The sequence below is a fragment of the Hirundo rustica genome, chromosome 3 (genome assembly GCF_015227805.2).
Source record: "Hirundo rustica isolate bHirRus1 chromosome 3, bHirRus1.pri.v3, whole genome shotgun sequence".
In the NCBI taxonomy this organism is placed as follows: domain Eukaryota; kingdom Metazoa; phylum Chordata; class Aves; order Passeriformes; family Hirundinidae; genus Hirundo; species Hirundo rustica.
The window spans coordinates 13485509-13767801 of NC_053452.1; the positions used below are offsets into that span (position 1 = coordinate 13485509).

The 282293-nt window shown below is 43.6% G+C and overlaps 11 protein-coding genes, 2 long non-coding RNA genes and 1 other non-coding gene across 27 annotated transcripts; 11 read left to right on the forward strand and 3 right to left on the reverse strand.

Annotated features, from left to right (window-relative positions):
- Positions 1–13150: 13150 nt before the first annotated feature.
- On the reverse strand, positions 13151–28580 carry SNX5 (sorting nexin 5). The gene is made up of 13 exons (XM_040058461.1): positions 28246–28580; positions 21027–21131; positions 20430–20540; positions 19865–19986; positions 19431–19554; positions 18715–18810; positions 17736–17841; positions 17581–17656; positions 16702–16741; positions 16495–16581; positions 15259–15418; positions 14439–14524; positions 13151–13715 (listed from the first exon to the last, which is right to left on the reverse strand). The coding sequence occupies exons 1-13, from the start codon at positions 28276–28278 to the stop codon at positions 13668–13670; spliced, it is 1194 nt and encodes a 397-aa protein (XP_039914395.1). The 5' UTR covers positions 28279–28580; the 3' UTR covers positions 13151–13667.
- A 21-nt stretch (positions 28581–28601) lies between these two features.
- On the forward strand, positions 28602–36263 carry MGME1 (mitochondrial genome maintenance exonuclease 1). 3 transcript variants are annotated; one of them, XM_040058465.2, is made up of 6 exons: positions 28602–28720; positions 29676–29835; positions 31929–32530; positions 33190–33412; positions 33834–33966; positions 35112–36263. In XM_040058465.2, exons 3-6 carry the CDS (start codon positions 32008–32010, stop codon positions 35244–35246), a joined length of 1014 nt encoding a protein of 337 aa, XP_039914399.1. In that variant the 5' UTR covers positions 28602–28720; positions 29676–29835; positions 31929–32007; the 3' UTR covers positions 35247–36263. The 3 variants fall into 3 exon arrangements, with proteins under 3 accessions (XP_039914399.1, XP_039914397.1, XP_039914398.1); XM_040058463.2 differs by lacking the exon at positions 29676–29835 and having other exon boundaries at positions 28646–28720; positions 35112–36226; XM_040058464.2 differs by lacking the exons at positions 28602–28720; positions 29676–29835 and adding an exon at positions 30988–31087 and having other exon boundaries at positions 35112–36226.
- A 2475-nt stretch (positions 36264–38738) lies between these two features.
- On the reverse strand, positions 38739–44996 carry OVOL2 (ovo like zinc finger 2). Its single transcript, XM_040058466.2, has 4 exons — positions 44882–44996; positions 43994–44184; positions 41614–41803; positions 38739–39060 (listed from the first exon to the last, which is right to left on the reverse strand). Exons 1-4 carry the CDS (start codon positions 44979–44981, stop codon positions 38750–38752), a joined length of 792 nt encoding a protein of 263 aa, XP_039914400.1. The 5' UTR covers positions 44982–44996; the 3' UTR covers positions 38739–38749.
- Positions 44997–56411: 11415 nt separating this feature from the next.
- Positions 56412–60105, forward strand: LOC120750760 (protein PET117 homolog, mitochondrial). The gene is made up of 2 exons (XM_040059738.2): positions 56412–56557; positions 59956–60105. The coding sequence occupies exons 1-2, from the start codon at positions 56462–56464 to the stop codon at positions 60103–60105; spliced, it is 246 nt and encodes an 81-aa protein (XP_039915672.1). The 5' UTR covers positions 56412–56461.
- Positions 60106–60131: 26 nt separating this feature from the next.
- Positions 60132–78902, forward strand: KAT14 (lysine acetyltransferase 14). Of its 2 annotated transcripts, none has more exons than XM_040059733.2 (10): positions 60132–60618; positions 62303–62421; positions 65632–65753; positions 67331–67512; positions 68044–68463; positions 69363–69934; positions 70446–70582; positions 71089–71264; positions 74272–74462; positions 76900–78902. In XM_040059733.2, exons 1-10 carry the CDS (start codon positions 60363–60365, stop codon positions 77071–77073), a joined length of 2349 nt encoding a protein of 782 aa, XP_039915667.1. In that variant the 5' UTR covers positions 60132–60362; the 3' UTR covers positions 77074–78902. The 2 variants fall into 2 exon arrangements, with proteins under 2 accessions (XP_039915667.1, XP_039915668.1); XM_040059734.2 differs by having other exon boundaries at positions 60363–60618; positions 68047–68463.
- LOC120751334 (U1 spliceosomal RNA) lies at positions 73941–74113 on the forward strand. Its single transcript, XR_005700397.1, has one exon. It is a non-coding gene; the product is annotated as a U1 spliceosomal RNA (small nuclear RNA).
- A 778-nt stretch (positions 78903–79680) lies between the features above and the next one.
- Positions 79681–81701, forward strand: BIRC5 (baculoviral IAP repeat containing 5). The gene is made up of 4 exons (XM_040059737.2): positions 79681–79846; positions 79936–80045; positions 80216–80333; positions 80555–81701. The coding sequence occupies exons 1-4, from the start codon at positions 79733–79735 to the stop codon at positions 80633–80635; spliced, it is 423 nt and encodes a 140-aa protein (XP_039915671.1). The 5' UTR covers positions 79681–79732; the 3' UTR covers positions 80636–81701.
- Positions 81622–105001, reverse strand: DZANK1 (double zinc ribbon and ankyrin repeat domains 1). 8 transcript variants are annotated; one of them, XM_040059729.2, is made up of 22 exons: positions 104886–104963; positions 104468–104614; positions 103732–103857; positions 102939–103092; positions 101782–101899; positions 101309–101402; positions 100439–100551; positions 99270–99355; positions 98478–98595; positions 97477–97590; positions 96437–96529; positions 94479–94601; positions 93600–93761; positions 92773–93001; positions 87828–87931; positions 86608–86676; positions 85604–85700; positions 84276–84364; positions 83139–83219; positions 82492–82619; positions 82078–82152; positions 81636–81844 (listed from the first exon to the last, which is right to left on the reverse strand). In XM_040059729.2, exons 3-22 carry the CDS (start codon positions 103838–103840, stop codon positions 81724–81726), a joined length of 2277 nt encoding a protein of 758 aa, XP_039915663.1. In that variant the 5' UTR covers positions 103841–103857; positions 104468–104614; positions 104886–104963; the 3' UTR covers positions 81636–81723. The 8 variants fall into 8 exon arrangements, with proteins under 8 accessions (XP_039915662.1, XP_039915664.1, XP_039915666.1 ...); XM_040059725.1 differs by lacking the exon at positions 104886–104963 and adding an exon at positions 104714–104808; XM_040059728.1 differs by lacking the exon at positions 104468–104614 and having other exon boundaries at positions 81622–81844; positions 104886–104978.
- Positions 105002–105003: 2 nt separating this feature from the next.
- POLR3F (RNA polymerase III subunit F) lies at positions 105004–112207 on the forward strand. The gene is made up of 9 exons (XM_040059735.1): positions 105004–105097; positions 105556–105673; positions 107288–107355; positions 107479–107546; positions 107824–107936; positions 108459–108602; positions 109959–110066; positions 110776–110967; positions 111548–112207. Exons 1-9 carry the CDS (start codon positions 105042–105044, stop codon positions 111623–111625), a joined length of 945 nt encoding a protein of 314 aa, XP_039915669.1. The 5' UTR covers positions 105004–105041; the 3' UTR covers positions 111626–112207.
- Positions 112208–115248: 3041 nt separating this feature from the next.
- SEC23B (SEC23 homolog B, COPII coat complex component) lies at positions 115249–129857 on the forward strand. Of its 3 annotated transcripts, none has more exons than XM_040059123.1 (20): positions 115249–115354; positions 117156–117391; positions 118379–118436; positions 119009–119095; positions 119253–119489; positions 119859–119944; positions 120402–120546; positions 121080–121238; positions 121938–122053; positions 123001–123124; positions 123645–123725; positions 124040–124129; positions 124403–124509; positions 124645–124798; positions 126148–126225; positions 126522–126683; positions 126920–127006; positions 128002–128157; positions 128976–129041; positions 129597–129857. In XM_040059123.1, exons 2-20 carry the CDS (start codon positions 117171–117173, stop codon positions 129684–129686), a joined length of 2304 nt encoding a protein of 767 aa, XP_039915057.1. In that variant the 5' UTR covers positions 115249–115354; positions 117156–117170; the 3' UTR covers positions 129687–129857. The 3 variants fall into 3 exon arrangements, with proteins under 3 accessions (XP_039915057.1, XP_039915056.1, XP_039915059.1); XM_040059122.2 differs by lacking the exon at positions 115249–115354 and adding an exon at positions 115417–115557; XM_040059125.2 differs by lacking the exon at positions 115249–115354 and adding an exon at positions 115827–116120.
- A 289-nt stretch (positions 129858–130146) lies between these two features.
- On the forward strand, positions 130147–131666 carry SMIM26 (small integral membrane protein 26). Its single transcript, XM_040059362.2, has 2 exons — positions 130147–130291; positions 131177–131666. Exons 1-2 carry the CDS (start codon positions 130174–130176, stop codon positions 131359–131361), a joined length of 303 nt encoding a protein of 100 aa, XP_039915296.1. The 5' UTR covers positions 130147–130173; the 3' UTR covers positions 131362–131666.
- A 992-nt stretch (positions 131667–132658) lies between these two features.
- On the forward strand, positions 132659–145991 carry DTD1 (D-aminoacyl-tRNA deacylase 1). 2 transcript variants are annotated; one of them, XM_040059033.2, is made up of 6 exons: positions 132659–132769; positions 134285–134375; positions 136319–136554; positions 140553–140650; positions 143113–143286; positions 145384–145991. In XM_040059033.2, the coding sequence occupies exons 1-5, from the start codon at positions 132727–132729 to the stop codon at positions 143263–143265; spliced, it is 621 nt and encodes a 206-aa protein (XP_039914967.1). In that variant the 5' UTR covers positions 132659–132726; the 3' UTR covers positions 143266–143286; positions 145384–145991. The 2 variants fall into 2 exon arrangements, with proteins under 2 accessions (XP_039914967.1, XP_039914968.1); XM_040059034.2 differs by having other exon boundaries at positions 143113–143275.
- Positions 145992–147858: 1867 nt separating this feature from the next.
- LOC120750382 (uncharacterized) lies at positions 147859–157834 on the forward strand. The gene is made up of 4 exons (XR_005699967.2): positions 147859–148504; positions 148841–148882; positions 151137–151267; positions 157702–157834. It is a non-coding gene; the product is annotated as an uncharacterized LOC120750382 (long non-coding RNA).
- Positions 157835–209279: 51445 nt separating this feature from the next.
- Positions 209280–211306, forward strand: LOC120750810 (uncharacterized). Its single transcript, XR_005700158.2, has 3 exons — positions 209280–209393; positions 209942–209998; positions 211081–211306. It is a non-coding gene; the product is annotated as an uncharacterized LOC120750810 (long non-coding RNA).
- The last annotated feature ends 70987 nt before the right edge of the window (positions 211307–282293 follow it).

Genomic DNA, 282293 nt, shown 5'->3' on the forward strand with positions numbered 1-282293 from the left:
GGCTGTCATACATGTGCCACTCTCCCCTGAGCCGTCTGCTTTGTGCCACCACTTCCAGCCAGACCCCAGCTGTCACTAGGAGAGCACTGCTGGGCTCCACTGGGCTACAAAATAAGCCACATGGGTGGCCAGGCTGGAGAAGGGCTGGCCTTGCCTCATTTAGCAGGACATGCAGACCTGACCTTTTGCCCACAGGCCAGGCTGTCCCTGCCCACACTCAGACAAAGCAAGCCAGCTCCTCACCTGGGTCATCCCCAGGTGAACCCACAAGGAAGGTGGCAAATGGGGAGAACTAAAATAAACAAACAAACAAAAAAACCCCAAAACAAACAAACAAAAAGTCTTCCTCCCAGTGCCCTGAGACAGGCAAAAAATATGGGCAGAACATGGCTGGCCTTGCTAAGATGGGGCCATCAGCTGTTCTCCACTGAGCAAAAACAGGTGTCAAGCCATTACTGAAAGAGTAGCAACCCTTCTTTCAACCCAGAAAAGCCATTAATATAACTTCCACTACACTCAAAAGAATGAGCATTTCCTGAGGAACTGGGAATACACTGTGTGAAAACATGCAAGTGAAGGAGGCAGAGACTTATTAGTAAAAACACCAGCTGCCCCTTTGCCTCCTCATAGGCCAACCTCTTTTGCTGCTGCCTTCCCCTTCATAAGGTCAAAATAGAGTTTTTGAATCTGTGACAGTGTTATACCCCTCTAACCAGGGCAAACATCTGCCCAACAAGACAATCAAAAAATGGAAAAATGTCAGACTCCATCTGGTGCATCATTCACACTCATTTTGGCATATTCTGGGTGTAATTAAGGGTTTGGGGGTTTTTGCCCTGGGATATGCTGTCACCACCTTCAAAAGAGGACATGCAAATAGAGACAGCTGCATATTTCTAGAAACCCTCCTCTGAAACCAGGTTTGTGGCTTTTCAGGCAAAATATTCCTGTACCCAAAACCCTAAAGCAGTTCTTAGGAAAGTCCACCTAACATCTCTGCCCGTGGCCACAATCTATCAAGCGGAGCGACACATAAACCATCAGTTTCACCAGGTTATTTTTAGCCTGGATCATTTCCCTGTACTGTTTTACTCCTGGCCTCACAAACTGGTGTTGTGGATAAAAAGTGAGGCAAGAAGAAGGAGTTAAGATTTTGTTGCTGCAAAGAGAAACATTTGGCAAATCTTTCCCAAAAAGCTTATTTTGCTTGAGCAGGGAGAGGGTAGGTATTTCTGAACAGCAGCAGGAAAAAGGCTGGAAATGAAATCTTGACCTCAGCAGAGGTGAGCAATGCGTTAATACCAAGGGATGCTTCCATTTGCTTCATCATGGGAGCAGCCATCCTGCTTGGGATGCCTGATGCTCCAGGCTGCTGCAAGGGTGGCACTAGCAGTCCACACCAATCCACAGACCAAAGGTTGCAATAGAGATGTGCCCTAAAGGTTCATGTTACACCTTCTACAGTGATGACAGCAGTTTAGAGATGAAGAAATTAGGGTAACGATTTCCATTGTGCCTGGCTGGTCTCCTCAACCCTCTCCCTTCTTTCATCTCTGCGTGGGATCAAGACACCATAACAGTTTGGAAACTATCAGAAACTTTTTTGGTATGATGGAACAAGGTATGTCTGGGTTTTGTGAGGATGATGAAGGATCCATCAGGAGGGAAGAGGGTTTAAAACTGAAGCAGATCTCCGGTCCAATCCACCATACAGCCACTGATGGGGCAAGGCTGGGCAGAAAATCACATGGGTGACAACTTTCATGCTGTGGATACAAAGTAATGCTGATTTATCCACACACATGGAAGGGAGGGTGGTATCCACGCGGGAGCTGCCAAGCAAGGCCCCCACAAAGTCAAGGCAGGTGGGCCTCAAATCAGAGACCCACCATCTTCCTTTGCTCCACATGGCAGCAGAAAGCCGCCCGTAGCACTAGGAATGTTGCTGATCCCAGAGGGTCCATGCCTCTGCAGGAATGCTAGCAAGGGCTGCCTGCCCACCTTATCCTGCCCCTGGGCAGCTGGGCTACCACAGACCCATGGTGAGGCTTAGAAAAATAAACTGTAAATCTGTAACCACTGGGACTGGCTGACTCAGGAAAGCACCAGGACATGAGAGATTAGATATGCCATTAGCAAGAGCCCTGTTCTTTGCAGCTGCCTATAAACTTCCGTACTTCAAGCCTAAAGCACCTCCTGTTTTGCAGGCAGGTGATAAACTCAGTGCTCCGTAAATCCCCAAAGGAACATTGCTGAGACCTTGCCCCTTGGCATCATAACAGAACTCCCTCTGCTTTGTTATCCCACAGTCCCACCAAGAATCCTTCCTGCACAGCTCCTGTGAATGGGCTCCACAAAAATTAATTCTTCAAATACCTGTTGCCTTCTCCCTCTGCAAATACTAGGCTGTTGATTGACCAGGGAAGGATACAAATATTTACATACAAGGTGAGGGAGGGAGCTCTGCCACACATTGTGCTTGTGGCTGCAGCTGGGCAGCAAGAGCTGCTGCACAGACAGACTGGCAAAGCCCATTCAGCACCAAATTCAGCACCAAATATACTTTTCTTAGACTGATTTCAGAGCATTTGGTTTAAAGCTAGGATGCTGATTTGCATATAGCTGAAGTGGGAAAACAATCCCATTAAACATGTCAAACAATGACAGGCCCTAGTGATACAAGAGGTTCTCCAGCACAGGAACCTCACCACAACATCCATATCAGGCATTGGGGCTACAAGGAGCCTGCTACCCAACAGGAAAGGCTGGCACCATTGCAAGAAAGATGAGCAGCCACAGGAATCCCACCACCACCACCTCCCAACAAATGCCCCAAAAGATCCTCCTTTAGTTCAGTCTTTTTCTTGTCCAGGTAGTCCTGGAGTTTGAATATTTCCCTGTTTTCACACAGATCAGCTAGGACAAATCAGCCTCCCACTGGATCAAAGTGAGTAGGAGGCAGATTCTGGATTGGCTGGGAGTTGGAACCATGACTATTTGGATGAACCCTGGTGTGGCTTCAGTCCATGCTAAGGAGCTTCATTCTGCAGGTATCCAAGATTTGGGAGACAGCATGGGTCAGACAGCACTTCCAGCAGCAGCAGGGACATGGCTGGATGTAATTTAATAACACACAGACTTGGCCAGACCTGACCAGAAAACACTCTTACATACCTTTTTACAGCAGTTCCTGCACGTTCCTTTCCCTGTTTGAAGACCTACCTACAAGCACCCTAGGGAGGGTGGAATCTCTCTCATTGCAGTTTTTGCAGGGACATTTATGGATTCCTCTTTGATCTGACGTTTGCAGCCATCTCGGGCAAATTTCCTGGGGCTTTACCTTTTCCCGAGGCTGGAAAGTAAGTTGCACTTGCCAGCGAAGTACAGCCTACCTTTGATGTTTAAGAGGGAGAATTTCACTCAGCCCTGCCTCAGTGGAAGAGTGCATTCCTCCCAAATTTACAGCAGGATCCTGTAATATGGAAATACGTACATTGAGAAAGCCCCTACCTACCTGCTGTGATGTCCTTGTCACAGCTCACCACCCTCCGCTTTCTGCTGTTCATTCCCCAGCCTAGTGGTACACTACAAGAAGCACCTCACTGAAATATGCCAAGTCATTTTTCCAATCCCTGTCCTTACTGGCTCCAAGTAATCAGCCATGATATTGTTCTCATGTATCAGATTTCTGGGCTCCATCATTCACAGCAAAAACACGCACATGGCAGGAACACATCTTGCATAGCCCAGCCAGGAGACCTAATGGAGTGGCCAGGCAGGGATACAAGGAATGGTAAAGCCCATAGGAGGTTCGGGGCAGAGCAAAGGTCTTCTTTACCCTCTTTTTCCACCAGATAAGCAGCTTGTCCGCCATCTGGGAACTGAGTGGCCGGCACATGGACACTCCTCATAAGCAAACATGACAGTCACAGATGTGAAGAGACACCTCTCTGTGCTTGGATGAGAAATTATTCCTGCAGCCACGAAATCCTTGATTTATGCCAGCATTGTGGGTGACACTGTCTCTCCCCTCCATTTCCCCCTCTTCAATCTGTACTTGTTCACTGCAGCATTACAACTTTTCCCTTTAAGCATTCCTACTCTTCCAGGGCAAGGGGATAGACCCATTTTCTCAGGTCCAGCTCCGCAGAGCAAAGAGATCCAAAGGTCCAGAGGGCTCAGGAAGCACCTGCTCCTGGGATGATCACTTAGAGCTGGGATTGGGACTCCTGTACATAAGGTGTTACACAAACACTACCAAAGGTCCTGTCTCAAGCAGCTTTGCAGCTAAGAGCGCTGAGAAACAGCTTTCTGTAAAGCCAGTGTACTCATGAGGTATCCATGCTCTGCAGTGCATCCAGACTGACATTATAGGGACAGAAAATGCCTCTTCCATAGAGCTCAGCAGGATTTGACCTGTTCCCAAACCCACTGTGCAGCCCAGGGCATTGATTGACTTGCTGACCAATTCCCCATGGAATTGAGCAAAGCAGCTCCAACTCCATAACATCTTCTTCATCTTCTTGGGAGAGCAAGGGGAAACCATCTCTGAGCACGGAAAAGTCATAAGACTGTGCTGCTGGAAAGTACTGGAGCTGGGGAGTACTGCCACATCTCTGGCCAAATTAGTGAGGAATCAGCACCCTACCATGCTGGCCCTTCCTTTGCAATTCCCTGGGGAACAGACACCTCCCCACCTCTCCCCTCTCCCTGCTTTGTCAGCCCTTTGCAGAGCTGCAGGACAGCCACTTAAACAAGGATTGTGTAATTTCAGCCCAGAGCTCAGTCACTCACCTAGAAAACAAGTCTCCTTCCAGGGCTGCCTTATCTTGTGGCTTTGGTAGGCACAGGATATGCACACACTGGCATAAAGGGGCAGGCAGAGGACAGGAGATGCACTCAGAGCTCCCATTTCCTTCTCTCCATTGTGCTTTTAAGAGAAATGGTCCCTTTTTATAGTCCCTCCAGCAGTGTCCCCAGAAATGCTTTACCTGTTTAGCCCACAGAAGACCCCAGATCCATAGTTCCAGGAAAAAGGAATGGATCTGGGGCTGTCTGCTGAGCCTGCTCCCCAAGCCACACTTGCAGACCCCTTCTTATCTGCACCACCCACTCTGGGATTGAGTAAGTGGATACCAAGCAGGAATATTCAACAGCACAATGCCAACCTGCAATTCCTACATCATTCCTGCTGTGGCTGAGGTCAGGGGAAGAAAGAGGGCAGGAAGTTGTCACCACCTCCATCTTTCCCCAAAGCAATCCATCTCTCACCAGCCATCAGTATCCTCCCGGTGTCCTTGCTCCTTCTTTAGCTGCTCTGTAACAAAACAGAGCCAGGTGGTTTATTTGCAAAGACTTCTCCATTAAGACACAGGGATGACATTCTGCCAAGCAAACTCCCTATTTGCATTGTACCTCCCCCTGCTTGTGTGCACCAAGGAGAAGCTCTGGCAGTTTAAGCCTTGTGTCCTCACATACCACATGGCTTTTATGGTTAACCAGTTTCTGTAGATCAGATTATCCTGCCTGAGGAAAGCTTTTCAGCCAAGTGTCTGTTTCTCCCTCCAGAGCACATCCTCCAGCTTGCCATTTCACTCAAGCACACAAATACTTTGTGCACAGTCCCAAGGAAAGAGAGAAAATCTTTCATTTCCCCCTCTTCTACTCGAGTGAAGGCTGAGCTATGCACAGCAACCAGGTGTCACATTACATTTTGCACTTGGTGTTTTGCAGCCCAAAGGATTTTCTAAGTCATCCTCTCCAGAGCCCCTTGAAATGTCTGACATAAAGAGATGGTGTGTGTATCCAAAATACAAAAGATGGACAGACACAAAACCACCCAGCATTGGTGCCATTAGCATTGCCTCCTGCCTTTCTCCTGCAGAACATCAAGCTCTTGATGTCCTTTTTGCCAATCCATGCCACAAAGGAAGAAGATTCTGTCATGAGGTCTAATGCAAGAGATTTGCTTACCCCCGGGTAAGTTCTTTAGCCTTGTTTTTTTAACAAAATGATGTCCTGGTCCTCTAAAAAATTAAAAGAACAGGCTCTATGCAACACACAGTTTCCAGAATGGTTGTCATTGACAACCAAATTGAAGATGAGCAAGACCATCTCTGTCTTCATTTATTGCCTTTTATTCCTCCTTTTGCACACACCTAAGGTACAGGGAGGGGGTTTCTTTTTCACATGGTCTTTTTGACATCAGTGAGTGGCTTCCATGTCACCTTGGATATTTTACAGGCCAAAGGACTAGAAACACTCTGAGAATCAGGTAGTCCTAAAGAAACCCAGCCAGGCCCTACACCAATAGGCCAGATTGTGTCAGTCCAGCCCCAGAATGCTCTGCCCAGGGGTAAGGAGACATTCTGCAGCAGAGGGATGTGAAGCTTAAAAAGCTCAGCCTCACATCAGGAAAGAGGAACCCCATCCCAGCAAGGTGAAGACACCTAAACAACACAGGAATCCCAGCCGTTGATGGGAAAATAAAGCAGCACAGAGGGTGGGACTTGATTTGTGCTAATGTATCTAGGGAGGGTTGGTGGTGGAAAGGAGGAGGTGGCACTTTGTGGTCAGTCATAAAAGGGAGACATGAATCAGGTGGCCTCATGTTGATTCCAGACAAACAACACAACCTGCCTTATTCAGGGCTGGGCAAACACAGCCAGGGTGCCCTGCTGGTGTAAATCAGTCTTGTGTTGACTCAAGTCAATACAGACATGCCAGGTGACGTCAAAAAACTATCTCCCAACACGAGAAGCAGAGCAAGAGGGTCGTTTCTGCACTGCATCAAAGCTGGGCTGTGGTAAGGCTGGGAACAGCTGCAAGGGAAATCCTGGAGCAGCTTCAGGAAGAATACAGGAGTTCTGGGATTTTGACATCTTTCCCATCACAGAGTGCCAAAGGCACCTTAAATTCACTCACAACGTGGTTGAATTCCAATAGGGATCTGCAGAGATCGTGTTGCTGATTTAACACATCACACTGAAAGCAATGACTGGTGTACAATGAGAAGCTGATGAGCTCCCTTTCGTCTCCAGCCAGAATATCTCCCAGAACACCATATTCTACTTGCAGGAGCTAACAAGCACAATGCCAAGGCTCCTCTGGAGATTTGAAACAAGCCCAGTTTCATGAGCCTCAGCTCAAAAACTTGACTCAGAAAACACTGCCAAGCAAAAGCTAAAGCTCACCAAGTCAGACATGGCCTTCTCTTTTTCTGTTCCAAACACAACTTGGGATTGCAATGGTGTGGACAGCAGTGGGACAGAATCAGACCTGAACTAAACAACTGACTCTGGATGAACTAAACAAACCTGTCTCTGGATGAAGGGAAATTCCTGATCCAGTGGTGATCAGTATCTACAGGTGATCAATAATCACTGTTGTGTATCAGTGGTAATCTGTTTAGCTGGCCTCTGAAGCAGTCCATAGGCAAGAATAACAACCCTGGTGATAGGTGAGGTATTCATGCATTGGCAGCATCCAGGCAGCTTGACCTTTATACAGCTTGATGATATTAATTAACAGTGATGGCTTGACAAAGCTAGTTAACCCACCACAGCTTTGTCTGGTCTCAGCTCCTGAGGAAATGGGATCCTCCTGCAGAGCCTGCAAGTGGAAAGTTGGCACCAACATGTCCTGAAAGATCTGCCCCAAGTCTCACCTCTTACCCACCTCATAAGGACAGGCCAGGTCTAAACATCTGGGTATTTGCAGGAACAGATGGCCAGCTTCTCGATCTGTACACATGGCCCAAACTGGTGTTCCCAACTCCAGCAGCAGTATTCAACGGGATATGTTAGAGATTCCAGGTAGAGAACACAGACCCAGCACAGCACAGAGGCCTGCAGTTCCAAGAGGTGCAAGGCAAGAAAAGGCAGAGAGGGAAGGTAGAGGGAAACTGGAATGAGAGGAGCTTCAGAGTTAAAGGGAGAGGCATACACTGAAAGTTTGCTAAGTATCTTTCTTACAAGTGAAAATCCCTCCTGCTTCTCACATTAATCAGAGCACTTAAAACTAGTCCCAACCAGCTGCTCCCACTTTCTTTGTCCAGCTCTTCTTAAAGGCACAAGCAGCCCACTAAGGAACAGAGCACATATGTGCAAAGATTTGCATACAAAAACAGAGACCTTTGGGAAAGGCACCATAGAAGCAAGCACCCCTCTCCCAGCACAGAGGCAGCTGTGCTTTACAGTAGGACAGTTTCCAATGTTTTCTTTCTCTGTGCAGACGAGGGATTTCCTGTCCTCCATGGCAACCGCTTTGCATTTACTGAAGGAGGCTGTGCCAATAATCTCCAGAGCAGAATGAAAAATTTTAAAGTGGCACTGCCTGTTAGCTCCTGGCTTTAACTTGCTGATGTTTTCCATACCCATGGTTCCAGTCCATTCTTCTACCCTCCTTAAAAGTGTTGCCAGTGGGGGCAAATCTCCAGTGCTGCACTGCTCACACAGAGGGAATTTCTCAAGACTGATGACACAAGTCTTTCTGAAGAAGTCACCAACCACCAGCACTTCCCAGCAAGAGTTGTCTGTGCACCTTCCAAAGGACAAGGTTTTTGCTTTTTCCAACAAGGCACAGCTCCCAGTTTGAAGACAGTCCCTGTCATGAAGACAGACCTGGAATTTGATGGCCAGGTCTTTCTGTTAAAGGTTTAGAAGTAATCTTGCCACTCTTTCCTGGAAAGGAAGCACTGACTGGACCAGTGCTGGTCCAACAGTTCCAAAACACAGCTGAGCCAAACTAAGCCTTCCCAGAAAGGTGTCCTTCTCCATTCCCTCTGAGCTGCCCTTGCATAGGTCTGTGTGCTTCTCAGCTCCAAGGACACAGATTTGGGGGACACTTGGCAAAAAGCCTTTGTTTTGTTTTGGCCTATCTCATGCCATTTTATCGAGTTATATCAGCTTGGCCTGAGGCCACATGTACATCAGAACCAGCCCAAGGCATGCAATGAGAACAAAATAGGAGGGGAAGTGAGGCCATCCCCTTTCAGTGACAGTGAGCTCATGATGAAAATACATCCATTACTGTCTCAAGTTTTACTGTACTAGAACATCTCTCATTAACCTCTTACACTTAAAGAGGTTTTGTTTAGCAAGGCCTTCAAGGAAAAGTAGTTCAAGAAAGAACTGGAAGCTCCTGACGAAATTTTGCTAAACCTGAGGTACATTTTTAGGCTGAGCCACAGGTGCAATCTAAACCTGTGCTGTTTCAGAGTCAGGCTTTCTTCTTGCTGCTTTTTTCTTTTAAAATCCCTTGGCAAGGGAGCAGAACAAACTTGATCCTAACTATACCAGACATAATATAGCAGGACATTGTTTCCAAAGCAGGCAGCAGACTAGCATTAAAGGAACCTTAAAGTTCTTTTTTACTCCTTTTTTATTTCAATGAGTCAGACTCTCAGGGGCCTTTTCCTCACATGGAACAGGAAACTTTTTGAGTAACAGCCAAGCAACATTAAACACAAGGAACAAAAAGGGAATGAAAATCCCTTGACTGATAGGGAAGACTTCTACAGTCTTACCTAAAAGAAGTTAAGGTGCTCCAAGCAAGAAGTGCATGCAATCCACTGCTCTCTAGCTTTGAGTGCTGATAAGAAGCCGAAGCACCAACACAGGAGCTCTCACAGCACATTTCTACTTGCCCAGGACCCCAGCAGCCTCTCTTGCAGACCTTACAATGCTACTGCCAAGTAAAACACCCACAGAAGAGAGCACTGTAAGTCACTTAAACTGACTGAAATGTTTCACTGCACTGGAGTAGAGGCAGAACAGTGACACTGGCAGTTGCCACATCTGCAAAGAAGAGCAGCAGACCACAGCCAAACTCAAAACCACCAGTTTTGACTGCTTCCAAGAGCAGCTGATCAAGACAGCAGGAGCCCTTGAGTGGAATTTCAGATTCAATTTAATTCCCTGGATCTGACAAAATCTCCCCATAGAACCACAGGCAAGTCCCCTTTTATGCACACCACCTGAATTCCCTGATCTGTAAAAAAGGCACTATTCCTGCTGTCTGTTTAAGTTACAAAGCACTCTTAGCAGGGATTATTTTTAGCAAGCATGGAAACCCAGCTGAAAAGCACTCTGATCTCAGCTGGGCCTTCTCATTGTCTTTGTAATATTAAAAATAAACAAAAAGCAAAGCTAAGCCCACACCAGAGCTCAGCCACCAGGCAGTATTTTGATAGCAGATGAAACACAATTTTTGGTAAACAGTGAGCTGCAGATCCAAAGCTGCAGCCAGCCAACAGTCTGAGGGATGACAGGGATCACCAGTGCTTGCACTCATTCACTGGTGAGCAGTGATCTGCCAATGGACCAGCTTCAAAACCCTTTCAGATATTCCACTCTCACCAAGCAATGACACAGGTGTTTAGGAGGACAAACTGAAATCACTCTTAACGGTGCTCTCAACCATAGCAGCAAGTGCTGAGAGATCAGGGAAGAACTGAAAACTATCTAAAAACAGGAACTCTGCAGAGCTCTCTGCTTCACAGCAAAAACAAGAAGCACCTCCCAATCTGTTGAAAGAGATGGTAAGTCAGAAACTTAATACCTGCTGAGAAAACCTCCCCAAGTCCATGTTTTGAGAAATTCACATTTGCTATCAGAATTGTAGCACAAGGGCAGGGCCTCAGATCAGAGCTCCCCTACAGAGCATGCAATCCAGAAGAAAAAGGATGGAATGGAGAGAAGCAGAATAAATTGGGATAAAGAGCTAAAGAGTACATGCCCATGGCTCTTCCAGGCTTTATGTACCCAAAGGGACACAAAATGTTCCATTTTGTTTACCAGCCCCAGCATCAGTGATGTGTCTTTCTAGAATCATGACTACTTGGGCAAGGCAAACCAGTTCCATCCTGAAGTACATTTGATCCTTAACCCTTCCCTTTCTATGGCTATAAACACATTTTATTGCAGCACTTGGAATCACAGCCTTGTACAAGAGGACACATTTTTGAACCTTTCTTATGGGACCAGCTTGGTTCCCATCTACAGTTTTTCTACAGCTGGATGTTTAACACCCTTTGTAAACTTGAACAAACAGTAGATTTTCCTCTGCCCTTATTCAAACAGGGGTAGAAGAACTGACATCTGCAGCATGTGGCTTTTCACAGCAGTTACCATCACAATGATAAGGCCTGTACCTGTTCTCAAAAGCCAATTTTTAACTCATAAACTAGAAGAACAAGCTTGTAAAGTTAAAGTTAACCTGCTTTACAGATGGGATCAATAAATATACATTAGTCAATCCTTGTTGATTGTTGACTTTGCTCTCATCCACCTGAACCAGCCTTTCAAATTAAGTCTTAGCAATATTTCTAAAAAACTTACTTTCATATTGATGATGACCTGCTCTATTACAGTGATTTATCCAAGCTGACCTTCATTCTCCTAAGGCTTTATTCAAGGCCCTGCTATAAGAAAAGTCAGGTCCAGTGATATTACATGCCTTAAAGGAACATTTCTGTCCTTCCTTATGAGCAGGCTGCCTATATAACACAGCTAATTTCTCTTATGTATCAACATCTGTCCAGCTACCAGGTAAGAAACTGGGGGATGCAGCAGCCTTTTCAGGACTTCCTATCAACTCAGCCTGAGGGGAAACTTGGAAGCAGGTAGCCAGTGGCTGTTGCAGCCTGCCACCCACTGGCCTCCGGCGGTGTGAGCTGTGCTGGGGCATATTTTCCAAGTCACCACGCTGAAGCTGAATTGCAATGCACTCTGCTGGCAGCAGCTGACACGCAGCAGCTTCCTCCAGAGCAACAGTGACATTGGCAGAGACTGGTTTACAGCTTTCTTGCAGTTACTGTAAATTAACTGTAACTACAGTAACTGCAATATCAATATAAAGCCATAATTACAGCCATTTGAAGTGTTTAACCGACTTTTAGTCTGTTCCAATTAATATCTTGACTTGGATTAGGGTATGTCAAGAATTTAGAGTGCCAACCACACAAGAACAAACATCTTGTGGAAAAGGTTCAAAAAGGTATTTGAAACAGAAAAAGGGTCTCTCACTTTGCTTCAAATACTGCTACTGGTAGTGCATGAAACCCACCATAGTCTGGGCCATTTCTAGAGCTGAGACAAAGTATTGCTTGCCATGGCTAAAACAACTGTGTTCTTTCTCTGGAGAAAATAATAAGAGCCTTTGAGCAAAGTTGAACTAGTTTAGGATAAACAGTATGCTTTTTTAGGAAAAAAACCAAAGCTTTGATAACATGAACCATCCAGTTGGGGACCACTAACAGCCCCAGGACAAGTGCTAGGAGTTTATCGGATATCTGTCATAGGAAGGACCACTGTCACCCACCGGCTATATAGAGGCCACATATGCACAAACAACGTGCTTATGGCCAACAACCCCAGGCTGAAACTACTCCTGCCAAACAAAGGAAAAAGGAGTTCACACATTCTTCAGCTACTCTGCTGCAGGATGATGTGGCTGGCATAAGATGCTCAGTTTTCATGAAGTATCAAGAAGAAAAAGTAGTAGCTCACAGGAAAGTAAACCCTTAGAAACTGCCATTGAGCTGCCCATTCTCAGAGTTTCCCTGGTTGAAGTTGCTTCAGGCAGTCTGCCCAGAGCACAGTCACAGAGCCCACTTTGAGCACGATTAGAAGTTCAGTCACATGAAATTAAGCAAGGCTGAGACACTCCTTTCACCCAAAAACTTTAGGACAGTCTGACTTACTGACCTACAGCCATATATGCCAACTGATTGTAAACTGTCCAGTTATGGCCCTGGGATTTATGGGCTGAGCCACCTCAGCTATGGCAGCGTGAGCCCAGCTGTTTCAAGAGATTTATACCTTACAGAAGACTGTCCAGGCCTATGCTTCCAGAAGCCCTGAAGATTCAAACAGCCTCCTGCTGCTAGTAGGAGGTGTAAAATTACTTTACAATGCCGTACCTGCACCATAGTGGAAGTAAAAGTTGCAGACAGCCACTCAAACAGCAATGTGACTTGAAGCCCACAAATTTCATTTCAACACCCGTTCCAAGAACAAACCTCTTGAGTCAAATATTTCTCTCTAGTATTCTGAAGAGCTCCAGGTGATGAGTAATTAATGATAATTCTGTGTCTGAAGCCTCTTTGTCACTTTACATCCCACACAAATTCTTGCTATACAACAGCCTGTTGTGTCAGACATCTTTATTTGCTGTGTTGTCCAAGTGTACAAATAGTGAATGCAGTTAGAGAAATTCAAAATATATTGTAGTAGAAATCTGTCTGGAAAGTGGAATGCTAAGATATTCACTTTATAAAATTATTACCCTTAAGTCACTCTCACTTGGCAAGTTTTAAATATATCAGGGCCATGAAGAGACAGATTATGATCCTGCAAAAAAGGAGTTCTCAGTAAACTTTTTCTGCTAGATGAAGTCTGTGAACAGCAAATTAATTTCTTACATTTACATTTGACTCATTTTGAGTTATCAGCCAACAGGATGTTAGTTACATCCAAACAATTCATACACAATTCAGTTCACAATTTATACCGATAAAGTCAGTGTATCACTATCAACATGTTTAAGTATTAGTGAAAATCTCAGTGACAATATTTATTTTAAGCCAATGAAGTCAAGCCAGTAAGTCAGCTCTGGCTATATTGAGTGCAATTGATGCTTTTGTCACATTTTCAGAGTAAGACTCCTCAGCTCTTGAACAAGTCAATACAACTCTGCAGGAGAGCCACATTGTTCTGCAAAGGAAGAGAATTAGTTTCAGATGAGGATGACTGATAATTCGAATCCTGCCTTTCACAATAAAGTAGCTTCCCAATTAGTGGGTCCATCACAGGATTTTGTAGCCTGTGCCAATGCTAAAGATCTACTGCAAAAGACAAGCATTCAAGCAGTAAAGGACCAAAACCAGATCACACATTCTGTAATCTGCCTCTTTCTGAAGACCTGCAACCATGACTCCATTTGTGGTAAGGAGAGGGGCAAGAGCCAACAGGAAGCTTTTTGGGCTAAACTGAGCAGTGTTGTTAAGGCCTTTGTGTCACATTCCAGTTCAGCATAGAAATAGCTGCCTGTGGTAAAGTCCAGTACCCTCAAGGAGTGAGACATTAGACTTTTCTTCTTCAAAGGAAGCTGAGGATGCACAGTTATTGCTTTGCTCTCTACACTAAGTTAACAGACCCTTCAAGCCTGCCTAGCAAAGCTTGGCAGAGGATGCTATAGAGCCAGGTCCCCTCCAAGCCAAGTGACAAGGATTGACAGCCCAATCACAAGCTGCAGGATGCACTCCTGTCCCAGCACTTAGGAGCACTGGATGCAGCAGCTGCCTCTAGACACAGTAGTGGTTAAATCCCACAGATGAGGCTGCCTGGATGGGAAGTCAGATGACTCAGCAAATCCTCCCAGTTACACAATACTCACTTCTCTCAACCTATGCCTGTTAAATTCCAAAGAGAACACACCTTTGCATGTTTTATTTCCAGTTCTGCCATTTCAATTAAGTTTTTGCGGAATGCTGCTATTCTCTTCTGTTTGAAGCTCATCAGTTCTGTAGAGAAGGAAAAAAACAAAGAGATATATGAAGTGTGACAAGTTTCAGTAATGCCCCTTATGTTTCAGGAGTTCTGTTGTGCAGCTCAGATTACAGTATTTGATTTAAAAAAAGGTTCAACAGTTACTCATGCTGTTTTTAGACACAGATGCAGTCATCACATGGCACACAGACAACTTAAGACAAAAAAGCTTTGTAGGAAGACAGCTGGAATAAACCAGAAATAAGCCACACAAGCTCTGTGAGAACCCAGAATATTTAAAAGCCAGATACGCTAAAGGTGCAGCATGTATACCATGAAATCGTATTTCATCTGCTTTATATTGTCCAAATATATAAAAAAATATATATAGGCATATACTCTTCTACTATGAACCAGTGTTTGAAACGCTGTATAATGCACTCAGCTGTACTGGGACAGAGCAAAAGCCTGTTTGCACAGTTCCAACTGAGGTAATTACCTTCCAGTAGTTACATTCACATGGAGGCTGAGTTCAGTCCAGAAAGCAAATACTAGGGGCTTATAAATAAGGTTGGTGTAGTACTGACACTGCTCTGCTACAGAGAATTGTTTTTAAAAATGTTTAGCTGCATTAGTTTTATAGCACCTATCTCTACCGTCCTTGGGATGTCCAGACTACTTGTTCAGGAGCCTTCAGTAGCTGAAGGTCAGATGGAGACCTCGACTGCATTAAGCTCTCCTTTAAGCATAAGTACAAAGTCTGTTTTACCTTGTTTAGCGGATTCTGAAATCTTTTCAAACTTCTGACAGCAATCCTGTTGCTGTGCCTCAGCCAGCCTGACGTCCTTGCTCTTTAGTCTGGCTTTGTCTAGAGCTTTGTTTGAGTTCTCATAGTCAACAAGAGCTCTGGTTCGTCTGTACAGAAGATCCTGAATAGACAGAAATAGCACACCAGAGCCATAGCAGGACTACTTCCCAAACTGAGGTTACAATCACCTTAGCAGCAGGAAGTTTCACTTCTTTCAGCACCAGATTCTGCTTTTTCCAACAAGCTATTACAGCGTGCTCTTGGTAGCCTTTTACAGTACACCACTACATTTTCAGGACAGCCAGGTATGCCTTAGTGAAGGAAGTCAAAGGGCTACTATAGGCGTAATTTCTTCCCTTAAAACAGTTTATCCTGCTGTAAGATGGATCTCTCCACAAAGAACAAAAAGAACTTTCTGAATTCCCTGAGTCTACTTCCAGCAGACATTTAATTTGTTGGAGATCGACAGTTTGACTGAAGCACTGCACTAACCTAGACATAGTAGAAATAGTACAGGTCTCTGAGCCAACCCCTTCCTAGTGCAGCAGTATAGTTGTGATGTCTAAATAACAGTACACCCCACTGAGGGAGGCTGTAGGGGATTTTCTGGAGTACCTGACATTACAAGTAAGATACTAGATGAAGAGGCCCAGTAGGTTGTACATAGATAACCTTTTCGCAGCATAGTCATCCCCAGTCAAACCAAGTTTTGATTAGAAAAGAGTTGACAGCAAGGCTTTTGCAGTCACATGAATCTACCAAAGCCCTCTTGGAAGTCCAGACTCCAATAGTGTTCACAAGTTACCATGTATTTGTGCTAGGGTACTCTAAAAATTCTGAAGTCAATCCCAACTACCAATTAGTCATTATTGATTTTATTGGCAAGTCCATGAGTACTGAGGCAGGGGACAGGAAATAAACTGCTGCAGACTTAAATTCAGTTTGCTCTAACTTACAGAAATTTAAAGAGTTCTTCTGCTTTACATGCCAAAGAAAAATTGGTCCAAGGTCCTCTGTAAGTGGCTGGGCTCCAGCTAGCTAATATATAGCATCTATATTCTGCTGTGGTTTAAGAGTGTCAGATTTCTTAGGCAAAACAAGGGTCCACTTTACTGTCCTCTTAAAGCACAAAGAATACCATGAGTGAGTCATGCTGCCCATAACAAAACTAAGCTTCATAAAGAAAACTGTTCTCACCTTAGCAGCTTCTATATTGAGTATGTAGTATCTCAACAGTTCAGAGAGCTTTAAGTCTTCATCAGATGAAACTCTACTCTCTACCTTCTGCATAAGGGAAAAAAAAAAAAAAAAAAATTAGTTATTTGGTGTATAACAGAGAACAGCAACATCCAGAGTCAGATATTCTTCTCCCCCCACACCTGCCCCCAGCAAAACTTCTCTTACCCTAAGTTTCTCAAAGAGTTCTGCAACTTTCAACAAGTACCTAGTGAGGGGAAAAAAAAAAAAAAAAAAAAAAAGCATAAGTAAGTCAGAGATACTTCATAGTCTGGTAAATGCCAGGATCAATTGGTAGGAAGCCAGAAAGCTGAAGGCTGGAGTTTACTGCTGTATACAGATCCAAACAAGGCCTCAAAAAAAACCCTAATTTAGGCAAAGACATGGACAAAAGGTTCAGTGTGCTGGATTCCACCCTACCAGAGTAGTACAGCTGAGCAGCTCAACACCATTTAATATAACAATGCTGATTCTCCAAAGGTCTTGTGGAGAATTTCCCTGCTGCTATCCAAGAGGGATGAGCTGATTTGTTTATTCAGCTATACACTCTGTTACAACAAGGTCTTGGTAAATTGATAGCAAACTCTAAAGGTGGAAGAAGTAACCTCAAAAAAGGTAACTAGACTCCCCTGGCTCAAGAATCTCCTACTATTCTGGAAGTGCAAAGGTCCAGAAGACAGTACAGATCTAGTGTAAGCTGACCTAGTGCAGTTATATTTAACAGCACATTAAAAGACACACAAATAAACCCTTTCTTCAAGGGTCTCCAGCAGTTTGTGACCAGAAGAGAATCAAGGAGATTTCTGTTTAGAAGGAGCTTGATGATGAAGTAACCTCTAGGCCACAAATGGCAAGTGATCAACTAGTTCAGAATTAGGTGCAATTAAGATTGCCACAGCAGGAGTGCCAGAAGAAGGGAAGTTTTAATGCCAGTTGCTTGCAATTCAAGAAACTCAAACCACTTATGATTAAATCCTCTGAATTTTACAGAAGCAATTAGGTATTCCCAGATTCAGGATATGGTTATGAACAGTTAGAATTGCTTACTTTTTGATAACTGTAGGCTCTTCTAATGCCAGGCTGTTCAAACAAGCTGAAGTATAAATATAGTCATCTGCCACATCTGCAAAAACAAGACAAGATTTTCAGGCTGAAATCAGCAAAACTGAATGATCTCTCATAAGGGCTTTGAAAAGATTCACTTTTATGAGATCTTGTCATCTTATCTGCTTTTGCATATGCATCCTTGATTCTGTTGTAGTAGTTCACAAGAAAAGTCTTCTCTTGCTCAAAAAAATCTTCTACTTCCTGAAAAAGAATATGACCTGTTAAGTCTGTAACTGCAGAATACAAGGCTTTCCCTATTTTAGGAAGGGACCAAGAAACAACCATAGCCTGGGCCTAAGCTTGAGGCCCATCAATCCCTATGGAAAAACTGTTCAAGACAAGATGTGAGCCAAGGATTTGACATCCCAAGCACACTTGGCAAACTTCTTCCTCACTACGCAGTGAAGATGAAGTTGTTACTCAAATACTGATGCAAGTTGTCTGAAGCACCCAGTAAGTTGGTAGGAACAGCCCACAGGACTCCCAACTGCTCGAATTTTATTTCCTAGGCCTGCTGCAACACGGTAGCTAAGGACTAAGCAGTTTGCAAGCTTGTTTCTCATCCACACCAAACATGATACATAGTGTAATGTTTCATGACACTGCGCATAGGACAACAAGCTTATTGAGAAGTGCTGCCATGGCAACACAACACAAAAAGCTGGAGCAAGACCACTTACAGGAGTCTTTGGTATTTGATCTTGCATAGTATAAGCAGAAGCCCATAAATCATGTCTGTTCAGAGCTTCAAAGCAGACAAAAGCCACAAGCACATCTCCTGAAGGTATAATTCCTTCCTCTCCACCAATATCAGGTTCTAAGGCAGGTCTTCTGCATCCAGAAACTTAAATTATAAACTGAAATTGAACAGCCTAAAGCTACAATGTCTTATTTCTATAGAAATCAGAAGTAATACAGGCTACTCTCCTCAACTGGGAGAGCAGTAACAAGGCAGGCTAATGTCAGTAGCCGAGCCTCATGCACAGCAAGCCTGAAGCAGACAGGAGTAACTTCCCTGGAGCAGGAAGCAAGAAACAATCAAGATTAGGGTAAGAGACAAAGCAACAACCTTACCTTGACTCCAGAGAAGAGGACCTCATCAGCACTCTTTACTACACTTTTTAAAAAGCCACCAAACATCTCTTTAGTATTTTTCCTCCGAACACTCAGCTGTAAGAGAGAGGCCAAAGCAGTTTTAAAGTTGTACCAGGGCGGGGGGAAAAGGTGACTGTTTTGACACTCGCAATGTACTAACACCCTTTACCCCTGATGCCTATGTCAGAGCAGGTTGATTTCCAAGCCCTCCATAAAACACATATAAAAATTTAACATGTAACACATGGCTTGGCTACAAGTAGTTTAACTATTCTGCGCCATGGATTTTTCCAATCCCCATAAACAGCTTGGTTTCTCCTTGCATATCTTGAATCAGCATCTACCACTCATAATGAGGTGTGACAAAACAGATGCAGAAGTGACTTTAATACACCTCCATTCCAGGACTCTGCAACACTGCACAGGTACACCTGAGTCATATATGTTCCCAAGAAAAAGACATGCAAAGATGGCTTCCTAACCAACTTGACAAGGATTTAGAAACACAGATCTATAACAGCAAAAGGGCTAAAGGTCAGGCTTTCATCCTTCAGTCATCTCACAGAAATACTTGCAATATCTACTTGCTGACGCTACACATAGATCCACAAAACATTCTGACTGTGCCCAGCCAAAACAACAGTACTCCTAACAGTTTGCCTCGCTTGGAAAGGGAAACAAAGAAAAAGTCTCACGTCCTGGTCATACTCCAGGAAAACATGGAAATTGCGATCTTTGCTAAGCAGAGGATGAGAAGCAATCCGCTGCAGGAAGATTTCATGCGATGAGACAGTCTTCTTGAAGACAGCAAGGTATTCACTGCAAGGAAATAACAGACTGAGATCCTCTTCGTACTACCTTCTTCAATATACAAAGAACAGCTTTAAGTTTATCCTGTGAAAATATTCAACAGCAGACTTCTGAAATAACCAGCTCATGACAGTGAATCTACTTTCAATCTCTTTAGCTAGGAAGCTTTCCAGCTTGAAAGCTGGGCAGCTCCCCAGCTTCAGGATTTTCAAGACACCCTTCAAAATAGTGACATTCAAAATCAGTTATCACCAAATGAGTTGCTCTCCTAGGAGGAGTCTCTAAATGCAGCTTTTGACGGTAGACACATTTTACTTACGCTTCCAGCTCTTGCTTCATTTTGGCAAACTCTTCTTTTGTCATGGACACTTCTCCTTCCCCCAGCTTCTGCATCTTCTCTCTGGGACCATCAAAGTCAGGCTTTGAAGGTGCTGGAGGTATCTAGGCAGAGAATTGGTCAGTCATTATTTACTAGTCAGTTAGTTAATTATTTATTAGTTATTTGCTAATAACTCATTTTTTCTAATTAGTTATTAGCAAATAATGTTTTCCAAGATTACTTCTAGTCCTCTCTAGAGGGAGGCTCTTTTGCCTGGTCATAGGAAAGTGTGGTAAAGAGTGCATGATCCAGGAATCCTATATTAATACCACCACAGAGTCAAGGGCTCTCACAGAATCCTTTGCTGCTCCAAGATATATGGAAAATTAACACAAATACCATCCCACTCAAGTTGTTTAGGAATTAAAGCAACAGGAAGCATAGGGAACACTCAAGTCACAAAACACCAGTAACACTGGTAAAACATACTCCACGCCCTTATTAGTAGGCACTTTAGATTGCTACAGTTTTTCACTTAGAATCACATGCTTTAAGAAGTACTTACAATGAGTCCCGCATACTCTTCAGTTTCAGTGAGTGTATCATGTAACCACACAAAGTCTTCATGCTGCCTTGTAACTGAAAACTCTGGGCTTTGAAAAGCTGGCAGTGTAGTCTGAAAGAATATATAGAAGTCCTACTGTTTTGTAAATCAGTGCTTTTAGAAACTGTCCATTTCCAAATGAAGCTATTCTGCTTACTACGAGACTTGCCTGCTCCCTTTTAGCTGAGCTGGCACTTATTCAATAGCACCACTAAGGAGACTGTTAGGAAAAAAAAAAAAGTACTGTTTTAGAACAGCATTAATGCAGTTTGTTTTGTGACATTTCTCAGTAGCTAACTTCTTACCCCCTGGCCTTCTGGTGTCTAGCTAGGATTCCTTAGCAAAGCAAACCTAACCATCAGTTATTTGTCTCTGTTTAGAGAGTTCAAATCCTAGGAAATCTGAAGTTTCTGCATATATATACACATTCTCAGGTCACCTTTAAGTAGAAAATCTCCATCTAATCAGAATTTCTTCATTGCCAAGCCCACCTTTGCAGGTGTGTGTACTGCAAATACCTCAGTTACTTGCACAGCCTCTTTCTGCCCATGACCTTACCTTAGTGTGCACAGTGAACTTCACTCTGTCCTTTTCACTTAGTGCATCGGGGATATCAATTTGGAGAGAAGGATCAGCATTCAGGTCTACAGATACAGACCTCAGCTGTAAGAGAATTCACAGAATAATCCTTGATCAAGCATTAAGTAGATTTAGTGAAGCTGCCTGATCATCAGCCATCATGAGAACAAGAACCACACTGCACTACACACCTGCCTTCAGGTACACACATATGACCAGAATTCCTTTCTCAGTGCTTCAAAGAGCCTTAAACTGAGCCAGCATCTTCCTATGGGGGCTTATTTCTTCATTTATTCCAACAGCCTAGACCCAAAACATCACTGCAAGCATACTCAAACTTTTAAAGAGCACTGTAATAGCTTTCTCACTAGATGATATCCTCCAGCTTACACATAAAGACTGTCTTCTAAGAGGCCCTCCCTTGCTGCAGCCTAAAATATTATTGCTATTTTCTGCATAAGGGAGAAACCACCAGAGATCAAGGTCACAACACAGGAAGTTTGTTGAAGAGTAACTGTCAAAGCCAGGAGGAATGCTAAAGTTATCATTTGGAGATAATTCTGAAGGCCTTCTCAGAAAAGCAGGCTAGAAAACTGCACCAGGATTTCTATCTCACCACTCTGCAGCACAAGCCACACCAGCCAGGAGCCTGCTCCTACCACTGCTATGTACACTAAGTTTCAGCACCTAACCCCACAGGCAAATGGTGCCAGGATCTGAGCAATTCTACCATATCACAATGGCTAAATGCTGCCTCAAGCCTCTGTAAAACTGCCTAAGAACTGTTGATAGGCTGCCTGTTATAAGGTGAAGCTTTGCTTCCAAAAGGCTCTCTACCCTCTACCCCTACCTACCTGGAAGCTGCCTACCCCTAGGCTGGCCATCTGCAGCCAGATCTGGTATGTGACAAGTCTCTCTGGCTGCCTGCAGAGGACACAGCTACCAGGACAGGGAGCATTTGCCCCTGCCACTGCTCTCCCCTATGATCACACTGCCATGTATAAGTGAGGGATACCCCAGCCACTACACCCTCCAAAACAACCGCCAAAAACACTTCTACCTTCTGCATCCTTGTTGTTAGCTAGAATTAAAAGGAGATCGGTAACAGATAAAACTTTTTTAAGTCTTATAATTATGGAATGACCTTGCATGCAGCACATTAACCTTCCCAGAAGATGGAAAGGACAGAAGACCTTTAGCCCATCCACCCTGGGCATTGCCTTGGCAGCAAGCACACTTAGAAAGCACAGTTCCTAGCAGTCCCAGGCACTGTTCACATCCCACAGGACATGGTGGAACTCCAAACTCTACAGGGACTCCAACAGTAATCACTTCCCTCCAGTCACCACTTAGGACAGACTGTTATGTTTCCACACAGGGAGGCAATTTTGGTCCTTGCTAGGAAGGCACTGGCCAAACAGAGGTGCACAGTTCAGAGGTCACTGACACGGTTTTGGGTAGAAGCTGCCCCACTCAGGCACTGCAGGAACGACAGGTAGAAGGCCACCAGTCAGGCAAGTTTCACTGCAAGCACAGTCTGTTGCCAAATGAAAGGTAAGCTGGTTGGTGTTTCCCACTTCCCAGCCAGATAACACCACAAATCAAAGCAGCAATATGCAGACCCCAGTGTTTTACATCCTGCTTACTTCTATTTGCTGTCCAAACAGGATCAGCAATGCTAACAATATGAACTGCTGAGTATGGAAAGTATGATAAGCCAAAGGAAACCATTTCCTCTCAGCTAAACTAAGGAAAGGATTACACAAATCAGATAGTCCTGAATTTGTGAACTTTCTTACTAAGTCTTGTGAAGGAAGTAACCCATGTTTAGATGCTGCCAAGGCCCCTCCATGCCTAGTAGCTGCCGAGACAGGAGACAAACATGGACATCAGGTGATCCTGCTTGGTCAGATTAAAGCAGTTAACATGTGCCTTTAACGCATGCAAGTATGTGTCTCTTGGCACCCTACACAAAATGCAGATAGGACCTAAAAACAACCTGGAGCTATATGAAACCAAGGACTGTAAGACCCCTTGGTCTGCTCTAGTCCTGTGAAGGTCACTGTGAGCTCCTAACTCCAGGCCAGAGATTTTTAGGATTACAGAATCATGTCTCAGTCGACAAAGGGAACATTCATGCTGTCTGACTTCAGGAGGAGGGAGTGCTTTGTTTCCTGAGAAAAAGTGCTAAGAGTAGCTATTTGTGCCCTGAATGGGGGGAAGTAGGAAGCCTCACTCCTGTCAGCATAGCTCTGTAATGCACTGACTCAGTGAGTACCCATGGCAGATGTCTCACACTAATCCCTGAGCCACACAAGCACTTGCTCTGCAGCACCAATAGCTCTGCACACAGGACTGTCAATGCCACCATCTCTCCTACACCCATCCTACAAGCAGGAATGGGGACTAACCTCCTCATGGTCACATGAAGGCTATGCAGAGCAAAGGAATTAAATATTCATTACCAGGCCCCAGGCTCATTCTTTCACCACAGCAGTCATCCAACCCATTTCCCAGGTCACCACTCCATCTTAACTCTCTGGCAGCTCCTTCATATCCAGAGGCATTTCTCTGCTAGGACATCACTGCTTCTTCCCTGGACTCCAAGCAGTGGGGCAAGAGAACTGAAGGGTCCCCATCCAGTTATCAGAAACCAAGTCTGTCACTCCATACCTTCAAGGGACATAATCCAAGCTTAGCAGCTGGGAAGGGATTATTCCTCACTTGTAGCAGATACCCAAATAGATACAGAGGGGACACAAAATGGAAACAGCTGCGTTGGGCTGCAAACTGAAACACTCACCCAAAGCCAGCACAGTACTCTCACTTTCAACTCTCATTTCTCTTTCCCAGAAGCAGCTTCTGGTCTGCAATGACTCCAGAAACTGTTACAGCTTCTCTGACACTTCCCGCTTCTAGACTCAGGACTCAGAGACTTATTTCAGTATTCCTGGGGTTTCTTGATGATTCAAGCAAAACTACTCCCTGTTCAGTACAGATACTGTCCAACTGGTAAATCAGAACAAAGCAAAGCCCTACACAATAACATAGATATCATACTGGTTAACGTTTCTAGGTTTCAGGACCAGAAAACTAAAAATGGATATTATGGTGCTAATTAGGACACCATAATAAACACCTGATCTAGAAGCCCCAGAAACAGCAGATATCATTATTATGCCAAATTCAGATAGAATTTTAGAACACTTGCTTTTTTTCTATTTGTTAGAGATGCTAGGGGGAAAAAAAAAAAAAGTTGGACCACTTAAATACAAGTGATGACCATCAGCTACCTAGACTTCTGCCTGACAGCCATTACATTTCTGATCAAGCCTCACCCAAATGTAAACACATCTTGATGCTTGAAGACACCCAATGGGAAGAAACACCCCCAGCCACTGAAGCCTCTTAGTTCTGGTGAGAGGCCTGAGCTGCTGCTTTTACAGTTACACCCTTTGCAGTTTTAGCATCAGCTCCATATGACTCAGTGTCACTTCTGCATTCTAACAAAAGAATCTGCCAGTGCAAGCAACTGCATAGAACTTCTGACTGTTAGTGAAATATGTATTTGTTCTCAAAGACAGATTAATCCAGGGGTTTTCCACAATGCCAGGCTCTTGGAAGAAGCAAGGAGCCCTTCCACAAGGGCTCACATGTCAAAGTTTTCTGCTTATTGTCAGCTAACTTTTAGAAACCTTCTTCCCTCACTGATCACCTCCCTGCTGTCATTCAAGCAACAGCCCACAAACAAGACTTCAGTAGTAATTACATCTGTCACTCCCTAAAATCCATTACTTTTTACAGAGCAGGCTTTCTAATTAAAACTGTTTAGGTGCTCTCCAGAGAGCAGTAAAATACCACAATGTTTTCTGGCAGTTTATACAGAGCCCTCAGTTCCAGAGAGCCTTGTCTTGATTCCCAGTAGTTAATCACCAGAGGATCTGACCAGTAGATATCAGCAGCATTAGCTGCTGGAACTACATTTTAGTCATATTCAGCACAAGCAGCTTAAGCTTCATTTTAATCAGGATACTAAAAGTGCATCTGAAAGTGCACTGCAGGCATGCAGCACTACAAAGCACAGGTGAAGCTTGGATTTTGCAGCCTTTGTGGCAGGCTTGCTGTCACCACTCTGACACTGAGCTGAACAGTCCTGAAGTGGTCTGGTTACACACAACCAGGAAAACTGAACAACTGTTTATGCTATGGAAAATGCTTTCCCAGGTTTGTGACTTCAAACTGGAGAATTCCAGTGATGAGTAATTAAACCTGATTCCAGGTTTAATTAATTTGCTTAAAACACTGATGAGAGAGAAGCTCACTGAAGAGAAAATAACAGCTCAATGTAGTCACACTGAAATGGCATTCCTCAGCAAATGCAGTGCTTGACAAGGAAGCAGAAGGCCCAGAGCACCTGTTGCCTCTGGCTGTGCAATAAACTGAACCTCTCCTGCCAGAGGGATCTCTGCATCACTCTCTGCAGAAACGCAGAGGACACACACCTCCTGAGAGAGGGAAGGACTCTAAACATTCAAGGATGCCACATGCCAAGCAAAAGCCTTGCTGGTTCATCCTGTTCCACCAGCAGAAGGCTGGACACCTCCATCCAAGTGATAGCTTCCTCAGTTGGACGGGTCAAGCACAACTTTGGCTATGCAGGGCAAGCCCCCCACGTGCCTGCAGAGCACAGCCTGGGGCTGAGCACTCCTGGCCCAGCTCAAATGGAAATTGTGCAACAGCAGCAAACCCCAAGCCACAGTGGGCATCCCCAAGTACGCTTTGCTGACCTCCTACAGTGCGGCCAGGGCTAGTGGCAGGGAGTCTCAGGAATACAGCAGCCTTACCGTGCTGGCTTCACCTTCCGCTAGCCCAAACTGCTGGGCCAGCTTGGTGGAGGCTGCGTGTCCTTGAGATTGCATTATCCCTATCCAGAAGCTGTCACCTTGCTAGCAGCTCACCTCCCCACTTGATTTCAAGCTCAACAGCATGCAGAAGCAGTTTTTTTGGTATGCACACGCAAGATCCAGTATGGCCTCATTCCGTCCAGAACTTGCAGCACAATTTGTCCAGCAGAATCACCATTTGTAAGTGATAACATTAAGTCCCAGGCCATGAGACAACATTTTGTCTTCCACTGATTGCTTTGAGAAAGAGGGGCTCTCAGTATTTTGATCTAGAACATTTTAACTGCAGACTGAAGCCTTAAAATACCATGAAGACACTGACATTAAGAAATACCAAGGTATTTACTCAAGCTTAGCTTGGAAGTCTCACAACTCACTTCAAATTCTGAAGTGCCTTTTCTTCCCCCATGACAGATTATATCTTATTTTTCACTGCACTTCCAATCACCCTTATCCTACCCTCCCTTCCTACATATCCTGATCATCTCCTGCTTTGCCACCTCAGGGTCAGTTTTTCGTTTATACTTAACAGTGGCTCCTATTTAAGTTAATACCTAATAAAGTTTCCTTTACAGGCATGAATTTTATCTACCGGTCACACACCAGTTCCAAGTTGCTGTTTCTTTGCCTAAACAGAAGCAGACAAGATAGGAGCATTTCTATCCTCCTCTGTGTGCTGCTGGAATCCCAAGACAGCTCTACAACCTAAAACAAGCTAATCTTTGTCTATTGAACATCAGAGTTTAAAGCTACTCCAGCCCCCACCACTAGAACATTTTCCCCTCCCCCGAAATTCCTGTCTGAGTTACAAAGACACATAAACACTCAAAAGTTACCAATTGCTGCAAAGAGAGTTGATATTTGACCTCCCCCTCCAGTATTCTCCAAGGGCAGACACTTCACATGCAGCAGAAAAGAGTTAAAGCACTGGCCAGCTCACAGCTCAAAGCAAGCTGCTAGAAAATGCTTCTTCTACAAACTCTTGCCTGTCTTACTGACTCAGGATCATTTCAAAACAAGATTCAAGTGGAAAAGAAGCAGAGAAAAGGAAATTATCCAGAAGTAAATAAAGGCTGGGGTATTTCTAACCTTCAAGTTAGTTATATACATGCTCCAAAAAGCTGGAGAAGACATAGACTGAAGAGACCTTCAGCACACCTATAAGCTTAAAGTAAAGTCATCTTCCTGCCAGTGAAGCTTAGTCACAATGCAAAACCACATGCAGATGTGACAATATGAAAGGCAAACAAGCAACTTGCTGACTCTTAGAGGGTTGCCTTACTTTCTTTTCAAGGTGTGTTGAGGGTAGTTATTAAAACAGGGAGTTTAGGTAGGGTAACCCAAGCAGCTCGTCCAGTAGAAGAGATAATTCTAATCACTGTTTACACTACATAAACGTCAATTCACGAAGTTCCTCTTTTAGCATTTCACTTGCATTTCCTCTGAGAAGTTTAACATCAGGAAACACCCCGTGCTGCTTTAAAGGGGAGACATGAAGCTCCTTGGCACCTACAGCTTTAACCCTTCTCCAGAGAAAGGAAAACCAAGCCACCTGCTGATGTGACAACCAAGGGAAAGGGGCACTGCAGGTGAAGTGACAACTGATAGCCTAATTAACGCAGAGCACACAGCCAGAAAGGCCGGTCACAGTCACAGCAGGCAGCTGACCCACTGGCGAAGAGCAAGTTTAACCCCTGCGGCACAGTCACCTACAGCACTTCGCCCGCAGTGCCCGGGAACAGGTCCTGGAGAGCAGGTCCTGAATCACCTGCCAGGCCCATCTTCCGCAGCTCCTAGGTCTCAGTTGTCACCCTGCTCCCGCCTCGGCACAGAGTGCAGCCGGCACTGGCTCACGGCAGCTGCACAGCCCTTCCCTCCTCCTCCTCCCGACTCCGGCTTTAATTCTCCCCAACCCCTTATCTTTCCCTGCGCACATCTCCCTTCAGGGGCTGCTCCTCACACTCACCCGGGCACTCTGAGCCCTGCCCTCAGGGGACCTCGGTGTGCCAAAAGCACGAGGACTATAAGGCGACTCATATTAAAAAAAACCAACCAACCAACCACCACCACCACAAAACAAACAAACAAACAACAACAACAACAACAACAAAAAAAACACAAAGAAAAACCTACACCCAAAACACCAAACCGTAAACGGAGCAAGAAACAAAAACCTGTCACTGTCCCCGTGCTGCCGGGGGCAGAGGGAGCAGGGAACTCCCTCTCACACCGCACGGCCAGCTCGGCTGCACCCCCATCGCCCGCCCCAGCCGGACCCGGGCCGCCGCCCTCACCTTGTCCTGCACGTCCTCACGGAGTAGAGCCATACCTCTGGCTGCAGACAACCACCCCGTATCTTTCTCTTTCTCCTCCTCCCCGCCACTTCCTCCTCATATAACCCGGGCGGAGCCGCCGCCGCCACACCCCCTGAGGGGCGCTCGCCATCTTTGGTAAGGGCAGATCGCTGCTTTCCTTCATCCAAGATGGCACCACAGCGCTTTATTTTTCGGCTTGCATGTAAAGACTTGGGTTGTTGTCCTTACAGCTTTTAAAAAAATACCAAAAGAGCGCGAAATGGAGCAGGCACGTCCTTCTCGCCAGCTTTCGGGGCCCTCAAGCAAAGGGCAAAGGGCTGGAGACTGGCTGTGCTGGGAAACTACAAGTTCCATGAAGCAGTGAGCGGCGCATGCGCAATGAGTGCGGCAGAGGCGGCCAGGGGAGCGCGCTTGCGCGCTGGCGGCCGTGGCGGTGGCGGGAAGCGCGGCTAAGGTAAAGTGGAGCTGTGGGTCATGAGGGTCGCGGAGCCGGGCGGGCCTGAGGGCGAGGGAAAGCCAAGGGAAGGTGAAAGAGGGTTGGTGCCGGTGCCCGTGCCCCCGGATCCGTCAGCGAGCGGGCCCCATGGCCGGGCTGCCGTGGCTGGGCATGCCCGCGTCCGGCGGGGCTTCTTGTTCAGGGCGGTTTTTCCTCCTCTGCACAAGAGTGGGATGTACGGCACTGGAATTTTCAGGCACCTGGTGCCCATGCAGAATGTTTACTTGCCTGGGGGCACTTGGTGGTCACTGGTGTTGGCCCAAGTCTTTCACAGATCGCAAAAAACGCTGACTTCGTGTTACAGCCCTATTCCCCATTAATTCCATTCCCAGTGCTGATCTGGAAACGAAGCTTGAACTGGCAACTGGAACCTGTCGAATCTACCCTTTCGTTCAGGGTAGCTCTGTGGGCTTGTGCTTTAAACGGGATTGCTAATTTGTCTCTCTTTGTGCTCTAAACATCCCAAAAGAGAGAGATGTATTTTTGACCTGGATAGGTTCAATAATGTATGTTGTAAATTGCAGGGAACTCACAGTTATACCTTCATCAGTGGATTTGTTCTCCTCAAATTAGGGACAAGGGGCAACAAGTCTGTAGGTGTGTTTAGGAGTGCTCTTTTTTGCTATCTCTGAAATAAGCCAGTGCTTCTTTTTTTTAGCTGGATAGGTGGTTTTGGAGAAAAAGCCACACTGGTTAGTATCCAAAACCACGGCTGGAGGTAGGTTTTTATAGATGTGAAATCTTCTTTAAGTAATCCTTTCTATTTCCCTCAGTTAAGCCTATCATTCCTATACTGGAAAAAAACTTCCTCAATTGTGTTAGCTCAGTTATTGGAGCTGCAAAGTCAACTTGCTTGGGAAAGTTAAGTCCTCTTGGGGTTTTTTTACCTCCAAGTTATTTTAATTTTTTTCAGTTCTCCAGAGTGGCTCATCATGCAACACTTGAAGCAATTCTGCCAGTCTTCAACAACAAACAGTTTCAGAGAGAAGGGAGACACTTCCCCAGAGGGAAATCTCAATTAAATTCTGTTGTCTGTGTACAAGAGTAGATCCTGACCACTCCATTTCTTTCTTGTAAGTTGCCTGCACAGAAATGCCACTGTGTTTTATTGAAAAACACAAGATTCTTTATTCAGCTGGGCACAAGGATTCCTTATTTCTTAGCAATCCTAGAACCTCTTTTGTAAAACAGGACAGCAGCTGGCAAACTCTTCCTCTCCTGGTGATTCAGTTCATACACTGCACAAACATTTCCTCAGGCACTAGAAATTTCACAGGTATATTCCCCAGGAGGATATATGCTGTTAAATCAAAATTCATACTAGTCACTGAAGCACTGCGTTGCACTAAATTTATTTGAAACACTGATCTGGTATAAATTTATTCCTTGGAAAGTGTTGAGGGAGCAGATTACTACAACTGAATTTATGCTGAATGAGGCATCCTCTTGCTTCCTGCTGTGGCATAAAGCCAGAATAAACTTTTTCTTTTGTGTTCTGGAAGGTGTGCTGAGAATGTTATTGCTTGTATGCTGTTCTTGCTTCTAAACTGTGTGTCTTTGAGCACAACTATGTTTGAAACTTGGTTTGGAAAAATATGTTTATATTTTATTCTGAACTTTAAAAATATTTCTTTGAATCTGAAAATTCAGATTTGAATGCATCTGGTTTCTCTTTGCCTTTTCTAGCTTCAAGTCTCACAATTGTATATACTGCTGTTGTCTTTTCTCCTAGGGATACAAAAGAAAAACATGGGTTTATACCCCATAAGGTACCTCGTCCCCACAATCCCAGCATTTGCTTTGTTCTGATTAGTGCATGTCCACAATGACCATTAATGAGTCTGTTAATAATCATCAAACAGCAGCCTGAGAATCCACGAGCTTGGATACTATTACACAGGAATAAGAATATATTTTTCCTCTTTTATTTTAAATCCCAGCTCTGGCACCTTTATTTAGAGATAAGGCCCAAGAGAGAAGGGACTAGTTTTTCTGCACTGATAAAGGACAGTATTTATGGATCACTAGTCCAAGGTCTCAGCCTGTTGCTGCGAGGTGCCTTGTTCTAATCAGCTGCCCCATTATTTGAAACTGTTTTGTGTGACAGATGCTCACCCCCACGCTGTAGGATCTGTCCACACAAAGTAACTCCCCATGGTTTTATCTCCTGTGGCACCCAGGGCTCGGGCAGTGTGGGAAGCACTGCATGAGGAGTGTGGGGAAGGAAGAGAGCAGCTGGGAAGGATTGTCAGGACCAAATGCTACTGTTGGCTGGCAGCGAGCTGGGGTTCTATCTTTGCAGTGGATGGAGGGAGCTTTGGGATGGTAAATAGGTTACTCCAGTAGAAGACTAGGGCCTCAGTTCTGTTTGGGAAATGCCACCACGGAAGTGTTACATTTTATCCATGTGCAAAAAACTTCCTAGGGCTTCCAGTGTGGCTCTGGAAGGTGTGCTGAGAATGGTTATTGCTTATATGCTATTCTTGCTTTTAAATTTCGTGTCTTTAAACACAACTATGTGTGAAACTTGTTTTGGAAAAATATGTTTATATTTGAACTTTAAAAATATTCCTTTAAATCTGAAAATATTTGCAGTACATCTGGTTTCTCTTTGCCTTTTCTAGCTTCAAGTCTCACAATTGTATATACTGTTGCTGTCTGTTTTCTTCTAGGGATACAAAAGAAAAATACGGGTTTATACCCCATAAGGTACCTTGTCCTCACAGTCCCCTTAAGTTGGTCATTCACTATAAATGTAAAAGTTTTAATACCTCAGCAATAGATTTGCTTCAGCGTCCTCTGTTTAGCTTTTATTTCCCCCTCCCCTTTTAGTGGGGCTGTTCCTGGCAGATCTGGTTTTTGTGCCTACTTCCATGGCAGTTCTGATACCGTTGCTGGAGTGATGTCCTGTGATGCAACTTTTGCTACTTGCAACAAATCTTCAAGTGCTTTGGATTTCAGATTTGGCAGGCTGGCAGCTGTTCTTTTCAGGAGCATTTTCTCTTTTCCTTGCTCATTTGTTCTTTCTCTTATTTATCTGAAGAATAAAGGTGGTACAAGGTGTATGAAGACACTTTGGCCATAGGAATTCTTTGTTTGGCAAAGGGCAAGAATAGGATGGTGGCAGTTTTATGACTCTGTAAATCATAAATTTCTTTTTCCACAGGATAAAAATACGGTAACCCACAGACTGTTGCTGACAGAAGGAAGAAAACTCTAATTGCTCACAAACACTTCTTGTTGGGATGCAATTCCTACAGATCCTGTCCAGGAAACTGGGGAGCCTGGAAATGCTTTTTCAAATACCGTTTTGCCAGAAGCAATTCCCATACACATGTCTGTCTACCTCTGCATGTGTTTATAGCAAGAAGAAAAAAGAAAACAGTTACGAACAAGTTGACCAAGAAAAATACAAGACCTTGGTCCACTCTGTTACATCTTACAAAACCAGCACCCAAACACCAGAGACAATAGTTGAGGAAGACAATTTGTTACACGGGCCACCAGCTAAACACAGACCTCCAATTAAAGCCGGGTCAAAAACTCCCAGGAGCTGGGTTCCTTTAATAAACCCCAGCAAGAGAATTCTTCCTGTCAGCAGTGATTCAAACGTCCCCATGAAAATCAGGTTACAAAGAAAGAAGATGCCCAGTGTTACCCGTATCCTTCAACAAACCCTCTCTTCGCAGCAAGTCTTTTATCTGGAAAGATGGAAGCAGAAAATGATAGAGGAGCTTGGAAAAGAGGGATTTGAAGAGTATACGAAAAGTAAGTAGCCGCAGTGTTATTGCAGAGTGGAAGCAGTAGTCTGGATTGCTGGCAGGTATGTTAGGCCAAGTGGTTTGGAAATCTATGAAGTTGTTTCCATTTTATGACAGCATGTTGTGACTGTACCTGTTACCAACGAGCTTAAGCTCAGGTGTTTGTTCTGGGACCACTAAAATGGATTTAGAAATTTGTGGAAAATGAGAGTTAGACTGTAGACATGTTTTGCTCAATCCTGTCTGACTTTCCTTTAGTTCTCTATTTGCCAGTATCTATTTAGAAATTGGTATTTTCCAGATGATGTTATTGTGGTTCTTTGCAGCTACAAAGCTACTTTGTAACAAGATAGAAATAGGCATTTTAAATGCATACAGTCCTGGGTGTTTAAAAACCAATGTGTCCTACTGTTTATGGTGAGGTTTTTCAGTAACTGGTTTAACAAGTGTATGTATGAGTAATCAGTGAGACTGGAAAAGTAAAGTAAGCATTAATATAAAGGACACCAATTTCACTACTGACAATTTATTTTCTGTTTCTTTCCGTTCTCCCCTCAACTTTCAGTACAAAAACCAGGACTGGTTTAAGAGCTACACTGTGCAATATGTAGGATACAAATCTAAAGTAGTGTCTAAAATGTGAGGGGGTTTTCCCATTTTTCTTAGATCTTTTTCTCCAAGGAGAACTCTTCCATTCAGCTTTGGAATCGATATTCCTGTCTGAAAAGATGGCAGCTAGATACCAGGGTGAAGATGATGTCGTGGCTGGCTATTTATCCAGTGTGGAACATGTCTTGGAAGACATCAGTGAGGTGAAGGCTCTGGAAAGTGGAGTTCACCACGAGACCCTGCAGTACCTGGGCCTGGTTGACTGCGTGGCCAAGTATCGGTGAGGTGCCCTTCCCTAACACTCCTGTAATGTGATGCTGTGGAGGCCAGGGTGTGATTGAGTGGTTGGGGGATTGGACAGATCTCCAGGACTGGGAGATTGGAGGAAATTCCCTGGATGATCTTCATGGCAGAAGTGCTGTTTTTCCTGGTGGGGAGTTCTTTACTGGAGAAGGGACAGGTTTAAGCAATTGTCAGCATTTCCCAGGAACTGTGGCAGGTTTTAGTAAGCTTTGGTTTTTGGGATCTAAACTGCCAGTGTCAAGGAGATTTGTTTAGACATAATAATGAGCAACATGAGATCCGGGTGAAACAGGCTGAGAGTGAGAAGTCTGTATATGCTGTCTCAGCCCTTGTTTCTTACTTGTGACTAAACTCAAGTTTAAAAGCATTGTCTTGTCTTGTCTTGTTCTCCTGTGCAGGGGCCAACTGTGTGTGATCGACTGGAAAACTTCAGAGAAGCCAAAGCCATTTCTGCAGAATACTTATGACAACCCATTACAGGTTGCAGCATATATTGGAGCCATAAATCATGATGCCAATTATGACTTCCAGGTCAGTAGGCCTGCTGCATGCCAAGACAAGCAGCAATGCCTGTGTTATCTTCTTTTCTTCCTGCCTTTAGTACCTGCTGGCCATCATGGAAGTGTTGGTAGGATTTGTAACAAAGGAGCCCAGTCTGAGATCAGGTTAAGATGTCATACTGTGAAATAATTCCACTACTTCTGCTAATCCTGCTGCCTTCGGCTGCCAGTAGTGAATTTTCAGCAGTTTTAAGGAAGTGTTCAGTGGGACCAAGGGATGCTCAGATGAACTTCCAGGGATTTGGCATCTGGGCAGTTCCTTGTGCCCTGTCCTGTGTGGTTTTTGCTTGTGTCAAGACTAGGAAGGGGCAGGAGAGGAAATAAAGCAAAAGAACCTGCAAACAAGAAAGTGGTATGGGAGGGCCTTGCCTGCATCCTATCTTGCTGCGTCCCACGAGCAAATGAGGGACTAAGTGTGTCTGGAAGCTGTACTTTGTTTCCTCAGGGAAAAACAGTGTGTTGTGAATCACTTTGTCAGAAGACTGTGGAATAGTGCTTTTAAAGATTCCAAAAGCAATTCTGACCTGCCTGAATATAGATTTTGAAGGGGGAAAATTTGAAGCAGAAGAGAGCAGGTTATTTCATATGCTGTGCAAAGGACTTTCTAGGATACTGCAGAGGTCAGTGAACACAAGCACTCCACAGACATGATCCTTACAGAGACATGGGCTGGAATTCTGCTAGTAGCTTCCTGCTCCCCACTGCCAGTGGCTGGGATTTGGGATTTGTCAGGAATGAAGGATGTCAGAACATACCCAAGTAACCATTTCTATCCAGACTGAAGTTGGAGGGTGGCATCAGTCTGGTTGTTTGGCCCCAGGCAAAATCTCCTCAGTCTCTGGCAATTTTCCAGGCATCTGTTAGGGTTTAAATATCACTCATCCTCAGAGGTTGTGTCCCCTGGTTTTCACTGGAGTTACTCAGAGCTTTTGGCTTGGGGCTTTTAGGGCATTTGAATGTTTAGTCTCCAAGTGTTTTATGGTAAGCTATTGGCCCTTTTTACTCCCCATTTGTTATGTGATATGTGTACCTTAGCAAGATGTTTTGCAGTGAGGTTTAGATCTTAGGGCTGCACACAAATGTTGGATTTGTGACAGCCCCTGGTTTGTGCTGCAGGTTCGCTGTGGGCTCATTGTGGTTGCCTACAAGAATGGCTCTCCAGCACATCCACATTTCATGGATCCTGATCTGTGCTCTCAGTACTGGAATAAGTGGCTCTTGCGTCTGGAGGAGTACATGGACAAAAACTGACCAGACTAAGCACAAGCAAGTGGTCTGAGCACAGAGGCAAAGGAAGAACCTTTTGTTTAAAAGTACCACTTCCATGTTCTTTTTTGAGTAATTTTGGCTAATTTCTTACTAGCAGGGCTCCCCTCTCTCCCCTCCCAAAAAGGCAAGTAAATTTCAAATGGAGAATATCGATTTATTTTGTAACTGACCTCAGTGGTCCAGGCAGAACAAAGTCAACTTATTTAGCCTCTCTTTTTTATCCCACACAGTTTATACAGCCTAAGGTTGATCAAAAAGTTTTTATTGTCAAATAAAACAGCTTGATCAAATCATCTTTCTTTAATGATTTTTGAGGGAAAAAATGTTGCAGAACTGAGTCTTTGAAAATTAAGTTGGTGAACTAAAGCAAAACATCTGCAATGTATTAGCTGAGAGAAATGCAAATGATAAATAAATGGATATAGTAGACTGGGTTTCAGTCAATTCTTGCTCATGTCATCATCAGGCTTCTTATTAATTGTGGTTTTCCTTACAGCTACAAGTGAAGAACCTGTGCTGAGAGTCATAATCAAAGTCCTCATTAGTTCTTATTTAGAATAGTATGACAAGGTGGCCATTTAGCAGAAGTAGCTCAGCAATAGAGGAGCAGAATTGGAACCAACACTCACAGAAATTTCCAGCAAGTGTTCTGAGAGCTGGAAATGTTGGCTGCTGCTGCTAGTGGCTCCACCTGCAGGTTTTTTAACACCACAGAAAAGCCGTGTGAAATAGGCTGTGTGCATTGGCTTGGGAGCTCTGTGCTGCCCCTGCCTTGAGCTCTCCTGAATCTTCTGCGGGTCTGAGCCAACAAGGAGCCCACCCCATGGAACAATCCTCAGTGTCACATGAGTGTCTGTATCAAAGCAGGCCTCTGGCTGTGAAGCTGGGCCTTCTGAGGGGTGAAGAGTTGCTGGTTGGGTTTTGGGAGCTGTTTTTTATGGGTCACTCTTTGGTTTTGTTTTTGTTTTTTTCCAAACAAGTTTGTGAATAAATGTTTTGAAACAGAATTTTTACTTTTGAAGCGTATAAAATCAAGTCTGTGAAGCAGAGAATAACCCTTGATCATGTCAGACAGTATTGCTCTGGAAAGCTTTTTTCCTCATTCTCTTTGTCTCTTCTTCTATGAATTGTTTGAGTTTTCACAATAACACTGCAGTTTACAAATAAAATTATGACCAACCCTTAAGCTTCAAGAAAATCAGCCAGAACCCCATGCCTGAGGAAGGCTGCCAGCAAAGCCAGTTCGTAAACCTAAGTCCCAGCTGAGTCTGTACCTCAGAGAGCCAGGAGGAGGCAGACAGCACCGGTGAGAGTCACTTGTGTCTAGGACTCCTGAAAGCCTGGCTGCTGCCTTGGGCATCCCTGGCTGAGCTGTGGAGCATCTCTGGAGCAGCACAAGCTGGTTTGTCCTGTAACAGGACTGGCAGGTGGCTGGCACCAGTGTCACACAAACCCAAACACACTTCGTGACCAGTTTCAATTAAGTTGCCAGACTGTTAAAGTGATGTGCCTAGGGCACTGCTTAAAGGTACTGTCTGTCCTTTGCAGAAAAATCTTCTGGGCAGCCAGGGCATTTACTTCAGCTCTGACATCTAGCTTCCCTAAGCTTTCCCTTTCTCTTGTGAATCCTTTCTGTGCCCACCTCGCTGTGCCTGTGGTTCTGTCAGCAGGGATGTGCTGTGGCAGTGATACTGGAGGGAGAGCAAAGGCAACATGTGGTGCAAGAGGGATAAAAAACCAACCCATGCACACAAGTACACGTCTCTGGCTGGAGAGGAAGGGTTTCAGCCACAGCTCTGCTGTGCCGGGGAAGGGCTGAGGTTTCACAAATGCCATGCAGTCAGGTGAACATTAATCCCATTGCAGAGTGACCAACCTTCCCTTTACGCTTCTCAGTTATAAGACCTGGGGGCTGGTGCACAAGCTTTAGCTCTTTCTGTAAAGTCAGGATCTTATAAGTTACCTCAGATGCCTTTTTTCCTCCCGCAACTTCCCATTTATTAAAGTATTCTACCAACTTTCCTGCTACATAGGATAAATTTGTTCTTAGCACAGTAGCATCACTTCATTATCCTCGTTTTCAAGGTCTCAAGCTCCAACAGTTGTGCTGAATAAAGTATTAATACCCTTAGGAATGCTCTAAGACCCCTAGAATCTTTTCCCTACAAAAACCCAAGCAGATTCCTGTACAAAACTGAAGCACATTGAAAAGAGTTTTTAACATTTCTTGCAAAGTCGCTCAAAATACCTCATTTTAGCAGCAATGGCTGTGGAAGTCCTGGCTAAACCTGACTATATTTTAGGGAGGAGCCTTTAACACTGATAGTGGTCACAGAAGAGCAGCCAGATTGATGTCTGCAGTTTTGCACTGATCTCCTGAAGCAGACATAGGCTCAGTCCCCCTTTCCACTGCATTATTGTATTAATGAACAGGCACTTGAATATAAAAGAGGGAAAACAAAACAAAACAAAACAAAACAAAAAAAACCCACCAAAAAAAAAAAAAACCACACATCAAAAAAAAAAAAAACCAAAAAAAAAAAAAAAAAAAAAAAAAACCCCAAAAAAAACCACCAAAAACCCCCCCCCAAAAAATATGCACAAAACTGCATTTCATCATGACAGAAAATACTTATTTTCAAGTCATTACAGTGCTTTCTTTTGGTTTCTGGGTTGCTATTGGTGTATGTTACGAGGATGTGGTAATAATCCTCAAAGTGAGCATGGCAAGTCCAGGAACATCAGAGCTAAGATTTCACTTTTTTATCAAGTGAAAGCAAGTGAAAATGATAAAAGTTCATGGTTTCAAGTACATAAAACGCAACCGAAGGTCTGCCCTAGAATAATGTCATTTGCTACTAGAGAAACTTTGGGAAGAAAACGTTCTGCATCCTTTGGGAAGAGTTTCAGCTCACCTTGGATCATACTTCCATGAATTGTTAGCAGGCTGTTCAGGGGGCAGAATTAAGGGTATTTGCACATTTTGACTCATTTGCTGATACAATGCATTCCTGCTCTTAAGGCACTTTAATTAATGTTGCATAGAACCATGTAGCAGTAGCACTCTTCCCCAATACTTTCCACCCAAACCTCTCATCAGTAATTCACATGGGAGGTAACAGTTATTAACTTTACAAAATACATTGTGTAAAGGTGAACTCATTTTTCAGGGGTGTTCAGACCCGTGGTAGAGCTGAAATAGAAAACAGGTTGCCCAAATATCAGTTCAGTAAATACTCCATCCAAGAGGTGACAGCCTTTGCAAGCATTCCGTTTTTATTGGTCAGATTAAAAAAAAAGTCTGATGTTTCCATCACAAATAGGAATATTTTTGTCAAGCTGAGGTTTTACCAACATCAAGACTGTCCTGTTAACAAAAGCATCCCTTTAATTTCAGGTGTTTTTCTCAAAATGGTTCTTAAAAAAATAATATATGTAGTCCTACATGTAAACTTCATTCCTGCTGAGCACCATGAGCTCCCCTGTCACTCATCCTTGCCATCCTCTTTGGAGTTCCTCTGCAGGATGGGGCTCAGTTTGGTTTGCAGAACAGCTGCAAGTTTTTTGGAGGTTTTCTTCAGGAAGGCGCTGCCGGGGTGGAAACCGCTGATGTGCAGGTAGAGGTCCTCCTGGGTAGGGCCTGTGTAGCCACAGTCCTCGCACACATACAACTTGTCCCTCCTCTGCTTGTAGGCGTACTGCTGCTGCACACCATGGATCTTCTTTAGGTGCGACTCCAGTGAGCAGCGCTGCGTGAAGGCCTTGTTGCAAACCTCGCACTTGTAAGGACGAATGCCTGCAGTGGCAAAAGACAGGGGTTACCTGTTATGTCACCTGTACTCTGACTCTTCCTACAGCCAGCCAAGAGCAAGGCTCTGGAACATTAGCTGCTGAGAACGTATCCAGCAGCCCCAAGGAGCTGCCCCTCTAAACAAAACAGCCTACTTTCAGGCTAAGGTTTTCAGGACTGGGTTGATATATTTAGGCATGGAAAACCTAGGTATGTTTTGAAAAGGCGCAGGCTGACACTCAGGATAACAGATGCCCATCAGTGGTTTGGTCCTAAGGCAGCCATTATCAACTCCTGCAAAACTTATTTTAGATCCCTGACTATTTGAAATCCTGTGCTTAGGTAAAACTATCAGTTTCAGCTTTTATAATGAATGAAAACTTTTGTCTTGATAAGATTTTAATTTTTCTCTTTTGGTTTAATGAGGCTTCAGTGAACATCAGTGAATGTCCAGTGAACCCAAGTGCTTTCATACAATACAGATTTGATTACTGAGATTACAAATTTCTAGAAGACAAGTGCAGGAAGATGAAAGAAATAACTCCGTGTGTTTCCAGAGGAGGGAGAAGAAACTGACTCATGATTTGAAAGCCCAGACAACCAACATCACAAAAATCAATTTTACCACCAATCAAGACTGATTTAACAACAACCCCTCCGGTGCTTAAAGGGCTGAGGATTTAGCAACACTTGAAAGAACCTAACCCAGCACAAATTCTACTTACTAGACTAGATCAGTAAGTTTCCAACCAAAGACTACCCTTAAAACTTATATAAGGAGTCACCTAACCCCCTCTTTTCTCCATGGAAGGTGGAATGCCAGGATCTGAAAGATCAGACCTATGGTGAGCCAGGCAGAAAAGGGTAAACCAGATTGGTCTGTTCAGACAGTTGTAACTTTGTGATTGCATTAAGTTACCAGTCAGGTGTTGATCTTTCTACCAGAAATGCAAGCTAATTAGAAGTTCCAATAAGCAGCATCTCAACTGCATTTTTGTTTAGTTAAAAGAGGTTATCCCAGTGCACCACATTAAACTATCAAGACAAAAGTTTCCTAATGCCTGCTGCTGTGAAATTGCTTCATTTCCATTAAACTGCAGTTGGAGAGAAAGCCCAAACCTCCATTAGAATTCACACACAAAAAGGAGTTTCATGCTCATCTGAAGGAAATTTAAACCTCCACCATCCTTGGTGCCTGCTCCAGCACTCCACAGGCAGGAACACAAGCACAGAAAGGGTAGTGCCAGGATGGCTCAGCCTATCAGGGCTTTGGGAATTTCTTCATCACTTACGAATCATTTTAAGTGATTCTGACCAGAGACCCTCTTGGATTTATTTTCTGTCTCTCTGATGAGGGGACAGCTTGAAAAATCACTTCTTCTGGAAGTACTACCTCCACACTCCAGCCATACCCCAGTGGCAGCTCTCCTCACATGAAAGCTTTGCAAACAAACCCAAACAGCCCAAAACATTGGCTCCAGGTAATGCCTCCCCATCCAAACAGGTGTCATTTTTTGGGGGGCTCTACTACTAAGAAACAGCTCCTGCCTACCAACATCCTTGTGGCACTTCTAGCAGTTCACCTGGTTAATGGGGCTCTGCAGAGCAAGCCCAAGTAATCTCCAGCTCCCAGTGGGTGACAACACATCTGGAAAGATGAGATGTGCCTGTGAGTTTTGGTGGATGAATCTTCTGGGTGCCCCACAGTGCAAAGCCAAAACCTGCAGAGCACAGCCAGCTTGGCCCACCAGGAAGCATTGCCCTTGATGAGGATGGGTTGCTGTTTATTTAAGCCATTGTTTCCACCAAGGAGAAAAAAGCCAATCAAACTGGCAGCCTTTTCCCTGCTGCTGGCTGGGGTAAGAACTTCTGGGAAAAGTGAGCTGGATTTGAGGCTACAGAAACACAACCACTGCTATTTGGGATGGACTCAGGAACTGATACAACTGCAGAGTGGCCACAGTAGACAGCACATCCTCCAGCCTGGAGGAGGCACAGCATGAGCCACATTCTGGTTCCTCCAGACATTTCCAAAATCAAGCCAGAATTCCCTTCCTGCACAGCAATCAGCTGGGAAGGCTCTCAACAGCAAAATCCCCAGGAAACTGCTGCTTGTTGCCTCTAGAGGGCAAAGCGTTTTCATCGAGCTCCTGCCTGCACTCATTGCTGGGCACGGATAACTGTGCAGTGACTCGCTATCCCGGAGTGGTTATCCCAGGCAGGTTATGGGGGGGTGGGGAGAGGTGGTTATCCCAGCCTCGCTGCCTCAGGCATGGCAGCACGGGGCTGTGTCTACATGAGGTGTGGATGGCAGGTCCTGCACCCTCACTGCTTCACACGGATTGCAGTCGTTCTCAGATTTCATAATCCCCAGGACTTTTCTCTGTCCTCTCTAATGTCTTCCCCTTTCCTCCACTGTGTCCCCACTATTTTTTGCAAATGTTGTTAACCATGTGTGTTATGATCCTGCCTGGTTACCCCCACCCTCTCCTTGTCCTTGTTCCATCCCACCCCTTCTCCCCAGAGCCTCCCACAGGTCCCCAGGGAATGCATTCTCACCAGTATGTGTCCGGACATGCCTTTTCAGATCAAAGGTGTCGTTGAAGCCTTTTCCACAGAAGGTGCACAAGTGTCTTTTCACCTGGCTGTGGCACTTGATGTGACGGTTGAGCATCCTCTGTAGGCGAAAGCCTTTGCCACACAGTTCGCAGCTATACAGGGCAGCATCATTGCAGGTGCCAGTGGTGAACTGAGGAGTGGGAGAGGACTGCATGAGCATTGGGATGAATAATAGAGGACCAACAGAAGCAAAACAAGCAGGACTTATTTTGGCATTTAAAAGGGGGGGGGGGGGGGGGTGGGATATATTAAAAATGAAAAGTGAAAGTATTCAGGATTTTCCTGCTGGGTGAAACCTTCACTCTTTCCTTGCAATCAAGTTAGGGACTCAATATGCACAGTTTGGGACTGAGGCATCTCTGGCAAGCTTGGATTCAGGGATTAAAACAAATTCTGTGTAGTAGTTCCCTTCCAGGGGTAGCAACCCTTATCCAGCTACATCCAAGAAACAAGGGCTTAGGCTATGAGCACCTTTCTGTGGGACCACACGTGTGTTTGCTCCTGCACTCAGCTGATATCCTGGATGGGGAAGAGAAGTCGTCTCTGTGCAAGAAGAGTTGTTATATGTGCTGCCTTCACTAGTCATGCGTCCAACTGCTCCAGGTCCCTCAAAAAACAGCCAGCAGTGATAAAAAAAAAAGGTGGTTTTGGAGAGATAAACTCAAGGCACGTTGTGCTGACTCAGCAGAGACTGAAACAATGGCCCTAATCTTCCCCCCCCTTCCCCCCCCCCCTTGTGTCCCTGTCATTAACAGCAAAGTGACATTAAGGGGTAATCTCATTCCCGCTCCTAGCACCAAAAGACTTCTGCCAACACTGTGACATGACTAAAGAAGACACTGATGATTCAGCTCCTGGGAAGATCATTCCTTAGAGGGAAGACTTTATGTCTGGAAAATGTAAATACTGTGCTGTTGGTTTAATTATTCCTAGTGGAGCACACGGACATTCCCCCTGTTAGACACCCGGGATAAGGGAAAGCCAGCAGAACAGACAGGACCACGTACACACATCCATCGGCTGAAAAAACCCAGCTCTGCTGAAATGTGGTTTTGCTGTGACAATCACAAATAGCCGAGGTTAAATTATACAAAGTATGTTCAAGTCAAACAGCAGCAGGGTGGGCTTTTCACAAAGACGGGAATATGTCTGGGGTTTCTTTTTCTTGAAGTCAGTTATTTTCCCCGGTCCTCCTCCTCTGCTTACTACTGCAGCAACGCTACTCGAAATTGTAAAGAAAGATTAAAGAAAACGGCAGCTGTGAAACCACGAGGTGTGAAACTGGAGGGGGAGCCATCTGGGAAGAATCTGTTGGGCAACAGGGCTATGACTCCACCTCAAGTAGCTGCATATAACCGGGGTGAAACCTAATCATGAGACTTAAGAACACGGTGACTGAAAAGCTGTCAGTCCGGCACAGACAATGGTAATTTTTACAGCTCCATCCAGCAAAGCAACAGCCAGGGTTTAACGAGGTGTTAACTACCAGTGGTAAACACATCTCCTTCTGCCTAGCGCTGGGGTGGCCTGGCTACGCTCTGCTGAGGTGGATGTTCAGAGAGAGATGTGGCACTGTTTGGGAGCTCAGTGTTGAGTTCTCAGGTACCACGAGCACCTGAGACACCGTGAGCAATTTGCCTTCTCAGCCCTGGGAGGGAGATCACTGTTCTGCTCTGCTGATTCTGCCTGGGGAACACCCAGACAGCCAGAGCTCCTGTCCATGCAGGAGAGAAGCTTTTCAGCAAAGTCAGTGGACAGATGATTGCTTCATTTCACCCAAGCCTGCAGGTCTACCTCAAGATGGCAATGGTCTTTCACAGCTATGGAAGAGAACCCTGAGCTGCTTTCTTGATAGGTCAAGGTGGGAGGGGGGCAGCGTGAAGAGTCACCCCAGCCCTTCTTGATGAAGGCTTGAATACAACCTAGAAGGCAGCTTTTAAGGAGGCCCCACACTAAGGAACAAGATCCACCCACGCACCATGGGGCATGACTCCTAGCTGCCAGGGCTGGTCCTTCCTGGCTGGGTTCAGAGCTTCTGTGGGACCTGAGCCAAGCAGGTCAGGGGCAGCACATCCCAGGCAAGGATAAGAGAAGGCAAAGGGCACTGGAAGATTATGGCACATTGCTTATGAGGCTTTGCTGCTCCCATCCTACAGCCAACTGCTCTCCCAGGCCTCCATTTTGGCGTGCAGGACAGGTGCTGCGAGAGAGTAGCAAGAGACTGTTGTCACCGGGTGTCCCCGGGCAGCAGTCAGGCCTTGACCTTGAACTGGGGTCACCCCACTGCCAGAGAAGAGACAGTCGGGGTGTGGGCAGTTACCTTGATTTTTGACCTGACTATGGGATGCTTGACAGCCAGGTCCAGCAGCATCCCCCCACCCGTGCCCAGCTCGGCAGGGGCAGGCTGAGGCGTCAGTGGGTCGCTGGGCTCGGCGTCCCGGGTCCTGCTGCTGCTGCTGCTCTCCAAGCTGCAGGTGTCTTCATAGCCCAGCAGCACACAGCCGATCCCGCCTGCAACGGGGTGGGGATGCGATAAAGAAGGGGGACCCCGGAGCCGCGGGCAGGGCAGGGGAGGGAGGCGGCGGGCCCCGGTGTTTAACCTGCGGGCGGGCCGCTGGCGGCGGGGGAGGATCCTCGGCTCACGCTGCAATAGGAAACTCAAACACGAACGGTCCCAAAGTTCAAACAAGCCAGTCCGCCGCCTTCCCCGTTATACCCCGGGCAAGGGGCAGGAGGAGCGGGAGGAGGAGAGGGGGAGGCCAGGAGTATATCATCCACCCCCCACCGCCCAGGGTCCTGCCTTCTCCTTCCCCAGCCACTTTTCTCATGCAAACGAGGTTTCCCACCTTCCTGGACACACACACACACACACACCCACACACACCACACACGCGCACACACACACACGTGTTACCCCCAGCTCCCCGCCCCGCCATCCCCGGGTGCTCCCCGGGGTGGCAGATGCTGCCAGGCATGGGGGCGGCGGCACGGCCCGGCGCTGCCCGGGGACTTTTCCCCCGAGCGTTGTCCACGTATCCTCCACCGCGTTTCGCCCAGCTCTCTCGAAGCCGCTGCCCGCCCCCTCGGGGCTGCCCTGGCCCGGCAAAGCTTCCTCCCCAAGTTGCCCTCTTCGCGGACCGCGGGATCCCCACTCCTTCCGTTCTTCCCGGCGGCACCCGGCGCGGGGCGGCGGCCGCCGGTGCCGTACCTGGGATGTAGGTGTCGGCTCTCTCCTCGTCGGGCAGCCCATCCCAGCTGCGCACCGCGGGCTGCGGGCTCCGGCGCTTCACTAGGAAGGCTCTGGGCATGGCGAGGGCAGGGAGCACGGCTGGGCACGGAGCGGAGCGGCCGCTTCAGCCCCGCCGCCCGCCCGCAGCCCGACGGGGCGCGGGCGCTGCGCTGCTGTCCGGGGGAGCGGGACCGCACGCACCGGGCAGAGCCGCTGAGGCGCGGGGAGGGGAAGGGGAGGGGAGGAGAGGGGAGAGGGTGGGGGGGGAGGAAAGTTTCATAAGGTGGAATAGAAAAATGCACCAGGAAACTTGGGAAGGAGCATGCGTGCTGCAAACATAACGGTGTCAACAAGTCTGCTTACCTGTCGGACCGGTTGGAGCAGCTGAGCTTTGTTCCAGCCCTTCCTAAGGCATGAATGTTTGCGAAAGAATTCTACGTCTGAAAATTAAAAAAAAAAAAAAAAAAAAAAAAAACAAAAAAAAAAAAAAACCAACCAAAAAACAACCAACCAACCAACCACAACAACAAAAACCAAACAAAAAAACCCCACAAAAAACAACAAAACCCACAAAAAACAAAACAAAACAAAACAAACCAAAAACCCCCCCCCCCCCCCCCCAAAAAAAAAACAACCCAACAACAACAACAACAAAAAAACACCAAAGGAGGAGGGAGCCCCACCGCTGCCGCCTGCCCGCGCCCCGCCGGCGGAGCCCCCGCCGGACCAGACCCGCTGCCCCTCCGCCGCCGCGCCGGGATGCTCTGCCGCGAATGGGGGCCGGGGTTGCTCCCCATTAGCGAGTGCGGGTCTCGCCGCCTACGGGGGGCTGAGCGGAGACCCCCCGGAACAGCCCGTCGAGAAGACTTGTCGAGGCGCCGGGAAAGAGGCAGAGCTGTCCTTGGAGCAGCAGCAGGAAGAGAAAGTTGTTATTTTTTCTTAATGATTAGCCTTTCTTCTGTTCCAAAAAAAGAAAAAAAAAAAATTAATTCTTTTTCAGTCACTGATTTAAAATTAAAAGCGTATCACAGCCTTTTCTCTCCCCGCCTCTTTCTTTTTTCTTTTCTTTTCTTTTCTTTTCTTTTCTTTTCTTTTCTTTTCTTTTCTTTTCTTTTCTTTTCTTTTCTTTTCTTTTCTTTTCTTTTCTTTTCTTTTCTTTTCTTTTCTTTTCTTTTCTTTTCTTTTCTTTTTTCTCTTGTTGTCTTCCCCCTGTTCCCAAAGTGGAAATGAAACAAAAAGGTTAGAGTATCGGGAAGGAAGCAAAAGAAACAGAAGAAAACCCACAAGAGGTCTGCGAGCAGAGCCTGTGCCTAGCATGGCCTTAGGTGTTTCACAACATTCAGGGATTCCCTCTCCCGCCTCCTGTTCAATTGTTTTTTTATTAAAAGCAGTGGAAACGCACTTGGTGCCTCCCTCCCCAAGCACATCCCTGCAGCAAAGACGGCGTCGGGCTGGAGCAGTTGCGGGAATGAGCACCAGGAGCTGTTTCCCCACATGAAGGAAGAGGCCTTTCAAATGGTGTCACTCCTCTCCGAAGGTACCATTTTCCTCCCACAGGGCAGAGCACAGACCAAGGGGGAATTGATGGGAGTTTCACTGTCGGTTTCACTGAGGCCAAGATTTAACTTCAGGGGCTGGACCTGGAGCCTCTGAATGGAACACGCCTTCAAATATCGAGACGAAATGAAAGAGCTCGGCTCAATGCATGTCCTCGTTAGTCTTCTGGGCATGAGCTCTTGTGGGGATCTGAGTTTGGGGCTGTGGGACAGCCTGGAGCCCCAGGAGTAAAGCTCCAGCCTCACATCAGTTGATGCACTGTCAGAGAGGTCCTCCAGTGATCTGTATTTCCAGCAGGGTATCTCAGCACCTACTTGCTCCCCCTGCTCCTGTGGGGAGCTTACATTTTCTGCAGGTACCAGGTGGGAAGCCACCTCAGCATGGCTTCGGGCAATACCTCAGCAAGACCGCACATAAAACCTTCCCTTTCTCTCTTTCTCTTTCAGGCTATGTAATTTCTCTGTTATGTCTCAGATTTTGCTCCAGGACAAAATACAGTTACATGGGGCTTGATTTATTTATTTTATTTTATTTTATTTTATTTTATTTTATTTTATTTTATTTTATTTTATTTTGCAAGTGCTTTCAACTTGAGGTTTCTTTTATTTTAAGGACTCCTTGTCTTTTAAGCCCAAAGAGGTAGCGAATGACATTAATATAATACTATCATCAGCTCTGGAGCCTTGACACGAGTGGCCAGGGCTGAGGTGTGCCCAGCACCATTGGAGACACAGAGTAGAAGAGAAAGTCCTGCAGCCTCTGGCAAGGCAAGAGGAGCTGAGTGGAAGGGCACCAGCTCCAAGAAGGAGAGCATTCCAGTGGTAGTGAGCTGCCTACTTGCTGAGCTACCAGGTGGAAATGCAGACTGTTGACTGTTGGTGTTGCTTGGCCCATATGAAAATCATACTGTCTTTCCAACAAATACCATTCCTTAGTGTTTTCTAACCTGGAGAAAGCTGAGGAGCATGCTCACAGCATGATCCCACCAACACCATTGCAGGGAGGCACATGCAGCACCATGAAGTGGGATATTTGCAGACCCTTGTCTTCAGCAAGGCAGCCCACAGACCTGTTACTGGATGGCCATGTCCTTCTCCATACTCCCATAGAAGCAATGTTGCACATACCGCTTCAGCACTGTAATTAAACTTGATAAATAATGATGCTAATGAGGTAATGGCACAAACATCTCTGTAGGATCTTGCTTAGTTATTAGCATTACTTGGGTGTGGGAGAAAACTAGCATGTTAAATTAATATTTTGGGTGTAAACCAAATTAAATGTATGAAATGCCCTGTAGGGTCAAAGCACAGTGGGACCCACCCTTATGGGTTTGACTACTAAAATGTGTTTCATTTCACCCAGATCATTTAGGAGTGAGGAGGGAGAGATGGGATCAAAGAAAGAATCAGCCCTGTGTCGATATCTCAACCACATCCCACCTCTTCCCAAATTAACCCTGTGTGGGGTTGGATTGGTGTCCATGTGAGAGGGGCAGGGGGACTCATGCCCCTCATTCTGGAGGACCTCATGTCACTGCCAGAATCACCCTGTTGATGCAGCACCCAAGAGGCAGTGAGTACAGTGTGCTTGGGGGCAAGGACCTGGGTGTAGGCAGCAAGGGAAGGAGCTGGGCTTGAGAGGAGTAGAGAGAGAGAGATACTCAGGAAAGGAGGCATAAGGAAGGCACTGCTCAGGGGTCAGTGACTCAATTTGATCTGTGAACAGGGAATATTTCAGTTGTGATCCCAGGGAGCCATGTCCATTCTTGCCTGGGCTATTTTTCACCACGATCAGCATGATGAGGCTGCAAAGGGGCATGGCCTGGGCAGGGATGAGGATTTGATTGCATAGCCTATCAGTGCTGAGCATTGCTGAAAGGCACAGTCAGTGCCAGGGCAATGCCTCTAGCAAGGAATGCAGCAAAGGAACCTTCCTGCTCAGCTCCCAGTGGTATCTTAACCCCAGCCACAGCTCTTCTGGCGTGGGAATGGAGGGAGTCCAGCAGGTCCACTTGCAGGGGCTGAAGGTGCTCTGCCCACAAGGCTGAGAGCAGTCACCTAGGACCCCTTTTCTGGCCATTTCTCATGATTCTGAGCCCAACCAGGCCAGACAGAGATGAGAACTTGGCTGGTACAGTGGCTTGGCCATGCAATTTTTGGTTTCTGCCTCCCAGCAGAGCTCAGGTGAGGAGATTTATACAATTTTACTGACCATGCATGAGAGGCCACAGCTTCATAAACTTGGGAAGTCGAACCTTCATCTTCAGGGTCTGTAGTGTTCTTGACACACCAGGGCTGGAACACCTGGGTTGCTGCAAGTCACCCAAAAACCCAGCTGACACCCCCTTGGCTAGTGAGCCCCCACACCACTCTCAAGAGGCATTTTGGGAGGGATGTGGAGGACTTTGGGTGTCAAAACATTGCTTAGTCCTCTGTAAGACACATCCTGGTGTGACATCTCTTGCTTGAAATGCTCCATGAATCCCCACCTGTAATGGGATGGTGAGCACAAAGCCCAGTGCAGCACCCAGGAGTGGGCACCACCAGGCCACCAGGAGCCCTAGGTCACATCCCAGATATGTCACAGAAAAAGGTTCACAGAAGGAAGATGCTCTCATTGCAGCCAAGGCAAGATAAGAGCAAGGGAGAGTATCTCCCTTGCAGACTTTTCTAACCTCCTGCCTCCTTGGATTAACCAATGGAGGTCAAGCATGCCATAGGGTCTTTCAGGCAGGATTGTGTGGACCTCTGAGGACCCTGTCTTGAAAGCCCACAGAAAAGCACCATGTCCCCCTGGTCTGGAAGAAACCTTCTCCTTGGACATATGCTGCTTCCACAGCTCTGGCTTTCCTTCCACCTGATTGTCTCTGTGCTGCAGTTCAGCATCTGTCTGTGAAGAGCCGAGGTGCTCCCAGAGATGCTCTGGTCCTGCCCATGCTCCATCATATGCCCATGGCAGCGGGGGTGACTCAGCTGCGTTTCAGCAGTCACCTGCATGCACACACTGTGCCTTGCCTGGGGGGCTGTTCATGTCTCTGAGGGCAGGTTTCCACCCAAAGCATGGAGTTTGGGTGAACACTGGCCTGCGGTGCCATGGAGGTCAGGGGGATGTGAGCACTGCTGGGGTGGCACAGGCTGGCAGAGCAAAGCTACTGCCCTGATCACCCTCTGTGCTGCCAGCTCTGAGGCCAAGCCTGGCCACTGGAAAGTCCTGCTTCCAAGCCAGGTTTTGGCAGCACTCCCTCTTAGATGAGGAAACACTTCACTGCAGTGGCAGGAGCCAGAGTGGCTCCATGCCAACATTATCTTGGAAGGAGGGAACAGTGGCTCTGCAGGCTGCCCCAGTTTGGAGGGCGATCTTTCCTTGACTGAGCAGGGAGGGATGGAGAAGATGCCAGCTGGGGGGAAATGGCTCCCCAGGCTGTGGAAGAACCTGCCCTGCCTGTGCTTCCCTGCCGTGTTTCAAAGCACCCCACCAGGATGACTCATGGGCTCCTGTCTCCCTGCCTCCCACGGCCCCTGCCACTCCCGGCGTCTCCCTGTCTCTCTCGACCTGTAGTTCCACTTCCTTTCCACTGTCCCCAGTCGGCTCAGCACTGTCTCTCTGGCCACCCATTCACTGTGGCTCTGCTTCCTTGGGGCACACAGCATCACTATAAGTTCCCACCTAGCCTACAGGTCCCACTCCCTGTGGAAATGACCCCCCTGTGAGGACTGTGGTGGGTGTTAGACCCCAGCAGCATCCCCTAAGCATCCTCCCCAGTGCTATCCATGGCCCCGTGCTTGGGGAAAGAGGCTGCTGGAGGATCTTTTGTGCCTCATATTCCCTACACGTAGTCCAGCACCACTCTGGGAGGACTGACCCTCCTGGAGAGATGTCCACTCTCACAGAGTGGTCAGCAGAGCCTTGAGCACTCAGACTGACATGGAAAGGTGATGAGCATCTGTGTCTGGAGATCTCTGAAGCCCCTTGCCAGCTTTGCCTTCACTATCTAACTTGTTTTTTTCTGTTGCTTGGTTTCCTGCATTCCTACTGCCCAGTGTTTCCTCCCTGGGAATTTCAGTGTGTTCCTACCAAGCTTGATACAGCAACAAAGGTTCCAAAGGTAATGAAACCCCAGGAGCATCCTGCAAGTCAGTAGCTAAATACTGGACAGAAAGCTACTTCCTCTGAACATTTCTGCTGTGCCTCAAAAACTTCCATGCAAGTCAGAGCCCCTTCAGCCTCTTCCAGTAACCAGTCATTACTGGTGGTGGCCCTCAATGCCCTGTGTTTCTCTGGTGTCTTCACAAGAGACACCTCTATGCACCAAACCCCACAGCTGTGTGAACAGTGAAGAGATGGGGCAGCAGCGTCTCACCCTTCCTGCTCAGTTATTTGGATTTGGGATTCTCTCCGGCAAGTAACAGAAAGCTTCAACCAGGTGGGTTTGTCCACACAAGCAGCTTCCCAATTCAGTCTCTGGAGAGGGCTGCTGGAATGCAGTGGAAAGGATATCACAGGTGGTCTGCTGACACCCCACTCCCTGGCTTTATCCTTGTGAGAGGCATTTCCCCTCCTTGCATTATGCTCCACTCATTATCACCACATCTCACTGTTCCCATTTTTCTGCCCAGCTAGAGACTGCTTCCCATGCAGATGGGAGGTATTGCCCTGGAAAATACACATTTTCCCTGACACTGGGATGCCCAGCACATAGGGATGCACTGCCACCAGGATGCACTGTTGTTGGGATGCACTGCACACCAGGATGTGCTCATGGAGGCTGAGAGCTCAAGAGAGGAATGCAAAGCCCATTAGCTGACTGGGATGACAAGCGTTTGTCAGGATTTGGGGAGACAGGGGAAAAGCTTTCTGTGAAAAGCTGGTTGAAAAAAGCTGGATGAGCCACAACTGGGACTGACTGAGTCTCTTCCCAGGTTCCTAAAAATAATGAGTGTGCCTTTGAAACCCGTGCTTCCCACAGCTGGCACAGCATAATAAGCTGTTACTTCCCCTCTCCCACAAGCCCTGCCATCTCTGCCAGCCCCCTCCAAGCTCAAACCACGGCAGTAGAAAATCCACAAGGACAAATGGCACCTCTGGTCCCCCCCAAGGTTTCCTCATTCCTGCTGGATGACAGCTGCCATAAATCCCATTGTATGCATATGGAGTTCAAGCATTTCTTTACCATTTAAAAAATCTCCAGGAGGGGCTAGGTGCTGTCCCTGCCATTCCTCTCCTTTTTCAGGATTATTAGAGTGAGAACAAAGTGATAAGGGCAGAGGGGGTTAGCTGGAAGAAGGAGTAACACTCTCCAGCTGGGTGCTCTGGGACAGTCCCATTACTGCCACCCCTGGCCAACCACCCAGGTAGTGCAGCTCCCTGGGGTTTTGGCAGCAGGAGAAAGAGAAAATGGCTCTGCAGCACGCCTCTCAGCTCCTCCCTGACAAGGAAGACCACCAGGACAGCCTTAGCCACTGGCAGTGGTGATGCCAGCCCAAGCACAAAATAGCCCCAGGCAGGGCCAGGGCATGGGACAGGATGTCCCAACCCTTGCTCAGACACTACCGTGTTAGAGATGCACCTTTCCTGCTCCTCGACCTGGTGCCGCACGTGCAGGGGGAGAGCTCCTTGGCAATGGGGATACAGCACTGCTACTGGAGAGTCCCTGCCTGTCCCGCCTGTGCTACAGCAGAGCACGTGCTCCAACAGGCCCAGAATGAGTGAAACACTAGGATACACACCCGCTACCCATGGAATTGCCTAGGGAACTTAGTGGTGCTGCTTCCAGCTGGGCTCCTTTCCTTACAGCTCTGGTTTGATCACTGAGGGGGTTCAGTGCTGGCTGCAGCACACATGGGTGCCTCTGGCCCCTCCACAGGTGCCCAGATGAGCCCTCCTTTCCCTGCTGCCTTCATGGCTGCAGCCCACGAATCTCTCCTCCTCATGGGAGAGCCCTGGGAGGATGTGAACTAGGGGGTGCAGCTCACCCCGCTTTTTGGGCCAGGACCCCCCACACCTTCCAGTCTTGCAGCAGCCCTGCAAGCTGCAGGGTGACTGCAGACTTACCCTGGCAACATTTTCGGATTCCACACATAATGGTTTTGATCTCCCAGTGCCTTTTACAATGATTTCCAGGAAAGAAAAAAATCCAACCTTAAACGAGTAAGCACCTCAGTTCTCAGCAGCGCTGCCGCTGTTCCCGCCTCCCGCGGGCAAGGGTCTGTACAATTGCCACCAATATAATTATTATGTGCTGGGATTACATCCTCTCCCTGCTGCAGAGCAGGAAGACTTTGGCCTCTGCCTGCATTTCATCCCCCTCTCAGGGGAAGCTCTTACAGGAGGGAGCCAGTCTGCTCTCCCCAGGCCGGGTAGCCTCTCCAGCACCCCAAAACAAGGGGCAGGGACCAACCATGCCACGGGGAGAGGGGGAAGATATATGATGGGGAGGTGGCATCCAGACCCTCCTCCTCAATCCCTCATGCTGGTGATGCCAGGGAAGGAGTGTGGGGCATCTGGGGTCCCGAGGGGGCCCTTTTCACCCTCTGGCCAGGGCAGTAAGAGGCGTTGGCACCTGGTGGCAGCCCCACACCTTAGTTGATTTAGCTGGAGATGACCTGCCGACATCCTCGGGGCTGGCTGGCTAGTGTAATCAATCACACAAGCCCGCCTATAAAACCAGGAAGGCCCCACTAGTAGCTGCCCAGAGCTCCTGCCCTCACTGCTGGAAAGAGGAAGTGCACGAGGAATTTAAAATGCAAGGTAACTGTTTCATGGCTGCCCTGCAAATGGAAGGAAAGTGTCAGTGCTCCTTGCTCAAAAGCATTCTGTCATCTTCACCCCTAGTTTATGTTTACTCCATCATTCAAATCTCAGGACAATCAACTTCCCTCCAGCTCCCTGGGAAGCACTATCAGAGGGGCTTGTCTGAATGGGAGGAGCAACAAAATTAATCCAAATTGCTGGTGAGGTTCATGGTGAGTACAGATGGAATGAGTACCAAGGGTTTTCACTTCATTCACGCCCATCAAAATATAAAACCCATCCAAGCCAGGCACACTTCCATCTCCTGGGAAAGGAGGCTGGCCTGGTCAAAATAAAGCATTTTTTAATACATACATTTCATGAATTAAAACGATTTTTGGAGTTTCTGTGCACAGAGAAGCCCTCAGTCATGCCTCTGGATTACAGAGGAGGGAACAAAAAGTTACATTACAATTTTTTCCTCTGCATAATGCACTTTTGAATACCAACAACATGACCCTGCCAGCAAATCCTACAGAAACATTTCCTGCAGGGCCAGGGTGGCTGGCCAGGGCACCTGGACCATCAATGCCTACACTACCACAGCCAGGTCCGTCCTGTTGTGGAGGGACAGGAATAATTCTGTTTCTCGAAGGGGAAAAGGTATCATGGTGAGATAAAAGTGCCTACAACATAGCAATTAGTTATCTTTGCTGCTATAATTAGCATTGCCATAAGGAGAAAATCAATGCTAACAGCAGCAGGCACAGCCTGCTCCCCTCCTCAGTTCTGTATCTACCCTAAGACCTTGGCAAAGTCTTGCAGGCACCCACACCCATTCTCATCAGCCACATTTCACAGGGCATAGGGAAGCTTGGGTTAGGCTGAATTCAGGTTTGTTTTTTTGTCTTCTTTGCTCCTGAGGCAGCCGAGCCCCTGTATCCCAGTGGAGAGCTCTGGGTTTGTGCAAAGTTTCCCCGTGTGAGCACACACACACACGCATATGCACTGGGAGGGAGCGAGAGCTGCCTCTGCAAAGAGGGAAGGACAGCCAGCAGCTCACCAGAACCCTGGGGGAAAACCGAGAAAACATAACTTTAGGATGATTTTTTAAAAATAATTATTATTTTTTGTTAGTTTGCATTTTGAAAAGAGAGGTTGGTCCCTCACATTACACAGGAAAAATGGAGCAGGAGACGGCTGTGGTTCAGGACATGAACCTGGAAATGGGCTATGTTTGAACTTTTCCCTCTCCCCTTTGTATCTTGCAGGGGTTTCCTGAGGCTTCAGTCCTTTTTCTTTCTCCACTAAGAAACACCAGAACTGAGCAGCATGTTTTCTGGATTCTCTAGTAGCTAACACAGGGTGGAGCTGACACTGCCACCCCTTCTCTTCACATGATGCTACCCAGAGTAACCACCCATGGCACAAAGCCTAGCCAGAACTCTTCCTCATCCATCAGAATGGTTGGAACAGGGAAATAAGCATGAGTCTTACTGAGACAGGGCCTGCAATACAGCCTTATCAAAGAGGGTGCCAAATGCATGTGAAAGAGCGTGGAGGGTGGATGAGGCACAGGGGTTGCACAAGCTAATTTTTTTTTTTTTTTCAAATCCAGGATAAAAATGCTCCCTAGGGACAGACTGCATATGTTATCCAAGATCATTATCCAGATCTGAGCTGTTTGCCCAGGGGAAAATGGCCTTGAACTTTCCAGTCTCCTTCAGGTGCGACCCAATGCTTTACCACCTGGCGCTTTGCCCCGCCACCACAAGCAGCTGTGCTGCTATTCCCAGGCCAGCAAAGGAGGAACCAGGCACAGGAAAGAGGGCACTAAAGCTGTGGGTATAGTACTGGTTCCACAGCAGAGAAACCCTCCTGATCCTTCTCTCCCTCAGTTTAAGCCTCTCCGTTTGGCAGTCTCATGGACACAGCCACCAGGCCTGTACTCATTGGGCTGAAATCTTCTCTCGTGTCCTTCTGCCCAGCACCAGCTGGAAAGGTTTTACCCAGCAGCATCCCCTCTGGGCACTCCTGCTCTCCCACATCCATTACACCACTTCCCTGCACCTGCAGCTCGGCTCGAGAAAGGAAAATGGGCTTTTTCCACATCGTGGCTGCTGCAAGGTTTTAAACCAGGCCAGCTGCTAATCTGGGCTTGGAAAAGGTCCCCTCTCACCCCAGAGCATGGAAAGGGGGCAAAGAAGAAGAGCAGCATCATGGCAGTGGAGCTGAGCCCTTCAGCGAAGCCCATCACTTGGGAGAAACGGAGGAGCGCAGGAACACCTGAACCACCAGGGCAGAAACTGAGACTGTGAAAGCGTAGCTGGAATGATTCCTGCCTGGGGATTTTAGCCCCCTCAAGTGATGAATGACAGAGTTGAGTAGAGGCATTCGGGGCGGGGGAGGGGGGCTGCACCCTTCCCCAGTGCCAAGGTCGCTGTGCTGGCTCCCATCCACCAAGCTCCTGGCTCCACCCCGTTTTTGGCACTCCAGCGGCCTTGGACACGTTACAAGCACTTATGCACAAACCCTAATAACTGTAAACAAACCAACGTGAGCACGGCCATTAGACACAATTGAAATATTATCATTCCTACTAATTTCACCTTTCATTTCAATCATGCTCATTCAGCAGAGAGATGAAAAAGATTATAATGAGGAGGTATCAGCCTGACGTGTCTGGTTTCTCTCTTCCACTGCAGACAGGGCTGGGGATGGAATGATTCTGTCTTCAGAGCATGAAAAACTGGCAAACACGAGGCCTTAAAGCCACACACTGAGCAATGAGAAGAAACCAAACAATTGAAGAGCAGCTTTCTCCAGCTGCTTTTCCCACGCAGTTAGGGATTTCTGGGGGAGGAGAGCGCAGAACCGGTGGTCTTCACTCGACAAAACCAGAAATGTTTCTTGCACGCAGAAGAAATCTGTGGTCGCCGGCAGGAAGCTCCAGCGAACAGCCCCGGGAGACACCGGAACAGCTGAGCACCCAATCCCCAGTGGCGCTGATGTAACAAAGCCCCGTTTCTATCAGCCCATGTCAGTTTCTGGCCAGGAGGCTGAGAATGCCCAGCCCCAGAGCGGCAACTCTGGGGAGCCGCCTCCCGTCCCCGCCTCCCGGCGCTGCGCCACGCCCCGCCCCGCATCGGCGCTTGGCTGCTCCGGCCTGGCTCGCTGCGCTCGGCGCTCGGCCGGGGGCGGGGCGCGCCGCCTCACGCTCTCCCGCACCCCCGCCCGGCTGGCACTTCCCCCGCCACGGCCCCGCTGGCTATGTCGCAGGGCTCCTGCCTGGCGCTGGCCGCCTCCGCGCTGCTTTCCGCCGCTATCGTGGCAGCCGTGCACATCCAGCAGCGCCGGGAGCTGGAGGTGAGTGCGCGCCGCGGGCCATGGGGGGGGGTGGTGAGCAGGTCCCTGCCCTCACTGCCGTCCTGCCCACCGGCCGGGCAGGCCCCGCCCCCGGCCCTCAGGCCCCGCCCCGTCACTTGGTGGCCTGCTCTGCCCTGCCCCCACCTGCGGGCTCAGCGCAGAGTCACGCCCACCGCCAAGCCTCCGCCCGCCCCGTGCGCGCTGCGGACCCGCACCCGAGTGCACGTGTCCCTGCTGCCTGCATGCATGCATCCATCCATCCATTCATCCCCCCCCACAGCTCCTTGTCCTGTGCCCAATCCTGTTCCCCAGCTCTGGGGGCTGGAGGAGCTGTGTGTGCCCAGCCCGGCTCCCAGAGGCCAGAGCGGCCCCTGCCCAGCGCTGCCCCACTGGTGCTGCCTCGGGTGCAATGCCCCCGATGGTCCTCTCTCCACAAATTATCCTTTCCCCGCGTTTTGCTGCCTTGGCATCTGTGCTTTCCATGCTCTTTTAGCTGCACCAGCTCCCTAGGGCTGTCCTGTCCGTTTCCCTTCAGGGGCAAATAGCAGCGAGGAGCTCTAGGTGAGGCTCGGTGGAGCTGCTACCCTCCCGCTCCAGCAGCCAACACGCAGGGAGGATGTGATCCTGCAGCCTTTAGGCCAAGGCCAACTCCCTGGCAGCGTTTCCAAGACTCTCCCTGTCTGGCTGTGCTGTCCTACTGGTGTGCCCTGTTTTTCCTCAGCCCCACAAATGCACCCTTGCTGAAGGACAGACAGCCCTGTGCTATGCCATGCCCCTGCCCCTGCTCCCTTCTTGTTCTGCTGGGGCAGGCACAGTACAAGCTGTCAGGAACACCATGTCGTAATTGAACAGGGCAGTTCATTTTGTAAATGTGCTACATTTACAAAAATAAGGGGATTTCTGGCAGGCAGCCTGTGTGCCAGAGAGCCCTTAGCCAAAAGGTGTCAGGTTTGACCATGGTGAGTCCTAACACAGAGCAGTCCTTCCTGGGACTAAAAGCTGTGTGGTTGTGTAAAGGTGTGCTGTGTGGGGTGGGCAGTGAGTGTGCTGATTTGCACCCTACTGATGAGCCAAAGGTTATATGAGGGCACACATCTGATCCTTCTCCACTTATATACAAAAAAATCTAGAAAACATACACAGAAAAAACCTGTGTTAAATGACACTGAAGCAATCAGAAGTTACAGAACACCAGAGTTCAAATTCCCAATCCATGGCTCAGCTGGCTGTTGCTTGGGCTTTATGATACGTACTACGTTCTATAATTAGGGGATTATATTTTCTCCCCCTCAAGACATTGACAATGCTTGAGGGTGGTGGAATTTAGAGGATGAGACTGGTCTGGGTAAGGAAAGAGGCAGGTTTGTGTGAGCAGGTTTGTATGCTCTGAATGGTACAGGCAAGGAGAGGAAAGTTGGGATCCTGGAGTGGCAACTAGCAATGGCTTTGCACTTGCCAGAGCTGATGGATGTGCTGGGTAGATCACATCGTATATTTGTAGCTGGCTGCTCTCTAATTCAGGGTTCCTGCCTTGAGTCACTAAGGATCTGGAAGGAATATCTGCTAAATGCTCCTGAATTAAACTGCAGCTGCAATTAGTGGCAGTTGTACTGCAGAATAAACATCACCCTTGGGTGTTTCCGTGGGACTCCTGAACTTTATGGATACTTTTGACTGAAATCCTTGGTTAATGTCTATTCAGAAGGGCCAAGGCTCAAAGCTTATGTTTTATAAATAAAATCTGAGATTTTATTTTTATAATTCTTCATGGCCAAGTCAAGCAGTAGTGGTTTGATGTTCAACGGATCCAATTATTTAGATAACATAACGGAAATCAATAATGTGGGTATTTTACAGTCCTGGTGTAGAAATTATTTCAGGTTTATCTTTATGCAGAGTAATAAACTTTTGACTTTTATAAATTGATGTGCCAGGCCCTGAGAGATTTGAGCTTGCACATGCTTTTCATGCCTGCAGAAGACAAGCAGGGCTAACTTCTAATAATAGAGGAAGATGAGAAGATTAACTTTTTCATAGATCTTTGTCACTTGTGACACTCAGATTATAAAGGTGTCTTTTGCAACATATGCATTTTCAAAGTAAGTACATTCTCCATCTGGAAGATTGCAGTGTTTTGTGAAAGAAAAAGAATTACATTCTTGGTGCAATTAATCTGTTACCTTGTATCTCCCCACATCTTTATTGTTATTAACTAATAGTAATGTAATAATAAGTTTATGAACTTTGTGTTCAGTTTCAAATTACTGATTTATAGCCTGAGTTCAGTTGATGGAAGCTGGTGGGAAGGAACTGGTTTTATTAGATTAATTTCTGGAGAGTAATTAATTAATTAATTTTGGTTATTGGCTGACATATGTGTCTGTGCACTTTCTTAAAAAGATAAAAATATTTCTTAAACAAAACCTTTCTGTTTTGATCTTGACAGGAGAAATGATTGCATTTGAAGTGTGCAGTCATTAGCATGCTAGGTGAGGAATAAAACCCTGTGATAACTTGTCAAATAATAGTCACAAACATCCTCTCAAGTGACTTCAGGGTCAGCTTTCAAATAAATTATTTGCAGGTGCATTTTGGCATCATTCAAGTGCGTCACAAATTAGTGACCTTTCACCTAATTATCAAAGTATCAATGTGAATAAAAATGTCTAGGTAAGTGAGAGATAAGCAAAGGAAGGAAGGAGTATGGAGGAAGCGAAGAGCAGCTGGGATTTTCTTACAGCTTTTTACACCCATTGAGGAGTTGCACCCCAGGTTGAAAGCTGCTGGTGTTGTGTTGCACATTATTTATTTATTTATATATATATATATATACACGTATGTTATATATTTACATGATTTATAACAATCATTTTAGATAAAGGGGATATTTTTTAAGCAAGTGCCTTGCATTTTCAGGAGTTTGGCATAAGCAGGCTGTGGGTATTTTTTAAGATTAAGACATGAGTAGAAGGAAACAAATGAAGACACATGCTGGTTTTTCTTAAAATAGTTTCCAGTTTGTCACAAAATTGTCTCCAAGCAGAGAAGTTTTGAGGAGCTTATTCTGATTTGTTATAGATTTAGGTCAGAGATAACAGGATTTTTTAGCTTACATCCATCCTGCATGGCAGGGGAATTACAGGCTCCTGGTATTTATTTGCTCAATAACTTTGTCACTTAGTAAACCCAACCATCTGAAGTGAGAGCAAATAAAGCACTTTTTGGTGTAGTGATAATGGATATTGGCTCCTGAAGATTCCAACTACGTTGAATGCTGTGGCAAAGACCCTCTAAAGGCAGAAGAGGGAACAGCCTTGTAGGAGGGGTGGAGCCTGGATGGGGTTGATTCTGATCAGCATTCCGCGGGCTGTTACAAACCCTGTCCCTTGTGTTTTCAGAGGCTGCGAACTGGCGTTGTCAGAGATCTTGAGCGTCAGAATCAGAAAAAGGAGAACATTCGCCTGTTAGAAGAGCAGATTGCGCTGACAAAGCAGCTCATGGAAGAGAGAGACAAGGCGCTAATGGAAAAACAATCCCAGCAGTCCTAGGCACAGGCCTGTCTCCTTAGCAGTTTGATTAAAGACGTTTTCATCTCACTTCTTGCAGGTGTTTTAACAAACAGAGGTAATCTGTGAAAGACTGGTTATTTTGTATAAATTATAATCCAGCCTGTAAAGCTTTAGGGCAGACAAAAACCCATTCCCTCTGTGACTGGTACTTGAACTGTGGGGACTTGGCTTTGACATATCCCTGTGGATGGACTGAAGGTGGGGAGGAAAAGGGCATCGTGCAGGCTCCCTCTAGTATGGCAAACAACATTCACATGAGTGGGCTGCTCAGCCGCCATGATGATGAAGCCACCAGGACTTCTACTTCTGAGGGCCTGGAGGAGGGCGAGGTGGAAGGGGAGACTCTCCTGATCGTGGAGTCTGAGGACCAGGCTTCTGTGGATTTATCGCATGACCAGAGCGGCGACTCCCTGAACAGTGATGAGGGTGAAGCGTCCTGGATGGAGGAGATGTCCTATTACTGTGAGAAGTGCCAGAAGTGGATACCAGCAAGTAAGGCTGCTCACTGTGTTGTGCCTGGCCGTAGTGGGTGTTTGTGCTGTCCTGTTTCACAGCTTGTTAGGCTGTGCCCCATCCTGTGGGTGATGCCTGCTGGCAGGGACTGTGTTAAACTCTTCAGTCCAGGAGCTGTGTGATCCAGAGCTGGTGCTCTCTCTAAGGAAGTCAAACTGTCTTCGATTTATAGAGAGTGATAAAGTTCAGAACCGTGCCCATCCTCACAATTCTTGCAGCTGTATAGGGGCTTGGGCCAAGTGACCCTGCTCACTCAGATAATGGCTCTTGCTGTATAACTCTGGGGATGAAAAGGACTTAGTGTATTACTTTTTTTCCCCCTCCCTGTTGATTTGTCCCATGCGTGGAGCATATGGCTAAATCTCAACCTTAATGTTTTCCCAATAATGTGAATTTAAGTTGGCTTAGAAACATGCCCAGCCTTCAGCAGCCAGCTCTGGGGGGTGTTAGGGAGCAAACTGCAGAATTTGATGCCTCTCCTCTGGCACTTGACATAAGATATATACTGTTAACAGTGTAATAGACAACTTTACTTTCTGGATTATCTGATCTATTATTACATCCAAAAGTCAGATATCCCCAAACACTGGTTGGCTTTGGTTTTGGTGAGGGGATTTTTTGTTTGGTTTGATTTGCGGAGTTTGTGTGTTTTTGTTTGTTTGTGGTTAGAAATAATGAACTATTAGGTGGCACCTGCCTTGCAGATATGTCAGCGCTGCCCTTTTTGCCTTATTAGAATTTGCCAAAATTTATAGTGGAAAAATCTCTTAAGGCATGTTAGTGAATGTTTAGGTGTTAATGTAATGAAACCAGCACTAGACTATTAAATTACTATGCAGTAAAGAGAAATGTAACTTGAAATATATTAATTAAAAAAATGAAGCAGAGTTAAAGGTAGCATGAGTTATCTCATGCTGGAGCACTCGATTTAACACTCAGCTTGTTTTATTTTACAAATACGTTCCTCTCTGCAGTTGCTGTGGAACAAATCCATGGAGCAGAAAAGGCCAGTTGCAAAACAACAGTAGCCACATACAAATGCGCATAGTAAACGAGCTGTCAAAGGGAGATATTCTGCTTTTTCATAATTATTCATTTCTAGGGAGTTCACTTGTCACTTGTGAAAATGGCAAACATGCTTAGGCAAATAACCACTTTTTTACACTGAATTGCCATTTAAAAATTCTCTTTTCCACCCAGGTGTGGGGGGGTTTCCCTCCATCAGACACAGTTGGAGCTTGAATTCTGCAATTCAGTATGGAAGCAGGGTATCCTGCTGCATATGTTAAAAATGCTTGAACTGGTGTCATTATACAGTAAAAGAGATTACACCCTTGTAGAGAAATATCTTTTGAGTGTGACTTTCCTGAAACACTCTAGTCTTAAGTTTCTCTGTCCTCTGATGTAATTTTTCAATTGTTCATGTTTTTCTGAATTAACTCCTGGTGTGTTTAGAAGTCCTGATTCATATGATCTTTTTTCCTCTGCTGTAGAAACATGTAATTAGAGCCTGTAACTTTGGGTGCATGGGGTTTACAGGTGATTCTGTCATTTTTGTTTAGACAGACCTGATCTTGGAAAAATCCAAATTTCCTTTGCAGCACTTTTTCCTATAAAAGGACAAAAAGACTGATTTTTTTTTTTTTTAACCTTTTAATTTTAGGTCAACTGAGAGAACAGCTCAGCTACCTCAAAGGAGATAACTTTTTCAGATTTACTTGCTCTGATTGCTCAGAAGACGGGAAGGAGCAATTTGAACGTCTGAGATTAACATGGCAACAAGTAAGTGAAATATTTGTGCCAGCAGAACAACCATGGGACTTTCTGGAATTGTTGCTTGCTGTGTATATGCTACCCGGAAAAGGAAGATCGGGTATTGGTAACAAAGGAGCATTTGCATGAACTTCAGAAATTAATTAGCTGAGGATTGCTTGCGCATGAGAACTTCAGCATTTGGCAGGGAAATTGAAAGATGATTATACAAACCACTTTTTTGATTTGTTTTTCTTTCCCCTTATGTTGCTTGTGAATTCATGGCTCCAAACAGGTTTGGGAAAGCAAAAGAAATGCAGTTTGGCTTCTAGGCATGAACAGTTTTTTTGTATCTAAGAAAATGTTAAAGTGGTGAGGTGGCAACATAGAAACAGAAAGCTTGCCAGCTCTCTGGGTACAAAGCTCCAACCTGGCTGCTTATGTACAAGCATCAGTCCTTGCTAGAATTCACTGTTCCAACCATTTGCACACCTGAGCAATCGAAATAACATCTGTTTGCATCCTGTGGGTCCGTGATGGTGTATTGTCTCATAGAATATCATAAAATCACAGGATCAGCTAGGATGGAAAGACCTTTGAGATATCCAGTGAACCCATGACCTAACACCACATGATCAACCGGACTGTGGCACTGAGTGCCCCATCCAGGCCTTCTTTAAATGCTTTCAGGGATGGTGACTCCACCAACTGCCTGAGCAGCCCATTTCCATGCCTAGTCCCTCTTTCTGTGAAGAAATTTTGCTAATGTCCAGCCTATACCTACCCTGGTGAAGCATAAGATATGTCCTCTTCTCCTATCACTTGTTGCCTGGGGGAAGAGGCTGAACCCCCACCTGGCTGAACTCCCTGACTCCCTGTCAGGGAGTTGTAGAGAGTGATAAGGTTTCCTCTGAGCCTCTTCCTCTCCAGCCTAAACACCCCCAGTTCCCTCAGCTGTTCCTCATAGGATCTGCACTCCAGATCCTTCACCAGCCTCGTTGCCCTTCTCTGGATGTGCCCCAGCACCTCAGCATCCTTCCTAAATTGAAGGGCCTGGAACTGGACACAAGGCTTGAGGTGTGGCTTCACCAGTGCCACATACAGGGTAAGAATCACTGGTCCTGCTGGCCACTGTTCCTTATCTAAGCCAGGATGGCATTGGCCTTCTTGGCCACCTGGGCACACTGCTGGCTTGTGTTCAGTCTGCTGTCAGTACCCGAGGTCCATTTCTGCCTGGCCTCTCTCCAGCTACTCTGTCCCCAGCCTGTAGTGCTGTAGAGGGTTGTTGTGGCCAAAGTGCAGGACTCAGCACCTGGTCTTGTTAAACCTCCTATTGTTAGATTTGGCCCGTGGATCCAGCCTGTCCAGGCCCCAAGAGATGGTGTCAAAGGCTTTGCTGAAGTCCAGGTAGACAAAATCCACAGCCTTTCCTGGATCCCCCAGGCAGATCACCTGGTCATAAAAGGAGATCAGGTTGGTCAGGCAGGATCTGCCTGTCCTAAACCTATGCTGTTGGTGCCAAGTGATGGCACTCAAGATGATCTAGTCCATAACCTTGCCAGGCACCAAGGTCGGGTTGACAAGCCTGGAGCTCCCTGGATCCTCATTCCAGCCCTTCTTATGGACGGGTGTCACACTGGCTGACCTTCAGCCAAGAGGTACCTCCCTGGTGAGCCAGGACTGATGGTAAATGATGGAGAGCAGCTTGGTGAGCTCTTCCACCAGATCCTTGCACACCCTAGGATGGATCGCATCTGGGCCCATAGACTTGTGAGCATCTAAGAGGCTCAGCAAGTCACCAGCTGCTTCCTCCTGAGTAACAGGAGGGCTGTTCTGCTCCCTGCCCCATCTACCAGCTCAGGAGGCCACTTGTCCTGAGGACAAGCTGTCAAATTGTTGAAAATATCAGCCTTCTTGGCTCTTCCTTGATTTTTACCCACAGGCACTCAGCCTTATCACCATGCAAGAAAATTTGAAACACCAGTTGTAACTCCTGCACTGCTTTCTTGTGGTGGTCGGTGCAGGGAAAAAGGTTGGTGTAGATAGGTGTCTCTGCTGGCAAACTGGCAGAGTTTCACCAAGTTACACACTGGGAAAGCAAGAGCTGCTGGCATTGCCCAGGTCTCTTCAAAGTACCATGGGGAAGGGGCAGACAAAATGGAAATGCGTGAGGAGGAAAGCTGTGACCGCCTCCCTGGGCTTCCAGCAGCCAGAGCTGCTGCTGCTTCTGGGTAAGTGGAATTGAGAGAAGTGGTCAAACTAACTTACCTGAAGCAGGAAGAATAGGGGCAGTGATTTCTGAATTTTTTTCAGAGTATGGGGCATCAATAGATCCGTATCTTTAGCCAGTTGAAAAGAGAATTATTTTTGACATCCTGAGCCATTGTCCCACATGACTTTAAAACCCACAAAATCCTAGTTATCAAACTAGGGGTTGTGAGGTTGAAACAGGGTGAAGGGGACACGAAAGCTGTCCATATGTCATCATTTTGACATCTTAGACAATGCATCCCAGAAAGCCTAGGTCTACTGTGAGACCCATCTCCCTAAGAAAAGTAGATTTCAGACTTCTCTGAGGGTGAAATGCAAGTTGTTATTGGAAATAGTGCCAAACAGGCTTTGTGATTGTTGAAAGATGATCTCAGCCTAGCTGACTTTAGTTTTGTTCTAACAAATCAATTAAAATTAATTAGGTAAATGTAATTAAGAGTGGTTACCTAGAATTTACTTGAAGGAAGTGAGATATTTTTCAAACCTGCCCTTTAGTTTGGGTATGTAACGGGTCAGAGTGAATTTGGTTGTGAAGTGTGTGTGAAAGACCATTGTCACAATGTTTCTGATGTACTGGATAGCAGGATTACTTGTGACTTTTTTTAAAAAAAATTATTTGAAAGACTATTTCCCTGCCTCCACATTACATTCAGACCCCAGCTGTACTGTAATTCATTTATACAACAGCTGCTCAATTCTTGTGTCTCAGCACAAACCTGCATAACCAGGCAGCTTGTTATTCCCCTGGGATGGAGAAATCTCTGGAAGAATATGGATCTAACAGTAGAAAGACAAGAACGGGCAGCACGAAACCAGGAAGAAGATGGATTGCAGAAATCACCTGTGAGATGTTGCAAAAAATAAGATATTTATGAGGGAACAAAGATTTGTGTGTGTTTGGCAGCTGTGGGAGTCTGTTCAGCAGAAAAACAGAAGGGATTCACTTGTGTCCAACACTTTCTGTTCTAGGTTGTCATGTTAGCAATGTACAACTTGTCTCTGGAAGGAACGGGCCGTCAGGGGTACTTCAGATGGAAGGAAGACATTTGTGCTTTTATTGAGAAACACTGGACTTTCCTATTAGGGAACAGGTAAAGATATGATATTTCCCTGAGGGTCTGGTTGGTGAGCCAAAGGAATTAAAACTTGTTATACAGATGGACAAGAATCCTGGTTAATTTGGTGACATCTCTGTTGAGCCTTACAAGTGTTGAAAAGGGATGATTTAATATTAAGAATCTGAATGCAGGCATGAGGGATACACTTGAGAAAGAATCAGCATTTCTCATTGGGGAAAAACAACCTAAGGAAAGTCACATAAAAGCAATAGAAATGCATGTATTTTGGATTATTTCTTATCTTCCTTTAGGCAGCATGTGAACCTGCAAAGAATTGAGTTTTTCTAAACAGTCACACTGGATGGGCTGATCCTGGTATTGCCAAACTTTAGTAACAAAAATGTGGTCCAGCAAAGTGTTATGCTCTTGCAAGGACCAAGTTCTTCAAGAAGACCTGAGCCTCATCTTTGAGATTGTTTTGGATCTTGATGAAATGGCTCTTACATAATAGCTGTTAAACAACTGAAATGTTTTTCACACTGTCAGAGTAGGAACCCCTCTCATAGAGGGCAGCCTTTTTTTTCCAGGTGAACAGCACATTTTTTCTGAGCGTGCTAAAGCTGTCAAACCCAAGCCTCACTGTTAATGCATGTGCTTTTGGAGGCAGGAAAGGAACTCAGCAGTCCTTGGAAGTTGTAAATTTGATTAACTTTACAGCTTCTTTTCTTTCCCAGGGATTTCTCTGTTGTAAGATCTGGCCTTTCTTCCTAACCAGATTTGGTCCTTGGCTTTGCTTTCAGTGCTTGTCTGTGCCTGCTTGCTCAGAAATGTTAGCATTTGTCCTCTGGAAGCCGCAGGGACCCTGACAGGAGGGCAGCTGGTGGCCCATTATCCCTTATTCAGGGAGCTGATGCCTCCCAGGGTTTGCTGCTGCCTTTTGAGACTTGCTCTGGAAACTGGGCACTCCTTGCTCTGATTAAAATTCAGAGAGTGATTCTTGGCCTCAGACACAGCATTCCCACTTGCCTGGACAAGCCACTGATGGAACAGAGACAGCTGAATTGTGTGTGTAGCAGTACAAGCCATGCAATGATCTTCTTCCTTGGCATATTGAAGCATAGCTTATCCAGATCTACTAACACTCCAGACTTTGAGCTGTGGCAGCTGGGTTTGATCCCTGCCTTTGAGGTTCAGTACACCAGGGTGTGTAAGTGTGGCACTTGGGCAGCAGTGAACATCAAGTCAGCCAAGTCTTGGCAAGTACAGAAGTTTCTGCATATGGGGGTGTGCAAAGGCAAGAAGAAATCCTGAGATTCCGGGCAACTGAGGTTAGACTCTGCACCATGAACTTCTCACTTCTTCCCTAAGTGACATCTTAGCCCTGTGACCAGTTCCTAAGGGAACAAAAAATGTTCAGATGCCCAGTAAGAGTGCACTGCCCAGCAGAGGGAAAGGCTTAAATGTAGCTCCCTACCTCCGAGGGGCCAAAAAAGTGCTTCAGGAGTAGTTCAGTGGGTGTGTGTCAGTGCCACTGGCAGAAACACTGACCAGGATGGAAGCACAGCTGGTGAGTGGGGACCTAACACTTCTTTTCCTCTCTCCCACCACAGGAAAAAGACCTCAACATGGTGGAGCACAGTTGCTGGCTGTCTCTCTGTGGGGAGCCCCTTGTTTTTCCGCTCAGGGGCACAGGAATTTGGAGAACCGGGATGGTGGAAGCTGGTTCATAACAAACCCCCAACATTGAAACCTGAAGGAGAGAAGCTGTCTGCCTCTGCTCTGAAGGCAAAAGGTAGCTTTGTCCCCAGTAGTGTGTAGATTCCTTGCTGCGCCAGAGCTGGGAGACATGAGAAAAGCTGAGTTAAAACCATTTTGTGTGCGTGGACAGCTCCTTAGTTTTGTTCGGCTGTAATGGTTGACTGAAGAGACCTATGGTGCATATACTGTAGTGTGAGAAGCCTGTAATATTTTATTACCTTTTTTCATTGTGCTGATTTATAGGGTTTTGAGGCTTGTGCAGAGTGGTTTTGGTGGTTTTTTGTTTTTTGGTTTTTTTTTAGCTGAAATCCACAATTTTCCCACTTTTCTTTACCCTGGGGAATGTCTTTTATCTTTTGTCACTGTATGCAAATTCTCCTCTGTGTGGAGGAACAAAATTTGGGCCTTAATGAGGCTTTAGTCATACACTGGCTTAATGCTACAGGTCCCAGAGTGAATTTCCTGTACAGATTGAAAACCCCATCTTTTAAGCTTTGTAGCCAATGTGGTTTTCACTGCGTAGTGTGAATCCAGTGACTGCAGAATAAGCAAACTTCTTCTTCAGCAGCTTCCAAGCCCCCACTGGATCCCATCATTACTGTGGAAGGTCTTCGGAAGCGGGTGAGCCGCAATCCAGTCGAGTCAGCCATGGAGTTGAAGGAGAAGAGGTCCCGCACTCAGGAAGCCAAGGACATTCGGAGAGCCCAGAAGGAGGCGGCCGGGTTCCTGGATCGCAGCACTTCCTCCACTCCTGTGAAGTTCAGCAGCCGCTGCCGCCGGCCTGACATTGTCCTGGAGAAAGGAGAGGTCATCGACTTCTCCTCCCTGAGCTCATCCGACCGCACACCTCTGACCAGCCCCTCTCCGTCTCCGTCCCTGGACTTCTCTGCTCCTGGCACTCCTGCCTCGCACTCAGCCACTCCCAGCCTGCTCTCGGAAGCAGATCTCATCCCGGATGTCATGCCACCACAGGCATTGTTCCATGGTAAGAGCCACCATGGGTTTTGCTTAGTGATAAACCATGTGCTGTTTTCTAGGAATATTTTTTAAAAAAGAAGCTCCCAAAGAGCTGCAGGATCCTTTCAGGATAAGATGGAAAGAAACTGGCAATATTCTGTTGACTTAGTTGAGTTTGAGATTTGACTGGTTTTCCATAGTTTTATCACCAGCTTCTAAGGTCAGAAGGAAACCCCATTATGATTTTCTGAGAGATCCTGAATAAGCAGTGGGTAGACTTCACACAGCAACTGCTGGACCACTCAGCATAAGCATTTTACTGCAACACAGATTACACTGCCAAGTAGCAAGTCTAGTTTTGTCTCAAATGTTTTTCATGAGAGAAATTTTATTCCCATGGTAATGTCTCAGTATTTTATAAGTTTGTGCTGATTAAGGGATGCTAAATTTCAGTGAGATTGCAAAGCAGTGATGCAGGCTGAATTCTCTTACTTCCATAAGGAGCCAGTCTTCTGGGTGACTGGAAGAATAGTGAGGTTCTGTAGAGGACAGAACCTCTCCAGGGTATGCTAGCGAAGATACAGCTTACCAGTTTGACTTTTTGATCACTGGTCTTTGGAAATTTTCAGTAGCTTAATGTTCCTGAAAGGACATGTGCTTGCAGCTCAGGAAGAGCACAGTTTCCACATGCCAAACCACAAGACATTTTAGGAGCAAGAATGATTCTGTGTCCTGAAATTGGACTCTTTTCAGCATCTCCCATCCAAAATCAGGAGATCTGGGAGTACATAGAAAATGAAGTGTGTTGGGTAAACCCACGTTATTGTTCTTTAGCAGAAAAATGCTGTGATAACAATTTCTGAAATGGGACTTTGATGTTTAAATTATTTTTTCTTTCCCTCTGGATTATTTTGATCTGTTCCACAGATGATGAGGAGATGGAAGGAGATGGAGTCATAGACCCAGGAATAGAGTATGTTCCCCCTCCCAGTGGGACAGCTGGTGCTGGCACCATGATAGCAAGCAGAAAAAAAGTGAAGACAGCTGAACAAATCAAGCAAGAGGTGGAGAGTGAAGAAGAGAAAACAGAACGGATGGAAGGTGACAGTGAAGATCCTGAAGAGTCAAACACACCCTTGCAGGTGAGAGGACGAGACAAAGGGAAGTCACAGCTGGAGAAGGATGCTAAACCCAGAGTTCCCAAGCGCACCTCAGTTAGCATCTATGAGGAGAAGCTGCTGCTGAAGAGACTGGAAGCCTGTCCCAATGCCTTGAGCATGACCCCAGAGGCCCAGAGGTTGAGGCGCAAGCTGCTGGTCAGGCAGGCCAAGAGGGAAAGAGGACTCCCACTCTTTGACTTGGACCAGGTCGTGAATGCTGCACTGCTCCTGGTTGATGGGATTTATGGGGCCAAAGAAGGTGGTGGCTCCAGGTCCCCAGTAGGGCAAGCAACATACAGAACTACTAGCCAGGACTTCAGGATCTTGGACAGGTACCAGGTGGGTGTTCCTAATTTAAGCTAGCTTTTGGCACTGGTCATTTTAAAGTTTTTTCTGCAGCCAGCAGTGTCACATGGCAGTTATCTGAATCCTGAAGTGAAAAGGATTATGTGAACAAGACTCTTTTTGGCTTGGGGCTGTGTCCCCAGCAATGCTCTCCTAAGTCCCTTTCTTCTTGGGACATGCTGTCTGTCCGTGTCACCACCACAAATGTTGATGTATTTGTACTCCAGCCCTGCCCAAATGCTGGTGGTGGAGGCCTGGAAGTACCCAAACAGAAGGGTGCTCTTTCATGTGTGTAGGAGGGAGATAAGTTGCAGCACTTCTAGGTTTGGGCACCAAATTTGGGATTGCCCAGCAGACTCCAGAGGTGGGACCACCATGGTCCAATCCACCCAGTCACACTGAAAGACCTTTACTCTCCCTCCATATGATCCCCTTATAATCAGTTAAATCACTGACTGACCTTCCTGAAATTGTATTGCTTTTTTTTTTTTTTTTGTGCATCCAGACAATGCTGCCCACCACAAAAGGATATCGCCAGCAGACAACCAAGTTTCTGTACCGCCTGGTAGGCTCAGAAGACCTGCTGACAGACCACAGTATTGTCAGCCCTTACACCTCCCGTGTCCTTAAACCTTACATCAGGTACAGAGGATCTGAGCTTGCTCTTGGCTTGTGCACCGCCAGCCCACGGAGAGGACACCTTTCTTGGGCAGTGCTCCTCACTCCTCCTCAAAGTACAACCCAGTGCACCATGGTAACCCTGAAGGGATAGTGTTTGATTTAGCTGAGTAGTGAAAGGGATTGCTTTGGGAAGGGGAATCTCCAAGCTGGGGCAAGGGCAGAGAGGGCATTGCTGTAGCCATTTCATGCAAGTTGTACCTGCTCTTGGGTCAGAGCTGGGATTTCCTTGCTCATACTGTAAGGAAAGACTGGCTGGACATGCTGTGGGTCGAGAAAATGTCCTGGCCTCTGGCATAAGTGTGTTTTTGCTGAGCTAGGGGCTGTTTCCCCATGTGAATGGAAGGGTGTTCTTTTTTTGCTACACTTGAGCATGTCAGAAGATATTTCATGGGCAGCACCCATTTAGCTGCAGTAGCAGTTCTTGTTGCTCACTTGCTTTTTGTGTTTCCTTTTCATGTTCCTGGCAGACGTGATTATGAGACAAAGCCCCCAAAACTCAGGCTGCTGGCAGAAATCCGGGCGAATCCACACAGGAATGATCTCAACTGGAAGGCTGAGCCAGAAGCACCCATTGATTACTGCTACGTTCGCCCTAATCACATCCCCACTATAAACTCCATGTGCCATGAATTCTTCTGGCCTGGTAAGATTCCTCCAGTACTTGGCTTTCCAAGAAAGAAATGGTATTGTTCAGAAAAAAATGGTTTTGGGCCAAATTTTTCTTCAGTTGGTTGAGTCTGGCCGCTTCTTAAAAACCCATTATCTGATGTCACAGGAATGCATTTGAGGTGGAGAAGTGGATTTGGTGTCTTTGTCTCTTGAGATTGGTAGAACTGGCAATTAGTGCCTAATTAGCACAGCACTTACAAAATTGCCAATAGGGTAGTTTAGTAATTAACTAAACGTAAGCATCTAGTAAAATGTTTTGCAGAATCAGGGGTTGAAATAAACAGTTTTATACCAGAGATTACTGTTCATTACCTTTGAGAGAAGGTTTCTTCCTAGCAACCATAAGCTGGATATGTCAGAGTTGAAAGTTGGGAAGTCGTATGAGAAAGTTGAGGTCACTTGGTCTGTTCAGCCTGGAGAGGAGGAGACTGAGGGGAGACTTCATCATGGTCTGCAGCTTCCTCAGGAGGGGAAACAGAGGGGCAGGTACCCATCTCTTTTCTGTGATGACAGGACCCAATAGAACGGCTCTGAAGCTGTGTCATGGAAGGTTTAGGTTGGATATAAGAAAACATTTGCACCCAGAGGGTGTTTGGGCACTGCAACAGGCTCCCCAGAGCAGTGTCACAGCACCAAGCCTGCCCAAGAGGAGTTTGGACTACACTGTTAGGCACGTGGTGTGATTCTTGCAGTTGTCCGGTGCAGGGTCAGGAGTAGGACTCAATGATCCTTGAGAGTCTCTTCCAACTCAGGTTATTCTGTCATTCACTGACTTGCTTTTACAACTGTAGGCTCCACTGTGATGTTCTTTATTTCTTCAAGCCTCAGTACTTAAAAGGTATGGGAAAGATTAGGTTCATTTCTGGAACTGTAGGTTCTTTGGGGACAATGGCTGCCCTTTCTGGGGGTGGTTACGAGGCTGCAGTCTTTAGTTCTTCTGAAATAATAATAGGGATGTTCATCTGCTGCATGCCTCAGCTTCTGATCAGCAAACAACACAGCAGACTAATTTGGAAAAGCCCAGTACAAAAAGTACACACCTTTATTCCAGGTAATTGTTTGCTTTGTGTTTTGATTTGAAGATAGTGATTCAGCAGGGCTGTAGTTCAGCAGTGCTCATGTGCTGCAGAGTCAGGATGGGAACTCTTTTTGCTACTCATTATATGCAAATTGTACAGTGTGGGGAGAAATAACCTGGCACGCCTTTCCTTTCACAAGCTGTTTCAGAGCTTGTGAGACTCTGGATTGCAAATCCCAGCAGAGGCTGAACCGCTTTGTCGTAGTCTCTCCTCTCCTGATACTGCATTTGAAATTCTGGCTGAGTTGGGTTGCTGCTCCATTAAGTTCTTCAGGACTCACGCTGTTTTATTTAACCTAAGGAGCATGGGTATGTTCCACCCAACTGTAAACTGTTCATCATAAAATCAGAAAGCTGATAATCCCAGCACTCTCCTGGGATGGGAGGAAGGGGCTGGGATATGATTGTTACACGTTGGCTCTCTTTTAGCAGGAGAGGGAAGTGAAGAAGTGATACTTGGGAGGTAAAGCCCAGATGCAAAGCATTTAGCTGGTACAGCTTGGGGGTGGGAGGAAGGGATATGCAACTGGGTGAGCATCATTAGACCAGCACTTAGTTCTTCTATCCCTCCAAAGCCTTCCTTTCAGAGCTGTTCTTGCCTCTCCCAAGGCAAACAAGCTGGAGGAAGAAAGATTCCCCGGTGTTGTTTCTCACAGTGCCTTGGTGCTCTAATGGGAAACTTCTCCCTAGCAAGGAGTATCTCCAGTGGTGAACCATCCTGAGCTAAGCATCTTCTGCAGGAAAAACTGCACCATTGCAGAGAGCACCAGCACCTGAGGCAATGCGTGTTCCTGTCCAGACATGCTGCAAGGCACTCCACAGGCAACACAGCCTTGGCTTAATTAACTCAGCTCTTTTGCCAATCGAACCCTCCCATGTTTTGCTCCACCCAGCTTACTCTCCGGCAAGAAAATAACTCACCCACTTCTTGGTGCCCCATGGCTTATGAAGTCGTGCATCTCATCAAGAGTGATTACGGGAAAACATACTCTATTTTGTTGCCCCATGTTCCAAATACATTGCAACTGCCAACTTGAGGCTGAAGCAAACTATTCTGGCACATCTCCTCTGTGTCTTGCATCTCATTAGGGGTCTGTCCACACAAATTGCTAAGCAGTTACTCTTCAGTGCTTTGAGCTGCACTGCTTGCTGTTGACAGGCTGTATGGATGCTCTAGGACTGCAGCAGCAGGGTGATTAGGCAAGGTAACAAACTCCCAGCCTCTTTCTGACTCACAGAAGCCTGAGAGAGCCTTCATTCCCCAGATAAGAGAATTTGCATGCTAAAAGCAAGTGTTTTGATAGTGTTGAAAGCTGTGGTCAGGCCCAGAGTGTAGCTCCAAAACCAGCTGCACAAGAGACAGCAGTAAGAGCTCCAGGCAAGGTGGAGGAAAAAGACAGGAACCATAGCAGGCAGTGCCACCAAAGTTGAAGCCCACTTTCATGTGTGCCACTTCTGAAGAGCATTTCATCCTTGAGTCATTTGAAAGGAAATCAGCTTAGTTAGTTTTTCCACACAAGCTTCCCTGCTAAGCAGATCTTGTTTTGTCTGTTGTATCATTTTTTCCCTTTCATACTTACCTGGCAGGGGAGACACCAGGATCAGGCAGCTGGTTTTCCCAAGGCTGGTTTTCCCAAGTTCATCCCCTGCACTCTGGGTGTCCTGACCCCTGGGATTTCCCAAAATCCAGGAAATTTGGCTGCATAATTTGTAGTAACAGAGGACTGCTCTAGTAGAGGCCTTGGACTATTCTATGATGCTGTGATCTCTTGCTATCACAAATTTGAAATAAAGCTAAAAAGAAGGGATCGTGTTTCTGAAAAGCCTTAAATCCCTGGAATTCAATGCCACTTTTCTTTTGGTTTGCAGTGCTTCCAACTGCTGTTTCTCTGTTTGTTCCTAGGAATCGATTTGTCAGAGTGCCTGCAGTATCCAGACTTCAGTGTTGTTGTTCTTTACAAGAAAGTTATCATTGCCTTTGGCTTTATGGTGCCAGATGTGAAGTACAATGAAGCTTACATCTCTTTCCTGTTGGTGCACCCTGAGTGGAGAAGAGCTGGGATTGCAACCTTCATGATTTATCATCTTATCCAGGTAATGAAATGAAATCATCCCATGAACCTGACAAAGAACTAGCTCTGCCTCCTTCCTTGTGCACACGTGGAGATATTAGAGAGTAAGAACTGTTTCTGTGAATGTTTATAGGAGGAAGTAGCTCCTGCTTTGGAAGTTAATGTGCTTAGAGAAACAACCATCCTGGTCACGTCCTTAGAATTAGAGGGATGCTGCACACTTCAACTGTCTTGGGATTAACTCTGTATTCTTCAGCAGTCAGTAGTTTGTGTAAAAGGGATACTGTAATAGGGGGTTTAAAGGAGAAAATGAAGTAAGAGTGGGCAGGGTCAGTTAGAATTATTGCAGTGTTCTTGACTACACCTGGAGGTTTATTTCATGCATTAAATCACTGATTTCAATCACTCACTTTTATATTCTGGTTCAAATGTTAATGATAAAGTGTTTGCAACCTCATTGTTTGTTTAAACTGGCTTGTACTGGGCTTTGTTCCACAGGAATACTTGGGAAAATTTATCTCAGCTAACTTAAATGGGTGGTATTAAAGAAGTTAAACTGCATTAAATCTCTGAATGAATACTGTTATTCAAGTGGCCTTAATTCCACTGACTTTCTTGAACTAAATTGCAGGAAAGGCAGCTTAATTTTAAGTAAGGATGCAGGTACCTGTCCTTGACAGAGCCCAACTCCACAGTTTTACCACTCCCTGAACTCTCTTGGCAGAGCTGCTGATGGGAAACATTTCTTAATTTCTTGTAGTCAAGATGAGCTGCACTAACAAACTCACCATTGAAACTGTTTTATCCTCTTTCTTATTTGGCTGAAGCAACGTAAAGAGTGCTGGCAGAGCCTTGGGGAAAGTGATCCGTGCTTTGGAAAAGCACTTTCTGCTCCTGGGCCGCCTGAGTGTAGCTGCTACCTGCACAGCTCTCTGCAGTGCTGATACAGGCCTCTAATCAATATTCCTTAAACTCACCCCTTGCATTTCCCAGGCAGCTCTGTGTGTAGTGTTGAAGGAAATTGCCCTCAGTTCAGTCTGCTGATAGATGTCAACGCTCAGTAGGAACAGGCGCTAAGGTTTGCAGGGATTCAGCAGGTGGACTCTCAGAGACTTCTCTCTCCAGTAGAGCTGGGATGCTGGAGTTGGCAGGTCAGCCATAGAAAACCCTCACACCTTTTAGTAGGATGTATCACATCAATTAACCTAATCCTGCTTGCATGGAATTCCCTGTTGAGAAAAGTCAAGCAGATTAGAGAGATTTGAGTCTGATTAGGCATATTAATTAGACTCAAATGAGAGATCAGCACTGTATGTTAGGCTCACATTAGGTTTATTTTGCTGTTGCTGACTTTCTAACAGTGGTAGAAGGGATTTAATCCTGTAGAATAAATGGTGGTTGTGACCTTCTGTTCCTCAGTCTTTGCAGCCTGCTTGGGCTTGGGGTCTTCTCTTTGTAGCTCGACACTTTGATGCTCTGTTTGGATTAAGAGTAGGTTGCTGACTTTGGGTCAGTGTGCTGAGTTTGGGGCTGAATTCTTGGGAACAGCATAACTTAACAGGAGAATGTTTTGATGCAAATGGTGGTGGCTGCTTTTGCTGTCAAAATTTATCCTCTCATGCATATGTCCCAGAGGACTAAACTGCATTTTCTTAATGATTTCATTCAAATTTTATTTTCCCCAAAACAGCTTCCAATTATTTTTTTCCTTCCCTCCCTAAATTCCTGAGAGTTTTCCCCTTGAGTGTTCTATCTTGGAGATTTCCTAGAGGGTAATACTGTTCCCACTTCAGAATTACAATGCACTCAATATACATGGAATGCTATTAAAACACTTGATGAAAGCAGAAAATAAGCTATTTCAGCATCTTCATCAGTGTTGCTGGTTAGAATAATTTAGAATCTTCAAGGTAACTTCAGCCATGCTGTTTGCTGTCTGAACTGAATTTCCTGTCTTCTCAGGAGGCAAGTGCTGTGCCCTGAAGGATGGGAGAGGAGCTGGGTGGGATAGGCAGGAATTCCAGTGTGACAGCACAGAGGTGCTCAGGCAGTCCCAGAGAGCTCCCTGCTGACAGGGAGGAGTGCAAAACTCTGGCATGTTTTGTCTTTTCTTCAGGCCATTGTATTTGAGATCAGGGCTGTACACCAAGATTGTTTTTAATTAACAATTACTTTAGTAATTGACAATGGAAAGATGACAAATTATAATTCCAAACCTGCTTTCATTGTCAGAGAATCCACATTTCCCAGAAACAGAGTCTTGGAGAGCAGCAGCAGTGCTCCCTTTGCTATTGCTATGTGTGGTAACTCCTGTGCCAGGGCCTGTGACTTTTCTCACATTTCCTCAGTACCCTGGATCCCTGAGCTGATGAATCTCCTCACCTCCGCATTCCCCCAGAGGCTGTCTCATTCTCTTGCAGTGATATCACCTTTTTTCTCCTCTTCCCCTCCCTTGGCAGACCTGCATGGGCAAGGATGTCACCCTTCACGTCTCTGCAAGCAACCCTGCTATGCTGCTCTACCAGAAGTTTGGATTTAAGACCGAGGAGTACATTTTGGATTTTTATGACAAGTATTACCCCTTGGACAGCAAGGAGTGCAAGCATGCTTTCTTCCTCAGGCTGCGGCGCTGAGCTGCTGGAGGGGTCTGGGGACCTAGGAAAAGCCCAATCCATCCAAAAGACCTCCCCCAGCTTTTGGTGGAGGATGTTGGCTGCCATAGGAGAGTTGGAACACACTGGCATGTTTATCCCTAGGATTTTGGATGTCAACAGTGAGATGTTGTATGTGGAAAATGCAATCCAAGAGGATTGCTTCAAGAGGAGAGGCCTGGAAGTACCAACTAGGATACACTGAAACCATTGGAAAATTGAAATCCCTTATGGGGAATTTTCCTGCCACTGTTACTTGGGAGAGCCTCATTCGCAAACAACAACACCAAAAAACCTAACCACCCCCCCAAAACAAAACAAAAAAAACCCAAAAAAACCAAAAACCAAAACAACAACAACAAAAAAACACAAAAAACAAAACAACCCCCAAAAACAAAACAAAAAAACCCCACAAAACAACCAAAAAAACAAAACCCAAACAACAAAAAAAACACACACAAAAACCCAATTCCCCCCCCCCCCCCCCCAAACTGTTTCTGACTTCAGAGGGGGCCCATGGATTTCAAGTTTTCAAACCTGTCAAAAAGATGTTGCAGGGGTTTTGTCTGTGTTTTTGTTTATGAGCAAAAATGAACACCTAACCTTAAATCATTCAGTGTTTCTGTGGTCTGATTGCTTTGTTAGGAACCATCTTGAGTCTGTGAAGGGAAATAAGGTATTGGTGCCTGTAGCTGGATGTTAACTTTAGGAAAGTTCTACACATGCCAGAACTGTAGTCGTGGAACCATGTTTCAGGAATACTGAAGAGCATGTGCATACCTGTTATCCCAAGTACAAAGCTCAGAGGAGCCACTTCCATTTCGCTCCTTCCCTGCTGCCTTCCCTTCCCCTCCTTGCCCTGTGCTCAGTGTGAAGTGCAGTTGTAGTGCACTGTGTTTTGTGTTCAGGAACGGTGTTAGGTAGGTTTGTGTCTTGGCAAGGTAGGGCACCACAGCTGCCAAATTCAACTCTGGAATCTTTCCACCTCTCTGCCTGTTGTTGGTTTGTGGATCAGCCCTTTGGTCCCACCCCTACCCACAGAGCAGCCTCAAAGGGCTCCAGCACCCACCTCCTCCAGCTACAAGCGCTCTGACTCAAAGAAACCCGCAGCAAAAATCAGTGGGGATGTTTGAAATGCAGGCTCTGCTTTGTAGAAGCAGTCTGCTCGCAGCTTGGAGGGAGGAGAGGGCAGAGGTGGCCCAAGTCCAGTTCTTAGAATCACCTAGACTCTAAGTATCAGTAAAGAGAAGAGCGAAGACTAAATAGAAATACCCAAGAATTAAAAAATACAACCCTGTTGCTCTGGCAGTGGCTCTTTTCCTTTTCCACAGTGTAGCAGCTTCTCTCCCTCCCTTTTAGTGCAGATGAAGAGAAAGCTGCACTGACCAAAGGCCAGGCTGTGCATTGTAACTACGGCTCACATCCGCTGGGATGGTCCTTTCAGATCAAGCCTACAGTGAACTACGCACCAAATGTGACTTTTTTTTTGTCCTTAATCTACTGTGTCTACTTGTTGGCTATCTGACTATAGCAGTAGTTGCCATAGTGGAGTCTTAATTTTGGCAGCAGAAGAGAAAGGGACACAAAATATGTTTTTGTGTAGCCAATGTCCATCATCACCAGCACAAAACCAGTGGTAGTGGGAGGGGAAAGCAACTCAGCCAAGGGTTGTGTGCCTGAACATCTGTGCATATTTCTATCTGTTTCATGACTTGGTGAAAAATTTCAATGTTCTTAATATTATGAGTTAGCTAGATTTTGAAAGAAATGTATGTCTTTATGAATGGAATTAAAGCCCTGCCCTTGGAAAAGCCTGTCTATAGTCATAATGTTGGTTAAGGCATCTCTCCATTGTCTTACTTCATTGGAATCTAGCAAACTCCAGTATGGCTCTAAGAGGATGTGTGTGGGTAGCTGACCAAGGCAAGAAAATCCTCATTTCCCTATAGACACCCCAACAGAAGGCACGATGCAAGCCTTAGAGGCTCCTTCTTTCCAGACAGAATTAGGAGATATAAAGTAATCTGAAGAAGATGACCAGTTCTCCATTGTGTTCTCAAAACTGATCATGAAGATTTCGAGGACTGTCTTGCTCTGTGGTTTTGTCCCTCGGGGGCTGCCAAGTGGTGTTGTAAGAGCCCTGTGACACCTGCTGTGCTGCAGACAGCTTGTTTTACGTCGGTCCTTTATTAAACACCAGATCCTCAAAGGTGATGAAGTGATCCTCAGGGCGGGAGCGATGGCTTTGCAAAGGGGTAACGTTCCTCTAAGGCAGACAAGCGGTGCTCTCAGCCCTCTGCTTCCCTCTTGTGCCTCGGCAGCCCGGGTGCTGGGTCACCCGAGCCGTGCTTGAGGAGCCAGCTCCGCCCTGCTCCGCGGCACGCTTCCTGCACGTTTCCCTGAGCTGTGCAGCGACCGTAGCACTGAGAGAAAGGAGCCAAACACAGCTTCACAAAGTAAAACTTTCTTGGATAATAAAGGCGGAACCTCACCCTTCCCTCACAGGACAGCAAAACCAAAATGTTTCCCTGAGCTTGGATTCGTTGCGACCGAGAAAAAGGCGCGGTCACGGGCGCCGTGAGGGCGGTGGCCCCACCCTGCTCCCGCCGTGCCTCACGCGCGCCGCCATTTGAACGGGGCCATGGAGGGGCTGGCGGCGCTGCCCGAGGTGTGGCGGCTCTACTTCGCTTCCGTCCGCGCCGCCACCTTCCGCAACTGGCCCTTCACCGAGGGCTGCGCCTGCACGCCCGAGCGGGTGAGCGCGGGGCCGGGGCGGCGGGGCCGGGGTGGTGGGAGCGGGAGCCGGGCCGGGCGGGCGCTTGACGGCCTCCCCTGTGCTCGCAGATGGCGGCGGCGGGCTTCGTGCACTGCCCCAGCGAGAACAGCCCCGACGTGGCGCAGTGCTTCTTCTGCCTCAAGGAGCTGGAGGGCTGGGAGCCCGAGGACGATCCCCTGTGAGTACTGGGGGATCCCTCTACCTCCGTCGCGATCGGCGCCGTTCCGGCCCAGGGGAACCAACCGCTGGTGGCAGCCGAGGGGCTCGGAGGAGAGAGAGGCTGCGTGTGGCTCGTTGGCCGCTGCTGCCTTCTCTTTTACTTTTTCTTTCTTGTCGCCTTTTTTTCAGGGAGGAACACAAAAAGCACTCTGCGGACTGTGGTTTTCTTTCTCTTCAGAAGGAACCTGCTAACTTGACGGTGCAGGAGTTCCTGAAGCTGGACAAAATGCGAATGAGGAAGGCGCTTGTACGTACACTGGCTTCTAGTCTTTGGATTGTTCAGCTGGCCTCATTCCTTACCACAAGGCTTTGTGCAGAGTGCTTTGTTGCATCCAGGCTCAGGCTGGATTGGCTGGTGTACCCTTTCCTGGTTCTCAGCCATGCTTTATGTGGGATGTATTCCACATTTCCCTTGAAGCTGAATGATAGCTTAGTGGTAGACAGTAACATTATTTTTACTCTTTGCAGAAAAAAGAGATTTCTCAGAAGATGACCAAAGTTGAAGATAAAGCCAAGATCCAGCGTTGTAGTATAAAGAATCTGGTCTAGACTGCTGCAGTTTCATAGTTGCCAGTGACATCCGTCTTGTCCACATGTTGTGGCACTGCCCCTGTGACTTAATGGGTGTGTTTTCCTGAGGCTGCTTCCAGACTGGCTGTCCCTGAGAAGGAGAGAGAATTCTGCTTCACTCCTTTGAGTCTGTCTGGGAAGTACCTGGTGTTTGATGCATTGCATACATAATCCTTTTCTGCAGGGATTCTCCTAATTTTCCTGCTGTTTTTTTAAAGGATTATTACTTACGGATTTACTTGTTTTCTTCTAACTTTTTTTTTTTTTTTTTAATCCAGCTGTTTAGCAATATTGCTGTCTCATAGAGATACTGGTAGCTCTGGTGCTTAAACTTGTATTTCTGATAGGAGTTGACATGCATTTCCATTTTTGTACTGAATATACTGATGCTTTTAGATACTTTGGGGCATAGAAAGGGGAAGGAGTTTCAAAAATACTTCAAGGATTTAGGATTGTGGCTAATAGCATTGAGTTATACCACACTTTAGTGTGCCTGGAATTCTTGTAAACTTCTGTTTGTAGTTGGCTGCTGCCTCGTGTTGATGCATTTATAAATAAAAGTTGAAGGCAGAACAACAGAATAGTTTTACTTGATTTTCTAGAGGACAAGAATCTGACCTTTCCTGCAATGGGCTGCACTGAATGCAGTTTAAACATCAAAAAGGAAAATAAGGTCTTCAGTTACAGATTGCAGTGCTGTTGTTCAAGTGTCAAACTCTAGTAAGCAGTGTTAAGCATTTTAGACAATTCATAGGTATTGAAATTCATTTGTGTCTGGGAAGGTTTGATTTGTCCCTTTGTTTGGAAGAAAAAAATTTGCAGAATCATGTGCAGTCAGAGAGGAATTGTGCTCTGAACTACCAGAAAGGAATGCGGCAATCCTGGAGAAAATATCTGACTGTTGCAGGGCCCGAGGTGATCACACAGAGTTGTGGATTCTACAGACAGGACTGGACACACGTGATCAGGTGCTCCCAAAGTCAAAGAACCTTCAGCTTTATTTGGGGAAAAAGTTTGTTGTAATAACACACTGATGAGAACAATGTTCCTGTGTCTCATAAGTTTGTTCAATGTTCTCTATCCAGACTTACTTGGAACAGTGAAATAACCTTATTATCTCCAGCTGCAACAGCCAAATCCAGTGCTGAGTGCCCTGCTGCGTTCTTCTTTTGCACGTTGGCATTGCAGCTGTAAATACAGAACACATTGGTTTAAACTGCTTAATGCATTGCAAGTAACTGCACTTAATGATGAAGTGGCTTGTAGGTGAATGTTGATGGAGAGTAACTTTGGAATTTCTGGATGCTACTTCCCACTGGGACATAGGGCAGGCTCTGGCCCTCCAGTGGTGCCAAGCAGGTCTGTGCTGGCAGGCTGGGGGGGAGCCTGCAGCTGAGCTGGAGCTCAGCCACAGCACCTACCATAACAGGGCTCGGATGCACTCCTCTCCCTCCAGTCCCAGCAGAACTGCCTCGTGGAGAGCTGTGTTGTTGTGCCTGTACAGGAGGAATGAAGAAATGCACTTATTACCTAAGGAAATTTAACAAATAAAACTTAGGAAAATTAATAAGAGGATACAGAACACACTAGAAGTGTGGTAGGCTTTGGTAGGTACCATATTGAAGTGAACGGGGAAAAGAATTGAATAGAACAGTACTTTTATAACAGAAGTTATGAGAAATCTTCAAAGCTGGCAACTGGAAGAGAGAGTGTGCATACTGATTGAAAGGAGCACATTTGTGGAGGAGAGGTGAGGTTTAGCTCTCACTAAAACTCAAGCATGTGTAATTTTTTTCAGTGAAACTTGGACAGAGCCGAGGCAGAGGATCACTTACGGTCCTGACTGCTGGTCAATGTCAGCCCCTTTCTGCACGAGAGGGGAGATGGCTCCTGTGTGCTTGTTCAGGACAGCAACTGTGAGGGCAGGGCGCTCCTCCTCACTCAGGGAATTGGGGTCAGCTCCCTAGAACAGAGCAGAGGCAAAGGGGGCTGGTAAAACCATACAGACTCTTCAGCTTCCACCTTGTTTTTGTATTATGCCAATTCAAGTTGGCAAATGGGCTTCATGCTCCAGACAGAGGTTCAAAGTGCGTTATTTTCCTTTCTTCTGAAAATGTTGGTCATCTAGCTCAAAGTTAAGAGTCCGTGTGTGTAATAGTAGCCAAGTAAGATCCCAGAGCAGAAACACAGAGATGCTTGCTTCTGCTATACAGAGGACTTGATCCTAAATTATAAAACTAATACTTTGTTTGGCTTTGACAAACCCAGAGAAGACTGTCTTAATCACTGACTGAATAGAAATTTGAGAACATCTATAAATGTAAAGCAGGCCCTATCTTCTCTAAAATGCTCTTTCAATCTGAAGACTGGTATTGTAAGGCTGTTGCCTAGTAATCATCAAGTTGAAGTTGCATTCCAGGCTAAATTCATGCAGTAAACAGCCAAAGAGTTGAAAAAGGAAACTTCAGCAAGCATAACTTACATCACTGAGCAATTGTTCTATGAAGGAGATTCTTCCTTTCCCAGTTCTACTCAGTTCATCCAGCAGCTGTCTGGACTCTGGCTGTGGAGACACAAAACAGCCAGGAACATTACACACAGGGAAAATACAGGTAGGTTGGCCAGATTCCGCCTTGGAATGAAAGTGCAAAATGCACACAATATCATGAATTTTATGTATCCGAGCCTTGTTACTAATCGCTGACTTCTTTAGGAATGTCTTTCTGAACCTGAGCAAGTGTTGGGTAACCCTGGCTAATATCTCACTACTGAGGTCTTCATTCAGCAAATGTGTCTGCTGATGAGTCACTTTACGTCACGCAGCTCTCCAGGGCTATAAAAAGATCTGCGCAGCACAGTAAAATTAAACATGGGTATATGTTCAGGAGTAAAGTTTGAAGCTTTCAGAACTTGTGGAAGTATTTTGATTTAAAAATGTGTATGTTTTGCCTCAGTGAAATTACTTTACTACTAAATCTTAACAAACAAACAACAAAACCTAAAACATTTTCCTTTTATTTCTTCCCAGCTTTCAACCTTTTCTAATTTTGAAAGCTCAGTCACTTGACCAAACATTTTTATCTCTGGACTCATATCACAGAGCTCTGTACCTTCTCCCACATTTGACCTGGCTGACTGATCCAAGCTTAGATTAATGTATATTTCCCTTTTGAAATTGTCCATGTCACTACTGACAATCCCTTTAGTAGACAGTTCTTTCAGGAAATTTGATCTCCAGTGGAAGTAAATCCTTGTTTCTTGAGTTAAACTAGGCCTCTATGGAGTCAAATGTTGTAAAGTCAAGGGAAAATGACAATACCTCCATATGCTTCTGAAAAAAATTGGTTAAGAGAATCACTGCAACATTCCTTAGGCCTGATGCAGTATCAAAATTGTATGGGTTCAAAATGAGAGAAAATCTAAACTCTTAGTAGAAAAACAAATTAATTATTTTCAGTTCTGAACTAAATGTCAGTTACTGATGTTCAGGTTTTATATTAAATTAGACTTTTATCCCTTGCCCCCAGTCAGAGTGTGAACCTTTCTAATTGAATGCCCAGATACTCTGCTTCATGCTGCTCTATAAATCTTTTTTCCTGTATTTGCAGAAGATACTTACAGAGAGCTTATATTCCTGTTCCATGAATGTTGTTGACTTGGTTCTCTTTATTTTGCCTCTTGAGTAGAAAAGATTATGATCATCTCTGCCTACCAGAGAGGAAAACAAGTGTTAATTCAAAGCAAAGTCTAGTCTCCAACTAGAACTTGGAGGAGAGATCTGGAAATAATTTATCCATAATCAAAGCAGTATTTATCAGTTTCCCACATGAGAGAGTAATGAAATATTTGTTGCAGTTCATACTGGTTTTAAGCAGTGGTTTGCACAGGTCCTAGTGCAGTGACTGCCTCTTGCCAAGCCTCAGACTGGAAAGCACAAAGTGGATGAAACTTACATGTGAATTAAGTATGTCAAATGATGCTATAGGAATTTCTGAATTGTAGTGCTCACTTTACAACTGGTTGATTTAATGAAAATCTAAGTTCAATATGAGATGCCCAAAATGCTGAGCTGTTAATGACATCAGTGGAAGATGGCAGTTAAATAACATCTCTGCATGAATGTATTTCATAATTTCTTATCTCTGCCAAATATGGCAGAGCTGGCAGTCCTTGGCAAAGCTCAGAAGTAGAGATAATATTGATGTTTTTCGTTCCTATTGTAAAAGAGTATGTGAAATATCTAAAGTTACAGTGCTATAATAAAAACACTGCTGTGACCTGTGGCTGCAGTTCACTGGTCTCCTCAGCTCTCCAGGGATGAAGTATTCCCAGGAGTTTTTGAGTGAGTCTGTGCTTAAATCATGTTGGAATTCTGGAAATTTAGATTTTGAGTTTTTAGTATATAGTAATACATGTGAGTCAAGATGGAGGGCTTTGGGTGTTGTCTGAGTCCTTCTTCTTCACCTTCTTCCTTCTTCATGGGTTTGGGTGGTTTTCTATAAATGGGTGAAAAAGGTCGGCATTGTGGGCCTTGGGTGGTCATTATTGGGTCAGAAATATAAATAGTATAGGTGTCACCTCGTTATTGGGGGTTATCGCTTAAATAACCTTGGAAAGAGAAGCACTCCATTTCACCTTGTTTCTCTAACTTGCTAGTTAGAGCTCACAGCTCGTGAGTCTGTAAATAGAGAAGAAATAATAAACATCCAAGTCTGAACTCAAAACCTAGTTTCCCGTGTATTATTCATCCTGATCTTTGCAAGGAAAAAAAAGAAGTGAGAACTGCTACAAAATCTCAACTTAGACACATTTTGAGACTTAAAAGATCAACCTAAATAGTCACAGAATGTTTGTCTGCCTTGGCGTCTAAGCTTCCAAGCACTACTTCTGTATTCCTGACTGCTGTATTTATGGTCTACTGTAAAGACGGGGGGAAAAAAATCTCACCAAAATTAGTCTGACTGCCATCCTGTTCATTTGTGACTTCTGTTCCAGCACTCAGGTAATCGTTGCTGAACTTCACTGCTCTGTTAGGATGAATAACCTGTAGAATCATCAAATGCAGGCAGTTATTAAGATTATTATGTAATGCTGCTACAACCTTAGTGGCACAACACTGTTGCATTTGGGAAAATACATAGGCTTTGAATATCAGTGTCAAATTACCACAAGTCATTATCATATGTAATGGAACTCTGTTTTGAAGCAAAATTATGTAGCAATTTTTTCTGAACCTTGTGTTAGGTATTTCTTTTGATTTAGAAAAAAAGTGATACCACCTCACTTAATAAAATGAAGAGTCTCATCCACATGCAAGTGTTTCTACCACTTGAGAAATTTCACTTCTGAAACAATGTGATACTGCTTTTCAGTCCTCACATGGCAAGGTAAGCTTTCCAAGATTCCACACAAGAGACAGTCTTAATTTTGGATTTTTGAAATGGTAGATTTTTGTCTTTGAAAAGCTGGAAATGTGTACGTTGTGGTTTTTGGAACATGGTAATTCTTAAGATAGAGATTCCAGATGTTGAATAGAGTTAACAGGAACTCTGACAAAAGTTATCTCCAAACCATTGAAATTACTAAGCTTAGTTTTTAAGAACATGCTTTGCAGGCTGAAGAAAAGCAGGGTTTGAGATCAAAAGCTAAGGGGTGCTAGAATCATCAAACAGCATCAGCTGAAAGAGGAAAGTTAATACTAATAGCAAACTAACAAAATGTGAGATGATAGCACCATAACCATGAAGTCTGGCTTAATCAGATAAGGATACCTGTTCATCTAGCTCCAACAGAGACAGAAAAAGATTGTTTTCTCTGAAGTGATAAGTTAACACCTTCTGAACAAAAGCATTTCTTGTTTAGACTTGAATTTAAAATATATCAGCATTACACTGCTCTAGTGACAGCTTTAGACCAGCTGCCTCTCAACAGGCCCCATCCCATGAACTGACCTTGTTAATAGCAAAATTCAATGTAATAGTGACTTCATAGTCATCTTCAGAGATGGTGGCATAATTAATCTAGAGGGAAACAGCAGCCATTAGTATGTCTTAGCAAAAAAACGCACAGAAGTACTTTTAGGAATAAGTCTTGTTGATGGTGTTTCTTGTGCAGCCAATGCACAAAATCACACATGTGGCTTTTGCCTGTTTGTGATATTGTACCAACACTTCCCATATCAATGAGAAAGGGGCAGGTGTTTTTGGAGTTTCTGGAAATTTCACAACAACTGAAATGCTAAGTGAATCCAAGACTGTAATGAGGCTGCATTTCATGAATGTTCAGTCATTCTCCACTGAGATTCTGTAGCTGCATAAAAGGCTGTGCTGTTCTTGGGACTCCCAGATCCAGGAGAACTGGTGGTTGCTTTAGTGACACCAGACTGGAGAAGAACAGTCTGTATTAAAACTTGGGTACCTTTGTGTATCAATTCCTTGAGACAGTACTGCTGGCAACAAGCCTATGGAAGTGTATAAAAATGAGTGCACAGAAGATTATAAAGAAGTGGAATGAAGATTATATTGCAGCTGGTTGACAATTTTCAGGTAAGGTTGATTATATTTCTAATCCACACGAAAAACTGGAAAAGTGGCATTAAACTCAGACAGTTGGCATCTGCTTTGAACCATTTCTGTTACTTTTGGGGGCACTGCTTTTAAGACAACAAACTGACAAAAGGCCAAGAAGCAGCAGGAATAGCCTTCCCTATGCAATTTTTTATTCTTCAGGCCTATCCTTTTGAATCCTCTAGCAGAGGAAACAAATTGCAATGAATTGTACCTCAACTTATATAGTTGCACTGCAGCTTCTGAAGATCCTGGTGGACAATAGGTTTCAGTGGATATAGAAATCAGGTGCCAAGTATCTACTGGAGTATGTACTTCTTAGGAAGGAGTCCTTAGAAGGTTTCCACCTTACTATATAAAAGTAGCTGAGTCATTTCAGCCCTTAAGTGAGAGAATAGGAATTGCCATTGGAAAAAAAGCAGAAAAAAGTATTCAGGAAAAGAGTGACCAAAAAATGGAACAACCAAATGAGATAAATGACACATACAAACAGGTCAACATCTAAAGAAAAGGGAGACATTTATTCTTCCAGTGTTTATGTAGCAGCCCCATTAATCCTTTCATGACCCGCCATAGGAAGATATTACTCACAAGTTCCTTCCTACCTTTCCCATTTGAGGTTCTCCAATCAGTGTTCTGAATTCAAGGCTGTTCTGGGCATAGCTTCTAACATGAGCACAAACATGATCCAGCTGTTTTCTCCAGTAACCTGTTCACAGGGAGTTAAGCAGGAGAAAAATCCTTAAAATGTGATTAACATTCCTTCTAGTCAAGTGATGGAAGATTTAAAAATAGCATCATTTCACAGAGATAAAAAAAAAATCTGTAGAAAATTCATCTAATCAAGAAAATGAGAAGGAAAGTTATATCTTAAAACGCCAGGTGAAACACTGTTTTATCCGTAGTTATAATTCATTCTTAGGGCCCTCTTTTCACAACAAAGCCATGTCTTGGAATGATCCTTAGGAGTCCAAACTGGTCCTGTGTGAAAGGAAAATTTCACACTATTCCAGATCATAAGAAAAGAAAAAAATAAAATATTACAATTAAGCAATTATGTGTTATTGAACTTATTTTTAGTTGATTTGGGATAACTGACAGGGAACAATAAGCCAAATCTGAAAACTGCAAACACAGAAACTAAGGACACATAACATTTTGGTCTGTGTAAATTTTCCTCCAAATAAATTCCTTCTAATTATATATGTGAGAGCATATTAAAACCTTAAGAATTCCTGCTCTTTTGCCTGTCAGGATCTCTGGGACAGCATCAGCATTCCTTTATGCTGATAGAGGGCACAAAACATGAGGGGCAGAATGTGCCTGGATTAAAAACTCATCTTAAGCCACTTAGAGCTTTTGCACCTCCTGTCCAGGCAATTCCAGGTTACATTTTGTTTTAATCTGAGAAAAAACCAAAAGGACTTGTTCTCATTTTTAACTGATTATTTTAAGGATCTGGCTAATTTTCTTTTTTAGCATCCCCCTGGTAAGTACAGGGCATGATTCATTTTGTTGTAAATAAACTGTGTAGGCTTGGTAACGTCATTTAACTTACACAGTGCAGCTGCTCTGACCTTATCCTTTCCTTCATGGTAAGTGAAGCTTAAAACAGTGAAAAGAGACCAAACCAGAAGAAAAGCTCTGGCTTTTACAAGACAAAGCAGGGGCACAAGGAGTCTTGTGCTTGGAAGATTCAAGGTTGAACTGGTATCACAAACCAACAAAACTTACTTGTTAAGCAGCTTGAAATGAATACAAAAAGAAGGATCCACAGAAGAACATAAATTGTCCCCTGCTGTGGTCTCATATGCAAAAACTAATACAAGTTGAAAGTAGTATTTAAAACATCTAAAATAAACTACTTAGTGAGTGATCTCTCTGTGGAAGTCAGTATTATTTGCAATAAAGTGGTTCATAACTAGCCCAGATCCCCAGATTTTATCTGAAAAAATCCAGATGGCCAGGAACATACACTTGCATGGTTGGTGTTTTATTAGGTCTCAAAGGATTTTTGGCAGCATTGATGGAATACTTGAATCCATGTTGCCAATAGCAGATTACACCTATATCACACTGATTTTACTTTTGCTACAGTAGAAAAGGGAAATCTTCTTTGTAAAGTTTACCTGGTAAATGTCTTAGCTCCTGTTCAAAACAGACTACAAGTGCAGCAAAAAAAGAGAAATACAGTACACACCATAGGATTAGTGTTTTCGTACTGCTCTTTTTTTCCCCTTTCTTAGCTGTTTAGTATTTTTTTTAATCTCCACATATGAAAAGAAGGTTAGTTAATAGTTGATATGGTCAAGAAATAATAACTTCCACCATTTTATTTAATCACTTGTATTCAAAAACTTTTACATCAAATATCTGATCCTATTTTGATTGAAGAAAGAATGGTCATATTTGGCATATATAGACAAGATTTGCCTGAGTGACAGTACATAATCTTGTTGATACAGATAGTTTCAAGCCATGTATAGAACTCAGCATGAACTGACTGTAAGAGATACTTATTGATTTATGGAATGAAATAAGATCCTCAGTCCTTGGCTGGATCTAATGGAGAATGTCTTATACAGTGCAATTTCAACAAAGTTACCTCTGCTAAGTAGATAAAAATGAAAATAATTGAAAAGCAGCTCAGAATTTATTCCTGACCTTTACCAGTGACAGCAGTTCTCACTCACAAGTCAAGAGCTGTACTTCTGACAAACAAATATTCAGTGTTACTTTGCTTCTTTCTTGACACTATTAGGGGCCAATCCTTTCTTATCTCTACCTAAATTAAGATCCCTGACATGCTGAGTCAAGTCTTGCATTTCCTATAGTGATGCCTGAGATAAATGTCACATTTCAGAGGAAGGGAGGAAGAAAACAGATTTCCCCAGTTATTATTTTAAAAATCAGAGTCCATCTGAATGCATACAAAGTCAAAATAGGAATTTCTAACATTCACTAGCAACTTCTACTACCCAACAGAAAATTAATTCTAGTAACAGCCTGAGGGGTTGACTATCTCATTGCTGAAGAGTCTCGGTTTTTTGTCCCGAGATTCAGGTGGTTTTAGAGTCTTTTTGCCTCCTGCAAAGCCCTGAGCTGGACGCAAGAAAGAGACGGAGTCTTCAGGTTCTGATTTTTCAAGGTTGCGCGCTTTGTTTATTGTTTCTTATCTTACAATTTTCTCAGTGCCCAACTAAGATCTGTGCAGCTGCTCAGGCATCTGACAACTCCCCCTGCACTGGGCTGTCGCTGTCTCTTATACTAATTGTTACGTACTCTTTATTTATCATTATTTGCCAATACCTATCACTTATACTAAACAGGTCATCTCTACTTTGACCCAATCTCCTTAAACTACTTTGTGCCACTGTCACTACAGAAAATGGAGTGAAGGAAGAAGAAAGAAGTAAGGGACAACACCCAAAATTCTCCATCTTGCTCCCACCTACTTCCATAGTAAAAACCCAAACCCACTGTTTTTCACCCTGTGATAAGCTAAACTACTGTCTTTCACACTCTTGTGGCCTGTAATTCATCTTGCAGTGTAGGAAGCCTCTCCCTGGACTGGAATCAAAGCCAGTGTCTTCCTGGGCTCTGTGCCAGGGTCCCTACCCCCCTGTCCAGGTCCAAGACCCCTCTGCCCAGGTCTCTGACCTTCGAGGGCAAACAAAGGAATGCCTTGGACTCCGACAGAAGAGAGCTAAATGGGAAAGTGGATCTAAAAGAGTAACTGCTCCTCCAAACCAGGGTTTGGCGCTGTAACAATTTTAAATTAACTCATTCTATGGATTGCCCAACTGGACTGCCCTGTGAGATTAAAGACAATTTTGCCCACTTGTAGGTGTAGAAGAAAGGATTACAGGTGGCCTTGCCCCTGATAAATCACAGTTGTACTAATTACCAGAGAAGAGGAACAGCCTAGCCCTTACTGAGTTTATCATGACTAATAAAGGTAAGTATGATAAAAGGGGTGGGTTGGTTGGTCAGAGGGAGGACTTTGAAGAAGGAGATACTGAAGGAGGACCTGGAGAAAGAACACCTCAAGGAGGGAGATACTGAAGGAATGATCAGAAGGATTGAAGGACTGGGCAAAACAGAGAGAGAATCACCGCTGTGAGGTCAGTCTTGGTCTGCGGTTAGAGCCTGTTGTTGAAACCTGCAGCCATAGTCTAGCTAGGTAAAAGCCTGCATTCAGATTCTGCAAACTAATATATACAGTCTTTGTTTAGCAGGCAATTACCAGCAGTCAGAGGCTGCAAGGGCAACCTACAGTAGGAGCTTGCTGCAGCCAGAGTCACTGAATAGTTGCAGTCAGGATGGCTGAGCTGTAAAGAGGAATAAACCAGGACCCTTTTCATGCTGTGATAAACACGAAGTCTGTGTATTGGCTCTTTTCTACCTTTTAATGAGAGGGGTGCTGCAACACCCACTGAGCCATTTATTAGATCCCTAATTAATACTGATGGTTGGTCTTTCAAGGGTTTGGGATCCAGAAAGCTGAAGATTTCTCAAGATAGTAAAACTAAAACTTCTAAAAATGGCAAGCATTTAATGACAGCAAACAGTCAAAGTCATTCCACAAAGAACAAAAGTGACCACAGAATTCACTGTGAAAGAAAGTTGTCTGCAGTACTGGTACTGCTTCTGCTGTAGTCTGTGGGAGGAAAGACTTCAATGAGTGATCTTTCCATAATCCTACAAAGAATCCTTTCCTCTAGTTTAGTTTTATTTTGCTTCTGAAGCTTCTGTAATTTATTCCACAACAGCACCCCAAACAAGTTCCTCATGTAGACAAAGCTTCATCATATTTTCAAGAGCTCTGACCTGCCCCTGTGTCTCAGAGTTTTGTTTATCAATATCCCTGCAGCTGCCATCACAGCTCTACCTGAAGTTCACATTGCAATGGCTGGGGAGGATCCTGGGAACTGGGAGCTGTTCAGTGATTTCCAATTCAAAGACAGACACCTTCTTCCAGTCCCGTGGGATCTGAAGAAATCAAACTGCTGCCAAATTAGTAAGGCTGTGCAGGGCTCAGTAACCCCAATTTTGATATTGCTGATAGCTTTCTTTTAGCTATTGGTGGAGATCAGTGATTGAATTCTAAGGCAGTGCATTTACAAGTGACTGGTGGAAACACAGACTTGTAAAGATGTAAATCAGTGTCCTACTGATGCCATATTCCATAAGCTATAATATTTTCAAGAAAAAGGCAAGGTCATTTGTGACCTGGATACGCAAAGCAATCACACGGAGACGAGAGATTTTCACAGGGCAGAGAGTTCCTCCAAGCAAGCTCAAGGCTGAGCCAACTGAGCCAGTTTCAATTGTTTTCAATAGAAATATGCAAACAAAGGACAGAGAATGAAAAACAAAGGATTTGTTTATGTTACATATGTGGGAAAAGGTAGAAACTGCTCCTAATATTGTACCGTAGCTAAAAAGTCTGACTCCATTTTATGAACAATCAAAAGTCTTTAAAAAACTCAGAAAAACCAGGGTGACATCCATAAATAGTTTAGAAATCATAAAATCAGAACTTCTAACCTTTTCCAGGACTAATGGCTGTCAGGAGAGGCTTACGATCACTCATGTTTTTCCCCTTTTCTTTTTGTGAAATCAGCTCAAACTCCTTCTTTTCCAACAGTTTGCTGGATGGATAAAACAATCCAATGGTTTGGGTTCCTTTATCTTCTTTTTCTGTTAGTGCTGACCTTGATTTGGGAAAGGAAACAGGACAACTTTGCCAGGCAACTTGAGCTTTTAATTGTTTTGCCTGTGGGTGGTGGAGAAGAAGGAAAAATGTAAGTAATACAGATATAATTCAATGGCTTACAAGCATAAGAGTACACCAAGTTGTAAGGGAACGAAAAGCTAGCAGGAAGAATAATTAACAATTTTTAATTGTTACAGTCTCTAACAACAATGCAACTTATCACAAATATTCAAGCAAAATCCAAGTTCTTCATGACTGCCAGGGTACGTGGATGCTTTTGTAGGGCAAGAACTGGCCTTGCTAAGTATTAGGCTCTTTATTGAAACAGTTTTAAAAAACTACTCCATTTGTGTGAAAGAATATCTCGTATCAGCAGACCACAAAAAAATTCACAACCAATAAAATAAAAGTACTTAAAGAGCTAAGACTTTTGAAAGGCTGATTGTTTCACACTTCGCCATTTAGAAAGAGGCTGGATCACGGCTATGGGCTGAGGCTGCTATTCAGCAGAAAGCAAAACTAACATTTGGGTCTTCCTTGTGCTCCCAGCTCATAGCATTGTCCCGAGGAAATGAATGGACCTGTGCTGATCCATACCCCCAGTGGAGCAGCCTCTCAGATGAGTTCAAGCCTGGCTTTGTAACACTGTGTGTGGTACCTGAGAGGATCCCAGTGAGTCCCCAGGATCCATGGGACTACCAGGAGAGCTCTGTCTGGATGGGGGCTCTATGTAGACACCACAGGACATGCAGAACCGAGCATAGGGCTGGTTGCTGGTACCACACTTGGAACAAGTAAAATAGGATGGAGGAGGTCCAGGCTGTAAAGTTCAACACAACATTTGTCACTAGAGAAGCATAAGATGAATTACTCAGGAATGATAAGAGCAGAAGAATGAAACAGGAAGTAAAGTACCACCATGAGTGCCCTAGTACAGTACAGGACTAATGGTTATTTATGCATATGGGGGAGTGTTGTTTCAAACTTTATATGCGTTCAGCTCACAAAGAATAAATTCTTCTTGAGTGTGATCTTGGGTAGAAGCACTGTACAAGGGGAAATTGTTTACATTGGTTGTAACTCTACTGAGCAGCAGTTAAGGACTTGTCCTTACCAAAGCTGAGGACTTCAGTCAAAAAAATTACATGCATCATCTCATATCTGGTAATTGCCTGGTGATTATAGCCCAGAGTTGTGATGGGAAAACTTGCATTGGGTCAGATTATACTTTAACCTTTGGTGGTTAAGTTACTTTGCCTGAGCACAGAGCCATTGCACTTCAGCTGATGCAATGATCTGGTGCTTGTTGACCCATGATAATTTGTTTGTAACTCTAAACCCTTGGCTCACTGACTGATGGGGGCGTAAGGATGTCTTCTAAGCCATTCATTTCTCCATACACAATCCTCTCTGCTGTAAGCAAGTATCTTGATAATAACAGTGTTTACTGACTGACAGGAGTTTTGCACAGAGAAGTGTGACATTGCTGCAGAGTAGCAGCAGCAGGTTTGTTCTCATAGACAGCAGAAGCACGTGCCTTGGCTCCACACCAGGCACAGAAGCGGGCATTGCTCTGGTTCATGCCGTTGCATTTTGAGCACTGAGCCATCTTCCTTTGCTGGCCCAGGAGAGGTGGGCAGGAGTCTCCTCCAAACATGGGCTGATAAAACAAAACAAGCATTAGGGAGGAAAAGCCTAATAAGGGGAAAGAGGAAAGCAAGCTGCTCTCACAACATAAAGTAATACTCAGCCTAAAAGAATTATTGCAGCTTAAAATGAGCAACAGAGTGACTTGCATCTAACTTATAATCTTGTTTTTCATTACAAAACCATGGTAAAATGTAGCATTAATTAATTTGAAAATATTTTTAGCAGAACTAGCACCAAAAAATAAAAACCTTATTAATCATGTGCTTTTAAGCTGAGTATTTATGAATAGGGCCCTATGTATCAGTACGGATGAAATTAAGATTGAGGCTTCTCTGCTGAAAAACTTGTATTTTCAAATCCAACACACACTTTTTTTTGTACCTTTCTTTTTAGTAGTATGGCAGGGAGAATGTGTTCAGGCAAGGAGTTTCCTCACAGTTTGGAATTTGCTGCATAAATATTTTTTTGCACTCTTTTGCCTTGTGAAAATTATATATTACCCAACTTTTCTACAATTAACTCATATGAGTAAGCAAAAGAAGACAGGTTTTTCATCTGAAACTTCTAGAGCTTAAGAACAGATCCCAATTAGGACAAACAGGACTTAAAAATGTTTTGTTATGTTTTGCCTTAAGGCTTATGCAGTTTATTTTCTCTACAAGTCAGGAATATGAATAAGGGACAGAACCCAAGGAAAATTATTTTGATTACACCATAACAACAAGTAAGCAAACACAATATAATCCTGTTTTGTGGCCTGCACTGTAATTTGAATGTTGTAATTTGGGGGTTCAGTTGGAAAATAAAATTTACAAAAGCAGTCTAATATGTTCAAAATATAAATTATTCAATAGCCATTAATAACAATATCAGCACTATTTATTTAAAATACTATTGTTATCACTTATGAATCACTATCATTAGTAAATTTTCTGATTACTATTAATAATTCTTAGTAAGCATTTAACTTTCTCAGCTAATACAGGTCTCACATTCAAGTCACATGCCTAGCTACATATACTACATACTATCTACACACATATCTGTATTCAGTGAAGCGGCCAAACATACATTTAACTTAGGCAAGTACAGAATCCTACTGAAATTCACTTTGAAATGACACTTATGTGGTTATACAAGAGACTTTTGCCTCTAGCTACAGACAGTTTTAGAACTCAGGATGTTAATCATTATAATCAAAAGATTTTAACTTGCAAACCATTATTGTTCTATCATTTTTGTATTTACCACAACCCGGAGAAGTGAAATTTACCAGACATTTTTCATACAAGACTTTTCAGAACTGAAAATAAAGTTCTTCTAAGGAACCAAGCTAAACAGGGAGTTCAAACAGAGCTATTTTAGGGGTAATATTTCAGTGCTTTTCTCATCTCTGTGCAGAGTCACAGCCAAATACAAGCATGCTAACTGTATGCATGTAGGAGAAGCAGCAAGTGGAGATAAGAAAAATAATGTGAAAGTATATTCTAGTCTCAGAAAATAACTGAAATCAGTGTGACTGATGTTCCTGATGTATATACTCAACTATTCTACTGCAACTGAAAGTAATCTGGACACAAACAAGACTCCCTTGGAGTCAAGACTACCCATTTTCTAAGAGCCTTCCGAGCTTTCTCAATGGCATTCAGAATCCTGACTTCCATGTCAGAAACTTGAAGGTATATGAGACACCTTTGCGGTGGAACTTCTGTGGGAGGACTGGGCCTAAATATGACACTGGGAAGAGAACCTCTGCTTTGGTGACATGGGGATATGACTTCAGTTTTCCAAAGATAAAGGATGTTCTGCTGTGGTTTGATTCACTCAGTGTGACTGAAGTCTTACCATCTGTACTTTAGGCAGTTTGCTCTCACAAGTCGCACAGTGTTTGTGATGAAGAGGATTTCCTGTGCCACACATCTGACAAATGACTTTACCCTTTTAAATAGAGAGAAAATACATTTTACATGGTATTTGAAAACAGTCAACAAAAAGACAAAGAAGAAGACTTGATCTTACAAAATGCTGTGATTATTCACTCCTGTAGATAGAGGATAGCATTCAAGTCTGGGCTGTTTCACACCTTAGTTAGGCCATGTTGCCTGCTCACCACATGGGGACTATTTTTTTTTAATTATGGTATAGTTTTCTCAGTTTTCTCAGGAGATTCATTATCAATATCTCCAGGTCTTTTTATACTCTGGTTTGAGTTTGCTTAGTCACTATACTCACATAAAACAGTGCAGTACCTGCATAGAAAATTATTAATAATAATATAATACCATAATACTATGAGGTGCCTTAAAAGACCTCTGGTGGTGAGTTGACCCTGGCTGAAGGGCAGGTGCTCACTAAAGCCCTTCTATTACTCCCCTCCTCAGCTAGACAGAGAAGAGAAACTCATGAAAGGCTCATGAGTTTAAGGGCAGGGAGAGATCACTCACTGATTACTGTCAGGGGAAAACCAGACTCATCTTGGACAAAGTCATGAATTTAGAACCAATCAAATCAGAGCAGAAAAATGAGGAATTAAACCAAATCTCAAAAAACCCACTGTCCCTCCTTCCTGGACTTAACTTTCCTCCGGATTCTGTCTTCTGCCTGCCTCAGCAGCACAGGGAAATGGGGGTTAAGGTCAGCTCATCACACATTGCCTCTGCTGCTCCTTTGTTCTCAAGGGAAGTATGTCCATGTCTTTCTTGTACTGGGGAACCTTTAATCTCTTTTTCCATTCAAGCTGTTTTTAATCCCACAAACTCTTAAAGCTGTCCATAATGTAATTATACAAAGCCAGGTTGGATCAAAATATTTTCAGTTATGTCAGCTGTTATAAAAATGCATACCAGGAGTTAAATCATTATTTTGTTTTACTTATTCTCAATTACCTTTATGCAGGTGTTGGTTTTGGGCTGCAGCTGTGGAGCTATTGGTGACTCACAGATAATGCAAGTGGGTGTTTTCATTGGCACAAGATGTCTGCATTCAAGGCAGGGTGCCATCTGAAGGAAAAGCCACATCACAGTTATGTAAAGAATTACAATGAGATCATTAAGATTATAATGAAATTTCAGTATTTTTCTGGCTGGAGTCTACATCAGCAGCAAGGTCACTGGAAACATAGCAATTGACAGCAACATATGCTGATATTGATGCTTAAAGATCAAAGGATCACTATTAAGACATATGGAAAGAGAATGCCAGAAAGGTATTAAAGTAATTTTCAATAAAATTAAAATGTTACTATAAAATATAGTAGGACTGGCAAGGTGCTGTGGTCCTTGAGGGGACCTGTGAGAAAGCTTTCTTTCTGTTTCCAAGACTAAAATTACAATCCTGTTATTCCACTGTCATCCACTTCATACAGGTGATTGAAATTCTCCTAATTATGAACCAAATCTAAAGAGGTGGTGAATCTCAGTCATTACGTAAAATTACAGTATTGCCCAGACCAGACAACTTTCTGATGATACAAGAAGGGAAACACACCACTGACTTGTTAGATCAGGTTATTATCTCTTGGGAAGAGCTTATGGAAGATAGTTACACATACCACTTGATGCAAAAACTTGATGCATATGCCCACACATGCCACCATTTAAAGTTTCAGGGCTGGTACTGTTGCCTGACATAGGCAAATAATTCACTTTGTCATTGTCTTCCTTATTAGAAGATATGGCACTTAAAGAAATCTATGGTCAGTTTTGCCAATTGTTGGAGAATTTAATTAGGTCCAGTGCTAAAAGCATTGAGCAGAACAAAGTAATTAGAGCAGAACTTTCAAATGAAAGTGTGAGTAGGTAGCAGGTTTGCCAGCATTGACTGTAACCTGCAGAGGCTGTTGTTCTCTCCAAGGATGATGTGTGGATTGCTATGACGTTTTGCTGACCTGTAGTCCTTCGGGGAGTGGGAAGCACTGAACTGGCACAGGAGGGATAGGAGATCCACATTTCTGACAGAAGTGAGCCAAGGGCTCACACAGGCGAGGGGCAGAACAATGTGCACATCTGAAAATAAGAGCAAACTGGCTGAGCTTGGTTTAGTATTACACTCTGCATAATAATGAATAATCTGGAATTTGTTGTGACAGGACTTAGGCCACTGATTTCACAGTTGTGGTTTCCAAGCTGTGGTGCAACATCAGACCGTGCCCCAACATCCATGATATGGAGTTCTGAACTCTAAACAGCTTTGCAAGCTAGAAAGTTCTATGGCTACTATGGAGTTTAATACTTTCTTCCTCATCGTGGGACGTAAACAGGTCTCCTGACAGGCAGTCTGTGTCAAGCCTCAGTGCTGCACAACAGGGAGCCACTGATGTCGATCACAGAACCTTTTCAATACTGATAAACATTAATGTTTTGGGAGACTACTCCAGTGAGCAGCATTCACCTACAGCACTGAGGGTGTACTATAATTTGAAAAGACAGTTTATCCCCTGATCCTGTGGGTGTTAGGAGTTTTTTTTAAGGGAGATAAGACAGCTGATAACTGGAAGTTGAAAACTACATTTAAGAAACAGAATTTTCAAGGTCCTACTTAGATTATACACTCCAGTTATGAGCCAGTGTATGTCTTTGCCTTCCTAATTTTTATAGAGGACCACAGTATTATCAGCTTGGTTGCAAAAGGCTCAGACCCTTTCCAAAGAACAAATATGTTAAAAGGAGACGTCACTTACTTAAGGAAATCTGTTTCACTCTGGATCCTTGACACCTGTGTGCTTGCTAAGCTTTTTTGGCTAGTCACTGCAGAGGAACTTGCAAACTGAAATAGAGGTAATTCTTTAGGCTTTTGTAAGGAAATATTTGCAAAATGCATATAAAGATAGAAAAATCAGCTACAGCTGTAATTTGAAATAAACTGCACTGAAATGCACTGCTTTGAGGAGTACTTACTATCCTTGATTCCCCCATTAGCTGCATTAAGGACTGTTGCTGTGTGTTATTTGGTTTCATATTGTATTTCATTTTTATATTGGGTTTTATAATGGTTTGTTCTGTACCCCCCTGTTCCCCTGGAAAATGTAATATCCTGAAGTTTGTCCCTGCCATTCCCCCAGCCCATCTCACACATTGTTCCCAGTCCCTTTCCTGGAAGGTAAACCAACCCTGTTCCACTCCTTGATTAGGTTTAGCCCCTTCCCTGGCTATAAGCCACAGACCATGCGGCTCTCTCTGTCTTGATCTGGGGCTCTTGATTCGGGGCTCTTGACCTGGGCTAGGGCAGGAACACAGAAGAAAGACTGAATGAAGCCTTGGTTTCACTCTCCAGATCAAGCGCAAGACCTCCTCCCTTGGCTATTGATGGGGTCTTGCTCTTGTGCTAAGGGAAGGTTCTCGGATGCCTCCTGGCTTTTAGGACCCTGAGGAAACTCCTTCTAACTGTGGTTTGTCTCTTGAGCTAGCCAGGGCGAGAACGGAGCCGGGAGCTCCGTGAAAGAGACAAGCCACAAAGGACACACAGCTTCTTCCAATAAAAATAAATCAATGCCTTGCTATATACTCCTACCATAACATTATTGAATATTGAGTTTTAAATATTAACTTGCCAACAAACAGCAGTAAGAATTTGCTAACTGCAGTTTCAGAAATGTATTAGAAGAGAATTAGTAGGAATGCAGTCAGTGTTGATTTCCTTTGCCAGGTTTTGTGTATACTGACAACTGTGTCCTGCTTTGGGCATTCCTGTTCTAGTGCATCGTTACCGTTACATTTAAATCAGGACTGTAGAATTCAGGCAAAGGCATTAATAGCTGAGAGAGATCACAAATCTTCATCTCCTCCGCTTTTAGACCTCTGTCCTGATGACAGCCTTGTACAGTTTTCTTCAACCTACCCCTTTGCTCACCTGCAATGACTCCATTGGTTGTGCTGAGAAGGACTCCTCTCTGTATTCTGTGGCTTCCAGAGGACTGGCAAGGAGGAGAGGTCCTTGAGGGGACCCATGAGAAGGCTTTCTATCTGTTTCCAAGATTAAAATTACAATCCTGTTATTCCACTGTCACCCACTTCATGCAATTAATCTATCTGTGAACGTGAATGTTACATACTCTTGCTAAGCATAATTAAAAATGCATTTGGCATCCACATTTTGGGTTCAAATAAGCTGCATGGAATTATGGGAAATTAAACTATAAGAAACCCCACACATCTCTGACAGAGCTTATTTTTTGTATTTTAATTTATTTACAGTTTTCTTCCTTCCTGCATGCCCAAAAAACCCCAGCTCCTAAGAATAAATTAATGAGTAAATATTAACATAATTTCCTGCTCTAAAACAGTCCCATTGTTGTTGCCATGGAATAAGAAGCTTTACCTACAGAGAAATCTGGGTGAAGCTTTCATTTCCACTGTGTATTTATTTTGGAATCTTTCTGCAAGCAAACATGAGTAAAGAAACTCCAAAAGGGATTTGCAATCCCATCAATTTAACAGCATTTTCTGGCACAAAGGGAAATACAGACAGGGCCTTATTGTGTTGCTGAGAAATGAATGGCATTTTAATATGATTTTAAGAAGTCATGTGAAATGTATGGAGGGTAAATTTTGTTCTCTATTTGTATTGTTGAGCAATTAAAACTGGAATTTCCAGAGGATGTTTTGTCTTCTGACAGGATTTTAAAATTACCCCCATTTTACAAGTGATAGAACAGGGAAACTCCACACCATTTTCTGCTAGAACAGAAGACTATCTCAGTTTTATGAAGTTATACTGCACCTTGAAGGTCTCGGGGCGTTTCATCCCAGGCAGGCTTGATTTCCACATTCAGTCTATTCTTAGGTTTTGTAGTAAATGTTCCACCTTCCTTATTCTAAAACGTAATTCCATGTGAATTCCAAATAAAATTTTTGCTTTTGCTCTAATCCTCTCTTGCTGTAGTTATTTGTTAAAATTTTACAAGTACATGCTTAAGGTATTTATTTTCAATGCAAGTATTTGAAAAGCTTAACGTATAAATGTTTGGGTTTTTTTTAATATTTGACCTCAATTAGTCATAAAACACTACTGGGCAGGGGGAAAACTGTCCCCTTGAAATTTTAATATTACAAAAAGGACCACAGCAGCAAAGATGGGCAAACAGAGAAAATAAGATATGTGAATAGAATTGGCAGTCAAAGCTTAATCTCTAAATAATATAATATATACAATGTTTTATACTCACACAAGGGGTTACAATTTCTAAAACTTACCTGTGTGGCCATATCTTTTAGGAAATTCTTGTCATCATCTTCAATAGGGAAAACAATGTTTGGTTGCTGGTACTCCACCACAAACACCTTCGTCACAATTGAACTCTCCCTGTAGTCTCTGAAAATCAATAATCACAAAGCTATGAACCTGCCCCAGACCTGTGTGCTGCAACAAGAAAATCACTGATGGATGTAGCTTATTAGGAGGAACATCCCTTCCAAGCTTGCCAGCCATTATTGCAGTAGAATCCTGAGCAATATTTATTTGATTAACCAACTGTCATTCTCTAATATCTATTAAATTACAAAAGTGGATTGAAATTGCTGTAAATGCCCAAACCACTCTTTCATGATTTATTGTCATTACAGTGATCCCTGAAAATGTCTTAATAAAACCAGACTGGAAACAAGTGTAAATCTAGGTAGTAATAGCAAGAAAATAAACATAGGCCTAGGTTTTGTGTGTTATATAATATTATATTCCAGTGCAGACACAAGCACAGGCTGGCAGCAGGTGCTGCTAACAGGGAACAGCAAACACAAATGTCCAAGCGGAGTGGAAGTTTCATCTCCTTTGGAAATAAAAGATAATGCAAGACAGTACAGACAGAGAATTTATGTGTCCTCTCTCTGTCTCTAAGCATGAAATTAGTTTGGACAAAGTCAGTAACTGTGCAGCAAAATCCACTTTTCTTTCTATGTATCATATTTTTGCTTCATCCAACACTGTACTTTAATTGTGAGGTTCAGCATTCTGTGATCCTTTGGGAGAAATGAAGCAAATTCCTGGGACAACCAACTTCTACAAATCTACTGAACAACTGGATGACCCCAGAAACACCACCCTGGTTTCTCCGGTGTTTCTGATGATTACATTCCAAAGGATAAGCTCTCAGGACAGTACATCATTGGACACCTGGAGTCCAGGAGATAACATCCAAGAGGTAATCCAACCACACAAACTCTTGACAGATAAAGATTATCCTGAGAAAGCCAAGTCAGTGCTCTTCATGAGGATCATTTAGATTGCAAACTGCCTGGGGAAAGGCTCATCTCTCACCTGCAGGGTATGGAGTGCTTTAAACAACACAAGCAATGACAGGGATGATTATCCCTTGCCAAAACAGGACTAAAATAAAACAAAACAGAAAACTCACTTTGTAACTGCCAAGGCCTTGACCATTATTTTCCCCACTGGTAATATGATAGGACCCTTATACTCCAAAGTGTTACACGCCCCATAGCCACGTTTCCTAATAAGTTCTGGTTTACTTCCATCCAAAGTGTAATAAATAGAGGCCCCAGGTGTATCTGAAAGAAACAGAAAAAGTAATTCCTCAGATTGTAGGCAACCTTGGAACAACAAAATACTCACTACTGTGCTTGATTTTTCTTACATAAAGAAAATAAAGCAATTCCATAAGTGACCAAGTGTTTGAAATGAAAACTGTTTCTCCCACGAAATACCAGCTGCTCAACAAACGCAATTTCATTGTAAGCAATATTTCTGACAGCAAAGTATCTGTGAAATGATTTTGCATTTGAACATTGCAGCAGCTTGTCCATTCCAATGACAGAAAGGGTATCTTCTGCCACAGCAGCAGGTGACAATACAAAAATTGTAATGACAACATTGAGAGTGAGCCTGGCACATGATTCTTTCAAGCCGTTTTTGCAGCCAAAGCAAAATGCAACAGCTTAAAAGTTTGGCCTTGGTAGCAATTAAGACTGCTAACGAATTTAACTTTTATGTCAGTAATATTGTTTGGATGCATAAAATTGCATGCAAGTACACTTGGTGCATCAAACCTGTTGGTTAATTTTGTAAGTTTCTTAATGAAATTCATACTCCAAAAATCATAATTAAATGTGAAAAAAGTATAAAGTCCAAATATTTCTAATGGACACACAGGTAAAGGTTTGAGATGGAGTTAAAGCTCTTGTTCATACCTGATTTTATTTCTATGAGAGTATTTGTGTCTATTTCCCGTTGAGCTTTCCCTGGAGGTGGGATTCGAAGTGGGATGATCTGAGGAACTGAGACAGAGCCAGCTGTCATTTTTCTCAGCAGTGATCCTTAAAATAGAAAAGTAAAAAGGCAGACAATCATTTTCCTAACAAGAAGAATGCACCGAGAAATACAAACTTTTAGCCTGACTCCTTGTCTTTGTCTCTCTTAAAAGAGAGAATACTGGATTCACAGTCACCCTGTGACTGTGATTATGTGTGTTTGAGCTAGAACAGCTTTTGCACCATATGTCAAAGATACATGGAAGGAGTAAGGAACTGAAATCTCTGCCCTAATCATGTCAGCATCATTCCACTAAGGCCACCTGTGTAAGCACATGATGCCCTGCAAAGGACTAAAGAAAAAGAAGCTATTTCTTAGGCTTATGCCAGTTATCATGTGAATCAAGAAAATATCCATAAAACAGGTGCCAAACCTGATTTATCCTGATGTATATAGTCATTATCATGTCATGCAATTCAGGAATGAAAAATTACATTTGGATACAGGATGACAGTTTACAAAACAAAGAGATGTACTCCAGATCTTGGGGATTGATGCTCAGGGCCAGGAAACATGTCTGTGCTACAACGATGTGGTTTTGTAACCAACCCTCCAGTGCTCCAGAAACAACTCTTATGCTACTCATCAATGGAGGCAGTGAGGGACACTCCCCACCTTCTCTGAGCGATCTGTCCCAGTGCTCAGTCACGCTCACAGGGAAGAAGTTCTTCCTCACATTCAGGGGGAACTTCCCGTGTCCCAGATTCTCTCCGTTGCCTCTTGTCCCATTTTTCGGCACCACCAAGCAGAGCGTGGCCCATCCTATGACACACACCCACCAATCATAGGCGGATCAGATCTTTACCTGACGTGAGGGGGCTGACAGCCTTTCCCTCACGCTCCCACCTGCTCTTGGCACACCTGGAATCAATGGTACGCAGGGCTCCGCTCCAGCCTTTTGGGATTGCATTCGTGGCGGGACGCACCCGACCCCACCAGCACCCCGGCGCGGCCAGGCCCTGCTTGATGCCTCTCCACGGCGTGGCCCCCACACCTAGCCCCGCTGCATCCCCGCTGTCCAGCCCCTGCTCACCCCGCTGGATCCGCTGGATTCCCCCCTTCCCGTTTCCAGGGACGCCACGCGCCGGCCGCTTCCACCGCCCATTGGCCGTTGCGTAGCAGCCGACCCCACCGCCCCTTCCGTCGCGCTTATCTGACGTCATCTCGTCGCGCCACATCCAACCGTGCTATGGCGGAGGTGAAGGTGAAGCCGGAGGTGCCTGATCCCATGGACATCGAGAGCAGGTGCTGGGGGTGCCCGTAGGCAGGCAGGCAGGGAGGCTTCCGGACGAGGGGTGGGTGTGTGGAAGGCACGAAGGATGTGTTTTGGGGCGGGGGGCAGTATGCGTGGCGGGGCCTTGTCTTTCAAGGCCTGAGGAGGGTGGTTCGACACTCGAGTGTTAATCAGGAAATAGGTGCTGAAGGAGAGGATTGTTGGGGGCACTGAGAATTTCGTGCTGGGAGGTGCTTAAAGGGAGTGTGGGTTGGGTGAGGTCACTTTCGGCTGTCCTGAGTTTTTCTGGTCTTGGAAAGGGAAATGGTGCACAGGGAGTTGGTGCTGAGCTCTCTCAAGAAGCAATTGATGGATACTTTTCCCCTGAGCTGTTCTTGTCATTCTCTTCCATCCTGACTCCATTGCTGTTTGGATTTGGTTTTAAATGCAGCAGAACATGATTTCTAAAGCTGCTTTTCTCCTCCTGTAGGATCATTGAGCTGTGCCACCAGTTCCCCCATGGCATCACAGACCAGGTGATCCAGAATGACATGCCTCACATGGAAGCCCAGCAGAGAGCTGTGGCCATCAACAGGCTGCTCTCCATGGTAGGGACAGCCCACCTTCATCATCTTCCTCAGCACATATGTAACCACAAGGACCATTAGTAATGGGGAATTAGCTGTAGAAAAAAGGATAGCTCATACTCTCATATATGAAGGTGCTCTCTGAACCCCTCACAAAATCCCAAGCTTATGGATTGCTCTGATGGCACATAGGGGAAACCTGCCAAATCTGTAAGAACCAAGGCTGTAACTGTAGGAAAGAATCAGCTGGCAATGAAAGAGTGAATGTTAATGCCGTTATACACACACTTTAAGGCTTGTCTAATTGCCTTTGTCTTGGTTTAAAAGACAGGTATCTGCTAGGGAGGGGCAGAGCCTTTCTAGGAATGGGGAATTCCAATCCCCTCCCTCCAAGTTATTATAATTTAGAAAATTAAAGGGGCTTTTCAGGCAGAGGTATGGGAAGAGGAATAACAGTTCTTTACTAGTAAATATAATAAGGCAAACAAACAACAACAACTACAGCATTAATAATAAACAGAATCAGGAACCTCGAGGGGCTTTGTTTCACAAAGCCCGGGGCAGTCAGATCCCTTGGGACTCCGAGAGCACCAAGCTGGAACGGTGGAAAACTCCCGGGCTGGTGGCTGGAACGGCAGGATGTCTCCGGCAGGCAGGGGGAATGTCCCGGCAGGCAGCGGGGTGCAGGGCTACAGCGCAGCACCAAGAGCACTGCTGAAAAAGTCGCGACTCCCAGGCAGGGCTGGCCCAGCTCCAGCAGGGCAAGTGAAGGAGCTCAGAATTCCTGGGCACACGAGCAGATGATGGTAGATCTCCCAGGACCAGACTTTCTCTTGCAGTGGACTTCTCCTGCAGCAGACTGCAGCCTGACCGTCCTCTCTGATGCCCAGAGCAAGCAGACCCCCAACTTCCCCGACCCTATCCTTTTCCAGCCCCAAAACTCGTGTGATCTTCCTCCTCCTTTGTGTTGGTTAAGCACTATCTAAGCACCAGTACTTAGTCTCTTAGCAACTTATGGGGAAAAATTCTTAAAGACAAAAAGGAACAAACCTAACCCCCAACACTCTTCAAAACAGGAAATTTCGGAAAAGGACTTTTCCTGGCCACAAGCATGCAGAGCAGAACAATCTTTTTGTATGTGTAAGTGATGCCAGAAATTTGCTTCTAAGAGTCACTGCCCATCAAAGTTGTCAGCTTTCCAATGATGGCCACTTAGTAAAATGTAGAACTTTGGTACTGGAACTTGGAATTGTTCCAGAGTTCCACCATGATTTCTGGGTTGCTGTGCAAATGAGTGCTTTGGTGGAAACTGAGACCAAAGTATACAAAAATTTGATGTCCCTTGTACCATGTGAAAGTCAGGAAAAATAATAGGAATTGTGTAGATGTTGTGGGAAGGGTCAGGAACTGTTTGTTATTTCTGATAGCTGATGATGAGTGGAAACTTGTCAGAGGAAAAAAATATCCTCAAGGCTGTTATTGTTTCCAGTGGTTAAAAATGTAATTTTTCATTTTTCTTTTTTTAGTTAATGTTAAATAAGGTTTTTATTTTAGAATTTCAGAATATTCCTCCAAAACACCATCTGAAACATGCTGTTTGAAGGAAAGTAAATGCATTGTGCCCATCTCTCCTAGGGGCAGCTGGACCTTCTGAGGAGCAGTGCAGGTCTCCTGTACAGAATCAAAGATTCTCAAAATGCGAGGTAAGCCTGTGTTTGCTGGGTGAACATATTTGGAGCACAATTCTTGTTTATAGTTTAAAACAAATCCACCTTCTTTCAAAACTTGGACCTTTCAAAAATCCTGATGTCTGTCTTGTTTTACAGTAAAATGAAAGGCTCTGACAATCAAGAGAAGCTGGTTTACCAAATCATAGAGGATGCAGGCAACAAAGGTACTTTAAATTATACTTGTGAATTGTACTAACTCTGTTTACTTATGGGACCATTCCTGTCCAAAGTCATAAATGCTTACCCAGACAATACAAATATAAAATCCAAAACCCCCACACCTGCTTGTTTTTCCCCAATCCCTTCTGTCCATTCCTTCCTTTTTGCTAGGAGTGGCAGGCAAGCAACCCAAGCAGTGTTCTGATGTGACTTTTGGTTGGTATGTACAGAAACAAATGGTTTCTTCTATTTATTTCTGTTCACTTCTCTGTTTTTTAACAGGTATTTGGAGCAGAGACATCAGGTACAAAAGTAATCTGCCTTTAACAGAGATCAACAAGATACTGAAAAACTTGGAAAGCAAGAAACTAATTAAAGCAGTTAAATCTGTGGCAGTGAGTATTTTGTGACTTTTTTAAAACAATTTCAAATATCTGCTGCCTGCTTTGTGTGCTTTTAACAGGGACCTGGGGGCAGAGAAACCTCATTTTGCCTCCAGCTATCTCTTTGTGCACCAATGTTTGACTCTCTTTAGTGTGCAGGTTTGAAGTGCAAGAGATACTGGGTCCAAAGGTCAGCTTCTCTGCTGTTTGTCTTCAGTTATCTGGTTCACACTGGTTCTGGTAAAGCAGAAGGAGGCAGAGAAGTTTGACACAGAAAAGCAGTAGCTTTTTTGTGTTCATGTGAAAGATGCTGGCTTCATCTAGTTTCCAACACTATGTTGTAAAATGATTAGGAATTGAAATGGGTTGATCTGTCTTACCCGAGGGTCAAATATGTTGAGGATAGCTCACGTCAGGTGGATTGCTGTGCCTTAGGTATAGGAGTAATAAACCTCTTTTGCAGATTACCTGCTTAAATGTTTCTTTCTTTTGAATGCTTTCAGCTGTTGAGAGCTGTCCATTTCCCTCCAACAGGCGTCCAAGAAGAAGGTCTATATGCTATACAACCTGCAGCCTGACCGCTCTGTCACTGGAGGGGCCTGGTACAGTGACCAGGACTTCGAGTCTGAGTTTGTGGAGGTGTTAAATCAACAGTGTTTTAAGTTTCTGCAGAGTAAGGTGAGTGCCAAAGTCACCTGCCATTTGTTTTGTAAACAGGTGCTAGTCAAGGCTTAGGTTTTCCATAGGCGTTGGCCATTATTACAGGTATATTGGCAAATCTGTACTGGACTACTGCTTTTGTCACAGTAAGTGTGATGGTGTTGTATTTTAATGATGGATATTTTTACACCCTGGACAAGGAGGGAATCCTTTTGTCTCTGAGGTCCAATGACAAACTCTCCTAAGTGACCCAAAATTGTGTATTCCTTATCTTCTGAATGCCAGCCTGCCCAAGAGAATTACCGTCCCTAAGACCCAGCAACCCAGGAAAGAGGAACTTGTGTGTTTTATCCTGGAAGGGGGGTATGGGATCCCTTTAAGAATGAAAGGATGCGAAAGGAGTGCTTTTGTTCTCCCTAGGCACCCGAGGGGGATGCCTGGGGTGAGTCTCCAAGTCAAAACCCAAGAAGCTGCATTTTGCAGTCCAGACCTGTTCCAGAGGGCATTTTGCAATATCTTTTCCCGCTGCTACTACTCAGGACAGCCGAGGAGGAGTCAGACCCTCTCTCCATGATTTTCCAGCTGCCTGCCTTTTGTCAAGGAGGGGGTGGATCTGCCACTTGCTGGAAAGTTTTTCCCAGTTTTTTTGGCAGCATTTGAGCCTTTTGACTGGAAATGATTTGTCCAGATTTTGTTTTGTCCCTGTCCTGCTCTGACTGTTAGTTGTGGAAGATTTGGAACCATGGAGGCTGTTAAGTTTTATTTGATATTTTTTCCCTTCTATCTGCTCCCATTTTGTCTCTTTATTGGTGAAAGGAGATTGGTTAAAACTAAAGGGGAGGTAACTAATTTTGGAGTCTCCATCCTGTATAATTGTCTTAAACTATGACACAAAACAGGCAGAAAGAGCACAGGACCAAAAAATCGAGGAAAAGTCCCTGGTTTCTGTAGAGCACCTCATTTCTGAGGGGGTGTAAGGCAGTAATCAGTCAGGTAGCTCTGCCTAGCAGACAATTGTCCCTAATCTAAATTGTCCCTGGTTCATTAAACATGTCCGCAGATTGTAGCATTTGTCTATTCTGTTACAATATATTTTTAACTGGTTCTAGGTACAGCAGAAACTTTTTTTTTTTGTTAACAAAATGCTGGTGTTCCTTCATATTAATCTGAATTATAGTGTAAATTTTATATCATTTATTTAAAAATTATATTCGATTGTTCACTGCATTGTCTCACATACACCAGTCTTAAGAACATGGCTTTAAATGTCCCAGAAATGGAAAACAAGTTTTGTTTTTGAGTCTGCCTGAAACAAGCAGGAATAAGGCTCTTGGCAGTGAGTGCTGACTATAACTAATCTTTGCTTTTTCTCAGGCGGAGGCAGCTCGAGACAGCAAACAGAACCCCATGATACAGAGGAACAGCTCGTTTGCCTCATCCCATGAGGTGTGGAAATACATCTGTGAACTGGGCATCAGTAAGGTCAGAAAAGATTAATCTCACTACTACTACTATTCAGTGCGTGATTAGCTATAGGAGCTGAGTACTGCAAACTTGAAGGTCTCATAAGTGTCTTAGAACCCCACAGCTTGTGTAGTGGAGGTGAGCTTTGTGGGTTCATTGCTTTTTGGGGAGGGTCACTGATACTGCCTGGCATTCCAGGATAGCTTGTGCCGTGTGGGTTTTCAAAAACATGTAAAAGAATAAGCATCCTTGCTAACTATCTCAGCTGGTTTAGATTTCCTAATTTCTCTTAACTTTACATATGTGCTTCAAAGAATTTGAGGGGAGGGGAAAAAAGAAGGGGAACAGTACCCCACCATTACTGGTAACCATCAACAAGTATATCTTTAGTAGTCTTGGTTTTTTTCTTCTTTCACAATTGTTTTCCTGCAAAACTGGAACGATATTGTGCTAGGATAATGGAAACATCTCAGGTACATTGGGAAGTTCTTTTTGGTAAGACCAAGGCTACTGCAAATCAAAAGTGCTCAGGAGGTAGGAGATACAAGTATTTGCTTTTCTTTTTGCATCTGCATAACTCCATAAAGTTCCCAGTGAGACTGGTGTTTTTTTCTGGACAAGGTTAGAACTCTATGGATTTGTTACTCATGGTGTTTGCTCATTTCCTCCTTGCAGGACTCACTGGCACGCATCTTTCCTAGCATCTATTTCACAAATTGTTTCATAGGTAGAGTTGTCAATGGAAGACATTGAGACCATTTTGAATACTCTGATCTATGATGGCAAAGTGGAGATGACCATTATTGCTGCCAAGGAGGGGACAGTGGGCAGTGTGGATGGGCAGATGAGGCTGTACAGAGCCATTAGTCCTCTCATCCAGCCCACTGGATTGGTCAGGACACCTTGTGGACTCTGCCCTGTGAGTAACTAATTCTGTGAATCATTAATGGTGCATGCAGCTCTTGAACACAGGCCTTGCCAGATGGCACATGGCAAGTTCTGCCTGCGAGTCAGTCTCAGGGCTAAGCCAGCTGTGCTTAAAAGCTGCCCATGATGCCTTAGCTGTGGTGTAACAAGTTCTGTAGTTAGTCCAAACACCTGCTCTGCCAGGTGTTTCCCACTTCCAGCCTGTCTCTTTACTGGACTGTATGTGAAAGGATGCTGTTAAGTGTAGCGCATTCCAAATTATGTTATTGTATTTCTGATCCCAGGTTTGCCTGTGTTTTTACCAAGCTAAATTATTTCTGTCTAGCATTTGGTCTCTCCTCCCTGGACTGTGAACTGGTTTATAGGTAAAACTTGCCAACATGTCCCTTTGTGGTGGGATCTAGTTTTCCATTCTCCTTCAGAGCTGCCATAAGACTTCCTAGGTTTTGGCCTCTGTTAGACTAATGCTGATCCACTGGGAAAGAAACAGAAAGCTTGAGAGCGTGTTAGACACAGCAAGCACTATCCAACTGGAAGTAATTACTCTGCTGACACAAGGCTTTCTTTTGCAGGTTTTTGATGATTGTCATGAAGGCGGTGAAATTTCTCCATCAAACTGTATTTATATGACAGAGTGGTTGGAGTACTAAAGTGGAAGAAAACTGTGAATTGGATTCATTTTTCATTGCCAAAGTAACAAAGCAGCTTGTTTTTTTTAAAGCGGACTTCTAAATTTGTAAGCAACTTCAGGACATGGAGTGACAAACCAGCCATGTATCAGCTGTGTGAACTATCCTGGGAGTGGACTGGAAGTGGAGTCAGTGCTGAAGATCAAGGCTGAAGTAGAAATGTAGATCCATTCTTGTACCAAAATTGGAGATGGCAATTTACGTGGTTAACGTTAAAACAGATTTCTAAGCAACAGTTCAAAATAAAGTTCAAACAAGGCTGAGACATTTAAGTCTTAACACTTACCAGTCCCTCACAGCTGATCAGTAAAACTTGCTAACAAGTGATACCAAGAATGAAATCCCAAATTTTGCTTTCAAATTAATGCTACTGATGGATGCTTAAGTTCTAAAGCTGACACTTTTCTCCCATAATAGCATCCATCTAATTGAAGACTATGAATCTGATGTGGGAAAGATTCTGAATATGTCAAACACTTACTAGTTCTTTATTATCTTTCTTACCTGCTAATTTATAATTAAACTCCTGATTTTTCTTATGTATGTCTGTGCTTCATTTCCTGTATTGCTGCCTAGTGTTGCATCTGCTGTTTTTATTCCTTCATCATCAAATTTCTGGTGGTGAGTTCTGCAGCTGCATTACATTCATGGATATCTCCATTGGAATCTAGAGAAGAGGTGTTCTGAGAAGATAGGTTTTCCACAAGAGAAAGGGTTCCTCTAGTCTCATGATACAGAGAAAAATGTATAGATTCCAGCATCCAGAGTAGCAGAGGGCTGGAATAACACACTAGGAGGCAGGGTGGGGTGCACAGGGGCTGTGCACAGACAGTCTGGCCCCTGTACCACTTGCTGCCTGTGGCTTCAGCTGGCTCTGGCCAGGCTGGATCTCTCCACAATTGCTCTGTATCTTCACAACAGTCTCGCAGCACGGGGGAGAACAATCACAGGGTGTCAAGCACAAGGCTTGTTGCATCTGGCTATTTTCAAATGTGCCTGGCTGAAAAAAAGCCTTCTGGACGCTGTGGGGAGAGAGTGGTGGGAAAGCACATCTGGGTGAGTTAGCAGCATCCTAGGTAGGCCTGACAGAGGGTTTAAGGTAGATTTTGGAACAGTTTACCTCATAAGGGTAAGAGACTTTACATCAGCATTTTCAGTACTGTCCAGGAGTTTGCACTTTATAAAAGCAGTCTGGATCACATACGAAAGTGTCCAAAGCTTGCTTGATTTCCATTTCCCTCCTTACAGCGTGGATGGAAGACAGAGGCTAATGGGGGTAAGTGCTGTACAAGGAGTAAAAAAAACTCCCATGGCTCCTGTCCCATGCAGGGAGGGTATAGATGCAGAGGCAAAGGCTCCTTGTTTGGGAGCAGTTAGGTGTGTACTGGAACAAACAATGAGCACTGATGAACTGCTAAGTCCATGGAAGGACTGTCCCAGTGATTTGAGCACTCCCAGCAGGCTCTCCTTTTGCTGCAGTGTTGTCTTCAGGTGAAAGGGATGCATATCTCTACAGAAGCAGAACAGCTCTTACAAAAGAGATGGCGTGAAATGACTGGAGCTTTGTACTTCCTCTGCCCCCTTTAACCACTCAATACAGAGAAGACAAGGGCAAAATGCTACTCTTTTCCCTGGAGGCAGCCTGGGATCTGACATCCTCTATTCCACCCAAGGTAATTTCATTGAGATGTGGGACTGGTTTCTTTTTTGCCTCCACATGCAGAGCAGATTTGGGAAGAAACTGGAGTGATTGGAGAATCACCTCAGCCAGCCTTTTATTTTGCTTTGTTTTGAACTTGGAACTGTACTCTACACTTTCCAAACAGAGATTTATTGCATTTAAAAGAAAGAAAACTGGGAAAAAAAAAAAACAACCAAAAAACCCAAAACCCCGAACCTGGACAGTGCATAGATGAGTAGACTTGATCACAGGGCAATAATTTCCTGTAAGCAACAGTGGAGCTGTACCCACACAGAAGCCTTGGGGAATATTTGTAGGCTGCTCACTGCATGATTGTAAGGCAAACACCCAAAATCTTAGAGGCAGATTGAGGTATTTCACTGCAATACCTTTGCATCTTGAATGTGTGTGAAAACCTGCAGGATTCAGGAATGAATTTGCATCCATGTATTCAGATAGGACAAATACCACTTACACGGCATGCACACAAAGGTGCAGGGGAGGATTCCTGTCTCGGACTCACTAGGTAAAGACCTTACCTCCGTGGCTCTGGAAGAGATTCTGGGAAGCAACACAAGATGGAAGCAATGAAAGAGGGAATGTATTTGCCTAATTTCAAGGCAGAGACAAATTCCTGGGGCAAGTTAGGGTGCCAGACTGCTACCTCATATCCGCAGGCTCCCTGAAAATTGTGTTCATCCGTGGACCTCTACTCTCCCAAGGATCTGGGCACTGCAGGGGTCTCCACAGTAGGCTGGGGTACAGATTTCCTGGCAGACTGATGAACCACTGTGGCCTCAAGCAGATGTGGGTGTAAAGCTCGGTCAGGGAACAGAGAGCGAGGGAAGTCCAATGGATTGTCCCTGCCTTGCTACTGGGCTGGATGACTTTGCCCAGCGAGCGTTGCTGAGCCAACGTGCCCGGGGACAGAACCCTGTGCCCCAGAGAGGAGCCGGGAACTGAGACAAAGCAAAGGTGAGACTGTGTGGGGCTTGCAGTTTATTTATGTGAAAAATGCCAATCACTTGTTTTAAAAAACTAAAAGTTTAATAGTAATAAAAATGGTAATAAAAATAGAATTAGAGTAATAAAAATTTGAACAATTAGGGTTAGGTCAATACGAGACAATAAAAACAAAGTAACAGACGTCTAGGTGTTTCCCGACTAAAAAACTCCGAAGAAGGACCCCCGTTAACAAAGGATTATCTCTTAAAAGCAATAGCCTTTTGAATATTCATACATTTCATACATGATGCATAAATTCCATTCAAACTCATAAGAATTCTCTCGGGTTAGTGTCACTTTTTTCCTTTTATCTCTGTGGCGTCTTTTGGTCTGAGCAAGGCAGGAGAATTTGGTCTCTTCTGATAAGGAAGTAATAAATTCTTTTTCTCTGAAAGATTTATGTTGTCCTGTGGGTGATATATAAAAACTACATTTTAACTAAGAAACTACATTTACCATACTATCAAAATATTAATGCAACATTACTAATCAATACAACGTAATACATATAGTAAATATCTTGCGTAGAGCCATATAACACTTTTCACATTTCTTTAAAAAGTGTCTCGGTGTTACTCATAACCCCTTCCCAGGAAGTTCTATGCTCCCTACTAAACACGACAGCGTGGCCCCAAGCCGCCGAGCCCCTTAACGGCAGAACTATTTCCCTCATGCCGTACTAAGGTAGGAACAGCGACACCGCATCCCACATTTAGCAGGGACACACCGTCCGTCGCCCTTCCAACCCGGAACCTGCCGCCCTTAGCCAAGATGGGCCTTCTGCCGCGGCCGCCTTGCTATATTTGGTAGGGGCACGCCTCTCCCTTCGTTCTGAAAGGTGGCGTAGCGTGCCCTTAGCCAAGATGGCGGCAGCGCCTCCGCGAGGGCGGGGCGGGTGTGCCGCCGCCGTTGCCATCTTGATTGCGGGCAGCGCCTACCGCTGAGCTGGCCTTGTCGGGCGCGCGGGGCGTGCCGGGAGGGAGCGGCGCGAGCGGCGCGGGCAGGTGGGAGCGGCGGGATTCCAAGGGGGTGGGAATGGGAATGGTTTGTGTCCCCTGAGGGGAGACGGTGTGAGGCGGTCAGTGACGGCCTCTGTGACGAGGAAGGGGTCAGGGGCGCGTCCCCTGTGAGGGACGCCAGTGGTGTCCCCTGCAGGAGGGTCTGAAGGGGGCGGTCTGTGATGTCCCCTGAAGGGGTATTGATCATGGTCAGTGGTGTCCCCTGGTGCAGTGCTTTCATGGGGGTCAGCAGTCCCACAGAGCGTCACGGGCTCGGCGGTGTTGGCTTTGGCTGGGCTGGGGATCGGCAGTGTCCCCCAGGGGCAGGGCTGGGGTCAGGCGTGTCCCCTGTGGAGGGTCAGCAGTGTCGCCTGAAGCAATGCAGCGGGTCAGTGCTTTGCCCTATAGCCATACTAGGGATCAGTGGTCTGGGGGCGGAAGTGGCACCTCTGGCTGCGCGGGGGATCTGTGGTGTCTCCTATGGCATGCTGAATGCAGCAGCTGGGTGATTACACCTGTCCTCCCGCTGTCCTAACCTCGAAGCAGGGCCGCAGCCCATGGCAAACCCATCATGGCAGTCGAGGCTCTGCCTGGGGCAGGGAAGTGGTGCTGGGCTACAGTTGGAGAAATATAGAATAAATTTGCCCTGTGGCTGTGCTGCATACCTGAAATGTCAAATGTTTGTACTGCTGTTCTGATGTGCAGGATCTTTTACAGGATGACTCAGCTCTGACTTTCACCTTGACATTCCGATTGGTGGTGGGGATGTATTGTGAGTCCTTCTGTTTGTTCACCCAGTGAGGGGGGTAGAAACATGGGGCAGTTCTCCCTAACTTTCCCTCCTCTGAAGGGAGGTGTTGCTTCTTGACTTCTTATGTGTGTGGCCCTCCTGAATATCCCACCTGCAGTGAGGACCAGGAGTAAGGTAATCCTGAAGCATCTGCAGCTGTAGGTGAACCTCTGAGTTTCCTTGTCTGAAGCAGGTTGTGGAGCTGCTGCTTTTGCCTCCGTGAGTTGCTGCTAGTGCTGTGTGGTGTTTGTGGTCTGGATTTGACAAGTAAGTTTTTGACAAGAAAGGCTTGTCCTTGCCTTTCTCAGAGAAATCAAAAGTAGTGATGGCCTGGAAGCTCTTGTTTGTGTGTTATTTTGAAGAGTTTAGTAAGAATGACTCCTCTGTTGTGTTGAGGATATTCATCCTTGATGTTCTCTAAGTCTTCTGCACTCTCATTTCCTTCCTTACTGGCAGTGTGACAATGATGTCATGCAGACTGAGTGTTCAAAAGACCTTTTTTGACCTTTTTTCATGCACTCCTTTTCCTTTGTAAGCAGGTCAGGCTGGCAGCTTGGTGACATCTGTGATTGTTTTGGTCTCAGACTTGGCCTCCTTTTCTCCCTGCAGCGTTTCAGCTGAAGGCTGTGGGATGTGTTGCAAATCTGGCCTGTTTTCCTTCACTGACCCAGTCAGGCAGGATTGCCTTGAGGCCAGCATGAGGCTGATTGGATTCTGAGATGTTAAATGTGACTCATAAGAAAAAAAACCTCAGAACAATCTCTTGCATTCTGACTTTGTGTGTTAGCTTTCCTTGTTTCTTTGTTGAATTTGACTGTAATGTTGTTGAGAGCACTGGACAGAAGAGATTAATGGACTTGTGGTTCATTTGATAATGGGATTAATTCATTGTACTGTATTAGCTTTCGCCTGCAGTGTCTTGTGCCCCCACCTGTAATGGGTCTGCTGAGCTCCTTTGCAGGCCTCTTGTCCATACAAGTGGCTGCTGCTTGAACGTGCCTTCTTCTGTCCTTCCAGGGCTTCTGCAGTGCCATGGCGACGTATCTGGAGTTCATCCAGCAGAATGAGGAGCGTGATGGAGTGCGCTTCAGCTGGAACGTGTGGCCCTCCAGCAGGCTCGAGGCCACAAGGATGGTTGTGCCCTTGGCCTGTCTCCTGACCCCGCTGAAGGAGCGTCTAGACCTGCCCCCTGTTCAGTACGAACCAGTGCTTTGCAGCAGGCCAACCTGCAAAGCTGTGCTCAACCCACTCTGGTAGGAATTGCTCAGCTGGGGATGTTGGAAGAGGCTGGATAGTACCTAATTTTCATCTGAACTTCACTGCTTCCTTATTCCCCTTTTTCTCTGCCCAGTGCCTGCCACCCTTTTTCATTTAGGTGTTGTGGTCTTGTTAAAATCCATACATCAGCATGCCTGTTGCTGGAACTGGCAAGAGCAGGGGAGACAGCAGGAGGGTCTTTCGGGAGGCTAAGGCAGAGAGTCTTCTCACCATCCTAGAAAATTTTGTGGTGCATGAGGAGACTCATAGTAGACAAAGGTGCCCATTATACTGATACTGTGCTCTGGACTATGATGTTTACTTGTTTTCCTGCTTCCTACACATCCTGATGCTTGTAGGTCAGTTCCAGTACGAACATAATGAAACAATTTTAGAGAAGTATCTTGGTCCCAAAATTGTATGATGATCATGCATACTCTGAGCATGGTGTTGGGCTGAGAAAAAGCAGGGAATGCCAGTAAGAGGAAGTAAAATGAGATCAAAGCCATGGAATGAGAACGTGGCAAGCATCCTGCACTAGCAGGATGTTGTACTGGGCTGAGGAGAGTAAACTCTGTGGCACAGGGAACAACCTGTTTTGTATTTGCACAAGATCTGGGTGGATGGCTCCTGCTGCTATGAGACTAGAGCACTTGTGTGCTACAGTTTTTATTGCTGCACAATAAGACAATGAGATGAACCGAAGTGTAGCGAAAGAATTATTAGAGCTAAGTCTGTGTCTGCCAAGGGTTGAGCTTCAGAGAGGTGTCAGTGGTCCCTCACGCTGACAGCATAGCTGGATTAGCTAATGAACTTCTTGGTAATAGAACAAAAGTCTGAGTCCCTGAAACACTTGATGTTGAAGGTGGTATGTCTGTTTCTTCCTCAGTGCTCTGAACCATCATGGATTAATGAATTAGTTGTGAAGCTGTGCTGTAAAATTTTTTCTGAAGTCACACCAATGCCTCATCTTTCCCTTGCAGCCAGGTTGACTATCGGGCCAAGCTTTGGGCTTGTAACTTCTGTTTTCAGAGAAACCAGGTAAGATGGAAAATGCACTCCCACTTTTTCAATGAACACTTTATTGATGGCCTTCCCTGGACATGAAACATAAATTCTTCTTCTCTAGACCCCTTGGCCTTCTTCTCTTGCTGAACCCAGGCCAGACTACAGTCTGCTTTACCTGACATCTTATCAGTGATTTTACTGGCATGCAGAGCATAGTAAGGAGATAAAAATGCTATTTTGTTCCATGTCTCCCACTGTTTTTTGCATTTGATATTTAGTATTCCTGCAGAATATGGAATCCATTAGATTTGAGTAGACTTTTGCCATCAGAAACTATGGCTAAAAGAATTTCAACTAATACATTATTGCTGCTGTAGCCTTATCTTTTATTTACACTGGATTGAGCAGCTGTCCATCCTGCTAGCCACTTGTTGTCTGTGCTTAAAAAAAGCACTGTGGGTTTCTTGTTATGAATTAATCAGATTGGTGCAGTGACAGTAAATAAAAAGTTGAATCATGAGCAGGACAGGCTCTGTGCTGCAGAGGAGAGCCCTACATTTTTGTCCTGCAACTTCCTTGTCCTAATTTTTTGTTCTCTTTTTCAGTTCCCCCCCGCATATGCAGGCATTTCTGAAGTCAATCAGCCAGCAGAACTTATGCCTCAATTTTCAACAATTGAATATATAGTGCAGGTAAATGAACCACAGGCAAGTTTGAAGCTCCCACAATTGTCTTGTTTGTGACAAATGATATATGTGTAAAATTTTCTTAGGATAATGCTTAAGAAGGGGCTCATTTTATTCCTTGGCTGGAGGCTTTAATAAAATGTTATTTCTTCCTCTTCTTCAGCGAGGTCCACAGACGCCGTTGGTCTTCCTGTATGTTGTGGACATGTGCTTGGAAGAGGAGGATTTGCAGGCCCTGAAGGAGTCCCTGCAGATGTCCCTGAGCCTGCTGCCTCCTGATGCCTTAGTAGGGCTCATCACTTTCGGCCGGATGGTCCAGGTTCATGAGCTGAGCTGTGAAGGAATTTCCAAGAGCTATGTATTCCGGGGCACCAAGGATCTGACAGCCAAGCAAATACAGGTGTGCTCTGCCATCCCTGGCTGCTCAGTCCAGGGGTTTGTAGCCCTTAGCTCTCTTGGGCTCTCAAGCACAGGATTCTCTGGGAGAAGGAGGGCTTAGTGCTCTCAACTGTGAGCTTGTTGCCCTCCCAGTATCTGTGTTTTGTCTTTGTAAATTTCTTAGAAACTTGTTCAAGATTGAGTTTGTGTATCTCACGTAATGGACCTATGAGCCATTCCTAATGGCAATGCAAAGATGAGTAATTTTACAGATTTAAGTATATTTAATGGTGCAGTATTGCAGGCCTCAGGGTATATTAAATAATAATATAAATAATATTTTTAGTGTTTGAACAGTACATCTCCTCTGCCTTTTCTTTACTGTTCTTAGGATATGCTTGGGCTTTCAAGGCCAGCTGTCCCCATGCAACATGGAAGACCTCTTCAAACTCCAGAGCAGCCTGTTATTTCCAGCAGGTAAGCTTCATCAGCTCAGCACACAGCAGGGCAGATGTTTTATGCCCCTTTATGCCTGTAGGTCATGCTTCTAACCCTGGGTTTCCAAGAGGGGAAAAGAAGATTTAAATGGTATTGTCTTGTCACAGTTATTTACCTCAATTGAACACAGTTTTCTCTTTCTCATCTTCTCTCTTTTAGCTCTCATGCCTTTCAGCAAACTCACCTTTGAACTTCTTTCCTGTTCTTTATGTGACTTTGCCTTCTTGTCAGTTCCTGATGTCTTGCCTTGATGAAATTTTTTGTTTTGCACAAGCTTGTTATCTTGGAAAGTTTGGATGTAAGAAGACAATCTGCTTCATGTCTCTTTACTTCTGATTACTGTCTCAGTGATATTTATGCGTGCCAGGAAAAAAGTTGCATGTTTTTTCTTCTCTGAATTTAGAAGCAGGAAAACACTGTGTTTGCATTTTTGCAGGTTCCTACAGCCCGTGCATAAGATTGACATGAATTTAACAGATCTGCTTGGAGAGCTGCAAAGGGACCCATGGCCAGTGACCCAGGGAAGGAGACCCTTACGTTCTACTGGAGTGGCTCTTTCAATTGCAGTTGGCTTATTGGAGGTACTTTTAATTCTGTTGTTTAAGATGTGCAGGTGAAAGTAAGCATATGGCCATGGTTGCTGAGATAAGTGCAGGTGTCAGCGCAGCTGGGTTACAGTGGGGTGCAGAGGTGCAATTTGTCACTCCTGACATTTGAGCTGTGCTAGCACCAGGTGATACAGAGTGGGCTGGAAGGTTCCATCTAAATGGTAACATTTGCAGATGTTTAGTCTCTGATTCTTGTGTGTGTTGCCACACAAGAGGTGATGCTATGCTCTGGATTTATCTGAGTATCATCTAAGATACAAGTAAAAAGAAACTGCCTGTTTCGAAGACATGAAGCTTGACATGGTTTGGGTTTAAACTTTATCTGTGTGCTGTGACTGTCAGGAAATGCATCGCTGTTTGTTGAGGCAGCCTCTAGCAGGGACAGGTCTCCAGTGACATTGCAGAAGCATGTGCAGACCCTTCTTAAAGCACTGTTGCCATCTAATCAGTTTCCTTTTTTCTTTCTTCCTCCCCCTCTCTGATATAAGTCTTTGTTTTTACTTTAGGGTACATTTCCAAACACAGGGGCCAGAATAATGCTGTTCACAGGCGGGCCACCAACACAAGGGCCAGGCATGGTGGTGGGAGATGAACTGAAAACACCCATCCGTTCGTGGCATGACATAGAGAAGGATAATGCAAGGTTCATGAAGAAGGCCACCAAAGTGGGTACTAGGGTTTGATGGGTGTGTTTAAAAGCTGAAACTGAATGTTGTGTCAGAACACCACGTGGGTTGCATGATTGTCCTTGAAATAATCTGAGTCTTTGTGTACGCTAAATTATGAGGATGGTTAAGGGAAGGGTAAAACAGCTTCCTCCTAGTTACTTCTCCATCATTGTCTTGTGCCTTCTCAGAGAAGAAAGTATTTCAGTGTTGTTTCTTAGCTGATGGTGTGTGAAGAGTTTGTTCACCCACATCATTGTATCTCCTTCTGGAGAGGAAAAAAATCTGTCTTCTAAGAACTGGTTATTTCCAGAAAGCCTCCTTTGTCTTCTTGATATATAAAACAACCATTAAAATAATAAAAACATCAGATATGAAATGTGCCTGTCTGCTTAGAGAAAGCAGGATGACGTCTGTTCTCTTAACAATCACCTGGGTTCCCATATCTTTGGGTTCCCACCAAGTCGTCAGAGACTAGATGATACCATGTAATTTATGCATTGTTTGTATTTGAGACAATAAGCTCAGGCTCATCCAAATGCATCCCACATCCTAGAAGGGAGCAGTGTGCTGCAGCCAACATCTCTTTAGTTACCACAGCACTGGTGGTTGTCCCATCTGTACCTTGTGTTGGCCTGAGGTAGCGAGCAGCAGAAATTGCACATTGCAGCCTCCTAACTAATGGGTGTGTGTTCTCAGCACTACGAGACTCTGGCCAACCGCTCTGCAGCCAATGGGCATTGCATCGACATCTATGCCTGTGCCCTGGACCAGACAGGGCTGCTGGAGATGAAGTGCTGTGCAAATGTCACTGGGTATGTTCACAGCAGGGCAGCACATAGCTGCCGTCTGCTTTTTGGGGTTTTTTTTTGGAGGGGGAGAATAGTTCAGGAAGCAGTTAAGTGTGCTGCCAGGGCAGAAGGGTTTTTATTGTTCTGTTCTAAACTGTGGTTTGAATTTGCCAGGAATTATATGGCAAGACTCACCTGATCCCAGAACATATTTCTGGAATCTTAAAGCAGCATGTGAATTAGCACTGCTGTTAGGAAACTCACTGGTGGGTAGAAGCTTTCCTTATGTGGGCCAGATTTTCTCTGCTTAACAGCTTGCTTATGCTTTCTCTAGCGATTCTTGACTTCCCTGGGCCCAATTTTATGTGACATGTTTTAAGGGGTCAGTGTCTGTGTTCTATACTGCTGGAAAATGTCTCTGTGAGGAAGGCTGTGTGTTAACCCAGGCCTTTTGGGGACTTGGCATGTCTTACTGCAAGTGCAAGGTGTTTGTAAATAACCCCTCAGTGCTCCGCATGGAGAAGAGAGATTGTTTGACCCTGTGGATGTGTTACTGAGCTGCATTCGGTCAGGCCTGGGTTTGCCAGGGAACTTAATAGAGGCCAAACACCTTCGTGGTGCTGCAGTGGTACATCCACCCATGGTGTGGTGTAAGGTGGTTCCAGTCCTGCTCAGGGAAAGCATGCTGAGCAAAGAGGTTTCCAGGGTTGAAACACAAACATTTTGAAGGCAGCTGAAGCAATGGCAAGAAATAGAGTTGAGAAAGCAGACTTGACAAAGGTGGAGCACTAACCCATGTGGCTTTGTAGGAGGCACCCATGAAGCTGTGCTCCCTGGTGTGAATCCTGCCTATGCAGAGGCACATTCTGAAGCAGTAACTGCATGTGTTTGCACGTGTCAGAGATTCAGCGATGTATCCTTTGTACTTCTAGTTCCCAATTGCTTCAGTTCCCTTGTTTTTTCTTTCCCAGAGGACACATGGTGATGGGAGACTCCTTCAACACTTCTCTCTTCAAGCAGACCTTCCAGCGGGTATTTAGCAAAGGCTACAGTGGGGAATTTCGGATGGCTTTTGGTGCAAATCTGGATGTGAAGGTGAGAGATGAGTTTGATTGGATGACAGTAATGGGGAAATACAAGTGCTGTTGATGAAAAAGTAATTTTAAGCCTCTGGAATGTTTGGGGTGTAGGAATGTCTACATGTTTGAGGTCAGATGTTGTGGTTTGGGAGAAGCACGGTACTGGTGGGATTTTTATTTGTAAGCTTAGTAATTTTGTGTTGTTGGTTTTTTTTTTTTTTTTTTTTTTTTTTGTTTTTGTTTTGTTTTGTTTTGTTTTGTTTTGTTTGCTTGGTTTGGTTTTGTTTTATTTTAAAGCAGCCTCTCCTCACTCAACATGGAGCATTTCATATACTGTTTCATCCCTATAAATATGTCTTCCTTATTAAAATTTGGCTCTGTAGATTCTCTTACCTTCACTAATTGTAGCAGTGGATGGTCTGGGAAAATACCATCTCATTAAAGCTGAGCAACTAATTTTGACTGTGTGTATTCTATTTGGCTGACTTCATGGGGGGAAGAAAAAAAGCCAACCTTTTTTTTTTACCTTGTTCAAGACCTCCAGGGAGCTGAAAATTGCAGGAGCCATTGGACCATGTACATCCCTGAATGCTAAAGGGCCATGTGTCTCTGAAAATGTAAGTTTCTGACATGGAAAAATCTTTCATAAAGAAATGAATACACAATGCAAAGTTTCTGTCTAGACCTACAGTTAAACTAGAACATCAGAGTTTTCCAGGAGACATCCCTAGGAAATGACAGCCTTTCCTAGACTTAATTCTTGTTTTCTAAGGCTTTCTTTTAACTGTATGGCCTTCAGTAACGTTATTCACATCCAAAAGATAGGAATCTGGAAGGCCTGCCATTACTTGTACTTCTGATCAGAATTTAACATAAGCTTGCCTTTCCTGCTGCTGGAGGAAAATTGATGCTTTCTTTTTGATTTGTGCAGGAAATTGGAATTGGAGGGACATCTCAATGGAAAATCTGTAGTCTGGATCCCAGTACAACTCTGGCCATTTACTTTGAAGTGGTAAATCAGGTCAGGTCTGGCTTCTCTTTTTTTTTTTTTTTTTTTTTTAAATCATCTTTTTTACTGATCAAACTACTTGTTACAGGTCCAGAAAATGCAATGGCAACCCCTGTGTTGCAGGTGGATGGTTGCAAAGCAGTCAAGTGTTTTGTGATGAGGAAATAATTTCAGAAACTTCTTGCATGTGTCCCTTTCTTTTATGTGCTCTGGGGGCTTCTTAGAGCTGGGAAGAGTTATGAAAAAGCCATCATGTTTTGAAGGCTGACCTTGTTTCATTTGCAGCACAATGCACCCATCCCTCAGGGAGGCAGAGGGGCAGTGCAGTTTGTCACTCAGTATCAACACTCCAGCACCCAGAGGCGCATTCGTGTCACCACCATAGCCAGAAAGTGAGTACCCCGTGCCAGTGCTCTGGCAGAGTGGCAGCAACTTCAGCTCCACTCTGTACTGGGATTCCAGGCTTCTTGTTGCATGCATTGGCACACATGGGTGCATGTGGCACTAACCCTTCGCTAACCCTGCAGCTGGGCAGATGCACAGACTCAGCTCCAGCACATCGAGGCTGCGTTTGACCAGGAGGCAGCTGCTGTGCTCATGGCACGGCTGGGAGTGTACAGGGCTGAGTCTGAGGAGGGACCTGATGTTCTGCGTTGGCTGGACAGGCAGCTCATCAGGCTGGTAAGACCAACACACTGAACTTGGGGGCATTCTTGACTTCAGTAAAAATGGAAGACACAACAGCAATCTTTTCTCAGATTGACTTGCTTTGTGCTCAGATCATGGTCACATAGCTGTAGCATGGAATAACTCAGAACCCAGTGTGACCAGCAAATTTAGGATAGGGTACGTGAACATCCCATCATGCTGAAAGGGTTAAACCTGAGATTGAATAAGAGATAGTAAAACACAGAATAATGCAGGCAGGATGGTGATGGTTCACCACTCCTGCTTAAAAAGTAAGACCAGCTTTGAAGTTAGAGCAGCTTGCTCCAAGTCTTGTACAGTTGCATCTTGAAGATCTCCAAAGATGGGATTTCTTATGCTTCTCTTCACAGCCTGTTCCAGTGTCTGATCACAGTCACTGGTTGTTTTGGTTGGTTTTTTTTTTTTTTTTTCCCTCTCCCCTGCCTCTATCTCTCAATCAGAATTTCCATTTCCCCAGTTACCAGTCAGTAGATGGCAAGTTGACTCCCTGATCCCACTCTTCACCAAGCTGAACAAACCCAGCTTCTTCAGAATAATTTTCTTCATAAGATGCTCCAGTCCCTGACCCCTGACTAACTTGGTGGCCTCTGCTACACCTAATCTGGTATATCCATGTCTTGCACTGGAGAGCCCAAAACTGCATACATAGTCCAACTTCAGGATAGCAATCTGAATTAATTCTGCGACCTCCTACTGTCTCTTGCTTTGAATTTCACAAGCCCAAATTGCCTAAATCAGTGCTGGTCTTGTCCAAACACCCATGTGGGGTTGGTCCTAACACAGTATGGCACATCAGACCCTAAAACCAGGGCCAGTCAAATAGAGATTGGAGCACAGTCACAAAAAAGGTCAAGCCGTGTGCTGAAATGACTGTGGGATCATTCAGAGTTTAATTTCTAAAACCACTGATACTCATTTTCAGTGAAAAGGTGAAATACTGGTCTGCTGCTGTTCTGCAAGAAGTGTTCCATAGTGTACAGAACAGTTTAGGTGTAAGAGCCCTGAATTAATGGAAAAAAATGCGTAGTGCTGAAGAGGCATAATTTCTTTCATTCTTGGATAATTTCAAATCTCTACTTTATTAATATATATATCAAAATAGATTGAATCTTCATTCTCATTCCAGTAAGACAGAGAAACCACTGACTTTAAGAAAAATGTAAATGCTGTAGTACTTGTTCTTGTCAGGTTCATGCCTTGATGGTTTAAAAATTAACAGAAGAACAATTTGTAGAAAAAGAGATGTAAATTCTATTTTTAAAAAAGGAAAAAAATAGAAGAAGAGAGAGAGATAACCAAAGTATCCATTTTGCTTCCAACAGTGTCAGAAATTTGGACAATACAACAAAGATGACCCCAACTCTTTTAGGCTGTCAGAATCATTTTCTTTGTATCCTCAGGTAAGAATGTCACTTCCCACAGCTATAGGAAAAGTGTGCAGGGATAAGTGGGAATGATGATAAAACATCTTGTACTATTTCTCAGATTCAGGAGGGGAGGAACAGGTGCTTTTTAATGTAATAGAATGGTCCTTTAGTTCAGTGCTGCAAGAGACTAATAAGGGAGGAAGTCTGAGGAATTGTTTAGAAGTGGACTTTTCTCCAAGAATTTGCTGTTCAAAAATACTGGACTTGGGTCGAGAAGTTTTTGGCAACTTTGGCTGACATTTCTTGTCTCACTCCTCTTTCTGGTGCAGTTCATCTTCCACCTGCGACGCTCCCCATTCCTGCAGGTCTTCAATAACAGTCCAGATGAATCTTCCTATTACCGGCACCACTTTGCCAGGCAGGATCTGACCCAGTCCCTCATTATGATCCAGCCCATCCTTTATGCTTATTCTTTCCATGGGCCTCCTGAGGTGAGTCTGTGTTTTCCAGGAAGAGGTGAATCAACCCAAAATGATGAGTACTCAGTTGAAGTAATACTATTTCATCCAAAAGGTCGCTATAGATTTTAAAAAAAAAATATTAAAGGACAAGATACTTTTGTTCAAGATCATATCAAATTGCACTTGTATGGGCACAGGAATTGCTCTCTGGCACCCTGAGATCTGAGGGCTTAGGGGTGTCTGCCTTTGTTCTTTATTTTCCCCAGCCAGTGCTTTTGGACAGCAGCAGTATTCTTCCTGACAAAATCCTGCTGATGGATACTTTCTTCCAGATAGTCATCTACCTTGGTGAGGTATGGTAAAACACGTTCTCTTCCTCTGTTTGTGGTCCTTCCCTCCTGGTAGTATGGTAGTATGAAATACTAACTGGTAGTACGAAATACTAACAAACTAACTTAAAAAGCCCACACAGCATAATGACCATGTCATATACGTGCTGCCTGTTGGAATATAATTCCAACCACTGTCAGAGTAAAAATAATACTGGAATCACAAAGGATATCTACTGCACTGAGTAGCAGCTGTTGTGTTAGCTTGACCATGAAGGTAGTCCCTTACCATGCCTGGAAAAAGCCAGAGAAACTGGAAATGAAGCTGGGCAGAGTTACAAGATGATACATATCTTTACAGAGCTGCAAGTATTTTCAGAGGAGTGACAGTCTTTGCTTGCTGGGTTTTCATCCTTAAGTACTGCGGCTCTTTAAGAAATCAGGCAGTTCTCCAGTTTTTGCATTTAAATAGTGGATGTTTTTGAAAGCATCTGCTATATTCCTTCTGTCATGACTGAGGGAAGTGCTTAGATACTGGCCCTTTCTAAAAATCTTCTGGAGTTACCTTAAAGAGTTTCTATCTTCTGTTGCAGAGCAAGACACTCAGCAACTGGTTAAAATTCAGACAAGGGAAGAGCTGAGTGTCTGCCTTGTTGTATGTATGTATGTATGTATAGAGGTATTGCTGCATAATATGGTACATGAGATGGATACCTTGAAAATACTGTAAGGCCAAGTCATATTAAAAATACCAGTGATGTATAAATTCTTCATTTCTGTGTTGGCACATGCTGAAACACATGGAAGATTTTCAAAAAATTGCTCTGGCACTGCACAGATTGCTGCCAGCTTTTGCATTGGGTGCCTGTGCTTAAATTCAGGGACAGAAAGTAATGCTGTAGCCAGAGTAGTGAAGATGTGTGTTTGCCCCCTAAGCAGAAGCATATGTAGCAGGGTAACAAGGGGAGGCTTGTAGATATCTCTGCTCCATTTTCATTTCCTCCCTGTCCCATCAATAGACTATTGCACAGTGGCAGAAAGCTGGATACCAAGACATGCCTGAATATGAAAACTTTAAGCACCTCCTGCAAGCCCCACTGGATGATGCCCAGGAAATCTTGCAGACCAGATTCCCAATGCCACGGTACATCCACACTGAGCATGGGGGCAGTCAGGTAAGGAAGTTTCTGGAGGAATTCTTTCTGTTGTTGCCTAGAGCAAATGGCTCATTCTACTTTTCTGAAAGGATGGTTCTGGTAGTCAAATACAATTTAGCTCTTCAAACTAGAGAGCTTGCATATTTTCTCATTACCTTTTACTACAACTCTGTCTTTTAATAAGCTAATCACTTGCTGGATATGCTTATGAAATCTAAGGGTCAGAAAAAATGGAAAAGCCAATTTAAATATGTTTTTATTCCCCAGTATAAAGGTGGGAAATAGATGATTTGGTTATGTGCCTATAGTTAGCTTGCTAGGATAGTAATGCTGAATGATTGACCATCTGTTTCTTAATTCTCAAACACTGAATGAGGATATAAAATTGTTCTTATTTTTGCTCTTCCTGGAATTGCAGTGTGCTGTGCTTGTTTGTAGCAGTGAAGAGACAGGAACTGATGCTCCAAACCAAAGATTTGGTGTTGATTTTTGATGTGACCCTGTTACACTGGTGTTGCACTGAGCCCTTTTCTGAAGAGCAGATGTGGCATGGGGAAAACAGTGCTGGTGTTTCCTGTGCCATGGATTCCTGTCCCATGGAATCAGAGCTGCCCTGCCAGATGAGCATATCCTGCTGTAGCAGGGCACTCAGTCCCCCTGGGATACAAGCCAGTCTCTGTGGAGCAGGGATTTCTGGACTTGAAACCTGCTTAAGTTAAATTAGTACCTTGCAAAAGCAGAGAAACATTGCTGGTCATGCATCTAAGGTGAGATGAAGCCTGAGGGAGCAGACAGGTCTCTCATTTTACCAAACTCCTCCTCTTTTGTCTTTATAGGCCCGGTTCCTCTTGTCTAAAGTGAATCCTTCTCAGACTCACAATAACCTCTATGCCTGGGGCCAGGTAAGCAATGGAGGAGCTGCTCTTGTTTGGGAATGCTGTAAAATATGCATGGACATATTTGTGTGTGCAGAAGCCATGCTATCTCACCAAGTGGCCACAAACTGCATTACATTTGTCTTTGGTTCTTTATCATGGCTGTTGTTAAGATGGGCAGCACTGGTGGGCAGCAGTGGATGATCAGAATGGAGTTTCCAAGCCTGGATGTCATGCATTTCCAGTATTCTGGAAAAAGTAACTAGCATAAGGATACATATAGATCTAATTTAGCCGAGAATACTAGACTTTTATATCCTCTTTGCTTACCTTTTTGTATAGAGGTTTGGGCAGCAAAATTCCTAGTGCTTGAGGAAGAAGAGAATTCTCTGCAGCAGTTCAGATTGTAGGAGAGGACAATGTCGGTGCTGTTGCAACACCAAGAGTAACATCTGTCTTTTGCAGGAGAAAAAGGTGGTTGTTTTAGCAGGCAATTAGTTCAGAGTGCTGACATGTGATTTGCTTTCAGTTCGTCCAGTGTTGGCAATAGTATTTTAGGCTCATTATTTATTTTTTCTGCAGGAATCGGGAGCTCCAATCCTGACAGATGATGTGAGTCTCCAGGTATTCATGGACCACCTTAAAAAGCTGGCAGTTACAAGTGCATCGTGACTAATCAAACTGAGCAGCAGGAGCAGAGGATTCACATGGATCGTGCTGATGACAGAAGTGGAGCAATTTATTTACATCTCCTTTTCTCTCTTTTAATCTAGGGGTTTTAACTGTTACACAAAATAAACGTTCAGGGAGAGTTTTTTGCTTCTCTCTTCTAATTTATTTGTATTCCTGTTTGTCTATATTCTGTTTAGTCTACATTTTCCACACATTGTAATTAGAGTTGAAAGGTGTTATAGCCAACCGAGATTTTGACAGCCTTTAGCTTAACTTTTAATGTTCTTAAGAGATATCTCAGCAAGCAGGGGGCTGTTCTAATGAAAAATAAAACCCGGTAGGAGCACTGCTCCTTTGTGTCAGCCCCAAATCCCTCTCTTGGTGCGATGGGCGGTACTTGGCGCCTTTTTTTTCCCTTATGGCCCGGCCACGCCCCCCGCGCGTGCTCCGTTGGGTCCGGGCGTCCCAGGTGTCCGCGCGGGCGGTGATGAAGTCAGCACGCGCGGCTGTGTGGAACGCCAGGGCCGCGCTGCTCTACTCGCTGGGCGGCTGGACCACGCTGGGCGCCCTCATCTACTACAGCCGCCTGGACAAAGCCGGCACTGGTACCGGCAGCGGGGTCTGCGGTCACCTCAGGGGGCCGGGGAAGGACTGACGCGACCGTGGTTTCGCTGAGGGAGACCCGGGCCGGCGCGCGTCGTGTCCGGGGCGGGGCTTGCTCGGGAGGCGGGACTTGCATGAGGGAGAGCCCGGCCGCAGACGGGTCCTGGGCTCTCCTGGCTGCCAAGTGTAAGCGCCGGGATCCCCCCCAGTCCCGGTCCCACCGCTTTCCCAGGCCGGGGAAGGTAACGCTGGGTGTTACCCGCCCTCCCCTGGGGCACTTCGGGCTGTGCGGTTGCCGGAGTGCAACCTCCGCTCGGGCTGGCTGAGTGACCCGGGTGTCTGCCCGGCCCATCCCTGGCAGTCCCTCCTGAAGGAAGATATATCCCGTGTTGATGGGAGACTCTTCCTGTGCTTTATCTCAAGTCACAGGAACGGAGACTAGACTCTTCCCAGCCTGTTGCTTTTTTTTTTTTTTGTGCTGTGGGAATGGTTCAAAGCTGTTTTGGGGAGGATTAGGCTGGACATTAGGAAGCATTTCTTTACTCAGAGGGTGGTCAGGCAGAATTAATAGATGTTTGCACTGGGCTGCTCGGGTTAGCTTTAATGTGGATAGCTTGGGAAGCCTGTTGTTACTGCTGCTCTACTATTGATAACTGTCCAGTACCAGTGCAGGTGCCCCACCCTAGTAAATCACATTTTCTGGCTACAGTTAACAGACATTATCTATCTGGCTACAGATAGATCTTTTCTATCTGGTCCTCAGGATGCAAGGAAAAGGAAGAAGAATACCGAATGTCCATGTAGCTGTCATGATAAAGGGATAAGACATTTTTATTGCTGTGTTCTTTTTTGTCTCCTCCCCCCTTACCATCTTTTCTATTCCTTAGAGAATGAAAGTGATCCTGAGACAAATCAAGGGACCCACAAGGAAGTACACACTAAGGAATATCCTTTTGGATTGACAGTGACAACAGAAATAACATACAAAGAGGTTCAGCCTCCTCTTACTCGACTGCTTAGGCGTGCAGTATCATTCTTTGTTCCAAATGATGAGCCTCCTTCCGAAAAGTGAGCTGTTCAGAACATGCTGGACCTCTGAGAACATCGTCCCAGTTCCTGGCACCAGACCACTACTGGAAAGCTGTTGCTTGCATTGCTGAACAGCAGCTCTGCCCAGCTGGGCTGAAGTTGCTTTGCCAGTTGGTGTGCAGGATGTACCCAGGTGATCCAGGATGTACTTGAGATTGCTCCCCAGCTGGGCAGCTCTGAAAGGGATACTTTGGGAACGATTAGTAAATGGGAAGGAAAGTTTAATGTTTTGGGTATGAGAGTTCTTAATGGTCCTTCAAATAAAAGCTCTCAAGAGATGAGTGACAAGTGCTGAAGTGTTTCTGTGAGCTAAAAATTTACTGAATATTCTGCTCCAGGCTCTTGTTTCTTTAGAGGTTTTCCTGATTTTGCACATGCTATGTCTCTTTGTAGGGTACTGTTCCTCAGCTCTGTGGGCAGAACCAGTGTTCATTCTATAGGGTTTTCCCTAGTCTTTATGGGACATCACCTTCCCTGTTTCTATTGGGATTCTCCCTACAGCCCTTTTAGGACATATCTTGCCCTGCCCTACATGGCTCTCTAAGGTTTGCCATCTTGCTGTATGGAAATCTGTCTCCCATCTCCTCTGCCCAGACAACTCAGCTTCCAGATCCTTCCAAATTCTGAAGGGGGCCCTGCAGAGATGCTGTAGGGAGAGGGACTCTTCGTCAGGAGCTGTGGTGATACGACAAGGGGGAATTGGTACGAATAAAAAGAGGGGAAATTTAGTTTAGATATTAGGAAGAAATTCTTGACTGTGAGAGTGGTGAGGTGCTGGAACACCTTGCCCGGGGAGGGTTTGGATGCCCCAGCTGTGGAAGTGTTCAAGGCCAGGTTTTGGGTAAGACCTTGAGCAACCTGGCCTAGTGCAAAGTGTCCCTGCCCTTCCAGTCCACCCACACCTTTGATTTTGTGGAAGTTTTTACAACCCAAGTCCTACACAGCCCATGCACCTGCAGACCCACCTTTCCACATGGACTCTTCAGGTCCTTACAGCCACCACCTCCTTTTCCTGAGTGCTCATCCCGGCCACTAATTTTTATGGGCATCCTGCTGTGTCCCTATAGCTCTTCTGTAGCAGATGCTGCTCCGCTTGCGTGCATATTCTCCTTTTCGTAGGCACCCCCCCAGATCCCTATGGGCAATAAGAGGAAGGCCGAACACCTGGGCACGCCTCTCCCCTGCGCATCTGTCGCTCTCCTATAGAATTCCCTATAGCGGCGGTGCCAGGGCTGCCGCGGCACCTCCCGTGCGCCGGGAGGCGCTGCGTGCGGGGCGCGGGGGAGCGGCCGCCGCTGCCGGGCGCCGCAGCTGTCTCCGCTCGGCGCTGGCCACGCTGCGCTGCGCCATGAAGGCGATCGTGCAGCGGGTGGCCCAGGCCAGCGTCACAGGTCAGTGTGTCCCGACCGTGGAGCTGCGGGGGCCGGAGGCGGCTGCGTGTGTATCTGTGTATGTGTGTGGGTGTGTGCGGGCGTTCCCCTCCCCTTGTCCCCCTGCGTGGGGTTGGTGTAGGTCCGCTCGCTTGCGGCTCCCCTGGGGCTCGGCCCCCGTGGGGTGCATGTGTGTGGAGGGTGTGTGGAGCTCTGTGTGCAGACTTGCCTGGCAGGCGTGGGCTGGCAGTCGCGCTGCCGTCGCCTCTTCGGAGCGCCTTTGTGTGGGCAGCACAGTCACAGTCATCTTGCTTCGCTTGTGTTCACGGAATCACGGAGTATTCCTAGTTGGAAGGGACCCAAAAGGATCTTGGAGTCCGATTCTTAGCCCTGCACAGGACATCCCCAAGAGTCATACCATGTGCCGGAGAGCATTGTCCAAACTCTTCTTGGGCTCTAGCAGGCTCGGTGCTGTGACACCGCCCTTGGTGCTGTGTTAGTGGGGCTGCCTCGGTCACGGCCGTGCATTTGCTGTGCGTGTGGCTGCAGTGCCATTCCAGTGTCCCTCTTCCGTGGCTTGCATGCCCTGGCACTACAGTCATAGCCACCTCAGTGCATCGCAGGCACGTTGATAGTGCAGCCTGGATCATCTTTTTGCGCTGCTTTTGTGTGTCAGTGGCACTGTCTCCACTTTTCTGGAGAGAATTTAAACTGTTGTTTCTGGCTGTTGAAGAGTTTGGGAGACAGTGATGTATTTAGCAGAATATATTTCTGGACTGGAGGACTCATACCCTGATAGAGCGACTAGTGCACAGACACTTTCAGCTTTTACTGGTGGCCTGATCTCTTTTCATTTTGTGGGATGTTTGGAGCTTTTTGTCTCAGTCGTGAGCCTGGATGCAGTTTTAACAGCTGGGTAACTGGTGCTTATCTCAGTTTGAAGACCGTATTTATTCTTACTACAGTCATCTCAGTGCCAACCACGTTAACTTAATTAAGATAATTTAAGACATTTCTTAGGAAGACACAACAGATGTATGATAGTTTGTGTTTTATTGTAAATGTCATTTAAGGGGTTGTTTTCCCAATTATGAGCGTGGAATTTGCAGGCTGTTGAAAGTCATGCTTCAAAAAATCTATGAGGACTCTTATCAGGTAGAAATCACCTGTTAAAAAAATTCAAAGTGTGAAGGGAGTGGTGGAGTAGAGAAATTGAGTGCACTTCGTGGCATCAACCAGGTGGATAACTTTTCAGGGACTGGGGAGAGTTTTACTACCTTTCTGTTTAGAACAACTGATCCAACTGTGGTATAAAAACCTTTATACGGTATTTTTAAATGCTGGAGTAAGTAACCCAGTTACTTACTTTTGAAAGAATGTTTCCATGTGATCTTGCAAATCTACAAACTTAAGACAGGGGAAACAGGGTTTAGAATGTTGGTGTTTTTTTAGTGGTTGGACAGCTGAAACTAATTGTGCCATAAAACGAGACAGTGCATTTAGCCTTATTTTCTTTTCTCTTTCTCCTTTCTCCAGTGGGTGGTGAACAAATCAGTTCAATAGGACGAGGCCTCTGTGTGCTGCTGGGCATTTCTTTGGAAGATACACAAAGAGAACTGGAGCACATGTAAGTCACTCCCCTTCCTTTTGCCTTGTACTCTTCCATTTGTGCATTGCTGATACTGGTGCAGTAGCCAAACAAATCAGCTATACCTATTGGGAAATCCAGATTTGCCTGTTAGCTTCTCTTCAGATTTTATCGTGAATACAGGTTTCTTAGAGTTTTCTCTTCATGTTCCATTGAGAAAAATCTGCTCCCATTTTCTGCTGTGTTTTTTTAATCAAGAGTGTACTTTTTTTAGGTTTCTGTCCTTTTTGAGTCTGAAAAAATCCGTCCTTCAAGGATGTGATTTATGAGAATCCTCAAACTCTCCTTTTAGCTTGCACCATGGGTTTTGTTCTTCCTAAAGGCACTATAGTCTTGTCAGTTGCTTGTCTGCAAACAGGAATCAGTTTTGGCAGCCTGGAGGCCTGGCTCTGGCCATCTGTTCCATGGCCACAGAATAGTGGGATTCAGCCAGCAAATGTGCAAGAGAGAGCTCTCCAGGGACTTCTGTCTTTTTGGACTGGTTATTTCTCTAGGGCTGACCTCAGTCCTTGCAAAGGCAAAAAAGAAACATGTTGTAGAGCTGACTGATGTTAAGACGGAAGGGGTTTTTATTCTCACATGCTCATTTGCCTTACTGTTTACCTCCCTTAGTGTGTAACATCTGCTTTGCCATCACTTCCCATCCCTCCCTTGATAGATGTGGAAGCTGCTTCTGAATTTTGCAGGCAGGAGATCTGTAGCTACTGTGCTCTCAGCACCAGGTTGTTGGGATGGCTGACACAGGAAGGGCAGGAGCATCTGGGCAGAAGGAGTGACAGAAAGCAGCTTAACCAGGCTTTTCAGGTCCTATTAAAGGAAACTTTAGTAATCCTGTAAATGAAACAACTAACATATCTATGAAGAAAACAGAGCAGTGATGATGATTCAAACCTTCTGCTGGGGCCTTACAGTGGATGCTTTCAACAATCCACTTCATTCAGGAGTTAATTCTGTTTGCTGTTGACACACAGAAATTGGCAAGGATGTTCTTGTGACTGTGCCTTAGTGATGGCAAAGCCCTGAAGCTAGACCATAACAAAGTCTTAGCTTTGTCTTGGACTGACTGCCTCATCTCTGGCGCAGTGCAAAATACCTGGCTGATGACTGCAGTTGAAACCCTTTGCACTTGATAGGCTCCCTTGATGCTGCAGGTATGGAGAAGCCAGAAAAAAACCAAAGACAGAAGAGTGGCTTGGATGCAGTCCTGTTACCAGTCAAAGTCCTGACATGCACTGGGTTGCAGCTGCCTGCTGCTTTTCAGGATCCACTTGTGAAGGTCCCCTTGTTGTCTTGCGCCAGTCAGTTCTGTCCCCTGTCTCTAAAAAATTGGCCCAAAATTCAAAACACTTTGCTGCCAGCTGCAGTTCTGTACTGCTCCTTGGATATCTCCTTTCGTCCTGATGAAAAAATGTTGTCATCATTTGGCTTGTGGGGCCTGGTTTGGGAACAGTGCTAGGAAGTGACAAAGCAGGAGGAATCTATGTGAATCTTGATTAGAAACAAAACCCCACAGTTTTAAACACAGTTTAGAATGATCTTATTTCCTACTAAGTGTGATTTCCTGGTGCGGGGGGAGGATCAAAATTCCCAAAGTTGTTCACACATTAAATAATGTTGTGACACATAAAAGCAGATAGTAAAGAGTGAGCTTTCCCGTGCCATCCTTATGTCACTGTGTAACATGCAGTTATTCTGTCCTGGTACCACACTCTAAAATGATGGTGTGGATTCATGACCTGACACTGTTGTGTAGCCGTATAAGGGCTGTCTTGGTTAAGGCTGTGCCTAATGTGATGAGATTCCCATGGCTGGGAATGCAGGTTATGTGGAGGCAGATTGAATATGCATCTGTTAGCTCATTCTGTATGGTACCTGTTAATCTTACGCAGGACAATTTAGGAATTATCTTCTCCTCCTCCCAGGGTTCGAAAGATCTTGAACTTGCGAGTCTTTGAAGATGAAAGTGGGAAGCACTGGTCCAAAAGTGTGATGGATAAACAGTATGAAGTGTTGTGTGTGAGCCAATTTACTCTCCAGTGCATCCTGAAGGGAAACAAGCCTGACTATCACATGGCAATGCCCACGGAGCAGGCAGAGTCTTTTTATAACAACTTCCTAGAACAGCTAAGAAAAGCCTACAAACCAGAGCTTATTAAAGGTAAGGACAGAAGGTTGGCAAGGTTCTTGCTTTCTTTATTCTGTGATTTTCTGTAGCTGAAGGGATGTTAATAACTTTCACTAGAGCCTGTCAGGGTGATCACTCCAGTCTTCCTCTAGCCAAGCCATTTCCTGGCCTTCGTCTAGGTGACATGTAGATGTTCTTGTACTCCTTTTGGCAGCCCAGACAGGCTGCAGCCATGAGGACAAGCTATGAGGTCAGGGTCCCTCAAAGGGTGGATGTTTTGTGCTGTATAGATAGATTAAACCAAGAGAAGCATTATTTCTGAGAAGTATTTTTTCTGATTTTCTGAGGCTTGGAGGTGTCACCAGTATATGATGGACAACACAGTTCCATCTGTCACTTCCACATCCTTTTAAATGGAATTGTGACAATGGGAGGTGTAATGTGCTACTTAAGAACAGCTTTTGATTTTGACTCTCTTTCCTCACCTCTCTGTCATGTGTGGAACAGTTTTCTCTCTACCAGAAAATGCCTGGCTTCCTGATGGAATCTTGCATGGGGTCAGATGTGATAAGCCCCACGAAGATCTGTTACCTCTGAGGGGCCATCCCTCACAGAGAAATGGCTTAATAATAGCGAGACAACTTCTCTGGACGTGCTTTGTAAAACAAAAGGTTTTAATAATGACAAAAATAGCAAACATTATAGAACAAAGAAATATAAGTTGAACACAGTGCAGAGAGCACTCTCACACTGCTAAGGCAGTCCAAAAAAGCAATTGAGGCCCTCTGTGCAATCTTTTTTTGTACTTGATGGTCCAGGTGGGCTTTTTGGCACCTTGCCCAATGAAATTTGCAACAGGCTTTGAGGTACATTTCCAAAGCCCAATGAGTGCTCCTGTGCTGGCTCTGGGCCAATTACAATGAGAAGGCTATGGAAAATTCTAGTTTAACTTCCTTACATGTTCAAAGGTAAACCAAAACTTTTTTCCTTATATAGAAACTCCTGCTTGGGTGTGGGGGTGCATTACTACAGCTTCCCTGTTCATTTGTGCTCTGTCCACACTCAGTCTTTTCTTTTTGGCTTTCTGAGTGCTCTCTGTCCATTTTCATATTCAGATATGACTTTTTGCTACACTTAGCAGAAGACAAGTTACTAGAAAAGACTGTTTTTTAAATGGCGTCTGTTAATAGATAATGGTTGGCCTTACTTTCCTTATGAGGAAACGAGTAAAAAAAGACAGAAAACTGATAGCTGGGGAAAGATTTAGAGGCTAGTTTTCATATTGACTCTAAGTTAGGGTAATTTTTCCAGTGCTTTCCAAGGAGGCACAGTGAAATGCACGCATGTCCACATATCCACAAATGTCCATTTTCCAAGCTTTTCTAGCTTGGTATGTTCTTCCAATATTTGTTCCTGATAAGGAATGCATTTTTGATAGCCCTTCATTCAGTTTGTATTTTGACAGCAGCTTTTTGAATTCTTTCTCTCAGTGAATAGCAGTTGTGTACTTGAAATTCATATAAAGTGCCCTTATTTTGGCATGTTTTTGCCAGTGCTTTCTGCAAAATGAGCTTTCACTTCTGCATTTTTTTTCCATGATAAAAGCACAGATTTGGAAACCTAAGAGTGCTATTGTGTCAGATAACACATGCATTTAAAACTGCTGGCAGCATTGGAACTATCTGTCAGTTTATGATTTTGCTTTCTTATTAAACTGTGCCAGTTATGGGGTGCTGCATCCAAGTCTGTTAAGATTCTCTTAGGTTGAAGATTCTGCTGTGCCAATTGTTTTGCCAGTGTTTTGTTGTTTTTGCTTTTTTGCTCTCTGGAAAATCTGTACTCACATTGCCCCTACATACACACAGGCGCACACACACAACAGTTGTAGTTATTGGGAGATCAGAGTTTGATTCTCTGGATTGCTGTAGATGCCCTTCCTTTTGATCTTACAAATCAGAGGAGGAATTTAATCACTGAAAGTGGAATTTGTGTAGCTGAGGCAACAACAGATCAATAAAGGTCTTGTCCTAGCTCCTAAGGGCCTCGTGTTTTCTGGTTTCTGTTTGTGTTCAGTAAAGAATTTGGCTGGTGGAAGTTGTAGGTGCGGGGCAGGCACCTCCTCTCCGTTTGCTGTCTACCTGGAGCTTGCCAGCCAAGAGCTCAGAGTGGCAAGTGTTCCCCAGACAGAGGCACAAACTATTCTTTTATACCAAAAGCAGTGAGACACTCGACAAAATCTTGGAGAAGGTTCAGAGCCATGGTTCCTAATTAAGCGCAGTTTAACACATAAGGACTCACGTCTAGGAAATAATAAGCTGCATCAGAAGTCCTTGTTGTGCTTCAGTGCTTCCTTGTGTTCTCAAATATCTCACTCCCCTCTGAGGAGCAGAGCTGGTGACTGCAGGCCTGAGCACTTAGTGTGCAAGCTAATATCCAAATATCAGACCTACCAAGGCTCCTCCTTATGTTTCAGGGCATTTGCTTTCTGTATTGAATGTGTATTTAGTCTTCTGGAATAGTAAAGATTAACATGGCAAGGAGTGTGAAAAGTTTTACTCCCTTAGTACTAATATCTAGGTAAATATGAGAGGATTGTTCCAATAGGAAGAGTTTAACACAGATTAAGGTTTCGTACAAATTGAAAGCACAATTATTCTCCATGATTAATTCCCTTAGTCAGTGTCACTTCAGCGTAAGTGCTCTTATCTGGAGCAACAGTATTCACATGAGGTTAATTAAGAATTACTTACCAAGCAGACAGGCTTAGAAATATAAAACCAATGTGAAATTTCTAGGTCATAAGGCTTGAAATGTGTACAAAAATATTCTGGAAGTAAATGATACCTCTTTTTCAAGTCTTTATGGCTCAGATGTGGCTTCTCTGACTCATGTTAAGTGAAGATCTTCCATCCAAAGAAGGCATACGTGCTGGGCTTTTAAAGGCAAGGAATTTGGAGAGATGGGTGTCCAGCAGAATGAACTCATCACTTTAATAATACTTCTAGGATCCTATTTTGTTGCAGAAGATGTTGCAAGATGAATTGATCAATCCAGAAGTCTTAAAATGGGGAAAGATGAAGAGCAGCAACTAGAAATTTAAATGTGTGAGGAGAAGGGGAGGGAGCTGTTACGGAAAGATGTTCCTTGACAGTAGTTTTGGTGCTTAGAACAAGATAGAAAGCGCTTAGGACATGGGAGTATTGTGAGTGTTCTGGTGAAGGTGGGGATTTATTTGATCACTTTATGAGCCTCTGGAAAAAAGGGCTTGTGGAGTTTACTTTTTTTTTAGGTCCATACACATGAATGGTAAATGGAAAAGACCCACCCTTTTTGTAAGTGAAGTACAGCAGAGGGATGGGATGATTGTAGAGAGCAATTTGAAAAGTTGTGCTCACGCTAATAAAGTTTAAAATAATATTCTTTGTTTATTATTTTGTTAAAGATGTTCTAGTTTTGACTTGGTCTTGTGGTCACAGGGTGTAGGTTACATCGATGTAACTCTCAAAGACCAGCCTAGGTGTCAAGCAGGACAGCTGTAGCAGAATGGGACTGAGCTGCACCCCAGTGTCCCCTGTTCTACAGTATTCAATTTTCAAATGCTTCAGAATAAGCTCCAGATCTTCTTACCTTTTGCCTAAATATAAAGTTTCTTCAAAACATCAGATGGTCAGTTGGATTGGATCCCTAGGCTGAGCTGTTACATCCTTTAAAATGTCGTCTCCTGCCAATGAGAACTGCTTGACTCGAACTATGGACCTGTATTACATGTATTATATCCCTGATTACCTGTGGACTTGGTTTGTTTTGAGCATGTTTCTCTTAGTTAGCTGTGTATTTATCCTCTCTGAATGTCAAGCTACATACCTGAGTGCACATACACTGTGTTTTTTTTTTCTTAGCTTTTTGCAGTTCAATAGTTGGCTGCCCTTTTATGTATTTTTTATTTCTTTTTGGTATCACAGTTGGTAAAAGCTTCGGTGTGTGTTATCCTCTCAAGGGCCCTGACTACTTGTTGTCTCTTCCCTTTTCAGATGGCAAGTTTGGTGCCTACATGCAGGTCCACATCCAGAATGATGGTCCTGTAACAATAGAACTGGAATCCCCAGCAGCCACTTTTGATCCTAAACAAGTAAGTGACCCCTAAGGTGTGTCTGGAAGGGATGATGGATCATCTCCAAATTTGTAGCATTCCTGTTGTGAAGCAGTACAGCTTCCCTTAGGCACAAGGATCTTGTCCTTCCTGTGCAGCCTCTGAACAGTCAAATAATGGCATTGTTTTCTTCAACTCCTGGGCCTGTTAATGGCTGCCTGCTGTCCTGGGAAAGGTTGTATGTGTGCAATGCAGAACAGCTTTTCACAGTTTATTCCTCCTCCTCATTAAAACTGTCGTTTAATCATGACTCATTAACAATGTTTTTAATAGGTCTGGACACTCCCGTTCCTTTAGTGAAGTTTCTTGCCATGTGGGAGCTTTTGCATGTGGGTGACTGGATGGAAGAGGAGAGGTACCTGTCTGTCAGAATCAAGGGAATAGCAAATTTCAATCCCAAATTTAAGTCTCTATTGGACAGGAGAGTGAGTTAGCTCTGCTGAGGACAGCACAAGTTGTGCTGAAAACCAGATGCAGTGTTGAGGCTTCCTCATCCTCTAAACACAACAGTGGCCAGCTTTTCCAGGCTGAAAGAAAAGGGGGAGGGATTGTTGTGCTTCAGCAAGGCCACACCAACCTTATTTGTATAATGCTTCACTTAAGCTTGATGAAATTGTTACTGCAGTTTATAAAAAGGGCAGGAGGGAAGAACCAGGAAACTTCAAGACTGTTAATCTAACCTCAGTGCCTGGAAAAATGGTGGAAAAGATCATGCTAGGTGCTACTGAAAGGTATTTAAAGGACAATGCACAGTCAACATGGATTCAAAAGGGAAAATCCTGTCCAACTGATTTAATACTCTTCTACAATAAGGTCACCTGCCAAGTAAAGAAAGGAAAGGTGGTGGATTTAGTTTTTCTACATTTTAGTAAAGCTTTTTGTACTATCCCACACATCATCCTTCTCAACATGTCCTCCAGCTATGAAATGAGCAGACACAAGTGCCCTGTGTTGCCTTAAAAAGCTTGGTTTGAGGTTGGTTTTGTTTTTACCTTCAAATTCTGTTCTGGTTTCTTGTGTCATGGTTTAGCCCCTGAATAATCTACTTCTGTTTCTAGTCTTTCTTTCTGTGCCCTCACAGTTTTAGCCCAAAGAGTTCTTAGGCCAAGCCATGCATAAGTAGCAGCAGCAGGAGCTCTGTTTTTGGAGTGAGAACTGCTGCCCTGTGTGTAGGTATAAAATAACCAAGGAATTACCAAAGCATGCAGGATTCTGCAAGGTTTCATATCTTTCTAGGGGAATATTGGCTTGTTAAAGGGTTTTGCCTTCACAGTTCAAGGCTGCCTGCTTTACCCATCTGACAGCACCTTCCTGGTGGCCACAACGTGAGTGGAAGACAGGGAAGGATGCTGGTCTTTGTCTAGCAGTGTAAGGCTCAAAACTCCCTTGATGAGCCTCTTAAAAGGTCTTTGGTTTTTTTCATGTTCCCTGAGTTAGACACGAGGGGGAAGTTCCAACAGGACATTATGAAGAGGTCAAAAGAACAAAAATTTCACTGGCAACCTTCAGAAAATCAGACAGTTTTGGCAAAAATTTAGAGCAACATCCAGTTAACACAAAACATTTCACAAAGCATTGACTTAACCCATTCAACTTTGCAAACTCCAAACCTGTCTGATTTTAAGTAGCTCAAAACTTGGAGGAGAGGGAATTAGAAGAAGAAAGAGACAGAAGAGATACAGAAAAGAGTGAATGTAACTCCCACTCCTGGTCCCAGCCATTTTCAGCTGATAGAAATTCCAAGAGGAGGTGGGGTCAAGATATCCATCATGCAAAGTGTGATGAGGAAGAGCCAGTTTAAATTGTTGTTCTCTTTCCTCTTCCGTGCTCATTGAATTCTTTTTTTGCTGTCAAAAATCTGTTGATTTGTTTGTAGCATGGGAACTAAGGCTAAGAGATGGTGTGGTTTTTATATTTGTGCTTTCAGCTTCAGCAAGAAGAGATAACTTAACCATCCTTCAGTGTTTAATATGATATTAGTAGGAAGAGATTAGCCAAATAATTGCTGATGAATAGCTGTTTTATGTCATTGGATGTGACAGTGAAATATCTAATTTTGTCTCAGCAATTGTCTGTGTTTGTAATTGGTAGTCAGAACTTTATAAGTAATTTGTAATGTAATTAGTAAAAATACATTTGGGTTAGTCAATCCAAATGTATTTTTTGTATTCCTTATTCTAGAGGGATATAAATAAATCACTTCTCTTAAAGCTGGGGTGATCATGTTATCTTGTAGTGATAATTCACTGCCTTTTCTAAATTTTTGAAAATCTCAGCCTTCAGCTTTTTTTTTCTTTCTTTTTTGTTTTGTTGATACATGTATCAGTGGTGTGAATCCAAGTTGCAAGTTTTATACAAATGCTTACATTTACAATTTTTTAGGAACAGACTTCTGAAGTTGTTTTATTACATGATGTATTTTTTCCTTACTTTGTGAATAGCTGACAAAACTTGAAAAACAGCAGCAAAGAAAAGAGAAGACCAGAACCAAGCCGTCTGAGTCAAGCAGAGAAAGAAATGTCCCCCGAAACAAGGATGACCCCAGTGCTAGCAGCGGAGCAGAAGGAGACGTGTCCTCAGAAAGAGAGCCTTAGCTTATCCAAGGCAGGCCACAGGTTTGGCTTCTCCTCTCCTCTGTAATGCTTGACCCCCTGCCTGTTTCACTGAAGCAGCACATGCAGAGAGTAGCATTAGAAATGCTGGAAGGTGAAATTTTATAATCTTGCTGGTTTTATAAATTTTGCAACCTCTGCTCCCATCTGCAGTTGCACACCAGAATGTTGGGATGTGTGAAAACCTCTTCCCAGCTGTGTGCTTGGCTGGAGTTGCAAGTCTAACCCAGTCATGACTGTTTCCATGTTGACTCAGGAAATCTGAAAGTTTGATATGATAATACAGCAGTGACTTAACTCAGAATCCTGCCTTGTGTTCTTCATGGAGACACAGGGTTGTATTTTTGTCTTTCCTCACCTAGCAGGGAGCTCACTCTGGAAGAGCCCAAATACAGCACTGGAGGTGGAAAACAGCTCAGAAGCTTGGAGACAGGGCAGAACAGCAGCTTCCTTTTATGGTTCTTACCTGCCCCTCCTCAGTTTGTTCTTTCCCAGTGTCTTGGTTTGAAAGACAGGTATCTGCTAGGGAGAGGCGGGGCCTCTCTAGGAATGGGGAATTCCAATCCCTTCCCTCCAAGTTATTATAATTTAGAAGATTGAAGAGGCTTTTCAGTCAGAGCTATGGGGAAAGGAATAACAGTTCTTTACTAGTAAACATAACAGGACAAACAACAACAACTACAGCAATAATAATAATAAAAAGAATCAAGAACCCCCAGGGGCTTTGTCTCACAAGCCTGGGGCAGTCTGATCTCTTGGGACCCTGAGAGCACTAAGCCGAAACAGTGGAAACTCCGGGGCTGACGACTGAAAACGGTGGGTTGTCCTGGCGGGGGTGGGTGGGGTGTCCCGACAGGCAAAGTGAGCAGTGCTGAAGAAGCCACGACGGTTGGACGAGTCTGACCCAGCTCCAGCAGAGCAGGCGAGGAGCTCTGAGTTCTTGGGCGCTCCAGCAGATGATAGAATTCTCCGGACCAGACCCTCCGTTAACAGTGGACTCCACGCAGGGAGCAGTTGCCTGACCTGCAGTTGTCCTCTCTGAAGCGGAGAGCGGGAGGAGGGCACCCTCAGCTCCCAGAGCCCCATATAGCCTTTCCCTCCCTCAAACTAAGTGATCTACCGCCCTCACCACTTCTTTTGTGTGGGTCAAATACCCTTTAAGCATCAGTATTTAGTCTCTTAGCAACTTAATGGGGGAGGAAATTCTATAGGGAAAGAAAATAAAACCAAAACCAAACTTAACCCCCAACACCCAGGATGAATTAATAACAGGCTGTTTGATAGACCTCCACCATCTAATAAGGACATTGGGGCATGCATTGAGAGCCTAACTTGCCTCAGCAGCAGATCTCTCCCTTCAGGCACTTGACTTGCAGGACATGCCTAGACATCAGTGAATGGAATTAGGCTGAATATAGATCTGAATCCTTTGTCATGGATTATCTGCCTATGTAGATATGTGTTTATCATACTCTTCCAGTCAGCTTTAAGCCTTCAGGACACAGCTTTCATTATCTTCCTTCCCCCTTCCTGCCTCTGAAAAGCTACATTGCTGATTTTGACTTTTCAAATGTTTCCAAGCTCTCAAGAAAGTGTTATTATCCTCGTCTGCACACTGAATCCATGAGCTTGCTGTGAGGTTTAATTATTAACAGCTGTGCAAAGTTAAAGTTTAACCTTTCTCTAATTTTCCTGTCCCCAGCGTTTAGTTTGGCTGTGTTTTATACAATTCAGCATTGTTCATTGCTCACAAAGTTACTTACTTTTTATTTCTCTTTTAAATCCATGTATTTCCCAGGTGGCCAGACACTGGGTGATTACTTCGGTTGCATACAAGGTTTTCCCCCTACTGTTTCTGGGTTGTGTGTTGAAATAAGAACATTTTAGAGGGTTTGCAGGCCTTCTGGAGTGCTTTGGTCAGTCCAATCTTTCCAATAACATTTGGATTTCTAAGGAGCTGAACACCGCTAAAATATGGTATACAGATAACCTAGCATTAGTTTTCATACTGTGACGATAAGATTCTTTTCTGTATGAGATTGGAAGGAATCCTGTTTTTTTTCTGATCTACCTAATGTTCCTCTTTGTTGCCTTCCACAGTTTCTTACACAAAAGCTACACTGAATTCTTGAAGAAAGACCCAACACTTGCCTCAGCAACGCTCTTCAGTTACTTTGGAAAAGGATGGAAAATGGGAAAGGAGAGCTGAGACATTAGAAACCTATCATTCTATATTGAACCAACCAAAGCAATGCTATCAGATTCAGTTGTTCATGTGTAGTGTCAGTAGTGAAAAGGACTTGTGACATTTTTGTGTATGTGTTCTCACACGACTGCTGAGTAAAGGGTGACTGTAGGCAGATTGTAGCAGAACATTTCACTCTCAGTACATAAGCTCCATTTAAAGAATAAATCAGGGGTTTTCCTTAAATTTACACTTGAATTCTGAAAATTCTCTGAGCAGGCTTGTGTATTGATTCTCACTCTGTGGTGTCATGTGCTGCCTGTTTCCATTGCAGTGTGCAGATATGTTCATATTTTGGTAAATTGTTAGCTGCTGCCTAACATCCGGTTAGGCAGTCCAGTTTTTCTGCATGGATTAAGTTATTACAACGGAAGATCAACCTCTAGTTGTTTATCATGTGGAACACATCTGTCTTGTAAACTTTTTTAAAACCAGAAAAGACTTTATTAAACAAATGATGCCAGCTGAGTGCCTGTTAGTGTTTGTGTACTACATTCCCTGAGTCACTCCTGGGTGTGACAAAAGCGGGGGGACACAGAGCTAAAGTAGGCCAAGAAACACCTATTGCTTCAACTCATCCACCCTTCCTGTGGAAGGTTGGAAGTCAGGCTGCTGACCTGAAATCTTTGCTGTTTCTAACACATCTAATACACCACCATTTGTGGTGGCCATCAAAATGCTGCACAGCTGCTCCACCTACTGCATCCAGGGCTGCTGACACTTCTGTCAGATCCATGGGAGGCAGAAGAGCATTTGGAAACTGCCAGCCAACAACAAGAGCTGAGAAGAAGCTGCAACACTGCCAAGGACGCTTTTGGGGAAATGAAGGACTGCAGGGTATTACACTTTGACTTCTTTCAGAGATGATGGCACCTTTTGTATTTCTGTGGGTGTGCCTTGCCCTTCCAGTCTGCCCTGGGTACCTGCTGTGTCTGCCGTCAGAGCCAGAATGCACAGCTCTCTCCCTGATTGTAGGGATAACTCACTGGTGAGAGTTGTTAATCCAAAAGCACATCACAGTTACAATGCTGCACATCGTGTAACTACTGGTGTTTTTGTTTTTTCTTTTTTTAACTTGCTTGTAACCAGTCAAATCAAGATAGGAGAGTTAGAACTGCACACTGACATGGTTTTTTAAAAACTGTGGAGCTTAAGTAAAAATTTGGCAAGCTACACAACTGGCATTTGAACAGGAATGGTGAGTGGGCAGGATAGGTGGAGGTGTTACACTTAGTCTTGTCTTTAAGAGTGACATAATTTTCCATCTGACTTTTATATGCAATGTATGGAAAAGCTGTATATTTGGGACAGATGCTTCCTGTTGTCCCATACTCAAGAGTATCTTTAAACATCACAAATTAGTTTTATAAAAACCACCAGCCAGCCAAGCCCACCTAATTTGAAAGTACTCTTTACTTTAGCAAAAGTTATTACCTTATTCTAGCAGCACATCTTGGCCAAGGCCACTTTTCCAAGTGCAGTTACATGGCTTTGAAATTGAATATTTATCCCATGGATTTTTCTTCTTGTAGAGAGATGCAAGCAAAAACTGGGAGACATGAATTCCTGTCTCTTGTTCCTCTGCTTAATATTTCTCAGGAAAAAAATGTTTTCTCAACAGGAGACACCTCCAGTGAAAATGTGCTGCTAATTGTGGACTGCTAAAAACCAGAAAATACAGTTATTATAACACTAAAAAATTTTTGCAGGTGTTTTTCCAACATCTCCATTGAGATACTGGCTCTAGGGGCTATGATAGTTTGAAAAACAGGATTTTAAGAATGGAACGGTCAGAATAAATGATGTTTCTACAAAGCTGTTTGGAAAAATGATCTGAGTATTTTATTTTGGGGTAGTCAGTATAAATACAGTAGTCAAAGTCAAAATAACATGACTATTGATGTAAGTACCCAGTGGCTAAGCTCATAGTTTAGAAGCTGGTGTGGACAATTAATTAAAAATATTCTCATTTACAGAAATGCTCATTCATGGAGCACTCCCACTCTGACTAGTGGAGTTTCTTCCTTTCAGTACCTGCCCCGCAAAGGGCAGACAAACCTCCCCAAGCAGGTTTTCAGTTGGTGTGAAGTGTCTGCTCTACTCTGGCTGCCAGTCCATCCTGAACATTCCCACAATGTTCTCCGAAGTGCCCATTTTTGGTCGATTTTACACCTGAGTGTTTACAAATGATTCCCTCTCAGCTCAGCTGTGTATAACTATGGATTATAGCAAAGGTTTGGTGAAAATTTAAAAAGAGATTCCTAAACTCTTTGCATGGTTCTCTGTTCTCTGAACTCTGGTTCTCAGTGAAAGTGAAATGGCAGGGCCCTGACAGGAATCAGAGCAGATGCTGTAAAAATACAGTGACGGCTGGTCACCTTTCTGTATTCTGGAGTACACATTCATTCTCATACCAACCTCCATTTTATTGTAAGTCATTCTATTCCCAATGCCTTAGGAGGAAAGAACCCTGTCTTCTCCTCAGTCCATGGTTTGCCAGGCCAAATCCTAGTTCTTCCTATAAAAACTGGGCTCCTGTTCACCCTACCATAAACAGCTCAAAGCTGAGCTCTTTCAAAGGGGATGAGGAGCCAGGTTGAAGATTGAGGGGTTTTTGACAACGGTCTTTGAAAATAAACCATGGAAATACTGAGCTGTGGCTGATCTTGGATGCCCACGCTAAGCATGGAAGGGCTTATGGAGCAGGTGTAAACCCATCTAAACGCCAGCCCCCCCTATTTCCCTTGTAACCCCATCGCATTATGCTCACATGATGTGTGGGATATTTTAGGAAGCCACAGATGTAAATGGGACTGAGGTCAGAGCAGCACAGCCTTGGTGGAGAAGTGGTGCCAGGGGCTGGAGATAGCCCACAGCATGGTGGGGTCTCAACAGCTCTGTTTGCGCCGCAGGTGTTATCAATAACCAGCTAATCTTTGGTCAAGGGCTGCTTGGGAATGGCAAGTGCTTCAAAAGGTCAGGCTGGACCAGGGAATGGTCCAAATATTTTATTTCTCATTGCTGATTTCTTTCAGAGAGCTCCTCTCATTTAATAAACAATTTAGTACTCACAGCCTGCAGTATCTGAATATATTTTTGTTCTTCGTGAGTTTAACCTAATACCCACAGCATTTTAGAGCTGCTCCTTGTATTTCCATGCCAAAAAATTATTATTGATTTAATAAATATATTGTCAACATATTGGTGTATGGGGAATGTGCCACAGTTGTGACTTAAGGAGAGGAGATTTACCCTTTGTGTAAGAGAGTACTTTGCTATTCATTCAAAAGTGTTTTTTCCCCTTGTGTTTAGGTTACCTGGGGGATGTTGACCAGTGCCAGATGAAGTATGATGGTAAGTTTTTTTCCTGTTAAGAACTGGGACTCATTTTATAAGGGTGGTTGAAAAGCCTCTGGCTGTTTAGAGCATATATATGTCTTTTTACTATTCCTTCTGCACTAATACAACTGTCTGCAAAACGTTTGAGTACTTTGGGGTAGACAGTTCATATAGCAGATGTTATTAACCTGTAAAAGCCTTCCATGTCATATCTTCTAAATCTTTGAGTGTATTGGTTTTGTAGCAACAGAAATGGCAAATCTTGACTCAGAGAAGGTGAGGTGTGATGGGCTGCTGAAGGAGGACCAGAGATGTTCAATGCTTTGATACTATTTTCCTTTGTGCCATCTGGTGTCAGCAGAACCTAAGAAACTGAAAATGATTACAGTGGCTAAAGGTGTTTTCATTAAAGTCTCCTTCCCTGAAGAAAAATTATTATTTTAGTGATAATTGACATCACTGTTTCTTCAGAGTGTATTTGGTGTAAGTATTTGCACTCCAGAGTTCTAAAACTGTATAATACAATTTTTTCTGCATGTTGACCCAGAGATCTGCATTACATTTGTGCAAACGCCTCAGCCCTGCAGAGAAGATGCAAGGGGAAGCAGCAACCCTTTGTTACTACAGCTCACACAGACCTGTGGTGGCACCAGCATTGTCTGTGCTGCCTTTTCTAAGCCTCAGACTCTGAGCTGTCTTCAGTTCAGAGCATATCTGTCAAGTTACATGACTACAATTTTGGCAGCACCAATAGATGTGTTCTGGGTGTCAAGGCAGGAGGTGAATTTCCTAAGATGAGTACGATGCTTACAATCACTCTTTAGGACTGACAAATATCTGCCTGGGGAAATACGTGGGTGCCTTTTGAATGAAATTAGAGTATGGTCCTACTCACATTCCTTTAGGGGAGGAGGTTCTCTTTGATTGTGCAATTTGAATCAGAATACGAATATGTCTTTCATTCTGTCATGAGTTTGTTTCTTTGATGTGCTCTCGCTCCTCAGAAGCCAGACACTTGTTTGTTCAGCAATGGATTTTTATTTGTATCTCTTGATAGCTCCAAATAAGTTCTCTCTAATTGCTTTTCTTTGTTTGTTTGGGGTTAGAGGTACACAAGACAGGAATGTAAAAAGCAAATGCAGTTGGTGTCAATCCTAAAATACACTCACATTTTAAAAGCTATCATTTTAGGGGAATTCTTCAAAAGGGCAGTCCGATGGAATATTTCTCCCCACGGAGAGTTGATTATTGTCTCGCAGTGCTGAGGTTTGCTGTCCCTGAAGCAGGCACAAACTGCAATCAGCCAGACAATGTTCCCTGTCATGCTTTTGGAAGTGGAACATTGTGAGCAATAACCTTGTGATGCCCAGCCAAGGAACTCCTGGCCAGCATGGAAAATTTCCAAGAGGTTGATAAATGTCCTTAGAAAAGAAACCTGAACAACCCCCCCGAACCTGCTTTATCATATGCTAATACATAGTGAGGACTTGATGAAATGGGAGGGAGCAATGGAGATGTTTCTTATGGATTAAAAGGAATAACAATGAAAACTTTAAGTTTTAGGAAATTTATGGGAATATAGCCAGTGGGCTTCATAAGTTGAAGTGTCCACTGCAACCATGAAGTTGTTGTGTGCCTGCTGCAAAACTGCCTCTGCATTTCAGGGAAGAAGAGGAAGGTGAGAGACTCTTTAGTCCAGTTAGTTTAACATACATGTATTTTTAACACATCTAACAAAGCATTTTATGAATAAATTTCCATTTCTCTACCTGTGTTTTAGGGAAATCACTGTTGTTCTTCTATAAAACTGATTACAAATATTTCTGATGGTAGGACAAATTATATTTTTTCTATTATGCTCCAGTGGTGAAAGTATATTGAGCTAGTCAGAATGTTCCTGCAAATAATTACAGTGAAATATATTATGGATTAAAATCCATAAAGAAAAATAATCAGAGTATTTAGACTTAATGTCTCTTTCTAATAGGAGGTATTGTTGAGAAGTCCATGGAGTCATATGCAGCCACATGCTGATAAGAAAACCATCTTGAAGAGCAGCATAGTGCATTCTTGCAAGTATAAAAGTGCTGACATTAAAACTGGAACTGATTATATTCAACATGGTTTAGCAACAAGGATTTCAAATTAGTCCAGTACTTTTAGTGACAACCCCCTTAACTTCAAATCTTGTTTGCTGTTGTCTGCTTTGGTGTTCAAACTGTGCTCTGTGTTGATGTGTTTCCACTTGTTTTTTTTTTACCTGTGCCAGCTCCAGGAATCTCTCAGGGTGAGCTGGACGTCAGGCTGGGAGAAGCTGTTCTGCTCTTGATGTGGGTACTGCTGTTGGTGATCCTACAGTGTGCACCAGCAAGGCAGAAAGATTTTGCATATCAATGCCAGGTCAGTCACAATTATTTTTTCAATTATTTCCTATCTGAAATACATGTGTCTCTAAAGATAAGCACAGAATACATTCCTGTTTCTGCCTTGTACCTCCTAAAGAAGGTGCCAGATGCACTGCTTTTGAGCACATTTTATCTTGCCTTCCAGCATCCCTTCTTTCCCCATCATCAAGCTGGTCAGCTTCTGCTCCTTTGTCCATTGTAATCCTATGTTGGACCCATCCTCTTGGGGCTCCTGCTTTGTTGCTTGTCTCTCTCAGAGCCACTGGTTCTGTTTTGCCCAAGCTAGCTCGAGACTGCAACCAGACAGGAAAACTCCCCTGGGTCCTGGAAACCAGGGGAGCGATGAAGGAGCTTTTCACGCATCAATGGCGGAGGAAAGGAGTCAGACTTGGTCAGAGGGCAAAGTCCAAGGTCTTTATTCTGTCCTGGTTGGACACCTTCCTCAGCTGTGCAGCTCTGGCCAAGTCCTGCCTGGGACTCGTGTTCGGGGCTTACATATAGGGGAGGGGCTAAGGGAAGAAATAAACCAACACCCAATGAGGGATAAGGTGGGAGTGGAACAGGGTTGGAGAGACATTTAAAGAAACCAATGGGAACATAAAGGAAGGAACCTCCTCGGCTCTTGCCCTATCATCCGATGTCCTTACCCGAACTCTCCAGAAGCTGGGAGGAACAGCCGAATGGCAGACAGGGCCTGTAGGAGGGGACTGGGAGGAGTGACAGGGAAGAGGGGTAGGGACAAACCTTGGAATAAAACACTTTCCAGGAGAACATGGGAGTACAGAACAAACCATTATAACACAAAACCCAATATAAAAATAAGTAACATAAAATACAATATGAAAACAAATAACATAATGCAACACTGCATAAGCCTAATTTCCAGCACAGCTCGCAAAGTGGGCTTTGTTTTGGAAATGTTTAGAAGGATGTAAAAATAAAATAAAAGAAGCTTAGAGGGGAAAAAAAAAAAAACCCCGTTTGCCTGTGCAGGCATAAATCCCTTTGAGAACACAGTGGGGAAATGGGGAGTAAGGGAGAAGGGGAACAGCTGGAAGCTTGAGTTGAATCTGTGAGGTTTTTTCCTTGGAGCAAACCAAGTGGAGTAAAAATACTTCATGTATGAACTGGATGCTTCTACACTGATGGCAACATGCCCAGCATTACCAAGTGCAAATGCCATACATTAATTAAATGCACTGGAATGGTGTTGCCATGCTGTTGTAAATAAAATATAAAATATATTGACCTGAAGAGCTCTGAAGTGGAGTCTGTAGGCTTATCATCTGTTCATCCCTAAATGTACATGAGGCAGGAATTTGGGGCATCATTTGTTTGCATCTTTCTGGCCAGCTACATTGGTGTAACACAATATTTTCCAGTAACTGTACATCTCTGAAGTGTGATGCTCTGAGGTTCATCTGCTGTCCCCTCACTGCTGCTCCTGTTAAGTCTGTTTTATACCAAACCACAGCCTTACTTTGCACCTGCTACGGAGGCCAAAAATCAGGGGTACTGATGATTCCTCGAAACAGGAGGAATGAAGAAGAACGTAGACATCCTGACCTTTGTGCCACACAGTCCCAGACAGATTCTGTTACTGGTCCCCTATTCAGAATGTACAGAAAATGCAGAGGAAGACCTTTTGAGCCATGGCATTATTTTTATGATGATGGTTTTCACCTCCAGCTTGCCAGTTTGGTCATCAGATTCACTTAATTCAGTTTTCTTACATCACCAGCATCTGGGTAAAGTGGAGGTTTAAGTTCATGAGTGTGGGTTGAGGTAGGATTAATTTAAATAAGCTGAAAGTTTTGTTTCTGATGGGGAAATCCAGACACTGGAGAAACTGCAGCAGCTCTTTGTATTCAGGAAATTTGTCAAACCAGCTTGGATTACTGAATGTAGGTATTTTGTGTCCTCAAAGCAACTGAGTTTCATATAATATTTCTCTTTCTGATTGCCAGCTTTTCTCCTTCAAGCCAGATCTTATTGGAAAATGCATGTATATATATGTATATATGTGACTGTCTCTCTCTCGGAGCCCCGGCTCCGTTTTTGCCTCGGCTAGCTTGAGAGACAAACCACAGTTGGAAAGATTTTTCCTCAGGGCCCCATGGATCCTAGAGTAGCTGTGAACCTTTTCCTTTAGAGAGATCAAGTCTCCATCAATGGCAAAGGAAGGGTCTGCACTTGATCAGGGGGGAAATCAGGGCTTTATTTGGTCTTTCTCCTGTGGTCCTGCCCTCGCCTGGGTCTGGAGCCCCATCCTTGTCCCCCAGCCAAGAGAGATTTCCATGTGCTTTTCTGGCTTATATCTAGGGAAGGGGGCTAAAGGTGGGGACAAGCCACTACCCAATCAGGGATAAGGTGGGAGTGGAACAGAGTTGGATTACATTCCAGCGTGGGAGAATGGGCGGGGAAAACGGAGGCAGGGAGAACCTCGGGATGATACATTTTCCCAGGGGAACAGGGGACTACAGAAGAAACCATTATAAAAGCCAATATGGAAATGAAATACAATATAAACCCAAATAATAGACAACATATACACGTAAACACACATATAGATACTAAATAAAATTTGTAATGTGGCACTAAAAAAGTGCCACTTTAAAATTCATACACATGCGTATGTCATCTATATAAATATATGTCATACATTGTATAAATACATCTGTGTCTTGCAGGGTCTTAAAGAGACAGTAACAATTTTGCACACAAAGAAATACGGGATATATTTTGGGTTTCCCTCAACAGTCTGTCATGTTGTCTTGGGTTATGTAACCAAAAAATGTGTATTCTGTTTTATCTGCTGAAAGCTGTTGGGGAGATGTATTTTCCCTTATCTCTTGTGATTCCAGGGGGGAGGGGGGCAGATGCCTTCTGATAATGGCCCAGCTGTTAAAACCAGGTGGGGCAGTGTTTCTTATCTCTTTCACACCCCTCCATCCTCCAGGGTAACATCTTCTGATAATAGGCCATTAGGGCCCACCAATGACATGACATGACACATTCCATCATCCCATTCTGAGTTGCTCCACCCAGTGGGGGAGGAGCCAACTGTTCCTAGCTAGATAAAAACTGGGACTGAAGAACACAAGGTATCTGGTTTTTCCACTGGATACCTGGAGGAAGATCAGACTCATCTCACCACCACTGGACTTTCTACAGGATCACCTCTGCTCCACAGAACCACATCTATTACTCCAGGAGGATTTATTTGGCCTGGTTCCAACACCCTGAGCAACAGGGTGTCTGGCTGTATCCCTGACTGTCAGGGTTTTTTCCAGGATTTTTGTTTGCTTGTGTCATAGGTTAGCACAGTTTCGTTTTTAGTTATGGAGAAATGTGTAATGTATTTCCTGGTCAGCACCTGGGAATTGCTTTAGAAAGGACAGGGACCTATCAGAAGGTTAGTTGAGATATTGGCATCTGTTTTGACCACTGAGTATGTCAAATGCTTGTGAAGTACTCATAAAAAGCCTGATTTTCTTACAGATCACTCCCTTCTGGGTCAGTTACCAGGTAATATTGTGGGCAGCAGAGGAGGAGGACCTGGCTCAAGCCCCACTATCCTCTGGGTGGCTGGGCTTGGGCCAGGCCCAGCCAGGCCTCCAGAGGCTGCTGCCCACACAGGGAGTGGCTCAGGCTGGCTGGGCCCCCTTTCCCCCTGGCTGCCAGTGGGGGAGAGGGCAGGCTGCAGCTTGGCAGTGCTGGCCACATGCCTGGGGCTGTGGCAGAGGGGGCCAAGCCTGGCCTGGCTTAATAGCCGCTGGCAGCAGAGAAAGAAAACCTGCAGCTTTATAACAACTCCAAGCTGAGCCACCCTAAATGAGACTGAGGTGTGGAAAGGAGGACATCTACCAGCCTCCCCCATCAGCACGGCTTTGCATCTATGCAGCCTGGTGCAGAGAGCACATGGCCACTGCAGGCCTGGGCAGATTTAACTGTTTCCTCCCAGCATGAAGCTTCCAGTGCCTAACCCTTCCTTGAGAAAGAGAAGAAAGAGACAGAATGGATGTAGAAAAGACACTGCATTAAGTCAGTGGATCAAGAGTGAAAGAACTGATAATATTATGGGACAATGGGATCAAAGACGTAGACTTTTTAGCTGGACTTCTCTGGGGTAAACTATGGAGAAATGGAGTGTTCCTTGTAATATCTTAATGTGGTTTGGGGGAATGCTGGTTCTAATCAAAACTGGGGACTGATATGATTGAGATTTAAGTGAGAATCTGAAAGCCCTCACTCCTGGGTTAAAGGTAGGTCTCAGCCTTTGAAACAAAGTTGATTTTAGAGAGAAAGTGATTTGAAGCCCTTGGCTCCTGGGGTAAAAGGAGGTCTCTATTTCTTTTGAGATAGAGATGATTTTAGAGATAGGAGAATCCTTGTTTTGTATTAGAAGAAGCATTCTTAAACAGTACCCCAGATACACTGAGAGGCCCCTAAGTAGCCAGGGGATAGGCTGATAATAGGTGGAACAGCACAGTCTACAAAAATTCTAGGTGGTGGCAGATTTGTGACATTAGGAGCCACTAGACTGTTGTAGTCTTGTGGCGAGTGTCTCCGTGAGACTGTAGAGAGACTCCTCTCCCAAAGTGATGAAAGATTATGTTTAAATGGTAAAACTGACTTAAAATCACAGGTTGTGTCTCTCTGTGTTGTTTTGTAAGAAAGTTAACACTTTGCAGGGGGAGGGAAGAGTGTTTTGGAGTTTCATTCTGTTTTGTTTTAGTTTTTTTCCCAACTTTCTTTTTCCATCCTTTTAGTGTGTGTTAATAAAACTGTTTGTTTATTTTTAAACTTAAGACTGCTTTGCTTTTTCTCCTAATCTTTCTCCTACGAAAGGAGAATAAACCCTTAGACCACTACACTACATTTGGTAACCAAAATTTGGCAAATGTGAAACCACTACATTAATTAGTGTTTCTGCATGGTTGTTAAATTTAAACCATTACAGCTTGCTTGCTTGTTATTTTTTGTACTATTACATTTGTATTTTCTTTTTTTTCCCTATTTTTTTTTATATTTCTAGTAAATAACTGTTCCTCCTATTCCCATATCTTTGCCTGAAAGCCCCTAATTACAAAATGATAATAATTTGGGGGGAAGGGTGTTGTAATGCATTAATTGGGTTTATATTTCATCAGATTTGTAATGTTTTTTCTATGTATCATGTGATCTGTCCTTGACAGGCAGTGCCCATCCCCCACACTGAAATGTAACCCAGCTCTGTTCCCCTCCCACTTCTCCCTTATTGGGTGGTGCCTCTGGGCCCTGCCTCTGGGCCCTGCCCCCTGGGGAAAAAGGCCCTGACAGGGGAGTGGTGAGCGCTCTCTGGCACTGGCGAGTCATCGGGATGGGCTTCAGCCAAGCAGGGCAGGACTTGAGAATAAAAGCTGTAATATCCCACCCGGTGAGAGAGAGCAGACTCTTTTGCCATCGGCAGCTGTCTAGTCTCGTGGGGAAATACAACAGAAGGGGGTTTACATTCTCTGTTCGAAGGGAAGGTCTAGCTTTCCCTGGCAGACAACTGTCTTTCAAAACCAAGACACATATCCAAACAGGGATACTTGATATTTTCTTATATAAAATCAGCCCTGAATTTACCTTAAACTTTAGACATCAGTTTGCCCAGCATGTTTTTTCTTCCGAGGGTGTGCTAAATTCTGTGTGCTTCTGTTTTTCCAGACTGATTTGATTGTCAAAATCCTCACTCAGAGACAATTTACTTCTACCCTTGCTGGAATCTCCTGAGATGTGTTCCTTAGCATGGGTATTTTTCTGATATGGTGCTGCTCATTTCTTGGGACCACTGGCTTAAGTTCACCTCATTTTATCCAATTGTCAAAAAGAATAAAAATATTTACTGCATGATAAAACACATACTTCATGAGATTTTGGCTAGACCTGTGTTCTCACCTGTGTTCTCACCCAAGAAACTTGAACAGCCTTTTCAGTAACAAAGTGTAATATATGGAATATATTTAGGCCCTTAGGTGTTGCTATACAAGTTTTGCAATAAGTGGAAAGAGAGAGCCTATAGGAGCAGTTTTACTTCTTCCTTCACCCTAAATTTGTCTCCCTGTGGGGTACAGGGCACACTGAAGTTTGCAGCTTCTTATTTCATGATGTTGTCATGTGATACCCCTTTACTGGTCTCTCTGGGAAAGCCTGCAGTGTCTAGGAGATTCTTACCAGATTAGAATGTTCCCTTGCCACAGCTGCAATATTTTGCCTTTTTAATCTCTCCTAGTAGGTCCATGAGAGTTTAAATGGATGTGGGAAGTGGGGAGTCCTGTCAACCATCCACAGTTGTTAATGCTCCTTGTATATACATGACACGTTTGGACAATCCACTGGGTAAAATGACATGGTTTCTTTCTATGTTCATTTTTCTCCCTTTTATTTGGTCCTCGAATTTAGAATTGTTTGACAAGAGCCCGTGCTGGTGAGCCTGTGAGTGAGCAGCTTTGCTAGAGCACCTGCAGCAACTCCAGCTGTCAGCAGGAGATGCTTCTGGAAGCAAAACTGGAGGAAAAATGCTGCATCAGGAGTACTTCAGGTGATTTCTGGGCAGTTATACATACACTTGTATTTTGTTTTAATTCTTTGTTGATCTTGCAGTGAAACCTGAGCCTTCTTTGGTACCTTAGAGACTTCTTGGAGTTATAAGACTTCTTCCAAGCAGATGGTTCTTAACTTCCATCACAGACTGTTTCCAGTGAATTCTCTGCTTCTTGCTTTGGCTGCCAGTACTTTGAATTTTACCTTTTTCTAATACAAACACTTCTAGTGGTAGGGGTTTTTTGTTTGTTTGTTTGTTTGTTTGTGTTTTTTTTTTTTTTCTTCCTTCCAGTCATGTGCTTATATAAACTCCAGAAATGCAGCCCACCAAACCAAAACTGTAGTTAGATTTCTACTATTTTAACAGGATTTTGAGACACTGGAGCATGTCCAGAGAAGGACAACAAAGCTGGTGAAGGATCTAGAGAGCAAGTCCTATGAGGAGAGGCTGAGGGAGCTGGGGGTGTTCAGCCTTGAGAAAAAGAGGCTTAGGGGAGACCTTCTCACACTCTACAGATCCCTGGAAGGAGGGTATAGCCAGGTGTGGCCTGACCTCTTCTTCCAGACAACCAGGACCAGAGGACAAGATGCACCAGGGGAGGCTGAGTTTAAACATCAGGAAGAATTTCTTCATGGAAAGGGTTGTCTAGCATTGGAATGGGGTGCCCAGAGAGATGGTGGAGTCACCATTCCTGGAAGTGTTCAATAAATGACTGGATGTAACATTCAGTGCTATGGTTTAAACTGGCAGGGTGGTGTTTGGTCAAAGGTTGGTCTTGTGATCTTGGAGATTTTCTCCAGTCCTCATGATTGTGTGATTGTAAGGGTTTCTCCTTCTTTTCAGTGATTGCTTTTGGGGATCTGACAATTTGCAGTTGTTTTTTATATATTGATTTATCTCTTGAGTTGTATCGCCAAGAACATTTTACACATACTCTTTAAGGTGAAGGTAAATAAGGAATCTTTTCTATGATTCTGTGCTCAACACCTACGGTGTAAATCAGAACTAAAACCCTTTGTTAACCTGGAGTTGGCATTGGCAAGATCTGTGTGACCTAAATTGTTACTCCTTACATACTCCGACCATTACATCCCATGCCTAGGCCTAAAAAGTTCCTACAGCTTCAGATTACCTTTTACACCCATCTGATGAAATTCTAACTACTAAGAAAACCAGCATTTTCTTATGAACACACAGAGAGAATGATGTTCTAAGTGCTTCTTAAACATATCAGATGGTAAATTTAATCGTGACTGCTTTGCACAAGTGATTGCCTCTCCTTATTTGCCCTAACTTCCACATTTCAGTGTGTAGGGGTGTGGGCCTGACATTTCTAAGTCTGAAGGGATTTTAGCCCGCTAGCAGTGCTAACTGTTTCCCAAAGGAAAAGTTCTCTAGAAAGCCTCTTCTCAAAACAATCTTGGTAAAACAACTATCCTTCCCAAAACAATCTTTCTCCAGGTGGTGTTTTGCTGTTTCTCTAGTTTCACCAATGGAGTTAGAGAGGTGTCATTCCTAGTCATCAATCATGTTAAGTCTGTATTGGAACACCTTATAAAAGGTGGGAAGACTTACACAATAAAGCCTTCTATAATCTTTGCCTTCTGAAAAATACTTGGAGCCTTTAGTCTTTCGTGTCCAGCAGCGACATGTGGGCATAGTGAGTTGTTGGGAGTTAAGTTTTCCTGTGGAATTTTTCCCCCCATAAGTTGCTAGGAGACTAAATACTGATGCTTAAAGGGTGCTTGACCCATACAAAAGAAGTGGCTCACTTAGTTTGGGGGGGGGAGGGAAAGGCTCCTGGGAGCTGAGGGTGGTGCGCTCACTGCTTTCAGTTTTCTGGGGAGGACGGTCAGGCGACGGCTAGCTGCGTGGAGTCCACAGTTAACAGAGGAGTCTGGTCCTGGAATTTCCTATCGTCTGTTGGAGCGCCCAGGAATTTGGAGTTTTTCACCTGCCCTGCTGGATCTGGGTCAGCCCAGGTCCAGCCACCGCGGCTTCTTCAGCACTGGCCCACTTTGCCTGTCAGGACATGTCGCGGTGCTGTTCCTCACGCTGATGAGCGCGGCCCACGGGCTAGCTCAGTCTCTTGCACCTGCGGGCAATGTGTGAGGTCGGGGTGGCAAGCCAGGCGAGCCACCTCCTCCCTGTGGGTCTTGGTTCCCCTCTCAGCGACGGCCAGCAGATCGCAAATGCAACCCACGGCAGCTAATCAAAAGGCGGACTCCTCTGGGCTCAGTTAAACAGGATTTTATTCAGGGGGAGAGGCAGCACGGGGTCTCAGCACTCTCTGACCCACCGCCCAGAAGAGACCCCGGGGGCAGGCGTGCACGGCTTTTAAAGTGGAGTGGAAACAGGGGTGGCGACAACCGGTCAGCCAGTCACAGGGATCGGGGGGGGTTAAACCGGGGGTGTGAACCATGGAACTGGGGACCATCACAAAATGAGGGGAGGGGGGTCTCCCGGGCCCCAGCCTATCACTCGGCACCCTTCCCGGAGGATTCTAGAAGCCAGGGAAGGGTTCTCTGAGTGGCAGGCAGGCGAACCACGAGGAGGGGGGGGGGCGGGGATTGACAGCGACAGGTGCAGGGAAGGGATGAATGACAGAAAACATCGGGTTTACAATAGACAAAACAACCGATGCAGAAGGGAAACCAATGCAGAACACAGGGGTATACAGTGAACGAAACCATTATAAAAATAACTTTAAAATATTACAAAATAACTTAATAACTTAATAAAAACAATTCTCACCACCACCACAGGGACACCCCTGCTGCCTGCCAGGACAACCCACCATTTCCAGTCGTCAGCGCTGGAGTTTCCACCATTTCGGCCTGGTGCTCTTGGGATCCCAAGAAATCAGACTGCCCGGGACTTGTGAGACAAAGCCCCTCGGGGTTCTTGGTTCTATTTATTATTATTATCATTGCTGTTTGCTGTTGCTGTTGTTGTTTGTCCTGTTATATTTACTAGTAAAGGACTGTTATTCCTTTCCCCATAGCTCTGACTGAAAAGTTTTTTTTTTTTTAATCTTCCAAATTATAATAACCTAGAGGGAAGGGATTGGAATTCCCTATTCCTAGAGAGGCCCCATTTCTCCCTAGCAGATCCTGTCTTTTCAAAACCAAGACATGAGTGTATTTAAAATAAAGTACCTTAATTCTGGGGGTAAAAAATCAGGTACTGATGAGTTTTGTCTGTGGTCTCTACTGCCGTGCCTCCTGAAGGGAGGGGAATGTGCTTTGTCTTTTGTCTAATCACTGGCTACACCTTTATTTTCATCTCAGAGTCTGAAATATTTTGTCCTTGTCCCTAAGCAGTGTTGCAAAGAATGTTTTTGACATGAAACATAGTAGAAGTCAGGGAGGGGCTGCATGTTTGATTTTTAGACCAGACCACAAACATGATAACCAGCACTGTGTGATCATTTAGTACAAGTTCGTTTTGCCTTGGGGGGCGGGGGGAAGAGAAGCAAAAGAATTGTGATTATTGCAGTAAATGTAGGGGAAAAAAATGAGATTTGCACTGAATCCTTTAATTATTTTTTCTTTATAAGAATAACTTCTTTAAACCTGTTGGCATTGAGGGTGCTGAAATGGGCATACAGGCAATACACGTAGGAATTTTGGCCTGTTCCAACATGGATGTTGGATGAAATTCCACACCCCAAGCTTTGTGTCAGGTAACCTTGGAGTCTACCACCCTGATTTTCACATAATGCCACCTTCGAATGACATTTTACACAGTTTTCTACTGTTAGGTGATTTTTTCCTGTCCTATCCTGCCAGCTGTAGGCAGTCTGAATGCTAATGGAGTTGGAATGCACTAAAAGAATCCATTGAGACTACAACAGCAATAATTCTTGAGGTAGTAAGAATATTGTGGTCTATTTATGACTTCATTTATTATGTTGGGAAGGGAATCTGTTAAGAGATTTTTTTTTTTTTGAGAATGGTTTCTATTTATAACTTTCCATAAGTGTGACATACAGCCTATTTCCAGAACAGAAATGTATTGGTTTAGTGGTACTAATAAGCTAATTTGAGTTCCATTTCTGTTTGCTGGATAAATGAGTAAATGTGAAAATGAAACTAAATTTGTCTAATTTGTTCCACCACTAATTTTTCAGGTTATATTTACAGTACTGAATATACTGCATTTTTTCTGATTTCTGTTTGTATTGTGTAGGGGAAGAAAAATAGGCTATGTCAGTTCTCCAGCATTTTTTAAGGAAAAAATACTTATTTTAGGGATAAACTGAGAAAACTAAAAACAATCCAGGATAAAGGAGCAGCTCAGGAATGTGAGAATAATTTGAACTACACATTTGTTGCTGCTCAGTTTGAAAACCTGGAGAACTTAAGAAAGTTTCTACCCCTTGGTCATGGTCATCATTCCTTTAGCCCTGGGTTTTAGACTTTCACTGATTTATCATCAGATACAGTTTTATAGGTTTAGTTGTACTTTTGGACATTGTAGTGTCAAATTACAGTGTTTTCAATCTAATTTTTGTTGCAAGCAGGTCTGCAAAATTGTTTGGAGTAGGAATAGAAAACCACACGTAACACTTAAGTAGGACTGTAGATAGTAATGAGCAATGAATATAATTTATAGTCCCACTTCTTACATTTTTTTAAAAATTATTTTAGCCATGCAATATGCCACTAATAATATGTGTCTATATGAACCCAACAGTCTGTCAGTTGAGGAAGATTATGGGCATGTGAATTAAGTACCGTGTCCTCTGCATGGAGGAAGTGATTCTCCTCCGTATTATGTTATTTTTGTGCAGTTTTAATAGTGCAGCAGAAATTAACTAATACCAAAGGATTAAGTTTTAATATTTTGTTATTAACTTAATGACAGGGTGAGCAATATTGTGGGTCTTCAGCAGACCATTGTGCTGGTCTGGAGAACTATGCAGCCCCAAATCTTTAAAATGCTCTTCCTTGAAGACAGGCTAATTCTTCACTACATAGAAAAGAGTTGCCACGTCACACATGTAGATTTCAGGAAGGCAAGTTGAGATATTACTGCAGAGGTCACCTGGGAATCCCATGACTGCTGACAGGCAGCATTTAGGAACAAAGATATTTAATACAGATTAAAAATGCTTAAAACTTCAAAATAATGAGGAGATGCTTGATCTTAACCCTTTGAAAAAAGGGGATCTTTGGCTGAGCTGTCATTGATGCTGTGTGTCAGACTTAGGCCTCTTACCAGGCTTATGAGGGTTTTCCTTAAACTCTTCATGAATGAAAGATGGGCTGGCAATGTTTTCAGTACCAGAAATGTCTTTAAATCAGATTTCAGTACCAGAAATGTCTCTAAATCAAAAACAGCCTTTGCAGCTTTTCCAACAATATGAAGTTTGCAATCTCTGAGCAGAATCAATAAATGAGTATCAGAGTGTCTCTCCCCCAACCCTTGTTAGCTGGGGAGGATGCAAGTCAGAGGGGTGAGTTATGGAATAAGATTATTTTTCTGCTTCAATATCTCATTGTAGAGAAGAAGGAAATATTAATTTTAGCTGCAGCTCACATGCTCATCTCTAAACTCCAGGGAAGCTTGGAACTAAATGCATACCACGGGCACCCAATATCACTGTAAAATGGACTGCTGGGTCATATCAAGTATCTGTTTCTGGTTTCCAATTAAACACATTGCTTGGCTACTCAGAAAAATGGGAAACAGGAGGGACCTGAGCCTCTGTGTGCAATGTAATTTATACAGCCAGCCAAGAGATGTAAATTAGTGCTGAAGCATGTGTTGTTACGAGAATATTACTGAATAAGAATTGCTGTTCTTCAAAGCAGTCTCAGTCATGAGAAAAAAAAATTAAAATGTAGTTGTTCCATAATGTTTCACAGATAATTAGGGACTGCCAGATATTTGAAGTAATCTGGAGGTACTAATACTGGTGACAGAGCTACACCTTTAATAGCTGGATGTTGTGTGGGGCTGGACCTGCAAGAGCCAAACTTCCTTGCTGAGACCTCCTCTGGGATGCTCAGCTCTTTGAAGAGGAGCCTCGTGGAACATAATTGCAGTCTAGATTTTGTGCTTTCAAAAGGCCTTATCAGCCTCATCTCTGTCTTCTGGGAGCTTGGCTTGATGCTGTAATCGAATCAAAATGACTCTTAATTAGTTAGATTCTATTCAGGAAGGATAGGTTATTGAAAAGTACTGACTGACTTTCTCTGTGTGCCATGATGTGCATGAAGCCAAAGCTGCACAGCTGGATGTAAAATCCTAAACCAGTTTCCAGTTAGGATAGTCCCTGTATTTGAGATGCAGTGCTTTGTTATTTCACATGGCACAGCCTGAAGGTGAAATCTAAGCAGGTGGGCAGCGTGTTGTCTGTCTCTAGGTTTCTAGGGTTTTGATTTAATAAATATACTCCTGAAACATGCAATCTCCCCTACTTTGGATTAATTTAGGATACTACTTGTAACAAGAGAAGTTTATTTGGATGATTCTTAAGCAATGAAGTTGAAGCAGACGAGCAGCAGGGAACATCAGCTGCTTTATCTGCTTTCAGGTGGCTTTAATCCAGTAAATTTACTGTGCGGGGCACCTGGTAAGCAGATAATGCTGTGTTGCTTATTTAAATAAAGTCTGCTAATCTCTAAATCTCTTGCCTGGCTAGTCCAACATGTGCTTTCAAAGGATGGTATGTGGTAATGAATTACTGTGATCAGGTTAGTGATGGTTATAGAAATTCTGAAATAAGAAGTGAGTGTGTTGAAGGCTAAATTCAATAAAAACCAATTGTTTCCTCTCTATAGGTAGAAAGCCATAAAGAAAAATTACTCATTACTGCCCTGGAAGAAGAGCATCTTTTCTCTATTCCTATATCAAACACGTGGTATTAGACCCCAGATTTTGTTGAACAACAAGAATAACTTCAAAGAATAACTTCCATAACTCCTGCATGGAAAGAGGTCTGAAGATTCAGGAGATGAGTGTAAAAGTTGGGAGGGAAGGAAATAGGTTCAGTTAGAGATTGTGTGAGACAAAACAAGAGGGCAAAAATACCAGTCTGATTTTGGTGTTTTATCACATAGAAGTAATTGTGTGGTAATGTGTAGCTCTTAACTCGGCCCTATGGAACTAAGCTTATATTAAAATTATGAAGTATTTGTATTTTTCTTCTGGTTTTTATTATCCATGAAAATTGCTTTAGACTTCTATATTTATAAGCTCTTATCAAAATAAATTTAAACTTATAATGTCATTAAAATTATTACTCAGTTACATGAAAGTGCAAGATTTTAAGATTTACTTAGTTTTAATTATTGATTTATATTTCAGATATCATTGTGACATCAAATGTATTTCAGTGAAACTTTTTTTAGCTGAATGTAAACTTTTAGAAGTGTTTACAAGAGTTTGATGTTGTGTTCTTTGCAGTTTTACCAGTTACCAGTGACAAAGCAAAATCACCATTTATTAAAAAGAGCTGGGCTTTTGGGCCTCTCCCTTGTATATTTTTTGGTCATTGGTTAAAAAATTTTCTTCTGGTTGAAGTCAAAACGTGAAGCCCCTTAATGTGGAAAGAGGAAACCACTTAAAAAAAACTAGACTAGAGTGTGTTCAAGAGAACCTTTGACACAAATTTCTTGGAAAATAGCAAATTATTAAAGACTTTTTTTTTTTTTTTTTCCACTTAGCAGATCTTATTTCCCATTCAGAAGGGAATTCCAGGGATGTTTGTAGATCTAGGCAGGAATGGCATGAACTTTTTAGCCTACATAACCCCGTAATAGTTGCTCATGTTCACAGCATTTCCCCACTTACCCCAATTAAGCCATCATTAAAAGTTCTTCACACACTCTAATGATTTGAAATGTAATTTAGACCAATTCCTGAATATGTATGAATGTGATCTCTGGTGAAAGGAGGGTTTGAAATGCTTGTTAATTCTGTATTTAAAAAACCCCCAAACCTAAATATACTTCTGAGTTGTGGTGGTTTTGGTTTGGTTTGGGTTTTTTTTTCCCTTTCTTTTTTCTTTTTTTTTTTTTCTTCTTTTTCTTTTTTTTTTTCTTTCTTTTTTTTTTTTTTTTTCCCCTCTCTTCTCTAAAAGTGCTTCCCTGGTAGCATGAAAACTTGGAATTAGATGTGGGATAGCAAAATGCTGTAGAGGAGGGTACTGCCTGAGGCATTCCCCTTGAAAGCAGATATGCTTTCTTCCAGCCTAACTTCCTTTCAAAAAGAAACAGAGGCATATCTGATTGCATTAGTAAGGGTGATACTGTCAAATTGACTTTAGAATTGTCTTTAATGGTTTACTGTCCTTAGGATATAAATCAGTCGAGGATTTCTTAAAAAATAGCAAAGCTATGTATTGTTTCCTTTATTATTTTAGTGCTATTGTGTGCAAAATTTTGTGTCAAAATTGTAGAGGAGTGTTTGGCTACATAGGATTTACCCTGTGGATAAGGATGCCCTTAATTTCATTTTGGAATAATGAGCTAGGAGGGACTCCCTCCAGCTGTGGAGCAAAACCTTTCAGGCTAGGAAGGAGGCTGCTGCCTGGGCTGCCAGCAGTCCCTTTGATGAGTGGTACAATTGGCAAAATCCCCATTGTATGCCTTAATTTCCAGAACTTAAGTGGGGAAACAGCTTTTTGTGCTCCTACCCAATAGCAACAGAACATCAAATAATCAACAGTAATTATCCAGAACCTGGGGAGGGGCAGAAAGTTACCTTTGCAGAAAAAAATATATTTGAATGCATTTTGCTGATTGTGGTGTTATTTCATGCATGTTATGTTAAAAGAGGTATTTTGATATGTGTCCACTTCCAAGTAATGTGTGTGCCTCATGTTGAATGCTGTAGAAAGTCCCTGAGATGCTGTCACATAAGCCCCAGCACAGGTGACAAGGTGATGCTGAGAGTACACACATCAACCTGTGCTCCCAGTATGGCTCCAAGCTCAAATGAGGGAAAAAACTAGAAGATTGTGACATAACTTTACTTTTTAGAGACTACCTTGATACTCAAAGGGAGCTGGGACTCACTCTGGGAACTGGGTAGAGTTCACTGTGAAGGCCCCAGGGCCAGGACAGATACCCTTTTAGATTAGGGTGAGAAAAAACCTTCCTCCCATGTGCCTTTGCAGCCACATGTTAATATTTCTTAGGTTTTGTTGTTTCATTGGTTTGTCAAGTTATGTCACCCTGTTCTGCCCTCATTCACCATGTATGCACCCCTCCAAGAATGTTCTTCCTTCCCTTGGACCCCCATTGGGTTATTTTTGCCTCAGTGTTCAACCCCTTTGATCCCATTAGTCCCCCTGGTTTCCTAGCCACCCCTCTGCCACCATTTTTCCCTAACCCCATTGGACTTTGACCCCCAGAAACACCCTTTTTATGTGGTATATAACCCTGGATCCTTGGCCCCATTTTGGCTCTTGTCCCTGGAACATATTCAAGGCTGGACCTACTATGCATGCACCAATAATAAACAGCACTCGGATTCCCAAACGGGACCCTGTCTTCTTGCCTTTATTGTCAGCTCTTTATTAGCAGAGTGCACTGAGCCTTGAAGGTGAAGGTCGCTCTCAGGGACACACTGTTGCATGATACTACAGCTCACATGGGAAAACCCAGGTATGGGCAGGGAATGTCAATGAGCACTGCGCCTTCCTAACATGATTTGTTTAGCCTCTTGGAAAATTTGGGAGATGATGAGTATTATTTGATTACATTTCCTAGACAATATCCCACTGGCTTTGTTTATTAGTTTTGGAATTTGATTTGTATTTATAGCAAATAAATAGCGAAGTGTCTACCCTGCTATCTTAGCACTTGATAGCAACTAAAATGCAAACAGCAGAAATTATCATAATAAATATTTACAGCTTATTGTCAACTCTATAATCAAAATGAGGTCAGCCAAAAGAAAAAAACTTAATGGTTCTTTGTCTTCAAATGCCACCCTCCAGAAAAGCAGATTTAGTATATAGAATTTATGATACTGTATATATATATTGTTCTTGAAAACTTGTGCTCAAATGCCTTCAGTACTGACTCATATCTAACAAAATTCTTTGAAGGGTGATAAAACTGTGTTCATGGTATTAGAATTTCTTTGGAATATTAAATTTAGTATTAATAGGTAAAAGTTTTTTTGAATGACAAAGGGAATTGCCTGGAGAAATTTCATCACAGTTCTTTCTTTGTTTCCACTTCCATTTGAAACTTTACACATGAAAAGCATGATTACCTTCTTTCATTGTTTTATGTGTATGCAAGTTGCCTACCTCTGACAAAAGCTGTGACAGCTAGCCTGTCATTAACATTTTTGAAAGAGTGTGTTTGAAGAGAAGCAAGGATGTGATGGGCAGCTGAATTGCCCATGCTTTTGGGAAGCATCCTTGGTAGTCTTACTGAGATTACAGCAGGTGAGCAATTCTATCCTTTCACAGCCGGCTCAGTTTCCAGTGACCGAACACAAAGAGAGGAAGCAGAGAGAGAGGGGGGAAGAAAAAGTCACAAGTTTTCCCTTTTTCATTCTCTCAACCAACAGCAGGTAGAGAGGGCAGCTGTTCTGCTGAGATACAGCCTTTCCCACTCCAATAGGACTAAGAGCTTGAGCTGAGCTCATCACATGGCTGAGCATGGGAAATTAAAAGTGGAGTGTTCATGCTGCCAAGTTCGAGAATGGTGTTCACACCTCCAGCTGACATCTGCCCCTGACACACTGAATCTAATGCCCATTGTGTCTCCTTTATAACAGAAACCACCATTTTTTTCACATATATAGGAATAAAAGGTGACATAATCAAGGTTGTGGTGGTTTTTTTTTTTTTTTTTTTTTTTTTTTTTTTTTTTTTTTTTTTTTTAAATAAGCTTTTTCTTTGGACCCCTGCAATATTGTAAAATTAAAAATAATTGCTTCAAGAAGGTGCTGTCTTCTGGCAGCTGTTGCTTTGCTCACCATTGTCCTTGTAAGAATGAGTTAATTTTCTTCTCAGCTTGGAGCTTTTTTAGGAAGAGAAAGTTATGTTTTTAGAGGAAAGACAAAAGGGTGTCTCTCTTACCTTTGTATTTAGTATAACTTTTGAGCTGCACAAGACTTAAAGTTTGATAACAAATCTAAAAGTTTCAGTGCAACACCCAGTTTCTTTTGTGCCTTAAAAGAACTGTTTAGGGACTTGATGTATATGCAGTTGTCTTCAAAGACATATTTAATATTATGATAGAAAATAGAAAGTGTGCAATGGAAGTTTCTCAATAAGCTGACTTCTGCTGCAGTCCAAAGTAAGACTTTCATTTTAGAACACCAAAGATATTGTAAAACATCTGAGTATTAGGACTGAACTGAGTGAAGCAAACATCACTTTAAAAAAACCGTTATTCATGTTTTTTTGACTGTCCTTATGACTGAATGATGTTGCTTTGTAGAAGCAATGAATAAAGCTGAATGCAGGTCATCAGGGGAGTAGGCTGGAGCCAAGATTTACATTTGGGAAGCTGCTGCCTTTTTTATTTGAAAACAACATCAAAACTACAAAAGTGCAATAGGTTTTAGTGCTTTTTAGAGACTACCATAAGAAATCCCATTTTTATTGGTAGGAGTGTGCTAAAACATTTGATCTCACTGATCTGTCATTAAGGAAGATTTTATAATTGAAGATTAGGATAATCATGTCCTAATGTCTCCAGGGAACGACTCTAAAGCTTCCCCTTATACTCTTTCCCAATCCCTAATTGCTATTACACCACTGATGACAGGAGAAGTTTTATTTCAAGATTGAATTGGTGCAGTTTTGTTCATATTTCGGCCACGTGGTTTTGCTAGCTCACTTTAAGAAACATCCCCCTCAAGGTATTTAAATACATCTTAAGATCAGGGGAAATTCTGCATTGTTCCACTGCACGTTTTGGATCCGTGACTCCTGGATTGTTCAGCTTTTAGAAGCTGAGTTTCCAACAAAATTATTCCAGGCAGTAGCAGTGCAGAAATTAGGTGACATCAACAAGACACCCTACTACAGGATACCAAAACTGACATGCATAACAGGAATTGGCAGGAGGTGTGAACAAAATTCCTAGCCCAATATTACAAATAATGATATCAGGCTCACGGAGCCAACAAAAAGTAAAATCTGTTTCTACTTGTCATGGGTTAGTACAGTTTGGTTTTTTAGTTATAGAAAAATGTAGAATAATTCTCCAGGTCAAGATCTGGGAATTGCTTTGGAAGAGACAGAGAGTGAGTTAGTTAGAATATTGGCATCTGTTTTAACCACTGAGAATTACTAGCTGCGACTTTGGGAAGTACCATAAAAAAACCCCTTGATTTCCTGTAGGTGGGCCCTTTTTCTTCTTCCTTTGGCCAGAAAGAGACAGGTAACATCGAGCTGGGCCTGCTGCTCCCCTCTTTTGGGGGGGAGCTGGCCTGAGGCCTGGCCGGATTCCATCAGCTCCCGGGTGAAAGGAGGGGGGAAGGAGAGGTTGCTGTTTTGTAACAGCTACTTTCTTCAGACTTCCCTGGAGCAGGGAGAGATCTCTGCTAGGCCCTGATAAGAGCTATAGGCACCATTTGGGCTGAGGCCACCCCAATTTACACCGAGGGGTGGGCTGAGAAGGCATTTATGATCCTGCCTGGGTTTTTTTTGAGATTCCGGACTGCCTGAGTGCTCTGATCTCTGATGTTTCTGTGAGTTCTTCCTCCCTCATCAGCTCAGCCTTGAACATCTAACACCAAGACCCACTGCAGGAGAGAAGAGACTCTGGGCAGATTTAACCCTTTCCTGGCAACATGAAGCTTCCAGAGCTTGGCCCTTCTCTGAGAGAGAAAATAAAGGGACAGAGTGAACATAAAGAAGAAACAGCATGAAATCAGTATTGCGAGAGTGAAAAGACTATTAGGACGGAGGGTTGAAGACTTGGTTGTTCCATTCATATTTGAGCCATGGAAGTGAACTCTATATTTAGATTATTCCTTTAAATCATGGGAAAGATATTCATTTGGGGAGATGATTGTGTAGATTTGTGTGTGGATTTGAGCAAAGGTGTTTGTGACAGCCTAAGTAATATTAATCCCATAAGATGCATGAAAAGAGAAAGAGATGAGAAGCCCTCTGCACCAGTGAAGAACTGAGAAGATCTCTCTGTACCTTAAGATGAAGAATCCTTTGCTTTTCGAGTTATTCATCTTTAAAAGCTGAAAACCCAGTATGCAAAAGTCTAAGACCCATGACCCATAAGCAGCTTGGGAACCTGCTAATGGGAGGGGTCACAAAGGCAGGTTTCTCCGGGCGGTTGTTTTTGTGACAGTTTAAAACCCACAAGAGAACTGTTCTAAGTTGTCAGTGGGGTCCATGACTCTAAAAGATACTCTTCTCCTAAAAAATTGATGAACGACTATTGTCAAATAGTGAAACTGACTGAAAATTACAAGTTTTGTCTCTTTATGTTGTTTTGTAAGAAAGTGAATAGTTTGTAATGGGAGGGAAGAGTGGTTTTGAAGTTTCATTCTGGTTTAGGTTTTTTTCAACTTTCTTTTTTTCTATTCTTTTAGTGTATGTTAATAAACTATTTGTTAATTTTAAGGTTGAGCCTGCTTTGTTTTTCTCTAGTCTGTCTCCCACAAAAAGAGTAAGTACCAAGACCAAAATTTAGTGAACGTGAAACCACTACATTAATTGGTGTTGCTGCCTGGTTTCAAATTAAAACTGTGACATACTGAAACCCCTTTGAGCACTTCCACCTCTCCACCTGAGTGTGTAGTTAATCCTTGTGAACATCCTGAGGGTTTGGGTTTTTTTTTTTTTTTTTTCCTTTTTCAGCCCTTTCCCTGTAAAAGGTGGTTCATGTCAGCTAATTTGGGGCTGGACCAGGTTTCTGAATTGAAGCACAGTCCACTTTTTTCGTTTGCTCTCTCCAATGTCTTCATTGCAATCACTCCAAAGCAGAGTCCTGACAAGTGACAATATAATATTCACCAAAGAGAATGGCTAGCAGGGCCCTCACCTGTGGTTTTCAAATTGCATCATGCAAAACAAAGTGAGCTCTCATGGAAGAAATTTGTGTAGCTAGGGAGAGACTGAAGCAAGGAGTGTGTCCAGTTCTGTGGAGAGCTCATCTCAAGCCTCTGAATTCTGCAGAGGGTTTGCCATACAGAAAGGTGCCTTCTGAAGAGCCTGAGTGAAAACTCAGCCCTGTTAAAATCCAAGGATTGCCACTCATAAGGGGATCTCAGAGTTCATTCCAGGTCTCTCCACAGCAGGGCCCTGCCTATCCACAGGGGAAATACAACAGACGTGAACTCAGAGCTCGATTTGCTTTCATACCACCACAACCAGTGGTTCTGAAATAGATCAGAGGGGATTAAAATTCATCAGCATTAACTTCAGGTGACTTCGATGAGCTCTGCTAATTCTAGAAACAGGGAGGAGTTCAACATTGCTTCTTGTTGGTGTTAGTGTAATAGACTATGAACACGAAGAAAAGTTCCAATAGGAATTTATTACATTGCAGCAGGCAAAGCAAAGACAAATACAGCCGCTGGACGGCAGGGGGAGTCCTCGCTCCACCAACTGCCGTGCCTTGGCAGTTTTTTCAGTCTTGCTTTTATCTTGCTTCTTTCTTCCGATGATGTATGTTGGACGTGTTGCCTGGGAGGGTCTCTTTCTGTCCCTCGGTGGTCGGCAGAGATGAAGGCTGTAGTTGTAAGCTGGAATTCCTGAAACTAAAGCTGATTAAGCAAGTAGAGAAGGAAATGGGCAAGGGTCTGTTTGCCTATAAGCTTAGATAGTGACATAGTAACTTCCTGTTATCTTGAGTTATTTGATCTCCAGTGAACAAAAAATAGTTAATGTTTATCACAATTCCCCCATTTCTCTTGTTCTTACTTATCACAACTTACTTGTTCACTGTATCTTTGCAGTTCTTGTCTAGCTAACTCTAAAGTTTCTAAATTTTCTTCTTCAGGTATCTGATCATACTTAGTCCTAAGAAGCATAAGATGTGCCGCTTCCAGCTGGCTTTTCACTATAGTAATCAGTTTATTAAATATACATGGTCTAAAGTCTGCTTGCAAATATTTATCATGCCCTCCCCTGGGTGTCCAGTCAGAGGCGATTGTTTCACAGCCCCAATATCCACAAAAATATTCCCCAGGATAATTACAATATCCTTTACCGTGATTTGAGCTTGGGCACATGTAAAATCCCGTTAGGTTCAGTACTTTTCTACAATGATTTATGTTGGTCAGATCACACAATCCTACTCTGAAACTGGGTGCTTCTACAGTAGTTACAGTTTGCAAAATCTCATTGTCATCCCATCGCCATAGTGACCATTTAAAGGGTTGGTGTGGTAGATTGTCTAAGGCATTAATCCCTCTTAAGTATAACATCAGCAAAAGTAATCAGCTGGGTCACATGGTGAGCATCATTGGGGGCATAGGAATGGGAGTATATTTGAGGATTGTTCCATTTCATAGACCGCAACCTGTCTCTCTGCCCAGGGTCCTTGCTCTAATTCCTATTCCTGAGGCAATTCCTCAAATATTGTTTTGTTGTCCCACTCTGGGGTTTCTTTCCTCCACAGCTTTTTACCCCTCTGCCTTTCCTGTCGACTCGGTTGCCTCGAGCCACGGGGGGTACCATCTTCTCGGCAGCAGGGATATTCTTCAGGAGGTCCCCGGGGGCGACTCTGTTGCCTCTTGACATAGGAATCCCAGTTCTGATACTTAACTGGGGGTGTATCACACCGGATTCCCTTTAGGCGTGTGCGGCAGGTGCAGTCAACAATTTCAGCTATGAACGGGATGGGTTCATTAGGGTGATAACAATAATATTTTGGTTTAATCCCTAATGCAAAAATCCTCCACCACTCTTCTGATTCTCCTACTAATCCCTCATATTTAACTTTATATTCTAGAATCCAATCAGTTATGTTCTGCTGCAATACCCAACAGGGGCTGCAAATTCCTCTAGGAGGGGTTCCTCGCCTACAATGACTCTACCACCTGTCCCCGCAGATTTTACAAATATAACAAACAAAGGGATAACAATTGCACTCTGGGTCTCTACACTTTATCTTAACATCAGAGTTACAAATTAATCTTTCCTCCGTGTAGTGTGGTTCTGGTGCATATTCTACACGGTGTCCATTCATTGATGATCTCTCCTCTGGATCCGTAACTTCAGGTCTCCGGGATTGCTTGTTACCTGCTACTCAGGAGTCGGTTTGCTCACTGGCCCTTTAATTCTGCTAGCATGGGTCCATCCCTTCTCTGCTGTTCTGACTGCAGTATCTGTAGTAAGCAATACAAGGTAAGGGCCCTCCTATTGTGGGGCCAAGGTTGCTTCTTTCCAGGACTTTATCATTACCCAATCTCCTGGTTGCACCTGGTGCAGTTTCAAATCTAGTGGGGGTCTCTGAGCTAACCTTCCCTTTTTCCATAGATTTTCCCTATATTTCATTAGGCTGGTAATGTATACATTCATATTTTGATCCCTCAACTTTGGATGATCTTGTGGTTCCTCTATATTGTAGGGCATTCCATACAACATTTCAAATGGAGATATTCCCATATCCGATCTAGGTTGTGTCCGGATATTTAGCAATGCTAATGGTAGGCATTTTACCCATGACAGTTTGGTCTCAATCACGAGTTTGGTCAATTTTTTTTTAATTTCCCCATTCATTCTTTCTACTCTTCCCGAACTTTGGGGGTGCCAGGGGGTTTGATAATCCCATTGTATTCCCATTATTGCCATGGTTTCCTTAATTACTTTGGATGTAAAGTGAGGGCCTCTGTCCGAGTCAGTGGTTTCCGTGACCCCATATCTGGGAATAATCTGCTCTAATAGGGTCTTGATCACTTGTTTGTGCCGTTGCCCTTGCCGTAGGGAATGCCTCTACATAATGGGTTAGGTGATCCACTATTACCAATAGATATTTATACCTCCCAGTCTTGGTAACTCAGTAAAGTCTAGTTGGATGTTAGCAAATGGCCGGTATGCTGTAGGTTCATCCCCCATTAAGGTTTTTCTTAAATTGGCCCTATTTACCTTTAGGCAGGTAACGCACCCCTCACTGCCTGCTTTGCCAAGTCATCTGCCCCAATACACATATGTTTGGTGGCGAATTGATCTACCAATGCTTGTGCCCCCCAATGTGTTTTGCTATGTATTCTCCTCATAATATCCATAGCTATGGATTTAGGCAGTACAGTTCTATTATCCTCTGGAAGTCGCCATTCCCCTTCTGGGTCTTCTCTCAACCCCATTCTTTTCATCTTTTCTTTTTCCTGCATAGTAAAATTATATATCTTTTGCAAATTCCCTCTGCTAGTCTCACGCTCTTTTCTTTCAGCCTTCGGATCTTTCTGGGGGGTAGATTGTGACGTCTGCAAAGCAGCCCTTCTTGCTTCCTGATCTGCTGCATTATTTCCCCTGCTTTTAAAATCCAATCCCTTTTGATGCCCTTTCAGGTGAACAACAGCAATTTTCCTAGGTCCCCTCAAGGCCTTCAGCAGTTTCCTGATTAGATCCTGGTGAACCAGGTTTTTTCCCTGGGAGTTTATCAACCCCCATTCTTCCCATATTTTCCCAAAAGTGTGTATAATCCCATAGGCATATTTTGAGTCAGTATAGATGGTACCTGATTTATCCTTCAACAACTGCAATGCCCGCAGTACAGCATAAAGTTCACAGGCCTGCGCCGACCAAGATCCACTTAGAGGGCCTGATTCGATAACTGCAAGTCCTTCTCCCCCAACTATTGCATAGCCGGAGACCTTTTTTCCATTAATTACTCGCGATGAGCCATCTACAAACAACCTACCCCCCTCTGGGGAGATGGGGTACTGTTTAACCCTTATCGGTGTCTCTGGATCTTTAATGATTACCGAGAAGGGGGGTATATTCAACTTTCCTACACTATCAGGAGTGTACCATACTTCTGAGTTAATTTTTTCCTCATCCTCTACCCTCAAGGGACAGAGTTTTATTTTGATTTCCTCATTTACTACTTCTATATTAATACCCATTTCTATAATTAAGTCTCTCCCTAACAAATTATAATCTGCTTCTAGTACTAGCAGAAGGTTCCCTATTCCCATTTTGGACCTCGATTCCACCAGTACATTCTTAATAACAGGAACTTCAAAGGGCTCCCCCTTCGCCCCTACCACTTGAGCAGTTTCCTTTGATATCTTACATCCCTCCGGTAGTACCTGGACTGTCGATCGCTCAGCTCCAGTATCTACTAAAAACTCAAATTCCTGCTGCTGAGGACCTATTTTTAATTTTATCAAGGGCTCCTGATGTTTCTGTGTCCCCAGCAAATGAAGCCCCTGACTCCTTCAGTCCTCTTTGAAGACTCTCTCATTCCTCAGCTGCTTCCTGCAGTTTCTCCGAAAGTGTCCTTTATTTCCACAGTAGAAACATACGCCTCCATCCTTTTTCTCTACCCGGAGAACCCCTCCCCCATTTCTCTGGGCCACTTGACTTGTTTTGGGAGGGGCATTAATTCTCCTAGTCTCCCTTACTGCTGCCACCATCATTCTTACTTGTCTCTTGTGACTCTCTTCATCTCTTCTCACATATACCTTCTGTGCTTCCCTCAATAGCTCATCCAGGTCTCTATCTTGCCAATTATCTAATTTTTCTAACTTCTTTCTGATATCTTCCCACGATTTAGCCACAAATTGTGTTTTTAGTAGTGCTTGCTCTAACGGTGTCTCAGGATCTAAGCCCGAGTACATCTACAGGGTTGTTTTTTTTTTTTTTTTTTTTTTTTTTTTTTTTTTTTTTTTTTTTTTTTTTTTTTCTCAAGCGTTCTAGCTAATCCGTAGGTGTCTCCTCCTTTTTCTGTCTCTCATTAAATGCTTTGTTGATGTTCTGCCCCCTAGGCACCACTTCCCGGATCCCCTGTACTATTATCCCCCTCAGATCCTGCATATTGATTCTGTGATCCTGCTGCTGATGATTCCAATTGGGATCCTGCAAAGGCCACTTGGTGTCTGCTAAAGGTCCTTGTGCATGTTGTGAATCTCATATCTGCATCCTTGCTCGTCTAATCATATTTCTTTCCTCGGCCGTGAAGAGAATATTTAATATGGCTTGCAACTCGCCCCAAGTATAAATACTGGGTCCCAAAAATTGGTCCAGTCTCTCGGCCACCCCCAAAGGATCTTCCAGGAGGCTCCCCATCTCCCTCTTAAATTCCCGAACATCCCCAGAACTCAAAGGTACTGAAACAAACCCTATCGCTGGGTGAGGTCCCTGCCCCCCCCCACAGGCATTTCTCTTAGGGGATATAGGTTATGCTTTCTAGCCCGACCTCGAGTTATGGGTCCCTGCACTTCCTCGGGGGGGGCTCGGGATTACTTCCTGCTTCCTGAGGCTCCATTGGAGGTGCATCCGGAATCTGGGGGTTCTGAGGGGGTATGTAAGGAGGTGCGATTAGTAAGGCTTCTTCCTCTTTACTCCTGTCTTTCTTTCGTCCTCCCTTTTTGAGGGGAAACAGGAGCACTTCACCCCCAAGTCTTGTAACTCATACATTAGCATATTCACTTTCTTCCAGACTAAAAGGAATTTTAGTGTTTACCCACAAGTTGAGTTTTTGCCTCACCCAATCTTCTGATGATCCAAAAATAGGCTAAAAAATATTCCAGGAAATCTCTTTTCCACCCCATACTACCACACAATAATGGATCATTTTAGCTTATCTTACCCCCTGTGTTAGGGTAATGTTTCCAATTGTCTAATATGAACCCCAGTGGGCTATCTGTTTTATGGGAGTAGAGGGCCTGCTCTTCCCCTGTCCCATCTTCTGGAGTGCCCTCACACAAGTGTGGTGCAGAAGTCACTTGCTTCCCCTTGTTCGTGGCTCACGCCCTCTCGGACAATGAGAACCGCACTACTGAGGGTCCACAATCGCTTGGAAAATCCGAGCTGCCGGTTCTCCTCTCACACACACACACACTCGCAGCACTCCAGGATACCTGACCCCGACCGAACGGAATCTTCCACACAGATACTCACGCGTCTTGCGTCTTCGTCCGGACCTTTGTGCACAAAGTTTATAGGGTCTGCCGGCTTCCTTTGCCTAATGCTTTGAATTTAGGTTCGTCGGTCCAACCGAGACAGGAATCGGGTCTACCAGGGCCGCCGCCTGATCGGCGGGGCGCCCCCCAGGCAGAACCAAAAGTCCTATCTTGCAGGTGGATCCGAGTCACGGCACCAAATTGTAATAGACTATGAACACGAAGAAAACTTCCAATAGGAATTTATTACATTGCAGCAGGCAAAGCAAAGGCAAATACAGCGCTGGACGGCAGGGGAGTCTCGCTCCACCAACTGCCGTGCCTTGGCAGGTTTTTCAGTCTTGCTTTTATCTTGCTTCTTTCTTCCGATGATGTATGTGTGACGTGTTGCTGGGAGGGTCTCTTTCTGTCCCTCGGTGGTCGCAGAGATGAAGGCTGTAGTTGTAAGCTGGAATTCCTGAAACTTAAAGCTGATTAAGCAAGTAGAGAAGGAATGGGCAAGGGTCTGTTTGCCTATAAGCTTAGATAGTGACATAGTAACTTCCTGTTATCTTGAGTTATTTGATCTCCAGTGAACAAAAAATAGTTAATGTTTATCACATTAGCAGCCTGCCGGGGGTCTCTTGGTCTGTCCTGGGATGCCGCAACCTTCCCAGAGAGTGATGTCTTGCAAGAGACAGCCATCTAGGGGTTTCTGGCATTCTTCCAGCCGCTGGTAACCTCCGCAAGGTGGTCACAGCCTGTGGCTGCAAGTGATCAGCTCTTAGTGATTTCTTGTGAGGTTATCCCAGGCTGACTCAGAGACAGAGAGACAGGAGTGCCATATGGCTGTTTCACAGGAGTAGCCTTTATCATCCAGCTCCCTGCGATGGGGGCTGGGGATGACAGCTCCCTCCTGAACTGGGCAGAAGCTGGGGTTTTTGTGGGGAAGGTGAGGGAAAGGCCAGTGGGTTAGAAAGAATCTACATGGGTATCCAGAGCATGATGGGATCTCGCCATAACCAGGGGGGTATCTTTTCTGGGGAGGGTTGAGATGAGCTTAACACAGCCCATTCAAGGGACATCCTTCCAGGGGAGAGGCTTGGCAAATTATCTGCCTCCAAGTGTTGGGGTAGACAGAATCACAGTGTCTGCAGAAAAAATTAGTAGCTGCTCAGAGAGAAGGGCAAAAGTCTAAGAAGAATGGCTTTGCATCCCTTTCATTCTTCTTATCCATGAAATCTGAAATGGCTTTAAGTTCCTGCTATTCTCTTCCTTCCTAAATGCCAGGATATATATATATATATATTTTAATCTCTTTCTTGACTTTTCATATTTTTAGAGAAGGAAGGCTTTTCAGGCTCAGGGTGAAGACTGTGCTAACCTCCAGCACACACACCTGCATGAGGCTTTTGGACAACAGGGCAGTTGTGCTGTGCCTGTGTGGCAGACTGCACCTCTGTAGAAATGCACTCCACACCTGAGCAGGTGTTTCCCTATAGGGGAAGGTTTAAGACTCACTACAGTACCTTTTAAAGGAAGAACATTAGAAGTTTCTTTGCTCTCCTGGCAGTAATTGGCTCAGAGCTACGATAACACTAATAGGTCTCTTTACTTGCTCCTCAGAAAGGTAGCTATTCTCTATTGGGCTGTTTGCCAAAACAACCACCCAAATCGTTCAATACTTAAGGGAGAGCACAAGGCTTCTCAGTACATTCTCAGGGTGTTGTAGCAGGTGTGTGGGACCTGTCCCTACACTGTGTTCAGCTTTGCTCTTTCATTTTTGCAATGTTTTCTTCTTTTATTAAAACCTTTTTGTTTATTCAAGACATACTCGACCATGCTGTCTTGCTAATTATTTAAGCCATTTTCTGTGAGGTGCTGGACACCCTCAGAAGTATTGAACCCTTGCAGAGCTGATTACACCTGGCTCTTTGAGAAATTCAGTACACCTTGGAGCATTTGGGCCAGGGAACGTCTGCTGGGGAAATAATTTCTCCCTTTTTGTTGCTCAGGCAGCTCTGTTGTGAAGGATCACTCCCAGGAAGGTAATCTGTCTTCCAGGCTCTGAGCTAAATACGGGCAGGATCCTATTGATTTTTGTGGGAGCTGCATGGGCTCATAAAGGCACATTTTTAGACATAATTTGCTACTCTCAGTTCTGGTCAGGGCTTTCAAATACTTGAATTTCATCAGATCAAGAGTGTTTTTGAAGAGGAGATAGTCTTCACTAGCTCTGGCTGCATGATCTTGAACAAACCATGGAGGCAGGAGCCTCCTATTTTATATTTTTTGGTCTATTTTCAGGTGACATCAATAAACAGTTTGACTTTTCAAGGTGGTCAAATGCCCCCAGGGTAACAATCCCATGCTTTACAAACCAAGAGAAGATTTCTTCACTAAGCAGACACTGAGTTTGAAGGACTGTGCCCTGTGTTCCTCATCGTACACATTTTGAAGTTAGTGGTGAGTAAGGACATGCAAAACCAGAGGATCCTTTGCACAGGGAGCTTGAAGAAGCATAGCAACTGCTCACAGAAGAAAACTGCCCCTGCAAGATGGCAAGAAATGTCTCTATTTTTGCTTTTTTTTTAGTAGAAAAAGCTTACTGAAAGATCGGAGAAGTATTGCTTCTCTAGAACATGTAAGCAGCACCTAGGAGGGTCTCTGGCTTCCTAAGTTGTGTAGCTGGTTTTTAGCCTTTCTTGTCATATGGTGGTTAACAGACTTTATTCTCTTTACCATCAAAATCTCAGAAAACTTGTGTGAAATTTTCATGTATCATGTGTGTTATGTCCACTACAAAATAATATGTCCACTACAAAAACCTTGGGATTTGGAGTGAGGAAGAAATGAAAATGAGATACCAAGCAACTGGAGAAACTTATTGAACATATACATTTGAAAATTCAATCTCTCCCATGTGGACAAAAACTTACCTGCTTTTAGTAAGAAAAAAAGGAAACCCCAAACCAGAGTGTGACACAGTGTCTCTCACAAAGCAGCACCTTTGTCCATCTGAGGTAGCCTGACACTGCAGTCAAGCGGGGCACTCTCCTCTGGATCCTGAGAACCAGAGAGGGGGCTAAAGGGGCTTTCTCCTTGTCACGGGAGAGGACCGCGACAACGGCGGATGAAGGAGTCTGACTCAGCTGGAGGGCAAAGTCCAAGATCTTTATTCAGTCCCTGCCAGGACTTATGAGCCTCAGGGGAGCTGCTCTGCTCCAGCTGAGCCCTGAAAAAGGGAAGACAGTGACTTATAAACGGGGGGGCGGGGGGAGGGGGGATACTAAGGGAGGGAACAAACCATTATCCAATAAGGAACAAAGTGGGAGTGAACTAGGGTTGAAGGAACTTTCAGAGAAACCAATGAGAACATCAAAGGGAGGAGCTTCCCCTGCTCCTGCCCTGTCACTTGACACCACTCCCCAAACTTTCTAGAAGTTGGGAGGAGCAATCAAGGGACAGGCTGGGCCTGAAGGAAGGGACTGGGAGGAATATTAGAGGATTGGCAGGAAAGAGGGGTAGGGACAAACTATGGGATGCAGCATTTTTTTCAGGAGAAAAGGGGGTATGGACCAAACCACTATTATGCAATACAACAAATATCATAGAACACAATACAACAAGAGTGAAATACTTGCTCTGCTGCATGTTCTGGCTCTAATAATATAATTTCTTTGCAGGTGCCTTTCTTGCCTTCCCCTGATGTCCACAGGGAAAAGCTGCAGCTCCCCACAGCTTGGGAGAGCCTATCCATGCCCATGCCTGAACCTGTCTCTGTTTAGCCAGGCCCACTACAGATTTAGATTCAAGCACATGTTTAAAACTCCACTGAAGCTTTGTATTGGCACAAATGTAAGTGGCATCTTAGCTTGTGCTAAATTTGTTGCTGGAGTGCCTGGCTAAATGTGTGTTTGGGTTGTGGCCTTTGAAAGAGCATGTTTGTATAATGCAATATCCTGATTTGTGAAAGGAGGGAACATAACATTTACTGGGATACTGAAGGAGTCAGGTTAATCTTTATGCATCCTGAAATCCTCCCATGAATCCCTGCAAGACTTTGGGCTCAAAGATGCCTGTGCTCAGAGTACTGCTATGTGAAGAAAATCATCCATACATCTTTTTATTTATCAGAAGCAAGGAGTTCCCATCAGAAAATGATGCATTTAGAAAAGTAACAGAAAACCTAAATTTATGCAGTATAGCAGCTTTGAAGTAAGCAGGTAGTCTAGATACCTACAGTTGTTATATAAGCATGCATTGAAGACTCATTAATATTGCACTAAACAATAAAATGTATATTAAAGTATGAAAATATAATATTATCCATTTATTTGCCTTGCAGTGGGAAGGAAACCACACAAAGGTGTCTCATAGGAAAAAAAAACCACCAGGGTAGACTTGAAAATTACTTTAGATGGAAAGTTTTGTGGTTTAAAAAAGATACTGGGTAGGAGAAGGGGAGAAATTTTCCGGGTCTGTTCTGGTTTTTCAGTGACACACATTCAAACTATGCATTGTAACCTGGGATAAACCCACAACAGGTGATTTTTGTGTGTTCACACTGATTATGGCAGTCAGATTCAAGAGCCTGCTGCTGGCTTTATGCAGAGGTTTGGGAAGCCATATCCTTTATATGTCACCAAATCTTATGTTTGCTTCCCAGTCAAATGAGTTTTTAAAAGTGCAGTTGTAAACTTGGATGAAGGCAGCTGTAGGCTTTGAAGGGGTGGTGCTTGAAGGAACTGGGTGCTTAGCTTGCCCTCCAAATCCTTTCTGTGTGCCTTGAAAAAGGCAAATATCCAGGGAGAGTTTCAGATTGCAGTGGGTTGACCCTGGCTGGATGTCAGAAAGGCCATCCTTGTGCCCACCCTGCTACCAAAACCTAGCCACACCAACCCAGTTCACATATACTCAAGGTATGCTTATTTCCATTTACAAAAACCAAAGCAAAACAAAGCAAAAAAAACCCCAGGAAAACCCCAACAAAATCAAACTACCAGGAAATAAAACTAAAAAACAACCTCTCTTTTTGGGTTTGGAATTACACTAAGCAGTTAAGAAGAATGGCAGGCTTTTAAATAGGACTGTTCTCAGTAGGTCTTGAAGTACTGGGAAAAAAAAAAAAAAAAAAAAAAAAAAAAAAGATGTCATCAACTTTTAGGCAGAAAAACGGAGGCAGTGCAAATTCTTCCCCTGCCAACTCTCATCTCAGGCTGTGGGGGTGACTGTGACTGTGTCTCATTTGGCTGTCAAGGGAACCAGTCTGTGCATCAGGCCCTACAAACAAAAATGCTTGCTGTCAGGAAATGTTGATTAGCATTAGCAGTCCCAAATAAAATAAACCCCAAAATTAAAGCTCTCAGTTCAGAGAAATGATGGGGTGGCTTAACTGGGATGTGGTTCTAGTTTTACTGGGGAATGGCTACACCAAAATCTTCTGGGTTATACATATGTATGAATTTCGATCAATGCAGGGCTGTGTCAGTTCTTAAAATAAATTTTGGTGGGGTGAAAACCTTGATTATATCTTAGGCTTTGGCAATGAATTTCTTTGAAAGGGTGGAAGCATTTATATTATTATTATAGCTCTTGTAAGATGCTTTTCATCTGAGTTTTAGAGTAAAAGTCTTCTGTAAAGTGCTTACACAGACAACTAATATTGATTACAATTAAAGTCTCCTTTTGAATTTGAATTTAAGGCATGCCAATTATGACAAGAAGTTGTGACTTTGTTATTGATACATGCTTTTTGATGGCTGATATCAGCCTATAGCTGTTTAAGAAATTGATCTCCCAGAGAACATAACTATTTTATTGACTCACAGCCACATTCTGGATAATGTAGTATTAAGTTATTGTTGGTTTAACTTTGTAGTAATGGAGATAAAGTTGTCTTGGGCTTAATATACAAAAAAGTAAAACATGCTCATTGTTTAGTTGTATGAGGTATTGCTATATTTTTAACTTTTTATCTAAGGCCATGTGTATGTATGTACATTTAAAGGCCAATACCAGTTTTGTTTAAAGCTGCAACAAAGGCAAATGAGGATTTCAACATTTAGTTCTGTACAAGATATCCCTCAAATGTAATTAAATCTGATCTCACTTACTAGCAGACAAATGAATAAATCATGGAGTTTATGCATAATCAGGTTATAAACTTTCTTAAAATTTCAGATTATGTGCAAAGGTTAATCTTTATATTAAAAGAAGAAAAGCTGGGATAGTTGCATCTCCAGCATGAGAATCCAGGTTGCCTAGGATACCATATTAAAGAGACAGAAAGTTCAGGATATATATACATCTTCTCTATACAGGGTCAAACACGACCTGGTATTTATTTAATCCAGAATATGTATAGATTTTTGTGTCTGAATAACTCATTTTCTCTCGAAAAACATAACATACAGGGAGGGAGAAAGGCATGGGGGCTGGGGGAGCTGAAGAGGGAAGGGAGAATGCTGGGGAATTGGAGCCGAAAAGCAGAAATGGCAAACATCCAAGAAGGCAGAAGGAGAGAGGATCGTGAGGCTGGGAGGAGAGCGGATGCCTGGCAGCTTTAAAGAAGCCTGATGCAGATAAAGAGAAATTAAACTGATGAGCCGGTCGCACGCCTTCAGCAAACAGCGAGGATTCCAAGGACTGGCAGAACTGTCCCTTGTCACCCATGTGCTGCCAGGCGTTCCCAAAGGCTGCTGGGGGACCCGCCCGCATCCCGGGAGCCGCTCGGCCGGAGCCCGCGGCAGCCTGGGGGAGCTCTTCCCACGTCGGAAAAGCACAACCGGAGATGGGGGGGGAATCAGTTACCTCTCAGGACAGAGGTATCGGGTGTTCCCAGTCATTATCAAGCTATTTTTTTACCGCCCGTGCTGGGATGTCCGCAGGCAAAACTACCAACCGCTCATTCCACCCCCAGGGCATCTTAGCCGGAGTTCTCTGCAGTGCTGTTTCACCCAGCATCTCCGTTTTCTTTTGTTCTCCTCCTTGCTGCCCTAAGAAATCACTCAGTTTGGAAACATCTTTCCTCCATGGATTGGATTGAATATATCCAAGCAAGTTTCCACTGAAAAAGATATCAGGGTTTGCTCAGCTAAGCAACAAATAAATCTTTAATTAGAAATGCAAAATAGACATAAGAGAAATAATACACGCTAGAACAAAAAGTATTATCTTTGGGATACTTGCCTGAAATAGCAGCATACTTAGTGTCTTAAGAGAGGGGGAAATGGGCTTTGAAATAGTAAATCCCAGCTCCCACAGCTCTAGCCCTGTGTGTTACAGGCATGTTTCTTTAACATGCTGTGTAAATTTGCAGGAGCTGTGCCACGAGAAACACCAGTACAATCTGTCTGGGATTTCCAATTGTACTTGGAGGCCTTAGCCTGGAATTTATCTGGTGTTGTTTGTCCGTATTTTTGCAGGAATATATGGACATTAGCCCCTGGAGAGTGTGGTGCTCAGATTTTCCCACAGACCAGCTTTAGAGCGTACCCTGTTCTGTATGCAGGTGTTAGGATTGCCAACACAACAACCTGTCTTCCTCTGTCATCCAACAGCCCAGGAGCCCAGCTGAGAATGGTTTTAACTACCCAGTCACCAGTGTGGTTTTATATAAAAAATTTATTTTTGCTGACTTTGTTGATATGTGTGTGCTCACCACCATCTTTTTCTTCCTCCACCGCCGCCCCCCCCCCATTATTTCTGCCTGCAGCCTTGTCTTGGTTTTGAAAGACAGTTGTCTGCCAGGGAAAGCTAGAGCCTCCCTTGGAATGGAGAATGTGAACACCCTTCCATCCAAATTATTATAATTTTGCACTTAGGGGCTGCAATAAATGAACAAGCCCAATTCCGTAAATCAAAATTTAGAATTTTATTTCGAGACTTAAATTCAGTCTCTAACAGCCGCAATTAAAAGGAACAGCGTCGAACCCCGGGGTTTCGGCACTGGGTGAACGCAGAAATGGACTCTGTCGCTCCGTAACCCCCTCTGTTCATACCGTGTGCCCAGAGCCGCCAGTTTTTATACAGTCTATCGCTGAGAGTGGACGGCGACCATAGCGCTCTTGCTTCGTGGTAGCTTCATTAGGTATTCATGTTCAGGTCCTGGGTCAGTTGAATAGATTCTCGGAGTGGAACAATGCTGTGATTGCTGGGTCTGGAGAAGGTTTGGAAATGTTAAATCGGGCCGGAACAGATAAGATATCAATCTCCTCTAAATCGTTCGATCTTTAGCACGCCCATCTCCGGGGAAGGCACGGCCAATCTCTCAATTTTCCCATTCTTTTAGTTTTGTTGGTTGTCCTGAGGCTTTTCCCGGCAGAGATTCTTTCCTTCCCCCAACTCCCGTGTCCCCCTCTTGCAGTTTTTAGCTTTTGTTAACCGTAAACACACTTTAGGTTCTACAGATCTTAAATCTGAGCGAACGCAGATCAACTTTATAATACATATAACCACATTTCAACTCAAATTAACTACATATCACATTACCTAACACAAATTAACTTTAGGTCACATATCACAGGGGTTTTCAGGCAAAGATATGGGAATAGGAGTAACAGTTCTTTACTAGGAATATAAAACAAAAAAAAAAAGAAAAAGAAAAATACAAATGTATAGTAAAAAAAAAACAACAAAAAAACAACAAGCAAGGAAGCAAACAAAAATCTGGGAAAAAACCCTGATGTGTTCAGGGGTACAACCTGGTACCTTGGTGGTCAGGGTGTTGGAAGCAGTACAAATAAATCCTCCTGGAGTAACAGATGTGGTTCTGTGGAGTAGAGATGGTCCTGTAGAAAGTCTAGTGGTGACAAGATGGGTCCTGTCTTCCTCCTGGAATCCAGTGGAAAAACAAGATACCTTGTGTCCTTCAGTCCCAGTTTTTATCTAGGTAAGAACAGTTGGCTCCTCCCCTACTGGGTGGAGCAACTCACAATGGGATGATGGAATGTGTCATGTCATGTCATTGGTGGGCCCTAATGGCCCATTATCAGAAGATGTCCCCTTGGAGGATGGAGGGGTGGTGAAAGAGATAAGAAACACTGCCCCACCTGATTTTAATGGCTGGGCCATTATCAGAGGGCATCTGCCCCCATCCCCCTGGAGTTACAAGAGAATGATAAAACATCTCCCAAAAAACAGTTTTCAACTGATGAAATAGAATACACATTTTTAGGTTACATAATCCAATACAAGACTGTTGCTGACTGAAGCTGGCAGCACTCAGCACTGGCTGCTCACAGTGCTCAGAGCTGCATTTGCACTGGACATACTTGCCCAAGTCAGCTGAGCTCCCAGTGAGGAGTGCTGTCACCCAACTTCTCCCATTTCCCATTTATGGAAAAGGGCTTTGTTTGCACCTGTGTCAGCACTAGGGCACCGTGAATTCAAGGCTCCTGGGGTAGTTGGCTGAGCTCTGCTGCCTCTGCAGGCTGGGGCAAAACTGACATTTTTAAGCTTGAGTGAGGTAGTTCTGATACTCTGAAAAGCGTCAGCAACATATAGGAGTCCTGCACCAATGGTCTAGAACTTCACTCCTGAACACGACAAGATCCTGCTGCAGTGACATGATGTTTGGAAAAAAATAACAAGAAAAAGCTGTGTCTCCTCTAAAGAGACACAGCTTACATTACTGTGCTGGGCCTTGGCTACTCGTCTGCAATTTTAAAGCAAAAGCCACTCATTTACTGATGAAAGTAATAGAGAAGGTGCTCTGACATTATAATGTTGGTCATTTGCAGCAGACTGTACTTGGCTGTCTGCACTATCCAATTTCTTGCTGAGGTAGCTGAAAAGGCAGGTGACACCAGTGAAATGTGCCCTGGCATGCCTGGAAAGGAATTTGGGTGAAACATTTAAAGCCATTTATCTCTGAGCCCAGAAAGCTGAGGTTCTGAGGTCAGCTAAGCCATCAAGTGATGAGACAGTTTAGCACCAAATCCCTGTGCTCTAATTTAATGTGCAGCCTTATCTCAGTATGAAGCCTGGTACCCACTTGTTTTTCAAGGAGCCCAGGGTTATTACTCAGGATACACCGGGGATAGGATGGAGAACAGCTTCACTAGGCAGGGGGAGTGTGAGCAAATGAGCTCATCTCGCTATTTTCTCTTTTTTCTCTGAGGGTGTTGCTGCCACACGCTGAATCTGTTGTTCAGGTTACATGGATTAGTGATTGACTGATTAATTAAAAGCCTTATTGACAGTCTAAGAGTTCACCAAAAGCCACAGTCCTGTATCAATTGCTCAAATACCAATCTAAAGAATAAGGTTTATTTTCTTAGAAGTTTCTGCTACACAAGGCTAGGGGAGGAGGGGTGCAGAGCAGGGGGAAGAAACCTCCCAATAGAATTAGGATGAAAACAGAATGAAGAATAATCTCTGCAGATGTATTTATAGGAGAGTCATGGGACAAACTTACTCTGGCATGTTAGCAAATGCACCTGTACTCTATACCTTGTAAAGGGAAGATGTATTTTGGGGCCTGTAAAGCTTCTTCTTTAAGGTGTTTTTTTTGGTGTGGTGGTTTTTTTTGGTTTTTTTTTTTTTTTTTTTTTTTTTTGTTTTTTTTGTTTTTTTTGTTTTTGCTTAGCCATCCTTGCTTTGGAAATTGTTGTGGAGTTAACCCTCAGCCCAGAGCAGCCTTAGCACAGGATGGATATCCTGTTGTATATCTGGCTTTCAGAGGTATCAGTTTCTGTACACTGCCTGTTGGCATTTTATTCTCTGACTTTAGCAGTCACACGAAAATTTTAATCCAAGTCATTTCTAAATCCCAAATAATAGGAAGGGAAAGCTGTATCAAGGCTGTGTTTGCTTTCTGAAGCTCATTGCTTGATGTCTTGGTCTGAATTTTAAATATGTAGAAATCAGGGATGCTAGTGGTGCCTTACGCTGACCATTTGTCAGAAGTGCAGGGTGGAGTTGTCTCTGAGGAACACAATTTCACGTGAGAGTGGCCAGGAGCAGCCATGAGTAAATGCTTGGATGTGTTCATGGGCTAAAATATTTACTGTATAATGATAGATATATTCTATGTAATGACATTCTAATGACATTCTATACAGAAAAAGTGTATGCAGTAAATAATTTTGAAGTACAGGTACTTCAAACCAGCCATTGTGCTGATTCTTAAAAGTACATATATGTTCTCCTGTTTATACTGGCTTATCTTCTTCTAACTGTAGACATTTATAGAGTGACCATCTGTGGCAAGAAACATGTTTCTCATCTTGCCAGTTCTTTTCTTGCTAGCCTCTCAGAGCTAGGATTTCAGAACACTTGTGCTTGCCAGGTTCTTGAATTTGTTATGCTTCTTTTTGTGCCTGGAATTGCATTTTTAATGTCTTGGCAGATGGTGTCGAAACAAGTGTGAGTTTTACACTCATGATTCCCCTGGTGACTGTTAGGGCATTTATTCTGGGGAGCTCTTCTGTCCCCAATTACACCATCGTGCAGGGGTCTTTTTCCCCCTCTCCCCAGCAGCAATGAATTTTGCAATTTTAGGTATGTTGCAGAATTTGGAGCAAGGTGTAAAGAACTTCCACTGACCTTCAAAACTGTGCCTGTACATTGTTACGCTGGTTTTTCTGAGTTTCTTTATTAGCCTTTTGATTTTCATAAATGGAGTCAGATCTTTTAGTTACTGTAGAATATTAGAGCAGTTTTTTACCTTTCCCACAGAAGTAATATAAACAAATCCTTTGTTTTTCATTCCCTGTCCTTTGTTTGCATATTTCTAACCTGAAAACAATTGTAACTGACAATTCGTCTGGCCACTGAGGCTGAGGGGTGGAAACCCCAAAAAGCCAATCTTCTGCTAGACCCACAAATGTATAAAAAGTAAAAGAATAAACAAAGGGGTCTCTTCCTCTCTCGGTTTTCAGCTGTGAGCTGGGATCGGAAGGACCTCTGCCTTGTGAAATCTCGTCTGCGTGTGACTGCTTTGTGTGTCTCTGTGACAGTACATTTACATTTTTTTTCTTCTCTGAGAAAGGAGCACTTGTTCCACATTGTTTGCAAGTTCAGGCTAAGAGGGTAGTTGTGTCTGACCAGCTTGCATTTACAAAGCAGTAGTAGCAACAATAATGTGCAACCTTATGTAATTGTACTACAAGTTTTAAGATGGTGTAGGAAATAAAGGGAGCTCTGAATAACCCTTGGTTTAGTGTGGGTACAAGTAAGCTGTTGATCTCTGCTGCCCACAGAAAAAGACAGCTGGCCTAAAAAGCAGTGACTTCTATGAACCAGAGTCAGATTTGGCAATGCCTAGAAGTGGGCAGCATTAATTGCAACTTTTGAATTGCTGGATTGTCACAGAGGGAGATATTGATTGTTGGATGATTATGCTGAATCAGAACAATGTCAACTAATGTAAGAATGAGTTTGTTAGCTGTTAGTAAATGCTGGATTATACTTGAAGTGAGCATTTATATTGATTTAACACTTATTTTCTAGTAGTTTGCCCCCACAACCAGAAATGTCTCAGGTTGGTGTGTTGTTTTGTGGTGGTTTTTTTTTTTTTTTTTTTTTTTTTTCCCCCTTAAATTATGTGAGGCAAATTGTTTGATGTACTTAACAGCATTTTCCTCTTCTCCATGAGTTATTCCAACACTTGAAATGTCTAGAGACCAAAAGATTAAATATCTGGACCTGACATTTCACTTGCAGGGCCCTCTCCAGTGAGTTTTTGAGGGTCTGTTAGACCTGTCAGATCCCATACATCCTGGCAGCTCTGTAGCTGGTGGACATTGCCCTGGCAGCGCAGTAGATTTCTGTCCTCAGCTGCTGCTTTTCCTTGAGTATAATTAGAATGCTAACATAGGGAGAATTAGCCTCTAGAGCCATATTTGCAGGCCAAAATTAATCTGCAAAATAAATCAGGAAATTTACAGAAAAGTTCCAATGCTCTGAGGTGTGGAAGCTGTTAAGCCAGACAATGTTAAAACAAACACACTCCCCTGGAAAGAAGCCAGACAATAATATAAACATGCCCCCTTAGAAAGGGAGCAGTTAGGCCAGACAGAATATAAACACAACCCCCTAAAGGAGAAACCCTAGCAAACTGCTCTCTATCTTACGGTGAAGAAATGTGTTAATCAGTTTTACCCCACTGGTTCTTTTTTACCCCAGCCGATTGGTCCATTTTGGGTCCTTCCCCTCATTAGTCCCTTTCCCAGTTCCTCTCCCCACTGGCCAAGTTGTGAAACCCCACCCCTAGCTACCCTATGTAATCCCGCTCGCCTTGGGCTTTGGGGTTCTTTCCTGTTCTGGACCTGTGGGTTAAGGGAGCTTTCCTGGAGATCAGAAAGACCTTGTCTTGCTTTTACTTCTGCATCACCTGGGGTGGCAAATGCGGCTCTGCTGCTCAGGCAGCTCCTCAAAGAGCAAATCACTCTGCACTTAGAGTGTACTAGAGAGTGAATCACTTAGCATTTGATAGTGTGCCAAAGAGCAAAATCACTTTGCACCTAAGGGTGCACAAAGAGTTGAATCACTCTCCACCTGAGAGTGCCTGTGCCTCCATTGATTTTGGTGTCTTTTAAAAGATGCTTCTAGTGAGGAAGGTCGCAGCACCTTCACCACCACTGAGGGAGGGTGAGGAAAATCCATGCTGCCACAATGTTAAAGCAAGTTGCAGTCCTTTCCAAGGGGAAAGGGATTTTCACAATGCCTATGCAGGTACTGTGTAAAATTCAGATACAATTAGTAGAAAATGGTCTTTAAATCCACACCAGTATTTTAGTCTTTCAAATTATTTCTCTCCAACCTCCATTACCTTCAGTACTATCAGTGCTGGGATTAACTCCTTGGGACTCCGAGCATTCAACAGTGATCAGGAGGGCTGGAGGGAGGCTTAGTTGATAGAAAGAGTTGGTGTAAAGCTATGGAATAAAATTCTTTTAAGTCCTAAGAAACTGGATTGTGCATAAATGGCCAGTTCAGTAGGCTTTGTGCAGGCTAGTGAATTGGGGATGAACAAGTGCAAATATGACTTGGGGCCTTTTGATAGCATGTTTCTTGTTATGAATTCTTGACATCCAGTTGGCCTGTGATTACTGTGGTTGTGTTGTCCTTACCAGCCTCTGACTATGCAGCTCTGCCTTCTCCTCCCTAATGAAAACTTGCTCTTATCATCCCTGTCCATTTCCTATGCTCATCATGGAACACAGGGAGAAATTTATCTCATTTTCCTTTGCAGAATCCTTTTGAATATTGGAAGGCTCTTTCACAGCTCTCTTCTACCTTCCTGACATTAAAACTCAAGTCCATTAATCCCCTGATTAATCCTATGAGATCATGTTTCCTAAAACCTTGACCTCTCATAGTTGGAATCTCTGGATGCTTTCTCATTAGTGTGTATCTTAAGTGAATGGTGATCCTCATAACAGACACTATTTGAGCTGAGAATTAGCAGGAGACCCCAGGCTTGACTCTCAGAACAATTTTTCCATCAGCCATCAGTAACTGGGTGGAGACTCCCCTCTCTGAGGCTGTTGATGGGCTGTTGTTATCAGGTGAGAGGCTGTGGGGACTGTCTTGGAGTGGGAATCGGAATTGAACCCTTAAGTTAGAATAATATTTCATTTTTAAATTAAATTTTTATTTATTTCAGTTTATTCTAAGTTCACGATGTTTTAGCTCAAGGGATGTTTTGACGTGTGTGTGCTGTATGTACTGGGGAGAAAAAGTTAAAATTGAGTGAGTAGTTAGCATTTTTGCAAATCTCTTCACATGTGAAATGCCATTGCTAAAAATGCTTTTCAGTGCTCCCTTTGTAATCTTGCAGGCTGATACAGCAATATCTGCATCTCCAGGGGGCATGATGATTTTCTTACGAATGAGTAAATCAGAAGAAATACAATTTATCAGCTCACACCCTGAAGCTGGAGTGGGGTAATTAATTATCAGGTGGCTTGGCACTCTGTGCTCTTGAAATGTACAGGAAACAGAACTGCTTTCCCTCCAGTTTTCCCAGTTCTGGCTGTTTTCAGTGGATGTGCTCCCCATTTGTTTTGAGGCAGGAGCAGACCAGGTCCTTGCTTGAAAGTGCAAGGTGAACTCTGGCTGCCAGTGCCTACATTCCTTGTTTTCATGTCAAGTCAAATGCCAGCCTCAAACTGGCAGGGAGGAGGAGGGTGCTTTTCCTGAAATGACGTTTAATTGTGTGTATTGTTTGTATCCATTCCCTTTGCAATAAAGACTGAAGTGCTCTATTTACCAGTGACTTTACACAGCAGCCTGATCTGTGATTCTGTGGTGCTGTACTCTGTTTCCACTGTGAAATCCACTATATCCATCTCATTTTAATGTACAAGGATTGCTGTGGCATTCAACCTTCCACAGAATGAGCTCTTTTTTTAGTTCAGAAAGCACATCTATCACAGAGTGCAAAGCTGCCTTGCACAGTCTTATCCACTGTATCTGAATAATAGCCCAGAGACTGCTGCACTTCAGATCTTCAGAAATTCTTGCTGAGCAGCAAAGTATGCTTTTTTCACTTAGCATATTTTCTCACTGTCATTAGTTTATGTCCTATTGAAATTAGATATCAGAATGCTGGAAGTTATTATGTGTCTGGCCTGATAGCTCCTGCAGGTTTCCAGCAACTGTGAGGTTTCTTGGTATAGGCACTGCTTTACTTTGTGTGATTATTTTCATTTGTAAACAGAAAGCTGACTTTTATGGATGATCCATTCCAGGTTTAGCTGGAAAACTTGACAGTGGTATTCATAATAAGGGGTAGATATCCTTCCCAGATGGATCTTTGTAGTTCTCTTTTCACCTTTTCTTTCCTTACACAAAATGACTTAATGGGATCCCCCTCTATTACTGTTCAGCAGCCAAACCTTCAAGTGAGAACTCTCAGATTCTCGTTGTAAGTTTGTCTGCTTAGCCCAGCTCTGAGAATTCATTACCCTGTGGTAAACAAAGTTGTTCTTTTTCTGTTGCTGGTTTCTTTTTTTTTTTTCCTCCAGAGAATGTACTTTACTCAGCCTGTTTGCTGTCACTTTGAAATGTCAGAGATGCCATTTGGACATTACTTTGCAAGAAAACAATGACAGGTCAAGAAAAACCCACAGGTATTAAAGAAGTGGAGCTTGCTTTTTTTTTTTTTTTTTTTTTTTTTTTAAATAGAATTCTGTATTCAGATTTGAAGGATAATTCATGGCTTGAATATTGACTGTTGTCAGTAAATCAGAATCCAGAATATCTCTGAAAGTTATTACTGTAAGTGTTTACTTCTGGGTTTTGACTAGGATAGACTCCCCCTAACCTGAATGGGCTAATGAACATACAATTGGTACAATCCTAACAGAGATTCATAGAATGGTTAGAGTTGGGAGGAACCTTAAAGATCATCTAGTTCCAACCCCTCTGCCATGGACAGGATGGGTGTTCCTGTAATTTCTTTTTAGCTCTGTCAAACACCTTTGAAACTCTTCCAGTGTTTATAACCAAAGACTAAAATAGGGAGTGAGTGCCACTAGGAAATGAGAGTCCAGATAGGGAGCAATTACATATATGACCTGTTTCAAGAAGTGAGTGGGTGTAACTTGAGGTGTGTGAAGAATTTGAAGTCTGGTTTGCCTCTGGCTGATGGACAGGTCACTGTATGGTGCTAACAGCAAAGCACAGCAAGGGATTTAAAGAGAGCATGTGCTTGCTTGCCTGGCCCCATGGCTTCTGCTTGTAGGAAAATCACTATTATCAGCTATAGAAAAGGAAAAAAAAAAAGAATTGCATGAGACCAGAAGAAAAATTTTACATGGGGCAAAGAAGGGAAGTATGTTTGACAGCTTTTGTCCTAGTTTGATGTATTTTGATATATATAGTTATGTGTGAGCTTTGTCTGCAGAGGCACTCAGGACAAAAATAACCAATAGCTAAAATCTCAGGAGAAACCAGTGGAAGAAGAGGGAGAGAAAGAAGCTCCTGTCCAGGGCTTTTGGCAGCCTCTCCAAGGCATGGCAGCAGTGCTTGTGTGCCAGAGGTACAGCTCTAACCCGTCCCTGAGACCATCACAGGCTTTCCCAGCCGGGGCAAGAAATCCAGGGTTGGTCAGCCCAGCTACTATTTGAAGTTTAAAAGAGGGAAACAGGTGAAGAAGCAAGAAAGAATTGCTGGAGAGCTGCAGAGTCTGCCATGAGTGTGTATCTCCTGTGGGAAGTTGTGCTGGAGTTTGATAGCAGCTAGTTGAGATGGGATGGTTTCAGGTCAGTCTGTGTCCCGACTATGCTGGAACAAATGACTGGGGCGAGAGGATGCTGTAGTAAATCTTTGATTTGTATGGGTAATGGAGCAGCAATCAGTGATTAAAAACTACTTCTCTAAATCCATCTGACCTCCTGAGTGATTTGGCACAGCCCTTCTTTCCCTCAGGCATTGCTTTCTGTTTCCCAAAAGCCCCCCCAAAAGTGGGATGGGCTCAGAAGTTGCTTTTAGTTAGCAATGACGTCTAATATCTGATTCCAAAATTGTAGTCTCTGAATTTTCATTCTCTTGTATTTTATGTTTCCAGGGGCCATATTGTAACATAGCAGTAAAACTTTTGTCTACACTAATTAGATCATCTAGTTTTCTTTACAGAAGTTCTGTAGTTACAATTATCTCTCATACTCTAGGAAATAGCTTCTGTTTCATGTTTTCATGTAGCTTATGTTTTTGCTACGTTTTATTTTTGCAATGGTGGAACAGGTTCTGTATAAAAAGAACTTCTGATGTTCCTCATTTACTCCTCACTTCCATCAATTTCTTCCTGTTGCATCTGAAACACAGTAACTTCATTTAACTGAATTTGCCTTTCAAGAAGCTACAACTCTCTGGTCCTGGCCGTAATTTGGGCCCTTCCTTGGGACAAGCTTTTTCCAGTGGATAGTTAGCCTCCTTCTCACTTTTCCTAATGATACATGCAAAAAACCCGTGGCTAAGTATAGGGAAAGTTAACTGAACTGAATTATTTTTTTATTTAAACTTGGGGAAGGATATTTTTTATCACACTCCTGGTAGTGCTGCTTGCTGGTGTATGTACAAATTGCTTCTCTGCTCTGAAATGCAGATTATGTATCTTATGCAGATTATGTATGTGTGTAATAGCACAACAAGCTTGTGCTGTTGAAACATCTAGTCACATCCTGTTGAAAACAAAAGGAGTTTTCTATCTTTTTCAAAGGTCAGATTAATTAACTTCCTGAAATTAGGCTTAGGTTTTAGTGCAGCGTACCTGAATGCTGCACAAGGGTTGAACTAAGACCTCTGGAGGAAGGGGTTATAATCTCTGTAGGAGCTGTAAAATCTGGGGGCAATTTCTTCTGCAAAAGGAATACCATTTTCTGGAAAGTTCACTGCTGACTTTGAAGCACTCCTCTGGCCTTGCCTGTGAGGGAGCTCCTTCATAAGGTGTGGGGTGAGCTGGGAGCCAAGAGAGATTCCAGAACCTTCACTGGCCAAAGAGCAGGCCCACAGGTTTGGGCTACCAGAGCAGGGAGCTGGTAGCAGGGTCCAGCAGCTCACAGACAAAGAGGAACCACACTGGGGGCCATCCACGCCAGGAGGGGACAGACCAGCAGGGTGGCGATAGGGAGATGGATGACTACAAGGTAGGTTCAGGGTCTATGCTAGGAGATAAGGATGAAAACAATTGCACAGCTCAGGTGAGGAGTGGGAGTGCAGCCCCAGTTTATCCAGAGCTTCTGCACGGTGGCCAAATGTTCATCTGGGAGTCCCAAGTGAAGACGGTCAGGGTGATTGAGAGCCTTTGAGTGCACTCAGGGCTTGGACACTTTAATTATGCACCGTGTGTATGTGTCTGTGTGTAGGGAAATACTTTCATTAGGTCAATTAATTGTGATTGATTTTCTGATTGCATTTAGGGAAAGACAATTAATTTAAAAAGCCTAAAGAGACACAGACTCTTTCTCCCTGTGTGGTACACAGGGAACAGGGATCTCATACTGCCCAAGTCCTAGGTACCACCTTGCTCAGCTCCTGTGGGTCAGCTGCTGGCTGCAGCCACCAAACTCCCTGGCTGGCACCAGGAGTGTCAGCAAAGTAAATGCTGGGACCAGGCAGAAAAAGAGATTCAGCATGAAGCTGTTTGAAAGAAACAGCACTTGATCAGTGTGAAGAAACAGTATGTGAAGTCAGGTGGAAAAAATAAGGTGTGTTGAGTAAAGAAGTGTTAATTTGGCTAGTAATGACAGTGGGTATATTTTATACTGGTTCTATGATTTGTTTGCAATTACAATTCTGGGTTATTTTGCGCAATCTGAACTAGAGCAATGTGCCCTCCTTTGGCCTTTGGGGAGTCTGATAGAATAAGTAAGTATTTGTGTTATCCAAAGGCATTTCAACCAAATAAATACAAGCAAGGAAGGAACAAAGCCATTTTGGTTATCAATGGTACAATGTAATCTCTTCTGCAAATAATTACTGGTGTCCACCTACTTCTCTTAGGGCTTGAACTAAATGCCGTGTTAGCAAGCTGCAGACAGAATTCAAGAGATTAGCGCTTATGCAGCTGGTTCTGGAGGGAAGGAGTAACAACAAAACTCAAAGGCAGTGAAAAGGAAGGAATTTTGAGATTATGTTGCCACAAACACTTGACATGAGCAGTTTTGGTTGATTCCCAGAGGAATGGTTCTTGCAGATTATTGCCAGCTTTTTTTTTTTTTTTTTTTCCTGGTTCATCAGCTGTTTTCAGCAACAGGTAAAATGATGTTTCTTGCTGTCCTTTTGCAGTCACTGCTGCACAGGTTACTTTTTTCACCTCCCCAATAATATCTGCTGAACATCGCTGACACTCTAAAATTTTACAGGGATGCTGGCAATGTGTGAGGAAGGAAATAAGCCCCAAGCATTGCTGCTGAAGGGATGGTGTTGGCTGCAAAAGCAGGGAGCAGAGAAAAGGTGCAGCAGAAGCAGCAAAGATGCAAAGAATATTTAACATAAAATAAACAAACTTTAGCTGATGCAATTCTGAAACTCAGACACAGGGTTATATTGAGGGTTTCAGGATGCAGGGAATAATAGGATGCACATGAGGTGCTCCAATTCAGTGTCATTTCCACATGGTAAATATTCCATAGGGGTAAATATTCCTCAAGAATCCAGCACTACCTTTGTAGCCATGGAGGCCTTTGTTTGGAAATGGTAGTGCACTACCAGCATGGATCAACTGTTGTGAACACTTTAACATAAATTAACCTGGGAAAGGGTAGAATACTCTGGTAGCTTGGGAGTTATTTTTGATTCTTGGGTAAACATCATTTAGACTTGTGTAAATTTGTAGGAGATATTTTGACAAAGGTGTTATTTACCCAAGTTAATATATGCTTTATTTTGCTGTGTGCTCCACGTGTATTTGATCAGTCAGCATACTATTTACTTAGACTTTCCCTCTGATGATTTCAAGGCATCTACACCACTGGATATGGTATATTTTCACTTTAACTCAGATTTAAGGTAGTGCTAATGGATTAACATCATCTAACATGAGTAATTTTGAGTGACAGATTGCCTGATCTGTTTCTCCCTAGAGTCAGGAGAGGCTCCTTAGGTGTTTAATCCATTGAGTCAAGGCATCTCTGCTGATAGAGAGAGAAGTAAATATACCTAGGGTAATGGTTTTCCTTTTTTAAAGTGTGTTATTTGCTTGGTGCTTGTTAAAAAGCCTGTGGTAATATTTCTAAGGGGTGCTGCTCTTTTGCTCTGTTTTTCCTGGAAGTACATTTCCTGTTGATGGCCCTTGGATCCTTCTGGGAGTCAAGAGTAATCTGTTTCATATCCAGTAAATATTCTTGGCAGTGTAAAACTCAATAGAGCCATTTGTCTTGTAAGACAAGCCATGCAGTAAGATAGCTTTGTAATTATTAATTACAGCTCTGGTAGAGGTGGGGAATAATGGAGAAACTCTTTTTTTGTTGTTGTTTTGGTGGGGTGTTTTTGTGTTTATGCCAGGGAACTGGAGAATAAGGGACTCAAAAATAGTCCTGGTCTGTGGTGTCCTTCAGTGACGTAATGTCCTTCATGGAGCAGTGGCTCCATCCACCTGAGCTGGCCTGACACTGCGGTCAGACGGGGAACACTCCTCTGGATCCTCAGAACCGGAGGAGCAGCAGGTCTTTCCCACTGTCACGGGAGAGACCACGCCAAAGACGGAGGAAGGAGTCTGACTCAGCTGGAAGGCAAAGTTCAAGACCTTTATTCAGCCCCTCCTGGGACCTCTGAGCCTCAGGGGAGCTGCTCCAGCAGAGCACCCGGGGCAATGAGCTCTGGGCTTAAATGCAGGGGAGGGACTAAGGGAGGAGACAAACCAACATCCAATGAGGGACAAGGTGGGAGTGGAACAGGGTTGGAGTGACATTTAAAGAAACCAATGAGAACATAAAGGGAAGAACTTCCTTGGCTCCTGCCCTATCACTCAATGTCTTTACCCGAACTCTCTAGAAGTTGGGAGGAAGAATCGAATGACAGGCAGGGCCTGTAGGAGGGGACTGGGAGGAATATGGGAGGATTGACAGGGAAGAGGGGCAGGGACAAACCTTGGAACATAACATTTCTCAGGAGAACAGGGATTGTGGTGTGGGAAGACAGATAGAGATGGTGTTAAAGGCACTCTTATCCCCCATACATTGCAGCTGTGTTAATTATCAAAGAGTGGGAACAGCCTTGCCCTCACAGCTATGGGTGTGATAAAAGAGTGAATTAGCTGGTAGAGGAGTTTGTTGGAGTCTACTGGCAGTGCTGTGAGGATGGAAGAACAGGAGATTGTGTGAGGGACAGACAGGGTTAGGTGGCTGTGCTAGGGACAGGAAGGAGTGAGCTGGAAATGCAGAAGGAAAGTAGAGAGAAGGAGCCAGAGCTGTGTGGAGCTACTAATGGGACTGCAATGTAGAAAAGGTATGAAAGACTTTTAGATAACCAGGTACTGATGCTTGGAGCCTTCTGAAGTTTTTAAAGGAGCACTTTAGAGTGCTGTGGCCATCTCAATGATGACAACATGGCGGAGCAAACTATTATAACAAAAATAAATAACATAAAATACAGTACAAAAATAAATAACACAGAGCACAATGCAACACTTCAGCTCGTCCCATCCCTGGCTGTTAATTTCTCTTATTTTTCCTTCCAGAGAAATTTGTAAAGCTTTAGTTTTGTCCTGGTTTTGTGAGAAGTTGTCTGGGAAAGGCTTAGCAATTTGTGATTGAACTGAATTGTTTTAATTTAGTCCAACTTCCTTGAGGTTCCTTCTTCACCCAGCTACTAATTCCAGAGCTTGCTTGTCCTAGTCCCTCTCAGATAATCTCGTTTGTTTCCTTATTTTCTGCATCTATTCCTGTCTCTGTTGTTTTTTGGAGTGATTGTGATAGGGCTGGTAGACAGTGCCATAGAGGACTTCCTTTGAGTGACTCTGCTTTGTTATGATTTATTGCTTTTCAAGTGTTGTATGCATGTGAGGGATTAAAAGGAAATGCTCTGTGGGCTGTTCCACTGCTCCACTTGCAAAGAGGAGAATTCAGTTCAGAAGGAAAAGGTACAGTCAGCCTACAGCTAAAGCATCCAGCATTAGCAGGTGATGGCAGGTAGGTAATCGCCACATGTTTATCTACCATAATTAGCAGGTACCAATTTCTACCATATTAAGTAGTCATATCTTTGTTTATTCCCTCCATTTACATGGTCAGACAAATCACAGTAGACCTTCTTGTCCCTGCCTAGGCTGTGTCAATATTCTGCAAAGGTGTGTTTTCTTTTAACGATGTAATTATCTTAAAAACTGTCAGAGCTGCCTCTTAATGAGCCTTCTTCTTGTCAGCACTGTGCCTGGCACTCTGCTTCTCAGAGCACAACCCTGTGAGGGGTTGTTCTTGTACTGGAGGTGATGGCAGCTCTCAGCAACAGAGGAACCCTGAGCTGTCCCACGGTGCACTGCGTGTTTGGAACACCTTTGGCATGATCAGCCTGACTTTGTGCTCACTGCTGAGAATTTCTATGTGGTGTTTTCAGTATGAGTAAGAGACACCTAGTACAGGAAAAGAACCAAATTTAAGCCAGTGTCAGCTAAACAATGGGACAAATCTCACCATGACAACTCTTTGGCTCATGAGAAAACAAAACTGTTCCTTACCTTGACTTATGTGTCAAGTAATGCACTGAATGGCCATTAAAATAGTTCCATAGCCGCCTGAGCCTCAGCAGAGGGGATGGCATGCCATGGCATGTGCTGAGGTAATGAAGCACTTGCTGCACTGAGCTGTGAGATTGGGGGACACACCTGAGGCCTCAGCCTGGTCAATGAGGGGCAGAGCATGCAGTGATGTGGAGCTAGTGCTGCTCCAGCTGTGGACTATGAGGCAGGAGCCAAAGATATAATTCCATGGTATTGACATGGCTTCAGCTCCGTGCAAACCCCATCTCTGAGGCAGACTGAGATGCTGAAACACTTCTTTCAAACAGCTTCTGCAATTCCTGGATGCTTTAAAGCATCACATTGCTTGTCCCTGTAGTCCGCCTGTCATGTGACTGTTTGCATGTTTATGCTGTGCCTCTGGAACTGAGTGGCATTTTATAAAACCACTACTCCAGACTGGAAAATAAAGGGGAAATAAGGCACCGTCTTCTGTCTAGTACTTCAGGCAAGCTGAAAGACCCTATTTATTTTAACTCTGTGACCCAAATAATACTGCTGGAGATACCAGCATTAGCCTTTTGATCCAGGATCTTTGCAGCAAAAACAGCAGGCTGAAGGACCCTCTTTATTGGATATATACTCAGATACCAGGATCAACCTGCTACTTACCATCAATTTTTTCTTTAATAAAATCTTTCCTTTTTTGTATATCAAGTTAACCCAGACTATACCCAGGGGTGCCCTTTAGCTCCTGTGAGTTAAGCTTTCCCTGATAACACCCACCAAAGCTCCCCTCAAACCCTTCAGTCTCTCATAGCATTTTTTTTAAAACTGCAGAAGTCTACTTTCCCCATACTTTTGAAAAATGTTTATGTGGCCATCAAGGATCTCTTCAGGTGGAGATAGAGGGGTGAAAGCAATGGGAAAGCTGCATGGGTCCTGCTGGAGGGATTTCCAGGCAATGGGAGGCTGTTACCCAGGGTTTAACACCAGCTTGATAACCCTGGTTTATTAGCAGAGCAAATTAGCTCCCTTCTGTTCCCCAGGCTGAAATGGCTGTACCCCTGTGCTTGGCTAAACCAAGCTTCCCTCCTTTCTCCTCTCAGTGGAGGAATTCAATGTGTTGGGCAAGAAGAGGCCTGAGGGAAGGGAGTACACTCTTTTTTGGGGTATTGTCACTGTCTCAATTGTAATGCTCTCCAGGGCCTCTTGGGGCCATGTCAACCTTAGCTGAGTACGCTCCAGGCTCAGGAGTTCTCTATGGATAAGAAGGCACAAAGATGCTGAGTTTGGGATTTTCCCCAAGCTGTGTGTTAGAATGAGGTTTTCCTGTTCTGGTGTCCTTAAATCCCACTGCCAGGAAATTGTTTTTAATGGGTACTTTTTAAAAAAGAAAATTTGATTATTTTGCCTCTTTTTTATAACTTAACACCGATATCTATGTTTAATTCTTTAATGGTATCTATTATGGGGGACCCTAAAGCCTGTTTTTCTACTTAATCTTACTACTTAATCTTACTGTTTCATCTCATATTCGGTATTAGGCCTCACGGCATCTTGTAAATCAGATTAGGTAGAAACAAATATGAAGATGGAAATGTCCTGGATTTCAGTCTTGTTCTGCCTCAGACTTAATTTATAAATCTGTTCTTGCTAATAGCATAGATGTTGACAGCTCTGCATTTTAATTATATTAACTTAGTATAGTTTATCTACATTTAAAGCAGAAACTATCAAACCCCAAATGGAGCTAAATGTTGTCATGTGTGAAATTTATAATTTATTTAATGATTAGTTTTCTTTGACCTTAACCTGAGCTTCTAACTGCAGTTTTATCTGTTTTTACATCAGTTCTGATTAGTAACTCAGCTTGTCATTTGTATAATACTGTTGATTATCTTTGCTTCTTGAAAAAAGTCAGGTAATGAATCAATTTCTTTGCATTCAAAGAAATAGATTAAATGTTTCTTTAGCACAGAAGATGTCTATTTTAAGAATGTATGCATATTGCCCTTGGTATATCTCATCCTTTGCTTTAGTGCCCCTCCTGAAAGCCAAGTGAAACTGTTCTGGATCAGATTTTCAAAACTAATTTATTTGAGGAAACTGGTGGGAGAAATGTACTCAGAAATAAAGCCATTTCAATATTTTAGTGTGATTAAATGCAGAATAATAATTCAGGTAATTTTCAAAATTAGATTGTCCAAGCTTGCAAAATGTGTTTAAACTCTAGCCCCTCGAGCAGAGTACTGTGAGGGTGTTAAATAAGATGACACATCTCTGTCCCAGCTGGATCAATAACTGAGTTGCTTTTAGGTCTGCCTGTCACAGATGAGCAAGTAGATTAATGATGTGAATTTCTATGTAATATCTACAATACCAGCTGCCAGGGATGTTGCTTGCTTCTAAATACAGAATCTGCTTGAATGTGATGCCTCCCCTGAAGGAGGGGGGCCTAAGAGCCCCTGGTTGCAAGCTACTCCTTCAAAGTGAAGGTGTGACACCTTCAGGGCATTACACAGGATGTGGAGATGGGGGTTTCTGTCATCTGGGAACCTTAGCTGCAGTCTGTTAAGAAAAAAAAAAAAAAACCTCACAGGGGAAGAAAAAGGAAGGCCTGCTGGTGCTGTGTCTGCTTTAATTTGCTAAGATATGAGACCTTTTGTGGTGACAAAAAAAAAAAGTCCTTGACATCTGTGATTTGACCTAATGCTTCATCTCGTGAGGTGGTTTGTTTGTTTGTTTGTTTTGTGTTTTTAATTTTTGTTTGTTTGTTTGTTTTCTCCTTCCCTGTGCTGATTTTTATCACTCCCTTGACCTGTTTTCTATGGAGAAGATTTCTGGGCTAGGAGATGGGAAGCACAGCCTTGCTGAGCTCAGTGGGAAGCCCCACACTGATCTCAGTGTGTGTGAGATGCTGAGAGAGGGCAAACCATGGCAGGGATACGATGAGTCAAATCTCTGTCTGCTGCTTGGAGCTCCCATGCTGGAGGGCTCTGCTCTCCAAACCAGCTGCTTCTTGTGTCTCTTCTCCCCTCTGAGAGCCCAGAGATCTGAGACTCCTTCTCACACAGCAGTTATAAGGAGTAGAAAATTTTATAGGCAGTGGCAGACCAAAGAGCTGCTAGGAACAGGATAGAAGAGGAAAGGGCCAGGGAGGTGACGGATTTACTTGCTTGTCATCCTTGGTAGGATGCTGCTGTGTGAAGTTTAGATGGCAAGTGCACAGATTTATAAGGACACCTACACCTTGGAAGCTGACTGACAGCCTAGGTACCTCTGGTCCCCTGATGTGATTGCACATCATGTTAAACCCAGGGCATTTTGGCTGGGAAATGCCCCAAACACAAACGTACATTTATATCTCCCTGCTTGGGAAATATGCATCCACTTGAATTTGAAATCTGGGAAGTCTCATCTGCATTCACCCTGACAGGTGACACACAGCGTTGCTTGAAATAGACTTCATGATGAATAAAATGTATTTGGAAGGGAGTAGCTCATCATCTGGTTTGATTTCTGGGGTCTGGCACATATTGCAAGGGCCAAGTGGGTGTTGTCCTTGAGGTTTGATGCCTTGGTTACATCTGCGTAGTGAGGTGAGCTCTGAACTTCTGGTTACCTTGTGCTGAGTTACTCTCCTCCGACCTTCATCTGTACTGGCAAAGGAATGCAGGAGGAAAGAACTGATAATAGATAACAATGGAGCCTGGAATATCTGCAGGGCAAGGAAATTTAAGCGACACCATGAGGCACTCTGCATTTGCAGCTGGGCTTACTGCAAACCTTTGTAACTCAAAAACGCTGTCCCTTCATAACTAACACTTCTGCAGGCCAAATATTTGTGGTGACCTTCCTGTCTGTCACCTCTTTATCAAAGAGCTAATGGTGATTTCAGATTGAGGTTAACCTTCCCAGCTGCTGCCTGACAGTGCAATAGGCTTATCAGTGGAGCATGAATTTAATTATTTTCTTTTAGCAGATTTAAGGCTTGAATCCTGCCTGAGCAGGGCAAAAAGAGAAACATCATCTCCTTGCTATAGCTCCAGGTGCATGGAGGATGCTTTTCTGTTGGAAAAAACTGCTGGTACGAGAGGCAGAGATTTATTCCTGAAAACAGGAGGCTTTTATGTTCAACAGCCTAATTTGTCATGCATTACTGGAAAAGAGTGTGTGAAAGAAGTGAACAAAATTCTGCTTTTCTTTGTCTACTTACATATTAAAAGATTTGGGTGTGGTTTTTTTTTTGTCATATAAGCATAAAAACGGAGTAAAGCACTTATAGGCTTGCCTAGAAGGCTGTAGCTCTTAGTCATTAGTATTCCATTTGTTTTATTCTGTTTGAGCAATTATTTTGCTTTACTGGCTTACCTAGAAGGCTGTAGCTTTTAGTCATTAGTATTCTGTTTATTCTGTTTGAGCAATTATTTTGTCTTACTGGGCCATCACTTTGGGAGCAATTTCTTGACTCTCAAGCTACTATTTCTCTCTTTCAGACACACAGATTGCATATATCTGATATTTTCAAAGAACCTCTGATGGTAGAAAAGCAGACAAAATCATTTGCTCAGCATTGTACTCTGCTGAGTACTTTCCCCCCTCTGATTCCTTATAACTGCTGTTTGCATGGAGCACAGCCTCCACAGCAGTATCCATGAAATGCTTTCTGTACCTTGCATTTTTCACAAAAAAAAAAAAAAAAAACCCCAACAAAAAAACCCCAAACAAACAACAACATCATCATCATCAACAACAACAAAAAACAGACAAAAAACCCCCACACACAAACAACAACAAAAAAAAACACAAAAAACCCCCCACATTTGGGATGAATTTGTCACAAAGAAAAACTGCTGACCAAAGAGATTTGCTGCTCAGTTATTGGAAAGCTTTTGGGATAATTCACAGAAGTCTGCAAGACACTAAAAAAATTAAATGGTAGTCATTTTCCTTTCTAATTCTTAAAAAACAGATTGGTTTTATGTTTCATTGAATGGCTTCATTACTCATAGAAATATAGAACGGTTTGGGTTGGAAAAGGACCTGGAAGTTCCAAGGGACATCCAGTTCCAACATGCCCATGGAACTGCCATTAGCTGAAGTGAGTCAAACATTTGTTGGAAATTACTGGTATTTTTCTCTGATATTATTTATAATGGCTACATAAAAGAAGAGTGCAAAAAAAAAATTAGGAATGAAATAAAAAAGAGTATTTAGTTGATATCTGTGTGACCCACACCAAACAGGACTAAATAGCAGAGTTTAGGGTTGTTTTGTGCCTTGAACAAGTCTGTCCTGCTGAGCCTGAAGACAGCATGAGCATGGTATGGACTGGTTGTGCTAAACATTACCCTTCCTCCTGCACGGCTACCTTGCAGTAACTCTCCAGAACGTGCTGACCCATCCTATCAGTGTGTCTTGGTTTGAAAGACAGGTATCTGCTAGGGAGGGGTGGGGCTTCTCTAGGAATGGGGAATTCCAATCCCTTCCCTCCAAGTTATAATGTAGAAGATCAAAGAGGCTTTTCAGGCAGAGCTATGGGAAAAGGACTAACAGTTCTTTACTAGTAAGTATAACAAGGCAAACAAACAACAACTACAGCATTAATAATAAACAGAACCAGGAACCTCAAGGGGCTTTGTTTCACAAAGCCTGGGGCAGTTTGATCCCTTGGGATCCCGAGAGCACCAAGCTGGAATGGTGGAAACTCGTGGGCTGGTGGATGGAACGGCGGAGGTCCCCAGCAGGCAAATGGGGAATGGGCACATTTGCCTGGAAGTTCTGGGAGAGACATGAACAATGGGAAAATGTAGTGGAGTGGTAAGGCAGACCCTTAAGTGATTAATCAAGCTGGGCTCCTTAGGAGAGCAGGCAGATGAGTTTCTTCTCCTTCAAGGTGAGTAATGTGACTACCTAGTGTGTGCATTTTAATTAAATGGTGACTCTCTTCTTCTCTGCCTCATTAGTGCTGACAACAGGTCCCTTACAAGTACCCCCTGGGGCGGAGATTTATTCTGTAGGTGGATTTGATACTCCTGGCTACGACAAGGCAGGAACTGCCGATCCTGGTCTGGTAAAGGACCTGTTGAGATGCAGCCCTGACTACCTCACCCAAATCCCTGCCAAGTACCCCCGATAGCAAACTGATGAACCATCATAGTTTGGACATTTATATGGAAGTGCAGTGACTTCACCATGGCAAGGGGGTTGGAACTAGATGAACTTTAGGGTCCCTCCTAACCCAAACCATTCTGTAGGCGGTGAATAAAGAAATCAATCCAGCTACTTGATTTAGATGTTGGCTATGTATTTTAATTAGGAGCCTTTATCTTGTGGGGTTTGAATTGCCTCAGAGAAGCAGCAACAGTGGGAATTGACCAGAAGAGTCAGCAGCAGCAACAAAAACCCCCAACAAACACCCCAAAACCTGACTTATTAAAAAAATATGGGTATTGATCTAGTATCGATGCCCAACTGTGACGGACAAAAACTCTGTAACAGTTTAAAGTTAGAAAGTGTATGTTTATTACGGCCAGGCAGCACACAGGATATTTCCCTAATACACACTGCGAAATTCACAGGTCATTACAAAGCCTTTTATTTACAAAAGTGTTGAATACCCAAATACAAATACATATTCATACTCCTGTCACCTCCCATTCCTCGCTCTGTATGCTAATTGGCAAAAAAGGCTATTAAGCATGCATGGTTTGTTTGTTTCTTAAAATGAGTTGGGGGTCTCTTCTGGGGAGGGGTCACCCAAAATGAGGAAGTAAGATGAGTCTTCCTTGTTCTGACCTTTCTACCTTTTCAATGCAGTCATGACAAAGAAACCTTGGTAGAACTTAAGAGTTTCCTGTGCTGAATGGGTTCTTTAAGCAGGAAGTCTGCAGCTATCTTATATCCTATTTACCACATTTTGTTTTTCATTACAAGCACAGCTACATAAACATAAAGCTGACAAGCAATTAGTTACTAAATCCGGGATATATTATCAAAGATCCGGCTTCTGTTAACTGCGAACAAAGATTACCTATCTACTTCAGCTAATTCAGCAACTTATTATCTTAACTTTCCTAAAAATCCTTAAGTCTTCAAAATTAATGTCCCAAATCCAATTAAAACCCTTCAAAATACTAAATCTTGCGATTCTGTCTTTCAGAATCACAGAATCACAGAATTTTTAGGTTGGAAGAGACCTTCAAGATCATCGAGTCCAACCCATCTCTAATACCTCAACTAGACCATGACACCAAGTGCCACATCCAGTCTTTTTTTAAACTCTTCTAGGGATGGTGACTCCACCACCTTCCCAGGCAAGCCATTCCAGTACTTTATCACTCTTTCAGTGAAAACTTTTTCCTAATATCCAGCCTATATCTCCCTTGTCGCACCTTGAGACTGTGTCCTCTTGTTCTGTCTGTTGTTGCCTGAAGAAAGAGACCAACCCCCAGCTGACCACAGCCACCCTTCAGGAAGCTGTAGAGAGTGATAAGGTCACCTCTGAGTCTCCTTTTCTCCAGGCTAAACAACCCCAGTTCCCCCAGTCATTCTTCATACAGCTCATGCTCCAAGCCCCTCACCAGCCTCGTTGCCCTCCTCTGGACTCCCTCAAGCATCTCAACATCCTTCCTAAACTGAAGGGCCCAGAACTGGACACAATACTCAAGGTGTGGCCTCACCAGTGCAGAGTACAGGGGAAGAACAACCTCCCTGCTCCTGCTGGCCACACCATTCCTGATACAGGCCAGTATGCCATTGGCCCTCTTGGCCACCAGGGCACACTTCTGGCTCATGTTCAGCTGGTTGTCGACCAGAACCCCCAGGTCCCTTTTTTCCTGGGCACTGTCCAGCCACACCGTCCCCAGCCTATAACGCTGCAGGGGGTTATTGTGGCCAAAGTGCAGGACTCGGCACTTGGACTTATTAAACCTCATCCTATTGGACTCTGCCCATCTGTCCAACCGTTCCAGTTCTAATTAAATACTATTTGAGTCAAAAATCTATATTTTCCGCTAGCTCAAGTGTCTTAATGCCTGAAAATGGAACTTGGTTCTCTGTTTCTCCATAGATTTTTTGACAATTTTTTTTGAGTCATATCTGAATTAAACCTCTAAAATATGTTTTCAAGAGACAGCAAGGCGATGGTGTAGGTATAGAAGAAAGGATTACAGATAACCTTGCCCCTGATAAGTCATAGTTGTACTAATTACCAAACAAGAGGAACAGCCTGGCCCTTAATGGGTTGCAGCTGTGACTGATAAAGGCAAGTGTGATAAAAGGGGTGGGTTGAAGAAGAAGAAACTGAAGAGAGACCTGGAGGAGGAAGAGGAGCCTTGAGGAAGAAGAAATGAGCCAGAGAAACACCAAGAGGAACAAAACAAGGAAGAGTTGCTGCTGTAAAAGATCTGCTGTGAGGTTAGTCTCGGTCTGATGGGGTTGGAGCCTGTGGTCAGAGGCAGCAAGGAAATACTTGCAGTCATATTCCAGCGGGAATAACCAGCACCCAGAGTCTGCAGTTGAGACCCCACACTAGGAGTTTGTTGTGCCCGGAGTCAGTGAATAGTTTGAGTCAGGATAACTGAGCTGTAAAGAAGAATAAACTGGGACCTTTTTCATGTTGTTGAATAAGTGTGTTTTTCTACCCTAATGAGAGATCTGCTGCAACAGGATGGAAGCAGGAACAGAGGATGTGTGTTGGAGTAGGAGCTCAGCTGGAGTTTGAAATAGGGATTGAAGGCAGCATCTCATGTTATTTATGTGAACTCCTGTGCATTCTTTCAGTTAGGGTTGTGCTGGTCCCTGTGTGCCTTGTGACTGTGTGTATTCTGACAATTTTACATGGGATTGGGATTTTGTGTGTGCTGTGTTCTTATCCCTTGGAAATGTCATCACAGGAGAGTCCCCCAGCAAGGACCCCCTCCCCTCTGTACTGTGGGATTGTTTTAACAGCAGCTTTATTTCAGATCCGTAGCACACAGTCCTCCACCAGCGTAAGGATCAATGGGACTGCACTGGATGAGGTACAGAAATATTCCTGGATAAACAGCCCCCAGGCAGGGTGGTTCTGGCAGGGGTTGGGCTCTCTGCACACTGCCAGCTTGCCTGAGTAAGGGGGAATTTGGATGGGATAACATCACTTACTGAGATGTAACCAGAGATGAGGGATGGCAGGACTGGGAGCTGGTGCTCAAGACTAACCTTAATGGCCAAAGGAGATGAATCTACATTTTGCCTACTCATGTTATATGTTTAGCATGAGTACAGCATGGTTTTCCATTTTTGTTGTGGTGTGTTTTGTCCCTTATGGTCTGTTCTGTGTCCCCCTGTTTGTTTGATACCTTCCAAGATTTCCCCCCTCATTGTCCTCCAGCCCCAAGCCCTGCCCAATTCTATGCCAATCGTGCCTAAGTCTAAACCCCTTGTTCCAGATCCTTCCTTCAGACATGCCCTCCTGTTTGTCAGTCCCCTCAGAGTCCTTCTCCTCCTTCTGGAAGGTCCTATTATACTCAACATACAACTGGTTAAGTTGCTATGAGCCCTCCTCCTCTGTGTCTATATTCGTTACCTGACTGTCAGTCCCTGGCTGAGCCCCTCCTGTGTTTCTCCCTTATTGGTTGAGATCTGGTATCCACACCTTGCCTGTCCCTCCGTTAAAACCTTGTGTTCCCCACTGCTTGACAACTGTTGTCCTTGCCTCCCCATGTGCGAATAAACCTATTCTTGGTGAAGCACACAAGAGTCCCTCAGTATTGGATTATGTAACCTAAAAATGTGTATTTTATTTCATCTGTTGGAAGCTGTTTTTTGGGAGATGTTTTATCATTCTCTTGTAACTCCAGGGGGGAGGGGGGCAGATGCCTTCTGATAATGGCCCAGCTGTTAAAACCAGGTAGGGCAGTATTTCTTATCTCTTTCACCACCCCTCCATGCTCCAGGTGGACATCTTCTGATAATGGGCCATTAGGGCCCACCAATGACATGACACATTCCATCATCCCATTGTGAGATGCTCCACACAGTGGGGGAGGAACCAACTGTTCTTACCTAGATAAAAACTGGGACTGAAGGACACAAGGTATCTGGTTTTTCCACTGGATTCCAGGAGGAAGACTGGACCCATTTCATCACCACTGGACATTCCACAAGACCAGCTCTACTCCACAGAACCACATCTGTTACTCCAGGAGGACTTATTTGTACTGCTTCCAACACCCTGAGCAACAGGGTGCCAGGTCTTATCACTGACTCTGTCAGGGTTTTCCAGGATTTTTGTTTGCTACCCTGCTTGTGTTTTTGTACTACTACATTTGTATTTTCCTTTTTTTAAAGTATACCCAGTAAAGAACTGTTACTCCTATTCCCATATCTTTGCCTGATGTCATGATTTAGTACAGTTGTGTTTCTACTTATAGAGAAATGTAGAATGTATTTCCAGGTCAGGACCTGGGAATTGCTTTAAAAAGGACAGGGGCCTATCAGAAGGTTAATTAAAATATTGGCATCTAGTTTGGCCAGTAAAAATGTCAGTTACGACTTTGGGAAGTACCATATAAAACCCCTTGATTTCCTGCAGGTCAGCCCTTTTCCCTTTTGCCAGAAAAAGAGACAGGTAACATTGAACTGGGCCTGCTGCTCCCCCTCCTCTTTTAGGGAGGGGTGGCCCGAGGCTTAGCCAGATTCCGTCGGCTCCCCGTTGGGGTGTGGGGAGGAGAGGCTGCTGCTTTACAACAACTAATTTCTCCAAACTTCCCTGGAGCAGAGAGGGGTCTCTGCCATGCCCCCTGATAAGAGCTATGGGGCCCCATAGCTGAGGGCTGTGCTGATTTACACCGAGGGGTGGGCCGAAAAGGCATTTACGATCCTGCCTGTTTTTTCTGTGATTCTGGACTGCCCAGGTGCTCTGTTCTCTGATGTTTCTGTGTGAGTTTTTCCTCCCTCACCATTGTGGCCTTGAACATCTAATACCAGGAGCTGCAGTGAGAGAGAAAAGATTCTAGGCAGATTTAACCCTTTCCTAGCAACATGAAGCTTCCAAAGCCTAACCCTTCCCTGAGAGAGAAAAGAGACAGGGAACATGAAGAAGAAACAGCATGAAGTCAGTAGAGCGAAAGTGAAAAGACTATTGGGACAGGGGGTTGAGGAGTTTGTCATTCTGTCCTTATTGAGCCATGGAAATGAACTTTATATTTAGATTTTCCCTTTAAATTATGAGAAAGATAAGCATTTAGGGAGATGATTGTTTAGATTTGTGTGTGAATTTGAGCAAAGGTGTTTGTGATAGACTAAGTAATATTAATCCTGTAAGATGCTTAAACAGAGATGAGAAGCCCTCTGCACCAGTGAAGAAGTAAGAAGACATCTCTATGCCTTGAGGTGAAGAATCCATTGCTTTGGAGTTATTCGCCTTTAAAAGCTGAAACCCCAGTATGCAAAAGTCTAAGACCCATGACCCATGAGCAGCTTGGGAACCTGCTAATGGGAGGGGTCACAAAGGCAGGTTTCCCCGGGCGGCTGTTTTTGTGACAGTTAAAAAGCCCACAAGAGAACTGTTCTAGGTTTTCAGTGGGATCCATGACTCTAAGAAAGAATTGATGAAAGAGTATTTTCAAATGGTGAAACTGACTGAAAATTACAACTTTTGTCTCTTTATGTTGTTTTAGAAGAAAGTGAACAGTTTGTAGGGGGAGGGAAGAGTGTTTTTGGAGTTTCATTCTGTTTTTAGTTTTTTTCCCAACTTTCTTTTTTCCATTCTTTTTGTGTGTATTAATAAATCTATTTGTTCATTTTTAAGGTTGAGCCTGCTTTGCTTTTCTCCTAGTCTCTCTCCCACAAAAAAAGAGTGAACACTAAGACCACTACAGTAAATTTAGCAACCAGAATTTAGCTAACATGAAACCACTACACCTGAAAGCCCCTAACTGCAAAATTATAATAATTTGGAAGGAAGGGGCATTTACACTGTCCATTCCAAGGGAGGCTGTCTTTCAAAAACCAAGACACGCTCCTTCCTTCTGGGCTGCAGCTCCTAGACACACAGTATCAACTGGCCCCTTGGTAAAGAGCAGTCACAGCCTTCCTGCTCTGCACTGCTACCCAAGCACAGAGGACTTGGGGGCAGCCCTTATCTTGGCATGGTTCATGCAGTACCCTGGGCTAGCAGAAAAGGCTCTCCGACAAGCTGCGGCTGTGTCACGTTTTCATTTCTTTTTGGGATTTTAGAGGTTTGGTGCTGTAAATGGTGCAACTGCCTAGTTACCTGTTTGCAACCAGCGCTGTTTTTGAAATGCTGACCAGACTTCCGTGGAGTAGCATTCTCTCTCTTCATTCGGTACTGAATGCAGCTTGTTTGGGATTCCTGTTCTTTCTGAGGTAGCCTCAGTTATTTCACATCCAGGGGCACTAGCCTCACTTGTAAGTTTTGTTACCTGAATTTCCCAAACGGCTGTGGTTGAAAAGGTCCTATGCTGTGATACCCCACCTATTTGCTAAATCCCATCTGAATCTACCCTTGTTTGCAAGCCATTTTGCTTTCCAGTGCTTCACACCTAAGATGGGAATGAAAATGAGGCAATTTAGGCAATTTTTGAGAACATGGCTGATGTTCTCCTAGCAAAGGCTGTGACCCATTCCCTACATGCCACCTTGTGGTGTCTCTCTCTCTCGGAGCCCTGGCTCCATTTCCCCCTCGGCTAGCTTGAGAGAGTAACCACAGTTGGAAGGATTTTTCCTCAGGGCCCTAAAGATCCCAGAGCGTCTGTGAACCTTTTCCTTTAGAGAGCAGGTCTCCATCGATGGCAAAAGGAAGGGTCTGCACTTGATCGTGGGAAATCAAGGCTTTAGTCAGTCTTTCTCCTGTGGTCCTACCCCTACCTGGGTCAGGAGCCCAGTCCCTGTCCCTGAGCCAAGATACCAATCCACATGCTTTTCCTGGCTTTTATCCAGGGGGAAGGGGCTAGAGGCAGGGACAAGCCACTACCCAGTCAGGGATAAGGTGGGAGTGGAACAGAGTTGGATTATATTCCAGTGTGGGAGAATGGGTGGGGAAAAGGAGCAGGGAGAAACTTTGGGATGATACATTTTCCAGGGGAACAGGGGGGTACAGAAGAAACAATTATAAAACCCAATAAAAAATGAAATACAATATAAACCCAAATAATACACAACAATATCTCCCGATTTCTTATCAAATTGAGAAGGAGGAAGGCTCAGTCCGTGGGAGATGCTCAGAGTTTGGATCTTGAGTACCTTTAAAGCTGAAAAATAAAAAATGACATCTAGTGAAAACAAATTGTTCAGAAAAACACTGTTAAGGAAAAAGGATAATTAGAAGGAGAGGGTTTGGCACTTTCTCCTTCTCCAGGCAGCACTGGCCACTTGTGGGGCCTCTGCAGGTGGCTTTGCACTTTTAGGGATGAAAGGTTTCACCCACTTGAAACCTGAGGGAGTGGACACAGGCATACCCACAACCCCAGGTGACTAGATCATGAGAACCCTCTGTTTCCCTCTTTGCTGGATCCTTTACCATTACCGGTGGTTTCTGCTGAAAAGCAGAACTGGTTAAAGCAGGATGAGTTAGGTTGGCATTTGCATTTTCTATTTTTTTCTCCCCCCTCCTCGGACTTGCCCCACTTATGTTGGCATGTTGGGCAAGCCGGAGCTTGTCCTTTAGTTTTTTGAAAAATTCTCTTTGGCCCCCCAAGACCCCCTGCCCCCATTGTCCCAAAAGACAAAAAATTGTCTCTTTAAAGGGCATTAAGATGCCCAATGCCCAGCCTGATCGAACAGGAGACGTTCTTCTCTTGGGTGGGGGCCATGGTACAGGTGCAGGAGGCATGGCGTCTGCAGCAGTGGCTCTTTGTAGTGGCTTGGCTGTATCTCTCAAAGTCTAGCTTTGGTGAGCTGTCATGAAGGGAACCTTCCTGGCACACACCTGGAGCATGTCATCCAAGGTTGGAGCCGGTTCCATGGGCAGGCTGAGGATGGCTGCCTTGCAATTTTCATTTGCATTGGCTAAAGCCATTTCCTCCGGGACCTGTTCCTGGGCTCCTTCTTTCTTAACCTGTAACTCAATAGCTCTGGCTAATTACTTCACAAATGTTAGAAAAGGTTCTGATGGAAGCTGCTTTATTTTACTGTAAGGTTGGAAAGGGCCATCGGGCTGGATTGAAAAGAATGGCTTGGAAGCAGCATCTTTAATGTGCTCTGAAACAGCTAAAGGAATTTCCTGAGCCTGCTTGAGGGTTGAGACCCATTCACCATCACCACATAGGTGTTCTAATCAAATTGGCAAATTATTATCAACAGTGGTTTCAGGATTTTGCCAAAGCTCCAGAAGTAAATCTCTTAATCTCATGTTCCTTCCCAGAGTCCAGACTCTGTGGATGATAGGAGGGAAACAAAAAGCTGCTGGATTTCAAAGGGAACTATAGGATTCCCTGCTAAATTTGCTCTTAAAATGTTGGACAAGTACTCACTTTCACGTCCAAATTTGATACGATCTTTGCATAAATCCTGAATCCCTTGTTGGGGAAGGAGTCCCGATCGCCATGGACAACACCCTCCCTTTTTGACTGTCTATATGTGACCAGGGTAGCAGAAAAGCTGGGATTGGTTCCTGCTTCTGGGCTCCCGACTCCCCGCACAGGGCGTGGGACCTGGGATTGTGGGTGGGGAAACCATGGGAACCAGAGGCAGGGAGGGGCTGGAGGTTTGACTCACAAGGGGCAGAGTTGTAGAGGGCGGAGGTTTGAGGGTAGGGGTGGAGTTAGCAGAGAGGGTGGTGCCAGGGGCGGTGCCAAAGGGAAGGAGGGGTCTGGGGAGAGGAAAGGGTTGCTCAGGTTACAAAAGGGATTGTGGGAAGAAGGAGGGAGAGATAAAGAAAGAGGCTCTTCCTGGCATCAGCCATTTTGGAGATAAAGAGACAAAGGAAAAAAATACTTCATGGTCCCCTCCATCTTGTGACAACCCCCCCTCCCCGAACTGAAACTAACTTGGGGATCACGAAAATGGGGATTTTGGGTACCCAAACTGTCTGCAAAAGCAAGCTGAACATGGGATTTACAAATTAGGGAAGAAGGGAGGTTTGGGTTAGGTTTAGGGGTTTCTTGAGCAATCTGGTCAGGATTACTAGAGCAGGAGGAATCAGGAATTTGAGGAAAGCCAGGCAGGGGAACTGCAGCTTCCCTGCACTGGCTCGTGGGTTGCTTTCCTCTGAATACCCAAGCTTGGAGAAAGGATTTTTTGGGGTCAGAAGAGGGAGAAACTGAGGAAACTGGGGAAAATTCACTAGGAACTGGCTGTTTTTTCACTTCATTTTGCTTTTGCAATGCAAGCCGAATTTGAAAGCTCTAGAGAGCAAATTTTTTGCAGTTTCTGGGTCCTTAGGAGTGCCTGATTCAGCCAATTTCTTTGCAACAGCCCCCCAAAATTCCGGGAAGCTTATTTGTTGTGAGGACACATGGGGAAAGTGAGAAAACAACCAGTGAATATTTTTTTCAACTGTTTCTTTGAACAATGCGTCCCACCATCATCCAAGGCACTTAAAATTTGGTAAAAGACCCTTTTTTGAGACACAGACAGCCTAACTCCCTAGCTCCCATTTTTTTGCTCAAATTTTAAGTTTCTGTGTCCCCTTTGACTGCAACTGGGAAATCAAAGGAAAAAAGCCAAAAAAAACCCCTCACTGGAGAGAAAAAAAAAAAAAAAAAATCAGGAGGAGAAACTGTTACTTTTTCCACCCAGGGGCAGCACAGCCTAAACCAAATTGCTTTTAAAAGCACCCTGAAGGTTTGCCCTGAAGGTGTGAATCTTCCCCCAAAGAAAAAAACCTTTCCCTGAAAACCTCTGAAAGATTTTTTAATTACCAAACTCCAGCCTGGTGACGAAAAAACTTCCCAGTCGCTCCCCTTTGCCTGAAACTGACCCTTTTTGGGGCAAAAGAGCTTCGAATTTCCATTCCCAGGGTCAGCTGTCCACAAACACATGGTCGCTTTCTTCTGGGATCAGCCTGTCATTCACGGGGCTTCTTTGCAGCTGTCTAATGGGTTTTTTAAGTCCAAAGGAAAACCACAGCCTCTCTCTGTAGAGTCCAGTGTTTTGGGGACTCCACAGTGAATGCCAAGCCTGATGGGTCTGTCTCTGTGTGGATGGGCCACGTTTTTGGACTCACATACCTGCGTGAAGTTCCTTGGCCACATGCTCCACATGTGGTTCTTCGAGCCTTCTCCTGGGAGCCGCTTGTGGCTTCGTGTACCATGCTTGGGTGTCACTTTTGGTGTCTCTCTCTCAGAGCCCTCTGGCTCCGTCTTTGCCTCAGCTAGCTTGAGAGAGTAATGTTAGAAGGATTTTTCCTCAGGACCCTAAAGATCCCAGAGTGGCTGCAAACCTTTTCCCTTAGAGAGAGCAGGCACCTGCTGATGGCAAAGGAAAGGGTCTGCACTTGATCAGGGGGAAATCAGGGCTTTAGTCAGTCTTCCTCCTGTGGTCCTGCCTCCACCTGGGTCAGGAGCCCAGTCTCTGTCCCCGAGCCAAGAGACCAATCCGTGTGCTTTTCCTGGCTTTTATCCAGGGGGAACGGCTAAACGTGGGGACAAGCCACTATCCAATCAGGGATAAAGTGGGAGTGGAACAGAGCTGGATTATATTCCAATGTGGGAGAGTGGGTGGGGAAAAGGAGCAGGGAGAAACTTTGGGATGATACATTTTCCAGGGGAACAGGGGAGTACAGAAGAAACCATTATAAAAACTAATATAAAAATGAAATACAATATAAACCCAAATAATACACAACAATATCACCTAAGGCAGGAACATTCAGGTGGGCTTGAAAGTGTGTGGTTTTGCTTTGTCAGTCTGTCACCATGTTTGAAAGATTGATAGGGTATGGTCACGAATAAACATGCCATTTATATGGGGTCTCCCTCAAGTATAAAGCAATCTAGTAATTCCTGAAATAACAGAGAAGTGGGAGGGGGAAGATGAGAGAGTCAAATCCTGGCTCACAAGAGGTGATTTCCTTGGGAAGAAGCCAGCTGCTATGTAAATAGAAGCAAAGGAAGGTATTGAAACAGAAAATAAGCACTTAATCCTGCTGTCCTGGAGGTTTTGTGGCAAATCTGTAATTGCTGTCTGTGGAGGTGGGGTGGATTAGCCTACTAGACTAGCACCAAAGCCTTGTGATACTTTGGCAGTTACAGACACTGCCGTATTTCCAGCAAAGGTTTAGCTTGTGGTTCAGGGAACCAAAAACCTGATTAATAACTTTCCCCCAGACAGTGAGGAACCGTATATTTTTCTCTTACCTGTTTTCCATTTAAAGATGAAACTGGCAGTAGCTGCTTTTCTCTGTTGCAGCTTGGAGTAGTAGTTTACATAAAATATACAGGAATAAGGCTCTAAGAAGAAATCACCCTGCATGTTAACACAGACGGTTGCTGAGTAATCCCCCATAGGCACACAGATAGGTCTTGTAAGATAACATGGTAACCCTCTGTGTATAAATTCTGACTTTCCTATAAAAGACTGTTCTTTTTCAATTTCCTTGGAGTTTACACATGCACCGCTGTTGTCTGGAGATAAGCCCACACAATTGTTTGATAGGAAATCGTTGGTGCAGGTAAAATGTCCTGTGGTGAACTTCTCAAAATCTGCTATTGCTTCACTGCCATTTTATCTTTAGAGATGGATTCAGGTTCTGAACTTTCTGTCCAGCTCTTGACTTCTCCAAAGCTCAGTGATTTTTTACAGTTCAAAATTTAGGGTTTAGCTGGAGATGTTTTTCTGTTGATTCTTTTTTGAAATGCTTTTTTCAGAAGTGTCTCTGTTACATGCCTGCAGCTGAGAGGCACATATAGTGTGGAGAAAGTCCTATCCTGAGTCTCCTGGAATGTTGCTTCTTCTGCAAAATCAAGGATAGTTTCCTTTCATAAGGCATGACAGGAAGTTTTCCCTTATTTTGATCTTTTTAGGACCCCAATCCTCTCCATTCTACAAATCCTCCCCTATTTGCTTTCTAGGAACCTTAAGGGTTTTTTTAGGGCTTCCTCTTTAATGCTTTCTAGGACTCTATCTGGTTTTGCTTTCTAGGCCTTTCCCCCTGCTTTTTGATTTCTCAGAATTTTCCACAATTTGTGGGAACCCACTCATTCTGCTTTTTAGCACTTCTCCTTCATGTTTTCTGGGAATATGTTATGTTTTCTAGAATTCCTGGGATGCATCTGTACTAATTGTCCACATTTTCTAAGATCACACCAGTTTAATCTCTAAGACATCTGTTGGGGGTTAAGTTTTCCTGTGGAATTTTTCTCCCCATAAGTTGCTAGGAGACCAAATACGGATGCTTAAAGAGTGCTTGCCCCGTACAAAAGAAGTGGATCACTTAGTGGGGGAGAGAAAGGCTCCTGGGAGCTGAGGGTGGTGGTTTCGCTGCTCTCAGTTTTCCAGGGAGGACAGTCGAGCAACGGCTAGCTGCGTGGAGTCCGCGGTTGGCAGAGGAGTCTGGTCCTGGGAATTCTGTCATCTGCTGGAGCTCCCGGGAGTTCAGAGCTCTTTGCCTGCCCTGCTGGATCTGGGTCAGACTCATCCAGCCACCGCGGCTTCTTCAGCACTGCTCACTTTGCCTGCCGGGACACCCCCCTGCCTACCAGGACAACCCACCATTTCCAGCCATCAGCCTGGAGTTTCTACCGTTTTGGCTTGGTGCTCTTGGGGTCCCAAGAGATCAGACTGCCTGGGACTTGTGAGACATAGCCCCTCGGGGTTCTTGGTTCTGTTTATTATTATTATCATTGCTGTTGTTGTTTGTCTGTTCTATTTACTAGTAAAGGACTATTATTCCTTTCCTCATAGCTCTGACTGAATTTTTTTTTTCAATCCTCCAAATCATAATAACACAGAGGGAAGGGATTGGAATTCCCCATTCCTAGAGAGGCCCCGCCTCTCCTTAGCAGATACCTGTCTTTTCAAACCAAGACAACATCCCACCCCAGAAACTTTACAGATTGATTATGCTTCCTGCCATGTCTCTGGGAAACCCCTGTGTCTTCTTCCCCTATTCACTTCCTAGGAATGTTCCCAGCCTGAAGGTTCTCTGCCTGTGAATTTCTGCTCTCCTTTCTAACCAATTCCTCATTGCTTTCTAGGACTGCCTACATATAAGGAGGTCCTCTGAACTTTTTAAGAGGAGTTCCCAAGTTGCTTTGTAGAAATGCCTCATTTGCTTTCTAGTGGTTTGTCCTTGCTTTTCCAAGGATGGTCCCTTTTGAGGAAATACTGATTTTCTTTCTGGCAATTCTCTGTTTGTCTTTCCAGATTCCCTCCATATCTTTGCAGGAAATCCCTCAGTTGCTTTCTGTCACTTGCTTTGTTAATATCACCCTCTTGCCTTCTAGGAAGCCTCCTCTTTTTGATAAATTCAGTCTCATACCTGGAAATTCCTCTTTGCTTTCAGGGAATTACCTACTGTGCTTTCAAGGAATTTTCTCTTTTAATTCCAGCAGTTCCCCAGTGCTATCTGGAAAATCCAGTGCTCTTTCTAGAATTTATAAAGCCCATTTCTTTTTGTAGAGGGTTTATTTTGTTCTTCTACTTGCTTTGAATTCTCTGCTGCTGTTGAGAATTTATTGATTGCTTTTCTTAGAAGTCTTCATCTATTTTCTAATAACTCCCTTCTTCCTTTCTAGGACACTTTTTTTTCGAAGGCTGCCAACGTGACACTTCTAAGTAATTGTCCTGGTTTAAAACCCCTCCTTTAGCTTTCAGAGAGTTAGAAGTCATTGGAGTTTTTAATAAAAGGTGGCCCAGAGAAAAAGTAAAGATGAGGATATCCTGAGTCACTAAAGAAGTGGAGAAGCAAGTCTCAAAAATCCTTTACAGACAGATTTTCCATGATTGGAACTAGAATTTCTTCATGCCAATAAAAGTGTGGAAACCATATTGGTTTTGTAAGTACCTCTACCTCCAATTTAACTTGAACCTTAGCCCCAGGGTGTTGTGTTCCTCTGAGGAATGGTTTTTCCCCTCAGAGTCCCCCTGAAGCCTGTGCCATGTAGTTTAACCCTTCTTCCCTATCTTACCTACTTCTGACCCTATTGGCTCAGGGCCAATGTCTTTCCTTGGCCCAGTGTTGGGGAGGATGAAGCCAGAAAGCCCTATAAATATAACTGCTTAGATTCTGAGAATGTGAAACCTGTAAATGAGATAAAATTGAAAGTAAGTTTTGATGTTTGAGATGTCCTAGCTACTGAATGTCTGGGAAAACAGTTATGTGACCAGCTGAAGGTCACCTGCAGCCAGACCCAGAGGTCAAATGGAATGTCCTGTCTCATCCCCAATGTATGGTTCATCCCACACCTGTAACCCTCCCCTGAAGTATCAGGTATCTGTAACCCCATTGGCCCAAGCCCTGTTCCGGCCCACCTCGAAGCCCCCTGATAAGGGGTCCCAAGGGGGCTGGACGCTCTCTTTGCTCTTTGCCTGGCACCTTTCCCCGAGGACTTTCCTCTCTTGGAATTTCCTCTCCCTACCTCTCCCTTCCCCCACCTCCCTAGGCCTTGCCACAAGCTGTGTCTGGCAGCTCAAAGCAAGGCCTCATATCCTTTACAATAAACCTCATCTTCTAAAACCCGACTTCAGAGATCTCTCACCTACATTCATCCACACCGTCCTGGAGTCTACAGCAGAGAAGTAATTTCTACAGCCCAAAAACCAGATAAACCCCCATCTCTTCCTGTTTGCTCTCTCTCTCTCCTCGCTCTCCTGGAGCATCACTTCGAGAATAAAGCTTGGACTGAAGCTGGGGTGAGAGCCACTCTTTTGAAATCTTTATTCTGTCTCTATGAAATATATTTCCCTAAAATCCCTGAACAACTGAGCTAGCTAGGGCCCAGGGGGTGGCTAGAGGGAGTATATTTCACCAGGGCATGTCAGATGGTAGAGTTAAGAATACAGCATTTTTAAAGAGAAAGTGGAATTTCCTTTTTCTTCATGTACCTGCTTTACACATTAAGAAGGCTCTGCTGGCACAGCAATGCCAATCAAGGTGATGGCTTGGTTTTGACAGAGGCAGAACTCTGCAGAATAAGCCTCAGCTGCTCAGTGACACCCATCACTTTTAGGCGGCATTAAATCTAGCAGGATTTGTGAAATCTGAGTAGCTAAGTAAATAAGACTGTCAAAGAGATATGCCTCAGGATGGTAACTCTGTAGAAAAGCATAGGATCTCTTAATTATCTTTTCTGGAGTATAATGCTTTAGTATGAGGGTCAAATAGAAATTATTCACAAGCCCCAAAACCAAAATGGAAGAAGGTTAGGACTTTACATTTAATGCAATACCAAAATCTGTTCGTTTTTCAAAACCTGAACCTCATAGTACAAAACCGTAACACATTTGAATATGTTGTTTTTTGTGGGTTTTTTTTGTTTGTTTGTTTTGTTTTGTTTTTTTGTTTTTGGTTTGGTTTGGTTTGGTCTCTCATTGCTGCAGACATTTAATTTGAAATCACTAAATGACAGTGAGAATTGTCAAGGTAACTTGTTTGATGTTTACCTGATCCAATTTAAGTGGTGCTGAGATCACATACTGACCTCATTGTCAGCTAAAGATGTTTTAGTTCATCCACCACTGTCAGCTAAGCATTTCCTTATCATCTTTCTCAGGTGTTTGTTTGGATATGATTTAATTATTCAGGTTTCGGTTTGCTTATCTTTCAGGTCACTACTACCAAAAGAGATAAGGAAGTTTATTAAGAGTGCACGGATGATGTTGAAGGGGAAAAAATGGATGGAGAGTGTTTGTGGAGCTGATCTTTATTCATGAAGCCCTTGAGGGTGACGGGAAAGGGTACCAGGAATCCACAGGCTGTCGGCTCCTGCAGTCGTGCTTAACTTGTTCGTCCTGGGTGCCTCAGCTGATGCATACATGAGGCTCTGCCAAGGCTTGTGCTCTGCCTCCCTTGTATTATTAATGTTCCCAGAAGGGCTTGCGTTTGTGTTCCACTGCTGCCTCTCTGCAGGGCCTTCACAGCTGTGACATTGGGACTCTAAGAGTGATGTTAGTACTGAGCAGGCACAGCTGGAGCAAAGCAGTGTCTGGTGTTTGCCAGAGCTGCTAGGGACTGGACTCCAGAAATAAAGGCCTCTTAGAATTCTGATCTGTTTAATGAGAGAGATAGTAGCACATGCACAGATAGTAAAGCAAATCTGACTACTCTTATCTATAGGGTAATTATATCATGTGTCTTAGTAGTTGTGCCTGCATCCTTTCTTAAAACTGAAATAATAATAATAATTAAAAAAAACCCTACAAAATCTTCTAGGCATTTTAAAAATTATAATCTTCTAGTGCTTATCAATGCAGACAAAAATGCGTAGGTGCACCGTAGGAGCTCTGAGATAATTCCTCACAATTATTTAAAACTCTCATGGAGTTTTGAACCAGATTCATTGCTTATTTGGTGGTGTCATGGATTAGTACAGTTTCATTTCTTAGTTATAGAGAAATGCAGAATGATTTTCTGGGTCAGGACCTGGGAATTTCTTTAGAAAGGACAGGGACCTATCAGAGGGTTAGTTGGAATATTGGCATCTCTTTTGACCACTGAAAATTGTCAGCTACGACTTTGGGAAGTAGCATATTAAACCCCTTGATTTCCTGTAAGTGGGCTTTTTCCTTTTTTCCTTTGGCCAGAGAGAGACAGGTAACATCAAGCTGGGCCTGCTGCTCCCCCTTTTTGGGTGTAGCTGGCCTGAGGCCTGGCCGGATTCCATCAGCTCCCGGGTGGGGGGAGCCGGGGGAAGGAGAGGTTGCAGCTTTACAGCAACTACTTTCTCCAAACTTCCCTGGAGCAGGGAGAGATCTCTGCCAGGCCCCTGATAAGAGCTATGGGCACCATTTAGGCTAGGCTGCCACGATTTACACCGAGGGGTGGGCTGAGAAGGCATTTATCATCCTGCCTGGGGTTTTTTTGTGATTCCGGACTGCCCGGGTGCTCTGATCTCTGATGTTTCTGTGTGAGTTCTTCCTCCCTCACCATCGTGGCCTTGAACATCTAACACCACGACCTACTGCAGGAGAGAAGAGACTCTGGGCAGATTTAACTCTTTCCTGGCAACATGAAGCTTCCAGAGCTTGGCCCTTCTCTGAGAGAGAAAATAAAGGGACAGAGTGCACATAAAGAAGAAACATAATGAAGTCAGTATTGCGAGAGTGAAAAAGACTATTGGGACAGAGGGTTGAAGAGTTGGTTGTTCCATTCATATTTCAGCCATGGAAATGAACTTTATATTTAGATTATTCCTTTAAATCATGGGAAAGATATTCATTTGGGGAGATGATTGTTTAGATTTGTGTGTGGATTTGAGCAAAGGTGTTTGTGACAGCCTAAGTAATATTAATCCCATAAGATGCTTGAACAGAGATAGAGATGAGAAAGCTCTCTGCACCAGTGAAGAAGTGAGAAGATATCTCTGTACCTTAAGATAAAGAATCCTTTGCTTTGGAGTTATTCATCTTTAAAAGCAGACACCCCGGTTTGCAAAAGTCTAAGACCCATGACCCATAAGCAGCTTGGGAACCTGCTAATGGGAGGGGTCACAAAGGCAGGTTTCCCCGGGCGGCTGTTTTTGTGACAGTTAAAAAGCCCACAAGAGAACTGTTCTAGGTTTTCAGTGGGATCCATGACTCTAAGAGAGACTCTTCTCCTAAAAAATTAATGAACGACTATTGTCAAATGGTGAAACTGACTGAAAATTACATTTTTTGTCTCTTTATGTTGTTTTGTAGGGAAATTGACAGTTTGTAAGGGGAGGGAAGAGTGTTTTTGGAGTTTCATTCTGCTTTGTAATAGTTTTTTTTCCCCCAACTTTCTTTTTTCCATTCTTTTTGTGTGTATTAATGAATCTATTTGTTCATTTCAAAGGTTGAGCCTGCTTTGTTTTTCTCCTAGTCTCTCTCCTACAGAAAAAGAGTGAGTACTAAGACCAGAATTTAGTGAACATGAAACCACTACAGGTGGCAATAACACCATGGATAGATTTATTTTGGTATGATCTTTTTTACTGTTGCTGGATGGTTTTGAAGAGCATATCCAAACAAGTGGCCCACTGAAAGCAATGTCTCACTGCCTGTTTTATATCTATATCTCTCTATATATATATAAATCTGCAGCATTTGGCCTATTTCTAGGGTAGAAATAGGCCTAGGGTAGAGACAGCTGATCCTTTAGAAGCTTGGGTATTCTACTCTTTCTTTCCTAATTCCCCCTACTGCATAAGCCTTCATAGCCACATTATGCAATGTAGGTAATGTGCACGTGTAATGTGATATTCCTGCAATAAATTTGTGCAATTGTATTCTGTTCCACTAAAGGTAGATAAGGAAAGCAGTAGTATAAACTAGAACCGTTTTTCCCAGTTTAGGAGGAATTTTGGGCTCCCAAAGATTCTTCCTATCCAAGAGGAGTGTTGCTTCTGGGCACAAATTATGAGAATGTCTATTCAATAGGTCAGTGCAAGATCTAACCTTGGTCTGCTTGCATCTCCCAAATGTCTAATAAAGGAAACCAAACACATTGCCTCAATAGCAGTATGGTACTGCCAACCCCAGGCTTTCCCAAATTGCAGGACTAGCTTAAAAATCAATACATATGCTGTGGCTTTTTTGCTTTTCCCCCATAAGCTGTCTCATAACAAGTGGTTAATTTGGATTTTTACTCTTTACTCCACAATGAGGTAAAACCCCCTAATTAAAAAAAAAAAAAAAAGAAAAAAAAAAGAAAAAAAAAAAAGGTAGTGAGATTTGCTGATAAAAGACCTCAAAGAAAGACACGAAGCTGTGGGTCTCTCTCTCTCAGAGCCCTGGCTCCATTTTTGCTCTGGCTAGCTCAAGAGACAAACCACAGCTGGAAGGATTTTTCCTCAGGGTCCCAAAAATCCTGGAGTGGCCAGGAACCTTTTCCTTAGCAGAGAGAGCAAATCCCCATCGATGACAAAGGAAGGTCTGCACTTGATCCAGGGGGAAATCAGGGCTTTATTCAGTCTTTCTTCTGTGGTCCTGCCCCAGCCTGGGTCAGGAAACCCCATCCCAGTCCCCAGAGCCAAGAGGGCTTGCCTGCGTGTTGCTTTGGCTTACCCCCAAGGAAGGGGCTAAAACCAGGGACAAGCCACTACCCAATCAGGGATAAGATGGGAGTGGAATAGGGCTGGATTACATTCCAGGAAGGGAACAATGTGGGAGATGGGCTGGGGGAGGAGCAGGGACAAACTTCGGGATAGTACATTTTCCAGGGGAACAGGGGGGTACAGAAGAAAACATTACAAAACCAATATAAAAAAGAAATGCAATATGAAACCAAATAATACATAGCAACACAAAGTGTCATGAGACTTATGATTAAAAGAGGTGTAACATGCTATTTTTAGTTTTGCATGTATATTCCTTTGGGTTCCAAATATACCAGCATCTATCTAGAAATCTAATTGCTTGGGCTTTTCTTAGTTTACTTTAACGCTCACTTCTTGCCTCCCCATGGCTGATGCTGTCACCTTGTTCACTATCATGATATGGAGGGCTGTTAAGAGGCACATGCACAAGATTAATGCAAGCACATTTCTCTATCCTGCTGCAGTGTTCGATCTTCTAGGTATGAAAAGTAATTTCATTGTCATCTGTTACTAATGTAAAATCACTGGTGAAATCAATTTTTAATTAAGAGTGGAGAAACAACAGGACAGCTACACCTTAAGATGTAATAAGTTTAGGTCACACTTCACCCAGATACCAGCATTTTGTGCTGAGCCATAAGTGGGTGTCATGCTTGAGCAGATCAGCAGTAATTCCACCTAATGAAGTGGGTAATTCAGGTAAGAGGTAAGTGGTCAACCAGACAAGAAAGACATCATTTTTAATTGCCATGAGAACTGTTTACACCCTTGCGTACATCAGAGGGCTGTGATATGACAGGAGACTTTGAAAAGGTGAGTGCTGTAAAACAAGCCTATGGCTGTCTCACAGCACCTTGCATTAAACAAACAAACAAACAAAAAACCCCAGTCAAATAAGATGTCTTTCAAACAGGTGTTAAAGAACATTTGTGCTGAGCTTCCTGGAAAGCACATGAGATTTCTCACCTTGCAGGGAAATGGCCATGGAGAGCTTTGTGGAGATGATGGAGCTTCTGTATGGGAGTGCTAACCATTACATATTAAATGGCTTGGTTTATCAGTGGGTAGTTAGTGCAGCACATCCCCGTGGTGACAACCAAATGTTTGTCACATTACTACGAGCAGAGATTTCCTGAAAGTTGACAGGGAGGAAGGAGGGTGAGCAATGAAATGTTACTCTGGAGGAAAACAGCTCCTTGGTATTAAAATACGATAAACAAGTGCCTGTCTCATGCTTCAGACCAAGGCTGCTTCTGAGCCACATCGGACTCCCTTCCTGTGTCAGGTTCTGCATGTAAATTAAGAACAGAAGTAGCATTGATTATAGGGAAAAAGATAAAGCCAAAAATGATTCTGGTATGGATCTGAGCACTACTTGCCAGCAGACAAAATATTTGTGTCATGTAGAATCAGGCCCCTCAAATCTGGCCTGGCAATGAAGGACAAAGACCAGCTCTAATACAGGTTACTGTAATCATTTGGAATAATCCTGGTGTCCTATTTAAACATTTAATGTGCCTAGAGGTGAAGCCTCACTGTCCCTTCCTGCTGAGCCCTTTAACTCTTTTTCTGTCTCCAAGGGCTCTAAGTCGACTCAGCAAGGTTGTGAGTTCAGACTTTGGGGGGATTGCAGAGCTCTTGCTGCAGTCACAGTGTTGCTGATGTAAATGATGAGTGGAGAAATGATGGCAATCAGTATACAAAATGTTTTGTCTACAAGCCCAGTGACTCATTAATTACAGGCTATAAAATGTAACATTGCTTCTCCTGTCCGCCTCCATCTAATTTGCAGGCATTTAGCTCAGCCTCCTCCAGACAACACATTGATGCAGGCAGTGAAAAAATACACAGTAAAATCACTGTTTTAGCTCTATCAAGTTGCCTCATCCTTGAACTGATCCCACAGTAGGCGAAGTAAAATACAAAACTAAAGAATTATCATGGACAGTTTCTCATAGGTGAGGATTGTTTGCCTTTCTTCCCGGCACACTTCTTTGCAAGTGTGTTTGATCCTGTTGGTTACTCTATGTTGTCATACAGATTTTTTTCTTTTTATTTTGCCTTCAATATCTCTGAGGAAGGAGATTCCACAGCATCTTTAGGCAACCTGCTCCGCTGCTTGACCACTTGCAGTAAAAGCTGATTCATGATTTTAGGGGGAAATTCATGTCTTTTGATTTGTGTCTGTTTTGTCTTGTCCTGTCACTGGACATCACTGACAAGAGCCTGCTTCCCTCTTCTCCAGGCTGACCACTCTCAGCTCTCTCAATCTTCTTGTGTCGGTGATGCTCCAGTTCTTTTCTCTTATTTCTAGCCCTTTGTTGCAATTTCTCCTGTGTTGTGCTTTTTTTCCTTTCTTATTAAGTCAAAGGAAGCTTACATGACCTGGTTAATTAACATCTATGAAAGTAGCTGAAAACTTGGGGGAAGATAATTTTTAGTATCTTTGTTACTCAGAAACTTTGAGCACTGAGGCTTGTCCTTAGAAAGCCCTCATCTGACAACGTGCTGTCCAACAGGAAAAAATGCCTATGGAGGGTATTCCTGAAGTAAACCAAGAAAGTCTAGTCAGAGGTGAGTGCTGAGATAAAATATTGCTCCAAAAATTCTTTATGGATTCTTAGATGAACAAAAGATACTAAAGTCAGCAAGTCTTTATTTATTACCTTGGATATCTGCTTGTGTGAGCCTGCACAGGGGGATAAGCTCATGCTGTTAAATCTACAGATCCAGAGCCTCCACCCCCACAGGGCTGTGCTGTTTGACACATTCAAGTGATCTGACTTCTTAAGGTGCATACAATTTTTTAAATCTTAGTTTCAAGCAGCAACACTCATGGAGAATCTAAAAGATCTTTGGGGCAACTGTTCCTGTGTTTGACCATCTCTAAATAACAAACAAACCCCACCACCATAAAAAAAAAACAACAGCAAAAACAAAACAAGAACAAACAAAAAGCCCCAAACACCTCCCCCTCCCCCCCTTACATTCTCTAAGAGAAGGAAAAGCAATATTTTTCCTTTCCATTTCCATAGCAGGTTCCTTGTTCTTACATTATGGTAAGAAGTTTCTTCAAGTGACAGTTACAGAAGTTAAAAGGTAATAGAAAATTTTGAAGGGTAAGAAATGTGCTTGGGAAACAGCATGAGAGTTGTTATATAGAAATAATGTTTTTCTCTGAATGGATTTTTAGAGCTAGACTTAGAGGAACCAGGCTGAATTCAGGCCCAGTTGGACAGAAACAGACTAAACTGATAAAATGTCCTTTAAGATAAACTCATGACAACCTTTGGTTGTAGCCTTAAAAGTGGGACAACAAGAGATGCTCAGAGAAGCTTTTCCAGTCTAATTTACTCTCATATGTGCCAATCTCTGTTGTTTAATAATAATACTTGAAAAATCCCCAACAACTAAAACCATCCAATGTTTTCCCTTTGAGAAGAACCAGCTACAACTGAGAAATCTTCAAGTCATCTAAGGAAAAAATCTCTTATCTTTTGTACTGTTTTGGATTTTATAGAACAGTGCATTTTTTTTTTTTTTTAACACCTCACTTCCATTCATTGCCTATCAGTCCTGTGAATTTCCAGAGGAGAGAAAAAAAAAATCATCTCTTCCACTCATCTGGATCATTTCAGCTTGTTACTCAAACTCATCTCGTGTTATTGCTCTTGTGAAGTTTAAGGTGAGAATGGTTTTAGTAAAAGCCATTACCCAGATGATTCCAGCAAACCCCAGTATTTGTCTGCAGTGAATACCAGGCTCTGTCATTTCTGCCCTTTGTGCTGACCCTCTTCACAGCAAAACCAGAGCAAGACAGCAAGAAAATTTCCATACATGTTCTGGAGGATTCTCCAAGTGTCTTGGGTTATGTAACCAAAAAAATGTGCACTGTATTTCATTTGCTTAAACAGGGGAGATCTTTATCTCTTGTGACTCCAGGGTGGAGGGGGGCAGATGCCTTCTGATAATGGCCCAGCTGTTAAAACCAGGTGGGGCAGTGTTTCTTATCTCTTTCACCACCCCTCAATCCTCCAGGTGGACATCTTTTGATAATGGGCCATTAGGGCCCAGCAATGACATGACACATTCCATCATCCCATTGTGAGTTGCTCCACCCAGTGCAGGGAGAGCCAGCTGTTCCTACCTAGATAAAGACTGAGACTCAAGACCATCAGGTATCCATTTTTTCCACTGGATTCCCTGAGGAAGACTGGACTCATCTCGCTACCACTGGACTTTATGCAAGATCACCTCTACTCCACAGAATATCCAGGAGGATTTATTTGGCCCACTTCCAACACCCTAAGCAACAGTGTGTCATGTGGTATCCCTTACTCTGCCAGGGTTTTTTCCCAGATTTTTGTTTGCTTGCTTTTTTTTTTTTTTTTTTTTTTTTTGGTACTACTACATTTGTACTTTCATTTTATAGATATTCCTAGTAAAGGACTGTTCCTCCTATTCCCATATCTTTGCCTGAAAGCCCCTAATTGCAAAATTATAATAATTTGGAGGGAAGGGGGTTTACATTCTCTATTCCAAAGGAAGCTCTAGATTTCCCTGTTCTTTTCCAACCAGGACACCAAGGAAATTGTGCTGAAGTCACCATATGTAATCCTGAAGCAAAAGGCCTTTGGACCAATGCTGTCTGGTCACACCAATGGGAGTGTTTCACCTGCCTGCAAACATTGGGAAGGCAAGCAATGTAGGACCAGGCTCAGAATTTTTCATTTCAGTCTGTTGAACTAATTCCCAGTGGATAGGAAAATTTCTTCAAGCATAATCATTCTGGCTTTTATAAGATGTTAAAACGTCTCTTGATGTCACTGGCATTACATTTTCAGAAACATTCAGAAGTGAAAAACACAAAGGCAGATAAAAAAAGAAGGCAAACTTTCCAGTCTGCCAAATCCAGATGGAATAACACCTAGGCTGCATCTTTCCCGGCAATGTGAGCACCCAGAATTGGTCTCTTTCTGATTAAAAATACTTATGTCTCTTGTATATGACTTAATGGGAACAATGGACTCTGAAACCAGTACTGCAGACAGTGAAATGCTGTGGGTGTGGGGGGGGGGGAGGGGGGAGGGAGGGGGAGGAGGGAGGGAGGGAGGGAGGGAGGGAGGGGAGGGAGGGAGGGAGGGAGGGAGGGGAGGGAGGGAGGGAGGGAGGGAGGGAGGGAGGGAGGGAGGGAGGAGGAGGGAGGGAGGGAGGGTGGAGTGGGGGGGAGGGAGGGAGGGAATGGAGGAGGGTGAGGGAGGGGGGAGGTATTTTTTTTCTTTCTTTATTTAGGGGGTTTATTCTTCTTTCTTCTTTCTTTCTTTCTTTCTTTCTTGTCTTTCTTCTTTCTTCTTTCTCTTTCTTCTTTCTTGTCTTTCTTTCTTTCTTTCTTTCTTTCTTTCTTTCTTTCTTTCTTTCTTATAGGATAGGGTTTCCTATGCCATATTCTTGATGCTTTTCTTCTCATGGGTTGGGCTGTATTTCACCCATATATTTCATCCACAGCTGTACACAAAAGTAGGAAGGGAGCACTACAATCTTTCCATCCTAGTAGCAACACCCTGAGGTAGGAATTCCTGTTCCAGAGTTATTGAGAGGCAGGTTGGCTCTGTTTGGTGTCTAAAAGCCATCTGTAGCTACCTGATGATGTAGCTACCTGCTGCATGTAGTCCTTGCTATGAAATAGCAGCAATTGATGGAGCATAGCTTGATTAGTTCACTCACTTCCCCAGCAATAACTTTGCAGAATGCTGTCTAAGAATGCAGTTTATGCAGCATCTTCTAAAAGGCTAAAAAAAGTGTGCCAAGGGTAATTCAGCTACTGCTAATAGATGATGTCAGGGCTATGGAGAAATGTCTATCAGTCTAATGCATGTCTGCTATGCAACATGTAAAATAAAAAAGAGTCACAAGGTCAAGTGTGTGCAGCAGTAAATATGGAGGTGAAAGATGGTGTTGGGGATGGATGAAAGTCAAGTCTCTATCATTATTTACAGTCTACCAGTGTTTTTTTCTAAGTGTTTTTGGAGAAAAACTTGGGAGGTAAGGGGGCAGCTTGGATGATTGTTTCAGTTTGAATAACAGTATCCAGATGTGCAGCCTAAAATCAGTTTTTGTGATCCTTATCACACTTAGAAAATAATTTGTGTGGCCCCTCATTGTGAACCTCTTGATCGTGGTGAGCAGCATTATCATATGGCTCAGAGAATGAAAGAAGGAGAACAAAGACAGTGATGATAAGAAATGGATCAGACAGGAACAGCAGATAATGAAGAGGAACACGGCAGATAGGAGGCTGTAGATCATTTAAAGCATAACAGATGAGAAAGATAGTTCACTGTAGAGAAAAGTGGAATAATGGTGACTGTGATGAATCCTTTTCACTCCAGACTCTGTTTCACAAAACAGAACTTTAAAAAATAAAACCACCAAAACTTAAAAGCCAAAAGGTACAGCTCTGTGTGCTGCTAACGAATAGCAAACAGGAGGAAGATGAATATCTGCATGGAGAATGGTGCTGCTGGTGGGGATTGGGATCCAGGGTGCTCTGGTGTGGGATAAAACAAAAAGGAAGAAAGAAGAACAGGGAGGAGAGTGAACCCAATGGCAAAACAAAAAGGTCAGGAAACTAAAAAATGAGAAGTTTGGAAGAGCATGCTTGTGTATGCAAACTTTTGATGTCAAGATAACTGCTTTGATCCTGGAACAGTTTCTCTCAGCTTATTGCTGGTGATTATATTTTGAAAGCGGTTACATTACATGTATTTAGAAGGCAAATGTCTTGGTTTAAGACAATTTAAGGCGTATACTCTGAAATCAGTCACCTCCCCTTAGTTTTAACCAATCCCTTTCCACCAATAAGGAGAAACAAATATGAATAGATTAAAGTGAAAAAAAACCCCAGTTTACTAAAAAATGAAACAGCAACAGGAAAAAAAACCAATAAATAATCACTAGATAAAAAATTGGACTGAGATAAACTGGACAACTTTGAATGAATAGGTTAAAGTACAGTCACACTTCCTAGCTGGGGAATAGGGATGACAAGAACTTCTAGCTTATAGTCAGGAGTTGGATTGTTTTTAAGATGATTTTTGTCAGTTTTTGACTTTGCTTGTATGAAGAAGCAGCAGTTTTGTATGTCTAGGTAATACGTAGACTAGCTGATCTGTTTGTAATTCTGTCTCTTGTGCACTGGAGCCTGTGTCACAGGGCAAACTATTTCATTTGAGGTCTTTAAAATGAGCTGTTAAAATGTGATATACAGAACATACACACCTTTTATTCCATATTTTATAGCCATCTTGAAGGCCAAATGAAAATGTGGGAGTCCTTTCTGAACTATTTCTCTGCTTCATTTCACAGTACATATATTTGTCTTTTTATTATCTTAGTATACTATTTTACTATACTATTATTGGTTGAAATTAGTAAAGACATAAGAGGCACGGTTTAGTATCCCAAAAGCAATTTTTGCAACTTGGATTTTTATGATGATAAAAAAGGCCCCATGACCACGAATGCCTTTAGAGAATAATGGTGCTCCAACAAAAAATGTCTATTTATCAAGAGAAAAACATCTTTATCCATCACTTAGGAACCCTTGTCAGCCTTTAGCATTAGCAAATGAACCAGCACATCTCAAAAAGAAATACAGAAGGCACAGAAGTGTGAGAACTTTTGGCATAATAGGCCTTTCATTTCTCTAGGTAATACCAAAGAAACAAAGAAATAGCTATTAACTATTTTGTTGACAAGCAGAGGTGATAAAAGATTTTTTCATGTGTTTGGGAGAGGATAAAGCTTGGTTGAGCTGTTCTTCCTGGCCCTCATCTCCTCTGAACTGCAGTTTCTCATGGGAATGGCCTCTGCTGTGGATGCTCTGGGATTCCGTGTGCAAGGAATGATGCAGTGCCCTGCTTTATGTTTGTCATTAGGAGTAGAATTACATGAAATTTTCAACTAATTCATTCTCTTGCTATGTTCAGAGCTGCTGAACAGCTGTTCAGACTTTAATCTGTGCCAGAGAGGGGTTGGGAGGACAAGTGGAAGCTTCCTTTGGCAGCACTGGGTGTAATATCAGTTTGAGTGTGGCCAGAGATCTCCTGACCAGCTGGGAAAATTATGAAGGGCAAGAGTGTGGGGCTGTGCACCTAGATCTTGGTTAGAGCTGTTGGTTCAAACATGCTCTGTAAATGGCTTGAAGAAGGTCAGAAATTAAAAAATGTGTGTTTTGATGTGGAGAGATGAACAATGTTCATATTAGCAAAACCTGAAATGTCAGAGTAAGAATCTCTGCCCATTACTGAGGGGATATCTTAGAATCTCTCTCTGGCTCCTTTACACTGGTTACTATTGTGGTATATGTCCTAAAGTTAATTCGTGTTAAAAGATATAAAATGTAATGCAATCTCTGTAAAGATAAGTTTCTGTTTTAATCCCGTATGTTAAGAGTTAACTCAGAGAAAAGTAGCTCGGAAAAGGCAAAGGAATTTCTCTTGCCTGAAAGACATGGGAGAGACACGAAAGAAAAATGATTAGAATTACCAGAAATGGAGACCCAAAAATGCCTCTGTCGGGAAACGTTAGAAGAAGAACAATGACGACGGAAAAAGGAGATGAGAGCCCAGAGACCCAGATGATTACATCAGATCGATATCTAGACCGTCTCCTCCTGAAATTAACATCTCCACACCACACCTGGCCACAGCCATTAACAGCATTGTCCTCCCCCTCCGCCCTATTCAAACTCTTAGAACTAGAACATGAATGTTTAATGAAGATGCCTCGGAGAAAGAACCGTCGAAATCCCGAGTTTCTCTCAGCGATCCAGTGTATAAAAAGAGGCTGCTGCAAGCCAGAAATGTGAACTTGGGGGATAACAGATTGGCGAGTGTGTTATCGTTGTTCACCCGGTGCCGACCCCGGGCTCGACGCTGTCCTTTTAATTGTAGCTGTCCGAGACTGTCATTTTGTCTCTCAATAAAATTCCAGATTTTGATTTATCTAATTTAGTCTATCGTATTTATAACACTATTTCCTTCCTTTTTATGTGAAATGCAAGATATTTAGCATCTGTTTCTTTGGAGTTGGTAGTATGTTGATATTATCTTGGTTTAACTCCATTCTTCTGTCTTTTCTCAGAAACACTTTTCTTCTCATGCTGATGGTGGCAATGCGCTTCTGTGGAGGAAGGATTTTATGAACACTTGGGCATTATCTGTGCTGCATCCATTCAGATGGCTCAAAACCCTGGACACAAGGTATGTTCAGAGAGGACATGATTTCCCTTATTTCACCTTTTCTGGTAACGAGTCATACCGAGAGTTAAAAACTGAGAGTTATCTGCTCTGAAAAGTCCAACTTTTCATCTTTTTTAGCTCTTATTCCTGTGGAGTGCTGCTATTTTGGTGACATCTGGTGATAATCTAGTTCCACAAAGAGGACTCTTAACCTGAATAATCAGTTACCTACAGATGTACCAAACAAGATCTTGAATCCAAAAAATCTCACACTGGTAAACATTTTAAATTTGGAGTCCTAAGGCTGCGGATATGAAGACACTGAGTGCTTTGACACAGTGACTTGATAAATGAGCACTGCCAGGATGGTTGTGGTCCTTTAGCACAACAAACTTGTGCGCTTGGGTATGTTGATAATCTGGATGGTTATTAAAATTTTCTAGGAGATAACCTTCCACCCTGTAGAAGGGAATTTACTAACTGTAACCCAGAGAATTTTATCTATTTGTAATAGATCCATGGTGTTTTGTTGCCCACAATTTCCTGTCATATGGCTGAGCTGCTCTTTGCTCTAGACAGAGGGAAGAGAAACAATTATTCGGTTATTTATTCCCTTATGGTAGAGCCAAACACTGATACTGAAACACTGCACAAGTAAGAGCCTGTTTTTACAGGTAGCTAGAACATGGCCTGAAGGATGTGCTTTCACTGATAGAGAGATGGCATCTGAACTGGGCACTCTAAGCTGAGGCAAAACTCCCATTTCCATTCATGGATGATGTTGGGGGTTAGGTTTGTTCCTTTTTGTCTTAAAGAATTTTTCACCATAAGTTACTAGGAAACGAAGTGCTGGTACTTAGAGGGTACTTGACTAACACAAAAGATGTGGCAGGGAGGGAGAAGATCATGTGAAGTTTGGGGGGGGGGGGAGGAGGGCAGTGCTGGAGGAGCTGAGTGTTCTCTTCCTGCTCTCAGCATCGGAGAGGATGGTCGGGCTGCTGCTTGCTGCGGGAGGAGTCCATTGTTAACAGAGGGTACGGTCCTGGGAATTCTACCATCAACTGCTCATGTGCCCAGGAATTCGGAGCCCCCTTTGCCTGCCCTACTGGAGCTGTGCCAGCCCTGTCCAGCTGTCACGGCTTCTTCAGCACTGCTCACTTTGCTGGGACAACCCCCCTTGCCTGCTGGGACATTCCCCCCTGCCTGCTGGGGACCCACTGTTCCAGCCACCAGCCCAGGAGTTTCCACTGTTCCAGCTTGGTGCTCTCAGGGTCCCAAGGGATCAGACTGCCCCAGGCTTTGTGAAACAAAGCCCCTTGAGGTTCCTGGTTCTGTTTATTATTAATGCTGTTGTTGTTGTTGTTTGTTTGCCTTATTTACTTACTAGTAAAGAACTGTTATTCCTTTCCCCATAGCTCTGCCTGAAAAGCCTCTTTAATCTTCTAAATTATAAAAACTTGGAGGGAAGGGATTGGAATTCCCCACTCCTAGAGAGAGGCCCCACCCCTCCCTAGCTGATATCTGTCTTTCAAACCAAGACAGATGAGTGGGGGGTAATTTTTCTAACAGGGGAGTGTTGATGTGTGTTATTTGTTTTTATATTGTATTTAATTTTTATATTGGGTTTTATGTTACAATGGTTTGTTCTGTACTCCCCTGTTCTCCTGGAAAATGTTATATCCCAAAGTTTGTCCCTGCCCTTTTCCTTGTCTGTCCTCCCACACTCCTCCCAGTCCCCTCCTGCAGGCCCTGTCTGTCATTCGGCTGTTCCACCCAGCTTCTGGAGAGTTCGAGTAAGGACATCGAATGATAGGGCAAGAGCCAAGGGGGTTCCTCCCTTTATATTCCCCATTGGTTTCCTTGAACGTCCCTCCAACCCTGCTCCACTCCCACCTTATCCCTCATTGGGTGTTGGTTTGTCCCCCCTTTAGCCCCTCCCCTGCATTTAAACCCAGACCATGAGGCTAGCCAGATGACTTAATTCGGGCTGTGTTCTGCAGCAGAAGCCTAAATGAGATGGAACAAAGACTGAATAAAAGCCTTGGACTCGCCCTCAGATCAAGTCTGACTCCTTCCTCTGTCGCCGATGGGGTCTCGCTCTCTCGTGCTAAGGGAAAAGTTCTCCACCGCCTCCCAGGTATTTAGGACCCAGAGGAGCTCTTTTGTCACTGTCTCAAGCGAGCCTGGGCAAAACCGAGCTGGGAGCTCAGTGAGAGACAAGCGACGGGATAGTGATGTGTGTATCAAATGTTCTTCTTCTCCCTGACAGGACAAGCTTTATAATTACAGATGGGCCATGCCTGAGTTGCCACACACTTCTAGCAAATTACATTGGATATTTGTGATTCTGCCCCATCTTCAGGAAGCAGCTCAAAGCTGCAGTTCTGCAGAGTCACTGCATATTCCATATTCTTACAGTTCTAAATTAGAGTCTTTCCGACTTGGAAATTAGATCTCCAGTGCTGCAAGTGGTGCCAGAGTGATTAATTGTTCCACAGCAAAATGGGAATAAACTTGTGGCAATGTGGTTTCTTTCTCATGTTGTTTGTATCTATAGATACATAGATATATAGCAGCTATTTTAGTATGAGATATGGGCTAGAAGTGTTTTGGGGCCTTTAAAAAAGGCTGATATGTGACAGAAAGGGAAGGTTGAGGGATATGGAAAGGGATGCTTCCAAAGACAACAATGCAGTTGTGGGAGACAGAAGCTAGATAACACAAAACTCTTAAAATGATGATCCACCAAAATCAGTAATTCTTTCTAAAGGGGTCATGGGAGAGGAATATTAACGTGAGTTGTCTGTGGTGACTTATTAAAGAAATATGGGTATTGACCTAGTATCGATACCCAACTGTGATGGACAAAAACTCTGTAACAGTTTAAAGTTAGAAAGTGTATGTTTATTACGGCTGGGCAGCATGTGGGGTAGTTCCCTAATTCGCACTGCGAAATTCACAGGTAATTACAAAGTCTTTTATTTACAAAAGTGTTGACTATCCAAAATACAAATGCATATTCATACCCCTGTCACCTCCCATTCCTCGCTTTGTATGCTAATTGGCAAAAAGGCTATTGAGCATGCGTACTTTGTTTCTTAAAATGAGTCGGGGGTCTATTTTGGGGAGGGGTCACCCAAAATGAGGAAGTAAGATGAGTCTTCCTCGTCCTGACCTTTCTACCTTTTCAATGCATTCATGACAAATGATTCCTTGGTAGAACTTACAGTTTCCTGTGTTCAATGGGTCTTTTAAGCAGGAAATCTGCAGCTATCTTATGTCCTATTTACCACATTTTGTTTTTCATTACAAGCACAACTACATAAACATAAAGCTGACAAGAAATGAGTTACAAGATCCGGGGTAGCTTATCTAAGATCTGGCTTCTGTTAACTGCGAACAAAGATTACCTATCTACTTCAGCTAATTCAGCAACTTATTATCTTAACTTTCCTAAAAATCCTTAGTTCCTCAAAATTAACGTCTCAGTGGCAAAAGGTGATCTGTGATGGGCCTCAGAAAAGATTCCTCAGTGCAGAAAGCACAGTCCAGGACCACAAGGTGGGAAAGAACATAGAGGAACAGGTAGTGAGAGAATGAAGGGTATGTTGGAGGTTAAGTTTTCCTGTGGAATTTTTCTTCCAATAAGTTGCTAGGAGACTAAATACTGATAGTTAAAGGGTGCTTAACCCGTACAAAAGAGGTGGATCAGTTAGTTTAGCGGGAGCTGAGGGTGGTGGTTCTTTTCAGCTCTCAGTTTTCCGGGGAGGATGGTCGGGCAACAGCTAGCTGCGTGGATTCCACGGTTAACGGAGGGGTTCAGTCCTGAGAATTCTATCATCTGTTGGAGCGCCCAGGAATTTGGAGTTTTTTGCCTACCCTGCTGGATTTTGGGTCAGCCCGGGTCCAGCCACTGCGGCTTCTTCAGCACTGCTCACTTTGCCTGCCAGGACACCCCCCTGCCTGCCAGGACAACCCACTGTTTCCAGTCGTCAGCGCTGGAGTTTCCACCGTTTCGGTTTGGTGCTCTTGGGATCCCAAGAGATCAGACTGCCTGGGACTTGTGAGACAAAGCCCCTCAGGGTTCTTTGTTCTGTCTTATTATTATTATAATTGCGGTTGTAGTTTGTCTGTCCTGTTATATTTACTAGTAAAGGACTGTTATTCCTTTCCCCATAGCTCTGACTGAAAAGTTTTTTTAATCTTCCAAATTATGATAACACAGAGGGAAGGGATTGGAATTCCCCATTCCGAGAGAGGCCCTGCCTCTCTCTAGCAGATTTTCAAAGCAAGAGAGGGTAGAAGATTGACTGCTGGTGCACTATTGCACAGAATTAGCATTGGGCTGGAGCTATGTAAGTGTCAGCAGGAACCTTTAACCACAGTGCTGGATGCAGGAGAATGAACAAATGCAATTACTTTGAGCAGGAGTCCTAATGTCTTTGTTCAGTAAAGTTTGCTTTCTGGATGGTTTTAAAAAAAGGGGGGGAGGGGAAATGACCTTTTATTTTTCAACACACCTTTTAACTCTAAAAAAATAGCAGCTTTCTGCCTTTTATCCTGTACTAAAGACTGTGGAAGTACTATTTCCTCCCCTTTTTCTGAGTCTTCTTCATGTCAGAGCCCTCTCCTGTGAAGGGACTCTTCTATAAAGAATGGAGAGCTCTGAGTCACCTGCTGGTTTGAGAGCATCTCTGTCATTGCCTATACTGGGCTCCTTTTCTGAAAATGCTCCCTGGATCTTTCACCCACCTGCTTTCTGGCAGGTAATGTCACATCAGGAAGAAAGAAGCAGTGTGTGATACAGCAAGAACAGAGGTAAAATAGGCAGCAAGGTCTGACTTCCCTTTCAGTCCTTGAATTTTGTATGCATCTCCAAAGGTGTTGCTTTCCCATCACCACTACTGGTAGTACCTGTTACCAGGTGGAAACAATAAACGGTGAAATCAGGAGGTGTTACGTCAATGCAATTCTTGCTCACTTCTCCCACAGCACAGGGAAACTGCATTAATCTGCTCACCTGTGATGTCAGCTCCTTTGCATGCGGAGTGTTTGACTTTTATTCTATGCTGTTTGCTGTGGCTGGTGCTTGAAACCAAGGAATTTCTCAGAGCTGGTTAAGACAAGGTCTTAACCTAAGTCTATGTTCAGCATCTCTGTGAATGTCAAAACCCCTACATATGCTTATCTGGTTCTTAGTATAATTTTTTAAGATGAATTCAAGGAGTTGGAGGACACTCCTGTCTTTAATATGCTCTATTGCACTTTTGAGACGTGAAGTTCAGGACATTTCTCATGAAATATAATAATTCTGCCTTAATGCAGTAACTGGATGCAGGACATTCAGTTGTACACACAGCTGAAGGTATGCTACTGATATTTGAGTAGATGGATTTATTCTTACACGCCTTAGAAAGAAAATGTGTGTGGGATGATTATTTAGGAAAGTTGGCTGGATGAGGATAAGGAAAAAAAAAATATTGGGATGGGAAAATGGAAAGCTGATGCTTCCCACTCCTGCTTGTCTCCACTACCCTGCATTGACTGATCACACTCTGCTCACAACTGCTTCCACCTGGAAGTGAAAAGAGCAGAACCACTTTTTTATGGCACTTGCAAGCCATGTGTCTGACTTAGAGGTCCTTAGGTTTTTATAATTTCTCTATATTTCTGTATATAAAATTCTATATATAGAATGTTTTATTTTTTCCTGATTTTTCCTTCAGTATTACACTGTTTCCTTCAAGCAGTTGAGTGAATGATCTAGTTAATTCTCTAACAAATCCTTAATGATGAAAACTGTTACATTCTTTAGACCTTTTTCCTTATGTTTCCATCATGATACAACAATCTCTCTTTGCATTTTTTTCCCCCACAAGTTAACATCCCTGGAAATGCATTCTCACTCAGGCCTAAAAATTAGGTTTTTCCTGACATTTGGTTCAAATATTTTACCTAAGGAGCAGAAATAATACCACTAATATAACTAATGTCACTATTTTCACTGATATTACCCAGGGTTGCATATAAATCACTGTATACATTTCATTTCCTTGACCACTAATTTTGCTGTTCTCACTAGAAGCACTGACTAGGGCTGGAGGAATCATTATCCCAGACTTTCATGAGACGCACTCTGTTATTTTCACTTGTAACAGGATCTATGATAAATTGGCTTCATTAATTTTAAGCAAATCCCCAGGTCTTGATTTCTAATCAGTTTTTATTTTGCTCGGAGATCACTGGCTGCTAAAGCATAACATCAGTCTTCAATCAGAAGTGAAATTAATCTATCCTTTTAGAGCTGAGAGGGAAAGGGCCTCTTCTGAAGCTTTGAAAGAGGTTTAGTTTTTGGCACAGTGTCCCTCATGCCTAGCAGGAGTTGACCACAGGCTAGCTCAGTTTTTGCACTGCGGCAACTTGGATCGGTCGGGGTTACAGGCTGGGCGAGTAACCTCCTCCCGGTGGGTTTTTGGTTCCCCACACTGGCGGATGGACCTGATGGCATCACGACTAAGGCGGCGGAAAAAGGGTCGACTCTCTTTAAGCAGAGTAAAAGGTGATTTATTAAAGGGGAGTCTGACAAGGAGCTCCGCCTCAGACCCTTGCTGCCCAGAGAGAGCCCAGATCAAAGCCGAACAGCAACTTATAAACGGGGGAGGATCCAGGGGTGGCGATAACAGGTCAGCCAATCAGGGAACACGGGGGTGTAACAGGGGGTGTCAACTTCTGAACAAAGGATGAATCACAAGAGGGGAGGAGGGGATTCCCCAGGCACCAGCCTATCACTCGACGCCTCTCCTGGATCTTTCCAGAATCCAGGGAAGGGTCCTGAAGTGACAGACAGGGCGACCAAGAGGAGAGAGGGGGGATTGACAAGGACAGGTGGGAGAGGAATGATTGACATAAAACATCTGGTTATATAACTAACTCATAGGGGGGAAACCATTACAGAAAATGGGGGGGGGGGGGGGGGGGCCACAGTGGAGTGAACCATTACCAAAAAACCTTATAAAACTTACAAAAATAACTTAATAACAATAAAACAACTCTTGCACCACCACATCTCCCCCTTTTTTGTTTTTTAAGAGGAGGAGAACTGGAACGGAGGAGGACGATACTCAGAGTCTGGATATGCCTCAGCGAACCACTCCAGTTGAGCGGGCCAATCCATCTGAGGTTCTTCTTCTTCAAGGTTTCTGTCTTCCTCTGAGTCTTCCTCCAGTTCCATGCCCTCCTCCCATTCAGGCACAGATGGCATAGCAACTTGGTTTATGGAGGGGGAGTGTGTGGTGCTAGAAACTGACCTATTTAACATTCTTTTGGTAATACCAATTGTAACTAAAATTAATACAATAATAAACAAAACTAACAGGACTGTTCTTATAATTGAGCCTACCCAGTCCGAAATGCCCCAGTTCCCAAACATCCCACTCAGCCAGTCACCAGTCTCTCTCTTGATGTCATTCACCATGTCTCGGATATTCTGGATGGCTTTGTGGACATCCTCAGCCTTCGTCGACAGATTGAAACAGCACAACCCCTTGAACTCCTCACAACGATGTTCATGGAGGAGGAGGAGGTAGTCGATTGCTGCCCTGTTTTGCAGTGTTGCCTGCCTTGTTACTTCCTCGTCTGATAGGAAGCTGGCCAGCGCGTTGGAAGTTAAATTTGCTTGTTTAGCCACCCAACTCTCTAGGTGAGCCAGCTCACCTAGAGCCTTCGCAATCGATACCCAAGGTAAAAAGACTGTGACTGCCACTCCTTTTACGTTTGACCAATGTATAATTTCTGAGTCACAGTTGGCATTGAGCAAGGCCAAATCTCTTTTTTGGACCTTTTTGCTGGTGGAATTTTTCGCTGCCAATTCATGACAGTGGTCTTCTTGGGGGAAAACAAGCCCAACCGTCCAAAAGTACATGGTCCTCCTACAAGACGAGGGGGGATGCCTGCCCATGTTTTATCCCCACAAATCAAAAACACACCTTTAGGAAGGGCCAGGGGTTCCTTTCAGTTGTCGAAGACATCTCCACATGGGCGATCTGGCCGCACCATATTCTGGCTGTGTAAACATCCTTGGTCTGATAGACAAACTGGTAAGACCTCTCCTGACCTGGAGGGGGGGTAAACATAAAATGAACACAAAAAAAGTATTTGAGTAACCTAAAATTTCTAATTCATTGAGGGGAGAACTTAAGGTTAAAAGGGTGGATATATATTTTTTCCATAACAAAAATGGATTTCTAACGGGGAATGTAATTTCAACATCCAGAAAGGAATCAGGTGGGGATAGCTGGGATACAGATTGACCCTTAGAGGCACCCTCTCTATTAGTCTGCTCTGTGATCTCCAAGAGCTTGGCGGGTAGCTCCTTGGGTCCATATGGGATCCCCACAAGGCAGGTCATGAGTGGGTTGTCTGCCGACATGGCTGAGAGGCAAATGTGGTCCTGCCCCATTGCCCTGGCAGGAGTCGCCCAAGCGTTGGCTTTGGGCTGGGGCACCAGCCATCCGGAGACAGGAGCAGCGAGACTGGCGAGCAGGAGGATGCTGAGGAGCAGGTGGAGTTTCCTCAGCACTGGGGACCGGCGCTGGACAGGTTCTATCGTGGCTAAAAGAACTGAAACACACAATCAGTGTTCAAGCAGAGGGTTATTTAGGAAAGGGAGCCCATCCCGGGAAAGACCTTCCCTCCTTCTCTGCCTAAATGCTGCCTGTGTGACTTGGGGTAATTTCTTCGTCTCCCCTGAGACCTTTGGGACATAGGGCCTCACCCATTTTGATGGTAACCATTTCAGCCCCGTGGGGGTGGGCACGCAAGTGTATCCACGACCCCACGTGACCAAATCGTGAGGTCCCTCTGTCCTTCCAGTCTCAGGGTCCCGGACCATGACCGGTGGCCTCTCTTTGATATTTAGTTGTGGGTTTGCCCTGAAATGGCGAATGATTGGAGGGTTCAAAAATTCAAAAGTGCAATTTAAAAAATTCATGGTGAATAGAGTCCTGGCCAATCAGGTCTGCGGTGTTTCTGTTTTTAACACTGGTTGTTGTTGGTTGAGGACCCTCTTGATCTCACGGTGGGTCCTCTCCACCACGGCTTGGCCTGTCGGGGAATGGGGGATGCCGGTCTTATGTCCCACTCCCCATTGTTGCAGGAAGCTGCTGAACTCCCTGGAGTGGTATGCTGGGCCATTATCGGTCTTTAACTCCCTCGGGATGGAGAAACTCCCTCCGCCCATGAAGGAGAAAGCCTGGATAAGGTGTTTTATTACATCCGAGGTCTTCTCCCCTGTGTGGGTGGAAGCGAAGACTGCACCAGAGAAGGTGTCCACTGAGACGTGCACATATTTAGATTGGCCGAATTGGGGGATATGTGTCATGTCAGTCTGCCACAGCTCACAGCTTTTTAGGCTTCTGGGGTTCACTCCCGCACTCAAGGTGGGAAGTGCATGCTGGTTGCAGGAGGGACACCTAGCCACAATTGCCTTAGCCTGTTCCCGGGTGATGTGAAACGGGCGAACAAGGCCAGGCGTGTTTTGATTGTAAAGTTGATGGCTGAGCTTTGCCTGCTCAAAAATACTGGGTGGTGGGGCCATTGCTGCAGGAGCGGCAAGAGCATCAGCCCTTCTGTTTCCCTCAGCAATGAACCCTGGCAAATCAGTATGTGATCTTGTATGCATCACAAAGAATGGCTGCTCCCAGTGGGAGACAAGTTTGACAAGCTTAGAGAGCAGCTCAAACAGTGCAGTGTTAGACAGTTCCTGCAGTATGGCCTGATCTGCTCTGGATACCACTCCCGCCACATAAGCAGAATCTGTCACTAAATTGAAAGGTTCGGGGAACCTTTCAAAAGCCCTGACGACAGCGGCCAACTCAGCAACTTGAGGTGATCCCTCCACCTCAGCAACAGCTGCCTCCCACTAACATCGCCTTTGTAATTTGGCCCGATCTTAATCCAATTGGAATGTGAATGCATTCGAAATCACACCCGGACAATTCCCTAATCCAGACTCTAGCCTTCCGGATCAGTTCAGCCACCAGTTCTTGTGGACGTGTCATTCTTTTGGACCTTCGATGATGAGAAAAACCCATTCTATGATTAAGAGCGGGTCCTCTCTGCCCTGGTCCTTTTTGATGTTGTTCCTCCATTGGAAAATGACCCCATAGAGGTGTGGCAATTTTCCCATTATTATAAATTTGAAAGGCAGGTCCGGATCACACCGGTGAGCCTGCTGAGTGGACATAAGATGCTGTACCTTTTCCAGTGCGTTCTTTGCTTCTGGGGTGAGTTCCCTAGGAGAACTCAGCTCCTCTCCCCCTTTCAATAAATTAAAAAGAGGGGCCAGGTCCTCGGTGGTCAGACCTAGCCAGGGTCTCACCCAGTTCAATGCCCCACACAGTTGGTAGACATCTGCGAGGGTCTGGATTTTTGCCTTAATTTCTAATTTTTGCGGCACAATGGTCTGCTTGCCGATTTCCAGCCCAAGGTACCTCCAAGGTGGCATCCTTTGAACTTTGTCTCTTTGCAGCTCGAACCCTGCAACAACCAAGGCATTGATTGTCAGGTCAAGTGCGTGGGACAAGACATCATTGGTGGGGGCACACACAAGCACAACATCCATATAATGGTGGATGATTGCTTTCTCCGCGGCTACATGGACCGGGGACAGCAAGGAAGCCACATACCACTGGCAGATGACAGGCAAAACCTTCAGCCCTTGGGGTAAAACTCACCAATGGTAGTGTTTCCTCAGGGCCTCTCAGTTAATGGTGGGAACTGAGAATGCAAAACGCGGGGCATTGTCAGGGTGTAGGGGAATATGGAAGAAACAATCCTTTATATCTATTACTGCCAATTTCCAATTTTGTGGGAGCATGGTCGGGGAAGGCATACCAGGTTGGAGAGAGCCCATGTCTTCAATCACGTTGTTAATTTGTCTGAGATCCTGGAGGAGCCTTCACTGGTCCTTCCCCGGCTTCTGGATGACGAAAACTGGGGAGTTCCAAGGCCTGATTGTCTCTACAATGTGGCCCTTGGCCAACTGCTCCTCCACGAGCTCTTCAAGTACCTTTAATTTTTGTTTTGAAAGCGGCCACTGTTCTACCCATACTGGTGAATCTGTTTTCCAATTCAGCTTGCGGGTAGGGCGCTCCTCAGCGGCCACCACCCAAAAATCCTGTGAGGGGTCTGGGATGTCAATTGAGACTCCCCACTGGGCCATCAGGTCTCTCCCCAACAAGGGCTCCTTATAATCCAAAACAAAAGGGCGTAAACGGGCCAATTGCCCTTTTGGCCCCTTAATTTGCACCACGCTCTTTGATTGCTTAGCCAATTGCATTCCCCCTATACCTTGCACGCGTCCAGCCATGTTTTCCAAGGCCCAATGTGACAGCCAATGCTTGGTAGGCACGATCGTCACATCTGCCCCCGTGTCTAGGAGGCCAGTGATGTTACGGGCCTCCCCACCCACGCTCAACTCACACGCCACCTGGGGATTTGTCTCTGTGATGTTGTGTACTGGACAAGCTGCTGGTATGCTGTCTTCTGGGCGCTCCCAGGCGGGTATGATCTGGGCAACTATCTGTCCTTTTGGTAAGAATGTTGGTGGGTGGGTGCAATGTAACCAGAGAACGAATCTCCCAGGATTGTTGTCAAGTGTTCCCGGAAGGATTTCGATCTCTTGTGGAGTGTGTTTACAATCCCCCACAATGATGAGCTTACCTTCGACCCTTGGCCAATTGCCCTGCTCACCGTTGTCGACTGACACCAATTTCCAATTGTCGTCTTTCAGGTGCAAACCCTCTGTGAGCCATAACTCAGTTGTCAAAATTGGTTTTGCAATGTCATGGTCTGTGTATGTCATTTCCAGTAAGTTCTTTGTGCTATCACACTTATGTCCCACTTATGTCCCACTTATGTCAAATGGGGCAAGGCAGCTTTTCCTTCTTTTTCCCTTGGCTCTCTCCCCCTTCCCCTTCTGCCCAGTCCACCCCATTTTTGTCATTACCCAGGGTGGACCTGCGCTCCGCCCTTAGTTTTTTTGTGAGGGTTTAAACCCTCTCCCCTTTTCCCCTTCTCCTCCCCCTTTTTTGTTTTTAAAGTCCTCAAATTCTTTCTTAAGGGGGCATTGGGAGGACCAGTGCCCCAATTTCCCGCATAGAAAACATTTTTGTGAGCCTTGAACAGAAGGCTTCCTCCTCGTGTTTGGTGTTTTTGGGGAGCCTTCAGCGTCGATGGTCACAGCGTGGTGTAATTTGGGCCGCTGTCCTGTGGAGTTGCTCATAAATGGGACCTTTACCTGACATACCCGAAGCATGTCCTGCAGAGTGGGTGGAGGGTCTAGGGGAAGACTCAAGATTGCAGCGCGACATAAATCATTTGAATTTGAAAATGCAATCTCCCCTAAAATGCACTCTCGTGCCCCTTCACTTTTGACTTGGACCTCAATGGCTCTGGTGAGCCTCTCCACAAAATCCGTAAAAGATTCACTTTGGCCCTGTCTCATTTTTGAATATGGAACCACGGGACCATGGGGATGCATCCCAAAAAATGCGGTCAAGGCTGCCTCTTTCACACAGGGAGGCACTGCTGGGGTATGGCAACTTGGTCAGTTGCTACTGTCCACTGCCCCTCACCAGCGAGGTGTTCAAGAGTGAGGGGATTCCCGTGACCATCCACTCTAGTCTCCACGTTATTGAGCAGACCAGGCAGGGCATCCCTGAGCAGCTGCTTCCATGCTCCCTCCCAGAGCCTATACTCTGTGGAGTTAAGCAAGCAAGAGAACAGTTGCTTTAAATCAGCAGGGATTGCTTCTGCCCCTGAGAGATCTGCATGCAAAAGACCCCGGAAGTAGGGAATATCCCGTCCATATCCCTTATGGGCTTTGCACAGATCCCTTATGGTGGCCTGTGGGAACAGGTGGTAAATTCCTCTGATGTTTTAGCCTCTGTGGGAATTTCGGTAGGTAACAGGGGCTAGGGTAGGGACAGCGGGGCGGGGCCAGCTGCTCCATCGGGTCCAGCTCCAGCTCATTAACTTCTGGGTTTGGACCATGGGAACTGGAAGGGGGAGCGTGGGAATCAGGACTCCAGGACATCCACCTTCTGAGGGGGGTGCGGTTCACTTGGGAGGTGATGTCATCCAGGAGGAGGGATGATGGGGGTGCCTGGGGAAGTGAGCAGGGCAGAGCGGGGCCACGGCAAAGCGGGCGGGGCAGCGCCAGGCCGCGGGGACGCAGGCAGGGCGGGGAAGCGGCGTCACCGGGAGCAGGCGGGGTGAGGAGCAGGGTGGAGTTAAGGGCGGGTTTGGCGGGATGAAAGGGACCGTGGCAAGAAGGACTGGGGGATGGTGACGGCCCCGCCATGCGGTTGCCACCATCTTGTGGATAGGGGAAGGGGGACCCATCTTGTGATTCTGTTTCCCCATCAACAGGAAACCGAACTCGGGGTTTTTGAACCAGGAAACGCAGGGACGGGGAAGGCTCTAGAGTTGCCTGGGCGGGGCTACTCGAGAGATCCTGTGCAGCCTGGCGTGAGCCGCGTGGACCATACTGGTTGCGCGGGCTAGGGGATTGGAGGATTCCGAGGAAGCCTGAGCCGGCAGGCTGAGATCCTGCCGCTTCCTTCAGAACGCTCTTCCAGGGACAAGGGGATCGGGGTGGAGGGGCAGGGGAACCGGGGGAGGGCCATTCGCAACCCAGCCGTTTCTGCATTCCCTTCAGAGATCTGATCGCCGAACAGAGCTGTGCAGCTAAATTAAAATAATTCAGAGCGTCTCTGTCTCCTGACCCAGCCAATTGAGTAATTTTCTTTCTTACAGCGCCCCAAAATTCGGTGCTGCCGATCTGGTCAGGGGACACTTGCGGGAAATGCAAATAAAGCCAGCGAATTAATAGTTTTAATTCACCCTTTGAAATTTTCAATCGGGCATTCTGTGAAACTGAAACAAAATTATAATACATACTCTTTTGAACGACTGAGAGTTTCACACGCATCTCTCCAGATAAAGTGTCCCTCCCAACTAACACCCAGGCAAACTGAAAACGAAAGTAAAACCCAACCATGGTTTTTATCTTCTTAAAGCTGAGCCACGGTCTCTCACCCGCTCGGGGAGCCGCAAAAGCAAACCGGTGTCTGCAAAAACCTGGAAAAATGCCACCACGCGAACCCGATTCGCGCCAAACTGAAAAGATTAAACAACAAAAAATAACGAAAGACGGTTCTCAGGAGGGTTTCCAGAGCAGAGTAAAAGATGATTCATTAAAGGGGACTCCGGCAAGGAGCTCTGCCTCAGACCCTTGCTGCCCAGAGAGAGCCCAGATCAAAGGCGAACAGCAACTTATAAACGGGGGAGGATCCGGGGTGGTGACAACGGGTCAGCCAATCAGGGAACACGGAGGTGTAAGAGGGGGTGTCAACTTCTGAACAAAGGATGAATCACAAGAGGGGAGGAGGGGATTCCCCAGGCACCAGCCTATCACTCGATGCCTCTCCTGGACCTTTCCAGAATCCAGGGAAGGGTCCTGAAGTGACAGACAGGGCGACCAAGAGGAGAGAGGGGGGATTGACAGGGACAGGTGCAGGGGAGGAATGATTGACATAAAACATCTGGTTATATAACTAACTCATAGGGGGGGAACCATTACAGAAAATGGGGGGGGGTGGGGGTGGGGGAACGACAGTGGAATGAACCATTACCAAAAAATGTTATAAAACTTACAAAAATAACTTAATAACTTAATAAAACAACTCTTGCACCACCACAAGTTTTTATAGTCATGCTGTTCATAACCCACTTTCTATCAGAGGTTGCTGTCTCCAGAATCCTGCCAGCAGAGCATTTTGTGCCAGAGTTCCCTACTCCACCACAGGCAGGGTCCTATGAGTTATTCCAAGCAGTCTGAAGGGCTCATACCTTGGCATTTTCTGAAATCAGAGGAGGGCAAACTCACAAGATTCATCTCAGCAATGGTAAGAGTAGCAACAACCTCCCAGACATCATTGGTGACCATGCAGGGGCAGGTGCACTCTGTGTTTGTCATTTGCATGGGATGGACAGTGAAAGAGCTGAACAGGAATGCTCCCAGCTTAAAAGCCAAGTTTAGTGCTCTGATGTTCTTCCCATCCATTCAGGGGTCAATCTGAAAACCCAAATGGGCAAAGATGTGTCTGTTGCACTGAACAGTTAAGTGGATTGGTGCAGGTGGTGGAGAAGACTGTACAGCCTTGGGAAACTCCTTGCAATATTTAGGTGAAAATTACACTGGAAAGTTCAATGTGGCTCCTTCTGCTGTCTTGAGGGCCATGTTGCTCTACACCAGTGCTGATCCAGTGCTTTTCTCTCCAGGATAGGCAGATCCATCCCAAAGAGCCTGGAGTCATGTCTGGGAAGCCTATCTTGGCCAACTGGATTCAAGTGCAGTGTATTGGTACAGACTGACTTTGGCTGCAATTTGCAACAATTAACTAACTCTTAATTGAAAACACCTGCAAGGATTGTAGTTTGAAGAGAAAAGTTTTCTCAGGAGTTACTTTATCAAGAAAGATGGTCCTGGCTGACCATCATGTGGGTGAAACCCTCTGACAGTTACATAGTAAGGATGAATAAGATTTAATGCTTCATTGAGTAGGATTTAAGATCACTTTGTAAGATGCAGGATAAGTTTGCATGCTCCTGAGATAGGAGATAACCAGCTGCTGGTCATTCAAGGGGAAAGCACGTGATCAGGAGTGAGCAGCTGTTTCTGATTCACTGAATAACAAGACATCCTTGATGCCAAGCACACGAGGCTGAGCTGAATTTCTTGTGCCTAAGGCTGGCCTGGCAGGTTTTCAAAGCCTCCCATCCCTCTTGGTCCTCCTTACCTTCTGGCACAGGAGAGCTGGGATGCTGTTGGGCTCTGTCATTGCCTGCTTGCTTATCTGCTAAAAGGTGACTTGAGAGACCGAGGGTGTCAGCTCTGTGACTTGAGCCAAATTCCCATTCATTGAAGATTTGTGCTGCATTCCTTGCTGTTGTAATTTAGCAGGGCTCTGTCGATTTAGTAGTAAATTTAGCTTTTTAGCCTCTAAAAAGCAGCATTCCAGTAAGCAGCAAATGAAGCTGGCAGTCTTGACAACTTGGCCTGTATCCCATTCACTAGTCCTTGGAAACAAAATAACTACTGTAAATTTCAGGTCTAATAATAGCTGAAAAAAATATTTGTATGCTATGCTTCTTTAATATCACTGTGTTTATCAGTAGATAAATGGAAATTGAAATGGTCATTTTCAGTATCTTGGTGGTTTTTTTTTTTTTTTTTTTTTTTTTTCCTTAATTGAGCTGTGGGATTTTGCCTTAGGCCTTGGAGAAGGTTTTGCTGACCTTGGAGGATGTGAAAGGCCAATAAAATGTGGTTGTGTGAGATGTGTTCTGTCTTCCTGGGGAGCAAAAAATGCATCAGAAGGAGGTAAGTCTGAGAAATGGTTCTGAGTCTTGGTTTAAGGCAATTTGAAAATGTGGACACTCTAAAACTGAGTCGTTGAAAACTGATATAATCACGAACAAAGACCCTCTAACTAATTAAAGTTAGAAAGTGGTGCCGGCGGGCAGCACGGGAGTCATCTCCGAAAGGCATGGCTGCCCCAACAAGGCTCTTTGCTCTCTATTTTCCAAGATCTTACATACAATACATATGCATAACCCCAGCACCTCCCATCCCCGCTCTGTATTAAAATGAGGCTATTAGTCCTTCACGTATGTTTACATTTTCCTGTTTTTTGGTGTTGTGTTGTTTCATTAATTGAATTGAACAGCAGAGTAACATATGAGACTGGCATATACTCTTAAAAATCCAGGGCTCTTTTTGCCTTGCATCATGTCTATGTCTGAGTTATGACTGCTCCAGGGGATTTCAGTATTTCTCACAAATACTCTCTGGACAATGTAATCTGTTTATCCAATCTTTATCTTATCTTGGTGAAACACAAAAGGAGTACAAGCTTTCCCCCATTGCGGCTACCATTATGCCACAAATCAGGAAAGGCCAATTTTAAATGCAAATTTTGTCTTTTTGTTGAAAGGATTTCCAAGCTGAAATGTGTTGAGCAGAGCTGCCTGCATTCTGAGTGTTCAGAATGTGCTGGGTTTGGTAAAAGGCTATAATTTTACGTTACAATAATACAGCTGTAGGGAATTATGTAGTAGCCGAATTCATATAAATTTTCCCAAGAATTAGAAACAGTCCTGCTCAACCCCAAAGAGGAGTAAGGAGGTGATAGCATCTAGCAGGATGATTGTTTTAGCATGTTATCAAGAAGTCAAAACTGTGAAGCTGGACCTCACTCCCTAGTCCCTGTTCTTGATTGTCAGAAGACAGCAGAAAAAAGAGGTGGAGGATGGCAGATCACAAATAATTTGAAGATAAAAAACACAAAACGTATTTTTTTTTTTTCTTTTAACATGCTTGGGGGTGAAAATGAGAAAAAAAGGAAATGAGAAAATGAAAAAAAAAAAAAATCAAATGCTGCTGAAATGAAATTCTTTGTAATCCAGCTCTGAAGAACCCATTGAATTTAGTGGGATTGCACACCTTATGAAAATACTTTATTGCTTTGCTGTACTTGTGATATGGACAGAAATTACACAGCTGGAAAATTCCAAAGAATTAATGAAGGCAAAAAAAATAAGTGGAATGAGACCGTGCGGAGCGCAGGTCTGAAACATGCCATATTAAAAAGAAGAAAGCAATGAAATGGCTGAGGCTGCTTTCTTAGAATAAGGGGGGGGGAAAAAAAAATCTTACACTGCATCCTGTAGGTTAATTAGCAGCAATAAAAATAATTGTTCCCTCCAGCTTGAAACTGTGGTTAATTGCACTTCAGTGTTCATTGCAAGCTAACATAATTAGGCCTTCATTGTGTTTCAAAAATACATTACTTAAATTATGTAGGGAGGAAGGAAGTATCCTTTGTAGCTCTTTCCTGTCTGCCTTCTTTTCCCTCTACTTCCACAGCTGTTTCTTAGCCTTCCTTCTTAGATGATCCTACTGTGTGTGCTGGAACTGATTATGGAGGCAATTTCTTACTGAGACAGAGTTATGCTGGTTTTGTCCCTTGTGACAGACAGGTTCAGTAAGATCCAGCTTGGAAGAGGATTTCAGGAACTTCAGCCTCACTGAAGCTGTGCTTTCATGTCTCTGATCCCCAATACAGATCCCAAATGACTAGTTTAAATAATAAGCTTTTGTAAAATAAGGGGAGTAGGCACTAAAAAGGAGAAAAAAAACCCCCAAAACTCAACGAGCCCAAAGATTTTCTGCCTTTCTGAAAATAGTTTCCTTATAAAACAACTGGTAATTCTTTAGGTGTGATGTATTTTCCTGTGTCTGCAACAGACTTGTGTTGTGATCCCCTCCCCCACTGATCAATAGAGGATAGAAACACATTATGCATTTCATTAGTTTTCACTAGAAATTGCAGTGATGTTCTCTGTTGCTATTTGAGGATAAAATATTCACCCATTTGCCATCCTTTTCCTCATGTCCTAATTTAGATGCATGCAGCTCCTGAAAATAGTTCCATTTAGCCTTATCACTATTTTTGTCTCTCTTCCACCTTTGTTTTCATCGAGTCATGAAACTAAAAATGCAGACCTTATGCTAGGAAGCAGTCACTAGCAGGGAGCTTCTCCAATGGCTCTCTGACAGCTGGGGGATGTGCAAGCTCTGTCACATTGCTGCCACCAGATCTGCTGCTCATCTCTGCAGCTCACAGGAAATGTGGGATGTCACCTGCAGCTTCCCGTGGGTCCCTGTGGGTCATTAGCTCTGCAAGAGCTAGAGGTGACAGATTTGAGAGTGGTTATGGCTAAAGCAGAGCAGTGGTGCCTGCCTGGAGAGAAAGGATGGAGAAAGGAGAGCTAACTGAGAATGAGAACAGCCGTGGGAAAGACAAATGGTTGGAGAAGGAGGGAGAAGGGAATGGTTGGAGATAAAAAAAAGACCATTCAGCAAAATAAACAATTAAGCAAACAAAGGAAATACCCCAGGCTGTGATTCCACTAGACTGAGCAAAATAAAAGTGAGCCTGGTTAGTAGGAGGTAGGAGGCAGTGAGTCTTGTATTTTGCTTGTATTTTGCTTGTATTTTGCTCAGTGAGGATCCCAGGGTTTAGCATGGCTGTCCTTCCCCCGCATTTAGCCGTGTGACACCTTAATGACTGACTTGGTCACAATAGAGGTTTCCCACCTTGAGCCACGGCAGTTGCCATAATATTATGCTGACTGATTTTCTAATGGCTTTATTGCCTTGCCTCACCTCCTGTCCTGACATCTTGAGGTAGTGCTGCTGTGGACTCTTGAACACCTTTTGCACGTTGAGCTGAAGTGACTTCTGCCACCTTAAAGTGCTTGTGGCTGTACTCTGGGATAAGAAGGACAGGTCAGTGCTATCTCAGAAGGTTTTGCCTTTGTGCAAAGTCTTTCCACCTGAAGTAGGAGTGATTTGTTACAGAGTAGTGATAAAGTAGGGTCTGAAACTGAGACCTAGTTTTTGTGCCCCTTATTTGGGAAAATGATGTAATTTCATGGCTAAGCTTAAAGATTAAAAACTCCTTCACAGAGTTTTTTAAACAGCAAATCCTGAAATGAAAAGACTCAAAGCCTTTCAGGTAAAAAGGGACCTCAGGAGTTCTTTGCTCCAAACTCCAGCGAAAAGCAAGGTCCGCTGGTCAGAGAAATTAGGCTTCTGAGATAATTATCAATTTGGACCTTAAAAATCTATACTAGTGGAGGCTGCATTTCCCTGGGCAGCCTCTGTCCTTGCTTGACTGCCTGAAGGCAATGAAATTTTTCCTTGCATCCAGGTGTATCCCTTCCTGTTTCCATTTATGCCTGTTGTTCCTCATTCCCCCCTCACAGTGCTGTGAAGGGCTTGGCTATGCTTTTTATAACATTCTCAGAGGTGGTTCTTCCTCCAAGCCCAACTCTTCAAGCTGAACAAGCCCAGGAACCTCAGTCTGTCCTCACAGGGTGAGTGCTGCAGACACCAACCACACAGTGACCCCACACTGAACTTGTTCCAGTGGGGCCTTGCACCAGTTTTCAATCCATGTAGTTGCCTATGCATCCAATGTAAAGTACAGGCTTGGATATGAGTCTGTTTTGCGGGACAGTGTAAAGAGCTAAAGTTCAGATATGTGACATGGATTGCTCTCCCCTTGTGCCCAAATTCATCTGCTTTCACCAGGAAGGCCATCAGGTTGTTCATGAACTATGTTTTCTTGGTAAATGCAACGGTGCTAAATTTAACAAGCAAAGAAACCAAAGCATTGTTTTGTTCTTTGTGGGGGAAAGTGGTCACAGCACCAAGCCTGCCAGGGTCCAGTGAATGTTTGGACAATTCTCTCAGGCACATGTGATTCTTGGGGCTGGTCTTGTGCAGGACCATGATCTTTGTGGGTTTCTTATAATTCGCAATATTCTGATTCTGGGATCGCTGCATTTCCAGTGATGCTTTCAAATGCATTAAATTCCAAGTGCCACAATTCTGCATGGATTTAAAGCTGAGCAGTGGTTAGTTTTCTTTGGGAGACTGACATCTAGTGTCTCAGTAAGACAAGCTCAAAAGAAGAGCAGAGGAAGAGCAGAGGAATGGAGTGAAGCCCAAAAGATGTCTGCTTTGACTGGTGTTTTATAAGCCTGCAAGATGTTTTATTTAATATTAAAAGAGCAAGTGTTGTTATGGTATCTTGAAGTGTAATTATATTGCTATGGCCACATAAGGATTCCATGACATTTTAAAATCTTTATTTTAATTACTGATTTCAATTTTTGGAATTGGGGGAACCTCTAATTTTTTGATTAAGCAGTGTTCTCTGAGATTGAAATATTAATTGAAACAAGAGCTGTCTTGCTCTTTCTTGAGGAGAAATCAAATAATCCCTGAAGCCTCAGCTATAAGCAAGATTTGATTAAAAGTCTCACAGAGGTCACAAACACAGCCAGTGCTGAAACACAGTTATTTTTCATATGTGAAAAGTATGAGCGCAGTCTTAGAAGCCAGACAGAGTTATCTCTTACGCATGGTAGGCTTCTCTGTCTACTTATGTAAAAATCAAAAGGTTTTTGGTGCTTCAGGTTAGACTCCACAATGCGCCACGGTTCACCTCTGAGGACTTTTGGCCATTTTTGAATTCCTGTTGATTTGGCATCATTCTCCATCTACTCTCAGTTGATTTCTGGGATAGTGGAAAAGGTGTTTGATTGTTTTGCTGGTGCAAAGGTGTTTGTAAAGCAGGTGTTTATAGAGCAGAATGACAAGTATTCCAGTTCTTCCTATGGTATTTCAGGGAAAGCTGTTTGTTCCCTCATCTGAACACTTTCATGTACATTATGTTTTCTTATTTCAATAAAAAATACATAATTTTAGCTGTGGGCAGAGAGTATAAATTTTTGAAACAAGAATGAGATCTTCTCCAGAACTTATTAAAAAGCAGCAAAAATCACTGGCTCATATGGCACAGGCAAACAAATACCTTATGTTACTATAAACCAGCCATTGCTGCTGTTAGAAAGTTCTCGCAGAAGGTTTCTTTTCCATGCAGTGCATGGAAAATTTCCCATCCCACATCAGCTCAAAAAGCCTGAATTTTTCATCTTCTGGCAATGGTGCTGGACATTTATTTATTTTAAAGGAAAGCTGCAGAGAAAATCAATCTTGCCTAAAGGGCTGTATACTGACACCATGCCTCGAAATATCTTATTTTTACTGCACAGAACATTGGTGGCTGGTGTTTTCAGAGACGTTACTTTGACTTGTTTATGTTTTCCTTAGGCATTAAAGTGAGAGCTAGTTTAAGAAACAAATGAACATGCATTTTTCACAGAGAAAGTAAAATGTAAGTAAGACCAGACAATTGAGGAGTCCTGGAAATGAAGAGGTAAACCTGTTTATGTCCTTGGAGCATCTCATTCCATGGCAACATGCCTGAGTCTTTGTAGCATGATTGAAAAATGTGTGTTACTGTCATATTAAGGGTTTTGCACTGCACTCCTCACTCAGGCACCAGATCTGTGTTGTTTTGGCATGTCTGATTTTTCTGGAAATCATTACATTTGGGATGATTTTTCTTTTTTTGTGCTGTAGTACATATTTCTGTAAAAGAAGACATTTTTCCCTTCTAAATTCACTCCATCTCAGTGCTGTTAAAACTGACTATGGCAACCCTCAAATTCTGTTTTGTAAACCTGGGCCTACCTTCTTTCTTTTAAGCAGGGTTTAACTTCTTTGGCTTTATGGTTCCATGGTTATGTAGAAATCAGATCTAATGTACAACCTAGTGATTTTATCTGTGAGGCTGAATAAAGTGGATCAGCCTCATCATCCATGTTTTTCATGTGCAGATAAAACTTTGTCACTGTTAATTATTTCAACTGAACCAAAAACTTTGGGGGCTGCGTCGGACATTATATAGGCTCACAAAAGCAGAAAGATTTTGGTATATTTTTTTGTTAGTGAAGCTCTTTACTTCACCAAAGTCTACCGAATGTGTTGCAAAATTTTGCTTTTGAGAAACAAAAGTTGTGCTGCATTAGGAAATATTACCTAAAGACAAAACTGATTTTTTTTTTTTTTTTTTAAATGAACGCTTGAAATGTTTTTTGTTTTGCCGTACCCTGAACCAGACCTGGAGCAGCCTCTGCTTGCACAGAGGTGGTACCTTGTTAGCTTGCACTGTTATTGAAACAAATCTAAAGTGTACCTATTTCTTTTGGTTTTAGCTTGTGGGTGATACTTTTCCTTTGCTTGCTGTCTCTGAATTCTTTCTGGAAAAAATTTGGTTGTAGTAGTATGCTCATGCTCCTTTTTTCTCTGTCAAGATATTGGTTTCATCAGCTGAGTTTTTATGTTCCAGGATGTGTGTGAACTGTGCCTAGTGTGTGTTCAATGCCTAGTAAGACTTCCATTTGCCAAGCAAATGTAGTACTTAAAATTCAACTTCACATGAAATCTTTTCTGGTGGAAGATCTATGCTCAGTAGAGCCTGTGATAGTTAGCAAAGAATACTTGAAATTCTAGGCTGTAGCCAGAGTTATAACTGCAGAGCAATTAAAGCACAGGTTTCATCATCACGCTATTTCAGGAGAGAGAAATTAGTCACAGAACATTTGTGGTTTTTTTTTTTTTTAAATATAGATCATACTGAGAAGACTGGACGGCTCTTTCTGCCAGCCTGCTTAACAGTGAAAATTATGTAGGCTATGGCTTGAATATAGAGTGGAATATATTAATATTTGTTGCTGTGTGTTATTTGGTTTCATATTGTGTTTCATTTTTACATTGGGTTTTATAATGGTTTGTTCTGCACTCCCCTGTTCTCCTGACAAATGTAATATCCCAAAGTTTGTCCCTGCCCTTCCCCCAACCCATCACCCACATTCTTCCCAGTCCCCTTCCTGGAATGTAATCCAACCCTGTTCCACTCTCACCTTATCCCTGATTGGGTATTAGCTTGTCCCCTCCCAGAGCTCCTTCCCTGGATATAAGCTGAAGCCACATGTGGTGAGGTCTCTTGGTTTGAGTAGTGGGATGGGGCTTGTGACTCAGGCTGGGTCTGGGGCAGGAACACAGAATGAATAAAGCCTTGGTTTCACTCCCCGGATCAAGTCCAGACCTCCTTCCTTTGCCGTCGACGGGGTCTCACTTTCTCGTGCTAAGGGAAAGGTTCTTGGCCACCTCCTGGGTTTTAGGACCCTGAAGAAACTCCTTCTGACTGTGGTTTGTCTCACTGGCCTGGGCAAAAAGGAGCCAGAGAGCTCCGTGAGAGAGACAAGCCACAAATATTAATATTGTTGACTTGCTGAGATATTCCAGTACCTTGCAGTGCAGAGTCTCTTTAAGTCTGTAACAGTGGTTTGAAATAATTTCCCTAGCCTGGTTATCATAAAACATATCAGGGCATGTATCTGTGTTATACATCTTAAAATCTGAGAGTGTATATCTCATTATATGCCAATATTTTTCTTCTCTTGTTAACAAAAAACTCTCACTTCATGAGATGAGTTTGCACAAAGTGTTTTCTGAAGAGCAAGTTAGTTGAATCAACTCCCAACCAGGTGATAGCTCCATTTATAAGGTAAAAAGTATTTTCTGGTGCTCCTTTGCACTGATGAGATTGCTGGTGCTGCTCTTCATTTAATTGTGAGCCATATGTTCCTTTAGTATCTGGACCTCTGACTCTGTCAGGTTAAACATGATGCAGTTTGAAACGGAAGTGTTTCTCTGGATCTGCTGCTGTTCCTGAGGGGGAGCTGGCAGAGATTTTTTCCGCATGCTTTCCCACCTTTCCACTTTTCCCACTTTCCTTTCAGGCACAGGCCTTCTTGAATTTTCCCTTCTTGAATCCCTGTTCCCCATTTAGAAAAAAAATGCTTTAGGCAAGAAGTTTTCTTGCCCTGCTCCTGTGGGATTTGAGTTCTTGAAATTAGAATGTGCTAAAATTCAGAATTTGTTGGTGTGCAAATAGTTCTTTTAATTGCTGTGCAATTGCATGGGAAGTAAGCACATCAGGGCCTGCAGTTAGAGACCCAGTAAGCAGTTGAAAATGTTTTTCTGATTTTTCAGGTGCATTCCCAAATGCACAGGTATGCCTGTTACAGCACATACTTATGATTCTGAAGTGTATGGGGGAAACTGACTTTGGCATGCACCTGTAGGCTGAATATTTTAGTTCTGGAGACAACAGCAAACATGCATATTTTATGTTGAGTACAAATTAGCCATGCAGGATATCAAATGAGTGCCTGAGGGAGGATGCAGAGTGCTGAAATTAGAGTCTGAATGAAATCTATTTAGTATGAAAACACTCAAATCCTGAGCTGGCATCTCCACTGGTGTAAATCAGTCCAGTTCCATTAACTCCCATGGAGCGGTGCCTTTGTGTCCACTGGGGAAGAGGCCTGCTCTGAATATTTTCAGTAAACACAGAACAGTTCTTTTAAGAGAGGAAAAATGCCTTTCTGCAGTATTTGGGCTGTAAATTCACTCACAGTTTATAAATGAGCTTTGTGCCTGGTGTTTATTCAGTGCTGCTGGGGCACTGCCTGTTGGAGAGAGCTGCTCAAGGTCTGATGGAAGAGGGAGGATCTGAATGGGGGCCAATTAGGATTTGCTTGGATGCTGAGCCTCTATCCTGCCATTTGGCATGGGAAGTGCTTGTCTTGACCATGGGGGAGACCTGCACTTGCTCTTAAAACATCCTATGAGCTTTCCTATCCTCTAATGGCCAAAAATTGTTACTGTGGACTCAGGCTAGCTTTTTCAAAATTAGCCAGATGACTTAGAAGCTTAGAAGACATGTTCCTTGTTAGCAGGACTCAGGGTCCTAAATATGAAGATAATCTACAAAATTTTTCCCTCTAATCTGAATATGACACATACTTGCAAAATATCACAGTTACATTAACTGAACTGAATAAAAGGAAGTCAATCTGAGCATTATTTCTGTCTGCCAGTTTTAATTACTATGCTGAAGAGGAGTAAAGATGCAGAAACACCCTTGTCTTGTTTGAGTTTGACGATCTCTCAAAATAGAGACTGTCAAGCTTCCTGGGAGGAGGCAGAATGTATCCTCACAGAAATAAAAGACAACTTCTCTTTCATTAGAATACAAAGCATTTTGGATGTTTGTGCTCTAGTGACTTAGGTCAGCACTGGGAAAGAATTGAATTGTTAGATTTGGCAGCTAATCTTTCAGGTTTTATTTTTGCATGGTTTCTTGAAATCAAGATAAAAATCTTTGCTCATCAGCACACAAACTTTCACCTGGCTCTTGTTATCACTCATGCCATGCACTGCATGTTCCCTCACACTAAGCAATAGCAAGCAGCAGCAACTCCTTAATCCTTTACTTCACATTCTTGAAGTTGTAAATATTCCCATTTCATTAGAGGCAGGTAATGAATAAATTGTATGCAGTGTCTCTTTTCTAGTCTGAAGTTATGGTTATTCTTGGAGTGCCAACAAAAAAACCCCAACCCTGTGAATACAACAGCAGCATCTTCCACAGAGGTGCATTACAGGCACACTTGCAATTAATGACATTAATTATTGAGATAAGATAATCCTGATGGTGCCAGTAAAATCAGCTGAGGATTTTTTTTTCTTTACAGTCTGACCTGCAGGCTTTGCTCTCTGCTGGAGCACCTCCAAGGCTCATTGGTAGATGGGGGGAAGAAGTGTGTAGCATTTAAAATAGAAGAATATCCATTGGCAAATAGGGAAATAACGTGCTGTTTGAAGTATTAGAATCACAATGAATTGAAATTTACCATTTTAGCTTTATATTTGCAGATAGTTAATATTGCACACATCACCAGTTGCCACTTCTCAGAGAAGGGGTGTGAACCTCTTGAGAAAGTCTAATTTGGTTTCTTACACCTTACTTTCTAGAACAGAAACATCTGACATGCCATGAAAAATTTTATTTTAAAAGTTATTCCTTCCACTTGGGTAAAAGTCTCATTAATGCCCAGGAATTCTCTTATCTGATCACTTTCATGCTGTTTAACATGTTCATGGAGAACTCTTTATATTTTGCATATACATGGTGTCTTTGTATTGACATGGGCTTAAAACACAATTTATCTTAAATAGATATAATTCCTAGATGTCATTCATCCAATTACTTCATTGCAGGCACTTTCTATGAACGTGCACTCAGGAGATCCCAAACCTTGCCTGTCTCTTTCCAGCACCCTCCTAGAGATTTTTAATCAGAGACTTGGATGTTGTGTTGAAGGGAAGAAATATTTTGGTAAAATTCTCTCCCAAATCAATAAACCCTACAGATTCATTGCTCTGATCCACATGCAATGTTATGACAATATCTACTAAGTAGAAAGTACAACTCTGTACAGAATAAAAATTCTTCCCCAGTTCGGAAACTAACAAGAGTTAAGAGCAAGATTCACTTAATCTTGACGTTTACTGGACTATACTTCCAATAAGGATTTTTGAGTATTTAATAAATATATTTTTGGGTTTCTTTGCTTACTAGTATTGCCCTTAGGCACTTAAATAGTCAACATCTTTAGTCTTTTAGAGATACAGGTCCTACAAACAAACCTGAAAATCCATATATTGAGAACTTTTTTCCATCTTGTCTGTTGATTCTAAAAGCTTTAAGGATGTGGTATATATAATATTCTGTTAGACATAAGTCAGTCTAACAGTAATTTTCTCACAAATGCAGGTTAATTTCTGATAACAAGGCTTTAGAAATTATTCTGAAAAAGGAAAAAAAAAAAAAGAAAATATGAACAAAAGGATAGTAGAAAAGTTTTTTTTGTTTTGGCGGGATCGCAATAATGACTAATAAATGATACCAGTCAGCTGGGAAATCTGTCCCACTAGAACTTTCTTCCTTTCTCAGTTTGGACGTTTGTGTATTACACTTGGGATTTTTCAAATATTTCCTGAGCTTGTGTAATCTTAGAATGGATGTTCAGAACAAACAGGGCCCACCTCTGCAAGGGCTGGGGCAGTTGACATGTTTTTCATGAGGAGCTGGAGCTGCTGCACTTTTATGACTGTGAGATCTCATCAACATAATCAATTTGGCAATTCTGGGCAATACAGGTCCACCAGTTCATACATTTTTTCTGAAAACAAACTTTCTGTCTAATTTAATTTTACGTATGGAAAATCATTTTGTGTGGTGCATTTTATTTAGCAGCTGTTCTAGGCTGAATCTTGCTGTAGGGCTTATGTCAAGAAAAACTTTGAATTAAAATACTGGAGCTAGAGACGTATACCTTTATAACTGCTTCTTTCATTCCCTGCCCCACTTCAGCTCTCTTCCAGTGCTAGAACAAGAAAAGTCTATGATAAAATCCCTAAACATTATATTTTATTAAATTTCATACACACAACCCTCGCCCCCCCAAAAAAACCCAAACAAAAAAAACCCCAAAACAAAAAACCCCCACCAAAAAACCCACACCCCCCCCCCCCCCCAAAAAAAAAACCAAAAAACCCCCCACCAGTTTAAAAACCAGTGGATTTCATAAGTGTCTTTGATTTTCAACTATTTAGCAGGTGGCAAAACTGTTTTTTTTTCTTTCATGAGACTAATTGTTTTAATCCATGTGGTGTCTTGACTGTCTTTTTCTCCTTGACAGAACCAAAGGCAATATGATAGTAATACCTAATAAAAAATGGTTTAGGTTTAAGCCTTTATTCAGCATCCTCTAATTGTTGGAAGCAAGTTTTGATTTTCTTAAACACTTATGAGAATATTTAACCTTCAGTAGCTGTTGAGAAAGTAGGAGAGTAAAACAGGACCTTGTATATACCATAAACAGCACTTTGGCAACAAATCCCCAGTGCAGAAAGGTGTGTGGATCCTGGGAAGCAGCCTGGGTGAAGTGTGCAGTATTGGAGGGACCTTACAGTGCCATGAGGAAAAAGAATAAGCTGGAAAGGAAATGGTACAAAATCTGCAGTACAAAAACCTTGGTGGTGTAAAAGCAAGATAGTGAAGGCACCCTTCTGAGGAAAATGAAACCAACATTGGTGTTACATTTGAGAACATAACCTAGTCAGGAAATACGAATATTCTACAGCCATTTTGTTCTCTACACTAATTTTCCTCAGCTGCACTATTTTTGGTGTTGTTAGAGCTGTCTACACAGGATGCTTCAAATTTTCACTTTAATGCGGATATTTTTATGTTGAATTAGTGGCTCTTATTTTTCCTCTCCTTGCTTGGGTGTGTTTGCAGGTGAAATATCTTGCTTGGTGTGAGGTTGCTCTTGTATCACAGCTGGGAGTCAGGAGCTGGATTAATTTTCCTGAGCAGTACACAACTGTTATGTTTTGCTCCTTGGAGGGGTATCACAGGCTGTGGCGAAACAGAAAGGCAACCAGAGACAAAGAAAAAAAAGGGGAGAGAGGCAGCTGTAAATGCAGTGTTGGTGAAAAACATGAGAGTATTCTGGGAACAGAGTAGTTTTAGTAAGGCTGATAAAGACTCAGAAGTGGTCATTTCAAGATCTTCAAATTCAAAGTGCCTTAGGCAAGTTTAGTTTAAATTGCTCTGGTATATATCCATGCCTTTACATAGATCAGTAATAAAACCAGAGTAATTATTGTTTCAGTGTGTAATTTAATATGGTTCCTGGATGTCAGGGGAATTCAGAGTAAAATCTTTCTGGCTTCCAGAACAAAGGCAGCACCACTCTGTGCCATCAGCAAAACCCCAGTTTTAATGACAGCCCCCTTATAGCCATTGTTCAGGGCTAAAAGAAAAACTAGAAAATACCTTTCTTTTTTTTTCTTGTAGGTAGTAATTAGTGGACTTGATCTTTTTAATTGGTTTCAGTTTGAGGGGATGAAGGCTCTCTTGCATTTCCTTGCTTCTTGGTGCTCCAACTTTGCCACTCTTGAAAAAAGAGGCATTCATTCCCTCTCTTTTGGAAATCCTGGCTAAATAATGCCTGTGGGGTTTTTTATGCAGCTTTCCAGTCACCTGAAAAAGTGTAATATCACACATTAGAAGTTTTTTTTTAATTGATTGGAATCATTATATCTCCATGGGATTTCTGGTAGTGCTATTATACTGGAGGTGCTGGAGGGACTAAGTTCATGTTATGGCTACTGGGTTGTTTTTTTTTTTTTTCTTCCTCATGGATTTCAGCTGCTGGTGTTTGTAACCCTTGTTTCATTTTTCACTAAAAACATGCCTGTGGTTTTTTTTTCAGAAAGTATGTGCAGTATAAAGATGAAAATTGTTTCTCTTCAGAGGTCTGGATCAATGAGACTTCTGAATCCAGCACAAAACTTCAGTTGGCTTTGTACTTTTCCCACACTTGTTCAGAGATAATTTTCTCTCTCTCTCCCTCTCTCTTTTTCTTGTAATTATTTATTTTTTTTTTTTTTACTGTTACTTTCTCGGATTTTGTACTACAGTATAATTCCATTGCAGTGTTGAGCTTCTAACAGCTCTGGAGAGAGTGTGGTGCTCTGAGTATACCATTTAGGCTTGCTGGGTATGGGCAAAGTGCCTCCAGGATCCCCAGTATTCTCTCAAGATAAAAGGCATAAAGAAGTTTTTTGGGCTGCGAATTTAATTCAATAATAGGAAAAAAAAATTATGCAATAGCATAGCTTTTGAGTAATTGGTACTCAAATTAATGAGAAAATCGAGATGTGAATATTTGCCATGGGTGGACAGATAGCATGGACCAGGGCAGCAAAGAAGGAGTGATTTCCTGAAAATAGTTGGAAAATGCAGTCTTATTTACACAAATTTAAAAAATAAAGATAAAAACAAAAGTATGGAGGTGAGCAATTGGAGGAAAGACAGACTAGTCCTGTCACTGTGTTGGTGTCCTGGTTTGGAGGGTCTGTGAAACTGCTGAGCTATCAGAAGTCTGTCCTGCGCTGGTCACCTTTTTATTCCCACTGACCTGGTAGTATGTAAAATATGAGACATATAATGCAAAACAAAACCCCAAGCAAACTCTAAACCCCCCCGAAAGCTTTTGACAAAACACAGTAAAAAAGGGCATTCAGCATTTTTAAGCCCTTTCTCCTGATCAAACAAGAATGCAAGTGCAACAGCCGAATGTATGTTAACTGATGAAAATTATTTGTCACGTCCTTCTCTAGTCACCCTCAAGGGTAGTAACAACTTGGTTATCAGAGTTGGTGAACACCCAGAGCACTTGTTCTCCATGCTGCTATGCCCATAAAGGCATAGAAATAACACTACAAATCAAGGTGTTGTATTCAGGTCCTATATATGGAATATATTTTGAGTAATAAATTTTTTTGGAGAGGCTCTCACTGTTTTTTATTCTGTAAAAATTGGGTGCTGGTTCAACGCCCCTTCTGGCAGTTTGCATGTGAGCCATAAACACAGTCGAAGATGGAGCGGTTGCAGATCACTGATTAAAAGGCTGACTTTTCCTGTTGTTAAATGTTTGATCAGATTGAAGATCTGATCTGAAAACAGTATTTTTCTTTCCCTAATTAGGTAAGTCATTTTAATATAAACTGGGTACCATAGCCTTATAAATAATTTAAGATGGTCAGAATTTGGAGTTATTTTGGAATATATGGAGTTTAACTGCTTTTAAAGACAAAAATTTTATTGTGGTGTAGATTCAGTAAGCCTGAAACTGTATTCTGAGTTAACAACCCAGAGACTGCTGCATGTCTGGCCTGCAAAGGCTCAAAAACTCTTCAGCAAATTTAGTAGGGGCTTTATCCTACAGCTTTTTAACAATAAAGTATTTAAAATAAACTCCATGAAAATATTTGTAGGATTTCTCCTGCTAATCCTTATGGCTGCTGTCACACTGCAACTGTTAAAATAAGGGCATTTAATGGTAATATATATATGCACATGGAAGTCAGAGATCAGAAAGGGACCTCAGGGAGTTTCTTATCCAACTTTCATCTGAAAGAAAGGTCAGCTGTAAGACTGGAATAAGTTCCTTAGGGAAAGCATTCAAGAACAGAGAGTGCACAGCAGCTCTGGGCAACCTCTGCACTTCTGGATTTTTTCTCAGAACGGAAAAGCTAAAGTGCAGTTTTAATTTTGTTAAGTTAGGTACAGGCTTTTATCTAAGTCAGTAGGTTTGAATACACCCTGACTTTGTCAAGTTCTTTATAAGTTCTTTATCAGGCACTGGGACTGTACAACAGTCCTTCAGAAAACTGAAAGAAAATCTCTTGTTGAATACCATTAACTCTTGTTGATTTGTCTTAGCAGCTGAAGATGCTCTTCCATTTCCCCAATTCCATTGAATTATTAAGGTAATCTTTCTTTTTTTTTTTTTTTTAAATTTAGTTTCCTTATAAATCAGAAAGGTCTGCTCAGAAAGAGGAATCTTTCCTTTTAAAGTCTCAGATTTGATCAATGCCAAGTTCCTTGGGGTACTGTTTTATTTGACATTTCACACTGTCATGTTGCATATCAAAAAACCCGCATCTACTACTTAAAATTTGGCTGTTGTGGGTTTTTATACCTTTTGATGTTTGCTTGTATGTTTTTAATATGCATCACATATCCTTCTTGAACTGTAACCTTATTTTGATTGTCTGAAATTTAAAGTAGAGGTCCTAGGATATTCCTATGAATAAATCAGATGATCCATGCTCTAGTAGTGTCTTCTTAGTGAGGTACATTAACCTGAATCACTCTAGAAAACACAGGATGGCCACACTGAAAGCTTCCAGCATGGTGCAGAGACTGCAGTGGAAGCCTCACAGTCTCAGTCATGCTCTTTGTGTTTGTAAAAACAGATTGGACCTGTCTTCTCTAGCTCTTAATCCAACATCCACGTCAATTTAAGATTGCCCATTGGCAAAAATCTTCATCAAGCAGTGGTTATGTGATTTGCATAAAGTTTTGATCTGCTTTTTTTTTTTTTTTCCTAAAAACCGTGTTGACACATTTTATGTGAAAACTGCAAATAAATACAATAGAAAGATTTTTCTGGTTGCATCTGGAGTCATCCTTAAACCGGCACATACACAGCTGGAAAAACAGGTCTTTCTTTGTATGTTCTTATGCTTGCATGGATGAATAAAGTTCAAGTTTAATTTCAGTTTGATACTAAATTTGTGATATAACAGTGAATTTATCTCTGCAATCAAGCATGTCTTGAGTGAGTGGTCTATAAGTAGCTACATTTTCAACGCTGGAGATTTTTGAAAATTTCTTTTTCTCATATAATTCTTGATTTCTAACTCTAACTGCAACTGCTACCCTTGGCAAGTGTACTCAAAAAAATCAGTTCAGCAGAAATTCCAGCTCACTCTTTTGCTAATATCTTTCATAAAACCTCAGAAGGTTTTAAGTATTCTTATGGTCATCTCCCATGTGCTTCCTATCTTGTTAGCACACATATGCTTAATTTAATTACCTCCTTTTTCCAAATAGACGTTCTTACCCTTCAGTCAAACAATCTGTATTCATGAGATGAAGAGATACTGAACAGAACAAGGAATTTGAAAGCCTCACAATCTTTGCACAATGAACGGATCCTTAGAGAAAGGGGGATATTCCTCTTTGTGAACCAAGAACAGAGAAGAACTTGCAGGCCCTTATGAGGGAAAATGAGAAAATGAAGCTCTTCATTGTTTGATATAATTTTTCAGTATTTCACAATTTCTCCCTTGGACAAACAAAAAGAATCTCTGAGGTTTAGTTGGAGCACACATGGGTAGTTTTTATATCCAAGAACAGAAATACACACATTAAGGAGGGTGCTTAATATTAAAAGGTCACATATCTAGAAATACTTTGAATATATATGCATAAAAACTGATTCATTGCTGTATAATGCTAGTTTTGAAGTCAGTTGATTTCAATGTGTTTTTGGTCTGAAGTAATACAAGAGTGAATCAGTTCCATAATTATTTTGGGAAAAAATTATATACTAGTAGTTATGGGGAATTTTTTTTCTGTACACATCATTACTGCTTAAGGAGGGAAACCATACTTTTCTTCATATGTCTAACTTAAATTTTATCTTGCATATGCATATGTTTCTTTTTAGGTTTGATTAGGGAAAGGTGGTGGTTTTTTGTTGGTTTTTTTTTAATGTCTCAGATAAGTAAGAGAATTAGGTATGCTGTCATGAGCAAGAATCCTGAAAAATCAGATTATTTTAAGAAAGAGGAACTAAGTGTAAAAAAGAGCTTACTTACTAATATCTCTAAATTTTACTTATTAAAAAAATAAGATTTTTTTATCACCTTTGACAACTGAAGTTGTTAATCAAAAAGAAATAATCAAGTTCTTAGCATTTTCTTAGTAACAAAGAAGAGAGGGTAACATTTTGGGTGTAAGTTAATCAAACGTATAACACTGGCTGATAGGGAGAAATTATAGTAGCTATCTTAATTGCTGTGGAAACACTGGCTTTAAGGTGCTTGCAGGGTATTTGTTGAGGTTGTAGGTTCAAAATATTTTTTTTTTCTTGTCAGTCTTCACTAAGGTGTAAAAATTGCAGTAATAGATGTGTTATCTGCAGTTCTGTAATTAGCTGAGAAATACACTTTGATAAGTGTGTGGTAACAGCTGTCAAAAAAAATCTTTGAGATCTAAAATATTATTTAGGGGTTTTGTTTAAATTGTCTGAGATGGATAGACAAGTATTAAAAAAACCTTAAAAGTAAAAAAACCTTGCAAATATATTCATGTTGCAAAGAGAAATAATGGAACACTAATGGAGTCTTGCCAGCTAAATATTATTACTGGGTATCCTCAGAGAAATGTAAAATCTTCTGTTTTATTGATTAAAACCTTGTAAAACTGTGGGAAAAGACATGTTTTAGGAAAAAATGGGGAGGAATCCATGGTTATTGCTACTAGAATATATCTGTGGTTAATGTAGGTCTACCAAAGTACCACAATCTATTTGCCACAGAGGTGCATCTCTGCTTGCAAGAAGCACTCAGTTGTGGTCAAACTTAGAATTCATGTCAGACATGTGGCTGCCCAGAGTTTAGCAGGTCTGCAAAAAAATTCTGCCCATATTGTTTTATTCACAGAGAGAGAAAGAGCATCCTGCTGGAGCTCCAGTCTGAAAAGGCACAAGAAATTATGAAATTATGTTTTCAGCATACAGAGAAACTGGTAGGAGTGTGGTGGAAGACTTCTTCAGTGGTGGAAGACTAAAGAAAAATTATTTTCCCCTGACAAATGGAGGTACGTAATAAATAGGAAATGTGGATATAAAAGGGGAAAACAGTTTCAGGTGAAAAAATCTGAGAGTAGAAGGGTTGCTGGGGACCTGTTTTATCTAGAGATGTTCTGAGAACTATTAATAATGAAAAAAAAATCACTCTCAAACTTGATTGTATGTGAAGAGTCAGATGAACTACTCGCACTACATGCTGATAGCCTTTATGTAAGGGTTTTTTACACAGTAACAAAATAGATTATTAAAACCTGACCTTGTTAGTCTCTGCCTGTTCAAAGATTTATTCATTCTTCCAACCTGCAGAAGCATGAGATTGCTTGATTTAGTAGCTGCATAAACAACGCTTTTAATATTAAAACCTAGGGTGAAGCAAAAAAAGTTAGTGGTATTATCTCAAAACCCACATTTATGGCAATGCATTCTTTTCATGTTTTATTAGATGCAGTTGCTGCTTATTTTCCTAACTTTAAGTTTTCTAGCTTACTAATTTAGTGGTTTCTTCTAGAATTTTGTTTTCTATTTATTGTTGATGGGTCACAGTTCATTGATGATTGTAGATGACTGTGATATATTAACTGCATGGCAGTTAACATTTCCATTTTCCTGCCTTAATTAAGCATAAACTTGTAATTGTATGTGCATAGGTAAAGCACTGCAAATAAAACTTGGAAAGCCAGGTGGGCTGGCTATCCAAAAATCATTAACCACTGCTAAAAGTTTGACATGATGGCTTTTGAAAGACACTATGTTCTACTTTGGGATTTTATTAACTTAGGTATGCCACTTCATCATCTCGTTACAACAGGGAAAACCAGAAAATAGTCTTCATGGAAAGGTTTAGGGTGAGATGAAGATGTAATTGATGGGCACAGGTATTGGTAAAGACACAATGGCCAGTGTAGCTCATTTAAGCCCTTATTCTCGCTAGTACTTAAATAATGTGCCTAATACTGTGAATGCACTTCAGCATATCCCTTCTGGGTATTTGAGTCTTGGCTTGCTTTTATGAAAATTAATGATATGTTCTACTTTAACAGCCTAAATGGGAAATTGCAGGATGGCCTGTTTGTACAGCTCTATCATGAGAGCATTGGAGCTGGATCATAAAGAGCTTGTAGTTAAACCATCATTTATGAGGAAAGACCCAATGGTAAACATGGAAATGGCCCTAACCTAATAAAAAAGATTCATGTGTTTTCTCCATATGTTATCCTTGGCTTAAAAGTATTATGATCTGCTGTAAAAACTGCTATTTCACATGTGCTTTGGGCAGAAAAGAGGGTTAGGAAGCAGAGGGAAAGATGTGGAATAATCACATAAAGTTGTTTGGATGCACAGTTTAAAGGGGTGATTTGCAGGACCTTATGCAGTGCCTACTCACCAGAAGAGGTGGTGGGAGAGGATGGAGAGAATGGTTGCTCTCCTGTGCATATCTGGGAATGATACTTTGGTACCATTGTGGCGTCTGCACTTCAGGCAGGACAAAGCTGAGGAGGTGTGAGAAAAGGCACTGAAACTAGAGTTAGAGATACAACTGCTACTGCACAAGGAGGCACTGAGATGGCTGGTTTAACACACCTGTTTTAAAGGTGAGAAGGGGTAGGACTGAGATTTATAAACTTTAGGGATGGGTGAATATAGCACTTGTAAAAGAGAGTGTCCATATACCCCCTGAGCAGTGGATGTAAGCCTAGCTGTGATGGACACCCGTAAAAATCTGTCCATGGTAGAACAGACCTGTTTATGGGATAATTCATTTCACTGCTTAGACAGGTTTTTCCTCCTAGCATGATGGCCTTGACCTATTTATGTGGCCTTTAATCTCTTTTGCCTGTGGGTCAATGAAAAGCTAAGCTGTGCAATTTCTTTACCAGGAGACGGTAGGAAAATTATAGGAAAGGCGTTTGTCATGGACCCCAATTGTGAGGTTGCTCTACCATTTATTTGCCTTACATGACTACAACTATTCTTTCTGTTTGGTCAGAAGTGCACAAGAGGTAGAGTTTGCAGGTGGAAGGTTGAATAAATCATTGATTCTCAACAAAAGAAGAAATGTGCAAAAAATATTTTTCTTTCTCCTCAGTAGCTGCAGCCTCTTACTCCCTGGCTATTGCCCTCACATGAAAGAGGGTTAACTTTCTTCCAATCCTTTAGACACATCTTCTACCCCTTTTCCTCGGCAGCCAAGGTGTGCTCCAGGGACTACTCATTGCCCTAATTTCTTCATTTTTATAGCTCTGTATATTTAAAGAGAATAGAAACTATTATGAGGTGAGATAAAATCAAGATGAAGAGAGAAGACTGCAAAAGTAATGGAACATTTTATGGCTAGTAAGATCACCAAGTTTAAATACTCTCATACTAGCTCTCAGTTAAATGAAAATAAAGTGAGCAGTGATGACAGGTTTGACTATTAATGCCAAGACAACACTATTCTAGGGTTCTTTGTGGACTTATACCCTTACGCCCTTAGCCTATAAGTAATTTATTTATACTATTTAAACGTACATTTTGTAGGTTTTAAGTTTGGGCTTTAGAAACCTGAAACTGTGTTTGGTACAAGTGTATATGGCTAGGTGGAGCCCTCCAAAAAGGATGCATGTGTACAGACCCATTCCTGCCCGGAGTGTTTGAGCTTATTGGTTGTTTCAAGGGTGTTGAGGAGGAGGCGTGCCTGAGGTGTGAACAGGTGAATGACCTCCTTTCACTGGTGGCTGAATTTAGGGAGGAATTTGAAAGGTTAAGGAACATCAGGGAAAGTGAAATGGACTGGTGGAGTTCAGCCCTTAAGGGAGGCCCATTAAGATTCAGAGGACTCATATGCCTCCCACTCCCAAGCAATAGAAGGGCACCTGGTAGATGAAGGGGAGTGGAAATTGGTCCCTGCTCGGGGAGGTAATAATAAAAACTCCTCCCAACCCCCATCCCCTAGCCAGGTGCCACTTCAGAATAGGTATGAGGCCCTGGATCTAGAGAGCCATCCAGATTATTTAGATGATTTTGAGGGAAATAATCTGCCCAGTGAGCCTCCCAATTATGATTCATTTGTAAGACGGATCTCCACCTCTAACATCAAGAAGAAAAGAAGGGTAATTGTAGTAGATGACTCCCTTCTGAGAGGAACAAAAGGCCCCATATGTCGCCCAGACTCATCCCACAGGGAAGTCTGCTGCCTCCCTGGGGCCTGGGTATGAAAGATCACTGAGACACTTCCTTGGCTGATTCAGCCCTCTGATTGTTACCCACTACTGATATTCCAGGCTGGCAGTGATGAGATCAAAAAGAGGAATGTCACGGTGATTAAAAGGGACTTTAGAGCACTGGGTCAAGTGGTTGATAAGACACGGGCCCAGGTAGTCTTCTGCTCAGTCCCTTTGGTGGCAGAGAAATATGATGAAAGAAATAGGAGAACTCACATCATTAACAAGTGGCTTAAGGGTTGGTGTCATCGACAAAATTGTGGATTCTTTGATCATGGGGTAACTTTTACGGCACCTGCTCTGTTGGAATCAGATGTGATACATCTCTGTGTTAAGAGCAGAAGGTTTTTAGCTCATGAACTGGCAGACCTCATTGAGAGGGGGAAGGGGATGCAGCTGGGCTGCCTAGAAGCAGGCACAAAGGTGGTAAGCCTGAGTCAGGTGAAATCAGTAGCCCAGATGAGGTGCATGTATATCAATGCACACAGCATGGGTAACAAACAAGAAGAGTTGGAGGCCATGGTGCAACAGCAAAGCTGTGATGTAGTTGCTATCACAGAAACGTGGTAGGATGAGTCACATGGCTGGAGCACAGCACTCGATGGCTACAAGCTCTTCAGAAGAGACAGGAAAGGGAGTAGAGGGGGAGGGGTGGCCCTTTATATTAAGGAGGCTTTTGACACCATAGGTATTGAAACTAATGAACATGGAGTTGAATGCCTATGGGTACGAATTAAGGGGAAAGCCAACAAAGCTGACATCCTACTGGGAGTCTGTTATCTCCACCCAACCAGGAGGAAGAGGTGGACAACTTATTTTATAAGCAGCTGGAGAATGTTTCAGAATCATCAGCCCTTGTTCTTGTAGGTGACTTCAACCTGCCAGACATCTGCTAGGAACTTAATACAACAGAAAAGAGGCAATCTAGGAAATTTTTAGAGTGCATGGAGGACAACTTTTTGTTGCAGCTGGTGGGTGGGCCCACCAGGGGAAGGAACATCTTAGATCTGTTGTTTGCAAATAGAGATGGGCTGGTGGGAGATGTGGTGGTTGGAGGCTAGCTGGGGCAGAGTGATCATGAAATTATAGAATTCTCAATATTTTGTGAAATCAGGAGGAACATGAGTAAGACTCTTACACTGGATTTCTGGAGGGCAGACTTTGGCCTATTTAGGAGACTTATTCAGAGAGTTCCTTGGGAAGAAGCCTTTAAAAACAAAGGAGTTCAGGAAGGCTGGGTGTTGCTGTGTATTATTTGGGTTTATATTGTATTTCATTTTTATATTCAGTGTTGTAATGGTTTCTTCTGTACTCCCCTGTTCCCCTGGAAAATGTATCATCCTGAGGTTTGTCCCTGCCCTTTTTCCCTGCGCATTCTCCCACATTGTTCCTTTCCTGGAATGTAATCCAACTCTGCTCCACTCCCACCTTATCCCTGATTGGGTAGTGGCTTGTCCCCACCTTTAGCCACTTCCCCTGGATATAAGCCAGAAAAGCACATAGAAATCTCTCTTGGCTTGGGGACAGGGACTGGGCTCCTGACCAGGTGGGGGCAGGGCTACAGAAGAAAGACTGAATAAAGCCCTGATTTCCCCCCGATCAAGTGCAGACCCTTCCTTTGCCATCAACGGGGACCTCCTTTCTCTAAAGGAAAAGGTTCACATCTACTCCTGGGATTTTTGGGGCCCTGAGGAAAAAATCCTTCCAACTGTGGTTTGTCTCTCAAGCTAGCTGAGGCAAAAACAGAGCCGGGGTTCTGAGAGAGAGACTAGCCACACCTGGGCATGCTTCAAAACAGAGATTTTGAGGGCACAATAACAGACTGTCCCTGTGTGCCGAAAGATGAATCAATGAGGTATATGTCCAGCCTCGATGGGCAAGGAGGTTTTGGAGGAGCTTAGGAATAAAAAGAGGATGTATCAGCTTTGGAAGGGGGGTCAGGTCTCTCAGGAAGTATTTAAGGGGGCTGGTAGAGCAGGTAGGAAAAAAATTAGGGAGGCCAAAGCTCGGATTGAACTTAAAATTGCTATTTCTGTAAATGATAATAAAAAATGTTTCTACAAATATATTAATGGTAAAAGGAAGGACGAGGCCAACCTTTGTTCTCTATTGGATGAGGGAGGGAACTTAGTAACTGCAGATGAGGAGAATGCAGAAGTGCTTAATGCCTTCTTTGCCTCAGTTTTCAGTGGGAAGACGACTTGCCTTCAAGACAGCTGTTCTCTTGGGTGGTTGATGGTGCTAGGGGACAGAATGGTCCCTCCATTATCCAAGAGGAGGCAGTCAGAGAGCTGCTGAGATGCTTGGATCCTCATAAATCTATGGGTCCAGATGGGATCCATCCCAGGGAGATGAGGGAGCTGGCAGATGATCTTATGAAGCCACTCTCCATCATTTACCATCAGTCCTGGCTCACTGGCAAGGTTCCAGATGACTGGAAGCTGGCCAATGTGACACCCATTCACAAAAAGGGTGGGAGGGAGGATCCTAGTAATTGTAGACCAGTCAGCCAGACCTCAGTACCTGGCAAGATAATGGAACAGTTTATACTGAATGTCATCACACAGAATTTACAGGATGGCCAGGGTCTCAGGCCTAGCCAGCACGGGTTTAGGAGAGGTAGGTCATGTTTGACCAACCTGATCTCCTTTTATGACCAGATGACCCACCTGGTGGATGCAGGAAGGGCTGTGGATGTTGTCTATTTGGACTTCAGCAAGGCCTTTGACACTGTCTCCCACAGCATACCCCTGGATAAGCTGGCAGCCTGTGGCTTTGACAGGAGCACTCTTTGCTGGGTTAGGAACTGGCTGGATGGCCAGGCCCAGAGAGTGGTGGTGAACAGTGCTGCATCCAGCTGGCAGGCAGTCACCAGTGGTGTCCCTCAGGGATCTGTTCTGGGATCAGTTCTGTTCAATGTTTTTATTGATGACATGGATGAGGGTATTGAGTCTTTCATTAGTAAATTTGTAGATGACACTAATGTGGGAGCATGTGTTGATCTGTTGGAAGATAGGATGGCTCTGCAGAGAGATCTGGAATGGTTGGATCGATGGGCAGAATCTAACAAGATGAAGGTTAATAAGTCCAAGTGCCAAGTCCTGCACTTTGGCCACAATAACACCCTGCAGTGTTATAGTTTGGGGACAGTGTGGCTGGACAGTGCCCAGGAGGAAAGGGACCTGGGGACCTGGGGGTACTGGTGACAGCAGCTGAACATGAGCCAGCAGTGTGCCCAGGTGGCCAAGAGGGCCAATGGCATCCTGGCCTGGATCAGGAATAGCAGCAGGAGAAGGGAGGTCATACTTTCCCTGTACTTGGCGCTGGTGAGGTCACACCTTGAGTATTGTGTCCAGTTCTGGGCCCCTCAGTTTAGGAAGGACATTGAGGTGCTTGGAGTGTGTCCAGAGGCTTGTGAGGGGCTTGGAACACAAGCCATATGAAGAATGACTGAGGGAGCTGGGGTTGTTTAGCCTGGAGAAAAGGAGACTCAGAGGTGACCTTATCACTCTCTACAGCTTCCTGAAGGGTGGTTGTAGACAGCTGGGAGTTGGTCTCTTTCTCCAGGCAGCAACTGACAGAACAAAAGGAGACAGTCTCAAGCTGTGTCAAGGGAAATATAGGTTGGATATTAGGAAGAAGTTTTTCACGGAAAGAGTGATAAAGTACTGGAGTAGTCTGCCTGGGTAGTTGGTGGAGTCACCACCCCTGGATATATTTGAAAAAAGACTAGATGTGACACTCGATGCCATTATCTAGTCAAGGTGTTAGGGCATGGGTTGGACTCGATGGTCTTGAAGGTCTATTCCAACCTAGACATTCTGTGATTCCTTTTATCTTTCTGTTAACTCTTGTCTGCCTCAATTGGTTCACACTTTCCTAGATCCCTGACAGATAAGGTCCCTACCTAGGTCAGAGCCTCAAGATGCTAATTTTCTCCTGGGACTGCATTTCAGAAAATACCTCTGTAACAACGCAAGTTGTCACAAATAGTAGAAGGATTACATGGCAAAAGTCTTGTTGCTGCAGGAAGTTAATTAACAAAACCTTTAAGCACTCACATTATTTAACAGCATAGGTCGGTCTGATGTATACAGTAAGTGCTCTTAAAAGACACATAGAATTTAAAAAGTTCTAATATATTCTCATTCCCAGATTTCTCTTTCATCTTGAATCTCAGGCCTTATGCTATGCTCTCCTAAGGATTTCACAGGTCCTGCTTCTATTAAAAGATGTTTTTAATAGAATATTAAATAAATACCTGTTGTCTGGCAGGGGATAAGAGGCAGCCTGTCCTGCAGAGACACATCCTGCAAGTGAAGAATTCACATTTCTCAAAAAGAAGTAAATGCTTCATATTAATTTGGAACTCTGTGTGGATGCGATTTCTTCTGGAACATATCAGAAGGGAATGGATCAAGGATAGACTTGATATGAGAGAATTTCTGACTGTTAAGAAAACAATTCAGTTCTTATTTCCTTTTTTTTTAAATTTTCAATTCCTTGGTTTGGACCTTATTGCCGTACAGTTTTTTGTTTTTTTTTTTTTTTTTTTACCCTGACTTGGATTATTGGCAATATGTAGTATAAACAAATCAGTACTTTCTTTCTCAAAAGCTTTAATCTTGTTGTTTTTGTCATACCAAATAGCAAAGAATACACAAACAAAAGGCATGAAATCATTCTAAGTTTTGTGCTCAAATTAATTTAGTCTCCTTCATATTTTTAGCCTTGAGTGCATTGCTTTTGAAATATTACATTACACATTTAGTTCTGACAGTATTATCTGGATGCCATTCAGGGGGACCTGAACAGGCTCAAACAGTGGGCCAATGGGAATCTCAGGAGTTTAATAAAGTCAGACTGCACCTGGGTTGGGGCACTCCTGGTATCGACACAGGCTGCAAGCTGGTGGGCTGGGGGGTGATTCTATGAACTTTTTAATTCCCTTTATGATATCTTGAGAGTGAATGGGGTTTGGCAAAATGTGATGTTGAGTAAATACATATGAATAAGGAGTCGTATATACACATATATAAAAAACGTGTGCATTATCTCTAGAGACTTTTCAAGTGGAAAAATCTAGAATTACTGCTGAATGATATCTTTGCTTTGGAAAAGCCTCTTTATTATCAGCTGTAATGCAATGTCATCTAGCTCACTGCCTTACCCATTACAAATGAAGTACAATTATTGTTTAGATTCTTGTCTCAGAAACTCTCCAAATTGTTGAACGTACACTTGTTTTTTACCCTAGTAGCAAGCTCTCTTGACAATGCGCATTATTCGGTCAGGATAAATTTTTAATTGAAAAAGAAAACTCAAATAAATAAATAAATAAACGTGGACCAGTTTTATCCATGGTGGTAGTTGACACAGAATTAGATCCAGGTTGCACTCAGAACCTAGTGCTAAATGACTGAACTTCAAGTAATGGTTAAGTTGTTATAAACAGCAGTTTAAAATTCGTATTTTTTTTTTGTTTAAAGAAAATTAGGCTTGTCTGTGTTCCAGTATATTCATTTTGTATGCAAGCATTTACACATATGATAGAACTTTTGCACAAATTTACAAGTTTGCATCATGAAGATCTGCATTTTCTCTTGCATACAGACAAATTCACACTTGCAAAATCAAGGTGTAAATTTGAGTAAGTTCAGTTTTGTTCTGCCCAAAAGACAAAGCTTGCATTTAATATTTATCTCACTGGAGATTAGGTGGAACTGTTGAATTAGTTGTTGAGAGTTGCTTATTTTCGTAGTGTTAGATCAGTATGAATAAGACTTCCCACATTTTATTGTAGGTGGGAAGGGTGTATATCAGAAAAAAATAATATTAATTAATTATTTCCTGGGTTTATCAGCCATCTGGCTCCCAGTGATTCACTCAGGAGTACAGGTTGAGGCCTACAAACAGTTGTAACACCCATGGAAATGACCCTTTTGTGTTCATTCTGGTTGATTCCAGGATCTGCATTTAAACATAGTTTTAATTCTCTGGGTTTTATCAGATGCTCTAATTGCAGCAACTAAAATTTTCCTTATGAGGCTAAATTTAAATCTAAATTAAATCAATTGTCAAAGCCTGACAGCCAGATTTTCTGCTGATTAATGCAGGGTTCGTGTCATGGTTTAGTACAGTTTGGTTTTTTAGTTATAAAAGAATGTAAAATAGTTCTTCAGGTCAGGACCTGGGAATTGCTTTGGAAGAGACAGAGACCTATTAGAGAGTTAGTTAGAATATTGACATCTATTCTGACTACTGAAATTGTTGGCTGCAACTTCGGGAAGTACCATATAAAACCCTGGGAATTTCCAGTAGGTGGGTCTTTTTTCTTCTTCCTTTGGCTATAGAGAGACAGGTAACATCGAGCTGGGCCTGCTGCTCCCCTCTTTTGGGTGTAGCTGGCCTCAGGCCTGGCCGGATTCCATCAGCTCCCGGGTGAAAGGGGCGGGAAGGAGAGGTTGTTGTTTTTTAACAGCTACTTTATTCAGACTTCTTTAGAACAGGGAGAGATCTCTGCTGGGCCTTGATAAGAGCTATGGGCACCATTCAGGCTGTAGCCACCCTGATTTACACTGAGGGGTGGCTGAGAAGGCATTTATGATCCTGCCTGTTTTTTTGTGATTCTGGACTGCCTGAGTGCTCTGATCTCTGATGTTTCTGTGAGTTCTTCCTCCCTCATCAGCTCGGCCTTGAACATCTAACACTAAGGAGCCACAGAAGGAGAAACAAAGACTCCAAGCAGATTTAACTCTTTCTTAGCAGCATGAAGCTTCCAGAGCTCAGCCCTTCTCTGAGAGCGTAAGAAAGGACAGAGTGAACATAAAGAACAGCAAGATGAAGTCAGTAAAGCAAGAGTGAAAAGACTATTGGCACAGTGGGTTGAAGAGTTGGTTGTTCTATTCTTACTTGAGCCATGGAAATGAACTCTATATTTAGGTCATTCCTTTAAATCATGGGAAAGATACGCATTTGGGGAGATGATTGTCTTAATTTGTGTGTAGATTTAAGCAAAGGTGTTTGTGATAAATAAGTAATATCCTATAAGATGCATGAACAGAGATAAAGATGAGAAGCCCTCTGCGCCAGTGAAGAAGTGAGAAGATATCTCTGTACCTTGAAGTGAAGAATCCTTTGCTTTGGAGTTATTCATCTTTAAAAGGTGACACCCCAGTATGCAAAAGTCTAAGACCCATGACCCATCAGCAGCTTGGGAAACTGCTCCTGGGAGGGGTCACAAAGGCAGGTTTCCCCAGGCGGCTGTTTTTGTGACAGTTTAAAACCCACAAGAGAACTGTTCTAAGTTGTCAGTAGGTTCCATGACGCAAAAGGATACTCTTCCCCTAATGAATTGATGAAAGACTGTTACCAGATAGTGAAACTGACTGAAAATTACAAGTTTTGTCTCTTTATGTTGTTTTGTAAGAAAGTGAACAGTTTGTAAGGGAAGGGAAAAGTGTTTTTTGAGTTTCATTCCATTTTAGTTTTTTTTCCAACTTTCTGTTTTTCTATTCTTTTAGTGTATGTTAATAAACTATTTGTTAATTTTAAGGCTGAGCCTGCTTTGTTTTTCTCCTAGTCTCTCTCTCACAAAAAGAGTAAGTACCAAGACCAAAATTTAGTGAACATGGAACCACTACAGTTCGGTATTTCTGCCATGTTCCTATTTGCTTTTTCTTCCAAACTGTGATTTCAGGTGTGACTGATCTTAAAATGTTCTTTCCTTCTCCATTTGCATAGATTATTCTGAGATATTTGAAGAGTAAGGCAAGCCCAGTGAAGACAACTACAAGAATGGAATATGCTGCACTCAGTGACTTCATTCTTGTGACAGGTGCTGTTCCCATCTCAGAAACCCACATCATCAGTTGGCCAAGGGTAAGTTTATTAGGACAGAGACATTCCAGGTACTATTTTAGCTTATTTTCTGAAGGAAAATTCCTTCAATTCCTCCCACACAGCAAAATCTCTAGTAAATAATGTCAAGTTTTAAGCACTCCAGGCAAAAGGTTGAAGATCTGAAAGATAAATTTCTACAAATTTCGTGAAAATTGGTGCCTTTTAAAAACAAGAGACTCTGGCTACTGCATCCTCAGGGAAAAAATGGGTAGGTAGAGTGTTTGTTTTTGTTCTTGTTCTTGTTGGTCTGCACTTCACCATTGGAATATTTCTGGAAGTGTTGGATATTCTGTAATTGTCCAGTTTCTTCTGGGAGCAGCTAAGGGGTTACAAAGGTGTCCAATTATCTCAGACAAAATACCGCAGAAAACATTGATTAAATTATATTTGTGGCTAAAAGGCAGAAAAGGAATTCCAGATTTGTTCTGGAGTAACAAATTCAAATAAACTTTTACTCTGCTAGCTAAAATTAAAATAGCAATAGAGGTAAATAAAAAGACTGTATCTACTCAGGGCTCTTTTAAATTTTTTTTTTAATTGTCAAGAGACTGTTTAATCTGGTCTCCTGAGTATAGCAGTTTTTTCTCTCTTACCTCACCTTTTTCCAATATAAGTAATATATTGGGCTCACGGATGTATAAGTGAATCAAAAATTTCTCACTTAATATGGGCAACAGTGGCGTTTGTAAGCATTTCAATTGAACCATTTAAAAAAATTATGAACACTCTTCTGCCAAGGAGAAATAAAACTGTTTTGCTTTCTGTAACTTCACTTGAAGAAACAATAAGAAAGCACAGTTTGTTTCCAGCCATTTATTTTTGATTGTGCCTAAAAAATAATAGTAATAGTCCTAACTGCAAATAGTCCTTCTACGAGATACATAAATAATCCAAAAATGAGCCTCCTTCTTCATTGCACTTGATTTGTGTCCAGTAAGAGAATGATTGAAGGAGTTTGAGCAGATTAATGCTTTATATCAGCCCATTTGGATTAAATTTCTGAGACAATTGTAGACAACTCGGGTGAAGATTAATGGCTAATTTATTTGACCTTTTTAAAATGCAAACACTTTAAGTAACTGCCCTAAATATCTTGCATAGGATGCTTGATTT

Coding starts and splice junctions, on each gene's coding strand:
- LOC120750760 (XM_040059738.2), top strand. CDS start 56,462: ATGTCGCAGGGCTCCTGCCTGGCGCTGGCCGCCTCCGCGCTGCTTTCC. Junction 56,558..59,955: donor AGCAGCGCCGGGAGCTGGAG/GTGAGTGCGCGC, acceptor TTGTGTTTTCAG/AGGCTGCGAACTGGCGTTGT.
- KAT14 (XM_040059733.2), top strand. CDS start 60,363: ATGGCAAACAACATTCACATGAGTGGGCTGCTCAGCCGCCATGATGAT. Junction 69,935..70,445: donor GGATCTTGGACAGGTACCAG/GTGGGTGTTCCT, acceptor TTGTGCATCCAG/ACAATGCTGCCCACCACAAA. Junction 70,583..71,088: donor GTCCTTAAACCTTACATCAG/GTACAGAGGATC, acceptor TGTTCCTGGCAG/ACGTGATTATGAGACAAAGC.
- OVOL2 (XM_040058466.2), bottom strand. CDS start 44,981: ATGCCCAGAGCCTTCCTAGTGAAGCGCCGGAGCCCGCAGCCCGCGGTG. Junction 44,185..44,881: donor AGCCGACACCTACATCCCAG/GTACGGCACCGG, acceptor ACCCCGTTGCAG/GCGGGATCGGCTGTGTGCTG. Junction 39,061..41,613: donor GCATGTCCGGACACATACTG/GTGAGAATGCAT, acceptor TTGCCACTGCAG/GCATTCGTCCTTACAAGTGC.
- BIRC5 (XM_040059737.2), top strand. CDS start 79,733: ATGGAGGGGCTGGCGGCGCTGCCCGAGGTGTGGCGGCTCTACTTCGCT. Junction 80,046..80,215: donor GAGCCCGAGGACGATCCCCT/GTGAGTACTGGG, acceptor CCTTTTTTTCAG/GGAGGAACACAAAAAGCACT. Junction 80,334..80,554: donor TGCGAATGAGGAAGGCGCTT/GTACGTACACTG, acceptor TACTCTTTGCAG/AAAAAAGAGATTTCTCAGAA.
- MGME1 (XM_040058465.2), top strand. CDS start 32,008: ATGCAATTCCTACAGATCCTGTCCAGGAAACTGGGGAGCCTGGAAATG. Junction 33,413..33,833: donor GACTGCGTGGCCAAGTATCG/GTGAGGTGCCCT, acceptor TCTCCTGTGCAG/GGGCCAACTGTGTGTGATCG. Junction 33,967..35,111: donor ATGCCAATTATGACTTCCAG/GTCAGTAGGCCT, acceptor TTTGTGCTGCAG/GTTCGCTGTGGGCTCATTGT.
- SMIM26 (XM_040059362.2), top strand. CDS start 130,174: ATGAAGTCAGCACGCGCGGCTGTGTGGAACGCCAGGGCCGCGCTGCTC. Junction 130,292..131,176: donor CCTGGACAAAGCCGGCACTG/GTACCGGCAGCG, acceptor TCTATTCCTTAG/AGAATGAAAGTGATCCTGAG.
- DZANK1 (XM_040059725.1), bottom strand. CDS start 104,762: ATGCAATCCCAAAAGGCTGGAGCGGAGCCCTGCGTACCATTGATTCCA. Junction 103,858..104,467: donor GGACAGATCGCTCAGAGAAG/GTGGGGAGTGTC, acceptor TTCTATTTTAAG/GATCACTGCTGAGAAAAATG. Junction 101,403..101,781: donor TAAAAGATATGGCCACACAG/GTAAGTTTTAGA, acceptor ATTACGTTTTAG/AATAAGGAAGGTGGAACATT.
- SEC23B (XM_040059122.2), top strand. CDS start 115,531: ATGTCCCCTGAAGGGGTATTGATCATG. Junction 119,490..119,858: donor TGACAGCCAAGCAAATACAG/GTGTGCTCTGCC, acceptor TACTGTTCTTAG/GATATGCTTGGGCTTTCAAG. Junction 121,239..121,937: donor TCATGAAGAAGGCCACCAAA/GTGGGTACTAGG, acceptor GTGTGTTCTCAG/CACTACGAGACTCTGGCCAA.
- SNX5 (XM_040058461.1), bottom strand. CDS start 28,278: ATGGCTCTACTCCGTGAGGACGTGCAGGACAAG. Junction 20,541..21,026: donor AGTTCACTGTGCACACTAAG/GTAAGGTCATGG, acceptor ATATTCTTTCAG/ACTACACTGCCAGCTTTTCA. Junction 18,811..19,430: donor TCCTGGAGTATGACCAGGAC/GTGAGACTTTTT, acceptor TCTCTCTTACAG/CTGAGTGTTCGGAGGAAAAA.
- DTD1 (XM_040059033.2), top strand. CDS start 132,727: ATGAAGGCGATCGTGCAGCGGGTGGCCCAGGCCAGCGTCACAG. Junction 132,770..134,284: donor GGCCCAGGCCAGCGTCACAG/GTCAGTGTGTCC, acceptor TCCTTTCTCCAG/TGGGTGGTGAACAAATCAGT. Junction 136,555..140,552: donor CAAACCAGAGCTTATTAAAG/GTAAGGACAGAA, acceptor TTCCCTTTTCAG/ATGGCAAGTTTGGTGCCTAC.
- POLR3F (XM_040059735.1), top strand. CDS start 105,042: ATGGCGGAGGTGAAGGTGAAGCCGGAGGTGCCTGATCCCATGGACATC. Junction 105,674..107,287: donor TCAACAGGCTGCTCTCCATG/GTAGGGACAGCC, acceptor CATCTCTCCTAG/GGGCAGCTGGACCTTCTGAG. Junction 107,937..108,458: donor AAGCAGTTAAATCTGTGGCA/GTGAGTATTTTG, acceptor TCCCTCCAACAG/GCGTCCAAGAAGAAGGTCTA.